The 288,358-nt window shown below is 38.1% G+C and overlaps 1 protein-coding gene across 20 annotated transcripts; it reads right to left on the reverse strand.

Annotated features, from left to right (window-relative positions):
- Positions 1–64,752: 64,752 nt before the first annotated feature.
- On the reverse strand, positions 64,753–219,334 carry MEF2C (myocyte enhancer factor 2C). Of its 20 annotated transcripts, none has more exons than XM_042943095.1 (11): positions 219,272–219,334; positions 216,815–216,901; positions 156,284–156,479; positions 136,903–137,106; positions 102,329–102,472; positions 92,916–93,102; positions 90,805–90,852; positions 74,213–74,385; positions 71,616–71,745; positions 70,882–71,017; positions 64,753–65,324 (listed from the first exon to the last, which is right to left on the reverse strand). In XM_042943095.1, the coding sequence occupies exons 3-11, from the start codon at positions 156,335–156,337 to the stop codon at positions 65,003–65,005; spliced, it is 1,398 nt and encodes a 465-aa protein (XP_042799029.1). In that variant the 5' UTR covers positions 156,338–156,479; positions 216,815–216,901; positions 219,272–219,334; the 3' UTR covers positions 64,753–65,002. The 20 variants fall into 20 exon arrangements, with proteins under 20 accessions (XP_042799029.1, XP_042799026.1, XP_042799023.1 ...); XM_042943092.1 differs by lacking the exon at positions 219,272–219,334 and adding an exon at positions 218,778–218,849 and having other exon boundaries at positions 156,284–156,476; XM_042943089.1 differs by lacking the exon at positions 219,272–219,334 and adding an exon at positions 218,778–218,849.
- Between the last annotated feature and the right edge of the window lie 69,024 nt (positions 219,335–288,358).

Raw genomic sequence — 288,358 nt, forward strand, 5'->3', positions numbered from 1 at the left:
GTGAAATACTGAGCTTGACTACTTTTGCAAGAGAACTGAAAGTAAACGGCCTTTGTAATGCAAATCGATCAGTAGCAAAACGCCACCGCCTTTGGAATCCCACATTCTCACCTGAGCTTGCTACAGACCTTGGTGCAACCCTTTGGTGAATGGAATCAAACCTGCTTAACATGTAGGTAAGTGTCCTTTAGTGTCACTAAAGCACACCCCGTGGGCTGTGGCACGTACTTGTACACCAGGAAGCCTGTGCTCTCGTCCGGGTGCTCGTGCCCACCTAGCAGCAGGACCGCCCGCCACCTCCCAGTACGAGTGACCATCACCTGAAGCGAGGACCGGAGTGGCTCCTCCCGTTTCGCTCTCCTTGTTTTCTTCTAAGACCCTCCTCTTTCCCTTCCTCACCCGAGGCCACAGAGCTGGACCTGCGCCTGGCGAGGTGGATTTAGCCCGGTTAGAGTTAAGATGGTATCATTAGCTGCGCACAGCGTGACTTCCCACTAATCCTCTCTGCAACTTACAACAAGTTTAAATGTCCATGCATGATGTTATTAACTGGCTTTAGTAAGTGCTTAAGACCCAGATCTCTTTTTAAAGTAATCTCTGAACAAGTTCTACTGTATCCACCCAACAGGGAGATTAATATTTCCTGCAAATCTGATAGGGGGAAGATGCGCGCTGAGTCCCGAAAAGGCAATGGGACAGAAGTGGAAGTTGATCCAGGGAAGGGCCCAGAGCGGAGGAAGCTCACCAACCCTGGTTCCCAATTCAGAAAACTTCCTTCTCCAAGAGCTCCCCGGTATGTGTGGGGGAAGGTGGGTGCTCTTTCCGTTAGCTTTTCACCGAGATAAAAAATGAGGGGAGGAGTACATAATATCTTTATCAGTGATATTGATCATATCCAGGAAAGATGCCTGGGCATAACTAGAGAAACCGCCAGCAGTATAGAAAGCCCCTTAATCACAAGTTGCCTGCTAGCTTGAGGAAGGGACCCCGGGGATGGGGTAGCCGCAGCCAGATGCCTGCTTTCAAACGACGTCTTGGAGTGACTAAACCCCGACGCCACCCCCATCCACAAGCCCTAAGAGATTCCTAAGAAACCGCATTCCGGAGCTGGGGCAGAAGCAGGTCTGAGGTCGCTGGTGAGGGGCCGGAGGGCGGGCAAATAAAAAAAAACATAACAGCCCTAGCGGATGCAACTCAACATGCCAGGCAGAGGAATGCTGCCGGCCCCCCTCTAAGGTTCTCAGACCTTGGAGGGAGGGCGCTGAAACTTGAGCTCGCGTGAACTTGGGAGGCCTCCCAGCCCGCTACCTGGGCCGCAGCGCGCCTCCCGCCGCCCTGCCGCGCGCCAGCCAGGAGCGCGCGCCAGCGCCGGGAGCGCGCGCGCCGGCGCACCAGCTCCAGTAGCTCTGGCCGCTCTGGCAGCCCGTCTCCCGGGAAACACCAATCAGACGCCCGCTTCTGGAAAGGGCCGTAAGCAGCCGCAGCTGCAGGAGGACTCTGGCTGTTGGCGGTCACCGGGAGGCGTCGTGCTGCCCGGCGGCAAGCCGGCCGCCTTCGCTGCTGCCACTGCCTAGCCCAGCCAGTTCCGCAGCCAGTCACAGAGTCGGCTCTCTCCTCTGTGCACCGCCCACGCCAAGCACCTTGCAATGCGGCTGCTAAGCCTGGCTATTTTTAGATCTCAAGAATGCGTTAAGCCCGAGCTCAGCTAAACCCCAGTCAAAAACCACCAAACACAGTGATGTGCTTCTCTTTGAGCAAATATGGCTCTGAACTCCATATTTCCCTGAATAAAGTCGATTATCTTCACTTTTTAAAGTCCTACCCCCTGTGGTCTGGCAGTTGGCTGCAAAGCGGAAAGCCACATGCTCCCATCTCAAAGATGGTCATCACCTTTCAAAGGAAGTGTACTAACTCTCGCGGCCCTGATTGAGGGCAAACATTCTTTAGCAGCAAATATAACTATATACTTTTCATTTCCATTTACCATCTTTAGAGTTAATTCCACACTAAAGTCAAACGATTCCCAAAAGGGGTGAAATGGGTTCTCCAAGTAGATGAGTAGATGAGAATGGAGGTTCCTGGTGATTTCTGTACTAGGTTTAACTTGTGCTAAGAAACCGATGAACACATAAACAGGGAAACAAAGCCATCCGTTAAAATCTGGAGACACTGAAGAACTAGCTTACATGCCCCATCACTGTAGGACCTGTATAACTGTCTCGAAGTACTAACGTTAAAACAATCGGCCCAGTATTATAGATGTCTTTTTACTCATTAACTCCCAAAGGACACCTTGTCTCTGTTCCCCATCTCACTACCTCTCCACCAGAGCATCCATCCAAATGCAGCAATATATAGTATATGTTTTACTTACCCTAAATTATTAAGGGAAAGCTAAATCATAGCAAGACAGAGTGTAAAAAGGGTATCAATATTCTTAAGCCACAAGGGTATTTCCAGAGGTACAGATCCATAGAGAAAACTGGGTATACAGGTATACACTGTTTTCATACATATTCTAGCCACATAAGAAAATAAAACCTTTGGCTCTATCTCCTCATTTCTAAACATTGAAAATTCTTAAAATGCCAAACTGCCTTGAACTATGTATATGTAATCTATAAATAGGAAGAACTTCTATGAACGTGAAATGTACTTATCCTTATCTCTTATTCTAGTGGTTTCTTAATTTTCATCAAAGACTACACAATATCAAATTAGAATTCATATTTTTCCAAATAAGAAAATCATTTTAATTTAAAAATTAAACAGAACACTAGTAGAAATGTATTGTTTAAGAAGACTTAAAGGCCACTTTGAAAACATAATTCATTTTGAATGTAAATGTTTTTATCTCATTACTATGCACATTAATAGCAACTTCACTAGGGGGCTGATACTGGTGGATATATCCACTCACAGCTTGCAAGGATATTGCAGTTTTCCTGTATATCTTTTTTACCTCCCCCCAATTTCCACTTTTGTTGTTGTTTGGATTTTTCTGAATGACTGTGTTTTTATGTTATATCCTTTATAATTCTATTATTAAGTGACCTTTTATTGTTAATTTTCTAGTATAAAGTAGGGCAAGGAAAATCAGTTGGCTATATCCTTATATTTCCTTTTACAGGTGTCATTCTATTGGCCAATTTTTTTAAGTATTTCATGAAAAGATTCTAGATGTCAAAACCTGCAGTTAACGCTCCTGTTTAGAAATACACAAAATAATACCTTTGACGTTGGCAACTCAGATGTATTATTCAGCAAAACAGCAATTACTCATTGTTTTGCACTTACATGTTAAGAACTATGCGACACTTGGTGACACAATAACAAAATTGCAAAGTCAATTATATTTAAAAGAGACAACCTAATAAAACATACGCAACCAACTCCTTTTACTCTTTTTGAACTGTTTTGCTTCTTTTTCTGACTGTTTACAGTTAAATAGATTATGTGAATGTTAAATCTAAGTATAATAACTGATTCACACACATCATGAGAAAAGAAAAGTTAGAAAATGGGGAGGAGGTGTAACACAAAGGGAGGTGTATTCCTGAGGGTACCAGAATCCACCTAGGGAGGTGCCAGAGTGTTGTGTATTTTTGGAAATTTACATCTATGATGTTCTTTTGCAATGTCAATCATAGTGGCAAACTCTGAAAGAGCAGTGTCTGCCAAAACTTAAAGCAAAATTTAGGTTAGATTCACAGTAATAATTCTAAGCAGAGCTAAAGCCAATAAAACCTGAGTAAAGGCTTCTTATATCTAGGAAGGGAGGGTTTCAGGTGGGAGTAGTTGTTTGTTTCATTCTATTTTAATTGCACAAGAAGCATTTTTGTAACTTGAACTTCCCAGTAAGGAATTTCGCTTCTCAACCCAGCCTGCAGCCTGAATTGAAGTTCCCATCAGAAAATTAAAATGTTTGTCTGGATAAAATAACTTCTAAATGAACTCTCTATTTCTTTTCGTTTCTTTTTGTATTTTCTGCAATGTAGCCCCTCGCAATGATATTAGTTCTAGTGTGGGAAAATATTATAATTGAGATCTGGTAAGTTATTTGCAGACTTCAAGTTTTTCTTTACACTGTGCTGACATTTAGTACAGCCCTGGTGAGGAAAACAATACTACCATTCATAGCTCTAGACGTAGATTTCAATCGACTTAAGCGGGCACAATGAAACTTGGTCATTCACTGGTTACCCATATTGTGTTCTCAAATTTTCTCTCAGCAAAAGTATAATGACTCAGTATTGTATGGTTGCATAGACAAGGGCTCGGAACAAGAGACACTAGTTTTGTCTGACGGTGTGAGAAAGTCGTGAAGGGATCTTTTCTTCCAGATGGTGTTAAATTCAGCTGCCTTTTTAACATTGGCCTTGCACAGCAATCTGCTGCTCCCCTTTCACAAAGACTGAGCTTGGTTCCCACTAGTTAACATGCATACTCACGCAACCTGCAACTTCACTCCAACTGTTTTACAATGCAGTGGTATGCTAAATAAACTTGATCCGGTTTCTGCCAATGTTAAAACTAGCTTTCAAAGAACTACTTAACTGATATTTACACTTCCTTTGACTTATATGTACATGCCTTTGGAATATTTCAGATTTCAAAGAAATATCACCTTATTATAAGGTCATTGTAGAGATTACCTTGGACATCCTTCAGACCCATGCTCAGATACAGTACCTCTCTTCAACACACACAAATAAAACAAAATGTCAGAAATTTGATGTGCAATAGAAAAAAGAAAAATTGGGACATGTTTCATCAAGAATAGTGGAACAGCAAAAAATAAAATGAAAATAATAACATTGAAATGTATTTTTATTGATTGATAAGTCATGTAACATTAGTATGGTACAAAGCAAGTTTGATATGACAATGGCAAACACATAATTATAATATTGTTTATTTTCCTTAGATGTTATATTTAACACATTTACATAAAAGACCAAGATGTAAGCAAAAGCTTCAGTAATTTGACTCCATTGAGTGCTTTCAGTAAACAATAGGTTTCCCTAGCAAACATCTTATTGCCTTAATTGAACCTCCTTGAGAAAGAAAACCACACACTTTGTAATGTAAATGTTAATTGTAGTAGACAATGGTTCTAGGTAAATAGCACCCCTGGACATGAAGTAAATGAAAGGAATACAGGCACTTAACAATGAAAGGTTGTTTGCACAAACAGTGCTTCAAATGTAAATAAACAAGGGTCTTCTCAACGGTCACTACTGTAGTAAAACTTTGGCACGTGTTCAGCAGCCATAATGAGAATTTACGTTAATAAAGTCTCTCAGAGTTTCTAACTGAAACTAACAGTAGTTTTACACGCTTTTCCAGTCTGAAGTCTTATAAGGTGCTGAAGCTACAAAGAAAAATGTAATGCTTTTCAAGAAAAACTGTATATATTTGGGATTTGGGATTGTCAGTAATCTAGGCCACATGGAAGATAACAGGCCATGTTAGGCATTTTCTTATTGCAACGTTTGTATTTACGTTTAATGCCTATACAAACGTTTGCTTGTTGACACGTGGAACAATGTAAGAACTTTTATGAAAAGATTACAGTGGGGACCTCCAAAGTCCCAAGGTTTCTGCTAAGTATAGTCATTTTTAGAGTAAATAAAAATGGCTGTTTAGAATGCATCTCACTGGAACTATATCAAAACAACATTTTATCACATTATTATTGTAATTAACTTTCTATAGGCTGATGATTTTATAGTTTTACTTCCACTGTGTCTACTGGCATAATTAGGCCAAGTTCCTACATAGATCATGTCAAGGGGTAAACAGCCTGATGAAGCAATAATAATGTCTGTTATATAAAGTTGCATTTTTCAATATAATCCACCCCAAACAAGTCAAAAGGCAGTCACAAGGCCAAAAGTACAGACTGAGAATTTGACATGAAGGGCAGGCGGAAACTTTTTGGAACTGCTTTCTACTAGCTTTCCTTAAATATTGAAAATCTTAACCAAAGAAGAAACTTGAACTTAATTATGGCCAAATTAAACAGTGGTTACAGAATTAACAGAAACAGACAGCATGTATGCAGCAGCTACAGACCAGTTGGTGCTACCATTTGGGAGGCTGCAGATGGCTGTGGGTGGGAAATGCCTCTACTTTCTTAAGCGATGGAGATGAGTATGGTGTGTGCGCTTGATGTTTTTTTCATACCCCCACCCCCCAACAGGGCTGTCTGTCATAGGCTGCCGGCCCGCTTTACCACTTGCCCCCGAGCGTGGGAATCGGAGCGTCCTGCCGTTCACATCTCCTGCATTCCGTTTATCGGAATCAATTAGGCAAGACAGACCCTCAGATTCCCCACCCCCTTTCCATTTTTGTCAGGTCTATATACGTCCTAATTATTTCAGTTTGGGATGCCAGAGCTGTTTCCTGGATAGACCTGATCATCCTTAAACAAAAAGAGAGGAGGCGCACACGTGGGTTGTGGCGTAAATGTCACTTTCATTTCCAATGCTAGGCGCAGAGTAAGACAGAACATTTTTTTAACACTTTGACAAGAGGGGAGGCGATCTCGTCTCCATCATGTCTTTCTGCTTCAGTAGCTTCCTCAAGGAAACCCTCTTGGAACAGAGAAGCATCTGTCCTTGTATTTTGAATAGAAGAATAAAAAATCAGCCTTCGCTGTGGTTTTTTTTTTTTTTTTTTTGCATTTTCTCTGCTAGCTGTATGTCCTCAGTAGTTACAAATTATTAACCTTCCATTATAAACTTTTCTGAAAGTCTAATTTAATATAATTTGATATACAACCCCAGTACATGTAGTTTCCAAACACAGTCTTCAAATTTTTTAGGGGAGGGAGACCTCAGAAGTAAATAGCCTAAGTCTATATATTATGAAATCATTCTTAAACTAGATACCAGACGTCTCTACAACAGCTTTCTAAGGGGGGGGGGGGACCTCGTATAAACTTTTGCCTTAAAAACTATACATGCATCTTTACTGATTAGCACTATACAATTCTCCTCCGCAGCTGTAACAACACCTCTCAAAGTAGCTGGCACCTTTCTATTTTGCCATCTGTGTGTCACTTAATTTCTTCTAATCCCACCTCTAACATAAGGAAAAAGAACAAAAACAAAAACAAAAGCAAAGTTAGATTCAATAAGTATTCCTGACCTTTCTGGTTTTTACTGTCTCTTGGTTGTAGTCTTTCATTCTCACACGCTCCCCGGCGATCTTGAAGGAGTTTTTACTTTCGGTTATCTAGCTTTATGAAGACCAATACACTCATACAGCTAGATAACCAAAGATAACAACTCGCTTCCCTCACACGCCTCTGTCTTCCTCTGGCCAGATTCCAGATCCCGCTCTCTCTGGCAGTACCGAAGAGCAGTCCTCCAGGACACTTGCCGTGCACAAGATTCCTTCTTGTATGTGAATATGACCTGGTTTCTGTTTGTGTGTGCAGCTAAAACATCCAAACGAGATCTGTTGCTTTCAAAGTTTATTCCGAACTTTTTTTTTTTTCCTTTCAGCAAGTAATCTCCGGCAGCGTTAGCCAACAATTCATCTATTAATATCAGAAAATAAAACCAGCTATTAAGATGCAGCGGGCGGTTAGGAGTGTGCAGCAGCATCCGTCCCTCCACAGGCCTCTATTTGCATTGTAAATTGCTTCATTCTCACGCAAGACTCTTTAGCCTCCCTCTATAGAGATGTATAAAGCCAACGGCAATTTCCAGCGCAGGTTAAGGAGGAAGGAAAAAAAAACATCCCATTCTATAGAAGAGGTGACAGCTGATTCAGGGATCTGCTCCTGATCCTTTTGGGTTAGGCACCATGAGCTTTTTACCAAGCGGTGGCAGCTTGATTGCACATATCTTGTGTGTGTGTGTTTTAGGGGGAAGATCCTCGATTTCACAGGGCTTCTAGGCTGGGGAAGAGAAGATGCCGTCTTGCTGGTGTGCTGCTGCCCCCGGTCTGAAAGAAGGAGAAAAGGGCCATCATTGGAGGGGCTTTCACAGCCAAAACGTGGACCAGCCCGGCAAGGTCAAAGGTTCGAGACCGCGGGAGACCAAGGTAATGATGATGTCATGAGAAATCTCAAGTACATGGTTATTGATATGCATCAGTGATCAGCCAACTGCCCCACGCCTCCTGCCCGAGCAGCGGCAGCGGCAGCAGCAGCAGCGGCAGCATCGCTACAAGCCCTATTTTCTCAATCAACATCTCTTCCGCTAGCACTACCGACTGCTCCAGGAAAAGCAACCCGCGGCCTTTTACCTCTTCGGTGCTACTGTAGATCGCTCTAATATCCAAAGACTGGAAGAAATCTCTCTCTAAGGACAGATAAAAGCATTTCAGATCTGGGGAACGTCTTTGCCTGCGTTTCTCTTCTGGCAGATTGCATGGGCAGACAGATGGAAGGCACTTTGCTATTGCTTAAAGCAGGGCCTTGCTTTCTGGGGCTGGGAATCAGATCTGTATTACGCAGTGAGTCGATGTGTGATTACATTGACAATTTGCTCTGGTGGTGTGTTTTTAATGGCTTCACAGCTCAGTCATGTTTTGTATCTATGTACCATGGCGATAGGGCAGCATATTTTGCTCTGTAAGTTCAAACGGAATGCTCTAAGCAGGCCGACTTCATCCTGTTTTGTTTGTTTGTTTGTTTGTTTGGTTTGTTTGTTTTAATGACTGTATAGGGTGTGTGCCTTAGAATCTGACACAGGTAAGCACTGCAGCATTAGTTTCTACTGTTGTACACAACTCTGCTGTAATAAAAATGCTGAGCCTTTGTTTATAGTTTCAAACATCAATGTTCATACAGAAGGACAAAATACACTAGTATTCCTTATGAAATTATGAAAAAAGTATTGTTACCTCATGAAAAAGACAAAACACCTGGGTGGTAAGAGCATAACTCCACCCCTCCTTCCCCTTCCCCACCCCACCTTTCTTGTATCTAGAGGGGACTATTGTTTTATTAATTAATTAGCCTCCTTCCTCTCTTAGGACTTTTCAAAGTGTAAATATGGTCACTTGAAAAAGCTCTTTTCTTCTCCTCCTTCGTAATGGGTAATCTATGTTTAATGCATCTATAATATGTACAGTTCTAACAGTCAGATGCCCCACAACAGAATATCTAAGGTGCAGCCCACATAAGGTGCATATCCACCCTGGGTGAACTTCACTGATTGTTTTCCAAAATTAGGAGTCCTGTTTGGTGGTGTTACTGTTCTTTAAAATATATGCTACAAGCGAATGTTATCAACCTTCATATTCATTTCACACATCACTAGTTTATCACAATACTCTCATTTCTTTAGGTTGACTATTTTCCCCAATGACTAAAACACTTTCAGCATTAATATATACTCTTCCATTAATTCAGAAATTTATTCACGTTAAGACATGAGTGTGAATATGCTTACCAAATTACATACAGAGCACACATATATAAATCCAGAGAAAAGACTGACAAGTAAAGAAAACCAAAATTGCTAAGCCCCAATCTAGAGTTCAAACAATAATATTACACCAATTAAAGATACAATTTAGAAACATGGATGCCAATTTCCCTTAGATTTTTATTTACTTTTTTTTGGTGAGCATTCATGTTCTTATTATCTAGAAAAGTCTAAGTTGGGGAAATAGTATATGTATCTTTCTTATCAAATCCAATTGGTACAAGAAGTATGATCAGAAATGGCTGCATTGGGTGACATATAAAATGTACATGCAAACTACAAAGTAATTCAGAGAAACACACTCCCATAGAGTTACTGCTCCTTCTTGAACTACGAGGTCACAACATAAACTAATGGATAGAATTGAACACATCACTGAGGCACATGCCACTTTGACATTATGTAAAACCATAATGAGCTTTGCTGCCTTGGAAGATTGAGAGTATTTTGGCTTTGCTTTCCAAGACCTCGAAGCAGAATCATTAGTGATTTGGCATGTACTACATAAAGCAAGCATATGATCAGATGAATTCAATTCTTTAAGTCAAAACCCTAAGGAATGCCAGATATTTTTAGAATATCTTTTTGCTTTACATATGTCTGGGTGGGGTGTGGTGAAAGTAGAGATGTGATACATGTATGTGTCTGTGTGTCAGTCCATATTTGTGTGAATCCACAAATTAGTGTGGCTACATTTCCACATTTAAAAATTAAGTGCATTTTTAGAACCCAAGTAACTATCATGAAAGCCAAGACACAGACCACTTGAAGTGCTTCTACACTTAGAAGCTACAGAAAATACTGTCTTAAAATAGCATATTCTAAAGCAGTGCCACATAGTCATATCAGCTGACTCCAGGACTGGCCCCCATGCATGCCACATATACTGTAGATTCATTGTGAGAGCTCCAAAAAGTGAAAATGGCTAACATAATGATTATGGGCAGTCTGCTCATTAGCCATATAGCCAATCAAATATTTTACCTCTCTATCCTCTTTCAAGGTATGGAGAAATAAAAGATATATAGCAAGGCTTAGTACTGAACACCTGATTATTTTGAATATTGCCAACGTCCATACCATGGTTTATCATATACAGTTCAAGGACTCTATTATTACTTGGGATTTGAAACAGTTGAAACAATTGTGCTGATTCCCAGAAATGCCTGCCATGCATTGTTATGAGCAACTATTAACACCTACATGTTTATATTTCAGATATTTCTGTTTTTCAGAAAGCTATTTATCTGAGCTACAGAATACCCTTTTTGAAATCTGCATATTGAAGGATGTACTGAATTCAAATGGCTTGCTTGCTCATTCCCTAATAAATTCCCATTAATGGCCAGTAGATTAGGACATGATTGTCATGCTTGTTTTCTCATCTTTTTATAGGTCTCCAGATGGCTGAAACATGAATTGAAACATCCTGGTTTTCTTGGGAATAAACAATCTCTGCTTAAGTCAGAAGTGAAAAGTTATGATTTTCCACATATTTGGATCAGACTCATGCTATTCCATAAATGCAAATAATCAGGTTTGCTACTAATATTTAGAATACCTCTCTGAATCCTATTCAGACTACTGCATGGTATATAAAAAATTGGCCTATTACTGAAATCCCTTTTTAACACTGAGTTTGTAGATTCTTACGTGTGTAAACCACAGTCCACTAATACAGTCAAGACTACCATTTTCTAAATAAAAGCCATTTAATTTACAGTGATTTGTATAGTTCAGGCAAGGTACTTGTCTGGCTTACTTTCTAAAAAAAGTGTCCTATTATGTCTTCTGTATCCCGAATTTCATTTTTTATAGGCAGTTACAGGTTATGTTTGCATTATCCTTGATATATAGTATACAAAGGCTACATACAGGGGAAAAAACTGCACATATGGAAACTTAGATTTTTCTGGAACTGTACCTATTGCATGAACTGGGACATATGCAATACACTACAGACCTACCACCCAGCAAATGATATTCTATTTGGACTTTGTACATCATTTTTATTTTACCAAATGTAAAAATTTAAATTACCTTTGGCTGGTTGTATTGTCTATTCATTTTATGCTTCTTTGTAGTCTCTTCTGAAAAACAGTCAAGAAAACAAATAATCACAGTTTTAATATATACATATATCTATATAATCATGTTTAGATTTGGCTTCATTTTAAAGTATCACAATTACCATGATCCCTTTAAATGCCAAGAAATTCCAAAAAACCTCAGTACAATGTATGCTGGGCTTCAGCACCCACAGGGTTAAATATGCTAATTTGCATTTAAATGGAGACATGCATGATAATGGGAATGCAAAATATGCAGAATCTGGAGGGGTTTAGGAAATTAATTTTTTTCTTTCTTCTTTTCTTTTATTTTTAGCTTGGAAGAAGAGGGACTCTTAAAAAACATTAGGGATTTGAACACTATAACCTGCCATACAAAAGACGAAGGAGAGTTCTTCCATGTAAGAATTTCAAGACTGGAACAAAGTCGTATTTTCTAAATGTTTAAGGAACTAGATTTCCAGGCCTTTCAAACAATGGGAATCCCTAGATAAATATCTAATCCATTAGAAAGATGCAAATAGTTTACTGTAAGGCCACTGCACGGTGAGATGTGCATTCATATCTATGGCTCCTGATTGGCTATTTCCTTCAGTAAATCAATGAATAATGTAAAACCTGATTGCTGTAAAGTGGTGGATTTTTTTATTCCCTTCCCCCATTCCTCCACGACTCAATATATTAAAGAAGTCTTACTCTCTCGAAAATAGGTTGCGTTTCTTTTATGATTTTTTTTAATGCTTATTGTTATTTTGGAGTAGTGGGGTGGGGCTACTGGTTTTGCAAAATGAAAGTACTCCACTGGTTCAATTATGCTGACTATGGGAGCTCCTTTCCCGAGACAGGGCCCTAATTACTTGTGGCAAGGTGGGGAAGAAGGGTGCTGGGAAGAGTTGGGCACCAGAAGAGGGAGGAAACTGGATCCGACCCTGCCATTCTGGGCCCAAGGCAGCCACGGCTCCAAAAGAGCCTCCGGCCATGGCCGTGACTTGACAGGGCCTCCGGTCTAACTTCTGATCAATACCACTGCTGCCCTGACCCATAAGACAGTCCCCCATTCAAGCAGCGCCGGTACATTTGCAAGAGAAAACGCCGCAGACACCTATGCAAATACAGTTCCCACCTCCCCGTGTTCCCTCAGACAATTCCAGGCCACCGAAGGAAGGTCTTGCCTCCCTCCGCGGGGTCTGGGCTCCAGGCAAACTGCAGGGACCGGGATCCGCTCAGATACCAGAAGCATCTGAAGCTGAAATGCTCCAAGTCCCAATAACTAACCATGGTAGCTGTTATCTTGATGAATCTGAACTTAGGATAACCCTGTAAAGCGGCCTTTCGGCTCCCAGAATTCAAAAGGCAAGAGAAAGAGAAAGTGGAAATCCATTAGGTCTAGTTAGCTAGTGTACATAAAGTTTACACCAGAATCCAGTCAGAGCCTCACTTCGTTGCCAGGTGATTGCAACTTTAAGGTGGTTAAAAGATTTATTCAACAAAATGCAAATCCTGAATCCAGGAACGCAAAATACGATTGTACTTAGCTCTAGGTTTATAAAAAAAAAGTCCCCCCACCAACAACACAAAATTACATACAAAATTCCCCTTTCCCATGTGAAATTTTCCTGGCATCTCTCTGCAATTGGGGGTCAGACCGCTGGATAATTAACAGTTCTGGCTCAGACAACTCAAGAGATCAACAGGTTTAGCATCCGAGACTCACAATCAATTAGCTGAAGCAAAGCCCCGGACTGGCCCGCGGAGCGACCCGCAGCGGGGCTCTGCGGTCACCGGCTGGAGGACGAGGTGAGGAGCGCGGGCGTGGGGCTGCAGCGGGCTGTTGGCCCTGTGCCGCCGACCGAGTTGCCGCCTGCGGGCCGCGACGGTACTCACTTGCTCTCCTCCCTGCGCGAGGCAGTGTTGCCCCCCAAATCCAGCTGAGCAGGAATCGAGGCGCTGGCCAGAAGACAAGATCCAGAGTCAGTCACACACAGGGCAGCCGCAGTGCAAAAGCATGCTCCTTTCGGCGTCTCAAAAAAAGAAAAAAAATTTTTTTTCAGATCATTCCTCTCCTTAGCACATTTAAAACTGCCGCTCAATTCCACACGGTGATTCTTGCTTGATTGCGTCTAAAATAGTTTAAACGGATCTTCCCTTCTTGGGAGAGAGAGAAGGACGCAAAAGACGAAGGAAGAAAAAAGCCAACTTTTCCCCCCCACTCCAGGCACTTGCTCCCTGAGCCTCGGAGTGGAGAGTGAAGTGGTGTGTGCGAGGCTCGGCAAGTTTTTGGGGGGGCTGTCCAAGGTCTAGTCCAGCCCCCTCTGCCGAGGAGGACGTGCTCTGAAACTCAACCAATTTCCCCACTGCTTTTGTTACTGATGAACTGAAGCCCTATTGTTCATCCATTGCCACGGTCTTTTTCAGTCCCCACACTACGTTCTGCGTTGCCAGAGATAATGAATTTGCACCCAAACCTCTCATAGTCCCCTCCTGACAGACGGAACAAATTAGAAATGTCTCGTCTGAAGGAGGGCAATGGCTACATTTTCCTATTGTAGGATGCAAAGCACACATTTCTTTGGAAACTTCTTTTGCCTTTTCTATCTTTTATTTTCTCCTCTCCCCCCCCCCCGTTTCTATTTTCTTCTTGATTTCTTTAGACTTTCTCTCCCTCTCTCTTTTTAAAGAATAGGCCTGTCTTGTTTTTCCAATGCACCATTTTATGTAACTTGTGGATCTTTTCTACCTTCCTTCTTTCCTCTCCTTCTTTTTTTTAAGGACTCCCTTTGCAATTTTATTTACAAACTTGGAGAATGACCTTTTGACTTGCGGACTTTAAAAAAAAAAAAAAAAAAAAGAAAGGTCTTTTGGTTCAAGTCCCCTTTCCTCACTCCTCCTTCTCTTTTTGTTGTGGTCGTCAAATGTGTTTGGCTGAAGACAAGCAATACATTATAAGGATTTTTATTCTTTAAACTCCAGAGCTATTCAAAAGGTACCAGGGACGCGCCATAGGGGTTATCTATTTGAGGGGGAAGAAAAAGCGTGTGTGTGTGTGTGTGTGTGTGTGTGTGTGTGTGTGTGTGTGTGTGTTCGTTCCAGGAAAAGAGGCAAAGAGATGTGGGAGGGTGTGGGTGGGAGTGTGCAGGGAGAGAAGGGTGGGGGCAAAGTGGGCCTCCTGGAACACGAGCCGGGAGGCTGTCAGGGGTGTAGGCACGAGAGGGAGGGTGCAAGAATCCGTCTCGCCGAGGGCGGCTTGCACCCCTGGGCCTGCTTGCGCTCCCAGCCGGCCGCAGCCTGGGCGCGGGTGTCTGCGCGCGCGGGCACTTGGTCCGAGCCTGCGCGCGTGCGACCGGGGGCGGAACGGGGGCTATAAAAATTCAGGCGAGTGGCCCGTATGTAAATGCGGCCCGGGGGCGAGGGGGGGGGGCAGAAAGGAGGTGGTAATGAGAGCCGCCGGCGCAAAGACCCGCCGGCTGCCCCCAGCTTTCCCGCCAAGTGCAGCCGGAGGACAGACAGCCATGCGTGTCCTTGGCGGGAGGGCCCCCGCCCGCCGCGCGCGCCCGCCCCCCGCGCACACGCATACACTCCCCTCGAAGGCGTGGGGCCCGGTAGCCACGAGCGTGTCAGGAAAACAAAGCTAAGGTTGCGAGGTGAAACGAAGAAACGGCAGCTGTGGCGGCCAAGGGCAGGACTGGGAAGCCGACACCGCGTCCTCCGGCGCCCCTTCCTCGCCAGCCAACAGCTCTGCCCTCAGCCCGGGGCTCCACACGGCCCCGGCCCAGAAGAGGCCGAGGATCGTTTTTTAGCTGCCTAGGAATGGGGAGCGAGCAGAAGCGGGGGCGGATGTGCACTGGGAGGTGCCAGTGGCTCCCGCCCGGTGCGCAGGCACGCACACGCCGGCGCGCGGTGCTGGGTGAGGGGCGGGGGTGGGGAGTAGTGTGAAGGCCTCCCTGCCGGGTAGCGGAGAGTCGCTACCTCCTCGCCGAGGCTGCTGAGCTCCAAGATAAAAACACACCAGGCTGAATCCGGCGAGGCAGCGCCCCAGGCTGCGACCACGGAATGGCTTACACCTCAAAAGCCCTCCTCCCACACAATGTAATAGGAAAGGCCTGGCTGTTCAGAGAGAGAGCCTTCTCTGACCAGCACACCCTGCCTCCCCAAATGGGTGAAACTCGAACTCCAGCCCAGGATCTCTGGCTGAGATGGCCCCGCAGATAAATCCCAGAGGCGGTCTCGGAGAATCACCCATCTCTCTCTCATCTCGCTCGCAGCCCCTGCCTTGATGCTCACCAGCCCAAGGACCCCTTTAAAACACACACACACACACGCACACGCACACGCACACGCACGCACACTTCATCACATTACAACGCAGGCTAACAGCATGCCTGTTAATGAAGCTGACGCGCTTAATGAGTGCACAGGTAAATAGGTACCAAAAAGAGAAGCTCCCACCAGTCGGCTGGGCGATTTACCTCTCCCTACTGGAAACACGTGTAGCTTATCATGTTTTAGGAATGATTTGCTGTTGTCTGAGGTCGCCCCCTCTTCTTGTGGTGGAGAGAAGCCAAAAAAAAAAAAAAAAAAAAAACCCGCAAAAAGAAACGAAAAAAACAAACAAAAAATTATGTTCCATTGTCAGAGTCTTCTTTCTGATAAGCTACCTGAGCATTGGTCTTATAACATTTGGGGATCTGATCTGGTTTGTTATCTGTTGATTTTGGTTTGTTGTTTTTGAGTGTGCTGTTTTTCTGAGGGAAGCAAAAGAACGTGTATTTGGTGGGGTTGGAGGCGCAAGACAAGAGCTTGTGTGTGCGGCCGGAAGGCTGGAGAGTCTGGAAGCCAGGCAGTGGCGAAAGAAGACGGAGTCTCGTCCTCCCCGGGGTCGGGACGGGGCCCGTTGGCCTCCTCCGGCCTGGGCTTGGCTACTGCCGCTGCCGCCGCCCGCACTAGCGGGCTCCGCCGGCTGCCGCTCCGTGTTTTCCCCCATCCCGGCTTCACGTTCAAGGTTTAGCTGCGAGGTCACGTCCATTGACGTCAGCTCCCTGTCTCCCTCTACGTCCGGCTACATTTACATACATCAAGGAAATTAGGGCATTAAAAAAATATGCAAATCCTGCGCGGAGAGGAGCCGGTGCATTCCTGGCGCGATCGCCTTTTATTGAAGCTTTTAATTAAAGGGGCCAGTTGGCGAGCCCCTGAAACAACCGCCAAAACCCCCAAAAGAGAAAAATAAACGCTGTAGCCTTCGGGAACGGTTGTTTCGGCTCCTGTTCTGTGGGCGGCTGAGGACCGCCGGCTGCCGGGCTCGGAGAAGAACAGGTTAGAGGAGGCAGCTCCAGCCCATGCATAATCAGGGCTCCGCGGCGCCTCCATTCTTTCCTCCTCCTCCTCCTCCTCCTCTCCTCCTCCTCCTCCACCTCTCCTCCTCCTCCTCCTGCTCCCGCTCCTGTTGGTTCCAGCGTGTATTATTTTTAATACTGATGCATATGTAAAGATATATTTGCATTTTTTAATTCGCGAAAAGTTCAGATTGTATCGTTTTATTGATTCTCCCCTCCGTTCCTTTTTTTGCTATCTTACTATGTCTATCTGTCTTTCTTGTCCCTTTCTGTCCGTATTTTTTGGCGAGTGTCTGCTGCTGTCTCTTGGTAGATAATATGCACAGTTGCCTCTCTGCTTCTGTGTATTTAAGGCTCCAAATATGCACATCTGTCATGTATGTAATGCCAGCTGTATAACCTCCTGCTTTGGTCATAAAAGAAAAGACACATTTTTTTTTTTTTTTCTTTCCTGACATACCCCCTTGGTAGGCTGTAATGTCCATCGCTGAAGGCTCTAAGTTTGATTATCTAATTAACTTCATATTAGCAAAAACACAGTTCGGGCCAGTGTGTTTGAGATAATGTATGTAAAAAGGGAAGTGACTCCAAAGATTCTAAAGAATTTTTGTGCTGATTGCCTGAGAGTTGCGGCATTCGCTACCCTATAGCCTTATAGCATTTCTTACTGTAAAAAAAATTATTTTAAAATGTGTAGACACAGCAACGGACAGCCTTCTGCAAGGAAGACATTTTCAACCATGTTGTATGTTGTACCTTATCTGCTACACTCAAAATTTACTGAGTTTCATTTTTATCTCATGTGACTGGAAACAGGCACATTATCTCGATTGAAAAGCATCCTTAATTCCTGATTTTGAAATGAAAACAAATGAACAAAACAACTGACTATATTAAGTCAGTTGATTTACCCTAAAATATACAGGCCTTGAGTTAGATTTCAAGCAATGGTAATCTCGTTCATAGGGTCAGATTTTCCTTCCTGGCAACGTATCTATTCAGCACAATGGCTTTTGGAAATATATATGTATGAAGTCCACTTTTAAGATTCCCCCAAAGCTATCATTTTTAAAGACTGAATCCATAATTGCATAGCCACCAAGAACAGCAAGTATGCACACATGCAGCTTATTCAATTAAACAAATCCAAGTACATGCACAGGTAATTAGTTTTCTTATGAATAACTTACCTGCACAGATACTCAGGGCAAGACTCGGCCCTCCCCAATGGCTTTCATGTATAAATATTCAGATGTATTTTCTCCCATTTTAAACCTACAGCTGTATGCCATCTTTCATGCTGGACTATCCAGCATCCATTTTTAGCACCCTTAATTCTTATGGCATTTCCAGCCTTACCTCTGGCTGTAGTTTTTCCAACCCTACACCAAAGTGCTCATATGATATGTCACCCAATAAAAAGTGGTCAGATGGCTACACGTAAAACATTAAAAAACGGAAACACACTCATCCTTTAGGTTTGCCCTTACCTTGCCATACATAGCAAGATTGCCTTTCCTAAAGTACGTTTTCAGCACATTTTATGAATAGTTGCAGAATTTCACAACTGGTTGCAGAATTGCCGGTTTCTGGGGGGCACCTGGCTGAGCGAAACAATTCGGCAGGTTAAATGTCTCTTCCAGTTTGGCTTCAGTTCAATCGTGCGTGGCGGTTTGTTCCTGCCTAGACTCTCTAACATACCTGCCTGCCTTTATGCAGAGAACAGGACAAATACACCGCCACGTTTCAGGGCGTAGAGTGGCGGTGCATATATTTAGATGGTACTAGCAAGGAATGTGTGCATGTACGGATGTCTGTGCATGCATGTGTGTACAGACGTGTGTGTGCGTGCGCGCGCGCGCTGTGTGACAAGGGACACAGAGAGGTACACCTCTTATCTCTGATCTCTCAGTAATCTCCTTTTCTGTTTCTAATCTCCCTTATTGGCTCATGGTAGTAACCTGAAGCATCTGAACCGTCACCGTCACTGCCGTGCGCGCGCTGTGGCTTACCCCGGGGGCCGGTGGCTCGGTGGCTCGCTGGTTCAGTGGGTGTTGTGGCGGAGGGTGGGTAGCGCCGCTGCCGCCGCCGCCGCGGGTCCGGGTGCTCTGTCCCAGCCCGGCAGCCGAGCGCGCGGTGCCGGAGCCCCCTCCCACCCCGCCCTCACCCCCATCCTCCCCTCCTCTACCCTCTGCGCCTCCCCCCACTCCGCCCCGCATTACCATATGGAGGCCGAGTCCCTGCGAATCACAGCAGCAGCGGGCGGCATTTGAATAAGCCCCGCAACCTCGGGCAGACCCCAACTCCTCCACAAGCTGCGTGCCCTGCATCTAGGGCCACCACTCCGTCCGGTAACCTGGCAGCGGCCGACACCTCCCCAAAGTGTCCAGGCCTCCCACTTGCTACTTTTATATTAACTTGACTGATAGGATCAGGCGATAAATGGGGTGTGGGGGGGGGGGGGCGGAAACCGAGAGAGATACACACAACATAGAAGAAAGGGAGCGGAATGGGGGGGTGGAGAAAAGAAGGGAAGGGAGAGGAAAGAGGAAAGGAGCTGTGGTGGTGAGGGTGGGGGTGGGATGACAAGGACAGAAAGGAAGACAGAGGCAAAGGAAAGTGGGAGAAAACAGAAAAGAGAGCCCAAAGGGTTGGGTGAATAAAAGTAAAATGGGGAGGCAGTGGGGAAAAGATGGGAGGGGGGAAGATACCCAAATATCTGATTTTGGACTTTCCAAGCTAAAAATATCACCTCACTGAACTTCAGAACCTCCAATTAGACACGTGTTTCTCCCCCCTCCCACATAACCAAATGATTAATTTGCCCTCTCAGTATCAGAAATAATTGTTTAGAATTGTATAACAGATATAGATTTAACATAAAGGAGTCAATTTTGTGAAACATAGCAAAAGGCATGACATTTAAAGATGATGTTGGCCACCTCTTGTTAAAAAATTAAGGCTTCCCTTGAATACTTAGACACCTGCCCAACCTTGTCCTCCAAGATAGTGAGACCAAGGCCCAGAGTCAGGAAGAAGACGTGTTCCAAAATATTTTGGACTTTAAGTAAGAATTTTTCTATCATCCTCTTTGATATTTGATTGATACATTTTTCCTCTTCACCAAATGATTGCGTTTATCAAAAAATATAGATCAAGTGTGGGATTTTAAAATTTTTTACTGCAAAATGTTCCCACATTTTAAAAGAAGATAGGGCTTTTAAACGTTAGTTTAAATACATAGCCAGTTCCATTTTGAATGCTAACTCAATAACTCGAAGTTCTGAATTTGGCGTTTTCAGTGCGGTTCCCCCTTACTATCTACAAATCAGAACAGTGATTTTCCTGTATAAAACATCAGAATCATAAGAAAATCTCCAGTTACCTATAGGATGTACCCAGTGTAAATATTCCTTTCAGTATTCATAAGCCAAACCTTCTCCTTTTGAGACACACACAAAAAGAACGCTTCTGATTAATAATCTCTTACGCGGCACACCGAGGCCGAGGACGAAGGCAGGGAACCGCAGGACGCCAGAGAAGGGCGCAGAATTCTCAATACCTAGAATTTCAATACAGAGCCCAAAGACGTGCTAACTACTAGGTTTCCGAAGGGGAATAATATTTGGCAAGCGATGCTTTGGGAGAAGACAACCACATACAAATACTGACTCCTTCCTGGGCCAGGGGAGGGGGGCGGTCGCGATTACCCGGAATTTCTGCGTGCAGATGTGTGTACAAGATGGTATGTAGATCGCGCATGTGGCCAGGCCCAGGTTTCTTTCTTTTTCTTCTTTTTTGAGGCAAGAAGTTGAAACCAATCCACTCTTTGTGTGGCTAGCTCCCACGAAGCTGGGATTTCAACCTCTTATTTTTAAAGCCACTGTAGAGCCCCGGTTGAATCTCCCGGCTCAGGATTCTACCAAGACGCTCCCTATGCCCGGTCGCTGCCCACAGCACGTGAAGAGAAGAGAAAGGAGGGAGAATTGGTGGCTTCAAGCCGCTTCCGTCGGGGCCCCGCGTTGCTCCCCAACAACCCCCCACTCTCCTCTTTCTCTCCCCCAAGGCGCTCCCTTAGGCTGGCCAGTGTCGCTGCGGTCGTGACCAGGTGAGCGAGAGGAGAGTCCCAGGTGGGTAGCGGCCCTCTCTCGGGAGCTCTGGTAGGTCTGTGAACCTGCCTGGCGCGGCAGGCTGAGTGGCGCGGGGGGCCAGCGCGGGGCTCCTGGCTCGGGCCAGCAGGGGAACAGCGACACCTACTGGCTACGCGGGCACCGCGTCGTGGCCGTCGGGGCGGCCCTGGGCTGGGGGTGCTCGTCTGCGTGGGCTTGGGAGGCCACAGGAATCTGCGCCCAGGGCTCGTCCTGCCCCTCTAGGCCTCGCCTGCCCCCAGGAAGACAAAGCCTCAGCTTCTAGAGACTCCTCGGGGGGTTGTAGGATGAGACTGAACAATCACGCGGGCACACACGCTTCCCAGCCCGAGGTTCTTTCTTCTGAGTACCGAAGGGACCCGCAGTGCAGTTGGCCACCGTTTCCTAGTTTTATGAGAGACTCAGACTGAGGTTGGAACCCTGACCTCTTCGGGTTCATGACCCAGGCCTCTTCTCCACCACCCCCATTTCATTGCTGACTAAAGATGATATCTTTGCAAATGAGGAACCTAGGAGAGTTCATTATCCTCCCTTAAGAGGAGAAATGTGCGAGTCAAGGACACAGGCTCACAGTCAGTGGCTGGCACGCAGACCAGCCTAGCCTTCATGCTCGCCAGCCCCGCGCACCTTAAGCGCGCTGTCACCGTTGCCGGGGATAGAGATTGGGTGGTTTTTCTTTAAGGATTATGATCTTCTTAATTACGCCGGAAGTAAAGGCAAATTTGGGGTGATGGCGATATTTCGAGACCTAAGGGCACATACAGATTCTAAAAATGTAAATGTAAATGCTTCGATTGTTGGCTTTGGTTGGGAAGGTTGGGAGAGGGTGCCACGGGATGGCGAGGCCTGAGGAAAACCTAGGAAGTAGGAGGCCAGAAAGAAACCAATTCACGTATTCCAGACTTACTTTCTCTTATCAGTCTTTTCTGTTCAAGCAGAAAAGCCATTTCCTGTGAAAAGGAGGTGGTCCCAGCAATGGGTGGAGGAAAGAGGGATCTTAGGCTCCTTTTCTCCCTCAGATACCTCCTATTTCCCGTGTTTGGTTCTGAGTCTCACCTGGGCCTAAGAAACCTGATTTCGTGCGATTCGGGTGTTAACTTGCTTGAGTATTAAAAAATATATTTCTTCTCCTGAAAGATTGGAGTATCTGAACTAATATGAATCCTTGAGATTTTTCCATTGAAAATAATACTTATTAAAATCCCAGAATTAAAAAAAAAAAAACTTTTCATAGAAAGTTCGAGTTCATCTTGGAAATTATTTTACTTAACTTTAGATACTGATTGAAACTAGGGTCTAAAGTGATTTGAGGGGTGCCTGGATGGTTCAGCAGGTAGAGCATGGGACTCTTGAATCTCAGGGTGGTGAGTTCAAGCCCCATATTGGGAACGGAGACTACTTTAATAAATAAATAAATAAATAAATAAGCAAGCAAGCAAAGTTGAATAAGGTGAAATTAAGAATAAATAAAGTGTTTTGAGGAAAAGGGGGAAAGGACTCTTGTTAGGGCTAAATTTTTGTCTGCATTATCTACAATTGCAACGTTTTGCTAATTCTGTTTTGTTTAAATAAGGTTGGAATCTCTTAGTGCCCCTAGAGTCAAGAGTCTTAGAACCAATTTCTTCCTTTTTTTTTATTAAAAAAGTCTAAAATGCTCTAGAAGCCTGCCCCTCAACTATTTGCAAGTATTTTCTTCTTCTTTTTAAAAATTATCCTGCAAGTCTCTCTGAATGTATTCTGATAATATGTGAATTCACATCTCAGAGCAGGCCCTTAGCAGTTTGTATGATGTATAATAAAACCTGTATTACTAATAATGAATAAAATAGAGCTATATCTTAATGGCATTTCTCTCAATGAGTCCTGCACCCCACTGCATATCAAAGTCAACTTTCTCATTGTAAAATGGAAACCTTCACCAAAAAAAGAAAATGATTACAGGAAAATTAAATTACACGGGCACACGACAAGCACCCATCAACCAAACCCAGTTCAGAGGTCTCTGTGTATTGAAAGCAATTTGGCAAATTCAGGGATTGAAATGTTTTCCTTTCTTGGGAAGCATTAGGTTTCTAGAATGTAGCTTCATTTGTGACTTGAAAATCTTAGCTAGAATAATTTGTCATTGTTGCTTGATATTCTTTGGTTTTATTGACATCTAAAAATTGTTAATTTATTATTAAAGAAAATAAAAGAAATAGAACTTATGTGTCAAAATGGTGGAATTTCTCTGTATACCTAATCACCCCCAAAGCATAATCATGTTAAACCCCAATTAAATTCGGAACAGAAAATTAGGCCAGCGAAATTGTTTCTTATTCCACAAGAAATGTGAATATATGCATACCATTATATTATATGTAATGTAATATACAGATATATACAGATATATATCCATGGGTTTTACAGTGATGTGTATGTGAACTAAAGGTGGAGATGAGGCTTCTTATTCTATTTAGGTCTTCCTTAATATATTTCTCTTTTAATTCCTCTTTCTTAGCAAGAAAATTAAGGAATGAAGACAGGCTAAGCTATCATTAGACTGTATCTGTGTTCCTTTGTCACACCTGCCCTCCTCAGGGCTCGCCTGGGAGGAGGTGTGTGTGTGTGTGTGTGTGTGTGTGTACTTCCTTCCCTGCTTGTTAAGGAGCATGAAGGAAGAAAGGGATGCAAGGATGAGAATATTGTTCAGAAAGGCACATCATTGCATGTGAAAAAGAGACAGTTACATTAGAAACCCCACTAAATCCCAGCTATTTGGTTATCTGGGGAGGGGAGGCTTGTGTGTGGTAGCTGGCAGGCTGATTGCAAAAAATTGTTTTGGGGAGAGGAGAGGCTCCCTGCCTTGGGAGTGGCCTCCCTTTTAGCTTTGGTGAAATCCACAGGGGCTCAATGACGTTTGGTTACAGGGAGTATAGCTCCAAGGACACCTGTGTGCATCTGGTTGGAGACGTGTGTGTGTGTGTGTGTGTGTGTGTGTGTGTGTAGGGAAGAAGCAGGTGCTTCATCACAAATACCTTTGAAAATATATTGATCCTAAAATTCTGCCATGTCATCAATTGGTGTCAGGCACCAAGGTCACTAACATGTCCCAGGTTCACTCATGGACCGCGACATTATTGCTTTTGATGGTATGAATATGGCTTCTTTCATGTCTTTGGTTCTTTATGGTACTTCCTTAGAGTGGGGCGAGGCTCTAGCTTCCCCCTCCTCCCTTCTTCTTCCCCGCAAACAAAACCATTCTACCACTTGAGCCATCTGCCGCAGGTGTAATGGATGGCAGGGTGCCGACCTAACCACACTTCAGTCTCTTCTAGGTCGTCACCGCTCTGCACCAAACAAATGAGTCCTGTTTCGCCACTAGGGTGCCGAGGTGGATGGTGGATGCCGGCCCCCGCCCCTGGCAGCGTTCAGCGCTTAGAAACCAGAGCCAGCTGACAACACACGAAACACACAGGCACAGAGAAAACGCCGAGCCAACGCGCGCTCCCTCTGTCCCCTCCCTCTGCTCTCTGTACACAGGGAGGGCACGTACACACTCTTTACACATTTAAAAGCCCTCGCGACTATGAATTCTTGGTTACTTGTGATAGCCTTCCCGACTGCACATAGCCCCTGGTGTGTATATGTATGTGTGTGTGTGTGCGCGCGCGAGCGAGCGCGAATGTGCGTGTGTGTTTAAAACGCTTATTGGTAGGTAATCAGCAGCTGATCAGACATAGTAATCCAATAATATTTTTGAATACATACAATTTTTCGTTAAGGGTAATTTTTTTAAAGGAAAAAAAGAAAACTATCAATTCCTTGCGCAAATCTCTGGTTCCCAATTTAGGTTCCAGGGAACCGCAGAGCTGCGCAGTCCCCTCCTTGCCAAACTTTCCCTTTCTGAGGTTTGAACGAGGCGCAGATTGTCACTTCATGACAGAGCAGGATCTCATTTGCACGCAAATGTGTAAAAGAAGGAGCTGTGGGACCGCGCAGCACAGAGTGGGAAATCGGGTAGCTGGAAACCTCCCGTGGTCGCCTGGAACCCTGGCAGGACGCACGGGGTGCCCCAGGGCAAGAAGCCGGCGTCCAACCTCCCAGGCGCGCACCACATCCTCTTGGCTCCCGCCCTCGGACTGGAACCCTGCCCGCCGCCCCCACCCTCGCCCGCCTGCCCTCACCCCACCTCCATTTTCATCATTATTTGGGTAGCCCCAGGTAATGGTGCCCGTCTCTCGGGCCTGGGCTACGGGGGAAGGCTGGACCCTGCCTGGAATCGAACTCCGCTGTTCCCAGGGTACTTACCTCGAGCGAGGCCCTGGCAAATGGTGGCCCAGAAGCGTCAAGTTTCCTCTCCCAGCCGTTGTGCCAGATTCCCCTCCTGCCTGCCGCTCCTCTCGGCAGGCTGGTCTCTCCCTCCCTCTCTCTCTCTCTCCCTCTCTCTCTCTCTGTCACACACGAGGATTACTTGTGACTTTTAGAGGCAAAAGCTTGCTTATTCAGAAGAGAAAGGGAGGGGGGAGACGGAAGGGAGGCGGGAGGGAGGAGAGGGGGAGAGAGAAATAGGATGGAGGATGAAGAGGAGGTGGAGAATCGGAGGTAGTGAAGGCGTAGGTAGAGGAGGAGGAGGAAGAGGAGGAGGTGGAGGGATGGGAGGGGTAGGGTGGAGTAACCGAAGATGGGCTGGGATGGGACGCGAGGGATAAATTGCTCCCCACCCAGCTGCAGTGCGACGCCCCCAGCGTCCCGGGGGAGCCGGTGCGTCAGATCGCGGCTGGCCGAGGCGGGGCAGTACAAAAGCGCCGCGGGACCCCCTTCGCAGGCTTCTACCCAAGCCGACTGAGCGCCGGAGGCCGCTCCACGCTTAAGCTCGGACCGCGGAGGGCTCTCCTTCGCCCGGACAGGGGTGGCTGTCTAGGGGCTCCAAGCTCCACGGAACTTTGATTTCATTCTCGGGCGCCTAGCCATCTTCGCCTGCGTCTCAGACAAGAAATGGAAGCCCGCGCAGTCCCCGCGCGTCCTCACCCTGATCTCCGGCGCCCACCTTAGCCATAGCCCCTGGTGCGGGCGACGCTCACACGGGCGGCTTCCCCATCGCCCAGGCTCAGCCTCAGTCCTGCGTCTCTGTTCACAACTGGGGCAACCCCCTCAGCTTACTTTTACGGAGGGGCGTGTGTGAGTGAGTGTGTGTGTGTGTGTGTGTGTGTGTGTGTGTGTGTGTGTGTGTGTGTTTAGCGCGCGCACACTCCAGGCTAGAAAGAAGGTGAAATCCTGGCACGAAAAAGTAGCTTCGGTCTCCTGCAGCTTGGAGACCACGACCAAGTCCGATCATATCCAGTATTTGAGATTCAGCAGCAAGGACCAAGGCGGGAGCTCACCGGATCATTTCAACCCGAGTTTCTATGTAGCAAGGATTGTTTGTTGTTGTTATTATTAAACACGAAAATAGGCTTTAAAAAAAAAAGTTGCATAGAAGGAAGGGGGACATTTTAGCAATTATCAGGAACCAAAAGTTGTTGAAATGGTTTTCTTGGATAAGAGCATCTATAATGGATAAAGGTGGAAGGCTCAGACTGGTACAAAACCGTTTTATTACGTGACGGGATTAAAAAATAGGAGCATGCTTTTTCGGCACAGACGACCCATTAGTTCTGTTAAATGCATTAAGCCAGCCCAATGGAATGATTACATGGCAGCGTTTAATGTACAAATATGGGGATAGTACAGAGGTGCGCACAAGCCTTCCTAGAATTCTCTGGGCACACACACACACACTTATAGAGAAAAGTTTAAACACCAGCAGCCTAAACTCATGAAAAAGTATATTTTCCCAAACTATTCCTCAGATAAGGTAATTATCCTCTGCATTTCCTTGCTGACCTGTAGCTGCGACGTTACAGTTATAGAATACGCTACCGGGATCGACATAATTCTGCTTACATTTATCGTGGGTGGCACGTCATAAAATGCCAGAGGGGGAGGGGAAACCTTGAGGGGCGGGGAGAAGAAGGCTTTTATTAACAATTATATTCTGCCATAGCAGTTTAATTTAAATAACAGCAATGATGTCACGGTAACCATCCTCCTTCTCCCACTGCAGTGGATGGTTTGGTGAGCAATGCATTTGTATATTTAGTTAAGGATTAGTATTGCCATAGACTTGTAGACCTATTCTGTGGCATAAAAAAGTCCCTGAATGTTAAACTGCTCAACATTTGGCATGTTTTAGAACCCATTTACCTGCGGGATATCATTCAAGAATAAGAATGGTACAATATTGCTAGTGTGTGCCCACCCCAGTTTTGAAGGAAAATGGAACAAACGAAGTTGTTCTTTGAAAATTGTTCGTTGTAGGCAAATGAAATTACTTCCCCTCAGCAAAAGGAGCCGGTGTGCAGTCTGTTAATTACAGACCGTATTTTACCAGTCCAAAGTGGAGTTGGAAAAATTCTTTTGGAGAGCCGTGATAGGAGAGAAAGTAGGAAGCACGCAGACCCCAGCCCAGCCTGCCCCACTGGGTCGCTACGCTACGAGCGCACACCGCGCACATCAGCACCCCGGTCCTCGCGCACCCGCGCGGTTTGGAGCTTGTTTTCTGAGGGTGAGAGTGCAGTCTCCGTGGATCAGTAGCACATTTACAAGTGGGTAATTGTATAAGGGCAACGTTCAGGCTAGAGTACAATGGTATGATGGAGAAAGAAGTCATTTTTTCATTATTTAACAATTGCTTAATAATTAAACTGCTCTGCTTATTGAATACACTTTTACAGAACGTGCTTCTTTCTTTGAAATTATTAGCTGCTGTTTGCTTCTAATCCTGAGGCCTCAGGATTAGGGTCCCCAGAGGAAGGGGAGGGGGCTCAACAAGGTGCAGCTCTGAAATACATAACAATTAAGGTAAAAGAAATTAATGGATTATCTGATAGGTAGAAGATGACAAGAGAAATTTCGGTTATATTTTAAAAGGCTTAACATTGTGCAAAACTTTTCTTTGTATTTTAAACAGTCAACTTTAAGAATTGCATTCCTTTTTTCCCCTACTCAATCGTCTATGATGACCTCGGAGATTTCATCTTCTTTACTAGCAAAATGTCCCGAAATGTCTCAGTTCGACCCCCGATAGCCACTGATGCCCCAACGATGTACAGCTTGCCCCTTTGGAAGGTTTGGGACCCTTTAGGAGGACTCGAGGAAAACCCCAAACGGAAACTGGTTCACTCGTGACTGCACTGATGAGTGTGCTCTATGTGTATCAGTCTTTTAAGCACCATGTGATTAGACCGGAAAGGTAACTTGAAAACACAACCTGCTTCTGGGCAAAATCATTTTGTCCTTTTGGCATGAAAGTATAGCTCTATCTCCAAGTTCCTCCCAGGAACAGACGGCTGCATGTCAGGGCTGGTCCCTTCCCAGATCACTACAGGATCTTCAGCTGGAAGATGAGATCCAGCAAACAGAATTCGTGAAGAAACTCCTGTGCATTTCAAAACAGGGTGGGGGGTGGGTGTGGGGGTGGGGTGCTGCTTCCTGATTCTTTTTGCTAAGAGCTCCTGTGATAACATCCATGGCTTCCACAGCACCAAGGAAGCAATAATTCACGACTAAACATTTTTGACCAGGGCATATCAATAGAGCTAGTTTAAACTTTGTTTTAATTTTTTTCTGCAGATATTACTCTTCTCCCTGCTTATTTTCACAAGATTAAAAAAAATATTTATTGGTAATCATTGGTGCTACAATTAACATAGGGGTACAGGACACTTCAGGGTCATGAAAATATCAGTGTTAAAGGTTTGCCAGCTTTACCTCTGTATATGAGAGCTACTTTAGAGGGAGAGAGGTTTTTATTTGTGTAGTTTGCGACTCAAGTCTTTGTAAGTGTGAGTTTTCAATTGAACTCACCAGTCCAAATTAAGGAGTTGGGATACATGTCCAAATCTGTAAATAACCATTTGGACACCCAGCCCCTGGCCATTGTCTTACAGTTACTGTCATAACTCTCCCAGCCTTTGTTTTTTAGCCTTCACTTCACCTTTAATGATATGACATTGGTGACTGAACACGGAGACTTAAATTTAGCCTCTCAGTTGGTCATTTAAACATTATTTCCTATGTTATCATTCCAAATTAAACCCACTACCTGAAATTGAGCATTTGGCTCTTTAAAGCACAAACCCTTCCTCGGCTCTTTAATAGTTCGAACCAGCCCTTGACATTGAAATCCATGAAGACAACTATTTGGTGCCCACAAGTAAACTGAAGGTTTGGAGAGGGAGATGCTCCCCATTCCTAAATTTTCTTTCGTGTCTGTCTTATAAAATGGGGGCTGGCAGTTTATAAAATATACTTCTACAGCACACCAAAATTGGTAAAATATTTTTAAAATTCTAATTGGGCAAGAGTCTCGTAATCTTGGCGTCTTATAAAGAGTCTCGAACTGGCTCTCTCTGGTTGACTTTTAGAGACCTGTGCCTGCCCGAGGTTGCTCTCAGGCGAAACTACCGAGATGAAGGCTGGGCTCCTTGTCACCTGCGAAGATAGTTTACCTCGAATCTCCTGATTTTGCGTCCTATCTTACACTCAACCAGGCTCGCAGGAGGTTATGTAGGCTAATAAAAGGCAAAGAGTCATACGCTTTGGCCAGAAAACAGAGCGAGCCGGGGGTGGGGGGTGCCTCCTTCACGCCCCTCCCGCCTGGACTTCAGGCCACCCTTCGCTGAGGCTGCGGCCGCCGGACAACCTCAGGTGAGCGGCTCCGGGAGGGGAGCTTGGAGGCTGGTCACAGGGCTCCCAGGCCTGTCTCTGGCCCTTCTCCGGGAGTGCTTTGACCTGAGCCGCCATTCTGCTTGGTCTTTTCCTGCAAAAAAACACCTGCTGCCGAGGATCAAGTACACCTGACACCAGATGTAGTCAAAAGGAAAAGGAAAAGAAAAGAGAAAACCCTACCCTCCTTAATTCCGTTTGGTAAGAGCCCGGGCTGCCAAATCCATTACATAATGTCAGCTCAAGCTGACACCTGTGTGGGTGCTGAGCTGGATCGGGTTCTGGCGGCGGATCGGGCCTGGAACGTTGGCTTGGCAGCGCCCGGGCCAAAGGCCAAGGAGAAGAGGAACGAATTTCGGGCTGGGGGGCGGCGCCTCGGTCTGGGGAGGGAGGTGGGAACTGTATCCTGGAGGAGAGGTGTCAAGGGTGGCTTCTCAGTACCTCGCAGACACACACACACACACACACACACACACACACACACACACAAAATCGAAGCCGCAGTTTCTAGGTTCCAGAGTTCTCTCCAGGGACATCTGTTGTCCCTCGCTGCTCCAGGCTAGAGTGAGCTACCTGAGGCGCCCCCTCAGACCTTTGTAAGGGCGGGATACTCACCTGCTGCGGGGCCTCCGAGAGCCCTCTCTACTGGCCTGCACCCGCCCCCTGGGTGCTATTGATGCTGACCTTGGAGGTAGCTACGGCGTGGCCTAATGGGAGGTCCCTTCCCACTGAAAGCGGACTACTGTCTTTATTAATCGGCCATCATTAAACCAACCCAAGAGAAGCCCTATCCACAATGAGGGCACGGCAGGTATCTTTTGCCTGTAACTGAGCAGTTTGGATAAACCGTGGCTAATGCACTGACTCTCGCTCTCCCAAAGACCTGAATGTCCAGATTTTTGGGGTCTACGCCAATGACTCCGTGCAAAAGGTCGGTCCCCAAACTGCTAGGATATCCACAGTCCTCCTTCCCAAGCCTCCTGTTTCCCCGCTAAAGCGAAAGACCTCCGACCGCGTAAACTCCTATCAAAACCAGTATTAATTTCCCCAAAATTTTTCTCCAAAAGAATTATGAGCTCCTCAGGTGACCCTTCCGCCCACCAGAACACCGTGGGAAAGGCACTTGTCGTGGCGGTTTACAAATATCATAAACTTGGACAGCGCTACTGGAATAAACCTGAGCTTCGTTTCATGCCGTTCTTAGGGATTTAGCTGAGGCCCTGAAGACATGACTCAGTCTCCTCAGTCCATAGTGGGAAATATTCTGGGGGCTTTAGTTGGGAAAGAAAGAAAGAAAGAAAGAAAGAAAGAAAGAAAGAAAGAAAGGGGAAAAAAAAGCTAGGTCTCAAGCTCTGTGTGTATCTTTAAAACAAAACAAAACAAAACAAAACAACAACAACAAAAAACCCCACGAACACTCAGCAAGAGACAGGGACCTTCCCTGGACATTTGCAGGCACCCGGTTCCTCGCAGGTTAAAATCACCAGGGTCGCTTTCCTAGTGTCCCTCTCAACCACCCCACCCCACCCCTTCCCCCAGACCGCGTCAATACGCATGAGAAACGGCGTCGTTTCCTTTTCTTTGCTCTACCAATTTCAAAGACATCTGGGCATTTTTATGTACTCTGCGCCCTAAATAAACATTCTTTTATATTCGTGTGCGCCTAGGACGGTGTGGACCTGGACCCCTTTCCCCCCGTGGCTACCGAGTTGGAAAAATCCGCCCGGAGGACCTGTATGCTAAAGGGGCCAGAACGCACGCTGCCCAGCCTCCGAAAGCTGGAGCGCAGAGCCTGCCCCGCCGAACCTGCGCTAGCAGAGAATGTTATCTTTACAGCAATTTAGCAAGCCCCACAGAACAAAAGTTAAAGCGTGATGGCACTATACCTTGCCCCGGGTTACTCAGGCGCCTGTCTCCCATTTTGGACATGCTGGAAGTGTTGGGTTTGGGGAGGTTTGCTTTGGCTGGGTTTGGGTTGCCTATATAAGCCCTGACGGAGTACTGTACCGAAGAACGCGCCTTGATGGACTCGGGTGTTAATTAACGCGCGGCTAATTTGAGCTTAAGGAGCGGGGGGCGGCCGGCGGCGCTGTGAGCTGCGAGGGGCCAGTGACCTCTAGTGGACACGAGGGGATATGCAGCTCCAGCGAGTCTGCAGTCGGGGCTCCTTAGCGGAGAAAACTTCTGCGTGCGCGGATGCCTGGCGTTTCCTCTGAACCCAGCGACAGGGAGGTACACGGGTCTCCAGTTTAAGGAGAAGAGAACACACAGCAAGGGATGTCGATCCAGGGCTTTCCCCCTTCCGATGCATCTGAACTCTAAACCTAACGTGTTTTTATTTCTAAACACAAGTCATTGTTTACAGTTCCTTTCAGCAAGGGAGGGAGATCCTGCGGAAGGGGTTTGAGAAGTGAGCTTCAAGAACTTTGGTTTCCGAACCTACAGGAAAGCAGAGCTTTCGAAGCTCAGGGGGCCTTTATCCAGTCGGGGAGAGGAATCAGAATGTGTTTCTGTAACCAAAGTTCCTCAGCACTCCCGTGACCTGTTTTTGCTATTAAAAATTTTTTTAAAAGATGCTTATTTGGCTAACAAGAGGAAAGCAAAAGAGCAAATGATGTGTTGAACAGTCCAGATGCCTCTGAGTTCACACTCCTCAGGCAAATTAGAAGACATACGCCACCAAAATACTAGTAAAGATAACACAAAAAAGCCTTTTCACATCTTAGAAATAAAGAGAAAGGCTAGGAGAATGAAATGACCTGGTTTTGTCTCACCTCCATTTATTTAATCAGTTAGCTAAACTAGTGTAGAAGTTTCGGAGAAGATCGTTCCAGGACTGTACGAGTCAAAGGCAAAGCATGGACCGCAGTAATTTAGACCGAACGCTCATTTGGGGGGAATAAATATATTTCTGCATTTTAGCTTTCCCCATGTGCACACCTCAGTAGAACGCAGGAGCTGGTGAGGCCTTGGTAAAATCCCACGACCCGCCACTTCGGAGCTCAGGGTTCCGCCCCCTGGCAGTGAGTGAGGGAACCTTGCGGACCCAGAGGACTGGCCTGGACCCTGCCTCCCAGGTCCTGCCCTCAGGGCATTTAAGGATTTCGTAGTCTTCCTTCCTCACAGGCACTATTCCCCCGAGGGCCGGCCGAAGCTCGAATGGTGAGCTGCTCGCAACAGGAACGTGGCGGGGACCCCGTCCCCGGGGTTGCTTCCAGCCGGTCGCGGGCCCTCCTCCCTTTGTGCCAGGCTGGTCTGCAGGTGCTCGAATCTGTCGTTAAGGGTTGGGGGTTGGTGCTGATATGGGGAAGCCGAGGCATTTTTCTCTCCTCACACCGTGAGCGCAACCGGCTTGGGGCTGGTTTCACACCGCCCGGGACTGGGGATCTGCGCCCGGAGAACAGTAGTCGGGTTGCGCCCGCACGTACCGTTAGAAGCGCGACTGGGGCCTTATAGCTGGGGACAACAACCTCTGGGAGGGACAGAGGGGTCGGGGGAGCAGTCTCCTCTGGTGGCAGAATAAAGTTGGGACCGCAGGGGAAGGAAGAGCAGGACTGGGAGTTGGGCGGGGGAGGAGGGCAGTGTTATTTCCCCGAATTTCCCCCTCTCCCCTTTGCGCGTTCGGAAATGTCCTGGAAGTAAGGCGCAGAGGCCGGAAGGCTGAGGAAGGAACAAGGCCTCGCCTCCCCCCCACCCCCACCCCACCTTCCGCCCCGCCCTGGGTGGTGGCCGAGTTTCCGAGTGGACCCTGGGCATGGGGGGTTCAGCACCACCGAGAGAGGGAGCTCCCATCCCCTCCTTTTCCGTACAGAGACGTTGAGGGTCCCCTGTGAACTGGCCCCTGTGAATGGGGCCGTCCAGAGTCGGAAGGAAGCCACAGGGTGTGCGGTGGCTACCCTCAGGTCAAGACTGTCAGAATGCAGTGCGGGCGTGGGGTGGGCTGGCGTGGGGTGGACGGTACCCCATCAGGGTGTGGAATACGCGATGAGAATGAACCCATGGAGACCGAAGGTTTCAAAGGGCTGTATTTCATTGCAGACCCAAGAGGCAGGATCGAGAGCTGCTTAAGTGAAGTATGAGCGTTTAAAGTCCCAAATATAAAATATCAGTTGCAACAAAAATGCAATAATAAAATAATAGATTTTAATAGGTAAAAGCGAGTTGTAATAGTTTTTCAAGTGCTCTCATCAGTAAACTGACCAGGAAACAACAATTTTCAATTTTAAAACGCCCACACGTGACCCGCATAGCAGCAGAGCATCTGGTGGTAGACATTTTCCTCGACCTCCCCTCACCTCACCGCAAGGCTTCCCTCTAACCAAGGGATAGAAAACCCCATCAACTTCGGAGTAAAAAACAGAACAGAACAAAACAAAAAAACTTGTAGCGCTCCAAGCATGGATAGACTCGCGTTCCTGCCCTCCTTGCTTAAACTGCGTGCCCCCAGGAAATGGCACAAATCATTCTTGGCACCACCTGGGGCGACTGCATACCTGGGGCCAGAGGTGGGGGTCTATGCCTAGGTTAGAGTAGTTTCCAAACTGGAGTCTTGCCTCTTTGGGGCCCATGGGAACTTGACTTACCTTTGGCCACGTAGCACCCTTCTTTGCCCTGTCATCAAAGACACAATGAGCGCTCTCCTTCCTGTAAACTGGGACTTACCAAGGGCATACCTGAGCCCATCAGGCCCCCAGGGACCCGGTCTCAGGTCTTGTTGGCGGCGCTCACAGCAGCTTTCCTCAGCCAACTGCCAAGTGGGCAGCGATGAGGACTAGCCCCACATTGATCCAGGAGAGTCAAAACAGCGAGCTTCCGGCGCTTGGCAGGCCCTGGAGCCCCAGGCCACTGTCCCAACTCTGGCACGTCTCCACCAGGGTAGCGGCGACAGACCTTGTTTCCCAAGTTAGAATAACCAGCAACCTGGTACTGCTATGAAAGAGGTCGCCCTCTTCTCATATGGTGCACGTTCAGGACCTTTCTTCCCCAGTAAGATTTAGAAAAGACTGGACTGGAAGAGTTGGCCCTTAGAACTTCTGAGAACTTGGCCAGCGAGTGGCCACCGTCTTCCTCCTCACCTCGCCCCCACACCCGACCCCGGCCCCTAGTGGGGCTGTAAAGACTCAAAGGCCGGGCAATCCCTTCCCACCCAATTCTCGGGCGTCCTCCGGCTGCCTCGCTGCGAGTCGGAGCGACGACCTTTCCCAAACAGCGCATTTGGAAAATTTGCAGAAATAAAAATAAATCTGGCATTCGAGATGATTGGTGACGTGCGGCCCTGGAGTCGGTGTCGCAAGTTCAGGGCGTCCAAGGCCTAGTGAGTTCTGGGACCAGAGCGGGTGGGCGACCGGTGGCCCCCAGCCCGCAGCCGCGCGGGAGCTCTGCTCAAGGACCGTGCTGGCTCTTTCTCCCGCATCCCGGCTATTACCTTCTTTTTTGGCTATAGGCTTTATGTGTGAAACAATTTAGAAAATAAATCTGAGCCATTGAAGCCATTCTACATATTTTTTAAGAACCTGAAGAGCGTCGCGCTCTTTTTTCTCCTGTATTTTTCCTATTTTTCCTTTTTCTCAAATTGCAAAATGTTAGCGCCTGGGCGAAGAGTAGGGAAGAGGGAGGGAGATCCGCCGGGAGAATGAGGTGTGGGACCCAAGGTCTGCAAGTGAATTTTTCACTACCTATTCTACCCTCAATGTCTCATTCCACCTTAAATGACGACCACCACGATGATGATAATAGAAGTCCATTTTGCTGGTCCTCCGCGCAGTTTGGGGAAATCGTGGGAATCCAACAGCTTGAACTTGGATTCCTGTCCTGAAACTTTTGAAGGAGGGAGGAAAGCGGTGCCTCTCGCTCTGCCTTCGGGAATGGCACCTTTGGAACCCCTGTGAGCCGCCTCAGAAAGTTCCAGAGAGCATTTCACCCCCGTCCTGGCGCAGCCACCTTCCCTGACCCTCCGACTTCGTCCCGTTCCATTTCCTCTACGTGCGTTTTCCTAAGCCCGTCCCTGGAGCTGTTCAAGCAGGCGAACACCCGGAATGGAACGGTTCAAAGGCGGTTCAAAGACGCGCCCGGGGAGGGTGAGCCTTCGGCTGAGCCTCGGGGCATCTGAGGACCGTGGAGCCTGGGCGGGGAGCCGAGGACTCCCGCAGACCCCCTCGAGCGTTGAGAGAAGGGTGGGGCGGGTCTCCAGCAGAGGCGACGTCCGAAGGATCGCTCCCCCGCCGCCTTGAACGTGGCCGAGGGGTAATCTCCTCCTGGCCTCAGTTTCCCATCTGCTTTAGAAGAACTTAAAGGAGCCTTATTGTTTTTAAAGTGATTCCCCTTACCCTCGCTATGTCTTGGACCCTTGCACCGTCCAAAACATGGGAAATCTCTCCCTTTCTCTCTCTCTCTCTCTCTCTCTCTCTCTCTCTCTCTCTCTCCAGGGTTAATTTAAAAGACTCACAAAACTATACATAAAACAGAATTTACCTGCTCATATATTTCTTTGGATGGGGGGAAAAACGTGTTTTTTAACTTTATTTTTATTTCTGTTGATTTTTTAAAAAGCGTGTCTGGAAAGTATGTGCCTGATGAGCTAAGTAATGTACTTACCACTTATTTAATAATTCTAGAGCATTAGGCATTGAGCTAAATGCTTTATAGATTTTTCTCTCAGGAAGTCTCATAACAACCACATAAGGCAGTTTTGCTTCCCTCTCTTCGTCCCTTCCTTTCCTTCCAGTTTGAAAACTGCAGTGCAGAGACAGTTACATGACTTTCACACAGATGCAGAGCTCGCAAGGGGCAGAGGGAGTTTGGACACATTATGGGACCCTAGACGGAAGGTCTTAGGTGAAGTCAGCAAGGTTTTCAGGGGAGACACATCCCCCCCTCCCCGCTACTCTCTAGTACCCTCCAACCTGTGGTCCTTGGTTGCCCATTTAAAAGGAAAAGCTGGTGAAAAAGCAGGACTAGAAGTCGTGGATGGCGAAGCTGGCTTGCCTTCTAGGAAAGAAAGCTTGTAACAGGCTTACATTCCCACTCCATTCAGTCAGTGTTCTTCACAGGGGCAGAGTCAAACCTTGTGGGGTGTTAATTCTGGCACTCTGGATCTCTTCTTGGTCATCCCCACAGACGTCTGCAAGAAACTCAAACATTTTGCCACTTTCCTTGGTGGGTTAGTTTTACAACTTGTGGTAAGAGTTGTAGAAGATGTGTTGGAATGATATAAAGAAGGAAAACAAATAACCAGGAATAAAGATTATAAAGGAGCTGGTCCCTCGATGTTTGAGGTGATAATGCCAACACATAGAGAAAATTAAATGATAGTTTAAAAAATTTCATGGCTTTTAAACAAGTTACTTTTAATTTTATTAGTTCTGATATGGAGAATCTTTGTATTCAAAAAAATTTTGGTATTTAATGTATCTGTATTTTTATGTACCTCATTTAAGAAAAATGAGATAAAACTATGAGATTATTCTCTATTCATTATGACATGTGATAAAGTAAATTTTAAAAATTTTAAATAAATGTGTCAAAATATGCACGCAAAGTATTCCTCTTGGGGAGATAATGTGCTTATTTGAATAAAGTCACTTCCTACAATATATTTGGATTTGTTTTTTTTCCTCCTCCTTCTCTTTCTTCTTCTCCTCTCTTTTTCGTCCTTTTTTTTCTCTTCCTTCTTCTCTTACCCTCTACTTCCTAACACCCATTTTGTCCTTGGAATCAACTTCTGAGACACACAAGAAAATGAGCTTCTTTATTTTTCCTTCCAATGGTATTTAAAAAAAAAAGAAAAGAAAAATTATCCCCTGATATGCCAGTTTAGGAACCATTTCTGACTGTTGCAGACACTCGGAACAACGAGTGCAATTCCAGAGAAGGTCTTCTGTGGTAGCTGTTTTTAAAGATGTTGCTTTACAGCTACAGTGGATATACTATTAGGGTAATGGTAAATTAAAATAGATACCATAATATTAGGAATTAACACTTTCAAGCTACTACTGTCATGTATTTAGAACTGCAACCATTTTAAAAATTAAAGATAAAGCACATCTCGTGAGACACAGTCAGCAGTGGCCACAACTGTAGCACACACACACACACACACACACGTACACACACACAAAGATGATGCAATTCGTCATAGGTCTAGGGAAAAAAATGTTCATTTGCTTTGTTGTCTCACATATTCTATTGCATCAAGGAAACGTTTATACTCTCACATAAAATAATACTCAAAAACCACTATCTAGGAGCATAAAATAACTTTGTCTTCATGTATTGAGCCTTTTCTGCCTTTCTCCTTCATCAACCAAATTTAGCTCTTTCTTCTAGTCTTTAAGGGTCCTACCTTTTCCCTTCCAAGACAATGATTAGATCACATGGTAAAATGAACCCATGCTCATGTACTGATGATTATAAATGTGTGAATGTCCAAATCTCAGGCCACAGTCCCTTCATGTGCCCTAGTTCACGTGTAAATTCTGATGAGTGTATTTGCAGGGGATGCACTCACTCTTCTTTTCTAACTTCAAGTCATGGCTGCATAATCACACCACATAGGCTCAAGTTTTAAATTCTGGCCAGTCTTCATGCTTAAACTCATCAGTGCAATGATGAAGAAAGCCCAGGAAAGAACATACCTCTCTGGAACATAAGACTTTTGAGTAAAAAAATGGCAAAGACAAAAATAGAATTTAGAAACTGGTTTAGAAGATCAGTTTCTAACTTTTAAGGATTAATTTTTAATGCAAATTTTATTTATTTATTTATTGTCAAGTTAGCTAACATACAGTGTAGTCTTGGCTTTGGGAGTAGATTCCCATGATTCATCACTTACATACAACACCCAGTGCTCATCCTAACAAGTGCCCTCCTCAATGCCCATCACCCACTTTCCTGTGTTTTCTCCCCTCTCCCACCAACCCTCAGTTTTTTCTCTGTATTTAAGAGTCTCTATGGTTTGCCTCCCTCCCTCTCTGTAACTATTTTTTCCCCTTCCCTTCCCTCATGGTCTTCTCTTAAGTTTCTCAAATTCCACATATGAATGAAGTCATGATATGTCTTTCTCTGACTGACTTATTTCACTTAGCATAATACCCTCCAGTTCCATCCATGTTGTTGCAAGTGGCAAGATTTCATTCTTTTTCATTGTGGAGTAATACTCCATTGTATATATATATACCACATCTTCTTTACCCATTCATCAATCGATGGACATTTGGGCTCTTTCCATAATTTGGCTATTGTTGGAAGTGCTGCTATAAATATTGGGGATGCATGTGCCCCTGTGAATCAGCACTCCTATATCTTCTTGATAAATTCCCAGTAGTGCTATTGATGATCATAGGGTAGTTCTATTTTTAATTTTTTCAGGAACCTTCACACCGTTTTCCAGAGTGGCTGTACCAGTTTGCATTCCCACCAACAGTGCAAGAGGGTTCCCCATTTTGCCACATCCTCACCAACATCTGTAGTTTCCTGAGTTGTTCATTTTAGCCCCTCTGACTGGTGTAAGGTGGTATCTCAGTGTGGTTTTGGTTTCTATTTCCCTGATGATGAGTGATGTTGAGCATCTTTTCATGTGTCTGTTGGCCATCTGGATGTCTTCTGCCCATTTCTTCACTGGATTATTTGTTTTTCGGGTGTTGAGTTTGCTAAGTTCTTTACAGATTTTGGATACTAACCCACGCATTAATTTTTAAAGAGCATTCAATCACAATTTAATTGGACTTGGGTTAAAAAGAAGACTCCTCTCTTCCTATGTTAAAACCATACTCACCCTTCTGTCCCTAGAGACTTTGCCTTTGTTATTCTCCACACTGGATACTTCCAGAAATTAACATGACTCCAGCTTTCTGAATGCATTCTCAGGCAGCATTTCCAGGCCAACTCTACTACCCTACCAGTCTTTCTCTGCCTTATTCTCTTTTAAAAAAAATCTTTTTAATGTTTATTTACTTTTGAGAGACACAGACACAGAATGCAAGTGGGATGGGGCAGAGAGAGGGAGACACGGAATCTGACCAGGTTCCAGGCTCTGAGCTGTCAGCACAGAGCCTGATGCGGGGCTCAAACTCATGAGCTGTGAGCTCATGACCTGAGCTGAAGTCGGACGCTTAACCAACTGAGCCACCCAGGCACCCCTGCCTTATTCTCTTTTTAAAATAGAACCTATAGCATTCTGAACAAAAACATGTTCTATATTTGTTGACAACTTTTTTGGTCTGGTTTCCTTTACAAGGATATAAACTCCAAGAGGTCAGAGATTTTGCCCCCCTTACTCACCACATGACACATGGTAACTCAGTAAATATTAAGTAAATTATGAAATATATCTGTTTGTAATATAGATCATCTTTTGGACATCTCTATCATTATCCATCTTTAGCTATAATATCCACGCAAAAGTACCTGATCTGCTTTGCTAATTGAAAATATAAGATATTTCCATATTGGGAACTAAAATGGTGTGGGGGAAGGCAGAACCTGGTTTAGAAATTAATGCAGAGGAGTAGGTTCTTGGAAAAAATACTTGCTATGTATGCCATGTCTCTGGAAGCAATTTTCTAGAGGCTAGCGATCATGTGTATGGACTATACAAAAATATCAGGAATATATTAACCATTAAATACTTGCATTCATTTATTCATTAATTCAGTAAACATCCATAGAATGGCTACTCTATGGCTGGTGCTCTGCATGTAAAGACAGTTGACATGGTTCCTTCTGAGGTTAGAGCAACATGCTGCTGGTCACCATCCTCTTAGGCAAAACTGCCAAGTCAGGGAAAACTAACTGTATTGCATCTAATCCTTTCTTCATTTGCGTTCACTTCCTTCCCCTTCTTAGGACACCCTTTGTATCAGGCTCTCCTTGTTCTTTAATCATTTGTAGAAAAATATCTGAAAAAGTTTCATACTAAACTGTAAAGGATCTACATTGCTGTCTCCTAGAGATATTTACATTGTATCCAATTACAAAGTAAACAAAATAGAACACCTCTCTAATTGTGGACTTTCTAAACCAGAACAGAGGGAAAATTATTTAAATTTTTTAATGTCTATTTATTTTTGAGAGAGAGAGGAGCAGGGGAGGAACACAGAGAGAGGGAGACACAGAATCCAAAGCAGGTTCCAGGCTCTGAACTGTGAGCACAGAGCCCGATGCACGGCTTAAACTCATGAACTGTAAGATCATGACCTGAGCCGAAGTCAGACACCCAACTGACTGAGCCACCCAGGTGCCCCAAGAAAATTATTTTTAAAGTCAGTGTCTTCGAAATCACTCTACCTAGGATACTGCTTACTGTGCTTATTTGTAAACTTTGAGAACTTGACATTGAACAACAAAAGGATTTTTCTGCAAGATCTAACAGGTAAGACTGCATGGGTATTTCTATAACCAAGTAAAAGTTTCCGCAATGCTTTTAACACATGGAGGGAGGATATTTTTAGTGTATTTTCTTCTTTTTCTTCCCTTTTTCTCCTTTTCTTCCTCCCTTCCTCCTTTCTTCTCACCATTCTCTTCCTGATCCTTCTCCTCTTCCTTCTCTTTCTCCTTCTTCATTCTTGATCTCTCTCTTCCCTAGAAATCCAGAAGACACAGGAAGTGTTATAAAAAAGTTGCTTCTGCAAAAACAACATCACCGCAAAAACATACATATAAAAAGTGAAATGCTTTCTAAATATTTCTATACCTTGAGCAAAGATATTTTATGGAGAATTAATAGCTAATTTTTACTAAATTAATTTGTGTTCATGTAATTAAAAATTTCATATAGACCCTTCATTGAGGACAATAAGAGGTATGGAAACACCACCCAAATATATTTAAAATTATAACTTTGAGCCTTGTTTTAGCCCCTTCAGGCTGCTATAAGAAAATACAATAGACTATGTGGTTTATAAATAACAGAAATTTACTCCTCAAAGTTCTGGTGGATGAGGAGCCCAAGATCAAGGCAGATTCAATGTCTTGTGAGAGCCCATTTTCTGGTTCATAGATTCTGGTCTTTTTGCTAGAAGGCAGAAGAGGCAAGGAATCTCTCTGGGGTCTCTCTCATATGAGCACTAACTTCATTCACGAGAGTTCTGCCTCATGAGCTCTTCACCTCCTGCAGGCCCCCTCCAAATTCCATCATGCTGAGGAATAGGTTTCAACATATGAATTCTGGGAGGATACAAACATTTAGGACTGTAGCAGGCCTATTCCCCTTTTTCTTTAAATAATAGCCCTCTTCCTTTGAGGATCATATCCTGATACCTCTCATTTGGGAAGATTGTTGATAGTAACTTCTTTGTTCCATTAATGTCTCTTCAATCTTTAAATAGTATCTGTAACAACACTCCTGATACATTTTATATTTTAGAACATGAGTTTGCAGAGAAACTGAATGAAACATCTTTCTGAGCACTGGGGTCAATATTCAGACAATGTCTTCCTCTAATTTGCCAAGCAGATTACCCCTTTGTATGTTTTCTTTCAAAGTCTTACATGCCATATACACAAAGCCTCTTAGGTGTCTGGAAACTTGTAGGTTATGAGCTCTTTGTTTTATTCAGACTTTGAAGATGAACAAGATGAACAAGCAAGCATAGGAGGGGGCTGGAGAGGGAGGGAGAGAAAGATGCTCAGGCCTCAGCCAGCCCGACCAGGCAGTCAGAGGCAATGAAGAAATTGCCTGTGAGGGATAGGTAATTCTGGGGGTCTATTCAGTTGCCGCCCTCTCCCCTTAGCCTGACTAGGAAACTGGTTAGTAACAACAGCAGGGCCTGTCCTAAGCCTAGGAACTTGAATTATTCATTAGTCAAACGTAAATTACCATTTAGAGGCAGGTGACACACATGTTTTCTCGAACAATTATTATCACTAATCATCATTTTCCACAGTAATTTGTGTGCTCTCATTATTAGCCCTTGATTTCTATGTAAATCCCTTTCATAAAACTGACACAAGATGGAAGTTTTTTTTATTGGCTCTCTTTACCTCTTGATATGTTTCTTGGCATTTTTGCACCCCTCATCTGGCACTTGATGGTTGGGTTTTCAGATTAGGCTGACTGTTGACATGCCCAAATAAAACATTCTTTCATTGAGCATATTGCATTTGTAGGGGAGGCCACCTTCTTTCACCTTCTGCCATATTGTACCCATATTTTTTTTTATATAAATTGTCCAAACATTGACTCTCACATTTTCCCCTCTTTGATTTTCATTGTGCACCATATTTGACACTTTAACTACTTTTACTAGTTGTCCATGCCTTGTCACAAAGACCGAAACTGACACAGGCTTTGCCTAAACACTTGCCTTGAATCAGTACATTTGCCATACGGACTTCCCCTTCAAATCCTGTAAAACATCTTGGATATTTTCCTGTTTCTCTCTTTTATTACAATTATGTGGGTTCTGGGACTTAATGACTTGCAAAGAATTATCATTCTTTGTAACATTTATTTCAAATCTCCTAGATTCAATTTTTAAATGAACTTCAGAAAGAGTTCTTGAATTAGCTAATTCATGACAACATTGTCCCTTGGCTGACTCATGAAGGAATGATGGAGGTTTATAATTCCACTGGCTGGTAAAGCTCCACCCTGATGTGATATAATAGCTGAAATTCTTACCTTTAGAATGAACCTCATTACACTGATAAGGGGAGGGGCAGGCACCTGGAAAGGGTTGGTGCATTAATTCTCAGCATTTACAGGTTAAGGGTGATACACTCAGACTGTGTTATTCACGTTCTGGCTTCCCGATTTACCTACTGGGTGACTCTGTGGCAATTTACCGAACTACTTACTCTGTGCCTCAATTTTTCCTACCTGTAGAAACGTTTAACGATTGTGCCTACCTCACAAGACTGTTGTGAAGATTCACTGGGTTAACACACGTAAAGCACTTAGTTTCTGGCATACAATAAACACTTGTATAGTGTCAGCTGTTATTATTTTGGTGGCATGAATTTGTTTCTTTGGACATTAGAGGGAAATGGACACGCATGTGTTGGTTTTTATCCCCAGAAGTTGGGTAAGAATGGCCTGACGCACAGCATTTCCTAAGGCCTAGGTGAGAATCTCCAAAAGAAAGTGCTGCGTGGCCTCAACCTCATGATATCCTCACTGCCAAGTACTTTGTGCCCTGCCCTTGACAAGTGTTCAGGACAAATGTTCTGACTAAACTCTCCCATGATGCACTGCCTATTAAAGACTCTGAAGAGAGGGAGGTTTAGTGAAGGGTTTAGTGACTTTTACTAAAAGACATTTTGTGGCCTTAACGGAGCTATGCTTTTCATTGGAACCAATGCTGTAATTCCACATTATATATGGACATCTCCAGTTGACGTCCTACCCTAAAAAAGTACTGTCTCCCACTTCTGGCTTTTACTTTAAGGCTGGTTACCTCTTGCCTGCCACATTGTTTTTTTTTTAATATATTAAGCCTGTATTCCAGCTTACTGTTGAGTCTCGTCCTTTTGGTCTGAAGACGTAATTGCAATGCTACTACACGGTCTTGATGGTGTCTTTACATAAAATACAATTTTATTCCTCAAGAGAGAGAGGTAGCTGCAAGATTAGTGATGCAGAGAAGGTAAAGTGAGGGTTTTAACATCAAGACCTATCCAAACAGTTATCTATGTCACCACACAATGCGTGTGTGCACACACACAGACTTCAGAAATAGCGGCAGAGACAAACACAGCATAACATTCCACATTGTTATGGAGCTTCCAGAAACACTAAGCCTAGGGACTCACTATTACATCATTGTACAATAGTGTCACAATATCCAGCCTGCCCCTCCTCCTTTTGACATTTCTTAAGAGGAAAGGGAGCTCCTGCTGCTCACCCAGGCACTGAAGGAGGGGAACATACATGAGATTTGCCCAGAGAGATTCACAAAGTGGGGTTAAAATAACTTCTCCACTTGGCACACTCATTATTTCTATGTAAAATAAACACAGCAGAAAAACATATCCTTCCAGGACTGCAGTGTTTCCCAGACCCCCTAAAATCATCACTGTCACAATTTAAAATTCAATTCTAGCATTCTGAACTGAAAAAAAAAAAAAACAAAAAACAAAACACTGGAAACAACTAGTTAGAAGAGATATATAAATACAATTCCAAACATGAGAAATAATAATATAATCATTAATTTACCGCAGGTAAGTTTTCCTTAACTGATGCCTTTATTCTTGAAAAAAATGTTACTTATTTAATTGAAGCAAAAGAAAATAGCTTGTAGTATTTTTCACTAAAAAGCCTGCTTTCTAAAAAAAAAAATATAATTTATTGTCAAATTGGCTAACATACAGTGTATAAAGTGTGCTCTTGGTTTTTGGAGTAGATTCCTGTGGTTCATTGTTTCCCTACAACACCCACTGCTCATCCCAACAAGTGCCCTTCTCAGTGCATATCACCCATTTTCCCCTCTCCCCACCCTCCCATCCACCCTCAGTTTGTTGTCTGTGTTTAAGAGCCTCTTATGGTTTGCCTCCCTCCTTCTCTGTTTGTAACGATTTTTTTCCCTTCCCTTCCCTTCCTCTATGGTCTTCTGTTAAGTTTCTCAAGATCTACATATGAGTGAAAACATATGATATCTGTCTTTCTCTGACTGACTTATTTCACTTAGCATAATACCTTCCAGTTCCATCCGTGTTGTTGCAAATGGCATGATCTCATTCTCTCTTTGCCAAGTAGTATTGCATTGTATATATAAACCACATCATCTTTATCCATTCATCAGTTGATGGACATTTGAGTTCTTTCCATCATTTGGTTATTGTTGAAAGCTCTGCTATAAACATTGGGGTACATGTGCCCCTTTGAATCAGCACTCCTGTATCCCTTGGATAAATTCCTAGCAGTGCTATTGCTGGGTCATAGAGTAGATCTATTTTTAATTTTTTGAGGAACCTCCACACTGTTTTCCAGAGCTGCTGCACCAATTTGCATTCCCACCAACAGTGCAAGAGGGTTCCTGTTTCTCCACGTCCTCCCAAGCATCTGTAGTTTCCTGAGTTGTTGATTTTAGCCACTCTGACTGGTGTAAGGTGGTATCTCAGTGTGCTTTTGGCTTGTATTTCCTTGATGATAAGTTTTTTGTAGTTATCATGTTTCCTTTCTCATTTAGTTTTGTAGTACTATATATTTTAACTTTATCTAGAGATCCACTTTGATTATACTGCTTATGTTATAATCCACGTGTTACTACTCCTGTCACCAAACCACTTGGTTCAGCTGGCAGAAGATGGGAGTACACAAGCCAAGATATTTGGTTGGATTTCTGTCCATTAGGGACTGGTTGGCTTGGCTCTTTGCCACAGCAACAGATGATTTTCAACTCTTAAGGACATTCTAGTTTCAAATTACTTTGAAAACAGGGCTTATACTTTAGAAAAATTATTTTATTATCCAAAGCACCTAAAATACCACTGGTCTGAACCCAGGATTTAATAACTACTTGCTTAGTGAAGGGAAAAACAAAGAGAATATCACAGCCATCTTTCAGTTGTGTCCTTTGGTCACAAATGACTGAAAAGACTATCCTTCCTTGCTCAGTCACCATCTTCCTCAATAAAGAAAAACACATTGTCAAAGTCTAAATGAATTTACATGCTTGGTTACTTGAGAACTTTGTACATGTTTTATCAAACTTGTCATTATATTGGTCCTATTTCCTGAATATATGTATTTTATAATGGAAGAATGAGAAATTCATCAGCTCACTATTCAAAATATGATCAACTGATCTTTGACAAAGCAGGAATGAATGTTCGATGGAAAAAAGTCTCTTCAGCAAATTGTGTTGGGAAAACTGGACAGCACCATGCAGAAGAATGAAACTAGACAGCTTTCTTACATCATACACAAATGTAAATTCAAAATGGATGAAACATCTAAATGTGAGGCAGGAAACCATCAAAATCCTAGAGGATAACACAGGCAGCAACCTATTCAACCTCGGTTGTAGCAACTTCTTACTAGATGTGTCACCAGAGGCAAGGAAAATGAAAGCAAACATGAACTATTGAGACTTAATCAAGATAAAAATCTTCTGCACAGTGAAGGAAACAATCAATAAAACTAAAAGGAAAGCTATGGAATGGGGAAGATATTTGCAAACGATATATATGATAATCCAAAATCTATAAAATACTCTGAGACTCAACACCCAAAAAAACAAGTAACCCAGTTACGAAATGGGCAGAAGACACGAACAGACACTTTTCCAAGGAAGACCTCCAGATGGCTAACAGATTCATGAAAAGATGCTCAATATCACTTATCATCAGGGAAATGCAAATTAAAACCACAATGAGATACCACCTCACACCTGTCAGAATGGCTAAAATTAACAACACAAGACACAACAAGTGTTGGCAAGAATGCAGAAAAAGGGGACTCTTGTGCACTGTTCATAGGAATGCACACTGGTGCTGCCACCCTGGAAAACGGTATGGAGGTTCTTCAAAAAACTAAAAATAGAACTACCCTGTGATCCAGAAATTGCACTATTAGGTATTTACCCAAATGGTACAAAGATACAATTTCAAAAGGGTACAAGCACCCCAATGTTTATAGCAGCACTATCAACAATAGCCAAATAATGGAAAGAATCCAAATGTCCATTGATTGATGAATGGATAAAGAAGGTGTGGTATATATACACAATGGAATTTTATTCAACCATCAAAAGGAACAAAATCTTGACACTTGCAATGATGTGGATGGAGCTAGAATGTATTTTGCTAAGTGAAATAAGTCAACCAGAGAAAGACAAATACCATATGATTTCACTCATATGTGTAATTTAAGAAACTGAACAGATGAACATATGGGAAAGGTAGGAAAAAAAAAAGCAAAGAGAGGGAAACAAACCACAAGAGACTCTTAATAATAGAGAACAAACTGAGGGCTGATGGAGAGAGGTGGGCTGGGAAATGGGCTAGATGGTTGATGGATACTAGGGAGGGCACTTGTTGTGATGAGCACTGGGTGTTGTGTATAAGTGATGAATCACTGAATTCTACTCCTGAAACGAATATTGCACTGCATGTTACCTAACTAAAATTTAAAGAAAGAGAAAAAGAAAAAAAATAAGATAAAAAAATTCCTTAAAATTCACTATTGTGGAATGTTGATCTGTGGGAAAAAATGCAAAAGAACATGATGACATATAATTGTTTCTTCCTCTTATTCTTACTTCATCTTCACATTTCTTTGGCATAATAGTGTACAAAATTATAAGCTGTCTATATAGTACCTGGTTTTTCAATTTAAGATTATTGAAGATTCAAACTTGCTTTAAGTTTCTTTTTAGCCAACTTAAAGAACTCTGACTTCTTTCTGCTTATAGATGTAACTTCTTGCTGGTATAGCAGACTTACATTATTCAATTAACCAGAATTCTTTCAGATAAGTCAAGTCTCCAGAGGGGTTTAGGTAAAACAAGATACAATATACAGGAGACTCAGGGGAGCCTGGCTGGCTCAGTTGGTAGAGTGATGCGACTCTTGATTTTGGGGTAGTGAGTTCAAGTCCCACATTGGATGTAACGATTCCTTAAAGATAAAAAATCTTAAAAAAAAAAAAAGCATACTGGATTTGTACATAAAATGCAATCCCTGGTGTCTAAATGATTTAGGTTACAAGTATAGTGGTAGTAAGGAGGAAATTGTTTCTGTGGAATTACGAGTGTGGAAGTATGAGTGGAGAAACTAGATGTCACAAAGACACAAAAATTATATAACCCTTAAATACCTCTGTATAATGAAGTTTATTTGGAAATTATGCATAAATTAACTAGGAATGGGTCACTCTTAGCCACTCAAATAATGGATATGAGAAATTATACTAACAGTGCATTTATAAGAATACAAGATTATAGTGGCGCCTGGGTGGCTCAGTCAGTTGCGCGACTGACTTCGGCTCAGGTCATGATCTCACAGTTTGTGGGTTCAAGCCCCACGTCGGGCTCTGTGCTGACAGCTAGGAGTCTGGACCCTGCTTCGGATTTTGTGTCTCTCTCTCTCTCTGCCCCTTCCCCCCTTATGCTCTGTTTCTGTCTCAGAAATAAATAAACATTAAAAAAAATTTTTTTAAAGAAAAAAAAGAATACAAGATTATAAATATAATGGGAGAATGTGATGGTATTTCTCCTTAAAAATTAAAAAAAAATTTTAGGTTTTACTTATTTGTTTATTTTTGAGAGACAGACACAGAAAACAAGGGAGGGGCAGAAATAGAGGGACACAGAGAGAATTCCAAGCAGGTTCTGCACTGTCAGTACAGACCCAGATGCGGGTCTAGAACTCACAAACCATGAGATCATGACCTGAGCCAAAACCAACAGCTGGACTATTAACCGACTGAGCCACCCTGGCTCCCTTCTCCTTAAAAATTTTAATTTAATTTTACTTCTATGCATATAAAAATAAAACTGTTTTATTAGAAATCATTCATTTTGAGCATTAATTATGTTAGTGTACTCTTTGTTTGAACTTAAGTCCTTATGTTTCAAAGAGTTTGTTAGAGGCAGAAAATATTATCATCTTTTTGTTATTTATTTATTTATTTAAATTTTTTTTAAAGGAAGCTATATGCCCAACATGGGGCTTTAACTCACAATCCCAACATCAAGAGTCTCCTGCTCTACTGACTGAGCCAGCCCAGTGCCCCTATCATCTTCTTAAAATTATTTTTTAGTTTTGAGTATAAAATATTTCAAATGTACAGAAAAATGCAAACAAAATAACAGATCCTTATAACCACCATCCATAAATGAAAGATCTTAATTTTTGGTTTAATTTCTCTTTTTTTAAGAAAAGAAAACAAAATTATAAATTAGCTGTCCCTCCATCTACTAATCCTTTTTCCTTGCCTTTCTTTCCAGAAGTAACCACTATCCAGCAGTTAGTGTGTATTTCTTCTGTGCATCGCGAAAATCTTTTACTACATATTTATATTTCCAGAAATATGCTTTTTTCTCCAAAAATTATGTTTTTAAGATTTTTCCATGCTGATCCATGCAAACTATCCATCAGTAGAGGGAATTAAAAATTGCCATTTGTTCTTACAGGAAATGGTATTAGGAGTTAAAATGAATAAACTAGATCTGCATGTACAAACATATAAAGTATTCTTAACTAGTTTAAATAACTAAAAAGTTAGGGCGCCTGGGTGGCGCAGTCGGTTAAGCGTCCGACTTCAGCCAGGTCACGATCTCGCGGTCCGTGAGTTCGAGCCCCGCGTCGGGCTCTGGGCTGATGGCTCGGAGCCTGGAGCCTGTTTCCGATTCTGTGTCTCCCTCTCTCTCTGCCCCTCCCCCGTTCATGCTCTGTCTCTCTCTGTCCCAAAAATAAATAAATAAAAAAAAAATAACTAAAAAGTTATGGAATAGTTTGTTACTCATATCACTTGTTCCCTAATTCAATAATTATTTCTCGAGAGGTGATTCTATGTCAAGTACCTGTTTAGCAGTTTAGGATGTCACAGTGAACAAAACAGATAAAGCCCCGATTTGGCTAGGTTGCTACATGGAGGATGTACCAGTTAGGTCAGCCTGGGGCCTTGGTATTAGGGGAAAGAAAGAAGTATCGTGCCCGGTAATGGTCAGGGTGGAATTCTAAATTTCCCAAATAGGTATCCTATAGCCTCTCAAATTGTTCTGGTCATTATCCAAGAGTCAGCCAGAAGAAGATGAAAACTTTCTGTGAGCAGCTCGATCACACTGGCTGACTAACGTATAATGAAGTGAATGTGATGGAGTCAGAAATCTATTTGGGTTGGGGCACCTGGGTGGTGCAGTTGGTTAAGCATCTGAGTCTTGATCTTGGCTGAGGCCAAGGTCTCACCGTTTGTGAGTTCAAGCCCCACATCGGGCTCTGCACTGATGTTGCAGTGTTTCCTTGGGATTCTGTCTCTACACCTTTCTGACCCTCCCAAACATATGCTCTCTCTCTTTCTATCTCAAAATAAACTTAAAAAATAAAGGTTGTTTTAGAAATCTTTTGGGGTTGACTTTTGAAAAGCCTTTACAAACCAAGTGTTTGTGAATGGTTAGGTGCATGGACTAGCCTTTGAATACTTGTACCTTTGGCCCCATTGCTGAGTGACCTTAATTTAAAAACTATGAATAATTAATTTAAGCTTTAATGTTTAGTTAATTACTCTTAGTGGCTGGTTCCAGATAAGGAAAACTTTCATTTACTGTGTCCACTTGCTTTCTGGAACCTTTCAGCTCAGTTGGAGGTATATTTATTTTTCATTAAGATGCTGTGAATATATATATTATATGGTTCACTAAACTAATCAAGTAAATACTGAGTGCCTGATTCATGTGTATATATATACTCAAATATACATCCATGACATATATACATACACATATACATTTATATACTCACATACATAATATATACACATATAATTGTGTATAAAAACGATATAAATGTGTATATGTATTTACACAGTTATATGTGTAAGGATTTTTCAAATAGCATAACACCAACACTGGAGACTATTTTAATCTATGTGACAGTTTATAATGAGATGAAAGTTGGTGGTTTTGTATTTCTGTGGGATCCTTGCTTGCTCACCGTTTTCCACATGTGCACTTTTACAGTGCACTTTTTCCACATCCTCTTTTTCAGTATGAAGGAATACTGGGAAGTAATACAAGAATCATTCTTTGATGTTACCCAGGAAAAACAGAGCAGGAAGCCAGTGGCCTTATAATTTAGGTCCAAATACCTACTTTGCAGAATGCAGATTTCTTATGCCTCTGCTTGCCCTCCAACAAGGACAGGCTGCCTGGGTGAGCACAGCTCTGTGCTGGAGACAGACCGAGGAGGGTGAGCAAAGGCCTGGGTGGGGAATAGTTGCTCTCATAGACTTTATATTCTTAGAAAGATATTCATGTAGATCAAATCAAGGCCTGTTTTCTGTTATTTTATTGTATCATTCTGATTCATGTGCATGAACTATTTCTACATTATTTATGTGTGTATATATGCAGGGGTGTGTCTGTGTGTGTAAATCCTGAATGTTAATCAGTTATACATATGAATTTGGTTAAATGCATAAAAACAAATAGCCCCTAATACTTTATGAAAAATATTTTATGTTTTCATGTTGTAGGATCTTTTTTTTTTTTTTTTTTCCAGATGTTACTTTAAGGAATCTCAACATCCACTGTGGGGCTTGAACTTATAACCGCAAGCTCAAGAGTATAGAATGTTCCACTGACCGAGCCAGTCACACACCCCAAAAATCTTTTTTTTTTTTTATAATTAGGAGAAGAAGGCAATGTCCTCCCCTCTATAGCTCCAGAGTACTTAAGCAAATAAGCCTTGCACTTAATTTCACTAAGTGCACCTCCAAATGCACCTGGGCCTTTTATTTTCATTTGTGTTGTCCTTTATTTAACCCTCAAGGGCTGGGTAGGTAGGTGGATGATCAATTTTATGGAAAAGTGGTTTAATATTACTAGTTGCGTTGACTATCAGTTTTGGTTTCTACACGTACTGCGGCTTCAAATAGTTTCCCTGGGGGAAAAACAAATGAAGTCTCTTTTTGGACAGTCTAGAGACAGAAGGTAAACATCCCAGCTTTCTTACTCTCTTTTCTGAGGTTTAACATTATATTGAGCAAGACTTGGTAAGAACGTGGTATAAAGACCCTGGACAGCAAAAGAGTCAAGTCCTTTAATAGTCTGGAATACATAATGCTTTCATCCTTGAAGTAGTCAATTTATTTGATGTGCACTGTTGTATTACATCATCAGTCACAGTGTAATCATATTAATTTACCCTGACTCCTTTAGCATTTGTGATCATTTGGTCTTGACTGAACTGAAGCTTATCTCCCTTTATCTAGGAACATTGTGAATCTTTGTCAACGACTGTCACCGGGGTGGGGTGGGGGGGGGGTGGGGGGGTTGGGGGGGGGTGCTGAAGGTACTTAAGAGAATAAACAATTTTGACCAGCTCATCTTGGTTTGAACTGAGGCTTGATGGAAGTGTGAGGGTTATCTGTAGTGAAGGAGGCCCCACTACACCTCAATAGGAGGCACTGTGGGGTGACTTCTCTTACTACTCTTTCCCACATCGTATTCTGAGTTAGAGATTTCTCTTCACATAGCATTTTTTTAAATGTTTATTTTATTTTTGAGAAAGAGAGCAGGCGAGGGGCGGAGAGAGAGGGACACACAGGATCCGAAGCGGGTTCTGCACTGACAAGAGAGAGGCCGATGCAGGGCTCACACTCATGAAATGTGGGATCATGATCTGAGCCGACGTCGGACGCTTAACCAACTGAGCCACCCAGGTGTCCCTCACATGAGGAGTTTTTTTTTTTTTCAACGTTTTTTTATTTATTTTTGGGACAGAGAGAGACAGAGCATGAACGGGGGAGGGGCAGAGAGAGAGGGAGACACACAGAATTGGAAACAGGCTCCAGGCTCCGAGCCATCAGCCCAGAGCCTGACGCGGGGCTCGAACTCACAGACCGCGAGATCGTGACCTGGCTGAAGTCGGACGCTTAACCGACTGCGCCACCCAGGCGCCCCGAGGAGTTTTTAAAAATTGAGGTAAAATTTACAGAATAGAATGCACAAATCTTTTTTTTTTGCACAGACCTTAAATGTGCAAGGAGATGAATTTTGACAAAGTATTCCAATCAAGATATACAGCATTCTATCACCCCAGTGATATTGCCCCTTCAGTCAATTTCTACCTCCACAGTCAACTGCTGTTCTGATTTCTCTTACTGTACATGAGTTCTTTCTGTTCTCAGGGTGCAGTATAAATAGAATTATACAACATGCTCTCTTTTGTGCTCAATATAATCTTTGCACACATTTTAATGAGTGATGTTTTAATAATTATTACAATTAGCACCAACATTGATTGCATTCTGGTTTATCTAATAACTAGTCATGTAAAAATTTCTTAATGCAGACATTCAGTGCGTTTTATCTCATATTTCTTGATTCTGTATTTCACAGTAACTTTCTCTTCTATTCCCAGATTTTACAAAACACGTTGTTAAAGGCAGAAGAAAACTGGGCTTTATCAAGGTAGGTGAACTTAAAAGGGCTGTTGTATATGTTCTCATGTGGTTGTCAGTATCTTTAAAGAGAATCCTGGAGAGGCTGCACCGTGTAGATGAAGTAAACCATTCTTCTGAATCCTTTCTTAATAACTGAACTCAGAGGACTCAAAGTTAGGACATCACTCATTGAGACCTCAGGGGGAGAGGTAGTAGAAAGTCTTACCCTTTGTTGTCAGTAGAACTCTGAAGTAGGGGATGTGTTTTTTGACCTGGCCAAATCATTTCTTTAACATGTTTTAATGGTAGAGATTTATGCATGCAAAGAACATAAACCAAGATAGTAAATGCAGAGAAAAAGAAGGTAGGGAATTGTGAAAAAGTTATATTATTTTGAGCCTTCTAAATCTTACTTGGAAATCTAGCTGATGAATTAGAAAATCACATGATATCCATGCTATTTCAGCTGGTTGTTATGGATGCAGAAGTTGGTTAGGATGACACGTTTTGTGTGTTCTAGTACTCTAGCTGAATTGTTTACATGTGGGGACAGTGTATAGTGACAATGCATGAGGCAGCTGTCAGTTCAATGGAAATCCAGCCAAAGTCTTCTGGTTTTTGTAGTCTTAAAATTAGGTGACTAGATAGGATATACATATTCTGATTAGGCAGAGTAAGTTAAATATTATGGAACAAATTAAAATAGAGGTAGGTAATGACTTGGAAAATGGCAAAGAAAATGGAAATATTCTAAGAAAAGAATATTTGCGATTTAACCACGGGAGACTGTTTGCTTTAGTAAGGCTTTTTCCTGGCCAGTGTGGTCAATTGGAGAAGCGAAGTCCTAACTCTAAGGTTTTCTTCTTGTCATCCAGCAGAAAGTGACAGCTGAAGAATCCTCAAGGCAATCTCACCAGTCCCGAGGGTTGCTCTACATGCTAGCATTTCCCAAAGGCCTTTTTAGGAGAGATTTCTAAAAGTCTGTTCTATGTGGCATTTCTAATTGTTTGGAGGCCTTTTCTTCTCTACTAAAACTTTTCCTCTTCTCAATAAGTAAGCATATCCATATAGTTCAAGAATCAAAACAATATTAATAGGTACATTCTGTCAAGTCTTGCTTCCATCTTGTTGGCCCCTCTTCCCAACCCCTTGTTATTTTGGTACCTTTGTTGGTTTCTTTGTGTATGCTTCCAGTGTTTCTTTACACAAATGTTTTTGCTTCCCATATTCTTACCAGAAAGATAGCATACTATATATACTTTTTCATTATTGCTTTTTTATCTCACAATATATTTGGAAAATTTCCATATCAGGATGTAGAGGGTGTTGTGTTGTGTTCTGTTTTGTTTCTTTTATACTGTTGCATAGTATTTCATTGTGTCGATGCATCACAAGATTTTTATTTTTTTTTTAATTTTTTAAAAAATGTTTATTTAGGGGTGCCTGGGTGGCTCAGTCGGTTGGGTGTCCGACTTCGGCTCAGGTCATGATCTTGCGGTCCTTGGGTTCGAGCGCCGCGTCGGGCTCTGTGCTGACAGCTCAGGGCCTGGAGCCTGTTTTGGATTCTGTGTCTCCCTCTCTCTCTGACCTTCTCCCATTCATGCTCTGTCTCTCTGTGTCTCAAAAATGAATAAACGTTAAAAAAAAATTTAAATGTTTATTTATTTTTGAGACAGAGAGAGACAGAGCATGAACGGGGGAGGAGCAGAGAGAGAGAGAGAGAGAGAGAGACAGAATCCAAAGCAGGCTCCAGGCCCTGAGCTGTCAGCACACAGCCTGATGCAGGGCTCGAACTCACGGACCATGAGATCATGACCTCAGCCGAAGTCGGATGCTTAACTGACTGAGCCACCCAGGCACCCCAAGATTTTTAAACATTCCTTTATGAATGGGCACCTTCTCAATGTTTTAATCATAAATACTACACATATAAACTTTTGCATACAAATAGGTTTGCCAATCCGAGCAGCACTCATTTTTATAAAGAGAAGCAAATACATACTATATCAAATATTTATGGAATAAATGCTTGAGGATATGGTCTCTTACTGTAACTACTGCTTCTAGAAAAGTTTCTCTGTGTTGATATACTTAGCACCATTAGTGGGAAGCTTTAGGATGAATACTGCAAAGCACAGCTTTCTTTGTTTTTTGTTTTTTGTTTTTTGTTTTAAATGTTTATTTATTTTTGAGAGAGACAGAGAGAGAGAGAGCATGAGCAGAGGAGGGGCAGAGAGAGAGGGAGACACAGAATCTGAAGCAGGCTCCAGGCTCTGGGCTGTCAGCACAGAGCCCGATGTGGGGCTCCAACTCAGGAGCAGTGAGATCATGACCTGAGTGAAAGTCAGATGCTTAACCAATTGAGCCACCCAGGTGCCCAAAGCACAGCATTCTTTGTAAGGAGAAAATGTGCTTTGGGCATCAGCAAAGCGGGAGCACATCACACTGTCTTTTGGGAAAGAATGTGATAATTGCTAAGAAATAAAAAAGCACATTGTAGTCATCATAGGAAAAATCAGAACTTTGTTGCCTTCTTTTACCATTATTTTAGAGAGCAGAGTCATGTTTATTTTGAGTAACTTGTGGGGGAGTAGAGATCTGATATTTTTAGTGGTTAGCAACTATACACATCTTAACTGGGCTTCGGAGCAACCCTGTGAGTTTAGTGATAGGTGACAAAATCGATACTTAGATAATTTGACACATGCTTCTTTACTTGGGAGGGATAAAGTTGGGCTGATTCGCAGCCAGGAGACTGGATGACCTCTGGAAAAACTGCATCCAGTGTCATGGAACAGGTAGATAATGTAGCCCATTGCAGAAAGGAACTCAATATATGTTAGCATCTTGCCTTCCCTCACACATCAGCTTCAGCTTCTGTTTTCTCAGGTTCCCTGGGCCATTCCAACCTTCAGGGCATTGGTGCTGTTTTCATGGAGGGGAGGAGGGGCATGGGAACTCATATGGATCCCACATTTCTAATGGTAGAGTGTTGGGTAAAGTACTTTTTAAAGTACTTTCTGCTCAGTGTGGAATTGTCCCCCTGGTAGTTCATATTTCCTTCCTTTCAGCCCAGCCCTTGCATGAGTTACCAGAGTCAAAGGGTGATTGTCATCTCCATTTGGCCTACAGTAGAAGTTGGCTGCTAGACATGAGAATTTCAGGACTAGAGATTCTTCTCTAATTCTGAGCTGGTCAAGACTGAGTGTGATGGAGCTGGCCCTCAAAAACCAGGAAATACCGCTCTAGGGCCAGAAACTGAACATTTCCCATGTGTTTTTTTAACTGTAACCTCTGCCTGGGAGAGGAGAGGTTAAGGGAATAGCTTTATTTTTGCTGATAAAGACATTTTCTCTCAGGAAATAAGAACAGTGGGAATCCAAGGGAGACAACAGTAGGGGAGCAAACTTGGCTTTCCTCTTTCATCTGAATCTTGTTTAGTAGTTGATCGGTAAGGGTAATGTACCGGAAAGATGCCGTAGGAATAGGCAAACAAAATGGAAGAAGGACTTAATTCACAAAATGAAAACTCAGACACTCTGCCTGAATAATTTTCCTTTACTAGATTCAAGAACTCTAATCAGACTCCCAAACATCACTGAAATGAAAGAACCACATAGGAATGGGGCCGAGGGGCACAAAATGTAATTGTCTGCCCTTGGGTTACGATGGTTCACGTCTGTGTTCTGCTCCCTTAGGTCTTTCTTGACCCATAAACATGCTCAGGGACTACCTGGTCATTTAACCACCTGTCCCTTTATCCTTGACTCTGCTGGTCCCTCACACCAGCACTCTTCTTTTAATCACAAACATTGTGAAAGGTTTGTTCACACTCGCTGCCTGAAATTTCACAACATCTGCTAGACAACCTCTTTCTGCTACACCCTTTTATTGAAATGATTCTCAGATAACACCCACAGACAAAGTCCCTTCCTCCAATCTCCACCTTTGTGACTTCAATAAAACATTTGACACTGTTGATTTTTTTTTTTTTTTTTTTTTTTTTTTACCTTGGAACCTCTTATCTTGACAGCACACTTTGGATTTCCTTTTGTCTAAAAGCCCCTTGACTTCTTCACAGGTCCTTTCTTCTCTAGGTCTGCCCTCTTCAACACTGTCTTCTAAATCTACTTTTTCACTCACCCATGACCTTCCCCTTGACAAGTTCATTTCACGGTCATGGTGTTCACTATTATTACTTCTCTGTCAGGAACATCCAAAACTTTATCTTCAGCATCAAATGGTATCCTGAGTTCAAGCCTACATTTACAACATGCTCCTACTCTACTTGGATAGAAGTCAAGCCCAACATGCTGAAAAGTGAATTAATTACCTTCCTCACACAGCAGTGACCTCTCCATTTCCTATCTAGACATTACTATGATCCTAATTATTTAAGCTCAAAACTGTAAATGCTAACAATTTCTATCATCACTCCTACCATTAATATAATCTTTTGCTGAATTTTGACAGCTCAAACTCCAGACTTCTTCACTTGCAATTGTATAATCAGATCCCAACCAACTCTTCCAGTCTTATCTCTTATTGTTCCTCTGCTGTTGCTTTGAAACCTTGGGACCTTCCTGGGTGCAATCTGAAACTGGTTTCCATACACACAGGCAAGATGAGACTGAAGAAAGAGGCAGATGACTCCAGACTGGTAGGTGGCAGGTTTAAGGAAGGGAATTTAAGTGTGAGTCTGGTCTTTGGTGGCTCCAAGACTAGTACATCTCCACACCAGCCTGCCAGATTCTTAAGAGTCTATATAGAGGCCTTAACTGGGTGCAGTCATATATACCATCCAGTGGGTCTCAACAACACATTGCTTTCTCCAGGCTGTAGGCTGTATCCTTGAAAATGGCTCCTACTGTGGGATTGGTTGAGGGACAGGGAGTGTACTTCTAAGGACAGGGGTGAGGGTGAGGAGGCTCCAAATGCCCGGGTCCAACCTGCAGGTCAACGGGCAGTCATGTCCTCCTGATGACCTCCTCCAACACCTATACATGGCTATACTTTATTTAAACAGGATAGACCACCATTCCTGTCCATTTTTCTCTTGTTTTCCCATCTCTGTGCCTGTATACCTATTTTCCTCCTTGTAGAATGCCCTCATCCAGAGTCATAATTTGTGGGACTCAGTGTGACAAGAAAATGTCCTTTCCTCAAAAGAGCAGCAAAAAGATGCCCCTGAAGTCACTAAAATCAAAGCTTTGCACTTTTTTCTGTGTATCTCCTCTGTACACGCACAAACTTCACTTACAAAACACAGGTTCAAAGATGAAATTATCAAGATGATGGGGGTGCCTGGTTGTGTCCAACCCTTAATTTCAGCTCAGGTCATGATCTCACGGTTCGTGGGTTTGAGCCCCAAGTTGGGCTCTGCACTGACAGCCTGGAGCCTGCTTGGAATTCCTCTCTCTTCCTCTCCCTCTGCCCCACCCCCCACCCCCAAGTACATAAACATAAAAAAGAAATTATCAAGATGGTGACAGTAGAACATGAAACTAAGTGTAGTGTCATGTGTGACTGCAGACTCACATGTCCACAGGTCAGTCCTGCCCTCATCCATCTGGGCCTTTCTCCCTCCTACCCACCCTCCAAAGACAAGTCCAAGCCTGTCTCTGCTCGGCAAATTAAGAAGTGTTCATGCTCTGCTCTGCTCCAAAGATGACTCAAGTGGTTCCTTCCTAGCACTTTGCAGAAGTCTCTGAGAGTGGTTTCTACATGCCACTAATCTTTTAATCTCCCATTAGTTTGTAAGTTTCTTAAGAGCAAGGGCTACATCTTCATTCATCCTAGAACGCACCATGTGAACTGCACATAATAAACGTTTGCCAACAACAAATAAAAAGAATAGACAGAAAAGCACTGCTATCTTCAAGCCACATGTAATGTTTCCCCAAGCTGCATTCTTTTTCCAGCAGAGTGGGAATGACTGTCAGCGCAATAGTCCAAGTTCTCCAGGTGGCTGGCCAGTGCCTTCTTGTTTCCCTTTTCAGTTCGGACATTAGTCTTTACGTTGGTGTCTCTAAAGACATTCCCTTTAGCAATTATTATTGAATTCAGGTAATAGATTTTTTAGTTTCTAAAAATGTATGAATTTACTAGTTTTTTCAAGTATTTAGATAAAAGCCTATGCTTTCCTGTTTTTGTTTTGTTTTGGGTAAAGAAACTATTTCTTTTTTTTTTTTTTTTTTTAAATTTTTTTTTCAACGTTTTTTATTTATTTTTGGGACAGAGAGAGGCAGAGCATGAACGGGGGAGGGTCAGAGAGAGAGGGAGACACAGAATCGGAAACAGGCTCCAGGCTCCGAGCCATCAGCCCAGAGCCTGACGCGGGGCTCGAACTCACAGACCGCGAGATCGTGACCTGGCTGAAGTCGGACGCTTAACCGACTGCGCCACCCAGGCGCCCCTAAAGAAACTATTTCGATGAAAAAAATAAATGAATCTGAAAATGCTTTCTACACATTTTAGTTTAAAAAATAATTTAACTTGTCGTGGCAGTGCTTCTCAGAGTGACTTTTGGAAAATTCTCTGTGTTGAGGCAAGTTATTCAAGATCGTGGTAAGAACCTTGAACTTCTCACACTGGCTGAGTACAAATATCACTCCAAGAAAGGTGATCCAGTTTACACCCTTTTCCCCCCAAAACACAGATACCCCTCTTTTTAAGTATTTTGAGCCGAAAACTCAGAATGCTCAGTTGCACTTGTGAGAGAAGCTGCTTTTTAAGAAACATGATTAAGTGGAATAAACTTAAACAGCAAAACATTAATTAAAAAAACGCACCACAGACACTGCATCACTAAGAAAGCCAGTAACTTTACTGAATTGTCTGCAAAATACAAATTATACCTTATTTCCAGCAGGAGAAACTTTTGAAAATTCCCCACTTTTATTCACTACAGACAGCTGAATTAAGTCCCTTGAGATACACAGATGTGGTTTAACTTAGTTATAACATCTTGTCATCTAGTGGCGACAAAGTCCAGCTTATGCCGCTGTGAGCCTCTATTTGAATATTTGTTGCAAATGCTTGTATGCCCTCATTTACAAGCTATTTTAATTACTGTCATGTAATGGAAACAAGTCCCCAGGAAAAGAAAAAGAAGAAAAATGATACAGCAAACCATCTGAAGCAATCCAAGTCCTATGCCTACAGTGACCCAGGTCTACTTTGCTCCGCGAGAACACTTGGTACTGCGTTCACACCACAACAGAATCTGTCACTTAGCCGACCTCTCTGAATTCAACTGAGGTATGAATCAATTTGAGGTATGAATAGGGAAGGCAAAATGCAATACCCGATTATGAAAATAACCCAAATGGACAAATTGAATGTAGAAGATCTGTGGCTTGGATTGCTCCACATCTTTGGTTAAAAACATATTAAGAAAAGCCTTTAATTACATCTGTAGTCTGAAGTGTTCTAACAGACACCAGTATTCCATCAATCTTCAAAAGATCTGTAGTGGCAGGAAATTAACGCCATGTAAGTGACATCACAGCAGATGGCACAGATGGGAACAGATGAAGTATGCCATGCTTAGGCAACAGCCTTTATTGAGGGTTCAAGTGGCTGCTTCTTTAAAAAAAAAAAAACTTTTTTTTAAAGAAAGAAAATACAAAACATTTACCCTCCAGAAAAACAAACAAAAGCTCATGATAAGGGGCAAAAAAAATGCTATCTCTAAATTCAAAGATGGGTATGTAAGAAAAACAAACACATCAAAGTGTGAGAGGGCAGACATTCTTTTAAAAAGTGTATTGGAACTTTTTTGCTTTAGTCACCCTGAAAACGATCTGAGGATGACAGGTATTTTCATATTCATCATTATAAAATGCTAAATTCCACCTTTGGGAAAAAATAAGCCATTTTACTAAAAAACACAATTTTAAAAAAGGTTGAAATGAACAGCCTTCCACTCACCAATGCATACAATATACAGGTGGTGCAGCTTGCGTATCTTGCATGTGTTACCAGTACTGAAGCTTAATATTACCAAAAATCTTTTAAAATAGGATTAGCTATAACAATATTTGTAGCTGTGTAAAACGCTGTTTATGGTTCTTTTGCTCGCAATGAAGAATGTTGCCTAAAATGTTACCCTAGGATGGGGTATGTAAAATAACACTCCCTCAGGGCTCTGCCCTAGACTCCTGAATACAAAGGATTTACTGTGATAAAAACCCAAAACCATACTAGCTTTGCAAATACAATAAATGGTAAATTACAGATAAGGTAGAAGGGTAAAGATAGTGACTGTTTACAGAAAGTGACTCATCACAATAAAAATTGTGCTTCTTCTCATTAAGTTGTCTTAAAAAAATTCTCAGATTATCCCTTTGCTATCTTGCTACCACTTTATATGAATTCAGTAGTGGGAACAAGAGATGACTGGCATCCGTTTTCAAGTGATTCTGTTCTTTTCATGTTCTTATAAAACTATTGTCAGATCTGCTATAAATAGCCAAGGCTTCTGCTGGTACTTTAGCTTACTCTCTGTTCAGCATTATAAATTCACTTTTCCTTTGTTGCGGAGGCAAATTGCAGGTAAAAAATTAATATGGCTATTTTTTCGTATTTTCACATAATGACCCTTTCCCACCCACTGGTAAATCTCTGCTGATATTGGTAAAGTGTTTTGAAATGACAACAACATTTGTGACATGTTTGCATATTTTATATACATCAAGTTACAAGGATGGTTGTAAGGATGGGGTCAAGTATATGGTGAGGAAAATGACTTTCTTAGTTTTTCCTCCCATGTGTCAATGTGTGTGTGTGTGTGTGTGTGTGTGTGTGTGTCTGTTTTATGTTCAGGGATGATTTTCTGTTTTTCCTCTGCGTAAATGTTTTTCTTTCATGTTCCATGGATACCTGGAGTAGTGGGATATAGGAAAAGGTTGACAGATTTTTTTGTTTGTTTTCAGTATATAAAACATTAGTACAAGGCAGGCTGGCATCCTATATGGATACCACCAAAGGTGCACTGTGGTCTAATTGTGGATTTCAGATCAAGTTAAGAAAATACAGCCTAGTTAGTAAGGTCTCTTGGCTTTTGCCACCCAGCGGCAGCCTTTTATAGTGAGAAACACACAGCAACTATGCAAGTGAAAGAAAAGAATGGATAAGAAATGTCCTACACGTGTTATAACAGTGTCGCTCTTCCTGTCTGGATCTTCGTGGCTGTGTATGTCAATGCACATGATTGGAGATGAATCGACAGATCTTCACATTCCAAGAGAAGGAAAATCATTCTTGGATTTAAATCTCTTTTAAACAATATATATCAACTTTTTTTTTTTATGGCACTCACTTTTTAAAGGGTCTGAAAATTAATCCCTTATAGACGAATATCAGACAAGAGTCATCATTATTTCTTGCAAAATTTAAAAAAAGGGACATAGAGAGGTTCTTTAATGGGATTTCTCGAAATGGCTATTAAATCTCTTTATTGAAGAAAAAATAGATGACATACATGCTTTATGCAGAAGTGACATTTGGGGGTCCTGACACACCGGGATTGTTCAACAGTCCTATATTGCTGACAAGATTGTTGAGGGTCAGTTAAAATAATTAAAAATGGATGACAAAGCAACTATCCCTTTACCTGCTTCCTTCTTGTCTAGCACCCAGTCTTTCACATTTTTCTTCTGTGGGAATTTATAACTTATGCGTTGAGTAAACGCCATATCACTTGTTTCTAGGGCCATATTTGCAGGACATGTGCCCCAACATAGCTCCTCTATTCTGGGCATATTTCTAAAAAGTGTATCAAATTCTAGGCTGAAAACCAACCAGATAATTTAGGACACGGGCAAGTTAGGGTACGCACTTACTGAATTCCAAGATGCATGGTGAAATGGTGAGATCAGAAAGGGGCCCTGCATTTGATAATAATGCAAAAACAAAACAAAAAATAGCATGAAAGAAACTCATTAGTATATACAATGGATGTCAGTTGACCCAAAAGATTGCTAATGTATTAAAAACAATTTAGGGTGTTGCAACGTGATATGTTCTAATCCCACAGGTTATCCTTTTGACAGCTGACCTTGAACTTATAAAATGTATGCAGAGTAAAAGAAAACAGAAAGAAAATAGTTACTCAAATGTGCAACTGCACAAATATACCCCCCTCCCGCTATTAAGATAACAAAACTTCTGCTATTACCATAATATTATATATATTAGAAAGCTATACACAAGCATGTTAATTTCACAGATTTTTTAAAAGATTCTTAATATTTTATATAATTAGAAATACACATTTCAAAAACAAAACTTCTACAAAGAGAAAACAGTTATCTTGGTTAGCAAAGCATGGAGTTCCTCATGGCTTAGGGTAGTGCTTTCTATACAAAAAGTCCTTTTTGGTTTTTTACAGGACTGTTTAAAATATTAGCGAAGCTATCAAGGGGGAAAAAACACATTTTGGCTTAAGTAAACTACAAAAAGCCACAAATGCTTTGCAAACTCTGTCTTACCTTTTATATGAAAATAAGCAAAATGTAATGTACATATTTTTATATTTTTATTTAATAAGAGATGCAGACCCAGATTTATTTATTTAATTAAATACGTTAGCCCTCAAACTCCACATTTTTTTTTTTTTTTTAATAGGTATGGTCCTCGTTTAATGGTCGTTGATCCTTTTTAATGAGTGCCATACGCCAATGATATGCGTGCAGGTTTGTGAGCGCGTTCTCGGGATGTTAGGTGACCTGGTGTGTTCCTAACATTTACCAATGGCCACCCTTTGCCGGGTCTGTCCAAAACATCTATACATTTTTCTATATGTTGCATAACAGCTGCTCTCTCTTTCAGTAAAGATCTGCCGCTTTTGGCAAATGTTTCCTTTTGTCTATTTACATGTAAATAACGTTGAACCTGCAACATGACACTATCTATTGTAACATACATTTTGCAAAGGAGCACAACAGTGAAAAGAAGTTAGCCTTAAAATCTATTTTGTACAAGTGTTCTGTTGTACAACTCAAGTGCTAAGCTTATCTCAGCATTTCTGTTTATCTTTATACTGTATCACTGAGGCAATTTAAAAGTACTTTTACAAAACAGAGTACCTGACTTTTTTTTTCCACACACAGCACATATAATGCATATCGACCCCCCTTCCCCATTAAGGTATAGCACACACACACACTGCAAGAAAAAAAAAAAAAACTATTAAGTAATAATCTGATCATGTTGCCCATCCTTCCGAGAGTCGCATGCGCTTGACTGAGGGACTTTCCCTTTCGTCCGGCGAAGGTCTGGTGAGTCCAATGGGGGAGTGGAATTCATTCCGGTGATCCTCTCGGTCGCTCCCGTCGTACGAACTGCTACAGCTGCTCAAGCTGTCAACAGGAGATCTCCCCGCCTCGTGGCGCGTGTGTTGTGGGTATCTCGAAGGGGTGGTGGTACGGTCTCTAGGAGGAGAAACAGGTTCTGACTTGATGTTGAGGCTTTGAGTAGAAGGCAGGGAGAGATTTGAACTCTGAGATAAATGAGTGCTAGTGCAAGCTCTGTAGGAGGAAAGGAAACCCAGTTACAGATGGAGGAGGCCTGGAGCCCCCAGGAACTCACAATTACATAACACATCAGCTTCAAGACTCGCATAGACACCAGAGCATGCCCAGAGGGAGGAGAGCGTGCTCGAAGCACTTAGGGGCATTGCCTTCTCAGAGCCATTTAGGATGCACGGTAGTAATTACAGCATTTCACTGGTCTGGGCCTCATGAATCATACCTCTAGTCTCTGACAGGCTCCCTAAACATACAGGTGACTGGCTCAGAAAGCTTAACATGACATGCTGGAAAAAGCATTTTCTGTGTCCATGGAATTTCTCCCTAGACTACTTCCAAAATATAAGCTAAGATTTAAGATACAGTGTTTAGCCTTTGAATTAGACGCCTTTGATTTACTAATGTGTGTGTTCTGTAAAAGCTAGTTATAGATATAAACGTTTCCCTCTGTGTAATAAGCACATGCACGTTAAGTTGTATAGTCTTCAGACAAAGTGAAGAAAGTTCAAATTTCAAATGAATAAATGCACAAAATGCTACATTTATAGCTGTAAATGATGTAAATGTAATTATAACTGTATCTGGTGAAAAGATTGGAAGAGGGGAGAGAAGGAGGGGAAGGAGGTTGAAAGTTATCTGCAGAACAGTTTATTGGCTTAAAAACACTGAGACTTCCTACCCTACTAAAACTGATCAACAGTATGACTTTCTCCATTGTTTGTCAGTTACATGGGATGAAACTGCTGTCTATTTTCCACAACTACTTCAACTTTATCATTGCGAATCTCTCCCTGCTGGGGTGCTTAGTAGGGTATCACTCATATTTATAATTGGCATGAGTTGAGGAATCTGGATTTGTCTAAGGAAAGGTTGTTGTAAAGAAGGATCTAGTGTGATTTTATCGTGTTTATATGCCTTAATCCTCATTTATTCCAGGAGATCTTCCAAAATGTGGAAGAATTTAGATACTTGAAACTCTGGAGGGAAAAGCATTAAGCCCTTAGTGTAGATTAGCAATCACAATGACTTTGATCAGGATAAACCAGAAGAACATTGCTGACATCAATTTTAAGATGCTCATACTGTTCTCACATTCTGATTGCACGGACATTCATGGCTAGAGTCGGCATTACTTGCCCATGTTGTCAAGAGAGTGCAGATACCTTTTTTAGTGAGGAGGAGGAGCTGCAGGAAAGAATAATCTATCCAGATACGCCCATTCTAAACAAAGGAAAGCCAGGCTACCTACTCCTGTATGTGATTACGTTACTTTCAAATGGAGAGAATTAGAGGACATTAAAAAGCCATTATAAGCAGGGAGAAAATGGGTATATGTTTCAGAGGAAAAAGTGGAATAACTTGGGGCCGGCTTTTTGGGAGATGCGATTCAGGCTCAAAATGTATAGAGATATAAAATTAGTCAAAATGAGTTTATCTTTGAGTGATGTTTTATACAAAAGCACCACCTACTGGCAAAGAACTACTTTCCTTCTCTTATTAATAGATGAGCTAATGTGGAGAATAACATAAAGGAGAATTATTTGTTTCCCTAGTAAGCCTTTCTTTCTCTGGCTTTTATGTGTTAGAATTAAAACAGTCTTAGCATTTACATGAAGTTACCAACATTGAGTGTATATGATTTTCAATCATCTGTTTATGCTTGTCATTATTTATTCGTAGGTTTTCTTTTACAGTCGATATTTGCATATTAATTTTCTAAGAGTTTTAATTAAATAATCTTCAAATCAAGAAGATATTAAAGTGGGGGGTGACACCTGTATTTCAAAAGGATCTGTAACGGTGGACTATTTTATCTTGATTCAAAGTTACTTAGTGATTCATTTTGATGTCAGAGGAAATCATCTTTTGATTTCTGGAAGAAAGAATTTTCCTGGCTCTGGATAAGAAAGACTATTTCACTAAAATTTAATTAAATGCTTCTACTACGAGTCACACAACTCTTTAATAATGAATGTCAATTAGGAGTCTGAAAACAAAGTGGCATATCAACAAATGCTTTTGACTGCCCTCTGACATTTAGATAGCTTCTTCACAGGCAGAGAAACATGGACAATTAGAAAAAAAAATTCGGTGAGTTGGACTAGTTAGTATAAGCAGTTAATCTGGAAAAATTAAGCAAAAAATAGTATAATCAAAATGCTGCTTCTTTAACACAGCTTTTGGAAGCTGCATTACCTACTTATTTACTGTATCTCCCATTGTGAACTGGCTCAGATGGGTTCTGCTGCAGGCCTTCCCCATAAGAGATGTAATACTGATTGTTTATGCCTTCCGTAGACAAATAGGCTAGTCCCTAAGTTTACTTTTTGGTGGCATTTCATTTGACACTGAACGCATATATGAAGCATTTTGAGTAGTTCTGGGGACACTCAACCCACAGTAACGAAATGTACGTGATAACTTCGATTCAGCTTTAGTACACTGTGGTATAGGATTCCAAATGGCATGAAATGTAATTGGCTAGTGTCTGTTACCAAAGTATTATCTTGGAAAGAAAATGCATTAAAAAAATCACTTAGTGGTACGCATGCTAGATTCACATACAAGCATGTTGGTCTGCTTGTTCTTGAGAACAAAATCTTTATAGGCCCAGATAATTGTGAAATGCTCCATGTGTGTGGGTGAGAAAGAGGTGGGTGGGAGACAGAAGCCTGATGTGCAAGTTGCCCATATCAAATCCTGCTGCAAGTTTACATCTATTACAGATGCCTTCCAACTGGGAAAACACCTACCCTTCCCCACAATTGTTCAGAAGTGAAACAGAACCGGATAGTTTTGTTCAAATTTTGTACTGCCTCCGCCCAGAAATTAAACTATCAAACTATATTTAACCTAACCTTTTAAAAGTCGTCTGTAAACACCCACATCAACAACGATGATGTAAAGAAATGTTTCCAGAAAACACGTTGCTCCTTTTTAAAGGTGATATGAGAAAAGTACTTAAAAATTTGAGGGTCATTTTCTCAAATCTCCATATTCAAATGACACTTAACCCTTGAGGGCCAAGTTCCTTCGGCCAATCATCTCTGCTTCCTACATCAAATCAATGTATGCCATTTATCTGCCTTGGTTAGATAAAATCAGATGCTAGACAGTGTTAGAAGTACAGCTTTGGAGTTAAAGGCATTTCCATCAACAAAACAGAAGAGTCCTTTTATACTCTTAATTTTGGGAAAGAATTGTGGTGACCATCTTGGGCTGCTGGGAATAGCCAAGCCACTCTGGAGGCTGTATCTACTTTGAACACTGTTATCTGTCCAAAGGAATGTGAACTCACCACACAAGAGCATGAAGCTACTTTAGCCTAAAAAGATACTTATTTCTTAAATTAATTAACACTGTAGGGAATTAAGGCACCCCATATAATTTATTAATATAAATATTACAACTTGGGAGTTTTTTTTTTAAAACAGTTTAACATTTAGTTGTGTAAACATGGGCTAGTCCATTTGAAGGGACCCATTTTTAAAAAGCTACCCTGTGTGTGTGTATGTGTTATGACAGAGAGAGACAGAGAGAGAGAGAGAGAGAGGAAAAAAGGAAGGAAGGAAGGAAGGAAAGAAGGAAGGAAAGAAGGAAGGAAAGAAGGAAGGAAAGAAGGAGGGCCAGCCAAGATTAGAAGGGCTGAAGGGGGTATTCTATCTGAGGGATAAGGGAAATGATTAAATACAATAAAAACTCATAGACTAATTATGCACCATGATAACCGTTGCTGAAAGAAACCGGAACTAAACAAAATGCTTCATCCTTGGCTGTTGCCATTCGGTTCCTCTCTAGGCCAGTCCTCTCCTTTCTCATTTACTGAAGCCTTTATTAAGGGCAGCAGAGAATCAGACTCTTCACATGCAAAAAAAGGGACTTTTAAAATTATGGTATAGTTAAAATACATAAATGTGTTTTATATATAAAATGCAAATTTTCAGGTGTTACTAATAACAAAAGAAAGCCACATTCAAAGCAAATACTATGGCTCTTGACATTGATAATTTCTAAGGAAATCCAGTCCTCTAATGGATGACTTTTGTGAAAAGTGAGAAGTAAACAACTACCCTGATTTTTGTCAAGAAGCACGTACAGTGGACTCACTGCTTAGCCATAGCAGAGCACTGCCACCTGTATGTATTTTAAGATTGCCATGATGGTACGATGTACTTAGGGATAATTACCTTAAAAAGTTATTGCAATAAATGTCTACTTGCATAGTTAACATTTCTGAGAAAACTTAAAAAGTCCTAAAAAGAGAAACCCTTTATCGATATTTAATTTAAAAGAGAAACCCTATATCAATATTTAATATATCTTCAAAGCTAATAATCTTTTAAGAAAGCACAGCAACAATGTCATGTGAATTTATTTTATGGTTTACATGAAAGTTTAGATTTTCAACAATAGTGGTTAGTGGGCAGGATACAGACAAGCAGTGAATGGGGGAAGACTCCATTACTAGAGCACTAATCTATGTGAAATAGATTCCATATGAAAGCTAGGAGGGCAGCGAGGGGTAAGAGATGCGGTTGTGATGTCAATCAGTGATTTTTATTGTAATCAGTGTTTTTAGACTCATTATCTCTTTAGAAACAGAAGTATAGAACTAACTAGATCTTCTAACCAAATGGCTCAGCAGAAAAGTAAAAGTGAGGTAGACACACAGAATGTTTCTAAAATACAAAGATTTATCTTTCAATATTTTATATCTTCCTAGTATTTTTCTTCTGAAGATGAACTACAGTTTTGGAGTTATTATGTCAACTGAAAGGCAGATCTTTGATTCATGTTTTAAACTTAAGAAAGCTATTTGTTTGACACAAAGTGTGAATTATGAAGTCAGTGCTTTTTAAAGGTTTGCACATTTCTACAGATAAATGACAGGAGTCATTTCTATGATAAAGACATTTCTCAAAGTTACCACAAGGGGGCAGAAATACACATATTCTGATTTCAGAAAACAACAGAAATTATTTTTATACCCAAATTTAGGTAATTAGTATATATATATATATATATATATATATGTACACATACATATACATTTTTATTTATACAATGTCTACAAATATACAGCCATACTATGAATGCATTATTATAACTATATGAAATCTGTATATCAATAGAATAATAGATCCTGTGAGCACTAGGTTAACGTTAGCATGACTATATGGTTTACGTTAAGTGATAAGGATTCCCAAATATCTCAAAAATGTTAAGAACTTTTAAGTGCCTTCTTATGTCCCACATGAGCTACATGAAAAGTTAACTAAATGAAATTTTGTCATTGACCCAAGTGGAAACCAGTATAGCCTAAAACAATAGGGAAATAATTTACCTCATTATCACAGGGCTCCCCTCCTCTTAAAAAATAAGCCAAGTAATATTAAACCTGCTTGAAAGATACCGATCTGATCATTACTTTCCGATTTCGATAAAGTAGGATTGTACCTCCTTTAATGGGACCTTAGAGCGCAGTGTTTAGAGATTGCCATTTGTCACTTAAAAATGCCTTCTGAAAGTGTTTTATGAGAGAAATAATATTGCTTACCCCAGCTGACTGAGGGCGGATGGCGGCATGTTATGTAGGTGTTGCTGTTGCCAGCCAGTTACTGACCCAAGATGAAGGGCGCTGGCGGTGTTGAACCCAGACAGAGATGACAGGTCTGCACTACTCAGAGAGTACTCTAGATGAACAAATAAAATAAGGGAAAAGACTTAATTTGGAAATTATAAAATGGTAAATAAACATGTCCAATTAAAAATATTCTATTAGTGCTATTTAATGATCATTATAAATTCTCTCATTTTGGGGGGGGGGAGAAGGAGATAGAGCATCAGGAGCAATTTTGATTTAAAAGAGATACATATCATATACTGAAAAATAAGTATTCCACGAGAGCTTTGAAGGACAACCGCCTGAAATTTTAATTTATTAGAAGTACAATCCGGCATTACAGCATACACATATTTGATGATCTACAAATGTTGTTTTAAACAATTCTAAGAAAGTGAGCTTTCTATTACATCAAGAAATAATGGCTCGTTTTCCTTGAAATTGGTCTTTTATATTGAATTCAGGTTGGGTTAATAAAAACTTTCACTTAAGAAAGAAAAATATGGATATTTATTTTGTCTTAGCAAGAAATAGGTAACAGTATAGTCTCTGGACGCCACAGGTACTACCTGAAGCTTCCTAACAGACTGAAAGGTAGTATCTTTTTTCATCTTGCTTTTTAATAAAAAGTATTTAATGTACTATTTGAACATGGCAAAGCTACTCACCGGTACCATATGTTGTTGAAATGGCTGATGGATATCCTCCCATCCCTTGTCCTGGTAAAGTAGGAGTTGCTACGGAAACCACTGGGGTAGCCAATGACTGAGCAGACTGGGAGTTATTTATCCTTTGATTCTTTTAAAGTAAATAAAGAGACATTATTGATAGAATTTTTTAAAAGTTAAAAATGTTAGATTTCAGTATTAGTTTTGCACATAACGAGATAACTTGGTACAAATCTCCTGAAATTAATCATTTAACATGTGTCTCTATGAACTCTGCCAACCCTATCATTTACAATCCTTCAAGAGACCAGTTGTTGCCATAGTAACCCATTACATCAGTATCTCCTAGGCAACTGAACTAGTAACAAGTACCATAGGCTTTATTATGAGTAAAAACAGACTATGTTGAAAACTGATGAAATATGTATACTGTACTTCCATTGTTTCAGTTTTTATTCAAATGCAAATTAAAAAAAATTAAAATCAACCGTGGTGGTTTTCATGTTCAGTTCTATATACAGCAGAGCAGATGGGCACATTTCATGCTATACTCTGACCAGCAGGTGGTGCTCTGACCACTTTTTTCAGATTCTTCTAAACTTCCCTCAGAACTACATGGCAAACCAGCTAACATGTGTATTTAACTACTTACAGCAAGAAGATTAAAGATTCACATACATTTAAAGATCATGAGACTTTAATTCTTAGAAAAATAAGTATCCTCATGGTTTAAATAACTAAGGAAATTATTTTCGTTTGAATTTTACTATAAATCAGGTCCTAAAATAAACTGAAAACATGGTCTTCACTTACAAAGGTTGAGACAGAAAAATAAATACCCTGATATTCTTTTCACCTGTGTGTGGTACTTGAAATTAATGGCCCCAAAACAGAATTAATGTTGACATATTATGGTAACTTCTGATATCTTCCCATTTTGCTAGAGCCCTCCACCTAAAAGTCACCTTGGGTTTCTCCTTACATGTATCATTTAAGGGAAGTTCTCTTTCTACTTACCAAAAGCAGGTCGACATCCTCAGACTGAGAGCATGGGGAAGGAGTTTTATTAATTAGTGTCTGTAAATATTTATAACTGGGCAAAACCTTTTCAACAAAAGGCAAAGCATCTTCTGATAGACACAACAGTTTAAACAATTTTAAAACCCAGACTCTAAAGATAACTCCTTACAAAGACATTCTTTGTTTCACTTAACGAGCAGCTTGTCTCAAATGTGAAGACAATCTATCTAGTTTTCTGCACAGGTCAGTGTCTCAAACTTCATTATTTCAGTACCACGTTTTGAAAAAAAAAAAAAAAAAAAAAGCTTGTATTTTGAGACTCCACTCATGGAGCGCTGGAGGCGGGGGTGGGGGAGACCTGCACCTGGCCACCAGTGAGAGGCTGTACTGACCACTCACAGGATTCCTGGGAGAACATCAGTTTTAAGGAACTTGGAATAAACCTGCTGATAGAGACAGCCTGCCCCGTATGGCCCACACTGCTTGGCTATGGCCCCATGGGAGGTTTTATTTATTAGACTCAGTCCTTTCCGAAGGGAATGTTGCGTATTATGTGATTTTTTTGGGGGGGATGATATTCAAAATTAATCTGCACTGTGCCATAATAAACTAATCAGCTTGCAGGACTGTTTTACCGTGAAGCCTGCCACAGAGCACAGAAAGGAAAAAAAGAGAAATGTGTTTGCAGAATGGTCTAAATTTGTCTACCGAATCTTGGTTTTAAATGTTCTCGCTCTTAAGCAAAGCTAATTTGGAGAACACTGATGTAAGTCTCTTTGTTGTTGAATTTGGCCCCACAATCATTATCTTCATCTTAGCCTGCAGACCCAGGAGAAAGAAAAATGATGGAGTCCGGGGATGTTGCTTATATTTCTTATTTATTTATTTCTTATTTAATTTTTTCTTACAGTGTCAACTTTTTTTGTTGTTGTAAAATATAACCTTTGTTCTCATAATGCGTAGGATTTTAAAACAATTTGCTTTTGAGAGGTAGCTATTTGCGTGAAGCACATATATGGAAATATGAATTGAGGCAGAGCACAGGCACATGATGTATTAAGCATTATCACTGCAATATACCTAAGAAAAGAATGGCCAATTCACAGGAGAATGTTCATGTAGAAATTATGGAAAAGATTTTTGGTTGTCAGTACCTTGAGGACATAACTAGATCAACATTATAAAATCTGTTATGAAACTCCCTATTCTGTGAGTTTGATTCTACCATTGGTCAAATTGTATGCAACATAAGCAGAGTAATAAGCAATGATTTTTTTTCTAATTATAAATTGGAGAGCTTAAAAGGAAATGGTTTCTTTGCCTCAGAACACCAGTTTTATAGTGAAGTTTATTGGATGTTGGTTTTTTGTTTTTGTTTTTTTTTTTTAACATGGAAAAGGGAAATGCGAACCAGTTACCAGAAATAATGGCTAAATACAAACAGGGCTCCAGCAATAGCATTGATATGTTAATTTTCTAGGAGCACTTAAGTAATTCAAAATGTTAGACAAATACAAAAACAGCAAAACATATACAAAACATTATCAACATTTATTTAAAATGTAGTTTCGCATTACCACTGATGGCATCGTATTCTTGCTGCCTGGTGGAATAAGAACTCGGAGATCTGGTTTACGGTTATTCATCCCTAAATTCATGGGGGGAGGAGATTTTGCTTGCATATTCTTGTTCAAGTTACCAGGTGAGACCAGCAGACCTGGTGAGTTTCGGGGATTGCCATATCCGTTCCCTGTTAACACAAAACAATGAAAGCACTCAGGGAGAAATCTAGACTCAAGAATGTTTCTACAGGATACACTATATGAGATGAAAAATAAAAGTTTAACAGGGTATGACTTATAAAATAGTCTGTGGGATGACCAACTTAGCCTCCACGTGAAGGTAACCCAGTTAGTTTTTTTTTTTTTTTTTAACATTCTCTAAAGGAAGATTAAAAATGTTTAACGAGAAGACAGCTAATCTATACCAACTTGCTCAGAAATCAGCATATACTTTTTTTCCATTAAAAAAATTTGGGAAGAAAGTCAGACAGTCTTCGTTCAGGGTCTAAGAAAAGCACAGAATCTGCCCTGCACTTTAATGGACTAGCTTGGCAAAGGCCTGGGCTGGCGTGACTCACTCTTTCAGTTCAGTGGTTTGGGTTTTATTTTGTGTGTCTGTGTGTCCTTAAGTGAAGAGAGGGCATACCAGTAAGACTATCATTTCGAGGACATGCAGGGACAGTAGGCTCTTCCACAGTTTGCTGTTGACTTCCCCTTTTCTTTGAGTGGTTTCTCCCTCTGGTCCTCTTATGTCGGGTTTGCTCTCCTCACAAGTTCCGTGTATGACCCTGACAGCTTGCTTTCCTATTCACACAGAATTTCAAAATGCAGGACTCCTACTTAGGAGCTGAAATGAAGGATTGATGCCTCCAAAAGTACTGATTCACCAAGGCACAGGGATAGTCGTATGATGTGAACACTGAAGGGGTTTTCTTAGATCTCTGATGCTCAATGCCCTACTAACAGAAACGGATATCTGAAGGATGCCATTTCTCATCATTCAAAATATACTGCTCCGTGACAGGAAGAGCTACGGAAGGAGTTGAGGCAACATTAACTGAGGCAGAATGTCATCTGTTGGCTTCATTCATGGCCTCTGATTGGGGAATAAGAGAAACCCACTACCCGACTCTACAATCCTTGCTGTAAAACTAGATGTTTGTTTTCTGAAGCACTTTAAAGGAGACAATCAAACCTCGCTGTTACGGTTGGTCATCATTATCATTATCCTAAAACACAAGTGTCTATTACTCCAGGATGAATGATACTGTGTGCTACCCCATGAGGAGGCAAGGACGTGGCCCCAGTCCTCAAAGGCCCTGCAATTCCTTTATGGTAATCCAATATGCACATGTGTGAGACGTACAAACCAAGACAAGGCAGCCTAGGGAGAGATGCCCACAGAGTAATCCAGATTAAGTGTTACTGAGTTCCCAGGAGGGAAGAGATTATCCAATAAAGATTCACCTAAGAGGCAGGAACTGATTTGGGCCTTGAAAAAAGAGAAGAGACAGTAAGACACACTGGGCTTGTGACTGGGCTGTGGGAAAGGGCTGAGGTGGGAATTTACAGAGCACGAGTCGGGGGGCACTGTGAGCAATCTGGCTAGAAGGGAACTCCTAAAAAGAGAGGAGTGTCGAAGACCTTGGAGGGACGTGGAGATCTTGAATTCCAGCCCGACACACCTTGGGTGTAAATGGTGGCAATGCAGATCCGTGAAGGTCACAGAGCAGAAGTAGAAGTAGAACAAAGGCCTCTAAGTGGACAGAGAGATCTACTGGCCCTGGCGTATCCTGTAATTAGAAAGGCCTGGGAGTATGGGGCACTGATGGTGTGAGCTAGAGGTGATGAGGGACTGGGAAGGCAAAGCACAGGGGTATTTCAGGAAATATTTAGGGAAACATTTTTTGAATTAGAATACATTTGAGGCATACTGTGTAGAGCACATTTGTTCTTCATATCCCATTCATTTACCTGTCTCATTTTATGCATGAATAAACAGGCTGAATATATAACAAATAACTACAAGATTAAATCTGTCAATCGGATCATCCGTAAAATTCTCCAAGTTACTGGGGGGGGGGGATTAAAAATAAATGAACCCCCTCCAAAACACGTGTCAAGTACACAGAAGTTGCTTAGGAAATGTTGGTTGAATTTGAATATAAATTACTTGTATAATAAAACTTCATTGAAAGAAGCTAAATCCTCTATAGCCAGCTAAATATGTCAACAGCCAAAATTTTCTTTTCCAGTTAATTTGGATAGTTTTTGGTGGCAAAAGTTATCATATGAAACAACTACATTTACCTTATTTCACTAGGAGAGATACAAAGAACATGTTCACTTACAAAAATTCTTGACAAAATAGTTTATATTTAATGTGTCTTAATTGAATCATTCTTGCAAATATGTTAAGGGTCTAGTTTTAATTAAGATATTCTACTGGATAAAAAGAGACTGAGAGAACGAAGACAAAATGTGCACTACACTTTCCTGTCAGCTGAAGTTCAGTCTGATACACTCAATACATATGTCACTTATCTGTTAAGCCTGCGTGAGATCTGGTTTAAATAAACAATTAAATGGAAAATTAGGTGGGTAATTTCAAAAGAAGGGGGGAAAAAGTCAGTTAAGCAGTGCAATGAAGCTTGAATAGATCAGAAGAAACTAAAACCCTGGCTTGGTAGATGCCAATACTGGTTTGCATGGAGGAGTTATTTTGCTAAAAGGAAGTAAAACCGCTTTGTGAAATGTGTTGTCCTGTGATATGACAAACACTGGGCCAGTGTGTGAAAATGGAAATGCTTCACAGAGGCTCTGAGAAAAGGTTTCTTTTTTGAAAATTAAAAAAAAATTTTTTTTCTACAGTAAACTCTGAAAAATTCCAACAAAGCCTACATCTTTCTGCCCACATTTTTAAACAATGACTTAGGGCAGCAGGAAAAAAAAAAGTAAACATATATTATAGTTTTTCATCCAATAAATGCCTCAAAAATGGATTTGAAAAGCATTCTATTTTTCTCTTGGAATATTTCCTGTTATTTGGAAATTATACCATTTTAGAAGATTAGTCACATATTTTAAGGTGTTTACATTTTGAATATAAAATATTTTGAACCATGATGACACTTCTTAAATCCATATTTTTAGAGCACAAAGTTATTTTTAAGAACAAATAAATTCTGCCTTTTACCGGTGAATTTCTGCTGTTTTTAGCATATTGTGCCAGCTAGCATTTTGGAGCCGTATAATAACCATTTCTGTTTCCAGCCACCAAGTTGTTATTCTTTTGGCATAATATAGATTCAGGAATGCAAGACTGTGGATCCTAAACCAGCGATATAGAAACCTATCATTTGAAAATCAATGATGAATACATGCGTGTGGTTTACTGCTAAGAAGAGCCTGCATTTAAACTGGCTTGGAAACCACGGGCCTCCTCGCTCAGAACGCTGTGGCCTGCGTTGAGGCTGTTGTCCTCCCTTAAGATAAATTCACCAAAGAGAACGGTCTCATTCAAAGTCGGGGGTCGGGGAGGTGGCAAATTACTCAAGTTAATTTCTCGGTAATGTTCTAATATTCAGATGCAACCTTTCCTCATGCCATGTTTTAAAATTACCTTCTGCCTGGACAACAATCAATTCAGATGTGACTGTATGCAGATGTCACATTCTCCTGACCACTTTAAAAGCACAAAAATTATAAAGCGTGAGTGAATGGATTTCCTGATTATAGATTATAAGAAAATGAAGAACAGACCGACTTTAGAGTCCGTTCGTTTTATAGTTTGATTTGATTAAAAATATTGTTTCACATAAAATGAAACAAGTTAAGCATTCACAATATAATTTGTATGAAGGATAACAGAATCTACCTCAATTGGTTACACGTTTCTAAACATGCATATTAAAACTAGTGTAAATATACAAAACTTGAAATATGGTGTTAGGAGAAAAAAATTTTTTTCTCTCCAGTTAACTTGAAAACACTTGCTGCTTTTTTTTTTTTTTTATTGACTCCTATTTTAAGAAGTTGTAAATTCAAAGAACATATTCCTGGCTTAAGATGTTGTGAGGAGGACATTTTGCCTTGTCTCACAGAGCTCAATTGAGTATGTAGCTCTCTTTGAGCCCAAAGTTCTAAAACTTTCTCTTACTTGGATGTTTAGACATGAATCTTTTCTTTTTCCTCCCAGGACTTTCAGTTATAAATACAAGCATGAAAAACTAATAAGCACAAAACAGAAACTAGTCTTTATGGACCGAGGCTAATTTTTTTCAATGGCAAAATCTTTTTTTTCAGTCTCCCAAATTGTCATGTCTGACTAGCTTCATCTCCCAGCTCCCTACCCAATCAGACACCAAATCTTGTTAAATTTTCTTGAGAAACGCCTCTCTCCATCTCCACTGCCACCATCCTCGGTAAGGCTTTCATAACCATTTGACTAAGTCTTTGATCAGGGTCCCTGGTCTCCAGTTGAAAGGTTCTTCGCCGGGACTTAAGATGAGCTTCACACTGTAAGCTCCTGTAAATCTGTATGCCAACTTTTGTGCATATGTGTGATAATGAATCTGATGTACGGTCTCAAGATTTTCTCTAAAAATGTTTTTAAAGTGCTGCTTCTATCATGTTACTTTTTCTGTCCATACTTAACACTGTTGGGCCAGGGCCCTGCTTGACTCTCAGAACTACGCATAATTTGACCCCTTCTATCTCACCTAATTTCCACTGTCCACAGACAAGCTCTCAGTCCTCTGGATATGCCTGAGTCTTTGCTCTAGCAGTGTTTGCTCTCCCATTGAATTCAAATTCATATTAAATGAATTTGAACTCTTTCATGAGAGTTCAGACAGCCTTTCAGACAACGCAGCCCACCTTGAATGCATTCCCTTCTACACTACTGCAATTAGAGGCAGTGATACACACAGAAGACTAGTTCTTTAAGTGTTTCAGATGCCTGCAAAACATATACACAGACTATGCTGGAAAAATTAGGAATTATTCAGGAATGGCACTTAAAAGTTAAGTTACTGAGGGAATGTGACATGAGAACTGAAAATGTAATATGTAACTTGCTAATTTCAAATATCGAGGGTGTCTCCTCTATGCACTACTTGAGAACATTTCTTATTTGAGGTAATGATTGCACACTGATGACTAAGGACACCATTGAGACAAACTGTTCATCAACCATGTAATATTGAAGTCAAGAAGTCATGCAAGTGCCCAACTACTAAATTTGTTTATAGAGAGTTAATTGAAAGCTGTGTCTTCACTTGTTGCACCTGTTAATCTTTCACAGGACATTACCTTAGCTAAACGCAAGTGGTACACTCAAATAAAGTAGAAATTTTCCCTGATGAAAAAGGGAACTCTGAGGCCCTGCATCTTTTCTTCTGTACTGATGAGTGCTTATGTTTACTGCCATAGGTTGTCTCTATAACTCTCAACAATAATTTACTCATACAGAGTTTTCCTCCAAAAGATGGACTGCATGATATCCTAGGAAAAAACGGTGGAAGGGTCGTAAGTAAGAGTGAATAAAATTTTATTAGACGGTCCAGAGAGAGACTTTCTGGAGAGAGAGAATGCATAACAGATCTCCCAGTCACAACTGTATTGGAGAGAGATGAGCATTCCCATGAGGACACAATATTGGTGGTTTTAGAGTATGTAGCCTTCAGAAGCTGGAAAAGTAGGCTTGACTAACACAAACCTCTCAGATCATGTTAACTTTATACTCTAGACTTTACACTAAACTTTTACTAAACTTTATACTATGGAGAAGGAACAAAGTTAGTTTGCGAGTGGTAAGTGACATCCTTAACTGTGTGACAGGGAAATAGTGTCCACGGAAGGGGTAGATTAGAGATTAGACTGCTATAGGGATGCTAGTTAGGATTCATCTGCCACAGAACACATGAGGAGTAAGGCAGCCAAGTTGGAAAGATCTGCAAGGCAGACAGGAGTCAAGGACAAAAAGAGGATAAAGTAGATAAACCCAGGTTCTGGATTTAGAATTCCTTCAACCATACTGAGCCTTAGTTTTCTTAGCCCTAGGTAATGATTCCATTAGTGTGAGAGAAGCATAAAAGTAATCTGAATCAGAGACTCTCACACACTTGCCTGAGGCAGCCAGTGCCAATATGACCATGCAATAATATTAACAATATTAAATACTTTATAGAGTATTATTTACCAATAGTATCAACAACATCAAGCATACACATTGAGGACCCAGAATAGTACCAGGCACCTAGTAACTGCTATATAATTGTTTGTTATTCTACATGGATATAAAACACCTTTAATCCTTGCAGTGACAACCCTCTCAGGTACTAATAGTATCCCTGTGTTACATAATGAGAACACATGACAACAGAGAGGTCCAGCAAGTTGCCCAATGTCAAACAGCTATTAACTGGTGGAGCCATGACTGAACCAGAAGTATGTCCAGAGTCCATGCTCTGAAGCACAGCAGAGCCCTGTTCCCTGAGAATTGGTCACATTCTGGGATTTTGAAAACCCTTCTGTGTCAAATCTCACCCTATAATTACAGGAATACAAAGGAAGAGAGGAAACAAGTCAAGTCTGAGACCTGGGAGGTGAGACCTACAGGGTCTTCCTAAGCCAGAGGTGATGTGAGAACTTCAGGAACATGGTCAACTTGGCCGTCATAAATGGCATTGCTGGTTCAGAAAATGCTGAACTTATACAAAGAGGCACAGAATGGTGATGTTCCGAACCGCATTTCTGGTCTCCTGGATAAATAAATATTTACAAATAGGAAATATTGGGTTTAGCAACACTAAATGCCAGAACAACTGTTTAACTTTCAGTGTGCTATTTCAAGTGGATGATTAAATATGCTCTTAAAGGCAGATTTTGTAATATTTTAGTCAATAATCTCCCTGAAATGGGGGGTAGAGACATTTATGTACCTACTGTCAATTTAAGAGACCAGCTTCCATCAGAACCACTTAACACGATAGTGAAATGCTCAGTATTTTATAGTATCTGTTATTAGTTGTTACCTAGAAAATAATTTCTAATACATAGGTGTATCAAATTGACTTTGTTTAGTAATTTGTTAATGGTATCTTTGATTTTGTTTTTGTTTTCTTGGAATTTTGGGCAAACCGCCATAGAAAAGCATTAAGTTGAACCTCTGATATTTATTTTCTGCTTTTACTTCAGCAAAAGTTTTTGTTTATCAACCTGGGTTTTTGTTTTTTGTTTGTTTGTTTGCATTAGAACAATTTAAAAACATTTACAGCATACAGTCTCGTTAAACTAAAGGTGCCACATAGATAATAATGCTCACTACAATCAATTAATTTTATATCTGAGTTTTTAAAGGTTTTAAGATAAGTTAGTTTCCAATATCAGGACATTATTTTATATCTCAAACATACATCTTTCTACTGTATACAATTACCTTAAATTGTATACAGTAAACTTGCTCATACAACCCACTGCTCTACTGGAAGCTATACACTTAAAATAGTTTAGTAGAAAAATATTATGACCTTCTAGACTTCAGTCTTACACTCACTGTGCCCTGAATGCCTGAAACCCTGTTAAAAGTGCTAGAAACTATGTTATTCAGCTATTGTGAATCACAAACTTTTTTTTTTTTTTTTTGAGGGAAAAGGAGATCTTTTTCATGGGATGGCTCTAAGGCAAAAGGCAACCACAAAACATTTGGAGGTCAGAAATCTGGGAATGATGAAAATTTCAATATGCCTCCTGTGGAATAGGGGCAAAGCAAATTTTCTGATTCTTATCCTGGTAAAGACTCCTGATTACAGATTTTTAAATATAAAATAAAGTCTCCACTCTATCTGAGGGTTTCTTAGGGAAATAATATAATAATGCATAATGTTAGACTATGAAGAGACTCCTGTAAAACCTCAGTGTCTTTTGTGGTGTATTCTTAGAAAAATACTCCAAGAATACACAAAAGCCAAGACTATTCTTGGCTGTACCAGTTAGAGGGCAGTAGACATTCTAAAAAGAGCTTGCCTCTTCTGCTTGACCATGTCACCCTGATGCTGAACCAGACCTTCACGGATTTCATATCTACCCCACTTGTCCTTGATGTCTCTTGGATGTGTATTGTTTAGTATCTTTTGTGAAATTAACAGTCTATCGGCCAACTAGATACTGAGCACTGAACATTTAGCACATACAATAGGCTCTGGATTGTGAGGCAGAAGTAAAGAAATTTTACTTCTCACTGAGTTGTTTTTCCAAAGATTGAGAGTCTGTTGTCACAAAACAGGTTTGTTTTGGAGAACCACTCTCTCCTTTGTCCTAACAGTCATGTGGGTCAGACAATATCTTCCCAATTTTTGACAGATAAGGAAACTGAGGTTCAGGGAGCTTCCGTGACTTGTCGGTAAGTGGGACGGTTTTTATTTGAATCCAGAACACAAGCTGATTCTACTACATTATTACAAAACCCAGATGTTTCAGATTTAGAACGCATCCTTGTATTTCTCGGGATAAAAGCTCCATTTGCAAATAAGGAAGAATCTGACAACCTGATGTTTTCAATGCACAAAGGCACTCAAAATACCATTCTACTTTGACTACTGATTTATTGAAGGGATAGTTTTTAATTGCACCATAAAAATGATACTGAACCTTGCTATCTTAAAAAAATTGCACTTAACAATGAATGATAGATTTATGACTCACTTAATTGTTCACTTCTTGAGATTTTGGGGCTGTCTCTTTGCTAAAAATGAGGGGGTGTCTTCATTATTGACACAATCGCTCATTCTTTCAGTCATTTTTATAAACAAAAATATTGAGACAGTACAAATTAGAGAGAATGTGACAGAAGAGAAAGAATAATTACTTGTGGTTTTAACATTTACACAACTGCTACAAACACATCAGAAGATGATAATGTTCAAAGGGAAGTATGTTGCACTGCACTCTGATTCTGCCTTTGGTTTATTAATATATCTTATTTATTCCCACCCTTGAGGGTAGGGGCCGTGGCAGACATCTCTGCGAAGCCTACTGGTGCCCTACTCACTTACTGAACATTTACTATTACTGCGAATACATTAACCTTTAGTTTTTGCTTAGGAAATCGAGAATATAGATAATTGTAATACTGACAGTGCTCACATTTATTAACAAGCACTTACTCTGGTGCGCAAACTGTGCTAGGTGCTGCCTTGCATCATTACCTCATTTGATTTTCACAACAATCCTATAAAATGGGAGTTCACAGACTTCCCAAGGGCAGTAACGTCATCCTAGGCATATCGTGTATTTTCATTGGTTATTTTATTTCTTGGAATATCTGCCTCTGGAATATTTCCCCCAATTACTGCTTGCGCAAGAATTTGCTCCACCATCTTGTAGATTTCTCTGAGTTGCTTAAGGTTAAACTAACCCGGGTCCTTTTTCATGATTGTTATGTAAATTAATGTTATCATCTTTGAATATGGAAATTGACCACAGATTTAGATTTGCCATTATTACTACATTATAATAACCTATAATAGTATCGCAGGTTGTTTTTCCCCTACACTACCAATACAGCATAATCAGTTCTTTGTCATAATTGGAGGTTGTCAATGGAGGGCAAGGTCAAGAAATTGTGACAGGAGGGCACAGTGTTTAGTAAACAGTTAACGAGTAAAAAATTCAGTTGAAACAATTAAAATGGAACAATAATAAATAAACCCAGTGAATAGTAAAGCATCCTGTGGACACATCCATAGGTTATCAATTGAAATTGTCTATCCAGGTTTTGGTACAATACAGTTTCCTTTAAAGTAAACGAAAGGAATGTATTTGATTTACTCTTTTAAATACAAGACTGTATCATGACTATAACACTCTTTGAATTGAGAGTCTAGTGAACACACTTGAATTTTAAACTTAAAATTTAAGTGACTGGCAAAAGTTTGTCTAAAAACAGCAAATTACACTCTTGGCCAACAGCCTTGAAGCCCCAGAAAGTCCCTGGTAGGTAAAAAACTGATTTCCAAAAGAGGGGCTTTTTTAACCACATCCCTTCTTCAGCATCTCCCCTCTATGGATGCACAATTTCATATCACTAATGATTTTGAAAAGAGCTTTCCTTTCTGTAGTATCCCCAAATAAAATCTTACGATGATGCCAAAAACAAGGAGAAGAAAAACCAACAGTGTGTGAGGAAAAAGAACTGTTAAAAGAAAAAAAGACAAATGCTGAGTAAAGTAGTATTTTAGGGGGAAATATTAAACTGCTTGTATTAATATAACAAATGACCAAAGTTTTATTATTAGTCACACTCTCAGGTTAAATCAATGGGATATTAGTGAAGAGACAAATTTTTATGTTGCTTTACTGAATATAATAGAAAGATGGAGATAAAAAAGATACAAATTGTGAGGACAGAAATCATGATACCCTAAGGGCTCTAAAATCTGCTAAACACTCATCTAGGAAGCTATAATTTGAAATTTTGTTTTTTTCTGCAGAAATCAAACTCCTTAAGAATTAAGTTAAACTAGGGGTGCCTGGGTGGCTCAGTTGGTTAAGCGTCCAACATCGGCTCAGATCACGATCTCACAATTTGTGGGTGCCAGCCTCACATCGGGCTCTGTGCTGACAGCTTAGACCCTACAGCCTGCCTTGGATTCTGTGTCTCCCTCTCTCTGCCCCCCGTTCCCTCTCTCTCTCTCTCTCTCTCCCAATAATAGATAAACTTTAAAAAAATTAAAACAAGGAAGTAAAACTAACGGGGTTGAAAGCAGATTTTATGATATCCTAACCTTGCCTGTAACATTCATTTGTTGTCTCTTTGACTTGCCTCTCCCACTTCAACATTGGCCCCTAAGGAATGGTGTCAAGGTACAGTTTATAATTTTCCAGGTCCTGTATATGGAAAGTGGCTACTGATTTTCTTGGCGATGGCTAAGTATCACCTGATGTAGATTATCCAACTAGGGGACTAAGTATTTTTTTTTTCAATAATTCTAGATAACCTTGGTTTGGATTAAAAATATCATTGTTAGTTAATTTCACAGGTAATAATAAAGCAATGCTGTTGGATCTTTATGTTTTGGGTGAACTCCAAGGTAAAACTGCAAATGAATTTAGAATTTTTAATCAGAATAATTCAAACTAACAGAATAATACTTTCAAAACAAGAATCCAACTATTAATTTGGATTTTTTTCACATGCTGCTTAACAGTATTTAAAAAAAGTAATATAAAGTTATATTTTATACTAACAAAAGTAGTTTTCTTGTTTAAAGCAATTAAATGGCATCCATCTCTCTTTCTTGAATATTACAGTCTGAATTTGTGTATTGTTAGATTACAAAAATGTAAACTTGTTAAAGCCAATTCTTTTAGACTGAATTTTTAACTACTTTACTGATATTTTAAATCACTGAGTAAGAATTGCAGAGAAGTCTTTTTGGCTGATAAGAAAGTCAGCCAAGAAATTTTTGATAAGTATTCTCAAAAAACAAATACTTGCAAAACAATGGTACTGGGACAGGATAATTAAAACATTGTATGATTTTTTTCCTTTTTTGAGTTCTATTTTATAAGACGCTAAATTTTTCTTTTTCAATACTAAATGAATTACAAAGAAAGTCATGCAAGTGAAGTTCTATGATCATATAATCATAAAACACTGGGTGTAAGAAGGCGCTAAAGATATCTGTGTCTTATCCCCAATATGTGTACTGAGTTCAAAGGTTCAAAGTCACAGCGTTAAGATCGTGCTAGATGGAGTCTTTTCAAAGCCTGGAAGCTGGGGCTCCTTATTCACTGCTCAGTGATTCATCCACAGCAGTGCACTGTCACCATCGAGTCTCCATGTATTTAGCTGATATAAATTAAGCATTCCAGAAGTGACAACGCTTGACAACCAAATGCATAAAATAGTAAACAATTAACAATCAAAATAAGGAAACAGCTGTTAGTTTCTTTTTTATAAAATTATATCTAATTTACAATAAATGCCAATTAAAATTATTAACCAATATACATAAATCTCCTTTGCCTTATTGTCAAATAGCTATGTAAATTGTAAAATTCTAAATTTTCAAAGAGATTCCTAAAGGGTTCTCCTTTCTTTCTCTCTCTATCCCTCCCCTTCTCTCTTTCTCTCTTTCTTTTGTCTCAATCATGAATCCTTGAGCATACTGGTACTTCCTACACAATAAAAAGCAACTATGTTATCAAAGTGAAAACAAAGGGTACTAATAGGATAGTGAATAATCCAACACAAGGCATTGTTGTGCGTGTACCACATCAGTCGGGTACGTGCACAAGAGGCCCTGAGGCAGAACCAACACGCGATGTAGCTCACAGGCTGAGTGGGAAAGATGCCATACTTTATCATCGAGTTGAGCTGAAAAAGAGAATGCTTACCTCTTATTTCTCCCAAATCTAATGATTATAAAACCTCAACCGAGCTCGATTTTAACAATCCTCAATAATCACTAAGACTAGCATGTTAAAGGTTTTAATACACAGAGATATGACAAAATATAATTTGAAAAGCAGTGTCTTCCGATTTTGGTTGTTGAGAGGAAAGGACTAAGTAGTGGATGAATAACTGAACTGAAACCTAGAAATGCCACTACTACTAATGTATTATATAATGACCTGCTGTATACTTCCCTTACACCAAGAGTGCAAACCTATGCTGTTACTTCTTAATTACCATTTGCCTTTATCTTTGAAATTGCTTCAATTTAAGTGATAAGAGGTTAATTTTTTTAAGAGGTGATTTGTGATGGTCTGAGGTACCAACACACATTTCATTTACTGCAGCATATCATTTCTTTAGATTTCTAGCATGATAGAAAAGTGAGTAAAACTTTATTGGTCAATGTTGCTCATCCATTTAATCAAGTAATTCACTATTCATTGTATAAGTATCAGAAGAATACATTATTTTTGTAAACTACAGATCAAGGGTCTATCTTTTCACATTTAAAATTAACATTATTTCTTTGAAGTATTCTTCCATTTTTTTGCATCAACAGGATTACAATTTATAACCAGTAGATCAATTTTTCCTTTATTCAGCTAACAACCATTAACGGAGCATCTGCCATAGACTACCTCCTATGTGTTGTGTTGGGAATCCAAACTGAGTAAGAAAGACACAGTTTGCCCTTGAGGGCTGAGTATCCGGGAGAAAGATGTGTGCCCAGGAGCACCTGGGTGGCTCAGTCTGTTAAGCGTCTGACTTTGGCTCAGGTCATGATCTTGCGGTTTGTGGGTTTGAGCCCCAGGTAAAGCTCTGTGCTGACAGCTCAGAGCTTGGAACCTGCTTCAGACTCTGTGTCTCCCTCTCTCTCTGTCCCTCCCCTACTCATGCTCTGTCTCTTTCTCTCAAAAATAAACATTAAAACAAAAAGAAGAAGATGTATGCCCAGACATTGCAACTGCAATGCAATGAGGTAAGTGATGTGGTCACAGGCTGCCGTGGAAGAAAAGAGATGCATAATTCCTTCCAGAAGAAAAAAATTCCTGAATGGCTGGACTGAATTCTGAGGGATGACAAGGAATGCTCAGGATCAAGAGGAAGTTGAGGGGAAGGAGCACTAGGAATGCATACATGAAGGCAGGTGGCCTCCACGCTATTTGGAAAGCAGCAGCACAATGAAGTGGTTAAGAGTATGGACTCTGGAGACAGACTGCCTGGGTTCCATATTGGGCAATTATTTTGACCTCTCTGTGTCTCAGTGTCCCCATCTATAGAAAGGGTATAATATGCATATCTGCATTAAAGAGCCATAATGAGAAAAAATGAGTTACTTTTTATAAAGCACATAGTAAGAGCAATTTAAATGTCTGGTATTATTAGAGTGCAGGGTTCTTGCCGGCAGTGGCAGAATGAAAAGTTTAAGAATGGAGATGAGGGCTAGGCCAGAGATAAGAGGCCCATGGTTAATTCTGAAAGAGATGGGAAGCCATTGCTGGATTTTAGGCACATGAATGATGAGAAAGGCTAATCAGTCATGGGGAGACTGGAGTGGGGTACAATGTGAAGCAGAGAGACAAATTGGGGGGCTCTGGAAACAGCCCTGGAATGTTGCTATGAATGTGAACCAAGGCATTGGGACAGGAATGGAGAGAAAAGAATAGACTTAGGAAATACCTTGGAGGCTGAGTTTGTAAGACTTGATTCACTGGATGATGGAATGAGAGAGAGGTATAGCTTGGGGATTGGATGGGAAAGATGTTATACTTTATCATCAAGCTGAGCTGAAAAAAGAGAATGCTTATCTTTTTGGTCTCTTGGTATTTATAAGCACACACTAAATGTTAAATTTACTTCTTTTTTGCATGGTATTTTCTCCTCTTTACAGGTTGAGATGATTTGATTTTGAATAAAAATTACAAAGACTGAAAAGTAATTATGTACACTTGGCTTCAGAGTTTCTAACTTTATCTGAGACCTTGAATTTCAATGACAATATTCAAAATTTGGAAGATACCTTTTGGTCATTTTGCTTTAGTTTTCTTTTCTGAAAATGCAGAGACATTCTGGCTGGCCTTGCTTCCCCTGGTGTTATGTGATTCTCTGACATCAGCACAGATATATTCAGCTTTGACACATGATACTGGCGGGTTTGAGAAAGAAGGGGAAGACGGTTGAGCCTGTAGCAGGACATGACAGCTAAGCTGAAGCCTACTAAATGGCATCTGCAACAGGTGTTTGTGGAACCAGAGCTACAAAGGGCTGCTTCCTCTATTTTTGAAAAGTGGGGAAATAACCTTTTCAGAAGTCTATAGTAACTGGGAAAGTTACATGCTCATGGCTATGAGATACACTCATCCAGATATAATGTTTATTATATCAGGATGGAGCAATCCTTCTTGTTTCCTTCTATTTTTGAAGCAGAAGATTCTTCTGTCTATGGCAGAGGTCCTGAAGTAGGAAGATAAATCTGCTAAGCTCGTAAGATTTTTTTTAGTTCAATGACGCTATGGCCATACATGTGGCTAACTTTTACACGTACAGGATTGAGTATCTTCTCTCTCCCTGGAGGGCCATTAAACTTAGTGGGCTGTCAGGGAATTGACAATGACAGCATAATTGAACAACCAAACACTTCTTATTTTCAATAGAGAATCCTAAAGCATTCTAGCTATTAAGCAGAAACAAGAGTCTATTTCCATTAAGGCGAAGTAACCCATCCCCCCCATATATTTTTTTACTACTTCTAATAACTTTAATCACCACTATTGGCTGTTCCTATAAAAGCATCGAGATACTGGATAAAATATCATAACATCTAAACCATTTTTTAAATTTATCTTTTTCTTGGTCTTTGTGACAACCCCAATTCTTAGTCCCCAACATTCTCTCTAACCATAGTTTTGGCAGAGGCTTGAATCCAAGAAACACTGGTCTGGCTTTGATCTGGTTTTGTAATTTTGAGGCTACAAACCTCAAAGTATTTTTCAGGGGAAAAATGAGTACTTCGTTTCACTGTTCAGCAAGATAGTATATGGAGTTTATTCATTAATTTGCCTCTACTTAATTTTTAAAAGATAGATAAAATAGGAGGCTAGTGCCATTGATTCTGTTTATTAATTCACTGTGTAGTTCTAGTAATTTTTCTTCATTACTCACTGAATTAATGCAGAGCCAATATCAGAAGCGAGAAACATTACCCCCAAGTGGATATATTTATAAAAATGTTTTTGTATGCTGATTTTCTTTATCTTCTTTCTTAAAATTAGCAGGCTGGTAAATTTGACCCTGGCAAAATATTTTAATTAGGTTGTCCATGGATATTTCAATAAGCTTGGATGTTTTTGACATTTCAAACATAACCTTGTGTCATTCATGCCTGTCTTGTACTATTTTAAATGTACAGCATGTTACAGCTGCAGGAATTACCATGGTTACTTGTTATGCCAATAGTGAGCTGCAGTGAGCATTAAAAACTACTGTGCTGTCTTATCTCTGCACTGAAAATGACATCAATCTCAATAATCACAATAGTATGAGTTGATATGGAACTGTGGAGAAGTGTGACTGGCCATAGTGGAAGAAGTTCTTAAGAGTATAATATATTCAAAGAGCTTTTTTTGGGGGTACACTGTATTCCTATTCTCTAGGAGCTCATTTTAATGCCAAAATTGGCTTTATTTTATTAACAATATTGTTGAATGGTTATAATCTCACTCTCTCCTTTTAAAAATGTATTCTCCTTTAGAAGTAAACGTACAGGAGTTTGGTATTTCTTTGGGTGGAGAGAGATTCACATTTAATGTGAAATGATTAACACAGAATTCAATTGGTAAGGCTTGCTGAAGGTACTTCTGCATCCAGAGATGGCATCCAGGATTAAATTGGTTTGATCAGAGCTTTCAATTCTGATTATGTTGACTAGCTGAAGTTTGATTAAGAAAAGTTCTGGTTAACAGTTTTCTTCTAAGTTACTATCCATCCCCTCCTGCTTCATAAAAATGCTTTAGAAATTCTTGGGGCCATTTTTCCATGCATCTCACAGATCTCTCTACTTTGTTCAAAAGACTTACTTCCTGCAAATCACCCAGTAAAGGAACCCTGAACAATGACACTTGCTGTAATACAGAAGTCTACTCACCTGCACTGGTGCCCGCACCGGATGTGAGGTCTCCACCCATCAGACCACCTATGGATTAAAGGGGAAGATCAAAAGGAGAAAAGGCTAAAGGCCCACAAAACAACACACTTTACTTTTAGCAACCACAGTATTTTGGCTCTCCCAAGAGTCCTAAATTTGTAAAATAAGGTGGAAGGCTGACATTTGTTTTATTATGACATGCTGTGCTCAAACATTAAACCTACATTCAATCACTGACATTTTGCAGAATCTTTCTTTCTAACAAAGGTTACATTTTAAAAATCCAGTGTTTAAATGGTCTCTGAAATTTTATTTTTGGATGTTTTACTGAAAGCAAAAAAAAAAAGTAAGGTTTACTATATATTTAAATAACCATATATTTGATGTTTAATTCTTTGTAAATATATTTTCTATAATTAGTTTTGTAAAATGCTAATTGTCCAGAACTTTGGTCATTTCATGAACCTACCCACAGTGAATGACCTCATTTACTGCCTGAATTTTCCTTACTGACACCATAAAATAGGTTTCATTGGCTAAAAAGTTAGAAAGGTATGCTTATTCACTGCTAACTTAAAAAAGTACATTAACATTTGGCAGTGTTAAAATATAAGAGCTGGGAAGTTTCAGTAAGATACTGAAAATAATAATTACTGTTAGTTTTTAAGCAACAAGATTTAGCCAAAAGAACAGAGTATCAACTAGGTTATTTTCTAATGGATTCTAAGAGATACTCCATAATTATTTGTTGGTTCTTTTTTTGGAATTTGAAGAAAATGTTCATTATATTTTAAGAAATGTTTATTATTTCCAAACAAATAATATTTTGGAAATAAAGTATGAAATTTCAAAAAAAAATGAGCATGAGTTTATCAAATAGGAAATTCAACTGCATTTGAGTATGATGTGAAGGGAATAACATACAGTTATTGAAAATTCTTATGAAAAACTTCAATCATAGTCAAAAGTAGAGAGAATGGCATAATGAAGTCCTTTATACATATCTCTCAGACTCAAGATTTAGCAAGATTTTATTATTTGGCTATTTTGGTTATATTTTCTATATAAGGTTTCCGTACTAAGTAGTAATACATGTTTAGTTTTAATTATAAGGCAGATATGGAAGTTTTCTCAAGGAAAAAGTCTTCTGTGAATAAACTGCTTTTAATACAGTTATGTGTGCCTGAGACATATTAAACTTCTCCTATAGAGTGCTTTTTAAAAAATAAAATGTAATGTATAATGGTTTGCTATGTATGATTTAGAAATATAATTATTTTTGGTGCTTCTTTTGGAAGTGTGAAGGAATTGTTTGGTTGTATTTAATATGCATCTACTTAGTTCCAACTGTGAAGCTGGCAAATCAGGAAGACTTTCTTCCCTTCAAGAAGGTTCTTTAAATCCAGTGGGGAAACAGACACATATTCAATATAGCACATCATAGTGTGTTTTGCTTGATCTGAGTATGAAGAATGGTTGAACTTTTTCTGAGCACTGATTTCTTTTCTCTGGAACACTGTGAATTGTACAACAGTAGGGATTTCTTAGAAGCATTGAGACGAATTTGTGGCAGGTGTATATGTTCTTACGATGGGCTCTTAATTTCTTTTTATTTTTATTTCACACTTCTTAGAAGTTATGCTATTTTATCACATTTCGTTTCCATTTTAAATCCTTTGTGGTATAAGTTTCTGTATAAGTAATAAAAATTGATCAAAATAATAAATAACTAAATGGCACAAATGTTATCAGAGGACAGAGGGGAAGATTTCACAGAATGGGGTGATATCTGGCTAAGAGGAAAAGGGAAAATGGCATTTTAGGTGGGAGAAGAGCAGAAGCAAAAGAAGGGAGACAGGATATTCTACTTTCTGTTTGAGAAAGCATGTGGTTAAAATATAGCCACATGAGAGGTTGGTGATAGATAGTCTGAACAGATAAACAGCAGATTATGAAAGATCTCACAAGACAGGCTAACGAGGTTAAAGACCTAAAATAGGGCTATTAAGCAACGAAGGAACATAACAAATGGAAAACTGAAAAAGTCAACATCTTGCCAAGAGTGGCTCCTTCTACTGATTTGCTAACATTGTGTCCTCATGAGGACCTACCTGTGTTACCTGCACTTGGAGGTCGATGTGTTACACCAGGAGACATACTATTTCTCTGCAGAGAAGGGTGGGCCAGTGGCAAAAGGTTGGGGTTTCCCAGTGAGCTGACGGGGTTGCTGTATACCAAACTGTTGTGGCTGGACACTGGGATGGAGACTGGCATCTCAAAGTTGGGAGGTGGAACAGCCTGTAGGAGCAGAAAAAAAAATATGTGTAAAAGGAAAGAAGAGAAACAGAAGCCCTCAAGGACAGACAGGCTTTACTTTTCCTAGAAAATTTTTAAATTCCAAGCTGCTTGGTGTCTAGAAGACCATTAAGAAGAGCTCTCAACATGTTCAGATCATAAATTGATTTCTTTAATGGGCTTAGAACTCTTTCTTTGCAACTATTAGAAAACGTTTCACTTTTGTTTAAAACAAAGCCCCATTTCATTAGACTCCATTGTCTTTGAATTCCATTCTATTAAGTAATAATTGTTCATTTGTGATGTCTGAATCTGGTGCCAGAAATGACTGCAAGATCAAAGGTACATGATTGTGATGACTTCACAGAGAAAAAGGAGGATTAAAATGCAAACCAGAGTCTTCAGTTTAATTGCTTATTGAAGCATATTTATGCAGAAGTTTAATGATATAAAATCATCTCCAGGCATGTGAATAGCACATATACTTTAATTATTATTTTTTAAAAGTCTGTCTTTTGATAGTAACTCTAAAGATAATAGACATTTTAAGATCCAGAATTCAACAGAGCATGTATCATTCAATGATCCATATTTTAAAATGATAGTTCATAATGTATGTTACAGTTCACATTTTGGGATATACTGACACTGACAAATGGAAAGACCTCTATCTTAAGTGAGAAAGTGAGCAAATATTTAGGGACCTGAAGTTGTGTGGATACCTAATTAGAGTAATCAGGTCCTAATTATTGATATTTTGGTATTATTTTAGCAATTTAAGCAAAATCTTGCTTATTTTTCTGCTTGTACTAGATAATCATACTTACAACTCCCTACCTCCTTTTTTCTAAAAGAAAAATTAACATTATAAATGAAAACACTGTTTGAATATATTGCCAGAGGACTCACGGTGTCAGAGCATACAGCATTCTTACTAAAAAATGGATTTATGTGTGTGTTTATATCTGTATCTAATATATATATTAGAGACAGGGTTTATATAGAACATTCCCTCAGTATTCTCAAATAAGCCACTGTGTCAGTTTAAAAGCACATGTGCATGTGACTGAAAGGTTTTTATTTTTATTTATTTTTTTGCCTTTTTTTTCAGTAATCTTAAAATCAACTTTCTTTTACTGGTTCATTGGCTGGCCTGCATCATATGGCATACTCTGCAGAAGCTGTTTATCCTGATGGTAAATTCACTACTATTTTTTATTTATGCTTATGTTCTATTATACTTTATTTGTCCTATTTTCTTTTTTTCCATGATCTGGACATGTCGATATTGACAGAAGCAAATGTTTCATAACTCTTTTACATGTCTTTGATTCCTCACTATTTTAGAGGAAAATAAAAATGTTCACATGCTTTATTAAAACAGTCATTCTTTATTAAGACACTATCTTAAAGAGAGTAACAAAAATACTTTTGGATAAACATTGTCATATAATGAAATATAAACATTTGATAACACATCAAAGAATGAATATATCCCCAAATTTCTAGAGCCTTTTAAACAACAAAAAGTATTGGTGTATGCTGTAAAATATATGTCTGACAATGAATGAAATACTGTATTCCTATAGTCAAAGGCCAAATAGGAATTACTTAGAATACCTAAGGAAACAAAGGTAAGTAGTGTGCTAGGTCTTCTCCATTTGCCCCTCCAGAATCACTCTCCACCCTCTTCACTGCTGTGGGCCCAGGAGGCTGACTCTCCAGCCTGCATCTGCCTGGCTCTTCTCGCCCTCTGGCTTCAGCTGGACCACTGGAGGGACGAGCAGAAGTGCAGAGAATAGGAGAGCAATCACGGTGTTTTTCTACTGTAGCTCCCTCCCTGCTGAGCCATGGGAGGACTAGTGAAGGTCATGCCTCTTTTTGGGTCCCATCTTCATAGACTTAGGTGTTGCTCTGTGTGCTCTGGTTTCTTTTCTCTCCTCTTGCTCCTTCAGGCCTAGATGTGCTAACAGCTTCCAGGTTGTAAGCCCTAATATACTTCACTATTCCTTTGGGTTTCACGGAATGCTACCTATCGACAAACAATCCTTTTACTAAACTCCCTTCAATTACCACCTTTCCCACCAGAGCCATAATAGTGACTCTCTAGATCTAGAAAAGTGGTACTCTTCAGGGGTGGACTATCTCCTTAGGGAGCACTTTGGAAATCTTTGAGACAATTTCCGGGTGTCACAATGATTGGGGGGTGTGGCTGGTATTTTCTGGGTAGGTAGGCAGATATGCTGTATACCCTATTATATGTGGGACAGTTCAACACAACAAAGAATCATCTCTTACCCCATTCAACTTTCCAAAGCCCCTCTGCACATTCATGTGTGAAAAAAACCCATTTCCAATGATGTGAGTCAGAAGTAACTTTGTTCTACGAACACAAGGTATTTCTATACATTGAAACACAGATTTTATTATACTCTGAAATTTCCAGAAATGCAATTACTGTGTGCATTGAGGGAATATTTAACTTTGTTTTGTAAAGAACTTCATTAAGAATTGTTTACCATCTTGAAAACTCATGTCACCAATGGCAGTTCTGCTTTTATAATTTGGGTTGTAAATACAGCAGTGTGTTCTCTCAGCTCATTCCATTAAAATGTTTTCCTCTGCCCCTTCACTGAAAATGCTCTTGTCATAGTCATTATTGACTTTCCAATGGTAAGTCCTCAGGCCTCAACTTGGGACACAGCTGGTCACTCCTTCTTGACAAATTTCCTTTCCTTTCAAGACCCTGAACTTTCCCTCCTACTGACCTCGATGGCTCTCCTTCTCCGTTTTTGTTGCTGGTTCTTTCTCTTCTCCCTGCTCTCTGAATTTAAGAGTAGCATGGTCCTTTATCTATCTGCAGTTCAGCTCTCTCTCCTGATTCAGCCTTGCATATCCAACAACAACCTCAATATTTCTACTTGTCTCATGTCTAGTCTAATAGACATCTCAAAACCAACTCCAACCTACCTCCACTCACACCTCTCTTCATCTCCAGCTGATGACAGCTCAATGCTTCCAAAGGCACAGAATAAAATCCTTGGAGTTACCCGTGAATCTTCACTTTCTCCCCATACCCAACACCCAGTTCATCTGGAAATCCTATTGGCTTAACTTCCAACATACCCACTTTCCAACCACTTCTCATTCTAAAGTCTCCAGCATCATCCCCTGTTTCCTTGATCACTGCAGTTGCTTCCTTAAGAGTTGCCTGCTTCTATCCTTGCTCTCCTTCTTTTTATTTTTGATCTAGCAATTGAATAGATCCATTAAAGCACAAATAAGATCATAACACCCCTCTGTTTCAAACCCTGAGAAGCTCCCACCTTACTCGTAGTAAAGCCCAGCTTCTTCCAATGTTCTATAAGGTCCTATAAATTCCAGCTTTCACTAGGCTTCATTATCTGGTTTCCTATTGTCCTCTTCCTCCCTCCTTCATTTTTGCCTCATGTACATGGCTAACTCCATCACCTCCTTCAGTTTTCTGCTCAAAATCTGGCCTTCTCAAGGAAGCCCACCCTGACCACCTTATTTAATCATACAGCTTGTCCTACCAACCAACCATCCATCTCTTGATCTCTTTCTCTTGCTTTTCTTTCCCTTGTAACATTACTTATGATGTTGGCCAAATAATGTCCCCTTTCATCAAGCTCTTAAAGCTCTTTTGCTGCAAGGTAATGCAGAGCCTAGTCTACTATTTGTTATATGAATTGACTATTTTTCATTAAAGGAGGGTTTTTAGGAAGACACTATACTAATATGAAAATACAAGCTTACAATTTACTGTGTATTATTACCAAGCAGGCACTGGACTATATAAGTCACACACATTATATGATCCAACACTTTCAACATCCCTTCACTGTAAGATATAATCCTTTCCTTTTTAAATCGATGAGATTAAGTGGCCCAAGATCATCTAACTAGTAAGTGACTGAGTCTATTGCTTTTTCAATTAAATCATTGTGTAACACAGTACAAGTTTTTGGAGAGAAATAAAATATTGCAGTCAGAAATGATACTGTGAAGTGAGTATGGGCTTCATGGTAACAGCTTATTTGTGTACCATGAAAATAATGAGCTAAAATGGGGTTCTTATGAAATGTGGGTGAGCATCCCTGTTGGAGTGAGCTCTGTGCTTAGGAAAAAATAAACCTTAAAGACTCCTCTCTTCCATATTTACTCAGGTTTGGTATTTTATTTTAGTTTTATTTTTTAATTTTTATTTTAGAGAAAGAGAGAGAGAGAGCGAGCACGTGAGGAGGGGAGAGGGGCAGAGGGACAGAGAAAGAATCTTAAGCAGGCTCCGCGCCCAGTGCAGAGCCTAATGTGGGGCTTGATCCTGAGACCCTGGTATCACGACCTGAGCTGAAATCAAGAGTTAGATGTTCAACTGACTGAGCTACTCAGGTGCCCCACAGGTTTGGTATTTTAAAGCTATTTTTTAGTTACGAATGTTTTAATTTGTATTCACTATTAGTGTTTGTAAGTGTTTATCTATTACTGGGTACTTAAGGATCTGCTATCAAACTACTCCCCTGAACATTCTACAGAGTGTTGACTGCATCTCTGTAGAGAGCAAAGCCCATTTCCCCTCACTACATGCACATCCAAAATAAAAAGGATTCTTAATAATTATTTAATAAATTCTGAACCACTCTAATAACCAGTTCAGTGAAAATCTCTTTACTCCTCTCTTCCTCTGACCATCATCCCAAAGAACTACTCAGTTTCCAGCATTCTGAACTGTAAACAATTTCGATGATAAGTATAAAATTCTCTTGTGATTGGCTACACAGTGGTCAGTAGAGCTCTGATATCAAAGCATACTTCAAAAAATCACACTTCATAATAACATGCTAACACCTTTTGCATTAAACCTTTTGCTTTGTTTCTTTTGCTTCTTTATCTGTATTATGAACTGGTTACACAGTTTTAAAGTAGAATTATAAGCTTAAAAATGACCACACTAAGGAGACAATGCAGAGACTCAGAAAGAACAACTTACTTTCTATCAGAAATCTCAGTTGTAGTCTAGTTGTGTAATAAATTGTCATTGAACCAGGCAAGTCATTTAATCTCCCTTGACCTGATCTGAGACATGAAGTGTTTACAAACATAAAGAGATGAACCAGCTCTAAATGTTTTAGGGAATGCAAAGGCAACAATAATGTATAAATGTTTACAGGAATTTGTCATTACTTGTTTTCTTCTTGACTTTTCAAAATTAGGGAAATTAGAAGCATCTATTTAAAATATTTTTGTCTAAAAATTGAAAGCCAGAATATAGTTAAGAACTCCAAACTTACAAATATCTCAGGGCCAGGCTACAAATTTTACAATACTTGAGACAGGAAGGAAGAGGAAATTTGGGGTGATTAAATAAAATGCTGTAGGCAGGACTGCTATGTACTTTGCAGGGCTCAGGGCAAAATGAAAATGACGGGCTCCTGTTAAAAAATTATGAAGAATTTCAAGATGGTGATGGCAAAGCCTCTGAGGGCAGGGCCCTGTGTAACTACACAGGTCACATGCCCACAATGCCAGCCCTGCATAAGAGACACAGGCATGACAGCAAAAAAAGCTTTTAGTGTCTATCCCTGAGCAAACTGATCATGGTTGCTGAAGTGAGTCATCGTGGTCAGAAAGGTATCTGAACTCTTACCCAAAACCCACTATTTTCCCAAACTTACCACAAGGAAAAGTCCAATAAAAAGTCAAATAAAATATTTTTAATAAAATATTTTTAGTTAACAGGCCCTTTTTTATTTAATGTGAATGGCTAAACTGAATCCCTTTACTGGGCCATGAATGACACTCCCTTACCTTTCGATCAACCATTCCCACGCTGCTGAGAACTGGGGGGAGAAAAACAAATCACACAACTCTGCTGACTAGTGACTACTAATTGCTGATATCCAAATCTCCGCAAGGTTGCCTGACGACTCTGGCCTGTACTTGCTCATTCCCTTCTCATTCTCGCTTTCTCGCAATGTCTACACCTTCATCATTCTTGGTCCTCTTCTCAGCGCTTAGTGCCCCACCTCACTATCTATAGACGCTAAATTCAATACAAAACAGAGAAGTCACCAGGTGGTGGTACAGTCAGCTTCACTCTGCCCATCTACCCCCTTAACTAGGTCACGGGTCTACCTGTAACTCCTTGCTCTTCCTGTTCCGATCCCATCCTCCCCTTCCTGGAGTAGCTTTGCCATTTTACCTCCATCGCTGATACCTCTGATCTTTTCCTTCCCTGGAGCATTCCTCCTTTGCAGATAATCTCCAGGCCTTTAACTCTTTCCTTGCTCCTACTTAGAGCAGTGTTTCCTGGTCTTCACAGTCTGCTATTTGAAGAAAACACATACTCCTTCCACTTCCTCCCTTCCTGTTCTCTCTCAACCAATCTTGCAACCACCCTTCCTTCCTTCAGCCCATTTCCTAATTCCTGGTTCCTCAAATGGAACTGTTCTTTCTTGCTGTGATGCCCAGCATGAACCGTGGCAAGCCCCGCGTGAGGAAATGCTGGTCAACAAGATTCCAAATCATCCATGGATTATTTCATGTAATTGAGGAATATGGGCATAAATTATATCGTAACAGGCGCTTGCAATATTAAATTTTCTATTTTAAAAGGGAAACTCTTCAAACCGGGTCTTTGAAATAGAAAAACAGTCTTGTAATGTTTTTAAAGAGGTGGAGACACTCCCTACATACAAAGGGCAGAGTGTCCTTGCCCTGCTGTAAATGTTTTAGCAGCTGTGGAAACTTTCAACAAAATTTACTTCCAGCAACTGAAAGCGATGTGCGAAAACTGCGCTTTTCATCGTGGAGGCTGAAGCACTTACTACAGAGAGGAAGACTCAGCGGCACAGCTAGGAGCTGTGTAGTCCTTCTCACAGCCCGACCTCTAAACTCTCATGTGGTTTTCATCCCCCACCACACACCACTGCACCTCTTAAGAAATCATGTATCCTGATTTTGAACTCTTTACAGGACGGGATGAAATACTGCAAGGGAGCTGAGGTATGCATCACACCTCTTACTCCTAAAGCATGGGAAAAAGGATCCAGTGTGCAAATATGGGCATTCTCCCAGAGCTTCGGGGGTTAAAGCCTCATACTCATTTAAGAACATGGCCAGGGAGAGTGATCCAGGGAGAGTGATCCGCTGTAATACACATACTACTGCTCTTTCCTAGCTGTGCAGGGGATTCCTCCTGTCGCAGACACCGACAATCTTATATTCACAAACCTTTGTGCCTGGCAGCTCTAAACAGTGTATTGTATAGCTGGAGAAACTCAGCCTGTAAGAACTAAAAATTGGCCCAAAGGAGGGGCACCTGGGTGGCTCAGTCAGTTGAGTGTCCGACTTTGGCTCAGGTCATGATCTCACGGTTCATGGGTTCGAGCCCCAAGTCAGGCACGGAGCTGGCCGCTGGGAACCTGAAGCCTGCTTCAGATTCTAGGTCTCTCTCTCTCTCTCTCTCTGTCCCTCCCTCACTTGTGCTCTCTCTCAAAAATAAATAAGTAAACATTAAAAAAATTGGCTCAAGGGAACTGCTTCCTTCCTTCTTCTGGGCAAAATAAAATCTCAATGGGTATTTTATCACATAAGAATTCTGGGTATAACAGGTATGCATGACTGCATCTGATGGGAAATGTTATTTTTGATAAAGTGCCCACTGTGGGTGTGTTGTATATAGTACTCGGTTTTATGAAACCTTTAAGAATTTAAGGCATTTAAGCTTTCTTTCATGATACAATATATTAATAATGATTCAACAAAATCTCTTCCGCTGACATTATTTCACTTAACAAAAGAAGCAGACATACTGATGAAGATAGAAAGTTTAATGTTCATACATTTTATAAATAACTTTTAAAGTGTTCCTTTTAATTCAACACAGGTTGTTTGTACACCTACTATGTGTAAGGCATTAATTTATCCTGTGAGTGTAGTTGTGGACTTAGCCTAGAGCTCTTGTCCCCAAATATCTGCACTTATAATTGCTGAGGCGTATTTTCACTGCCGAATCTTTCCCAACCCTCAAGTTTAGGGTATCTTGCTAACTTACAAAAAATGTTCTTTTTTTGAGAAAGGAATTAATTACCCACTGAAGAGTTTGTATAAAATGAGGGTTTCAGACACTAACATTGGTTATTCAGAAAGCATGTGAGCCTCTGAGTTTCATCACTTTTATGCCATAAAATTAACATCATTTGATTGATGACAGAATATAATAAAGGTATGTACGTTTCCCCTCATTCTGTGGGCAAACAAAATAATACATGCAGAGTTATTTCTCTTAAATATCTGGCAAGGCATATGATTGATTGTTAGAAATTTTTTGACTTGGTTAAGACAAAATTTAGCCAAATGTTAAAGCATGGAAAATGTTGGTGTAGGCAAAGCGAATATTCTGATAAAGCTTTAAAATCACCCCAGCACACAAACATGTTGAAATCTTACCATTAGGTTTTCATGCAGTCTGTTTCCCTGCAGCGAGCATTAGCTTTAACCCTTCAGTGCTGTTGCTGAATCTCATGTTTAGGGAGACGGGCTGAAGAAGCTTTATTTGGAGCCAAGCTTTTCTTTGGGGGGCTGATGGCCAGTTTACATGAGAGAACTGTGGCTCCCATAGTGTATTCGGTCTCAGTACAAATATACGTATGTTCTATAGTAAATCCTCAAGCTTGTTCAGAAGGACATTCCAGCGTTTTACTAATGCACTGTGATTTGTGTGAGCTGTGTGTTTAAAAGATTGTGTAAATTCAGGGCATGTTGCATAGATCTTTCTCTTCTTCCTGTAAATATTCTACCTCTGAATGAACTTCTGGATGGCAACTCTTTTAGATTACATAATTTCAGCATCCCTCGGGGTTTGCTTTCTAAATGCACTGCCCGGTGGGGTGAGATGGCTATTTTATTGGTTTGACTTTCCAATGCTTCTTACAGAAAGTCATCACTGAAAGGGTTAAGGTATGTTACTGCAGCGGTTATCAGCAGACCAGCCATCTACCTTTGGTACTTACAGGAATTTTATGACTCTTGATCATATTATCAAATTCTTCATTAATTTTTTTGTATTTTTCTTCAGTGCGTGGGGTGAGTGCATAAGAGGAGTCGGGATCGGGGCTTTCACAGCCTTTGTTCTCTTTCTTGTTCAAGGCCTGCCAGGTTCAGAGAAATATCAAGAGTAAAAAAAATGAAGGGTGTTCCGAGTACTTACACACAATCTTTGCCTGCTGATCATTAGATCAATATCTTCGTTAATTTTCCTGTACTTGTCCTCAGACTCAGGGCTGTGACCTACTGAATCGTCTGCATCGGGATCTGGGCTGTCACAGCCATTAAGGCCCTTCTTTCTCAACGTCTGAAATACATAATTTGGAAAGTTCAAACCTAGACAGAGGCTGTAAGAGACATTCAGGGGTGTTATAGTAGTTCAAGCTGTCCAATATTTCGGGTTTTTATTACATATGCTTTTTTACATTAAAGAAACCATAGAGAGAACCCATGAGTGATTTCAAAAGTGCACTCATTTCTAGTTACAGAAAAATAAAAGGGCAATATTCCGCTTACAACCAAATTCAGTCAATAAACAAAGATGGCATGAGGGCTGAAATTTCATGGTACAGAATTCATACATGCTTCAAACATCCAGTGAGAGACAATTACAGAAAAATACGAGCAAGGTGGCAAATTGCAACACTATCTTCCCACAGGAAAACTAGAAATTAGGACATTACACAATGATTTCAGAATCTGTGATCACGACAAAAGCAGAAATGTCAGAAACAGAGCTCTAGTTCGGGTTTAGCATAATTATTGGTACTCATGGTGTCCTGCCACCCCCTTAGGCTATGCACTTGACAGCAAAATGCCGTAAGAGAACCCAGCTCATATTCTCACAAAGTACCCAGTGAGAATGTTCAGACACTGTGATCGTAAGGAGAATTACCTCTGTGTAGTTTGTTTAGAGTTCTATACTTGTGAAAATATGTACTGAGAGTGGTAATGCTGAGAAGTTACCTTCCTAAACATAGGCTGAAAGAAAAGTCACAACACCTGAGCTTAGCTTACCATCAGCTGGATAAGGAAGCCAGAGAATGCTGGAAGTAGGTAACTAAGTCAACAACTATCAAACTAGCAAAAGTTCTTCCTGGTTCCAGCTGAGTAAGGTCACCCTGAGACTGTCTCCTGACACATGAAAGTGAAAAGTCGGTGCCTTATCCTGAACCTCCTGTCGCCTGAATGTAGGTCTGGTCTAGTCTCAGCTGTCACAGAAGGATAAATACGTATGTAACATGGAAAAAGTATGAGTCAGGAGTCCTGAGTTTTACTTTCCCTCTCTCTGTCCCTCTCCCTCCCTCTCTCTTTCTTTCCTTTTAACTGATGGTTGTCAAGTTAATTGTACACCATCTGATTTACAAAGAAAATGTTATGTTTTTAGAGATCATAAAACTTCTGATTAATCACACAGCATGCCGTGTCAATTATTAATAGACTGGCAACATTTCTGAATTTTCCTGGTACTACCAAAATCGTTTTTAAAGAGTTGGGTACCTAAGTGTCTCTCATTAATGGAAAGTTCAGCGGAGCTCATCTTTATTAAAGACAGAATTCACATACAAATAAAGCAAAAGCTGTGACATCAAGCTAAGGAATTCAAAGCTGAGATAACACTCCATCTTTAATTCATGCAATTGGGGAAAATAAATAAAACAACATGAGTTATAAAGGGAGTGTCAGTCTTAACAATTTAAACTCCTTGGCTCTTATCAATGTGTAACAAATGTAACACTTAAAATTAGTTTTTTTCTGAGGCACTAAAGAGTTTCACTTAAAATCATACTAAGAGAGGTACCATTTCTAATACATCTATGAGACACTGCAGCTCTGTAAATATTTATTAATGTTATTGTGGTATAATATAACAAATAAACATATGGCTACAGCTTATTATGTGGTATAATGTTTGAATATTAAAATGAGTATTTTGACACAAGATGATAATATATATATATACATTTATAATCTTTGGGAATTTATAATTGGTGGGGCCACCTGTCCCCCTACCACAGATCTATAGCCATCATTTTTATCCAGAAGAAATACCTCTGGAGAGTTCTTAAAATAATATTACAAAGAATGTCACAATACATTACAATAATAGTTATTTTTTTAAAATTTTTTAAATGTTTATTTATTTTTGAGACAGAGAGAGACAGAGCATGAATGGGGGAGGGGCAGAGAGAGAGGGAGACACAGAATCGGAAGCAGGCTCCAGGCTCTGAGCCATCAGCCAAGAGCCCGACGCGGGGCTCGAACTCATGAACCGTGAGATCGTGACCTGAGCTGAAGTCGGATGCTCAACCGACTGAGCCACCCAGGCACCCCTACAATAATAGTTTTATTCACTAACTTAATTTCCTGTTTTAGGCTGTTTTGTTAGCATTATCTCAACCACAAGCATATTCTGGGTGATAACTCTTTGTTATATAATGATGTTTCTGCTTTGATCTCCATATATCCTTGAGCTTTTAAGAATAATTTTGCAGTGCCTTGCATCATACTCCACATATTTTTCATAAAAATTCACCTTTGTAGGGAAAGATGTCAGGTCAAGAAAATATTATCTGAGAATTTTCAAAATCTGCCTATATTTCTATAAGGCATAATAGGAATATTCTTATATAAACCTTCAGTTTAAAATCTTATCTTATAGAACATTAATTTATAGTCTTATCTAGACAGTAGATTCTTCAATGTGCACCCTAAAAAATTACCCAATAAATCTTATTGTAAAAATTATAGTTGTTTTGATGTGCAGATTTTTGACAACAGAACGCAAGGGCTAGGAGAGGCCTATCAACTGTCATTACTATCCATCTGGCACATACATGTGTGCTAAATATTCTTATGAAGCTTTTGAGGGGAGATACTGCATTCGGTTTATAAAAATTCAAACATCAATTACACTTCATTGAAAGATCTCCACAAATGTTAACTCATTATCTCTCACAAGTGCTTCATGAAGAGTTTAGGGAAACCTCATGCCGGGTCTCAAACCAGCATGGCCAAGCATGATTGGCCTTTCAGCCTCCTGCCGTGAGCGACGTGGGGCCACCTTCCCCTGCCCAGCCTTTCCCACACTCGTAAAGTGAGGGATGTGGAATAGATGTCTCCCACTCATATGTGACTATAGCAGTAGAGTGAACGCTGAAATAAATTAGGCAGAAAAATTTAAAAATTAGGCTGTGGGAAAACTTTAAGAATGAGAATATTGCTAAAATATTGGTATTTCTTAGATGTCAAATTTTAGAGTGGGAATGCTTATTACTCAATAAAGCACTTATCAGTTTTTTGGATTAAAAAATCAATTAGATCAAGAGCTCATTTTGTACCTAAAGAATTACATCAACTGTTAAGCAAAGAAAGCTAGTGCCATGAAGTCACAAAGGAAACAACGGTGAGGGGGAAGGGTAACAGCGGCTCCTTTTCTCTTAATAAATTCTTTTTGTATCTAATTACATTATCTTTCATTGAACATCACCAGTATTTAAGTAATGAAATATCTCTAAGAGCAAAAGGTGTATTGCAGTCTTATTTCAGGTTAAATTGCATTATTTAAAAAGGGGGGCATTCTGAGATATAGAAATACAAAATCCAAGAGCAAATTAATACTGAGTTCCAAGTTCCCATAATCACATAACTAGAACACTGAAAAAATTGTTCAAAAATATTATCCTCAACTGAGAGCTTGTAGACCACATTTCTGCCAAGAACAGATGATTATGGTAGAATTACAAAGCTCTGAAAATGGATGCGATGGCACAAACTTAAATACTATCATGTGAATGTGGAACTATATGGGCAGTCTTATCTTTATTATATTAAAAATCTATAGCTGTTTGAGGATGGCAAAAGAATTACTGTTAGATTCAGCCAAGTCTGTCTTTATCACAGTAATAAACAGTCAGTATAAACTAAAGGGACTGCTAACTGGGTAAATAATGGGTAAATAAGCATTATTCTTCAGGGCTTTTTTTTTTTTTTTTTGGAAAAATGAAAATCTCTGCCTCTGGTCTTTGAAAGCTTCTCTGATCTTTTACAAATGTTATTGGTCAGGTAATGTAGGCACTTACATCATCATCACCATCATCATCATTATTATTACTACAGGGGCTAGAAGTCTTGGCTGTATATATTGTGTCTCTCAGCTGACTACGTTTTGAAAAGATTTATTCTGTATGTCAAGAGAAGGCAAGAGATCTACTGAAACCAGCTTCTCTGGCTACGTATCTAAAGAAACTCTTCCCTCAGAGAACTCTGTAAATCTTGAGTGAGTCTGTATACTGAATTCAACTTTCCATGTGACAGTGACACTTTTGGGGTAGATCAATTGACTGCAGAGGCTTCTGGGATGTTTTCACAAGGCAGAGATTGTCATGCAGTGAGCTGAGAACAGCCGTTTCTTAGAGAAGTAATTAGATTGACAGAAGGTGACATACTCCAAACAATAAACGGGAAAAGGAGTCCAGACAGGTAATCCAAAAACCACGTGGAATCTCCCCTCCCAGACATGTGGACATATGGACCCTGCATTAGTACATTTGTTCGTCAAGACAACTTGAAATACATATAAACTGATGATGATAGGTGACAGGTGCTTCAAAAATTCTAATGAAATAGATGTAGGGAACAGATTCCATTTCGCTACTGAAAGGAATATAAATGAAAAAGAATGCCACATGGAGCTCTCATTTCTCATCTTAGGCATTATGTTATCAAATCCCTTCTGTATACAATGGTTAAAACTGATTTCCCTTTTTATAATTGTTTCTTGTTAGTAATAAAGAAATAACTAAGTTATTGGTCTTTTTCAATTAAATGAAGCTATATATTTTATATTTTTGCTATCTACATAAAATTAAGTTTCTTTTAGAGCTACCATCACAGATTAAAGCTTCCAATCGTTCAACTTCTTTCCATGCCTGCAATATTAGTCCTCAAGAATATATATCTTCATCATCTTCCTTTCTTTGTACCTACCCACTCTACAGCAGCAATTTCAAATCCTTTTGCTAAAAGCCCCAAAATACTCATTAATTTTCTTAAAAGCCAAATAATCAACCTTTCTTGTACAGCTAGCATTACCCTTACTTCAGAGGGTTGATGTGTCAGGAATTATCTCTGCTAGTTGCATGAATGTCATGTTCACACAAAAGCCAAGAAAAAAAAAGGCATCAACTTAGAAAAGGTAGTTTCCTTTTCTTTCATTCTAAATCATTTTCGCGCTTGTCTTTCATAGCTTTATGAAAATAAGCATCCGCTCTTAACAAGCAGAATAATCTGTAGAAAGTAGTAAATCCATATAGGAAAAGGAGGTGCAGCTGAAGTGGACACTGCCTGTAAGTGAAGTTTCTGAGGGTATTTTGTAAACACCCTCCCACAGCTGTGTGCTGCTCCCAAGTGCCTTGTTAGTCCCAGCAGCCCTGAGCCCCGTGGGGAGTGGCCATCAGGGCGATCTGTGCGCAAGGACTTCCTTCACTTAAAATACCGTCAGCAATTAGTGAAAACCTATTACACACAGATACTGTTTGGTGCACTTATGTTTTAGAGAAGCAGGCAGCACAAATTTAAATTAAAAATCTTTGAACTGTCCTATAATATGTGCTGTGTGTGTGTGTGTGATTTCTAGCACAGATTACTTAGACAGGGGAAAGATCAGGTAGAAAGAAATTTCTCCATAGGTTTTAATTACCAAAACTGTAAGCATTGTCTGCACTATCTTTCCTGTTCCATAGTTCTTCTTTGTTCTTAATATAGAAATGAAAAGACACATTAAAATACTGCAAAGTTACTACAATCACTAGGTAGACTTTAATTAGACAAGCAAATCATATCTAGTACAGACTATAAAAAACTAAAATTTATCCCAACTTATTCATTAGTGGTGAAAATATTAATAAAAAATTGAAAATATAAACCTTAACAGTATATTTCCTCTAGGTAATTAATGCTCATTCTAACTAGATATTAACAGCCTAGGAAAGGCTGGGAAGCGCTGGAGATTTTCATTGCTTCGTTTTATTCCTTTCCTGAAAAGATAATCGTAATATTGGACTTGAAATTTTTTTCACTGAGCAGTTCTTCATCTTTAAATAATAGAAATAAAAGGGACTAATTAAAGATTTGAAGACTTTTAATGTATACAACATAAACACCCACCCATGCCTTTTAATAACCACAAATTGTGTCATATAAACAATCAGATGGTGATAGTTCCTAGAACTACTGGTACTCTAATACTGGACTAGATCACCGAGGATCCTCCTCATGTCTTACAGGGGGAGAATTAATGGTGCCTAATCAATTGGTCTTTCACATCACGTGTCCTTGCTCAAGCTGGGCTTCTGGAATGAGCCCACCACTATTGTTCCTTGGATTTGGACAGTCCTCCTTCAAGGTAGAGCTAACACATTAGCTCCTCTTTGTAGACTTCTCTGATCACCAGAGCTGAATTGATTTCTCCCTCATTCATGTACTCACTCATTGTATACATTTTCCTATTAGAGCCTTTATCGCATATTATTACTTATGTTTTGTCTCCCTTGCTAGCTCATGAAGCAATTAACAAAGTGCCTTCCTTTCTTCACTTTTGGAGTTTCAATATAGAACAGAGACTGACACACTTGTAGATGCTTAAGAAATGCTTGTTGAATGAACAGAACACACATTTCCACTTTAATGTTAGTGTATGCAGATATTTCAAGACTGGACCAAAGCTGTCTGTCTGGCCGGAGGCAGAAATGGCAGTGGGATCCAGACCTCTTGATATATATTTACTAAGTGCTACTATGTGTCCGGTGTTACGTGAGGTCTTCTGGATACAAAGATGCATTCCTGAAGATATGATTAAGAATTTCTGTTTACATGGTTTTCTTTCCATAAGTGAACTCCTGGAGCTTAGGGATTGTTTACGAGTCATTTTGTATCACCAGGACTTAGCACAGGCCTGGCACATGGGAGAAGCTTAATAAATGTTTGCAGCATTAATGAGAGACTGAATGGATGGACAAACACAACAGGAAAGAATGCTCAGATACTAGAGGCAGAGGAGTCTCAGTGTGTATTTTTTCAATTATCATTTCTTTTTCACCATTTTATATTACTATTTCACATTATGTTAAAACTCCATTATTATTTTGCTCTTTTTAAGTAACTATTATAAATCGACTACTTTTTGAAATGTATCACTTTTGTAAATTTGTTTTTTAATGTTTATTTACTTTTGAGAGAGACAGACAGAGTGTGAGCAGGGGAGGAGCAGAGAGAGGGAGACACAGAATCTGAAGCAGCCTCCAGGCTCTGAGCTGTCAGCACAGAGCCGGACCTGGGGCTCAAACCCACAAACCATGAGATCATGACCTGAGTTGCAGTCGGATGCTTAATCACCCACACGCCACCTGAAAAGTATCATTTTTAAGTGAGAAAACAATGCAGTATGAAGCTGATTATAACTCAGGAGATTTATATCATTAAACACTTAAAAATTAGAGTACTGGTCTGAATACAGAGTGTCAGAAAGAACTATGCATTCACGAAAGCTTTAAGGTAAAAAAGCCATAATCATATAATCTCAGCCCTTGAAACGAGTAGCAGAAGAGAGGGCACAGAATTCAGCATGGAAGAAAAAAAGGGAGTGGTATTCTAGGCAGAATGTGTAAGGGTAGAAAAACAAAAACAGAAACCTTATAGTGAAGAGCATGGGGAAACTTTTGTGAATGTGAATCAGATCCTATAAATTTGAAATAAGCATGTTTTAAAATTCTTGGGCAAAGTTCATCTTTTCCCCCCATTTTTGGATGTTGGTCTACTGCTCCACTATTCTCCCGGGCTTTGACATTGGTCTTATTCTGGGCCAACCTTAGCCTGGAGGATTCATGGAAAATCAGGGTGATTTTAGGGCCAATCAGATGATTCAGGCTGCCTCAGGATAGGTCAGTGGGTTGATGTTGTTGTTAGGAATTCTTCCACCACACCTCTTCTGGAACCTGGACAAGGCATGCATCATGAGGCTGGACGGGAAAAGGACTGAGATGGAGAAGTTTGGCACACTTAGCTATGAAATGCTCCCTGATATTCTGAATCCAAGAGAGATCTGAAGTAAAGTACTAAGCAGGGAACATTTAATATATAATGATTGAAATGCATGCTAAAATATGCAGTTAATCTTAATAGTCTTTCTAAAAGCAAGCTAAAAAAATAAAAGATGGGATAAAAAAATAAAAGGCTGGCATATGAAGGATCAAATTGGAAGTGGGTTTGAAGAATGAATGATGTTACTGACTTCTTAAATAAGGAAGGAAAAGATAGGACAGAACTAACAAATTAAACAAAGGTTGGGAAAGAGAGGAGAGGAGTAAATTAACAAAGATTGGGAAGGAGGATTTTTGAAAGTCTAAAATATAAACGTAACTTCACCTACTAACCTTTTTCAACTATGGCATTTTACTTGCAAATAGGTTACGGGGACAAAAAAGGAAGAATATTGGGAGCACTGATTCTTTAAAAATAACACGTTGAAGCATCTTTTAAAAACCATTAATGACTTATTTTAACAAAAGAAGATGTATATGTATATACATAAGTTAAATCATTATTTTTGTTTCCAAGTTGGCTCTTATCTAGCTGTAAATGCCTTTTTATTCAAGTTGGGTCAGTGCATGATTAGTCATGATGTGGGAGTAGCCCCCACTGCCTATATTTATCATCAGCTCAGGACTGCCATTTTCAGTCACCATACTTCCTCATTTCTACAGGATTCCCACGATCTCTTCTTCTCATTTATTTCCCCAATTATGTTGTTGAGTATAACCTATCCCTTCATCCATTCCCCTCCCATCTTTCTTTTCCTGGAAAACCTCACAACCTAGTTATCCAAGCTGGAAATCCAGAAGTCACCCTTGACTCCACCATCTCTTGACTCAACAATTACTATTTTTTCTGTTTGGTCTCCCATCCTCAGTCTGTCCTCTGATCCCACTTTCCAGTCAATCCTTCATCCTACTTTTGGCAGGGTCTCCTGACAATGCAAATCTAATCGTAGCAGTGCTTTCCTTATAAACCATGGCGGCTCCCAATGGCCACAACCACTGGTTTTCACAGCAAGTCCTCCCCTTCTTCTCCAGCCTCATTCCTTCTCTTCTCCCTCAGCACTCTGGGTTTCATCAATGGGGAACTTCCTACCATTTCCCAAGTCAGTGTAATAACACTGTTTTGATATGTCATTCATTCCTGTCTAGAATATGTTTACTTCTGCTCTCTGATATATGAACCTTAGTCATCCTAGGCCACCTGTTACCTAATGCCATCACTTGCCCCGTGAAGCTCTGTCTAGGCACTTGGGGACCCCCTTCTCATGTTATCTACTGACATGTCTGCTTCACCACTAGGTAGTGAGTTCTGTAAGAGTTGGGTATCTCTGGTTCCTGCTAGAGGGCTGCAGTAATACATGTGGGCTCAGTAAAGGTTCTCGTAACTGTTTACCGCATAAATGAACAAGCAAACAAGCTTGACAGTCATACTTTCTAACACTGTCAGACTTGCTGAAATGAGTTGGGTAGTCTCCTAAGATGGCAGGGTTATTTATTTGTTTTAATAACATGAAGTGAAAAATGCACAGAACACAAGTTCTGGTAAGTTAAAGCAAGTTCTAAAACCACTTCATGATTGTGGCAATAGCGTATCCTTTTGGCAGTGGAAACAGTGGAGGTGACACAGAGACTATTTTGGAGGGGGTGCAAATGGTCATGTTTGTGTGTGTGTGTGTTTACGATTGCTCAGAGTTCTGTGGAGGACGGGCTGTTCCTTTCCAGCTCCCGGTACTCTCAGTCACCACCAGGAAGACATAACATATTGAGAAAGTACTGCAAGAGGTGCTTTTGGGGATTGTCTTCTCTATTTCTAGGTTCTCCTTTAGGAGAAAGGGCATCACCTTTGATGTGATTTGAAGAATCTGTTAGTTGGGATCTGCAGTTTATCACTAGATTATGTGAAAAGCAGAGTGTACACAGACCATTCAATAAGGGAACACAGAAGAAGATGTGAGGTTCACAACTGACTGACTTGTGTCACGACAGTTCTGATCACACCTGAGAATTGTACTTGAGATATCCAAATCCTCATTTCTGAGATAGCGAGGGACTCCCAGATGAAGGTTAAATTGCTTCTTTTCCTAACACCAATCTCCTACCCTAGGCCTCTGCCAGGCTGAAGAGAGTAAAGAGTTCCAGCGGGCTTGACCCTGGTCCACTTCTCTCTTGGGTTGGCCCTTGGACTGATGGGGGAAACCCCTGTTTGCCATTCACTCCTGCTGTTGTAGTTTCCATGTCTTATATGCACCAATAATAGATTTCAGCCTGGGATATGACCGAAAATACTTCCCCAAGTTCTGTTCTATCCCTCTGTTTATTAAATGGCAGAGAGATTTTTAGGGACCAATTCTAGATTGTGAACACAGATTTTATTTATGGAATCTTCAACTCCTTCCCCATAGTACCAGACATTCAAACAATTTTTTTTCTAATTGATTTCTCTCTCTCCTGATAAACCAGCCGGCTCACCAATGAGTGGCTATACGCCATTCTATATAGATACTTGCAGATGGAAAAGTTTTGATTTTGGTTATTCTAGAATGATTGGATAGTAATGATGGGAAAGGGCCTCTTAGCCTTTGCCTTCCCAGTTAGCACACCCTGTGAGTATGCCCTGAGAAAACTAGCCTACAAGTTAATTCTGAAGGATGAGCCATCCAAGAGAGTGATATCCACAACTGTGTTAGCACACACTGCTCGATGCCCATACTGCTCTGACGTGTGACCATGAGGGATCAGGGCCCCAGAGCATTGAAGGGACTGTGTGAGAACAATATGTACATCACAGCTACTGTGGCTGCCAGATGAAGGGAGAGCCTCGGTGCTTTAGAATAAATCTCCACAAGAGCAGAAACATTGTCTTTTTCCTTTTTACCTACAGCAACTTGAAAGCTGTGTCCCACCCATGGATGACACCCAACCAAAACTGCTGTTGCTACTAAAAGAGTAAAAGAGGGGCACCTGGGTGGCTCAGTTGGTTAAGTGTATAACTTTGGCTCGGGTCATGATCTCACAGCTTGTGAGTTCAAGCCTTGAGTTGGGCTCTGTGCTGACAGCTCAGAGCCTGGAGCCTGCTTTGGATTCTGTGTCTTCCTCTCCCTCTGCTCCCCGCACTCATGCTGTCTCTCTCTGTCTTGTCTTTCAAATATAAAGTAAAGCATAAAAAAAAAACAAGGCTGCAGTGACAGAGATTCTTATTTAAGATGGAATCACAATGGAGGCTGAAAAGCCACAGACAGCAGCTGCTGGACTTATGCTCAGAGTATAGGTAGTTTTTGCCTCCACCACCCACTCTCTTTAATGCCACTTCTCCCAGCCTCACACATAAAGTTAAATTATAAAAGGAAAGAATCCTGTGGACTACAGAGTTAAGAGAATTAATGTGTCGCTCTTTTGTGTTTCTCCAGAGCTTTGTAATTCACATTTCATAATGTTGTTCTCTGCATTCTTGTTTTTTGTCTCATTTGCTAGATTATAAGATCCCTGTAGACAAGAAGTATCTCTTGAGGGCTTTCTATCCTTAGCAACTAGGGCAGTATCTGATGGTAGAATGCTGCAACAATTTGGTTGACTCTTCTGGACAGCCAAGGAGAGCCTGATGACATATAATAAGGAGGCTTAGAAATATTAAGCCAAAGTTAGTGGGGATCCAAGCTTTCCCTTTCCTTTAACAATGCACCTTTTCTCTCTTCTTTCAACATCAGTAATGTTTGCTAGGTCTGCCAAAGGCTAGCAGCCTTGGTTTCTAGCCTTATTACTTGTGTCTTTTGATGTAAAATCCCCTGGGATTTTCATTTTATTGGTTGCACACTGGAAAACTTTTTTGTTAAAGATTTTAAAATTTTTTAAAATGTTTATTTTTGAGAGAGAGAGAGGGTGGGGGAGGGGCAGAGAGAGGGGGGACAGAGGATCCGAAGCAGGCTCTGCACTGACAGCAGACAGCCCAACGCAAGGCTCAAACTCACTAACCATGAGATCTTGACCTGAGCCAAAGTCAGACGCTTAACCAATTGAACCATCCAGGTGCCCCCCACTGGAAAACTCCCTGTTTAATAAACAGTGCCCAAGATACAATGAATGAGATGGTCACTGGTCAGAGGCCAGTCTGATAGAAAATTGCTCAGCCATAAAAAAGAATGAGACTTTGCCATTTGCCACAACATGAATGGATAAAGAGGGTATAATGTTAAGTGAAATAAGCCAATCAAAGAAAGACAAACACCATATGATTTCACTCATTTGTGGAATTGAGAAACAAAACAAAGAAAAAAAGAGACAAACCAAAAAAACAGACTCTTAACTATACAGAACTGATGGTTTCCAGAGATAAGGTGGGTGGAGGGGTGGGTGGATAGATGAAGGGGATCGAGAATACACTTATGATGAGTACTGAGTAATGTAAAGAATTGTTGAGTCAGCTTACTATACACTTGAAACTAATATAAGACTGTATGTTAACTATGCTGGAGTTAAAAGGAATAAAAGGTCCTTTCTCATTAGCACAGGGAATACTGAATTGAATATAATCATTGAAAATAAATAGGACACAAACTATCTACAAAGGAGATTCTGAAAACACTTACTATGCAGTCCGTTTTGGCAAACTGAGATCCTGTCTCTTAGATGAAATACTTTCAAATAAAATGTAATTCATTAGAAATGTTTTGGAAAGGCTAGTATTATCAATGTCAAATGCTGATCAAAGCCTACATAGGCTAAGCTACCTTATTATTTTATGTGTAGGTTTAAATTTTTCTAAATTTATGTTTCCAAATCAAATTAACTAATCATTAAAATCAAACTCATTTTAATTTATTTTCCTTATGCTGTGAATGTTATGCATATATGAATCCATGGTCCCTGAATCTTGGAGCAACTCCTTCACAAAATCACATTTCCCATGACTTCATACATTACACAGATAAGTAACATTCTTTGGTTTTTACATTCAGTCACTTTGGATTTCATATGATGCTACAAAACCTAGAGAGCACTGAGAAGTGAAAAACAGAGAGGTATGGAGAGTATATGTTAAAGAAAAGGAAGGACAAGAAGGAGAGAGAGAAAGAGAGGATAAGATGGTGGTAGATAGATGGATGGGGAGGAAGGGAATGAGAATGAGAGAGAAGTTGAGGGTCTTTTGAAGGGGAGAGGGAAAAATAATTCAGTGAGCACATTAACTGATCCCCCAGCAGGTAAGCTGGCCTCTCTTTGTGTCTGGATTCAGCACTTTATGATCTTAGATAGAGCTTTCTCACGGGCCATCAGCAATCTTGCTCATCCTGATATCCAACTCTGGCAGCAGCTGAGCACCCATTGTCTAACTCAATGAGGCCAAGTGGTGGCTGCCAGTCCCACAGACTGCTCTGTCCTCCAGCCCCACACAGCCTTCTCTGGGGAGGCTCTGTGGCCTTGGCTTCCTGGTCCCCGTGGCGTTAGCTATCGGCTTTGGTAGTCATGAGGGCTTTAATAATTTCAGGCATTATCACTGAAAATGTACTACAACCTGACTTTTAAGTTTGGTATTTCAATTTCCATACCTTATGAATTCCCAGTGATTTTGTTAGCTCAGTGGCAAACTTAGATTTTTCATTTGCACAATAATTTCTTCCATATTATTCATTAGGTAATTATAAAAACAACATTTCCTCTTCTATGGCATGAAAAGGAAATTAAACCAGTCTTCCCGCACTATCAAAATATTAATTTTCCCCTTAACTGAATCTGTTCCTCAGCAGTAACACCTCCCATTAATCGAGCAGTTCCTATGTGCCAGGAACTGAGTCTGCAGCTTTGCATGGATTTTTTTTAAAGCCCTCATAACTACTCTTCCCCATGATTGCCATTCTACAGATGAAGAAAAGGGGGTGCAAGGTGGTCGGTCCAAGCACTTGCGGAGGTTTACAAAGTTATAGTAAGTGGTAGAACCAAGTTAATAAACTACATAGGAACTCCAGGGTTTACCCTGTCACAGCTGTTTCACTATTCTCCCTCTGCAAGTCATCCAATTATAAAGATTGCCTAAATCCAGCCAATGTTTTCTTTGAGTACTTACTCCCAGCTGAAATTGGTGAAATGTTTGACAAATCTTATTTTTTTCATGAAGGGATATATTTGCAATACAATTCACCTTCTGATGAATAATTTTATTTTTAATGTTTACCTGTTTTTGAGAGACAGAGAGCACAAGCAGGGGAGGGGCAGAGAGAGGCAGAGAGAGAGAGAGAGAGAGAGGGAGAGAGAGAGAGAAAGAGAGAGAGAGAGGGAGAGAGAGAGAGAAAGAGAGAGAGAGAGAGAGAGAGAGAGAGAGAGAGAATCTGAAGCAGACTCCAGGCTCCGAGCTGTCAGCACGGAGCCCGACACAGGGCTCTAACTCACGAACTGCGAGGTCATGACCTGAGTTGAAGTTGGACGCTTAACCAACTGAGCCACCCAGGTGCCCCTCTGATGAATAATTTTATCTAAAATGTTTTTCCTATTGTGTTATTGTAATATCCACTGAAGAGAGGGGAAGGTCTCTTCAATATTTAGTTGGTAGCTATGGAGTTAAAATGAGGTGTAGGTTGTTGAAAAGAAACGCTGCTTAAGTTTTTCCACTCCTACGTTTTTAGGACTAGGAAGGAAGTCCTCTGCAATAACATTTTGTATATCTGGGTAAAATGAAGTGTATGTTTGTCACAATTATTAAAATAATACTAGCAAGAATTTTAACTCTCTATTAATAGAAAACGTTTGCTTTCTATTGTTCAGTGCCTATATTCTTCAGATTCACAAGCTAACTGCTCAGCTCTTCAATTTGTTTTGGCAGATAAGGGATACCAATGCTGGTAACATTTTTCTGGGGTTGTGGGGGGTAGGTGGGGGAAAAAGAGAAGAAACATACACTTTGATGGAGAAACTATTGTTTCTTTTTGGCTGATACTGTGGGATCATGGAGAAATCATGTATGAACTATAAAATTTCCACTTTTAAAACATGGGTACAGAAGCTCTTCCCTTTCTTTTGTTTTCAAAATGAGATTGATAATACTCTATTACTTTACAGGCCAGAAGGGAGGAGAGGTGAAGGAAATGACTGCAAAAGTTCCCAAGGTTTTCAACAGCTACAAGGAAGACACAGAAGGATGGGAATCTTCTAAAGGGAAAATTTCCCGAGTCCCAAGGAACAGGGGAGAACTGTAGAAGAGCTTCAAGAACCACAAGACTTGGGTTTTTGCATCTTGTCAGAAAATCCGCACTGTTGGTAAAAACCAAGGGAAGGCCTGGCACAAACGTGACTCAGCAGAGAAATGCCACCCACAGTCACCGACGCGGCTTCCGCAGTGGCTGAGTTGCCCTGTTTTCTCTGGAGGCTTCCCCAGCCTGGCCAATACATGAATCTCTCAGATGGGAAACTGAAGTTTTTGAAAATGGAAATTAAACAAAGTTGTATAACATTTAAAAGAAGTTTACAGTTATGATACTTGGCTTTTTACATGGGTTTAAAGTCAATTTTCTGTTGAATAAATAATATGAACCACACATTAACCACCTAATAGTTTTAAAATGCCCCAAACAGCCATCACCATCATTCTGAATAGAATCCCACTTCTTTTTAAAGACCATGGTTAAAAGATGAGGGGAAACAGTACCATTAAAAGAGGAAGCAAAATATAGTTCAAAGTCTGTTTCCATGAGGTAATGCATACTGTTGACTAATGGCCAGAGGAATCCAATCTATATCGAGATGAAATATGAAGTTAAAGCAGGTGGCTGGGAGAAGTTAGAATCCCTCCACCAGCAACCCCCGCCTCCACCTTCTTGAATTATTTTATTGCTGAAGCCAAAGGGACAGAAAGCAATGAAAGTTTTGTTGATTGGACACAGGAACTTGTTCAGAGTGAGACGGAAGTTATATATCTGAGTTCATCTCTGGAAACTGCCAATCTCACATTAACTACATCTGTATGTGTACATATCTGTGTGTGTGTGTGTGTGTGTGTGTGTGTGTGTGTGTGTGTGTCTGTGCGCGCGCAGGCACGTGCACAGCATGAAGCTAATTTTGAAAGGATCTTCAGAATTATTTCTGGGTAGATATGTTTCTGCATAGCTATTTTTATCTTTTTTCTCCATAAGGAAATATTTCAGTTTTGTAATTTAGACCCCAGAAAAGTCAGGTTGTTTTATTGTGGTATGTCTGCAAACTGAATCCTGGCTTCTACAGGAAAATAAATTTCTTCCCCTCATCATAATATAACACACAATTTCTATCATATAGTTTATTATGTTTTCTCTAATATGAATAAAATCTCTCATGTTTGCAGGAACTCAGTTGTGGAGAGCACTAAAATGTTTCCCTCCTAATGTTGATCAGCAAGTGCTTTGATCTCCATAGCCAGACATCGGGTGCAGAGTTCAGAACTATAAATTTGTTGCACTTACTATCAGTAAAAGTAGGGCTCTGATGGTCATCTTTTCTCAAACCACAGTTCATCTTTGCTACATCTTCAGAGTGTAAAATAGGTGTGGTTCAGAACAGAGTCAAACAAGTATCAGTGGTTCAGAAATGATATCCTTTCCCCAGTAGCAATATACATCGTGGGTATGTGACTGGAATATTTAAAACACCTGTTCACTTGGAACCAAGCCAAATGTATAATGCGTTAGTATGTGCTTGGCTCATTTCCAAGAGCATGTATCCTTACTGCCATCAAAATACTGAAGGGAGCTAGGGCAAAGATACAAGTTAGAAGCAATGTAAGATAGATATATTTTATTGTTAACAATATCATCATACTAGACACTGTTGGCTGGCTAGTATTTTAATAAAATCAATTATTTGTTTTTGATCAGAGAAGAACTGGCAGTGTAGGGACACTCTTATCTTAGCTTTGCTAATTACTTTCACTGCTTTAAAATCTTAATCAACTTCCCCCTCCCCCCTCCCTCTTTCTCCCAAGCCCTCCCTTTCATTGTCTAACTGGGCTCTTCCCTGGATACATAGTAGTTCAAAGGGAACACCAGGGAATAAATTATATCCTAACTATATACCAGAGTTCACCAGCAGAACTTGGGCAAGCTCCTCTGACAGGGTTCCACCTATTTTTATCAATTCTGTTTTTACTTTACTTAATAGAGTACAAATTTTTACCTCTCTCTACCTTTTCTGTAGCTTTAAAATCTGTATAGTCAAAATTTTACCTCTAAAGAATTTCATAACCTCATTACTCAAGATACAGTTACACATATATGTAACAATTTATAAAATGTGACATTTTGTTTGAATGTGATCACAAAACATGCCAAAGATTTCAATGTCCAAGGTGTGTATGTATGTATGTGTGTGAGAAGGAGTAAAAAATGAAAATTTTGCCTAAATTTACACCTGTAGGAAGGAGAAGCAGAGAAATAACATGTTTATGAGCACATGGGCCCAACATGTGCTAGTGGATATATACATACGTGGTGTAAGTTAATTCTTACAAAAAGACCAAAAGTGAGATTTATTATCACTATTTTACTGCTTAGAAAGCTGAGATTTTGTGGAGGTTTAGAAACTTGCCCCAAAGCACGGAGTTTATGAAGATTGTAAAAAGCAGGCTTGGCAGAGTCTAACACTTCTCTGCCCCTTTTCTTATACCAGACTGTCTTACAGTGAAAAGCCCGGACTTTTAGATTATAAACCTGAAAGTGTGAGAGTGGAGATTTTATAATTTGAAGTACTGTATCCAGAATCCTGACCATTTATGTGGTCATTGAAAACACACAGACTTCATTAGGAACTTCTAAATTTATAGATTTTGATTTCCTCTTCAATTTAATCTAGAGAATGTTATATAGTTTATTATATATACCTCCAGAGGTCTCCATAATTTCTTCCTTTAACACACTATATATGACAAATAGTCCTTAGCCAGAAAAATGCATGTGCATATTACCAGAGCAAAGTGAAATTGTATGCATATTTCTTTTTTTTTTTTTAACATTTTTAAGTTTATTTAGTGTGTGTGTGTGAGAGAGAGAGAGAGAGAGAGCGAGAGAGAGCAGGGGGAGGGGCAGAGAGACAGAAGGAGAGACAGAGAAACCCAAGCAGGCTCTGCCTGTCACTGCAGAGCCCCATGTGGGGCTCCATCTCATGAACTGTGAAATCATGACCTGAGCCGAAGTCAAAAGTGGAGTGCTTAACTGACTGAGCCATCCAGATGCCCCTGTATGCAATATTCCAAAAACAACTTGTTTTTAATATAATCCTAGATGTTTACAGAATGATATAAATAGTTTAAAAATATAATGAAAGGTTTTAGGCTTTTTAGCATGCACACATATACATGTTACTTATAAAAATTAAATATCCTGGCATTTCCACTTTTTACAGCTAAATTGCTTCTATCTAGAGAGTTATATTTTCCACTAGAATTTTTCTCAAGAATTGACTGTCATTCGCTATTCTACTGCTTGAGGCCATGAAGTATCTTTCTCATACCTATTGTATTGCATCTAATTCTACACCAAACATTTAAGCACTTGATTTGTCTGTCTCCCTTCTCTCCATTTACCTTGCCACCTTTGTTAAAGCTCCTTCTGTATGTGAATATTCTATTCATATCATGCCCTTGCTCATTTCTTCTTGTCGATCTTTGCATAATTGGTCTTTTGAAAGATTTGCCCACATCCTGTTCATCAATTTATATCCATATTTCTGAACTTCATTTGTATGAAACTAAAAATGACTACTCAACATTCACCTCTCCTGAAAAAAAAATATATGTATTATTTTTTATATAAAATTTATTTATTTTTGAGAGAGAGGCAGAAAGAAAAGGAAAGAGAGAGTCCTAAGCAGGCTCTGCACTGTTAGCATGGAGCCCAATGTGGCACTTGAACTCACTAACTGTGAGATCATGGCCTGAGCCTGAATCAAGAGTTGGACTATGAACTAACTGAGTCACCCAGGCACTGCCCCTTGACTTTGTTTTTGTTTTTTTTTTTTTTTACTATTTTTTAAAGTTTATTTTGAGAAAGAGAGAGACAGAGACAGAGATAGAGAGACAGAGAGACAGCGTGCACATGATCCTGGAAGGGACAGAGAGTGAGAGAGGGAGAGAGAGAATCCCAAGCAGGCTCCATCCTGTCAGCATAGAGCCCACCATTGGGCTCAACCTCACAAACAAACTATAAGATGATGACCTGAGCTGAAACCAAGAGTCAGGCACTTAACCGACTGAGCCACCCAGATGCCCCACTCCTGACTTTTTAAATTCTACCTTCTAGAGGTTATTATTTGATTACAAGTATCGGGGTATCATCATCATCATCATCATCATCATCATCACCAACAACCTTACTATGCACCAGACCCTGTTCCAAGCATTTTATAAATGTTCAATAATTTAATTCTCATGATAACTAGATACTAGGTGCTATTATTAACCCCATTTACAAATGACGATGTAAGAAACAGACAGCCTAAGTAACTTGTCTGGAAACATACAACCAATAAGCAGGGGAGATGGGATAAAAACTCATGCAGTCTTGCTCCAGAATGATGTTCTAACTATGCTATGCTATTCCTCAAATATCGTACAGTACCTCTTATGTTGTTTTGTCCTTTTGATGCACGTGTATATTTTCTATCTTACCTAGACTGTTAAGTTTTGTGATGTCACTGATGGTATTTTTCAAAATTCTATTTCCTCTAGCATCATTATAAAGTTCTGTACATCCTAGAAATCTAATAATTATTGCTAGAATAAAACTATCCATAGACAAAAGTGGAAGTAAATTTGTAAAATATACATATTGGCAGGTCATTTTTGAATTTGAAGGTAAAAATGGAATTAAAATCTTACATGCTTTAATTAAAAATTCACAAAATAAATCTAATGTCATTTGTTATTGTTAATGAAATGGCCATATTCATTTCTCTGTTATTGCATTTAATAGTTTTTAGCTGTCATTATAAGCATTTGATTTTATTTGAAAAAAAATATACCTTCTCTTGTTTAAACCAACCTGCTTGCCTTATTTTAGCTTCTATTATAGATAAATAATACTGTAAACATTTCAAATCCCCAATGATTAGGAGGTAGTCAAATCAATATTAGCTACATAATACATAAAGGATGGATGCAAATTTTATAGAAAAGAAATTAATTATTAATTTATATCTGTTTACTGTAACAAAAATTCGTTGTCAGCTTTTTCTGAAGTTTAACAATGCTTGAGCCAAAATCAATGAATTGTATGAAAATATCCATTTGATGTTAAAAATGCTGTTAAAACAATTATGTAATGTTTATGAATGCTATATAATCTGTTATATGTAGTGATCCATGCACTATTCTTTGTACAAGGTGGTCTAGCATAATAATTATTACATCTCATATCACTATTTTATCTAGCAGTATTAAAATGATTTTTAGCAATGAAAAATAGCAAATATTTTCCATATTACAAAGGTTTTGCTGAAGAATCATAAATGACTATATCAGAGGTAATTATTTCCAAAACTGAATTTATCCTGCATAGCACAAATGACTCAACAATGAAAATTTTGTTCAAAAAGTGTGAATGTAAAAGGCTTTGTCCCTGGAATGTAGCTCTAAGTGGTTCACTATCTAGGTTGAAAATGTCTATGCAGGATTGTATGTCCTATTTTTCCATGCCTGCAGTAAAGATACAATATGGGAATTCAGCTTGGTAATTACTAATACACCACACAGACACAATTACACCCTGTATGCTGCATGAAGGAATCACTTGTGGTCTGCATCTATTACAAAGAGCAGTAGGGGGCCACCATGCAAGACGACAAAATGCTTTACAAGACGGAAGGAGACCAGAAGAGTCGATGTACACAGATACAAGGACCTTGATTCTTCTAGCAATGATTTAAGGCTCTTTCCATCAATTATAGTCCTTTGTCTCAAGAGTCTTATCACCAGCATCATTACAGGAACTGAACATAACAATGCTCAGTCCCGTATAACCCCGTGAACTGCGCTGACATTTCCACACCCTGTTGCTATGTTTGACCTGATTATTCAGATTACTTAAGCAAAACAAAATTGAAAAAAAAAAAAAAGGAGTTACTATTGTGAAACTGGTCTTTTTTTTCGTGACTTACTCAAAATTCCATTTCTCTAAACTTCAAGCCATCCTACTCTTGAAATGTTATTTTTCAAAGTAGTTTCTACTCCAATTAAAAAATTAAAACAGAAAATCTGCCTGAGTGAAAATTATAATTGTGGGAAAGAGACTAAATACTGGCACACCAAGGGGATATACACTTAAGAGAATTTTGTATCTAATGGAGTTAAACTAAGTCAGCTGTTCTCTTTAGCTACAGTGAGTCACAGGAATAACTTTCTGCAAAACTTTAAAGTTCTGAGTTTAACTGCAAGCAGTACGCAGTTTTTATTGTAACAGTTTTCTCCTAATTATTACATGATGTACATTATTTTACAATACTTTCATTTAAGATGCTCTTTTAAAATATCTCTTACAATTATGAATTTTTAAGACTTTAGGAAAAGTTAGTTAGCTATGGCAGTTTGTCAGGTCCTGTGAAACAAAGCCTTGTCTTTCAGAAAATGTTTACAACCTATGAGAAAAAAATGTATCCTGGGGCTAGAATGTTTATTGGCACCTAGAAGTCTGAAGAGAGAGTCAAGCCTGTGGTTTTTTGAGGGCACTTTATCATCGCCCGCATTCTCAAAGGTTTCTCTGAATGAATAGAACTGGATTACTCAGCCTTCTATTCCACGCCTATTCCTCTCCATTTTCCTTGGCACGACTGAGAGCCAGGCTATTTTTAGTTAGGCAGTGTTCTATTTTTAGACAACTACCAGTTAGAAGACATTTGTTAGGAAAAAATTTAAACACACACACACACACACACACACACACACACACACACACAAAGGGAGGAGGGAAAGAAGCTTCCCTTCACATATTGTAAAGCAGCCTTCAACCTGTAACTCCAGGCATTTCAGCTGCTTTCAATCTTGGAAAAATAAAGAAAAATTCAGAGTTCAGGGTTTTAAAAATAAACCTACCCTCTGGCAAACAGACCAAAATACAACAAGCTGTTACTATGTGAAACAGTGACTACAAAAACAAAGAACATTCTCCAATGATTAAACTGCAGAAAAGTTGTAGAACAATTAGGTTATAAGAATGTAACACAGGCATGTAACAATTTTCCAGCCTCTCAGCCAGCTGTATCATGTTTTAGAATTCAGAGAGATGAGGGGAAACCTCATTGTAAAGTTATACCAGGGAGGTGGGATGTAAACCTGAGGTTTCCATTCTTAGCACCAGAGAACCTTTTATCAAACTTAAAGGCAATTATATTCAGTGCATTTTTCTAACATTTGTATTTTCTAGACTTTCTCTAAAAATTATAACCACATGTTTACAGAGAAACCATATATTAAAAAATCCAATGCTAACCAGAAACCAGAATTAAGGCTGCTACATAATATACATATACACATAAATGTGTGTGTATATGTGTGTGTGTATAATCTATGTATCTATGTGTTTATATGTCTATACACCACTACCTTTATTAGTCTTGCTTTTATTTTAAATGGGAATAAATGACTTGCAGATTGGCTTAGCCTATCAACTTTTTTACTTATCATTCAAAGTCATGCTTTCATCTATAACCACTATGAGATGTTTTCAGGTGCTCTCAGTTGCAATTATTTTCTTTTGCCTCAGATATCCCACTGTACTCTAAGTCTTATGGTTTGGACCATTGGGTAGGACTGTCACAGATGTGTCACCAATAACTAGCACAATGTTTGGCACATGGTCTTCATGTTCATCAATATCTGCGGAATGAAACAACAAGTCCTGTGTATGTTTCATTTACACTGGACTATCAGCCCTGGAGAGTGGTGGACACATCATCATTGTCCTACTCATCTTGCACAAAGAGAATATTTCACAAATGCTTGGGGAAAAGAAAACTCAGTGGCTTTTTCAGATCTTAATTTATATAAAATACTATCATTATTTATATAAGAAAAGTATACTTGATATACTTATTAATATAAAATGTTATAGATTTATTTCCAAATTAAGAATTTGCTTCTTCTCTCTCTTTTGTTAAACAACTTTTATTACTTAAACTTTCCCCTTGATGTTGAAAATGAAAACATCTTATATGACTTAACAGTTTACAATAGACTCTGACATCTTTTATAGCCTGTAATCATTACAACAGCCTGTGAGGAAGGCTGGGACAATATCTGACTCAGAGCAGGAACCTGAAGACAAGATGGTTAAATAACTTGCCCCAGGTTAGAGAGCTAGTGTGTGATGTTGCTATAACTAGAACTTAATTTCTCTCCAAATCTGTGGGGCTTGTGAAGTTCTATTTCCTAAATGTAAAAATTTAAAGGTAAACTCTCATGATAATGCTTCAACAACATTCTTTGGGAAAATCACTCTGCAGCTTTGCTCCCCGCCCCCTCCCCCCCAAAATTAATTCAGAACCACTAAATTTAAGGAGATCCCAGTCATGAACCCTGGATGAAGACAGAATTCTCACATTTCCAATGAGGAAAAATCAGAAATTGTGTGCACGTGTGCTCTTTCCTTCCTCGTGGGAACGTCCAGAATTGACCTACCTTGTTTCTGCTTCCCTATGACTCTTCTTTCCTATCCCTTCCTCCATTTTCTCTTCTTCCTTGGGGCAATTCAAGCCTTAGTGTTCCCTCTATCCTCTCCCTTCACTCCACCAAGTCACATTTATTTTAACAAATAGTCTACTCCTGGGAGGAAACACTGACTGAGTGGCTCAGCTTTCCCGCTTTGGTTTCTGTGCCCTGACCCAGACCCTGACACTCCATGAGCATGGAGTAGATGCTCAGGAGCAAAAGATGAAATGGCCGCCTGCATCCCCTCCAGTTGACAAGCCCTTTATTAGGTGTATCCATCAACCGTCCTGCTAGTTACTTCATGAACAAGAGCACTGGATTCACCAGTTTCACTTCCGACATCAGTGCTGCCCAAGAGAACTTTTCTAGGGTGATGGGTATTTCTCTAGTGGTCCCACCAATACGGAATTCACGAGTCACATGTGGCTATCAAGTACTTGCTTGTGGCTAGTGAGACTAAGAGCTCATTTCAATTTTATTTTATTTAACTTAAATTTAAATAGTCACGTAGAGCTAGTGGCTACCTTACTGATTAATGCACATCAATATCATTTCATTCTGAAATCTGCTTCTACTATCCAAAGAGAATTTACATGACAGAAGTGATTGAGTTTGTAATTGTTAGGCTATAGGCACTAAATATATCACTTATTTATAAATGTGTACAGTAACTTTGAAAGGAGTTTGGTGTTTGGAACCACTGAGAGTGCAGTTGATTTTTTACTAGTAGCTCATTTTCAGGGTAACTCTGACCTTAGTTTTTCGTCTCTGAAACAGTTTTCTCAAGGTCATAGAGATGGTATTTGTTTATGATTAAGGAGTCATTTGCATGTAATTTTGAAAAATAAATTATTTAATTCAGAAATTCTAGAATAAGAGATACTACCATTAATTCATGTATTAGTTTATTTTGTAACCATGCTTTCTTAGATGTGAGGAAAAAACCCCAAATACCAGCTGTACAGTTTACTGTTTACAGTGTTTCTTATCTTAAAACAGTAGCTCTAAATAGTTATCGAGTTTATTTACTAAAACATAAAGATAAGAGATTTAATTGATATGAAGAGGCTTTGAGAATCTAATTAACCTCCCAGCTAGTCATTAACTTTATGACCTTTAGAAATAATTGACAGGAAATTTTTTTCCCCTTATTCAGAAACTTCCATTGGGTGGCTGAATTTCAGGGTAACAGAGAATACGCTAAATGCCATTGAGACATGACTGGATAATATGCAAAGTAGCTATTAGTAAAATGAGATATATTTCCAGTAATATAATCTACCCACCCAATCTGTTGTACACATACGCAGCACTTGCCTAATTCCAGTCCTTTTAGTGATCAAGTCTGGAGTCTTCTCCCAGAATGTCCTATGGATTATTTGACCAGGAAGATAAAGGAGGAAAGCACAGAGCTTCCACTTCTCTGTGCACCCTGGCACACGTGCCTACTCAATCACATCACACGTGCCTGCAGAGTCCGCTTTCAGGCTCAGAATCTTCCTCAACACGTGCTACAGGCAGCCACTGCCAACTGACAGGCACTCACAAGGGCAGAGACCAGGTCAGGAGATGCAGTGTTCACCACAGACAGGGTCACTCACCTTACTGAGTAGTCACAGGCCTTTTACATCATGCTTCTGGAAACCTAACACACTTGCTTTCAAGAGTTAGTTTTACCAAATATTACTTTTAAAAAATCTATTTTATGGTATGATTCTAGACCTCAGTTAAGCTATAAAGAATAAGTGTTTAAAAATATACTTCTGGGGTGCCTGGATGGCTCAGTTGGCTAAGCATCTGACACTTGACTTCAGCTCAGGTCATGATTTCATGGTCATGAGACCAAGCCCCGCATCAGGCTCTGCACTGAGCTTGGAGCCTGCTTGGGATTCTCTCTCTCTCTCTCTCTCTCTCTCTCTCTCTCAATAAACAAATAAATAAATAAACATTTTTAAAAAATGTACTTTCATACTCCATGCTGGGGAAAACAGATGTTTGGAAAGGGAAGTCTGAGTCTTTGCTACTCAAAGTTCAGTCCACAAACTAGCAGCATCAGCAGCACCTGGGAACTGGTCGGAAACGTAGTCTTGGGCTCTGCCCCATACCAGTGAGTCCCAATCAGCCTCTCAGCAAGAGCCCCAGTGACTCAGACTGGACTAGAATCTGAAACCTGGTTCAATTGCCCAAAGAGAATTCACAGGACAGAAATGATGAAGTTTGAGACCCACTGATCCCTCTTGTCACATCCTGGCCAAAGTACCAACAGGTTGCTTCTCTCTTCCCTAGGAAATCAACATATATTGGTTTTTTACTTTCCACCATTACTACAGGTAATATTTCTATGTGGTCTGCTGTGCCTATTTGTTTCTTACACAGCAACAACTTTATTCATCTCAGTTCACTTGAAAGATTCTCACCTTTATTATTATTAGAACATATCTGACTTCAACAAAGAAAACTTGACAAGGTTTAATTTTATTTATACTATAATGATAAGTTCTTTTAATTTATGCATGTATATACACATAAGCATACATGCATAAATATATGTGTGTGTGTGTGTGTATATATATATATATATATATATATATATATATATGTAATATTTATTGAATGTCTACAATGTCCCATTCATTGAGATGGCAGTTGGAGTTAGAGCTGTAGATAAAACATCATTATGTCTTTCAGGGAAGGGAAACAGATTTATAATAACTTTTTAAAAATTCAGTGAGGTAAGTGAAATAATAAATATCACTTGATTAAAAGATTTATCATCTTTTATTCTACTCTAGGCAGGACTCTGGAATTGTTCCTAAAACTTCACTTTTGAATATTCCACAGTGCTATTCAGTAACCATTCCTGAGGATGTAAAGATGTTCTACTCTTTGGTATCTAATTTGATACTTTAAAGCCAGATACTTTAAAGCCAAACAGGGGCGCCTGGGTGGCTCAGTCGGTTGAGTGTCCAACTTTGGCTCAGGTCACGATCTCACAGTTCGTGAGTTCGAGCCCCGCGTTGGGCTCTGGGCTGATGGCTCAGAGCCTGGAGCCTGCTTCCGATTCTGTGTCTCCCTCTCTCTCTGCCCCTCCCCCGTTCATGCTCTGTCTCTCTCTGTCCCAAAAATAAATAAACGTTAAAAAAAAAATTTGTTTAAAGCCAAACAATACTACTTTTACTGAGGTGTTATCAACGGCTATCAAATGGTTCAAATATGCTGTCCAACACCAAGTTCCATATGCCATGAAATCTGTAAATATCATTAAAAAGTGACTATAATGATCCAGGCTAAATATTTTCCCCCTTTCCCTTTCATATACTGGGGAGAAAAAACAAAAAATGAAGACTGGTTTCTACTAGGTCAAGAACGATCATGCAAAATGATGATGATAAAGTGGTGGTAATTAATAATGACAAAATGGTTACATCAGTGAGAAAAAGGCTGTATTTTGAAACCTCTTGTCTTTTCTACTATTATTAAATAATTTTCTGTCGACTCTGTGTTAGTACTACTGCCTATAAGCCATTAGAGCTGTGTAGTAACAGGTGAGAGGAAATTCCATTTTATTGCCTTGTGCATATAACTTTAGTGCTCTAACATGCACTTTATTTGCTCAACAATGATCTGTTCAATAAATGAGATGTGAAGCATCTTTTCATGTTTACAAAATACATGTAAATTAAGCAAGAGCATTATTTTTAAAAAAGAAACGAATCTTCAAATTTGATATGTAAAAATCCACTGTGGTAGTTATGACAAATATGAATACATTTTTAGGCCCATTTCTTCTTTTAGACTTTGGGGAATAAATATAAGTGTGATTTATAGGGACTAGTAGAAGTCTTTTAAAGATACGTAAGCAAAAATGAACATTAAAATTAAGCAGAAATTTACTAAACCTTTTTTTCGCAAAATCATTTTTCCCCCTTTTCCTTGGAAGCCTCAACACTGAAAGTTTAAATCTGTCTGGAATATACTAATTCTTTCTTCATTTTTCAGTATTATCTATTGAAAAGCAATTATATACTTGGTTTAACAGAGGACTGGGCAGAGTTACTGAGCTAATCACAGTAAGAACTATTTTAATTATATTTTATAGTAACCTAAGAAGAATTTTTAATGTACTTCAAGAATATTATTTTTCTGAGCTCCTTCATAAAGAAAAACCCTGCTTTTCTGAAGAAATGAAATTACTAATTATAAAGTTAAATACTGGCTCGTGTTGCTTCAAGTAATTTTAAAATAGTAACAAGAAATATCTACCCCCTTTCCGTTCACAAGCTTTGCACTTAAAAAAAAAAAAAAAAAAACAACAAAAAAACCCCAGCACACATTGCCTAGCTCTCTGTCAGTCTGGACAACTTGCAAGTGCTTTCTGACTAGGTAGTAAGTTTACTGATCGACTCTGTGGTTATTGGTTTAGGGGTAAAATATGTTTTTAGTTTTAGGCTGAATGTTTAGTTCTCAATTGGTGTCTCTCATAGTGAACATTTATGCTCTGGATTCTAAAATCCACGGTTCCATGGTTCTTTACTTTTGAAATGCACTCCTCAGATTTTATATTGAAAAACTAATCTTGGTGTGAATTTGAGAACACAGTTAGATTAAATGCCTCCTTTTCACATTTCAACCTAGACCAGCGCTGTTGCATGGAATTTTCCGTGATGATCACTGCATTTTACATCTTCCGTGTCCCATTCAGCAGTCACTAGTTGCATGTGGCTACTGAGCCCTTGAAATGTGGCTAGTGCCAATGGGGAAGCGAACTGGACATCTCACCTAATTTTAATTCATTTAAATGTGAATAGTCATGGGGGGCCGAGGGGACTCAGTTGGTTAAGTGTCTGACTCCTAATTTCAGCTCAGGTCATGATCTCACAGTTCATGAGATTGAGCCCCATGTCAGGCTCTGTGCTGACAGCATGGAGCCTGCTTGGGATTCTCTCTCTCTTTATTCCTCTGCCCTTTCCCTGCTCATGTGTTCTCTCTCAAAAAAAAAAAAAAAAATTAAAAAATGTGAATAGTCATATGTGGCCAGTGGTTACTGTATTAACACAGATTTGGATTATTTTAGTTTCTTGATTGTGCTTTGAGAAAATTAACCAAATTTTAACGAACTGTTTCATTAGAGCTATAAAAACATTTTTTATACTTTAAGTGAGTAACATTATGCTGCATGATAATCACTGGTATATATCCTGTTATAATTGTTTCCCCCTGTTTATTTATTCTACAAATATATTCTGAGGGCCAAATATTCTGTAGGTAAACAACAGAGATAGGATAGTTCTGGTAAACAACATATGCATAGTCCCTTCCTTCCAGGAGTTTAAAACCCAGTGTGCAACAGGTAATTGGATAACATGGTGCTTTGATGGAGAAAATACAATTCTAACTCTAATACAGAAAAAACACAAGGATGGCTTTCCAAAAGTATAAATTGGGACCTGACCTGAATGAAGGATAAATAAAGGCCAAGAAAAGGCCTAGTAAGGAGTGTTAAAGACAAAACAAATCAGGTTTGGAAAAGCTGAGGAATATAAACATGTTTTGGTGGCTCGAATACTAGATGGCAGCGGTGGGGGAGGGAAACAGCAAAGGGGATTGGCTGGAGAGGAACATATAAACAGGGCCAGATCATGTATAGCCTTGTGAGCAATCTTAAAAACCAATAGTCCTTGAGGGCCTGGTTTATGTTTGTATCTCTGGGCATTCCAAAGCACATACAAAAATTCAACCAATCTTTATTCAGTGAATGCATGAAAAAATAAAAATACAACAAATGACCAAACAAATAAGAGAATGTGCTTTTATTCTTATGAAAAGTACCTATGATGTATATTAAGGAATATACTTGTTATGATGAGCACTGGGTGTTATATGTGAGTCACTAAATTCTATTCCTGAAACTAATACTACACTATACGTTAACTAACTGGAATGTTAATTAACTAATTAAATTCATTTATGTATTTATTTTTTTACTAACTGGAATTTAAATAAAGACTTGAAACAAACAAAAAGAAGCCTATGGAAAGAGCCACATGCTACCTCATTGCAAAAAATTAAAAAAAATAATAAAAAGGAAAAAGTACACCTGTATAATAGATACCTACAGGTATGCATAAAAATAACTTCATATATCTATATTTTATAATAAAAATTGGAACCTATTTAATTAGACATCATGAAAGCTCAGGTAAAATAAACATATTTTCATATTTTATGTCTATTCCCGAATTTGATCATACAGTTTGTAAAAAGTCCATTTCTACCATTTGCTGCATTTGTTTTTCAACAAAAATTACACTCATGAAGTTCTACCATACTATGTAAAGGTGGTTAGTTTATTGATAACCTCCAGGAGCACTGCGAAACAATAAAGTTTATAACCTATTAACATCTTTCCAGTCCTAATTCAGCCCTTAATTACTACTGCTAAAGGAAACATTTTTGTGAAACAACTGTTCTTAGAAGTCTTTAAATCCAAACAAGATTCAGATAACAGAAAATAAAATTTTATGTAAATATTATCTCTAACTTTACTCTCTCTTTCTCTCTCTTACGCACGCGCACACACACACACACGCGTGCACACACACACACACACACACACACACACACTATCTTGCCCATTTGTACATCTAAAAAACAAACCAGTAATGCTCCACTGAGTCAGTTGTGAATCAAATGTTTCTTCTGCGGGAGTTAGGTCCACCTTTTTGATTTCCTAGGGAGCAGCAGAGGACGCCATGTTCCATTCCCCTTCCACACTTAGTCACTTGATTATTGTCCCAGACTGGATGAGCAGCTCAAGAGAATCACTGAATCACTGAAGGGTGACACATTCCCTTCTGGCCAGGTGCTAAGTGACACTCTCATATGGGTTTTGTGGTTAGAAAACATGTGTTGGATACGGAGGTAACCTGTCTGGGACTTCTGTCACTCCAAAGGCCACCTGAAATGGTCTGGTGATCACTGACCTGTTTGAATGAGTTTTGTTAAACTGTTTAGCTTATGTTTTCCTTTCAGTAGCTTGTATTACGTTAATGAGGTTATTATTCCCCTGCCCTCCAACTGTTCCCACACTGATTTTTCTATATGTTCTACATCCTTAACAAGAATGCCTGTCTTCTGCTGTTTCAGAATCCCTTGTACAGTGCTGACTGTAAGCTGACATGTGCTAAATTATTGCTAACAGAAAGACAGCCTGTAAGCATGTCCTGTGGGACTTGAATTCTTCAGGTCATCTTGAAGTGCTCAACACCACATCTTCTTCCAGGAATAGAGCCCAACATCAACTGGGAGGGGAGGAAAGCAGCTAAGAGAACCAGAAGTGGAGGAGCTAAGACAGTTGGAAGAGATGAAACGGACAGTTCTTTAATATCATCAGAATCCCTGCTGAATTTCAATGACCTCATAAACTACTATTTTGAGTAAATGTCCAGTATACTTGTCACATAGTTAAATAAAACGCACTTTCTTCAAAGGAAGCACTTTTAATACAGTAACTGGTTTTGTTGTTTTAAACCAATGGATTAAAAATTTAACACATTTACTAAATCTGGCATATTTATATATTGTATCTAAACAGATATTCAAGCTGCATTATAATATAACAATTAAAAAAACCTATCTCAGTCTGTCTATTAAGTCTTTGTAAGTCTTTGTGCCATTGTAACTGTAGGGCTAATTATCAAGCAAAGACATGATAATTACACAGAGCTTTTTTGCTAAAAGAAGGAATCTTTTACAGCACCCACGCACTGCACAATTTCCTATGACCCGGTAACACTACTCTGGTATGGCCTCAAATTTATATTTTGGTCTAAATGCTGGGAATCATATTATTTCTCTCTCAGTGCCAATCTTTTTTTCTTGTGAGTAAACCGTTTTTGGAGGGTTAAGGGAGAGAGGTAATAGTCCAAATGGGAAATATAAAACTAATGACCCTTCATGAAACATATTATGCTCCTCATTAAACTTACTCAGTTAAATGTATTCCATTAAATTAAAATAAATAGGATTTAAAATTTTACCCAGAAGTAGTAAACTACCTTAACTCCCAACTTTGTGTTAGATTCATTCTTAGAATGGATTCCTCAAGTCCCTGATGTATCCCAGGTTCTTAACTTCCAACACAATTTATGTCTTAGTGCTGCAGAGGTTTTCAAACTTAGTGTGTATTAAGAATTACTTGTGAAACCAGTTATAAATGCAGCTCTCCATCCAGATTCCTTCTTCTCCACCAAGTATTTCAAGCATAGTGATTTCAATGAGCTACACTTTCAAAAATATTCTATCTGGGGGTAATGTAAATTTTATCAAGCTTAGGGATCCCACTTTACTTCTTCTTCCATTATCTGTTATTACTAAACTGGAAAAGCCAAATAGGTGAAGAATGTGTGATTCAGGTAGTTGAGCAGGACTGACTTATATTCTCTTCATTCAAAGAATCAAGCCTTCCCTAGTTTTGGTCTAGGAGCCCCAGAATGCCTTTTCGAGAGATTCAGAGCTTTAATTTACTGATATTAAATGCAAGATAATGGAGCTGCTGCTTCACTCTCTTTTAAAAGTATTGCTTTCTTTTTTAAGTTTATTTATTTTTGAGGTGGGGGGGGGAGGAGTAGAGGGGGAGGGAGAGTGAGAATCCCAAGCAGGCTCTGTGCCATCAGCATGGAGCCCAATATGGGGCTACAGCTCCTGAACTGTGAGATCATGACCTGAGCCAAAATCAAGAGTCGAATGCTTAATGGACTGAGCCACCCATGTGCCCCTAAAAGTATTGCTTTTAAAAGAACTGTGCTACAAAGGACTTTGAAATTCAATGCCTTCATTTTTAAGATGAGAAAACTTTAGAGAAATAGCTAACTTGTCACATAGCAAGATTGTGCATGACAAGCATTCAAATGCAAGCCCTCTGACTTCCAACCCAGTGCACTTCTCATGGCCTTTAACGATCTCTGGCTCATGCGGCGCCTGGGTGGCTCAGTCAGTTAGGCATCTGACTTCTGCTCAGATCATGATTTTGCAGTTCACGAGTTCAAGTTCCGTGACAGGTTCTGTGCTGATAGCTCAGTCTGGAGCCTGCTTCAGAGTCCGTGTCTCCCTCTCTCTCTATTGTCCTAGACTCTCTCCCCTTCTCGTGCTGTGTCTCTCTATCTTTCTCAAAAATAAGTAAACATTAAAAAAAAGTCTGGCTCAGATACCCATCTGTCCAAGAATATGAAAGTCTCGAGAATGTGAAGTTCTCAGTCACCATCAAATCGTCCTGACTAATGCTCTCAGAAGATGAATTTTTTAGATTTTTAAACTCCCTTAAGAAAGCAAATTTTAAAAGTCAACAAAATTTTCAACTACTTTACTATATTTCTACTGCATTTCACAGCATGTTAAGGACTGGAGCAGTTTAGATCTCGACAAATTCCAACTCAACTCTGTGTTACCCTGAAATATCTGTTGTGATGGTTTTGGTAATGAGATGAGTCTTGAGTATAGAGTTGTTTTGTGTTTGGGACTTATGTTAAGTGTGTGTGAACACACATGCACACACACATACAAAGCACCTATGAGATTTGACAGTCAACTAGTTCTGTTCATATTAATGTTTGTTTATGTATTTTCACAGTTACATGTACACATGGATAAAATACTATCTGAAATAACAGTAGGTAAGTTTTATAAATAACCTTAAATTTCAGAATCAAGGCAAGCACACAATTAAAATCATGTCAATGAGAAACCAAAGTGATGTTCAGTAAAGCAAATGTGCAAGTATTTTAAACATATACCACATGAAGTCTACTTATTCACTTTTGCTTCTCTGAAATTATTTGCTTAACCTATTAGGCAAAACATTAAAAAAATTGATGAGCTCAATACTTTTAAAAAACTCCCAATAAAGGCAAAGAAACAAGAATCAGTTTCAGGAACTATAACAGGTAAAGAGAAGATGGAAGTGAGAGGTTGATTAATTTGGTCAAGATTAGTGCTAGATTTTTTTTTTATAATATAAAACGGTCCAAGTAATGGCAAGAATAACTTGTCCTCTGGCAAACTGACTCTGAATACATACTTTTGTAACACTTATTAATTTTCTCTTAATTCTGGAAAAGCAATCACAGTCTAAGAAACCATGGGGAGACAGGTGAGGAAAACAGACAGATGGGGACAGTCTTCATTATACGTCCTTTTTGGTTTAGTATTCAGTGCTTTTGAAGGGTACTCTAAGGCGATTTAAATAGGATTCAAGCAAGAAGTGTTTAAAACTGTATGGCAATGCTACTTATGCTAATGAATCAAAAACATAAACAACATTTTTGAGTTTTAATGTGATGCTTATTTACTTTTGGCACAATAAAACGTTTTAAATCTGACTTTGATAAAACACCATGCTAACATTTAGAAATTCATTTCATCAGATTTCTGATTCCCTGTACATGAACAATGCTACACTAAATCATATAATTGGGGGAAAACATTTCTAGCATAATAACTGTCTTTACTTTTGCAGTAAGAATGCATTAGGAAGAATGAATTAGAAAGAAGAGACAAAGTTAAAAACTGAAGTGTAAGGCTGGGGTGAGATCACTTTTTTCTTTTGACTGTGTTGTAAAACTAGTCTATATCTGAAAGAAATTATCAAAAGTATTCTAAAGCCCTCTGTTGGCCACAGTTCCCAAGTCTGGGACAGGACAATTTCTTTGTCCCCACACGGCCGTGGGCAATGATGACTTATGGAGGATGAGGTCAATACACTGACACTGGTGCCTGATTTCTAGAAGGGAGCAGGTTTACATTGTCCCTATCACCTGTCATTCTAACTTCCGTTTTGTGGGGATAGAAAGGGTGGGGTAATGTTGGGATGATAACCACGGGGACATCTGTGGAGATACAAACAACTTAGGAAAAGGAAGGGGTGTGCGAGCGAGGTTCAAGGACCACGCGGCTCCGCCATTATTATTGGTTCGTCAACCACGCATGCGCTCTCACCTCCACGATGTCAGAGTTTGTCCGGCTCTCGTGCGGCTCGTTGTACTCCGTGTACTTGAGCAGCACCTTGTCCATGTCGGTGCTGGCATACTGGAACAGCTTGTTGGTGCTGTTGAAGATGATCAGCGCGATCTCACAGTCACAGAGCACGCTCAGCTCGTACGCCTTCTTCATCAACCCAAATTTCCTCTTTGTAAATGTCACCTGGAAAATAGAAAGCAGGCAGGAAATTTTTTTTTTTTTTTTGGGAAAAGAAAACACATAGGTTTTTTTTTTTTGTTTCTTTTCTTTCTTTTTCTTTTTTTTTTTAACAGTCTTCTTTTCCTTTGTGAAACAAAGTGTGTCATTGTCAGAGCCCTTGGGCACTAACACATTTGGAAAGAAAGCAAATAAATCTAAAACTAATTTCTGCTTAGAATTTGAAAAGTGTGATTTCTAGCTTGTTGCTGAATGTGAAACTGTAAATGCCAGATTTAATGTAGGGGATTTTAATGAAAGTGACCAGAGAACTATTCATGTTTTTTGGAGCAATTTAAGATTTAAGAAAATTAATTTCAGCATGGTTAACATCATTCCCAATTATAAGTCTGGAGGTTATTTTTGACCACTTAAAGACTGAACATAGCATTTTAGATGTGTGTTGAGAAAGTCTTTGTGTGTGTGTGTGTTCAAAAATTCTTAAAATTGTTTAGTTTCTTGCCATTTAATTGAAAACATTCAAAGGGATAGGACTATACTTTCAGACAGTATTGTATTCTGTTTTCTAGAACTACAGCAGAAAGTTGGGAAGTATGTTAGCCATAATACTGTTAGGGGTCTGTTTTCAATCTTTTGTGTATCTTTCTTCCTCTCTCAGGCCAGAAACTGTATTGTTATCTTTGCCTTTTTCTTCTTTTAATCTAATCTATTACCAAGTCCCACAATTCCTTCCCTTGAAATGTTTCTCAGGTTCACACTTTCTTGTCTATTTCCCAGGCGGCTCTATCATTCCTGTCCTTATCGGTTTCCTGTCCTAGATGATCTCCCTGTCTGAAATCATTCCCTCCTCAATTCATCCCCAGTCTTCAAAACCCCACTCTTTACACTGCCTTTCTCTCCTGATGTGCCCTCTGCAACAGCTCCCTTTCTCTGACTTCGAATTATTTCCTACCTGGCAGGGCTACCAAACGTAAATAAAAATTTCAGTATTCCCAATTTCATTCCTCTCTTGATTACACTCCAGTCCGCCCACCAAAAACCATGGACATTCTTCACTGTAAGACTTTATATGGTCCAGCATTTCCCAGCAAGTCTTCTGTGGAGTATCATTTCTACAAAATACCCCATAAGATACCCCATAAGACAAAACGTTTAGCAGCCCAATGCATTTGGGAAATGAAGCACACTGAAAAATTAAAGGCTGAAAATGTCTTTTAAACTATTTAATCTGCTGCCCAAACCTATTGCTGACAGAATGTTTGTTTCTCTGCTTATTTATTTATTTATTTATTTACAGGGGCACTTATTATCATTTTTTAAAGCTAGGTTTTTGAGGCATATGCTCCAGGAAATGCTGACTAAATCAACTTAGCTTATTTTTATTTATTTTTCTTGTATGCATTGATGTATGTATGCATTTATGTATGCTCCATGCTTAGCGTGGAGCCCAACATAGTGCTGGAACTCATGGCCCTGAGATCAAGGCCTGAGCTAAGATGGAGATTCAAACAATGAATTGACTCACCCAGGTGTACCTAATTCAGCTGATTTTTAAAGGGACTATTTAAGTTTTTTTCTTGCTTTCTAATCCAACCCATCTTGCAGAGGCCAGCTCAGTTCTATCTAATACCTATTTGTGCGTACTTCCCAAATTTAGATTCCCAATCCTCTTTTTTTTTTTCCATCTGCAAACACCCAGTGGATCTCCTCCAGTCCTATGTCTATCTGAACGTCACAGTAATCTCTCAAACCTCCAAAGCTTAAGCCCATTATCTTCATCCTCGAATCTGCTCCCCGTTTTGGACTGGCCATCTCACAATAAACTCAATCACCCAAACTAGAGACCTCAGAGTGAACTTTGAATCCTGCTCCATCCCACACACCTAAATAAATGTGTTGACAGGAACTGTGGGTGAGCAGACAGAAGACCTGACCTCCTGGTCTCCTCAGTCCTCCACACTTTGTTAATACTGTTTTACCTATTACCCTTTATATTTTCCTTAATAGCATTTATCACATTTTATAATTTGTTTATTTTTGTGTGTGATCATTTATTTAATGTCTGTCTCCTTCTCTACAGTGCATGTTCCACAAGGCCATATGCCATTTGTATTTGTTCACTGTTGAATGCCCAGTGCTTGGAACAGCAGACACGTATGGGCTCATGGTAAAAATCTACAGTATAAAACTCAAACAAGGAAAACTTTATGTGAAGTTTTTAGAAATATCAAATTGATGGATGCTATCTAAAATTATGTGATAGCTTTTCCCATGAAATATTTTTGGCAACTCATAAGCAGAATTTAAAAAAAAATCTATACTTAATGATTATATTGTTTTTATCACATTTGCATTAAAGGCAGCATGGTAGAAAGGGAAGAACATGGGGCTTGGATTCAGAGGACCCCGGATTTGAATGTGGAACTTGCTATTTACTAGTCATGAGAAATTCTCTTAATTTCTTTCAGTTGAATTTTTCTCTGAGTTTGATTTTTCATCTGCAAAATGGAGAGAATGCCTACTCTTAAGAGTTGCTGTGAGGACTGTATAAAATAAACACATGTATAGTATTAAGCACAGTACTTAACACTGAAGCTCAAAAAAACTACTTCTCATTCCTCACTTGGTTGATTTACACAAGAAGAAGAGCTTACAAAGTATGTCTATGTTGGTGACTAGAAGAGTCTACTGATTAAGCCTATTTGAAGATCTTATTATTCCTAATACAAAGATAAAGCTGAACTATGGAATCCGTACTGATCTTTCTTTGGAAAATATGGTATTTATCAGCCCACATCAGTTAGTCAATTATCTACTCAGGTATGTTATTTACATTTCAACTTGGGACAATTTTTCTTTGTAAAAATTGCCAATGCCTTACCTTTTGTTTTATGTTTATTGACTGTCTTTCTAAAGCACTTCTAATAAAATATAGCTAGTGTTTTATTTCATATCTAGTTATACTACTTTAGATACTTTTATTCTAGTACATTCAGATGAGTCATGATTCATATTAATAATGAGGTAAATAAAGACTATTTCTTTGAGGGGTACCTGGGTAGCTCAGTTCATTAAATGTTGGACTTTTGGTTTTGGCTCAGGTCATGATCTCACAGTTTGTGAGTTCGAGCCCTGCGTTGGGCTCTGCACTGACAGTGTGGAGTCTGCTTGGAATTCTCTCTCTCCCTCTGTCTCTGTCCCTCCTTTGCTCTCTGTCGGTCTCTCTCTCTCAAAAAAAAAAAAGGCTATCTTTTTGGAATGGATAAAGAATCATAATAATTAATTACATAGACATACAAAATGTCTTTTAACATTTATTTTAGATGAAATTCGGTTGTGCAAATGTACTTGCACATGGGTATTTTATTTAGTGAAACAGTGTACAGAGTAGGTTCAAAGCAGACGGCACTGGCCCAAAATACTTTCATATATCTAAAACCACTTTTAATCAGACTTTCATAACCACAAACTGTAGGTGGAATGTCTCAATACAGTATGGTTTCTGTTGTACTCAAACCTCAGAATTTAGCACGTTACAACACTCGCCATCAAAGTACGTTTCAGCACAGAAATATCACTAAAGCTACTATTTGTGTTTACTTTGAATTACTCCTCAACTTTTGTGTAAGCAAATAGGCTAGTGGATAATGCATACTTATTTAATAATACCTGTCAAAAAAGTCAGTGCATATAGCTTCTTTTCATTAAAACTGCAAACTGAAATGGTGCTGACTGTATTAAAGCATTTAAGAAAATATCTTCAAAATCTACTCTTAATTGCTCTAAATTTAATTCTGTATTATGTTCATGCTCTTCATAGCATACTCAAAATGTATTTTATAATGCTTTTTCTCATTGTGCATAGTTAGATAAAACTGTTTTTTAAGCATTAAGCTTTCTAAAGAGACCCGGGATATTACTCTTCATTTAAAATATGCCACTCAATGACAAAGATTGCAATTCAGAGCTTTTATACTTAAATATAATAATGTATTGTAATGATTACATTTTCATAACTTGACAATAATTTGTGACGGGGACAAGTCCGTTTCTATTTAAATAACATATTTGTAACCTTAGGTGAGATGGAAAACTGTTTTTATAAGTGGTTAGGCAAAGAGATGCTCTTTTCCAGTGTTCTACATCAATCAAGGTGCACTGACAAGAGAATAAAGCCGGTAGTGTTTAGTGGACATTGTAACTCGGCATTTAGTTTTCAGAATTAAAGAGATTTAATATGTAATATATGCATGGAAAACAAAATTAGTCTGTAATCAATGACCATTTTATGTTTTTTTCTTTACTTCTGGAAACAGCCCTAAATATAATGATGATGTTATAGTAAGAGGTTTCAGTAACCTCGAGTTTTAAATCCTAGCATATGGGCAAGCATCACACATCTTACATTTACAATTACTTTAGAACTTACTAGGTATGAATCAGGAATTGAAATTAGAATTTGAAATTGAGAAAAGTCACATTCATTAAACATACAGATCCATACAACTCAGTTATAAAGAAATTTGGTAAATCTATTCACAGAAACAAAAATAATTCAAGCAATTTTGAATGAACGTTTTCTATATGCCAGATGTGAAGTAATATTTATTGACTATTCTCCATGTCAGACATTTGTGCTAGATGCTGGGGCTTCTATTACATATATATCTTCCTGAAGAGTTCACGTCTCTTCCTCATGGCTGGAAAAAAATAGTCATTTACTTCATTAATGGTTAAAAGCGACTTTCTTTATTTGAAAAAAAATGCACTACTTATTTAATAGCATTATCTTTTCAGTCATGTATAATGATTTCACATTTTTATCTGGAGTTGGGTGAATTCAGTTTGTGTTTTCTGACCAACCTTTTCTCTAGACTGAACAGGAAAAATAACAGTAGATGTTAACCCAATCAGGTGAATATGAAACGAAGCCTACCATATTGGTTATTTCTTATCTTGTTCTTAGTGAAACATGATTGTGGCATTATGCCCCTCCCCATTTCCATCTGGTTGCTGGCAGGCTCCCATCAAGCTGCAAGGCTTCAATTAGTGTAAATGCCAATTTCTTCTACGAAGTTTTCATTGTTATATTCAGATAGAACTCATTTTTCCCTCATGGTGGTCCTCTAGAACTTTTTACAAACCTTTACCATGAGACTTATTCTAATATTATAGAGTTCGTTGTTTAGGAGTCTGCCTCTCCTATTGGCTTTGAGTTCTCCAAAGACCCTGTCTTGGGCTTCATACAAACTAGGCAGTGGACACTCAAAGAACATTTGCTGAGCTGGTGGATTAAAGAATGGAAATAGTCTATTTTAAAGTCTGAATGTTTGGTGTGTGGCCAAATTTGATGAAAAAGATGAGGTTCTAAAGAAATTGTGGCATGAAGTCAAAGACCCTCTCCCTTTTTTGTAGAAATAAGATAACTTTGTTTTATAGCTTTTGAGCTAAAATAGCTTTTGCAAAGATTAAGCTCATTTAGATTTTTAAAAAAGTATTTCAACAGGATCTGCTACAGGGGCTTTATTGTTTTGTTTGCTACCTTTCAAATTAACCACTTGAAGGTTTGAACACTTAAGGTTTTAGAGGAAGAAACCAACTTTCAATTATGTTGGTTTCTTATAAAGCTTGTTTTTATAAGATTTCAATAAAAATTTGCTCCCGAGAGAAAAATAATAAAGTCTAAACGTGTCAATATAATTTTCTGCTAAAAGTAGATACCTTTTTTTACTTGACTTTTTGACAATTTAATCTCTCAAAAATAAAAGATTTTGGATATGTGTATTTGTTTTACTAAAAAAGTTCACCTGTTAGTGACAGGAATCTTGAGACAAAGACTTACACCACTTTGGAATCTTAGAGAAGCTAGAGAGTGTCTAGAGAGAAATACACGTGTACATATGCTCTAGATTTCAAGAAAAAATATATATCAAAAAGTTCAGAGAAAAATGGTCTTTATTACTTTCCTAGATGATTCATCATGAAGGATGGAAAAGTGTGAAGATAAAAATTTAATTTTATAGTCACAAGATACAGAGATAAAGGGAGAGGATCTGCAAAATGCATTCTTTGAGCAAAAATTCACTGAACTTTCCAATGAGTTAAGATTTTCAAAAAACATGTATCTGGCAAAGAAAGTATTCAACGAAGTCCTCATCACGGTATTATAGAATTGATACTAGCTGGTAGTAATTTTTATCATTGGATTAGATGAAGATGTAGAAGGCATGCTTATAAGATCTGCATATAAAAATAAATCTGGTAGAGTGTCTATCCATAGCCGCCTCTACAGACTAGAAAGCTGGTCACAAACAATACGATGAAAAAGGTAATTTTAAAGTCTTTGTTCATATTTTTTAAAAAAACAATTCTGGAAGCTCAGGTTGGAGGAAAATTAATGTGGTGGCTGATATGGGGGAAAGGATCTAAAGTTGTAGTGTTCCAGAGTGGGAATTAATTATTCTAATGATCTTTTTGTTAGTACTAATTAATCTTTGGCACTGTATTCAGTTCTGAGAATTACATTTTACCATGACACTGACAAAATCAGTGTCTATAGGATGGCAAATAGGTTGATGTAGGATGTAAGAATAATTTTGCATTAGAAATCATTAAGGGAATCCGGAATGTTCAATCCAGAGAAATAGAGTTAAAAGTGATTTGCTAAACACTTTCCAAGATCTGAAGATTTCTGGCCATGTAAAGAGGCAGATGAGTTATTCTGTTTTACTCTACATATTAGAAAGCATTGCTGAAAATCTTTTAAAGAGGCTCAAAATAGAACATCTAGGGAGGAGAACTATCAAAGAGTGGATCTAGTCTGACAAAGCAGGAAGCAGTTCATTCCTGAGAATGTTTAAGTAGAGCTGCATATCAAGGAAGGTACAGAAGGTATTCCTGAATTAAGCAGAAGCTGGACCAGAGACCTTTAAAATATTTATTTCAGATTTTAGATGTTCAGATTCTATGCCTAGATAGCACACGCTTCTAGGTCAAGGGGAAAATTTGACTGAATGGTAATATAGTTGAAAACAAGAATCTATTTCTGTAATTTCATTCTATAAAATGCCTGTGTTTTGGTTACCCAATCTCATCAATATATTATCATAATCACCTCTAATTTCCATATTCCAAGAAGTAAAACAGGGTCACTTTCTTTTTATAGTTAGATGAGATACAAAGACTGTAAAGAATTTGAGTTACAATATTAAATTATGGACAGTGCTGAAAATGCACAGAAAAATAATTGTCCAGATTGATAAAAGAGAAAATTCACACTATTAAGATATTTTTAAAGAAGTAGTATATATGCATCATTACTGGGGCAGTGTGGTATAGAAGCAAAAATATAGGAATTGAAAATCAAGTCGGAGCTCTGCCATTTATGAGCTGTGTGCTCTTGGGTAAATTGTTTAACTTATCTGAATCCTGGTTTCTTCAACCACAAAGTGGAGGTTATAATGGACATCTTGCAGAGTCATGAGAGTTCACCGAGGGCCATAATAGAAGTATAAGTGACTTGTTGACTGTGAAACACTATACAAGGCAGGTAGTATTTTTTCTCTGATGCATCAGGCTCAGTTAGTTCTTGTTACATACGGTAAAAGACTGCTGTCCTAGAACCTGCCAACTTGGGTTAACACTATTATGTCTAGGTTAGAGTTTCTCTCTCAACTAGACCTTGAACTTTCCGTGGAAGCTCAGAACTTCTCTTTTCCAATCTTATGTCCTGAAGTCCCAGAACAAAACTTGGCTAAATATTTGTTGAATGAATGAAAGGATAGATGCATGGAGCAATTACACCTTTTTTGCCACCCAAAATGAATGGCTAAAAATGAATTTCAGTGCATGCTCAAACTATGTTAATAGGACATAGGAAATTTGCCACCGAGAGGAAAATTTCACATAGTTCTTTTTCTTTTTTGCCATATTAACTTATGGGGAAAATATGCTTTTGGTAAAACTGAAATCCAGGACAGAAATTGGAGTGGGCCAAATTTTGTGTATGGGTTTGTTGGTGAAATTATCATATTTCTTATGATTGTTTTTTTGGTAAGTGTTGACTTCATTTGGTGACTTTTTTTCTAAGAAGTTAAAGACTTTATAATAAGTTATCTCACCACATTTGACTGTATCTCTTTTAAGTTACCATACGGCACAGCTTACCATCCCCATTTCTCAGATGATACTTTTGTAAATGAAGACATAAAGTGTCACAAAACTAGTCCTTGGATGAGCTAGAAATACAACCCTTTTCACACAAAATTCATCCTTCTTTCCTCTAGTTGTTTTTCCCTCTTCTAGCTCGCCATGCATTTCAGGGGCTGACGGGCGGCACAGTATGAATCCCATCAACTGTTCACTGAGCAGTGTACAGACACATTAAGAATTGTCAGCAATTCTGATGAGTACAAGCAGAATAGTGCATGAACTATTAATTCATGTAAGGATAGCTTTCTAGGTTAAAGTAAAAAAAATAATAATACAGAAATTGAGAAGAAGTTGGCTTCTATGTTCTCACAATAAACCAAAGCTCCTTTTGTGTGGGTGCTTCAGCCACTTCTGCCCTCAGGACCTCCAGCCATTCCCACTAAAGCCAGTGAGAACCACATGCATGCACCAGTGGGCACACACTAGTTCTATATTTATGGATGTTTATTTAAATTTCACAAAATGAGAAATATTTTGGTTGGTAGCAAATACAGCTCTGTTTACAGCCAGAATAAAAAAGGTAGGACTCTGATTTACACACAGGCAATGTAAATATCAAGTTCTAAAAACAGAGGACAAGACCTGTATCATTTCCTACAGGGTAGGGATATTAGTGTGATTACTGTGTAATGGAAGGGGCATTTAATAATGAGTCTCCCGGCCACATGTGTGCCTGCTCCGTTCACCCTCCCAATCTGGGCTGTGTTCACGTAAAGTTACCTCAGGAGAACTTTCCTGCCATATAAACTGTGAGAGCCCTCGTATCTTACAGGAGTTCTGAAAAATTGAAAGAAAAGACCTTTGGAAACAGCAGCTACTCACATCTCTGAGAATAAGTGAGTCCTGAACTCTAGAACCTTTGATGCATTGCTAAGGAAAGCAACAATAACTTTATCTATGGGTCCCTGATACTTCTTTCCACCACCCAGAACACTGTCAGCTGAATCTTAATTGAACTGCTCAATGAGTGGAAAACTTTTTGTTCAGTTCTTTAATTCATAAAGTGACATTAGTTTCTTTGTTTTACAACATATTTGGGACTAATATACCCAACTAATTCTACTTTCAAAGTTTTGAGGCTTTATCTTTTTGTTGTTGTTGTTGTCCAACAAGAGTCACGAGAAATATAACCCGCATCCTATGAAAATATTTTAGATTTAGATCCATTCCGCCTTACTCCCAACATAGATAGTTTCTCAGTTTCCTCCTGGTTAAGGAAATGGAACGACTAATGAAGGATAAGATGGACAGTTCATAGATACAATGCGCTCTCTAATCCAGAGGCACGAAGTCTTCCTATGTGTTTAATGGGTTAGGGATGGAGTCAAGAGTCTGCAACGACAATCTCTAATTGAAAAAAAGGGAAATGCCCTCTTAAATGCTCTTTTTCTTCCCCTGGCTTGCTCTGACAGTAAGTAATGGTACAACTGTTCTACACTATTCCTCTTCAATTTTATTTTGTTTAATTCAGTCTGTCATTAGAAAGGCTTGCGAGCTTTAGGCTTGATGATTACTCTCGGTGGGAGGAAGTAATGCCACTGCAGACTCGTGTTAGACAAGCGCTCCTTTATACAATGACGGGGCCTGCCATCGTAAATGAAAGGCTCTTTAAAGAGCAGTGAGGGACTCTTTTAAGCAGACTGCTACCATGTGCTTGTAACCCTCCAGCACAACTTGCGAGGATGAGACAGCAATGTGTTCTGCTGCAAAGAGGACTATTGTCCTCGTTGGCCTCAAGCGCATTGAGCCGCGTTTCACTGCAGTGTAGCAGGATTTCCAAAGGGTTTGCAAGGAGTAGTTCCTAAAATTCCGAACAGAATAAAAGAATGAAAACCGGGGTTTGAGAGTGTGGAATTTAGAATTCTACCATCTCCTCACCCGAAGCCAACCCCCAAGCCCCAAAATAAAATTTAAAATTTTGTTCACTGCACTCTGTTTTGAGGAAAAATAATAAACAATGGGTTAGATCACAGTTAAATAGTTGAATGTATATGAATAAACTTGAATGTTTATTCACAGACTCACAGGGTCTGGGTTTTAAAACTTGTCATAGCTAATTTCTGATACATCTGTCTCCAGGAGGAAAAGGAAGAAAGATGATCTACAATTATTAAAATTACCAGGATTTAAAAGATTTTGTTGTAGTCCATTTTTAAGCCTAAAAATGTTCTGGATTTTAAAGAGATGACTATAACACACAGTATGTTTTTAATTTTTTATATGTGCTATTCAGGTCTCCTTGGTTCATTAAAAGGCTGATTTATGTTCTAAATTCAATCTGTAAATGCAGCCATAAAATAAATACCTCTATCTATTTCTCTATACCCCATATACGCAAAAAGTATTTGAATATGAGACAAATTAAATAAACCAGATTAATATTTTGGGGGCAAAAACATGTTTACTAGTTTAACAAAGCCAAAATGTACCTAAGGTAAAGGTCAAAGACTACTTCATTCCCTGCTGAGCAAATGCTCAGGAAGCACATTTGTCTACGTTTCCTGTCATAACAGGAAGAGTGTAACTTCTTCCTTTCCACGATGGCTTCAGTTTTACCTCCTAACTCCAATATTTTCTCCCTCAGGGCCTTCCAAATCAATCCTCACAAGACAGAAGGCAGGAGGCTGTCTCCGTTGTAGTTTCCAAACAGTTGCGTTTGTTGAAATGTTATTTAAATGTTAGTGATTTCTTAAGCTAAACTGTTCCAACTTAAAATTAAAAGTCAAATTTCCAAACATTTAGAGTGGATCTCTTATTCCTATTAGTGGTTCAACATATTTCAAAGGAAATGCAAATATATATTCCATATTATGCAATTTCATTTACTTCAAGTTAATTACGTTATTTTTCTTTTTAGACCAAAGTTATTATTCTGGGGGTGGGGAGGGAGAGTTGCCATATTGTCTTCAATAAGAGTATGTGGGGGATGTAAACTTTAAAAATACTTGCATCAAATTTTTGAAAGAGCTTATTTTAAACGAATAAATTATAATGTTAGAGGAAGTCTAGACTGCAAAGGACAGAGCTTTTGAGAAAATTAGCAACACGTTCTTTAATCTACAGTTTGGAAGAAACCTCTGGGCTTATGTGGTCTATTTATAATGTTAATATTTTTAGGCTTGGTTTCTTAGTAATACAATGTCACACACTTTGGTTTGTGCATTTGCAAAACAAAAGGTGACTTATTGCAAACAGAATGGGGTGTGCATGCATTCACAGAGGTGGAAGGTGCCATTCAATGCCAACTCTCTACACAAATTGATGGAGATACAATGAACACAAACGTGGGAATTTCTCTAAATTATAGTTTTAAATGAAAATTGAATGAGATATACAAACTAGAACTGAAACAACAAGACGTCTTGAAGCCCTCCAGTTTGTGCAGATTGTTACTGTATTCCTTGTGAAAACTTTGGCACCTCTTGGATTCCCTATCAAAGGAAACCTAATGAATGAATTTGATGGCAGTTGAGACAATACTTCTCTGGTAGTCAAGGAATAGAGTTAGTGGATATAAATATAAAATAGCTCACATGTATGGGATGTATAGTAAATGTGTGGTGCACTATTTCTATGTTTCACCCATATACTGGGGAGACCATTTGTGAACTGTTTTTAAATTGCTAGGAACAGAACAGAAATGAGTGGCCTGATGTCATAGCTGCTCAATGTACATCGGAACACTCTAGCTACCTCTTTGATTTGGAAACTCACAAAATACATTTTTTTTTCTTCTGGTTTCCTTTTTCAGTATCTTCAAACACCAGTAATTCCAGCTCTCTGAACAAAAACTTTTCCCCCTGGTGATTTTAAGATTAATGAAAGAACGATTTAACTTAAATGCTGGGGAACCTTTAAGTAGGAGCCCACAGGATGCATCAATATACCTATAATTCAATTCTGAAATGTTCTATGCCCTAATTCATTACTATGATACACTCTAATTATTTATTGATACCAAGTTTAGGGAGGCAGTTTAGCTGTTAAGAAATGATACTGAGAGTAAAAAAGGCTTAATAATCACCAATATCAGTTATCTGTGAATTTATTTTAGATTTAAATCAGTATTTCTGTGATTTTTTAAAACTTAAAAAAAATGCTTTTATTTATTTTTGAGAGAGAGAGAGACTGTGCATGTGCTCATGCAAGGCGGGGGAGCGGCAGAGAGAGGGGGACAGATGATCTGAAGCAGGCTCTGCACTGATAACAGCAAGCCCCATGTGGGGCTCGAACTCACCAACTGGGAGATCATGACCTGAACTGAAGTTAGATGCTCAACCGACTGAGCCACCCAGGCATCCCTACTTAAACTTCTGATTCACTTGATTTAAAACAAGCTTCCAGATATTCATGGACTAACATGTATAACTCTTTGATAGCAATTTAAGTATAATTTCCTCTCAGATAATATATACTTGCTTGGTATGCATACAGGCAATGGACAAAAATGTAAGTTCTGTTCGTGCAGATGACAAAAGAAAAAGTATGACTGGAATAATCTGTTCAACTCATGGTTTAGAATTAATTACAAAGTTATCTTCCTGAAGCCATTTATTTGTCTTTCTAAATTATCAAGTTCCTCACATTTAAAGAGTAGGTTAGTAGGTTTTTACCCTCAGGTTTAGAACTGTAATTAGCCTTTTATTTACTGGCATTCTGGATATCACCTTGAAGGAACACTACAGTACAATTTTCACTGAAATTTTAGCTAAAATTCTAAGAACAGCCTAAAATAGTGGAAAGTAGCAGAAAGTAAGGAATAATACTTGTTTCTTTTGAGAGTCATTTGATGAAATCAATAAATCTCTTTTATTCACTTTATTATTTTTTTTTTAATTTTTTAATCTTTATTTATTTTTGAGAGAGAGAGACAGTGTGTGAGCAGGGGAGGAGCAGAGAGAGAGGGAGACGCAGAATCTGAAGCAGGCTCCAGGCTCTGAGCTGTCAGCACCGAGCCCGATGTGGGGCTCGAACTCATGAACCGTGAGATCACGACCTAAGCCGAAGCCGGATGCTCAACCGACTGAGCCACCCAGGCACCCCTCTTTTATTCACTTTAAAAAAGATTAGATTTCGTTTAAAAACATCCTTATGTAGAAACTGTTCACAGGTTGCATCTACACTGAACATATTTCTCCGAGTTCTTTTTTTCTAAGCCTATTTAAAATAATTTATAAGTTATATAAAGAAACTGGGTGGCTCAGATGGTTAAGCATCGGACTCTTGATTTCAGCTCAGGTCATGATCTCACAGTTTGTGGGACAGAGACCCTTGTCCAGCTGTGTGCTGACAGCTTGGTGCCTGCTTGGGATTCTCTCTAGCTCTCTCTCTGACCCTCCCCTGCTCACACTCTCTCTTTCTCTCTCTCTCAAAATAGGCAAATAAACATTAAAAACATAAAAAAAAAGAAACTGACATAGGGACCTAAGAAAAGAGAAAAAGTTAGAAAATTTAACAACTATGATCTCTGAATTCCTTTTAGTCATAAGGGGATTCTCTTGTTCTATTAAGAGGAGAATGTTGCTAATTGTCTTTAATTTGTGCTCCAGTTATTGCACTGATAATTACGTGAAATTTTGTTTGCTGGCAAAAACTATTAGTGTGCCAGACCTGATGGAAGAGAACTTAAGACTTTTAAAAATCTTCTTCCCTTAGCTTACTATATTAGGTCCTGTCTGTGTTATTTGGCAAATATTTTTCCCTTACAGTTATTCAAATATTTAAATGTCTTTTTATAACAAGTCACACAAATACATTTGGATTTACCTCTCCTATCATTTCAAAGTGGGGAAACTGAAAATTTAAAATACAAACATACAAGTATAAACAGGTTTAGGTTAAACAAGCTTATTTTTTGTATCTCTTTCTTCTTGATACAACAGATATAACAGATTTCTAAGTATATTCTGCTTTTGTAAAAAGAGTGACACAAGGGTAAAACTCACTTTAAAAATCTGTTGTTGGTTTTTTTCAGGAGCATATTTACTGGTACCATATGAAGTAGGGTAAGATTATTGCCTGATTACTGAAGGTACTTAGGGGGTAAAAATAAGAAATGCAGAAGGAGACACTGAAATTGTAGTGTTAGAATAAAGTGGATGCTGGAAGTGATAAAAATGGTGACAAGTAGTTCAAAATAACTTGGTCAGTAACATATATTTGAAAATAAGTGCTGCAAGCATAGAACTTAGAAAACTACTCCTTCTCCTCCTTGTCACAAGCTCTGCCCTGCAAATGTCTGTGATTTTCCTTCCAGCCCACAAGCCATCCTCTGCTATCAGCCACTCCTGCTCTGAAAAGGATTCTCTCACCCCTTGTGAGATTCCAAAGGCTCCTTTTGTGCTCCTGCTCCGCTCTATTCCACTTTTCCTTCCAGCTCCCTTATAGCCTTTAAAAGGTAGAACCTTCTTGAAATGAGGTTCAGGCACCACTCTTTAGTGTTCTACACAGCTCAGGAGTTTTAATGGAGGTCACATTAACTTATAAAAGCTAATGGTTTAAAAAGCATGAGTCTTAATAGGAACAGCTAATACGTACATTCATTGGGCGCTTATTATATGTTAGATGCTTTAAATTTATGCCCTAATTTAATTATCTCAATGACTTGAGGTGGGTACTATTTTTTAAACCTCAGTCTATTGATGAGGAAACTGATAAGGCTCAGAGGGGCTAGTATGTGGCAGAATTGAGATCACAGCTAGGTTCGTGTGTCTAAAACCCATGCTTTTCACCACTATGTTACACTGGATGCAGTATGATGTAATTGGGAAAAGCAAAGACATAAAACCATGCTCTTAGCCATTATATTATACAGGATGTAGCCTGACATGGTTGAGAAAAGCATGCATTGTTTTGTTTTTTTAATCTGAAAGGTGTGGGCTCCAAATTTTGGCCACCACTTAGTATTAACTCTCTGACTTGAAAGCTTTGCATGATCTGGGCCCTGTCTAGCATCTAATCTTTTCTCTCATCTCTCCAAAGTCATACACACCAGACTCAAGTTCCACAAGCTTTCCCTTGGCTCCTTAGCAAGCTCTTTCCGTTCTTAAGGAGCTTTGCAAATATTGTTCCATCTGGAATGTTGTCACCTGCCTAACTCTGACTCATGTTTTAGTTCTCATCTTTTAGCATTTCCTCAGAGAGGCCTTTCATCCAATCCCCAATCTAAATAAAGCACCTCTTGTTATACTTTGATAGCGCTTTGATAATTTCATTCACACCACATATCTATAACATTTTTATTATATATTTGCAAATCTCACGTCTGCTTCATCCTACTAAGCCAGGGATCCACAAACTCTGGCCCACAGGCCATATACAGCCCATCTCATTTTTGTCAGTAGAGTTTTATTCATAGACACATTCATTCATTTACACATTTGTCCAAGGTTGCTTTCACAACTAGGGCAGAGCTGAGTAGTTGAGATGAAGACTGTATGGCTCACAAGGCCAAAAATATTTGCTATCTGGCCCTTTACAGAAAAACTTTGCTGACCTCTGTGGCAGATGATAAGCTGTATGAGATTCGTCTGGTTTACCACTGAATTCTTAATGTTAAGCATATTGCAATCTAATAATATTTGTTGATTTAGTAAATAAGTGAATTATTCCCCTGTAAGTGGGGTTAATAAGAATTAAATGAAATAACACATACGTAATTCTTGGTACATGTTGCTACTTTTATTAAGTTATCTGGAAATTTCTATAAGACAAATTAACAATTCATGATTTTATTTATTTTTACATAGTCGCCTAAGTAATGTATGTAGTTTAAGTAAGAAATTGAGAAATAAGTAGTTTTCGTAAAGTCAGAAACTCTGGACAAATTTTTAAAAATAAAATGAGCTGTTCATTTTTTTCCTCCTCTAAACTATTTTATGTATACAACTGGAGTTTCTGAGTGTTAGCTGTTCTCCTTACTTCCGTTATGAAAGGTAGAGTAAGGGCAAAATTAAATTTAAACAGTTAGCTGCTGTTTTACAGCAGTGTTAGTTCTTAATGATATTCAACTTATACATCAGCTTTGTAATATTTCATTTCACACTTTTAAGTCTCTACTTCTTATTCTGTAAAAACACACCCTGTTCTCTGTATAGCCAAATAAACACCTGCAATGGCAGAGTGGGCTTTTACTACTTTTAAGAAAAGATGACAGTGAGCCATTGTGTGAGGTTCTATTATGGAGTCTGCAGTGGGGTAAGCTTCAAAAAGGGCAAAGCAGTTAACATTTTTCTTTTCCACATGTGAACACAAAGTTTAAAGGAAGCCCAGGCTGGGGGAGCCTCCGCACTTGGGATGATTGGCTCCCGCAGATTTGCTAGTGGTGGTGATTATTAGAAGTGACCTATATCTTGTAAGCTTTCATGTCCACTCTCGTAGTAGGTGAGTGGTGCACATAACAAACATTTATAAGTAAGATGGATGTCTGAGATTGTCAATAGCCACTAAAATAATCACTGAAATATACATTAAAACATGGCAGTTTTCACTTCTGCCGATTCAAGAGTATGAGTGAAGGACCTGCCATACCTAAAGGTTGGAGAAGACTACACAGATCTGAAATTCTGTAGAATAAAACCAAGGAATTCATCTTCAGGATTAAAAAAGTCATCTAAATTGAAGTGAATTTAAACAATTTTTCTTCTCCTACAATTATCATGACTTCTAACATGGATGAGAGTAACAGTAACTATAGACGCAGCATATATAAATTAAGATGTTCGATTATTAGCTCAAAAGTATGTGTTAAAATTCTTCCATCCTGTGTGAGTTTTATGTTCCTTTATAAAGCATAATGAAAGCTCATGAATTCAACCTGCAGAAATTTTCTCCTTTCTTTGTAGGCAAAAGGAAGATACTATGAATTTCATGAACCTAAACATTACCTGGTATTATCAATGAACTTAGGTGCTAATTCCTATAATTTTTGACAGCACTCAAAATAGATTCTAGTACAAATAACTGGATCTAAACAGTCAATGGTACATGGTGTTCAATATTTCAGTCTCAATTTCAATTTCAAGCTGTAAGCCAACAAAAAAATACTGTGGTTTATATTGACAGAATTATTACTTTTTGGTTTGACCGATAGCAATAAACAATGTGTAGGAAAACAATGAAGAAATCCATCAAAAATCTTTATTTATCCTTTAACTCAATTTTCAGCCAAAAATAGTTCAAGTCATGCGTATGTACCTTAAATATAATAATTTAAGGGAGTATAAACTTGAAAATCTAAAGTTTATCTCTTAATGACATACTGGCTTTGATGGCATAAATAACAACTTCTATTCATTATCATTTACACATATAACAACTTAAGTGTCCATCAATGGATGAATGAATAAATAAGTTGTTACACACACATATACACACAATGGAACGTTATTCAGCCATAAAAAAGAGGAAATCCTACTATTTGCAACACCATGAAGGGATCTTGAGGGCATTATGCTAAGTGAAATAAGTCAGAAAGAGAAAGACAAAGACTGTGTGATCTCATTTATATGTAGAATCTAAAAAACAAACAAACTCACCCAAAGAGATCAGACTTGTGATTACCAGAGGTGGAGGGTTGGGGGAAGAAGAAATGGAGGAAGGTGGTCAAAAGGTACAAACTTCCAGTTACAAGATAAATAAGTACTAGGGTTGTAACATACAACACGATGACTACAGCTACCACTGCTGTGTGATACACAGAAAGGTTGCTAAGAGTAAGTCCTTTTTTTCCTTATTCTTTTCCTTTTATTATATCTATACGAGATGATGGATGTTAGCTGAACTGATTGTGGTAATCATTTCACAATACATGTAAATCAACCCAACACACTGGATGCCTTAAAATTATAGAGTGATGTATGTCAATTATGTCTCAATAAAACTGGAGAAAAAAACATAGAAAAAAACTTAAACCAGAAATCAGTTCTAGTCTCACTTGCAGTTCCAAGAAGACAGAAGGGGAGACAGACCAGAGTGTCTTTATTTGGAGGAAATTAGTCTGGTGAGGGCATCTCCAAAGGCCATCCTCTTAACTTTCCCCAGAATAAATGAGCAACAGGCAAAACATTCCTCTCTCCCATGGTCAAGGAATGAATGCCAGTTTTGCAAGTTCCATTATCCATTTGTAATGGTTGGGATCTGGCAGTACTACAATTTGTTAATTAACATTAGAATGCATACAAACCACCCAACTATCCTTGTATCACCTAACCAAATGCACTCTCCCCAAGTGTGAAGGAAAATAGTCAAATCACAAATATTCATGATATACAAGTCTTTGTCGAATAGAACATTTAGAGATATAAAATCTTTAGAACAAATTGATGGTACCATACAGTATTATCATTGGACTCGCAGAAAAAAATGGTAACATCATCTGCCTCTTTGTTTACAAAATTCGTGGTTTAAAGAAAATGGTATGAATTAATGAATAGTTTTTGCCTAAGTGTTTTAAGTTACTAATATTTCATGAGGGTGTTTGTTGTTGTTGTCAGCACAATGCTAAATATTTTGGAGACATTTCAAAGTCTCTTTTAGTGTGAATACAAATAAAGCCATTTTTATAAGCCTATATCCTAAAACTTTAAGTGCATGACCACAAAAGTCCTCGTTTCCATGAATATAGGAATCTTTGTTTGATGATGCATGCAGTGCAGCAATGTTATGCTTATTAACTCTTAATTATTAAGCTATTCATGTTATACAGGGATAGCTCCCGTTCAAAATTTATTGTGAAATAAAAAGTGAATAATCATGAACATGTAAGCTATTTGTCTAACAGATAAGGTGATTCTTCCCCCTTGACATATGATAGAATATTAGCATTTAAACTGGCCACATTTAATTCACTAAGACTTCTCTTAATGTACGCTCACAAGTTTGGAATGTTTTCAGGGTACCTTTAATATACCTGGGGGAAATGTAATAAATAGTCCATGTAAATAATGATACAAGAAAAAGTCTACCCACTCACCTGTCTGTTACGTTCATCCATAATCCTCGTAATCTGAATCTTTTTTCTCCCCATAGTCCCCGTTTTTCTTCTCTCTCTCGTCCCTGAAATTATGTATTTTTTCCTTCCTTTTCTTTCTCTTTCCTGCTTCCTCCAAACAAATCTCCTTCTTCAGCACTTGCACTGCTCAGTTCCCAAATTCCTGCATTCGTTCCTGCTGGACAAAAAAGAAAAATTAAATGCCACTTTAACTGAAAGCCAGTTTCATAAGAACTATCGTATTCTAATTTTTTAAAAAAGAAAACTATATGGAAGTAAGCCAATCAAATGAATGAAAATATGTACTCAAAGCACATGGTATATCCCATGCAGGAGCATATCAAATAGGAACAGTTTGTTTTTACAGTTAAAATAATCTCATAATATAACAAGTCATTTAAATGACAAAAACTGTACTTTAAAGCCCAACACTTGAAATGTATCTTTTGCAACGAGTTTCTTAATATTTTTTAATGAAATTAGGTGACTATTTTCACCCTTCTATTATGAAAAATTACCTGAATCAGAGAGTTAATGAACCTCTATGTACCTGTGTATGCTAAGTAGGGCAGCTAATTCATTTCTGAAGGGAAAACAATCTTGTGTTTTGACAGCAGAGGTGATAACGTCCCTCGTTATGCAAATAGGATGGACTATTATGAAAGTGCTATTTGATATATGTAAATGTCAACTAATTTAAATCTAAATCCTTTAATCTTATTTTTAAAAAGTCACTGCTATGAGAACACTGTAAAAATAATATGGGATATTTAATCTTACATAATAAGCAGCTATCAGCACTGAGATCTCCTTTTCCTCTTGAAAGCCCTTAAGCTATATATTGAACACAAGAATCAAAAAAGATAATCATTCACAGAAAAGAAATGGTGGGAAAAAATTAGAGTATTACTCCATTTATAAGGATACTTTTTTTAATAACTACACTTTTTATAATAAGCCATCAGTTCTCAAAATTTAAATATTTTAAAAAGACATATCATATGTCTTTGGGGAGTAAGATACAAAATTACAGAAGCCTGATACTCTATATATACTAGATATCTTTAGGTCATGAATTAAAATTAAAGAAAGGATCATCCATAATATAAAATAAACCCAGAGAACCCGAGTATTAAAAGTATGTATTTTACTTTGTTTTAAATTATATCTGAAAATATTTGAAAGTAATGAAAATAAATTGCCGTGAAATGTGGAAGTTAACCAGAAAGCATTCCACAATGGATTCTTCATTTGCAAGCAACAGCTCCAATTATCCTATCCAGTCTCATGTCAGAGAATGCAACTACTTTACACATGGCTCAGAATTTCCCTGTTTTAGTTGGTGTCTGACAAGGGACCTGAAAAATTCCCACATGTATTATGTAATGCTAAGCCAATGTCCTGGCTATTTAATAGATTATTTGGCTCCAATTCAAAGTTATCGGAACAGGAAAGCTGTTATACACTTGGTCTGATCATCAGCTGTCTTTTGATTTCTTTAATTTAATTTCTAAATTCTTTATCACCTTGAGTAAATTTCTTTAAATTAAAATTTTCTGTGGTTATCTAATTGCAGAAGCTATTATGATATAATTAGTTCTGGTGGATTAAGCGCTGCTTAAATACTAAGACCATCCATTCTCCTTTGCCCAATGCCTTTCTACGAAACTGCGGCTCAGTTGTGCCTCTGAGAATACTATATATGTTGAGTAACATCATGACCACACAGTGCTTATCAAAAACTCCAGTGGTAATTTGAAATGTTGGAAGTAGTTCAAAAGTTTTAAAGAGTTATATAAACAACACACATTTGACAAATACACATGAAAAAATTAGCTATAAGACATTAAAATCACATTACAATAGAAAACATTCATGAAGCACAATTGCATTATATATTTGCTGTTGCCAAACAGTGTCCATCTATCTATTTTTAGAAACAGTCTTAAATATCACTCAACTGGGCAACTTTCCTGTGTTTCCTATAGTCTTACCTTAGAAGCCAGCAGCACATTAGATTGATATTTCCCTTGCATGTGCAAGACCCCAAAGAGACAAACAGGCTTCCTCTATCACAGAAAAGCCAACCCATGAATCCACAGCAAATGCATATGGGACAATTTCCTTTCTTTTCGTTTAGCTGAGGCCGGTGGCACTATCGGCTTACAGGACTATGCCTGCCTAAGCGCTTATTCACTTTAAGGTGGAAGGTCAGGGTGAACAGATTAGAGTGTGGTGACAAGGCGGGGAAGACGAGAACTTCTACAGATCCTGGTTTCAAAATACAAATAACCAAACAAGCAGAGAAACATCCCAGGAGAAAAGTCTCTTCAGAAAGGCAGAGGGAGCGCTCCTCCAGAGCCAAACTTAGAAGAGTTCCTACATATCACCACCCCATGCTTCCCAACTTTGAAACGAGAGACACTTTTGAAAAAGAGCAGGGCAGGGATTTTAATTAGTGAAAAAGGATGGGAAATATTTTGCCTGAGAAAATTTATATGCATATATCAAACATGTATATAAAATGGTCAGAACACCACTGGATATGTTTTCCCTTTTGAAATACGCAAGGTAAAGACAAACAAGCTTAAATTTCAGTAAAAATTAAGGTATTTTCCTGCTTTCCATAAAAATGAATATTTCTTGAAGTCTTGCCTGCTGAACATTTTTAAAATACGAAATCTGATATTATTATGTACACATGCAGACTACTACGCAGTGATGATGCGACGTTTTCATGAAGTAAAATATGTCACGAGATGTGGCTTAGAACATTTGATTATGGATCACCACGTTTCAGGGCTGCCAGTAAAAATTCAGAGTTAGGAAGGCCAACAATAGCTCAGGAGTTGTTTTCTTAGCATAACTATTTTTCTAAGCTGATTTTTATGCAAAAATTATTTTGCAAAGTCGGTTTTGAGTATTAATTTGTAGGAGGCCTAGAGTGGCTGAGAAAGATATTATGTAACTTTAGTAGCTTTTAAAACTGTTTTGTATGTATACGAAGAAGAGGAGAATCGCTAAACTCTGTGTAGCAGAATTTCAAGTTATGCTGAGAACTTTCATTACATACAATCAACCATAAGCTTAAAATAATTCCAGCAGCCCTGCTGCTAACTTCTCTCCACATGAAAGAAGCATTCTTGGAAAATGACAGAGCCACAGAGAAACAATCAGTAATTAAAAAAAGAAGAAGAAAAAGAAACGCTCTACCACAGTTACACTCTATGGAGTTACAGTCTTCTGCATTTTTTTTTCTTTTCGTCAACCTAAATATAAGAAAAATAAAATCAAGCTGCTTACTAAAAAGGGGAACTTCATTATGGCAGGCTTCTGTTCACTTTGAGTTTGGCATAAGCAGACAGATGAAGGCAGAGTGGTTTTGAGACCCAAGTAGAGAAGAATATCTTGTGGACAGATGCTAAAGATCCTTCTCCCACCCCAGCTCTCTCATTTACAAACAAGTTCCCTTGAGTGACACACACCGCCTCCCCCCTTCCCAGCCTCACTCTTTTTTGCGCTCTTCCTCCCTCTCTCCCTCCCTCCCACAAAATCCCTCCCCTTCACACAGAAGAATCTTGACAGAATGGCAGGAAACACGCACAGACTGGTCGGGGAAGGATATGATGTCAGCAACCACGAACAATAAAAGGTGTAAAGGTGCTTCCTTCCCTAAACTGTTCCAGAAGTGTAAAATGGGAACCAAAACTCTTCACTTCCTTCTCTGAGCAGAACTGTCTGAGTGTGCCTTGCTGCATGCCACACACAGAGAGGCCTTTGAGAGGTTCAGATAAGGGACAATGACAGAAACGCAGACATGGAGACACAATTTTGTATTTCTATTTTTAAAGCACCTAAGAAAAATCCATTTCAGGTCTAGTTTCGTCTTTTGTATGATTGCTTTAAGGAATAAGAACAAGAAAACGAATTCACTTTGGTCAAGGAGGAGATACATCACAATTACCATTTACTATGTCTCGCAGAAGTCATCTGACACAGCTAACGCAGCCGTATAATCTTAATTTACCCTTCGAGGCAAATGAAGAATTCTATACAGACAAAGAGCCAATTGGATAAATTATATTTTTGGTAAAAAATAGAATCACAAAAGCTGTCCAAAAAACAAAACAAAAAAAAATCAATGTTTGTTAGTAAAACACATTACTTCTTTGCAACCATAGTTTAAAAAAAGATATAGTGAGTGGGGGGAATAGATGACTGTGTTATTGCAGTTCTCAAAGTTGTCCAAAAAATTCAGAGTAAGAACCAAAGAAACTAACATAAACTTTCAGTATATAACGAAACTATTTATTTTAATCTCATCGCTATTAGGTTCCTTCTAACATGGAAATGGCAGTCTACCATAAGGTTTCTGTAGGAAGAAAACCACATATCAAGTGGATCTGAGTCATCTTCAGATTTCAATCATCTTCCCACAACACTTTGATTTAGAAATTAAACACAACCTTCAGTTATGTGTTTTGATCATAGAGTGAGACTGCCATGCCACATTAAAAGATGTGGGAAGAAATTAATTCTCTTCTGCTAAACTTATCTTTGCAAAGCATGTATTTTGCTACAATAAGCACAATGCAGTCACTTAAATAAAAACAACCTATGAAAAATGATCAAACATTAAAATATGTGATGTCAATCTGCAAAGAAAGAATTCTGGTTTTCTTTTACTCATATTAGCAAATAACTTCTTCGCTGTCTTATATTTTCACTAACACTATCATCTTCATACAGAGTTTTATAAAAACTAAAGGCTGAAAACCAAGCACACTATGTCCAACAAAAAATGATACTGTCATACAAACACAAACCGGATGCTTAGTAGGAGACGAAAATGATCTTAAGCCCAGTTGCTGCAAGCCTGGCATTAGTAATTCAAATAAGTAAATGATTCATTATTATTTGAAGTGGAAAACTTTGCTTATTATGGTACAGAGATACATTTAACTTTCTCCTTTATGACATATTTGAAAGACATATGAGGCATGTAACTATATTTTGGTTAAAATGAACAAGTAGAACTTTTACTTTTTTTTTCTGCTTAAGAGGTATTTTGAACTTCGAAAGACATAACAATTATTATTATTCTTATTGTTACTCAACTATGTTATATCCTAAGAGTTGGGGAATACTTCCTTGGTCCTGAAACTCATTCCACGTCTCTTGAAGTAAATTTATGATGTTGTATTACCCTAGCTATGAATGCTAGCTGATTTCATTTTAAAGACACATAGTCAAAACTTACCTTCCTAAGGGTACTTAAAAAACCACTATTATTTACCTCTGGATAGATACCATCATGCCAAATACAAAGTTATCTTCTCAATTTATTTCAATTTAGTGGCAATATAATGGAATTTGGAATTGTCACCAAGTCTCAGTAACATAGTGTCACATACAAATAATAATGTCATCTGTCAGTTCCTCATACATGCCACACTCCTTCCTACCACAGGGCCTTTGAATATGCAATCCCCCCTGCCTGGAATGCTCCACCTTCCCCTCTGTGCCCCCTTAACTTCTTCCTCTCCTTTCTGTCTTAGGTCTAATTTCACCTCCTCAGGAAGCACTCCATCCTTTTATGATCACAACAAATCCCCCGTTAGGATTTTTTTCTCTAGCACCGTGCCTTTCTCTGCAGCACTTGTCACAACTGAAATTGCCTGTCTTCTTCAACATCTGTGGGCCAACTCTGTTTTGTATCACTTTCGTAATCACATTATCTACCCCACTGCCAGGCACATCAGAGGAGCCGGTAACTCAGTTGATTAACAAATTTAAGATTTTCACCTCTCAGGTATGTATTTTCTTCAGTTGCTAGTTTTAATGACTATTCCTGAGAATATTTTCATATTTCTGCTTATACAGAAGCAAGTTGACAACCTCATTTAATCCTCTGTCATATTTATATAGCATCTCATATATGGAATAAGAGTAACTCACAACCCGAAGTCGAAGTGGAAAGAATTTTGGAGTCAGGAGGCTCAGGTCTGAACTTGAGCTTGTTGTTTGCTCTTGCCTACAACAAGCTGGGAACAAACTTCTTGACGTGCAGGATGGCTACGAGCACTAGGTGTGGTACTGTATGCAAAGTGGGTACACAGCAGCACTGCAGACATGACCTACTACTTGGAAGACTGCTTCAGTTTTGAGGCATAAAACAAAAGTCGTGTTATACAACGAGGCTACCAAGCGAATCATAGTCCTTACGTACACCGTGAAGACTTCACTTTCCAGAGCTAATGATGAGCAAGTTCTAACAGGTAATGCTTCATTTATTCCTTAACAATAATCATTATATGAAGAAAAAAATTTACAGTGTTATAAAAATTAAGAAGTTTCTCTTAAGTATCAGTCATGGAAGAGCTTCAGGCTGCAAAAGCAGAAATAACTAGGGAAATATATCAATTTTCCCAATGACCATGGCTGCTGAAAACTCTACATTAATGCTTCTAGTCCTACTTTAATATCTTTCCCCAAGGACAAAAGGAGACGAAATGTATGTCAGAAATATAATAAGGCTAAAAAGGAACTCGTTTTGAAAACCTCTGCAATTAATTTAATAAGTGGGCCTAACCTGCCATTATCACTGACATAAATCATTTTATTTACACAGTTCTAGAATTTAGGAGACACGCATACCTTCAAACAACCGTGTTGCATTATAAACAATTTAATAAACACGAGGGAAGCATACCTTCCCCGTCATGGTTTTCCATGGTATATTCTGTCTTGAACATTTTTTTCACACTGCAGCTTAAACAGCCTTCTTCATTCCCCGTTCCAAAATAAACTCCAAATGGTCTAAATATGTCAAGAGCCTCATGCTGTTGAACCACATCACAGTTTTTTTTTTGCCTTTCCACATCATATTAAGTAATTAATTCAGGGTTCTATCATGTCTTTGTTTTCCTAATTTTTCCCAACAGTACAGCCACCACCTTTTCTTTCAAAAGCCACTTAGTGATGTGCCAGGGCTTACCACAAAGGTAACCCCCGCATTGCGTCATCACAAAGCAACAGCTACTATTTGGCATCACAGATTGCGTTCTGTTCCCCAGCTGTAACCTCTCAGTAAGAACACGCAGCTGGATTTTGTGTCGCTCTTACTGAACAAAGCAAGTAAAGCACCACACAACACCAGTATCGGTGAAACAAAATTGCCAGCCTTCAAAGCAAGCTAGGATTGAAGAGGGAGATGTTGTTATACGTTTTCGTGTTACTATAACAAAATCTGAGTTCCTGGGCATCTCATAATCCTTTCAGAAAAACATTTTATGTTCATTATTTTCTTAATCTTTTATATATCATATTTCATCACTAAAGTGGAAAAACTCTATAAATTTCTTTCTCAAAAGCCTATATGTACCAGACACCATGTTCAGCCTTACTGATACATTGGTGTGTGTGTCTGGGTGTGTGTGGGGAGAACATTTTTGTGCAAACCTGCAGCAAATGGAAAAGCTCCATTTCAGTCTTTGATAATGTGAAGATAAAACAGTAAGAGTACATTTTAAGACACCTGAGTAGTCTTAAATAATCACAATATTACTAAGAAATCACAATATTACGAAGTAATCACACCAAATAATCAAATAATCACAATATCACCAAATAATCACAATAAATAATCACAATATTACTAAGAAAGTGATATAACTGGTTAAAAGGCAGTCTAAGTAATTATTCTGTATTCAAATATTACGTTAAACAATTGAAAATTATGTCCTAAAAATAATTTGCTTCTGTTTTTATTTTCCTAATTTAGTTAATATTTGAAGATGACCTTGAAATAGAAAGAAATAACTACTGTCCTCCTGCCAATGTTTTTGTTATACATTAAGGAGAATAAGCTTGATAAATCACCCACTATTTACACTGAATGTCATTTACTTTTTGTCTTTGGTCGAACTTCAGGAATTTATAAAGTTTACATAAAAGCCTTTCATCTAATATACATAATAGCCAAAATGCCATAATAATGTCTCTCAAAATATAGATATTTGATATTGCTGTTCTATGTGGCTCAACATGGAAACCAGTGATTCATCAATTTTTCTATTCTCTTCATCTCTTTTACAGCATCCTAATCAACCTAATTAAGGCTTTGTTCATCTGAAACCTCTGATGACAATTTGTTTAACTCTATCCCACTGTGGTCTTCTTATAAGGAGAATTAAATCTGATCTTCTGACAGCAATCATTAAATGATCCCAACTGGCCCCAATTAAGCCACATGGCTCACGGGCTTCCATACAGTCAAGTGCCAAGTTCTCTGCTCCATTCGCACATCATTCTTTACCTTGGTTTATTTTCTTAAAGCCAATTAAGTATGTGTCTTATCGAGTGGAACTAAATTTCCTTGTGTACATTAGCTTAAGATACAGTGCATCAATTGACTTTGCAGTCACACTGAAGTATCACACAGGGCTCCTAAAGCCATTCTCTCTAGCTGTAGTGCTATTAATGAAAATAAAACAAAACAAAAAAAACACAACACTTTAAATTTACTTACCCATGCTGAAATTGATACATGTACCTTCTCAAATAATACACATAATTCAAACACTTGTGGCTAACATAAATCAACAACAACTTTCTATCTGGCTTATTTACAATGATCTTTTAATAGAGTAGTATCTGCATTTGGTAGAGCTTAACATCCTTTTTTTTTTTTTTAAAAAAAAAGCATTTAAATTGTCTCTTTAAGAGCTGCTAAAAGAGTAGTTCCAAAGTAAGACTTCTGAAGTTAACCTTTCTTACCCTTAATTTCTGCTCTAATTTTTTTCACATATGCTCAATTGTAAGTTCTGTAATGATGTTCGCAGGCCTTCCTATGAATGCAGGTAGCCTCAGGATTTAGAGCTCATTGATTGTGTGCTACTCCAGGGACATGGCTGATTAAAAACAGCCTCGTGAGGAGGAGTAGCTCCTATTCACATCTGGCTCATCTTGTTCTAAACTCTCATACCTGTATGGAAATTTGACCCCTAGCTCTGGCTTTGGAGCACCGCACTTTTCAGAGTCCTTTACCTTCGACGTCAGGGCAGAAACAGTTAGATTAATCTCAGTATGACTGGTGTTTGACACAGTTTCTGAAGGCCTTAATCAATTATCCTGACTACTTTTCTGAGAATAAAAACAAATGTGCTGTATTTTTACATCTATTCTAATTATAGCTATCACTGATCATCTGTTGGTATCTGATGCAGGCTATCTGTCACAGTTCTCAGAGCAGATGGATTAGAACATATCTGTTCATCCTAATCATACATTAAAAACTGACATTAGGATAGAAAACTGAAATGGATGCTATGCATCTTATTGGACATTAACCTTGATGGAGCACTGCAATTCTTTTTATTCCTTGACCAACAGATGTAACTACAAAGAAAAAGGAAAATATAATAGAATCTTTAACATATTGACATTTGGAAACACCTAGAAAAATAGTTATGCGTGTTTTCTTTATGATAGCTAAATAGATAATCGTCTACTCAATAAAAGTTCTCCTCAGAAGAGGAAAATTCAAAATATTTACTACAAAATGCTGATGATTTAGAAAATACTAACAGCCTAACAGCTGATTGACCTTAAAAAAATGTATAATAAATATACCAAAATTTTGGCAAAGCAAAACAAGATGCTCGGGTGTTGTATTATGAAATATTTCTCACTGTATTATAGTAATCTCCAATAAGGTTTGATGTTAATTTTAGAGCACGCTTCTGCTAAAAAGGGCAAACCCTGCAACAGATTTAGTACAAAGAAGCCGAAAATATCCTGTGGAAAAAAAAAAATCTGTAGTGAAATCAGCCAGCCCAAATCCTGCCATTACTCAGCACTGCAGTGACGTGCGGATGTTTGTAGTGGTTTGAGGAGCCAGCAGGGGTGGAAACTCTACGTACTCGACTTCAACATGATTGCAATTGAACCTCATCAAAGTAAGAGCTCATAATTTGTCACAGAAAACAGCCAATTAACATATGTTAGAAAAAGGCTTCATAAAGATAATATATGATTAAAGACCCAGTGCAGCTGTTGAAAATCAAAACTATGCATTTAAAAAAGAAATCTCAGCCTGAGCTTCCGTACGGTTAAACTGATAATGGCTACTATGATTTTTTTTAAAGGAGAAAAATATAATTACAGTGCTTCTCATAAGTTTGGGGTTATGGCAAGGGAGAACTGGGTACTGTGGTTATTATTTACTATGCCTTACTTAGTTCTATAAATAGTTGAAGCCCTTGCCAAAACTCTGTAGTTACTTTGTTATAGTGCTATTTTAAAACACAGACCTTCATTGTGAGCTAAATAGCCTTCAGGATGCACTTTGTAGTTATAGCATTCCTCTCAAAACTATATCCTCCCTTTATCTGTGCAGAACTCCAGGACAAGAGGACTCGACATGACAGTCCTGCTCGCTGTAGAACACACTGGGGCTGTGTGACTCAAGGTTTCGACACTTGAGAACTTTTGTCAGGGTTGATGGTCAGGAAAGACAACGCGTCAATGTGAGAAATGAGACTATGGCGCATGTGTGTAGTACAGATACTCTAACATGACGTAGTGCAGGCCACCTGCCACAGCTTCGGAGCAGATGAGCTACACGTAACTCAATGTATGGGGGGTACTCTCCTCGGAGATTTAAACGAAACTTTAGCGTGGACCAAGCGAGCAAATCAAATCTTGGCTAAATTGATACCATCGGAGACCGTGAACCAAAATCATGATGCTTGATATTACAGATATCAATGAAAAAGTTTGATCTTTAGTTACAGAGACATAAATATGTCAAGCAGGATGCTAGGTCCTAGGGACACCACTGTGAACAGAACAAACAAGGTCCTGGTGTTGATGAAACTTACACTTTAAAGTTTGAAAGAGAGAGGCAATCAACAAGTACACCAGTATGATGATTTTAGATAGAGAAGTGCTGGAAAGAAAATACCACACTAGGACAGGCGAGGGGGTGACTAAACAGGAAAGAGCAGAGCTGGACAGTGCTCTCAGGGAAGATGATATTTGAGCAGATGACATCTGAGGACAGATCTAAAATACAGATGGAGGCAGGCAGTATTTGGAGGATGCCTACTCCAGCCTGAACACTCCATGAATACTCTGCCTGTCACTATTGCTACAAACTCGGCTAATCCATAGTTTCCCAAACCTCAGTGTCCTCATCTACAGAATAGGAATAATTATATATATATTCTATGATAAGGCTGTGAGGCTCAAATAAAAAACAGCACCACATTCATTTGTAAAAATTCAGTTAGATGCAACTCAATTTCATAAATTCATTGTGTCAACTTGTTTCCTTCACTTCAACATTGTATAATTTCATAAAAATTATAAATACTTTGAAGCACTGACAATATAGTATAATGCAAACGGTTTCTAAACTGATATGAAATGAATCCAAAGGGGCTTCTTCCCTTGAAATGTGGGTGTTTCATTAAATCAGTGTCCACTGACTGAACTAGTTCTTGGGCAAAGAAGTTCTTTTCACGTTGTTAAATATGCACAGCACCATGAGCTATCTGACAAATACAATGAAAAACTTCTGCAAGTGTGAAATACAGAATTATATTTTTAAAATCATGCCTCTTTTCTTCTAGAAATAAACAATCTTACAACATTACTGATGTACCTGAGTCACTAGGGTAGGTTGATTTATTTCCTCTCTCACAGGACCCAACTCCCAAGCAATCAGAACAGTTTTGATTAAGATCTCAGTGATATTTGAAAATCCCAGTGTCTCACCGAATGGGAAATGTTCACATATCTTTGGACATACCCATCTAATGAGAGTAAGCTATGTAGCCTCCAGCCAAACAGATTAATTTCCAACTTGGAATGAATAGACAAATTGAATCATCGAGTATTTTTTAAATTAAAGCATTTTAAGAAGAAAAAATAAAAAATTCAAGGATTACAAGTTTTAATAAATAAAATTTGGAGTAAAAAGCAACAGACACATTTTAATCTTAAAATTTGTTAAACAGAAATGTCTAATGAAACTGGTATTTTAAGTAAGGAGAGGGTCAAAATTTTCTGTGCAACAAAACTTTAAGAAAGGACAGGTATACACTTTCAATTCTCCCTACCCGGCCACTTTCTCGGGGAGTAGTATAAATTTGATCCTTTATTGTACTAATTTCTTTTTATTTCATATTTGGTGAACATACTTTACCAATTTTAAAATAGGGTAAGTTGTATAATTTACCATGAAGCCTAAATTTACACTAATCTATTTTGATTTGTAATGGATTTAGTGCCCTGAAAAAGAATCGCAAGTTGGAAAAGGTTTTTTTTTTTCTTCTTGGAATCAAGAGTCTTCTTTCCTCTCCTTTGTGAATCATGATATAGATATTTATTCTAATAAAAATCAGCATAGTGTTTGACTCTTCTCAACGCTAACCAGTATTTCACACTGCAAACTCCTCTCCCTCCCTGCCTATATTGTAAAGTGACCTTCGAAGGACGCTTGCCTCCCCCTCCAAAACCCCGTCATAATTGCATGCAAAGCAGGCATGTAAATCTGAGTCTCTTCTCTCTTTGTAGCGCTGCCTGCTCCATTTTTTCATTTCATCACCTTTCTTTATCTCTTCTTCCACATGTTGAGAACTGAGGGGATATGGAAAGTGAAACTGTCAAAGAGCTAGGAATAGAGGTGTTCTCAGATGAAGAGAATGTTTCCTCCATATACCCGGACAGAGCAAGTTTGTTTCAGAGCATACCCGCCATGGGCCTAGGGTAAACTAAGTCGGTTCCTACGCTGAAGGCCTGGCAGCAGGCTCCTTATCTCAGCTTGTCTACACATTCTGTCCCAGGCTATTTTCAAGGATAGCCCAAGTCATCCTTGGCAGATACTAATACATGGAAAGTATTACAGTACTTCCCCTGTAAAAAAGACCATGCTATTGCAGATCAGAAATTTACTGAAATGAAGTTTTTTTTTAATCCCCATTCTCTAAAAGATTTAAAAGAAAGCACCCACTGGTGGAAGCAAGCTCATGACTCTCATCAGAAACCCCAGAGTGGATTCCAAAGATTAGTGGTTCCTAAGGATTATGACAAGCTATTCCTCAAAAAAAAAAAAAAAAAAAAAAGTCAGGAAATTTAAAAAAAAATTAGGAAAACAAATTCTTTGCTGCAGGACTTTTCATATTCTTCAGTATGCTAGATGCCAAAATCTGGAGTATTTCCAAATGTATCCAGAATATGTTTTGGGAAATGCTAGCTTTAAAGAAAGGAATAAGCTTTTTCTGACTACTGAATACATTGCACTGCTGAAATGCCCTAAACCAACACTTTGCTTAGTGCCTGGCTCAAGGAAAACATAATAGTATTGTTGAATAATTGATAAAACAAAGAAAACTACACTTCACCTTTACAAAGAAGTATAAATATGATATCAAGTGCAGAAAATTGCTGTTCTTTTAAAGTAAAAATATTAATAAAATATTTAGCAATTAGTGCAACATAGTTCTAAAGCACCAAGAAGTGCTGGAGTGGAGTGAAAAGAAGGCTGTATTTGTAACCAGACTCTTGGTTGGGCTCTGCTACCCATGAGCTGCCAGTCAACTGTTTTGAGTCTCATTGTCCTTAGATATATACATTATTTTTTCCCCACACTTCTTGCTTTGAAAAGTTGGTGCACCTCAGCCTCAAGCAGTTAAGACTAAGGTTACATTATGCACTTTGGACCACGAATCGTATTTAGAAAGTTAATAAATAACAGCTATGAATTATAAAATACTATGACACTAAAAGCTTTACATATATTAACTCCAATCTTCACAACAGCCTATGAGAAAGACTATTTCATCACTTCCAATTTACAGAAAAAAAGCTGCAGGACAGAGAGGTTAAGTTACTTGCCCAAGGTCACAAAGCTAGTGTTAGAATATATATAGTTATAAAGTATATAAATCTAGTCCCAGACTCTAGTGGAACTGCATACTCTGCTAATTCTCCATGCAGCAAGGTACTATGCACGAGAGGGCTTTCAAGTTAAAATTCTATGCAGAAAATTACGTTCAGAAGGTTTTAGTGAAATCTAAGAAGTATTTTTTTTAAGTTTATTTTGAGAAAGAGCATGTGCGAGCATGAGTGGGGCAGGGGCAGAGGGAGGGCGAGGGAGGGAGACAGAGAGAGAGAGAGAGAGAGAGAGAGAGAGAGAGAGAGAGAGAGAGATTGAGGATGAATCCCAAGCAGGGTCCATGCTGTCAGCAGAGCCTGATGTGGGGCTCGATCCCATGAACCATGAGATCATGACCAGAGCCAAAATCAACGGTTGGATGCTTAACCAACTGAGCCACCCAGGCACCCTGTAATCTAAGAAGCACTTTTTAAAAGAGCGTTCTTTAACTGATCTAACATTCTCTTATTCTTGATGGCAAAAAGAACTCACTTCACTGTGCCACGTAGGGGAAAAGAATGAAACCTGAGTTAGATATTTGTTATTAGAGTACCAGGATTTACTGGCTCATCAGCATCCTTGAGTTTCCCCCTTCTTTTCTACAAACGAATTGGTTGCTCACAAGGGAAATCAGGTGAATGTCTATGAATCAGCATACATTCACCATGAACTCCTGGGAAAAATGTGAAAACAGGAGCCTTCCTGAGGATGGGTCAGGGGCATCAACTTCATTGATTATTAAGATGAGAATTACAAAGAGTATTACAGTTTGTTTTGTTTTTGTTTTGTCTCTAGGTTTGAGACAGTCATCTTGCTCTTCTTCAAAGGACCTTGGGTAAGTTTGTAACCCAGATCTAATTAACTCTGGTTTTACCTTGATCATTACTCCCAACCCCCTTTCTGTTCCTCCTCTTGTTCTTCCTTCCCGTTGTGCTTCTCCTTCATCTCCTCAAATTATAGCCTCTCACAATATTCTTCTTTATGCAGTGGAGCTCCCACTTCGGAATTTTATACATTTACCTACTTCTTTAGAATTCTTTGTGTTTGAGACTTCTGGCTATAACTATGCAATTCACACTCTTTAAATACATTATTTTAGAAGTAGTTTTATGTAGATCAGCTTTATAAGTCACACACCTAATAAAATTTACTATTAATTGTATAAAAACAGTTGACATAATTGGCAATATATTTATAATTGTTGAAGAAAAATAATACACTTTGGTGTATTACAGAAGTTCACATCAGTTTTTCCACAATGTATCATACAGCCTGGCTTTGTCACAGCCTACAGAGTATGAGGAAGTAATAGTTTGTATATTTTCAGTGTATCAGACTTTTCTCCTACTTTTATAGGGAGAGCACTGTGGTACAGAGGTACATATATATTCATTTATGTATTCACATATATTATTTTACCGGTTGATGAGCAAACTGGGCCAGAGCCATTCAAAAACTTCACAATCGACAATGACCCATTATTTCAAGCCTGAATTCAATTTAAGATGCTGAGCTGCTGATTAGGCAAAGTGAAAGCTCAACATGGCTGCTTCTATAGCCCATGCACTTAAAGACGGTAAACAGGAAATCTCTGAAATTTCTAATCCGTTAAGAAAGTGCCTGTTGGCAAATATTGCCTTTCACAGTGAAGAGATGTTTGGAATAAATTTTATATCAGGGTCACTCATGCTTGTAGGTGGGTCTGGTAATAAAAGAGTTCTGATAAGTGTAGAGGTGACATCACTTTTAGATGCTAGAAAAATGAACATTACCATCAAGTAACTAGTTAACATACCAAATCATTATTTGCCTACTCTTCTGAGAATTCTGAAATTAAAAATTATACAACAATGCTTCTCTTATATATTTTATGAATTGGAAAACAATGAATATAGCAATTTCTATTCATTTCCTTTTAAAAAGGTAGGATAAATACTTAATAAATGTTTCTCTAAACTTATGGAGAATTTCAGGATGGGAGTAGAAATTTTAATTTCCTTAAACTGGATCTTTAGGAGATCCACTTTAAAATTTATCTAAATTTTGCCATGTTAGAGAAGTTCAAAATAATCAATTTTTTTGGTTGAAATATGTATCTATATTTCCATTCAACCAAGGCAAGAGTAGACATGCCAGATATTAATGCTGGCAGAGGCAATGCAAGGTCATACCATTTTCTCCTCCTTCAGATAATACCATCCCCAAATTATTTCACAAAGATTCCACCTCTCCTATTTTTAAGGCCTTCCGGAAAAGGAGCAACATAACCTTCCTCAGTAACCTATTTTGATATTTCACAACTCTCACTCAGGAAATTCTGACTTATAGCTAATCCCTCACAGAATACTTTATGCCCACTCCTCTTGTTCTACCCTCTGGACAGAGAACAACATTTGATGATCATGGCCTCATCTTATACACTTCAAGACTGTATACTGAATTATAGCTGTTTTTGTTATCCTTACCCCCCCCCCCACCATATTTGCAGATCTTCATTTCAAGTCATATCTGTCTTTAACTCTGTAGTCTAAAAATATACATAGTACTCAAAACAGGCTCTTGTATATTCCTATCAAATACATATTTTTAATTATCCACACACTGCATAAAATGTAAAGCCAACGTTTATCTTTGCATTTATTTCAATTGTGCATTGTTTTCCCTTGCCAGATTTGTTTCTAGCCAACTCTTCCACATTTTGTATGTGAAGAGGTTATTTGTTTCTCCTTAGCTTCATGATTTCTGACCACTTCTTCAGTTTATCAAGGACATGCTGACTTCCGATCCTATCTTCCAAGGGTCAGACTTTACACTGTTTACATAGGACTCGTTAATGTGTAATTTTTTCTTTAATGTTTATTTGAGAGAGAGAGAGAGAGACAACACACACTTGTGGGGGAGGGGCAGAGACAGAGGGGGAGAGAGAGTCCCAAGCAGGCTCTGCAAAGTCAGAGCAGAGCCTGACAAGGGGCTCCATCTCAAGAACCTTGAGGTCATGACCTGAGCCAAAATCAAGAGTCGGATGCTTAATCGACTGAGGCACCCATGGGCCCTTAGTGTTTTTAAATTTAGTGAATAAATTATTTCACTATTCCTTCAGCAACCATTCAAATATGTGTGGTTTAGGATATTTTTCCAATTTATGAATGAGAATGTCACACAGAACAAAATCAAAAGCCTTGGAAAGTTGAGATTATACCTAATTCGTCTCCTTCACACTCTATACTGCAGGTTAAAAGTCCTCATAGGACCCGTTTTTAATGATGCTGTGTTGGCTCATACTGACACCAGGGTGTTAGAGAATGTATACAAAATGTACAACAAATCTCTGTGATTTTTCCTAATCTATTTTAAGTTTGCAAATAAGAGAGTTACTAACAGTGGTTTCCTTTGCTTTCTTTTAAAAATATCATCCCTGATAGTTACCTTATAGTCTTTATTTAAAACTTCTAAATAAATAAATAAATAAAAAATTGGAAATTCTTAGGGGGTACCTGGCTGGCTGGGTCAGTTGAGAGTCTGACTCTTGATTTTGGCTCAGGTCATGATCTCATGATTCGTGAGATGGAGCCCCATATCCGGCTTTGCACTGAGCGCATGGAGCCTGCTTGGGATTCTCTCTCTCCCCCTCTTTCCCTGTGTCTCTCCCCTACTTGTGCTTTCTTTCTCTCAGAATAAGAAAAATAATGAAAAATTCTTAGGACTAGTATCTTGTAGCCCTGCAATTGCATTATAAGAATTCCTGCTACTAAAATTATCTTAGCTTTAGGTAGACCTGTCCAGGCATTCCATGATATTTTCTTTGTTCCTTAGTATCACTTGATTCCAGAGGTCATAGGTACGTATGTTACATTTCACGTGTATGTGACCACAAACATGAGCTCATTTTGCTGCAAAGAAACATTCATTCCTTCATTCAATAGGGTTTTTTTGTTGTTGTTTTGTGTGTGTGTGTGTGTGTGTGTGTGTGTGTGTGTGTGATTTAGTACTTACTGTGTTTTAGGAACAATTTTAAGGGATATACCAAAGAATAAAACAGATAAAAATTCATGCCTTTGTGGAACTTACAATATTCCTGGTATTATCTATATTTACTTTCACCTCCACGTGGAAAAATGGGCTACCCTTGATTTTATCCTTTGCTATCGTTGTTCTTATTGGTTAAACTGAATGAATTTGTAAATATCATACTCTGTGATTCTCCTTATCAAATTTTAAGCCTTTACTATTTCTTAGAACTTTCACTTCCATACTGTTTTTAATTTCTTCTTTACTCATAATATTTTTATAATTTCCATTCCTCATATGGGCCTTTCTTCAGCCAACCAGATACTTTCTTTCCTCTTTAATGCTTGTGATACAAGATGAAGTGGTATTTGATCACTTGTGCAATCCCTCATTTAAAATTTTCTAAGAATACTTTAAAAGTATTTCCAAGTCCTTTGAAATATGCTCCATTAATAATCACCTTTTTATACTGAAGAATTCTTCGGATCTTTAATTCTTGCTTGTGACTAGATCCTAACAGATTATGAATTTTTGGCCAATCACTAGGTTTGATACAGCATTAATTAATGAATAACATTGTCTTAGTGTTATTGAAAGACAAAAAATCCTAGTAAATCAAGAAAGCCAAGTCACTTTCCTGTTTCTTAACTATATGTCTGGGTAATCTGTGAGTGTAATATTTAGATATTTCTATTCTACTAGGATGAAAGCAAGTGATCCATGATTCCCTATTGTATAATAAAAGATAACAGATTAGAAATAGAGTGCAATTACAAAAATAAACCACACGGAAAATATGAAGATACATGGTGAGGAAAATCCTTTCCTAAGAATTTATGGATATAGCATCAGGCATCAGAATTATAGTAAATAAAGAAGTGGGAGATATGGTGATGATTTATTTGTCACTATTTTAGTTTTCATTAAATATGTTGAAAAAAGTTCTCAGGAGGAGAAAATAGATAAAGAAAACAGCTCTGATATGCAGCTGGATATATGCCAACATGTCAGCTCCTAGGGAAATTTTACATGTCTTTATGAGAACCTGAATAATAATAATATTTTCAAAGGTAATATATTGGATTAGGATGTCACTAGCTTCTGAAGAAAGGCAACTTTTCCTTTTCTAGGAGGCTTGAAATTAGGAATGGGTGTCATCCTACAGTGTAATGTTTGAACTGAGAAGGCACAAGACAATGCTCAGCCATCTACCCATAGAGACTTTCACCCCTCTCCTAACCCCGCCCTAGAAACTGGAAAAAGGTATGGTGCAGAGAGAGGCACACCACTGCAAGTGACTAAGAGATACAACAGACAGGGTTATTTTAGAAGATTCTAATATATTGGGCAGTGGTGCCTGGTTTACCTTAGTGTTTCCTCTATCTCATTTCTTTTTTGAATTCAGGACTTTGTAAAATGTCTCTTTATTGCTTTTTGTGTGTTTTTGTTAAGGTTTTTTTAAATCATGCCATGAAAAGCATTTCGTATTTGGGTCTGTTTGTTCCATTAGCCATTTGCCTTTCCTCAAAACTGTATTTGAAGCTTAAACACTGAAACATAGACATATTCCATCACTTAAAATATTGTGTGTGTGTGTGTGTGTTATTTAAATTCTATTTGTGGTTCAATGGTGAACCACAAATTTTTGGAATTAGAATTAAGTTTAAAAAAAATCAAAGTTTAGAATTCTACTGAGACATTGTACAAAAACAATGCCAACTGCTAGGTAGGCAATGTATGCTACATGATCACATTTAAATAATTTTAGTATTTGTGAAATTCAATTTTTGTATTTAATTCAGTTTTTTCTAAGACTCCGTTTCTACCAACTAAGCTGTATTAACTAGGTAATATACATATTTCTTCTATGTCTAATAACAGATTTTATGATCTATGATCTATTGAAACTAATATCTGTGATTTTCTTTAATCCAGAAAACTATCACATTGGGAGATTCTATTTCAGGTTGGAAACTTGGAGAAAAAAAGATTTGTATAATAAAATTTGGTATAATAATTTGTATAATAATTTGTATAATAAAATTTGGTAAAATAATTGTATAATAAAATTGGTAAAGGAGTCTTAATTTATGTTTGATATTTTGTTTCTTTTTTTAAAATGTTTATTTATTTTGAAGAGAGAGAGAGAGAGAGAGAGAAAACAAGTGGGGGAGGGGCATCAAGAGAAAAAGAGAGAGAGAGAGAGAGAGAGAGAAAGAGAGAGAGAGACAGACAGACATAGAATCCAAAGCAGGCTCCAGGCTCTGAGCTGTCAGCACAGAGCCCGACGTGGGACTCAAACCCACAAACTGCGAGATAATGACCTGAGCCTAAGTCGGACACTTACCAACTGAGCCACCTAGGTGCCCCTGCTATTTTATTTCTGTGAAACAATTTTTAATCATCCTAGCGAGGATGTTAACATTGAAGGAACATGTCCCAGGAATATTATTTCTATTATTTCAATTGGATGTTATTCTTGGATAAGTTTGTAATCATGTGTCATATTACATTTCAGTTCAGGTAAAAAACCAAGGTAGAGAAAATATATGAAACTTGCCCAACTTTTTACTGCACATAAGTAGTAAAACTAGGTTTTGAGACAAGGAAGCCTGACTCCAGATTCCAGGTTCTCATTCCTCTGTTATACTGACACACGTGTTAGGAAGCCTTATGAAATTTAAGGAACTATTTTCACCATCTAATTTTTAAATTATATGTTAAAGTCATAAATCACCTGAGAATAAATATATATAATTCAATGCATTAATGATCTGAGCTTTTACTAAAAACAAACCTCAAAATTTGATTCTTACTAGATTAGAGAAGAGTGTTTCATTTTGTTTCTTTTGGCTTTTCCACTTTGTTCTTAAAAATTGGGCTTAAGGGGGCGCCTGGGTGGCGATTAAGCGTCCGACTTCGGCTCAGATCACGATCTCACTGTCCATGAGTTCGAGCCCCGCGTTGGGCTCTGTGCTGACTGCTCAGAGCCTGGAGCCTGTTTCAGATTCTGTGTCTCCCTCTCTCTCTGACCCTCCCCCGTTCATGCTCTGTCTCTCTGTCTCAAAAATAAATAAACGTTAAAAAAAATTAAAAAAAAATCGGGCTTAAGATATATGGTTATTTGTAGTTTGAATACAATACACCCCAAATACTAAGTTTTCCTCTGATTTAAATTATATTCCTTAATATGCTTCTATTTAAAGTTATTTCAAGGATAACTCAAATAGTGTTATAGGCTACTAGCAATAATTTATACTTATAATTTATAGCCAGAGATAAGATACCTCTAATTTTCTGTTTGGTGTAATGCATTTACTAGTGTAATCTATTTAATAACATAAACACAATAAGTGATTTTGATTATATAGATCAACTTGACAATAAATTGGACATAGGCACTGGTAAAGATTAAATTTATAGGTGAACTGATGAGAAATGCAGTATGCTGTAATTTACTGAACATGCCTTACCTCATAAATTTCTGTGTCCTTCTTATCAAATGATTCTTGAGGTTCTATGTATGAAAATAATTCACCTTCTACACCTAAAATGACCTATTAATTGGAAGCAGTTTTCTAATACTCTATATACTTGTGATACTCAAAATGTTAATAACCAGTGAATTTGCTTCAATTCCAGAAATTAACTAATTTGGACTGCTTGTAAAAGTTTAAACTAGAATGAACATCATAAATAATGAACACTGAATCGAAACTGCCATGTCCTCCAGTGTCAATGGCTCCTATAAATGCTGCCATCAACAACTGGTTTAAAGTGCAAAAACCACCCCAGAAACAATTCAGGAAGGAACAGTTTTTAAAAATGGGTCCCCATTATGGAAAAAAATGCTCTTCCTTTATAGTCATTGTCCATTTCCTGTATTGAAATATGACATAGAAGCAAGTGTAAGAAATTAAGACCTTCTTAGAGGCTTTTTAGTAAGCCCAACCTCCATTATGTGAAACTTCTTTATTATAGGCATTTCAGTACAAATTACGACTAAATATGAGATTACAATAGGCAGTAGAATGTTTTAATAAGATAACAACTTAACTATTTGTCATGATCTTCTCCATTCATTTACCTGAATCTTCTATGCACCACAGTTCCCTTCTTATGTGAAAAACTCATCTGAAGTAGGGAATAAGCAATTATGCACTTGAATCTTCTACTACAAAATCTAATAAGTTATGGTAAAAACATATGTTTTATTTATATAATCTAAATAAATGCTAAATGGTAATAATAATAATTGTGGTGCTGAGAGTTTTTACGAAATATATAATAAAGAATTTTCTTCAACATTGAGTTTTCAACCTATTATCTTCTCTACATATACTTTCTGCTTTTTAGAACTTGGGTTATGAGCGGTATAATAAAATTTGACTACAGATTTATACCTATAATAAAAAATAAAACAGACTTCAACTCTTTATGAAAGTGCTACCAAATATATAGCAGTCCCCATGATGACAGAAAAATGACAGCAACAATGCCTTGGAGTAAACTGTCATTTGAGAGTGCAAAGGTAAAAAGAAAATCATTAAGGGACCAATTAAAAAATACTTTTGTTAGGATATAAGAAAATTAAGTGGTAAAGTTCCAAAGAGAACTCTCTTTGTGCTTAACATAGTAGAAATATCATTCAAATAGTTTATCCCTGCTAAGAGATTACCTGTAAATGCTGCCAAGGTCACTGCCAAGTTGTATTAATGGCCATGTTCAGTATATGTCAGTCACATGAGTTAGAGCTGCCTTCTTCTTCTTTTTCTACTGCATAATGACCTACCTCTTAATGCACACTGACAAATTGAGGTGAGTGAATATGTTTTTCCAAAATATAGATGGAAGAGTTCCATTCCACCACTCTCCCATTTTAATTGTACCAAACATGTGGAATGTAAAGTCTGGCAGGAAAGAGGTTTTAAATATTCTATTCTGAAAATTGAACCATTTTTGAAAATGGCACTTTGAGTCTCTCAGGGAATTATTTGTGGCTGCATTGTGAATTTTCTTTCAAATGCACATTTGCTTACTTTGCTGTAAAAGCACAAAATATTTTTTAAATGTAGGAATGACATTTTTTTAATCTAGAAAATGTCATTGGAACACAGAGTTAGTAACAGAATGATTTAGTATTCAATAGTTAAGCTCTATTGCAGATTTGTAATTTTCATTTATCAATATTATTCATCATTTACAGAAGAAATGTGAGAGTGTAGGCATATTGGCTTCTGAATACATCTACTGACTACAGTGTAGCAGACATATTTATGTACTTAGAGTAAAAATAGATTAACACATCTCCTTTACAGGGCTTATATTTAAATAGAATAAATCACATCCTCCAAAGAATAAATGATATTCTAGTATGTTATAATAAGACTTGCTCGTAAGAGACATCTCTATTAAAAATTTACCACTTTAGTCCTGGAATACCAATTTAGTCCTGGTCTTGAGATTAGCAATATATTAAAAATATCTGGGGAATTAGCAATTTCAATTCCCAATTTGATATTAGAACTTGGTGCTGATTTCCTTGTTTCACTTATATATTTTAATTCATCAAAACATTATTGAAATAATTGGGAAAGAAAGAAGACATGAAGAAGCACTTCACTGCTTACATCAGCTGACTTGAACAATATTTTATAACTATATTTAGAAAAAGATAAAAAGAGCTGAATACAGCTACAATTCTCCATGCCAACTTCCTCTATTACCACTTTTCTTTTTTTCATTTAGTAACTCATCTATAAAACAATGACATTAAAAAAAAGAGAGAGAGAATAATTCCAGGACCTCTAGATAGAATTTTAATAGGCTGGTTAGATGCATAATTAGTTAGGAGACCAGATCGGACACCAATCTAGCTTTCACTAAAGATCATTATTTCTATTTTGTTTGTGTCATTTTTATTTCTGGTAGTGACTTGGATCATAAACGCATTACAAGGGAGTTTCTCAAATCAGAAGCTGAATACAAATATTACCTAAATTAGAAAAATTAGATTCAAATATATTGCATTTATAAGGTACATGAGTAAAAACGGCAATACACAAAATGCAAATAAATTCCATTCTGCAAACTTAACAATTATAACCAGTAATCTGGCACAGGGTGATGTAACTAAAATTCATATATAATACTTGAGCTGAGATTTATAATTGTATTATTAAAACTTTTATAAAGATGATGTAGAATAATTCGCTATTTAAAAAAAATTCCCCAAAGGCAAATAGCAGAAGGAGGTAGTGAAGAGAATCTGCATGATTTAAAAACCTAATAATGACTTGTATTTGCAAATCCAAAGCTATTGTGGCCAAAAACAGTTGAGTAGAAAATAACAAACCTACTTCCAGAAGTGTGACTGAATGGATACAACTTTCCAATGATGTAATATCTTTTACTTTGCAGAATACTGGGTAGCCTTATGTGGACGAAAACCATCTCCTTAAGATAAAAATTTACACACGTTTACCTCTTTCTACATAGTAATAATAATAGGCAATACTAAGTGCTTTACATTTATTATTTAATTCTTGTAATTATTTTAGTCACAATAGGGTAGATAAACTGAGACATATTTTAAAAACAAGCAGTGTAACTTACTCCATGCTGTTTAGTTATTTGCCACTTGGGTAAACCCATTAAAAAAAAAGCTATGAGTTCATCCCCCACGCTGATGGTTGGGGCAGATGAGAAAAAACAAAGTTCACATTTTGGTCAAAAACTGACATACTTGGGGATAAAAATCCTGTTTACTAATGTCACTGTTCTCTGTGCAAGAGCTGGGTAAGACCAGTCCTATGTCAATGGACTGGTTATTTAGAATTCTAGGTGGACCACATGAGTGTATTTTGTTTCCTCAGATAGATAAAAAAATTCTTCAGTGTAGTAAAGTACAGTATTTCTTTAAAAAGAATGATGGTTCCAAGCACTTTAAATATATTTAGTTTACTTGTTTCATTTATTCTGAAAATAAAAGGCATTCATAAATTCACATGATCCACCTGCCCAAACCTTAAGATTCACATATCTAACAGCCAGCCCCACACGATTTTTGGCTATTCTACTGAATTCTATGGAAAACCTCTCATTTATTCTACAAGGATTGTGAGACTTGTTTGTTAAAAAAAAAGGTTATACACATATGATAAAATACACTAAAAACAAGTGTGATATTTGGCTAGTACAAAGCTGCCTAGGGCTTAATTTAAAAATGTACAATAGGAATTTGATCACATTTATCCATTTGATTTGTGTCTAAATGTTTAGCTTTATATTAATAGGATTAGTGGTTGACCACTATTAAGATTCCGTTTTCTCTGATGTTTGAGGGAGATGAATCTGCAAATTCCTTCAGGAAATTATCTATTGTTAATCAATATTTCAAAAGTCAGAGAATTCCAGAATTTGGTAAATCTGGTATTCCCTAGTTCTATTTTTAATTTACTATGAACCGGAAGTATTAAAATTCCACCATAAGAATTTTTTTTAATGCCAAGATACAATCACATAGTGAAGTCACCTTTAATGACTTTAGTTTGAGGGGAACATAGGTGATTACAAAATTTATTTCCTAGACTTTCTCCACAAAAGGCTGAAACCAAATTATTTTTATTTTTAAATTATTTTATTCTTTTTAAAATTATTTTATTTTTAATTTTAATGTTATTTATTTGTTTATTTTTGATACAGCACCAGCAGGGGAGGGGCAGAGAGAGAGAGGGGGACAAAGGATCTGAAGCGGGCTCTGCGCTGACAGCCTGATGTGGGGCTTGCACTCTCGAACCTCAAGATCTGACCTGAGTCGAAAATGGACGCTCAAGCCACTGAGCCACCAACGTACCCCAACCAAAAACCTTTCAATGCAAAATTTCTTGATTGTGAAAGTTGAAAAGGCTAATGATTGTTAATCCTCATTCTGGGTCAGCACTGTTCTATTTACTTGATATATATTAACTCATTTGATTCTCATAATAACCTTATTGCAGCATTATTACATACATTTTACATTTGGGAAATGTAGGCAAAGTGGACTTCTCTTACCATGGTAAATGATGGCTTTACAATTGAAACCTACACAATCTGACTCCAATGTCTACTCTTCATGTCATAGTAAAGAATAACAGCATTTTAATAAAAAATGATTTATTATTTTAAGAACACAACTACTGAATGGTAACTGCCAAGGTAGGTGAGAAAATGGAGGAATACAGAGTTGACACAGACCTTAGAAGGCCACTGAACTTTAGGAGAACCATGATGTCCAGGATGCCCTTCATCTTAACATGGAGCAGCAAATAAAACTTCTAGACCTCAAGTACTCACCCTGACTTTGTTGATCTCTTTAACATACACTGATACACACACACACACATATATGTGTATATATGTGTATGTATGTAACCAAATATCATTAAGAACTTACACATAATGAATTTTAAAATAATACATATATTTTTAAATGAAAAACTTCGCTTTATTTCATTATTAGCATAATGCCAAGACTTTGTGCTCTGTCTTCCAGTAACATTCACACATTTTGATATTATTACCTGTCTTAACAAGTATTGGATATAGATTTAGTGAATACCGATCTGCTAAGATTTGGCTAACTTTTACTTCTATATGCTAACATTCTATAAACTAGCTATGCTAATTATTTCACATTCTGACTGGCCAGCTAGTTAACTTAAGTTGTAAAAATTCAATATTTAGTGGGATGCCTGGGTGGCTCAGTCGAGTAAGCATCTGACTTTGGCTCAGGTCATAATCTCACGGTTTGTAGGTCTGAGCCCCATTTCAGGCTCTGTGCCTGGAGCCTGCATGAGACTCTGTGTCTTCCTCTCTCTCTGCCCCTCCCCTGCTCACACTCTGTCTCTGTCTCTCAAAATAAATAAATGGTAAAAAAAACTTAAAAAATTCAATATTTAGTAATGTATACTTCTCACTATATATTAAAATAATTTATATATTTATAGTTATATAAATAGGCTATAATATTTATCCTAAGTTCTTGAAATTATAAAATCAATTTTCAGCATCTCAAAAAGATTGAAGCATTCTAATTATACTAAAAATGTACTGGGAATGATAATTACTTGAAGCTTTATAATGTAACTGATACAATCAGACTCAATCCATAAGTATTTCAGATTCATAAAATACAAGCAAACTATCAAACTGTATATTTTAGGTTGAAACATCTCCATAATGACGAATAGAAATTTAAATGACTACAAGTGTATATGGAAGTGATTTATGCAGAATTGTCTACATTCTTTAGCACTACAGTGGCAAACAAAAGGTTTACTGGTACCTTCTTAGGTATGATAACACAATTAAAACAATTTTAGAACTATATACTAAAGTGTGTGTTCAATATTTTCTAGCAAAAGTCAAAATTTGTTTTTAAAAAAAGTGCACCTCAGTGAAGGAAATAATCAGCAATACTAAAAGGCAACCGAAGGAATGGGAGAAGATATTTGCAAACAACGTATCTGATAAAGGGTTAGTATCCACAAACTATAAAGAACTTATCAAACTCAATACCCCAAAAAACAAATAATCCAGTGAAGAAATGGGCAAAAAACACGAATAGACACTTCTCCAAAGAAGACATCCAGATGGCCAACCAACACATCAAAAAATGTTCAACATCATTCATCGTCAGGGAAATACAAATCAAAACCACAATGAGATATGACTTCACACCTGTCTGAAAGGCTCACATTAACAACTCAGGCAACAACAGATGTTGGTGAGGATGCGAAGAAAGAGGATCTCTTTGGCGCTGCTGGTGGGAATGCAAACTGGTGCAGCCACTCTGGAAAACAGTATGGAGGGTCCTCAAAAAATTAAAAATAGAACTACCCTATGACTCCACAATTGCACTACTAGGTATTTACCCAAGGGATACAGGTATGCTGTTTCAAATACCCCAATGTTTATAGCGGCACTATCAACAATAGCCAAAGTATGGAAAGAGCCTAGATGTCCATCGATGGATTAATGGATAAAGAAGATGTGGTATATATACACAATGGAGTATTACTTGGCAATCAAAAAGAATGAAATCTTGCCATTCGCAACTATGTGGATGGAACTAGAGGGTATTATGCTAGGTGAAATTAGAGAAAGACAAATATCATGACTTCACTCATATGAGGACTTTAAAACACAGAAGAGATGAACATAAGGGAAGGGAAGCAAAAATAATACAACAACAGGGAGGGACACAAAAACATAAGAGACTCTTAAGTATGGAGAACAAACAGAAGGTTGCTGGAGGGATTGTGGGAGGGGGGATGGTTTAAATGGGTTAAGGGGCATTAAGGAATCTACTCCAAAAATCATTGTTGCACTATATGATAACTTGGATGTAAATTAAAAAAATAAATAAAAATTAAAAATAAAATAAATAATAAATAAAATAAATAAAAATGTGCACCTTTTTACTATGTATTCTACTTTATTTATTTATGTTTTTATAATTTATTGTCAAGTTAGCTAACATATAGTGTATACAGTGTGTTCTTGGCTTTGGGGGTAGATTCCCATGATTCATCGTTTACCTACATTACTATGTATTCTAAATATGTATAATTGAAAAGTTAATTTTAAGGCTATTTTTATTTATATTAATAAATATAGAAGTCTATATATCTAAAAATACCAATGGTAGAGATGAAATTTGAGTTGAAGAAGCACATGAAATATAATGAGAGAAGGTAGTCAGGATATATTCTAAAGTGAATTCATATAGAAGAATATTCAAGGCAACTTTTAATTTATTTAAGCACTGGCTTCTGGTTGTATTAACCATCTTTTGAAATAAGTGTGTTGTACAACAAGAAAACAATTTTAACAAGGATTTTTGTCATTAATTATTATATTTTCCAAGTGATAATTAAAATGTTACAGATGTGGCTCCTAAGAATGTAGTATTAAAAATGTAGCTCTAGCTGAGGTGGGTACCTAAGGGATAAGGAGGGTGAGGCTAGATTGGTGTACCCTTGAAAAAGAGTCAATTATCAAACAGCTGGGTACACTTGGTAGCCAGTATCTTCCACTAGGACCACTAACAAGAAATGTTCTGTTAGCTACATAATGCCTAGACATTCAATAAATTAAAAAGAGTAATAAATCACTATACTTAAAAGAATTTGGGTAATCAGAAACTGATGAAATGAAATTTGTGCAAAATAAAAAGGACTATCATTTTAGATAATACTGAAACAAATATACTATTGAGATTGGCTAGTGAGTAGTAAAACATGATGATTAGACTATCATACTGTTTTTCTTATTTATTAAAATTCTTATTTTCTTATTCATATACTGATACTAACTAGTGGAATAGATAAAAGACTTGAGTTAGCTTTTGTTAGATGTCTGCACAATGGATTTATAAAAGATATAAACCCTTTTAAATGTACTCTATTCTTCATATATTTAAAGGAATAAGAGATCAACCTAGTCAGATGCTTAACACAAAACAAAAAAATTCAAGTTTCATGAATGGATTAAATAAAACTTAAACTCTAAACAGGGCCAATAAGATACACTATGTCTTTTAACAAATCCTAAATGTGTCTTTCAACATTGTTTTATCAGTTACAACAGTATTATCTCATGACTGTCACTCATGACATAAAAAAGAACCACAAAATTCATAATTTTACAGGGGGGGACTGAGAAAGAATAATAATATTATAAATTAAGAATGATACAAAATCATTCTTCACCTATTACTGGCAAATGAAATGAAATTAAATAAAGGCCACTGATAGCAGCTTTTTGTGGCTATTAGAACGATATTTTCTAATCAGGGACAAAAGTTTTAATCTATGTGACTTCTAAACTTGAGTTTTCCCACCTATAAAATGTGTGTAGTATACATAAATAGATATTATTACTATGGGATCACAGAATAGTGGGCAATAGCATCTTACAACAGGAACTGAATGTCTCCCCAAAGGAAAGATCTCAAATAAAGATCAACTTGCTTAGTCAGTCAGGTGGTATAGCAAATCTGGTGCAAAAATTTGTTAATTGAGAGATTATAAAATCCATTAGGCAGTATTATCCTGAATACAAAAGTCAATAAAACCTAAACTCTGCCTTCCAAAGAACTTAAATTTTACCAAACTGGGAAAGATACTTTAAATATTAGCTTTAGCACAAGACAGAAATTAATAAATACCATAACATAGGTATACATAAAGTCCTCCACAAGTCAGATTTGGCAAGGTAACTCCCAACATGAAAAGCCTCATGGTGGAAGCACTTAAGGAAGGGTTTTTACTTCTCAAAGTTAAGTCTTTTTCATTTGACAATTATTACACTTCATTCACTTGTTCCAGGTTAATTTGACAAATATTTATAGGATATATATTATGTGTAACAGATTCATTTACACAAAATAGAAGACAGTGATATTTGAAAGTGGTGCAATCCCCAAGCTCAAAGAGTTTATAATCCATTGTGGGTTAAGGTTAAGTTACAGTTGTATAGTATTTCCATTTTATGATGCTACTTCATAAACCTGTGAGAACCACGGTTACTGAAGACAAAAAGGTTAACATTCTTTCTATTTTGATAAGAAAAAAGGACCACAATGAACCATAATTGTCTTCAGCAGAGTCTTTAGGGTTTCACTTTTCTGTTTCTGGGAACACATTCTAATTTTAGTATTTATGTAAATGGAATGACCCATTCTAGAACAGTTTATGTGTGGTTTACTTTCTAAAATGGCTCTATGAATAGAAAGGGAGAGGGGAAGCAGGGGGAGCACCCTAGAAGGTGAAGAAACCTGAAGAATAGACAAAAATTTATAAAGGAGTTTATATTTATAAAGGACTTATATATTATTTTTTTAAATATTCATTTATTTTTGAGACAGAGAGAGACACAGCATGAGCGGGGGGCAGGGGGTGGTGGGGAGAGAGAGGGAGACACAGAATCCAAAGGAGCCTTCAAGCTCTGAACTATCAGCACAAAGCCCGAGGCAGGGCTCAAACTCACAAACCGTGAGATCATGACCTGAGCCAAAGTCGGATGCTTAACTGACTGAGCCACCCAGGCGCCCCTATTTTTAATTGCCATTATTAATATTTTGGGATTTGAAAGAGTCTTACTAAATGCTATATAGAATACTTGGAGAAACATTTAAAATTTCAAGTTTATTTCGTTAAATAATCTGACCATATTTTTGTCCTGAAAACAAATTACTTCATTTTTTAGAAGAGCATTATCAAAATTTTAAGGACAGTACTACATATAGAAATGAGAGGACACGTCTCTTTTTAATAATGTTGGATTTTTTTCCTTAGCTCTTCACAGACTCTTTTTCTTTTTCTTTTTTTTATGTTTATTTATGAGAGAGAGAGAGCGCACATGTGTGCGTGCATGTGCGCAAGTTGGGGAGCGTCAGACAGAGAGGGAGACACAGAATCTGCAGGAGGCTCTGGGCTCTGAGCTGTCAGCACAGAGCCCGATGTGGGGCTTGAACTCATGAACCATTAAGTGATAACCTGAGCTGAAGTCGGACGCTTACCTAACTGAGCCACCCAGGCACCCCTCAGACTCTTTTTCTAATATAAAATATAACACTTAGTTGAGTTGACAAATAACATAAAAAGGCAGTGAATAAAATAATGCACTTCATGTCGTATGAATTTTCATTTCATTCCCTTCCTTCATATTTCCTGTAAAGTAGTTGAATGTGTATACAAATTATGGTCCAAGTCTAGATAGTGCACAGAAAAATCCAAAGGAAGATTTTAACAACGAAGTTAATTATTACCAACAAAAACTCTTTCCATTAAATACTTGGAGTATTGTTTTTAGACTCATAAAACTATCTAGCAAAGTACTCTCTATAAACTCAATTTCCACAAACTTATGAATTTCCTAATCATGAACCATCTTGTGAATGTCTAATTCAAATAAACTTAATGCATACATTTCCACTTGCCTAGATACGCAAATCGCCTCATGACCAAGGCTTAAAAGAGATTCTAAATTCAAGTTCCACCATTTTTTCCCCTCAATTCAAGTCAATTCATGTGTAGTGTCCACCTACAATATGTTGGAGGCACTCTCCTAGTCATACTAGGGGACCCTAAAACGAACAAGACTCCACAGAGATTATAATTCAGAAGGAAATGAGTAGCAGAATCCATTTGCTCATTCATTTAACAAATGTCTATTAACCATATGCCCGGCAGAGTCTAGATTTTGGACATACGGGCAATAAAACTCAGCGTCAGCCTGAGGCATTCCTGGAAGAGGCAGTCCAGTAAGAGTTTATCAGAGAACATTGCAGGCAGCATAGCACAGCAGATAAGGTATGGAGTCTGGAGCCCACTGAGTGCCTGCGTCCCAAGGCTTGTTTAGTCAAATCCTCCTCAGTCACTCTCATGTACGTGCACATCCTTGTTAATCCCCTTGTGTCCTCTTCTTTAGTTTCTTCAAAATTACCCTTGCGGATTTCTCTTTCTTATATGTTCCACATGTTAACTAACCATAACTAATAAATATTTAGAATGATGTTTACTATACACCTGCACTAAGGAACATAAAAAGTTATTTTAAAAAGAAATTATAAACTAAGAATACTTGCAGTTTTCATGCAGTAATCTTGAAACGGCAATGAATATTCTAACCATTTAAGTACCATGTTGAAAGGTCTCTCCAGGAAGGTGATGGTGGTAAATCTGCATTTTGAAGGAACACTGCATAGGATTCTGAGGTCTGTACATAGCCAACGACATTTTCTAGCCAACCTAGAAATTGTTTTCATTATTTCCACATAAATTCCTGTTTGGCTAAGCATTACTGGTTAAGGACAACGTGAACAATATAATTTAGTTATCTGTACTACCTGTATGGATTTTTACTATTTTTAAAAATTTTATTGTAACTGTACAGGGGTTTTTGTGGGCTCATGTGAGAAGCTAATAACCATTAAAAAACATTTCCAAGAAAAATAAATTCTGGGTTTCCCAATATTAAAGCAGAGTTTTGGGAAGCAAATTCTTCATAAGTTGGGGATGTGACTGTATTATTGGGTGCATAGTATGCTACAGTCTATACTCAAAAGGCACGGCATTAGCGACAAGACATGACATATTCAAGGTCTTACTTAAAGATCCAGCTCAAGTGTTTTCTCCTCTGTGAATTATTTACAGAATCCTTATGCAGTAACAATTGAGTCTTTTATTTCCTGTGTTACCAGAAAATGTAAAACCAGCATACAAAAAAAACCAAGGACAACGTTGTTTAATGCATGAAAGTCCCTATATGAATGCGATATTCTATAGAAGAAAATGTTTGTTTTTTCACTCTCCTGAATAATATCCCAGTTAAGTTCAGAGAAGATAGAATATTAATATCCACTGCTTCTTCATCCTAAAAGATACCAGTAATTTGGAAACTAGGCTGATACAATTGCAAAGCTAGGCTGGAAGAGGAAAACTTTTTGCAGATAGATAATGACATAGATGTAAAGCTCATGGCTACAAAGGCCTCGGCTGGAAATGGTATTTAGGAACAAGTCCAAAAATTTGAGGATTATTTTGGGTGGGAATAAATTTAGTCATGTTCAACAAAAGATTATACTTCAGTTTTTTTGCGAACAGAACAAATGTGTGAGACACTATAACAGACATTAATACTCCCCTTACACAACTTGATCGAGTTTTCGAGTACATTCCACAATAAAGTTTTTTTAAAAAATTTTTTTTTTTCAACGTTTTTTATTTATTTTTGGGACAGAGAGAGACAGAGCATGAACGGGGGAGGGGCAGAGAGAGAGGGAGACACAGAATCGGAAACAGGCTCCAGGCTCCGAGCCGTCAGCCCAGAGCCCGACGCGGGGCTCGAACTCACGGACCGTGAGATAGTGACCTGGCTGAAGTCGGACGCTCAACCGACTGCGCCACCCAGGCGCCCCTCCACAATAAAGTTTTTTTAAACCTTACAGGTCTTATCATTTCATTAAATACTTTCTCCAAGAAGGAAAAAGTATAAATTTCCTTTATGTAATGGAAATAAGTTACATTTTACGGCCAATTCAACACTCAAATAATGAATAGAAACACCAATGTAATACTATGCTGTGAAAGTAGGAAAAAAGCAGCAGTTTCTTCTACATAATGGAAATATATTGCATTTTACAGTATATTCAACATTCTAATAATGATAAGTACCAATGAAATGAATGAAGTGCCTTCTGATTTTCTTCCACATCCCTCAAGGCTGGAAAAAGAACAATCCTGACACTTCTAATGTGAACAGGTGAATAAATGAATGAAACTATTACTTTGTAGGGTTTTTTTTTCCTCTTTCTTCTTTTAATGGTAAGGTAGTTCTTTGGCAACCTTCTCCTAATTACTGGGAAGGCATACCTGCTGGCCACTAGGCTGGACTGGTCCATTCCTTGTTTCCTTGAACATTCCCTCCAACCCCAGAATCATAAAGCAAAATAAATTGTGATTGGTTGTTTTTTAGGAAGTGCAAACTTTTTAATCTTAAAAAAAATGCCGTATTCCAGAGCACACCTTTCAGACACAACTTTAGGTCACGTGTGTATGCCAATGGCAGCCTGAATGGGGTGGTCAGACTCAGTCAGCAGTTGGCTTGCTTAGCAGAGCCCTGCAGCCATGATCTGGAAGCATCAGCCCCACCACGTGCATGACATTAAGATGATCCACAGCAATCCTGAAAGACTACATGTTAAGTAGAGCTTCCAATTTGCTGCGGTTGGCATGACCTAATTTTGGCTTGAAAGGTACATTTTTTCCCCCTCTGGGTTTTACTGACTACACACTGGAGGAAAAAAAAATATGTTCTTAAAGGTATTCTTGCTCTTTCCTTTCTTAAGGAAATTTAGGGAATTCAACAACTGCTGGCCTCTGGCTGATACACACACTAAAGTCTTTTTCCAGCTTCGCCTACATCTTGACCCCTCCTGCCAAATAGTTTAGACAGTCTATTTATAAAGTTGATCACTTCCCCTGTTACTTCATCTTCAGAAATGCCAATAATTTAAAAACTGGAATGATACAGCTGGTCTCAGACACTGGGAAAGGGAAGATTCTATGGAAGAGATCATTTTCCTGCCGTAACTTAAGAAATCAATTTATTCTCTTCTCAATTTTATAGTTGAGGGAAATAATGCTAATGTTCCATATTTACTTTACCTTAGCATTTAATGATGATTTAAAGCTCTAAAGATTTTGAATGTTAGCAGTAGTCCTTAATCCTGACTGCACATTTGAATCATTTTAAGTATTTTTTAAATACTGGTACCTGGGATCCCCATCCCAGACCAATGAAATCGTAGTCATTGTAGCAGGTTACCCAGTATTTGTTTAAAAGTTGCTCTAAGAAGTCAAATGTGAAGCCAGATCTGAAATCCACAGTGTAAAATTCTTTTAGAATTTACAGATATGTTGTGCATTACAGATATGTTGTGGTATTCTCTAATTGGAATGTACTATGTTCTTGAAGTTTACTAGTTTATCCATTTATGAGCGTCTCAGCTATATCACGGTATGAGAGAAAAACTCATCTGGATAACGTCACTGATTCTCAGCAGGTTTGTAACCTGCAGTCATAGAACACTCTGCCCTTCTGAGATAAGAGTTCTCCTGCAAAACCAATGTTGGTGAATTTCAAAGGCTTAAAATCACTCCTTTTCACCTAGACGCTGCTGAGTCTTTGGAGGGTTTCCAATTGCATTTAAAAAAATTAATCTCGGGGCGCCTGGGTGGCGCAGTCGGTTAAGCGTCCGACTTCAGCCAGGTCACGATCTCGCGGTCCCTGAGTTCGAGCCCCGCGTCAGGCTCTGGGCTGATGGCTCGGAGCCTGGAGCCTGTTTCCGATTCTGTGTCTCCCTCTCTCTCTGCCCCTCCCCCGTTCATGCTCTGTCTCTCTCTGTCCCAAAAATAAATAAAAAACGTTGAAAAAAAAATTAAAAAAAAAAAATTAATCTCACCTTATGATATTTACTGACTTGTAAATCTCTAATAATACGCAAATTGAACTCAATGTTGTATGCTTAATTTACGTAAGGTGATAATTTTCTAACTGTATGTGTGATGTTAATGTATTATCTATTTGAGATCAAATTCAGTACATTTTATGACTTTCAAAAAGTCAAGTCCTTAGATCAAAGTTCTCATTTTGCATAACTAATTTAATTCTCTACTCCAGTCAATGGGAAATAATATAATCAAGCAATGCAGCCCTGTCCCCGCCTCGTTCCTCCCAATATGAAATTGGGCTTGTTTCATGAAGAATCTGGTTTGCGGAGGTAATGTGGTCTTAATAGCTGGAATGAGAAGTTTGTTTATAGATTTGGAATTTTATTCCATTATATAACCAAGACCACCATCCAACCTTCCTTACATAAAACTGCATGTGTCTCACTTTACAGTAAAGCTTCTTATGAAAATAACGCAACATTTTTCTATGTAACTTATGAAACCAGTGTATTTATTTTCTCGCCCTGTCTTCCCTTAGTTCTGTCTTCTGACATAGAGAAACTGGTGTGTATGTGTGCATGCATGTGTGTATGTGTGTGCGTGCGTGTGTTATGTCTGTTTGGCAATATAGAAAAACCAAGTCCAATTTCTTGGATTCTGTATTTCCTCCAAGGCCATGGTTTGCTATGATTTACATACTTATTTCCCTTCTATTAGGATATTTTTAATAGAAGTACTTTTAAAGTACAGAAGATTTTTTTCTAAGGGTATGATATCCCAGAAGTACTTTTATTTACCTACTTTTGCTTTTTCAGAATAAGGGGAAATAAATATAAATACCACCTGAAGTTTCTTTTTTTAAATTACTTTTTGTAAAGTAGTTGATAAAAGTTGAGTCTCCACTGTATGAAGTATCCTTGTGGTGGTACCTCACTGTTGGTGCTCTTCTCCCTCATTTGTAACTTGTTTTAACATCCCTTGTCAAAACAGTGAATTGCAGGGGAGGACATGGATCAGGCCATCCTTCCTTTCAGCTGTGTCTAGGAAATAGGGCATGAGTGGGAGTGGAGGAGGAGCAGGTCCTCCAAGTTACCTCGAGGTCCGTGACAGTGAGGTTTCTCTGTCATGCCAGAGAATGGAAAGGGGATTAGCGAGGTTCTTCCTACGTCTGGTACCATCCTCGTGGCTTCACCAGCTGCTCCCAATACCAACAGAACCTAAATTCCTGGACATCACCTGGGCAGCTTCTCCAAATGGAGAGGAAAAATTGAGAATCTTTCAGGCCATATAAAAGACCCATAAAGGTCTGTTACACTTTGAGAGGGGAGATGAATCAAGAAAATTCCCTTTTCCAGGATATTGCCGGGATTTGACTCATCATTTAAGTCTCACCTTAGGTGTCCTCTCTTCTACTAAAGACTGGCCTGACCAGAGATCTCCCAATATTCCATTGAATATTCCATTACTTTAGCATCCACTTTACTTTCAACATACCAGCAGTGTAGTGTTTATCACATTACATTCATAATTGCAGCTTGGCATGTTCATCTCCCTCATCAGACTGAATTTCTCAGGGTTAGGGACTCCATCTTTCGCTTTTGTATTCCTAATACCTAGCAAGCCACCTCCCATTAAACACTTGCTGAATGCACCGGTGGAATAATAAATTTGTAGTTGATGTCCAACAGGAAATGTTGAGAAATAGCAGTAGACATTTTATAGACAGAGTTATATGCTTATTTGTTTCTTAAACTTTCAGAATGCATGGAGTTTTATGACTAAGCTCAAGATTCACATTTATCTTCTTCTAAATAGTGGTTCTTACCCAGGCCTCACTTAAAATCACCCAGGGGCTTCTGGGTGGCACAGACAGTTAAGTGTCCGACTCTCGGTTTCAGCTCAGGTCATGATCTTATGGTTCGTTGGTTCAAGCCCGGAGTTGGGCTCTGAGTTGGCAGTGCAGTCAGATTCTCTCTCTCTCTCTTCTTCTCTGCCTGCCTCTCCCTCCCTCACTCATTCTCTTTCTCTCTCAAAGTAAATAAACTTAAAAAATAAAAAAATAACAAAAAATAAAATCACTGGCAGTTCTGAAAAACAGCAATGACCAAACAGCATCCCAACGTAATCCAAACCTGGAGGTGGGACCCAGGCATCAGTATTTACAAAAACATCTTCTCGGGGCGCCTGGGTGGCTCAGTCGGTTAGGTGCCCAACTTCGGCTTGGGTCATGATCTCACGGTTTGTGGGTTCGAGCCCCATGTTGGGCTCTGTGCTGACAGCCTGGACCATGGAGCCTGCTTCAGTTTCTGTGTCTTCCTCTCTCTCTGACCCTCCCCCACTCATGCGCGCTCTCTCTCTCTCTCTCTGTCTCTCTCTCTCTCTCAAAAATAAACATTAAAAACATTAAAAAAAATCTCAAAAGCTCAGAGGATTGAGAACTACTGTTCTAAACTAACTGTACAAGGGACAACCAATATTTTACACCATGACTCTGTCACTTAACTATACCCAAACTATCTCAGTTTTTGAATGGATTCTGTTTGTAAGAAATTATTAGTTGATATTAGTCCTTGGTTGATCAAAAAAAAAATTAAAGGCTTTTGAAATGCAATATTAGTTATATCACAATCTTCTTGCGGAAATATTGCTAACAACCTTATGTAATTATCTTTTATAGAATTAGCCAACAGCTATGACTTCCTCCTCAGTGTTTGGGTAATGCAGGCCTTTATAGCGAATACTTGTTTCCTGTATATTTAGAACTCAAATGGATACTAAATATAAATCTGGTGTTTCATGAAGTCTTAAGAGTGTGCTTTACAGTTAGAAGGTTCCAAAGAGGGAATTCAAACAACTGTAGTCAAAATAACATTAGGAAGTAGGCATAACTAGCCTCGGTGGTTTCATTAGTAAGGCAGGAATGAACACTGAGCGTTACCAGTGGCACTTAATATTGCATAAAGCACGCAAACCTCCCCTTATCAGCGGGCACCATAAAATGACATGAAGGCTATGTATCACTGTAACCAATTAATTCCAAATTACACACCTAATTCCCAAATCTTCAAGTCACATTGCTAATGAAAGCATTTTAAATACAGAAAACACAGGTTATTTTGGTGTTTGTACTGGTTTATACTGTACTCCAAATAAGCATTTGATTCTCTTTAACAGTGAAATAAAGCAGTACCAAATGTAGTTACTAAAATGCACTGGAAATTTGGCAAGGAATCTATGCCTGTAAAACTATGGTAGCTATTCATTTTGAAGTCTAAAGCATATACGTTTGGTAATTCAGAAATGTGAATCTAGTTTGACCTCTGAACAGCCTCTGTGTCCTCACATCTAGTCAAGAGCATGGTAATGCTTTTATGAAAAAAAAAAATAAGAAAACTGTTTAAAAAAAGTTAGTACCATTCTTCATAGTAAAAATTGTAAAAGTGATCCCTTTACCTTTTTCAAAATGCCTTTTACTGAACACAAAAATATTGTCAAAACTCAAAGCCGTGCATTACATAAATAAGCTTGGTATAACATTTCTTAGTTTTTGAATATAATGCAAGTTGTTCTAGCTTGTCAGTATTTATTTTACATCTATCTCTGATTTTGTTTTTTGTTCTCTTTTTTAACTACAAAGAAGAAATTAAAAGATGTGCTTTAATTCACATTCTCCAAAATACCTATCTGTACTAATTAGCTGGATAACTCCTAAAATCCATTTAAAATCCATTTATAGATTCTGTCATACACCTCACATTCTTAAATTAAAACTATACAAATTACTATGGTTCCTGAAAGTAAAGATTAAAAATTAAAACAGCTTAAAAAGTGAGAAGCAAACTGGAGGTTGATAACGTGAAATTAGATATCCACATTACAATTGAAAACTATTATTGTAACTGGAAAAATAGATTTTCACAAACAGGAATAAGACAATGTTTGTCAAAAGAAGATCTATCAAATGGTTGATAAAGTACATTTTTTTTTCTCCTCCAGGTTAACAATACAAAACTATACCACAGACCGATAATTAATTCACTTCTTTTTAAAAACAGTACTAACATGTCATATAAACATTGTTTATGAACATTTCATTCTAGGATTACTGAAACCTTTCCCCCAAGATGCCATGCAAAATTAGCTTTCCATAGTTGAGTCATTTTCTTTTTCTTATCTAACTGCTGAGATCATGTATGTGACATTTTGGCTTAGTAGGTAAAAGAGTGGACTCTGGAGGCTGACTATATGGGGGAGGTTCTAGCTCTGCCATTAACAAAGTGGTAACTTGAGGCAAGCTGCGTAGTTTTTCGGTTTTTTGTTTGTTTGTTTGTTTTTGCCTTAGTTTCTTCATCTATAAAACGAGGATAGTAACAGCGCCTATCTCATAAATGAGTTAATGTATCTAAAGCCTCAAACCCTTAGCACAGTGCCCAAATATACAATAAACTCTGAAAACATGTTAGCCGTGATCGTTACTCCCTACAAATAGTTGTCATTAATATTACTTTAAAATTAATAATACAGCTTTTTACACGTATCATAAAAGTTATTAGAATTATTAGTGATACCTTTAGTAGTGATGTGGCTAAAAGTGGAATTCCTAAGTCATAGTTGAAAGTATCAATTATATTTATAGAAGATCAGTCTTACTTCCAACCACCAAGCCAGCAGGAATTGAAAACCAACTGGTCAACATATGTTGATGCAGATGGAAAAAAGATACAACTGTCTTTAAATTCCCTAAAGAAAGCAGAGTGGAGAGCCTTCTGGTCACTGCAGTCCAACCTATCATTACCCGTGCAGTGAAACTCTTTGATGGGTTTCTTAGTCTATGAATAATACATATTTTGGGGACAACTTCACAAAAATAATCTGTCTTTGCTCCAAAAAGACCTATGACTAAGCAAATGCAAAGAAAGCATTACCTCCCAACCACAAAGGAGGGTCGCACCCATGTCAGAAATTGAGGCAACTGGTAAAATTAAGAAAAAAAAATTTTGTTGAGATAAATTGGCCCCATAGATCATGTCCTAGAGAACTAGGGAAATTTTAAGTTTCAAAACCATTTTTTCTCTTAATTTTTAAAAATAAAATTAGGGAAAAAATCAGGTTCTTTTGTTTTTGTTTTTTTTTCGTTTTTCTTTTTTAAGATTTTATTTTTAAGTAATCTCTACACCCAAGGTGGGGCTAGAACCCACAACCCTGAGAACAAGAGTCACATGCTCTATTGACTGAGCAGCCAGGCACCCCAGATTTCTTTATAAGTCATCATTAAGTAAAAGAGCCTACCTTTTTAGAAGATCTGGTATTTTAAAGTATTTCACAAGGCAAACAGTATTTCCAAATAGTCTTTAAGTTCTGTGACTCTCACTAAGAGGAGCAAGTTTTTTTCATTCCTAATGAAATTCAGGATTATATTTACACTTTGAGCGATAAACAGAGGATTTTAAAGATTAGTCATTCAGGATGAGTAGAATTAAGTTTGCCCATGGAGTTTTGTTTCAAAAAAATCTTACATACAATCAAATTGTAGCAAAAGAAAAGATTCTGGTCGTTTTCTAATCACTGTTGACTTTTTTCCTAATACCAGTAGATAGTTATCAGCAAGGCCAAGTCTACCATTTTTTAATACACAACAGCAGTTCTTCCCTAGCCCCACTGCTGATGGCTCTGGGAAGAGAAGAGGCTCTGACATCCCATGGGAATTGACCAAACATTCTTTTAGTTCACCACCTGTGATTCTTGGGGTCAAGTAGCATTTTTATCCCAAGGGCAAATATTCAGAATTACCAAAACAAAACCATTCAAGTACCTAGACTAGGTAAAAAGTAAAGTTATCTGACACATAAAGTCATGGATAAATTAAAACGTTGGCAGGAACTGCAGAACTGTCCTTTATCGCTCATCTCAAATATGGGTGCCCTGTTCACATTTCAAAAACATTACAAAATCAACTTATGATACATATGTATACATCGCTATATTTGAAATATAATGAACAAAGATTCTTCTTTCTTTAGGTTTATGAAAATTTTCTATAACAATCATTTAATACAACTCTAGAAAGACAATTTATTTAGCAATTAATCAAGAGGATGTGACGAGAGCCAATGAGTTCCAAGTAAATTATTTTCTTGCTAAATGTGTAAAGTGTTTGCAAAAAAGTCTCTTAATTTATATTGCTTGAGTTGTCCATGTGACAATGTATCAGTTTCATACTCAGAAGATTTTCTGACAGAAATTATGCCTTAAAATGTATTTCATAAATTTTCTTTATGCAGAAATCTAAGAACTAGTTTTCCTATATAAATACGTATGATTAATGCTTAATTTGTATAAGTGATCATTCATTAATATAGCTTCTGTATTTTGATCTGTAGCTCAAGTGAATTATAACTTTGATTAAAAAATGTTTAATTCTCCTGAACTTTGATTTGCTTTTCATATCAAAAATTATTTAAAAAATCTAAAACTATCATTTAAGTTCATTTTTAAAATATTATTCTGGGAGATATTTAAATACCATGATCTGTATACAAAAAGTAAATGTATCCATTATGTACCTGCATGTACATATATATGCAATATGTACTTACTACACATATATACCTAAAATTTCAAATTCTGCTAACTTACTAAGCTCTTTATATCAGGAATGAATGCAGGTTTCCATTGCTCAGAATTTTTTTTATTTGCATAAAAGCAGAGAGATGGCTTTCAATGAAGACAATAAAAAACTGAATTTTTATTTAGAATCATTAATAGGAATAGAGACACCTTAATAAATAAAAATTAAGTTTGGAAATATTTACCTACCATGCTTTTAGAATGATGTGAACATCTACGAAACAAAAATGTCACATTATATTGAGATACTACAGTTTAATGTGTCTCTGTACAGAATAAGAATTATTTGATAGTTTAACTCCTTTGGTATAATTTAATGATTTCAAAGACTTATGAAAACCAGGATTATCTATCGAGTCAAATAATTGGTATTTATGACCATACCCTAAATAATGTATCACAATATTGTTAAAATAAAGCTTGATTAGAGTAGGGAAGTAGGTTTGCTTTTAGTATAAGGTACGTATGTAATAATTTATGAAATAAATTTGGTAATTGGAAATTTGATTTTTTGTAAAAATATTTGTTTTATTTTACACATTCCAAAAAAATCTACTCTTTATTTAAATACCATACATTCAGTTCATCATTAAAGATGTTTCTGAACTTTAGAAATTTTATTTTTAAGAAAAAGTAAATACGTGATCAAAATATGTTTGGAAGAAAGCTTTTAAGGTCTATGAGTATCATAAAAGTTTCTTAGAAATCTCTTAAAGGCTGAGTACAATAAAACTAGGGCAATGCATATATTCTCAGTTACTCTTAAAAAAAACCTGTAAAAGTGACTATAGTGGCATGTTCTGACACATTCTTTTCATAAACCGAACCCTGTTAGTGACAGCAGAACAGATTGTGTGCATCTGCTGGGAATGAGCCAGATGACAGTGGAAAAACGCACATGGATACCTTGGCACAGCAAATAAAAAACGGAGAAAAAAAGACCTGGAAGAGAAAGTGCTCAACTTTAATTGAAACATTCTTTCCAACATGATGAACTTCATCCAACCACCTCTTGTAGCTTGTCAATTTTACATAGAAGAATGTGTTTTGAAAGGGTCTTTTGTATGTTAGAGCTGTTTTGTCCTTTTTTAGCACTAAATATTGACTCAGGTTTTAGATTATTTCTTCAAATTATGGCAAATGTAATAAGCATTAGGGTAGAAAAAGAGGCCAAACCACTCTACCACAGTCTGGTACAAGAATGTTAAACTTCTAAAAACACTTTCAGGTTGAAGTCAAATTTTAAATATCTAGGTTAAGTTTTGAATTATGTGGGAATTACACTGCCAAGTGCTAGAGATGCCACAATTCAAATTTCTGCAAATGTGACTACTGTAAATGCTGCTGATACTCACTAGTGCTATAATATTTTATTTTATGCTGACCAACCACGGTATTGTTTAAACAGTCGGTTCAATGGCACTAGAGGTCCATCCATAAAAACAAATGTGCTTCTATAAATCATATCAGGAAGTTCTCCTGGATGGTCTGATTACAATGAAAATTTATTCTATACAGTATACAATGCACATTTTAAACTGGAGACGAAGTTAATAGATTAGTAGTCTGACTGAAGCAGCTGCAGTCAAAAAAAAAAAAATCTGGTGATTAACAGCCATTTTCCAGTAATCATAACCCTGGAAAGGGCTACTAAGCAGGGGGAGGGGGTTGCAGATGGGAATAATTCTCTAAGCCCATGTGCCTTAGAGGGCTCCATCATCTTCATGCAGACTTATTATTATTATTATTATTTTTAAATTAAAGCTTTTAGAGGCATCCTTGATTGCAGTGTTGGGAGCTGTCCATGCTGTTTTACCATAGGGAAGTCCACTCTGTAAGTATTCCTTGCACTGAGCCTTCTTTAGCCCTACATTATAACAGGGCTAGAAAAGAAAGCTGAAATGCAAGGTGCACACTAGAGGGGAATTATTCAAGAGCGTGAAAATAATTCCAAGTGGTTGCAACTCCACAGGCTCCCTAAGTGGGCAGGCCTCATCGACATTACCTGTCATCCAAAATATGAATTTCTTTGAGAAATTAAGTGAATACAAAAGCTAAACAAAAAGGTGGTAGACAGACTCTGAGACCAGAAACATTTCCATTTTCATCCACATCCAACCAAAATCTGTTTACTTGTGTTATCAAAAGGTGTAATCCTCAGGTAAAATTCTGCATTTCTGTACTACTTTATATTTCTTCTCACATGTAGAAAATTACCCAAATTACGAAGAGTTCATTTGTTCATCATCTCAAAGTTGACAAACTGTAATTAAAATAAATGATCCCTTAAATCTGGAACAAAAAAGCATGATAGGAATATCATTTACTTAAAATTTTTTAACTATTCAGATAAAGAACGCATTTTGTTTTTACAAATAAAGACAATTCATTAATTTACTCAACAAATGTCTACAGAACACCTATCATAGGCAAGAGTCACTGTGAAGGAATAGAAAGATGAGTAAAATGACCTTCATAAATTAATTCTATCTCCACATGCAATCAAAAATGGTTAATAAAAAAAATAAAGAATACTAATGTATCCTCCAAAAGTGGATAATACTAATAATGCTAAGAAAAAAAAAGTTTAGAATTCTTGGTAAGAGCATCTTTTCAGTTAAAACCACCTAACAAACACTTCCTCCAAACTGAACTTCTATCAAAACTAAGCCATGATCTATCTGGAATTCAGAACTTTCAATAAGTGACTTAAAACTCACAGATGAATTATTTTGTTTCTTTGATCCCATTTCTGGTTCTAAAAATAATATGGTATTTATTGAACATAAATATCTGTGATGTGTGAAGGGTTCTGAATTTCTTGGAGAAAAAGTATATTGTTCTTAGCAGTCATTATTAGCATTGACCTAACAAAGCACTGGAATGTGCTTTGCCCTGAAAGTGACCCAATTATAGTGGTATGAAAGTATTCTTGAAAAAAAAAAAGTTCAAAATAATGATCCCATTAAGCATTTCTAAGTGCTCATCATTGGGAGGAAAATAAGATGATTAAAATATAGTGTAGTGCTATGATAATTCACTAATTACTGATCGCTAACATTGTGCTTTTATATGTAACATCCTGTTTAATTCTTACAACTCTAAGAAGTGGGTGGTATTATTATCCCCATTTTACAGACGCTGCAAATGAGGATTTTTAGTGGTTAAATAACCTGCCTAAAGCCACTAACAAGTAAATGGGAGGCTGGATTTTTAACTCAGTTTGGTTGTTTCTCTTAACCATTACTCTCTATTGCTTAAGGACCCGTTTACCTAAGAGCTCATATGTGTAAAATTAAACAAATGATATGAATATGGTACTGGGTCTTCAAACTTTTTAGGCTTGAAAATCAAGAGAATCGATATTCTCTTTCTCCTGCGTTCATCCTCACTCTCCCATGCTTTTTGTCTCTCACTCTCTCTGCTCTCCTCCATCTACCCCTCCCTTTACACACACACTCACATCTTAGGGTTTTGGCCCAACACATCACAAATATGAGGAAGGCCATAATTTGGTTCAACTAGTTCGATAACCGTACCACATCCTGAGACTTCAATGCTGTGCGTTTTTGCTGTGGATACACCATCCTTTGGCTCTAAGTCTGTCGGTGGTTCCTTACAAAGATACCATTCTGTGGCCTTCACTGTTTCAAGATCAGTGTCTAGAGCTCTTTCATGACACGGCATTGGGCTTGATGAACCACATCAATCTCTCAAGTGTAAGAAGACATTCTACGATCTCACATGTATAGTCAAATTCAGTTGAAAGTATACTTTATTACAATACCAAATGTTTTGAAGTAAGAAGGGAACTCAGGAGAGGATTCAAAAAAAAAAAAACTGAAGGAAAAAAGGGTGAAGTCAAGAATTCTTTAAGTTTTTCAGCTATGAAATGAGAGAAGGAAAAAAAAAATCACATAGAGCTCACACTAACTCAAGAAAGATTGAACAGTCCTAAAGGGGACACTGACCATTCATTTCAACCAAAGGGCTGTAGGAAAATAAACAATGGGACTGAGTACCTTGCCCAGCCCTTTGCAAATATATTAATGTCATAGATTTCTTTTTGGTTTATGTAAGGGGAGAAAAACTCAAATGTGAAAGAAAAGAAAAAGATAGTCAAATTTTTTTTCCTTCACCCATAACCTATACAAGACCCTGAGTAGTCTTTTGATAAATACTAGAAATGATTAAATGGACACACTTAAAAAAAATAGCCAGGTTGTTAGTCTTCACTTAGACTATCTTGATGGAATTAGGACTGGATTTATAACTTTTTAACATTTTAGCTGTTACAGAAGAAGGGTGAAAAGACCTACTTTCTGAACCATCGAACCTTTACTTAAAGGCCACCCAAAACTTAATGAGGCTCTTCAAATGTGAATAGAAATCAGATATCTTAACAAAGTACTTGGTAATTTATTGGTTGGCAGTTTAAAATTTTAAAAATTTTTGATCAGAAAATTACCTTCAAGAGATTCATGTTTTAATCAGGCATAGTTTTATTATTTAAAGAGCAAAATAATTCATTTTCTATTTAAAAAATTTTATTCAGTACACATATTAAACAACTGAAACTTTACCGTGTGTCTAACAATATTTATCAAGTGGTGATGATTCAAATTAACCTATGGTCCGGGATAATTCTAAGGAGATAAAGAAGTCTCATACCATGTCCTAAATTGGACTGAAAGTGGATTTTTAAATAGAATGCCTAATTCTGTAAGAAATAAATGTCAGAAAATTACTGACTCCTATGTATATTACTATAAGCAAAAAAAAGTTTAACATCTTTTCCCCTTGCCAAGGGGCCTTGAAAGTGTGCCAGGTACAGGACCTTTGCTCATAACACCTTTGGCAAGAATAGGTCATTGTCATCATGCTCTTATGAACTACTTTTTACATTTTAAGATAATTTTTTGCTACTTTTTAAGGAAACACTTGCAGCTACAGAAAAATAGTTTCTAGGTATTTAAAGATAATTAAAATGATCTCTTATCTATTTTACTTTAAAGAGAAATAAAATTAAACTACATTTAACTGTTGGTCTGACTTGGTAAATGTTATATAGTCAATTAATAATTCGTTAAGTGGCTTAATGACCAAACTAACATTTATGCACTATTTGTATACTGTTAAATTAATAATTTAGTTTAAAAATAAAGTTGGAAAAATTTTTTCTTACATGGTTACATTTTCTGCTGAAGACTCCCACTTAATACATTTCTACAAGAGGAGGCTAGTTTTAGGGATGTGTTCTGGCAATAATTTGTCTACTTTACACAAATGAGAATTAGGCTACTAACTGAAAGGAGCCATGGCTGTTAGAAATGATTTTTTAATAAGATTTTTTTAAATCACATTGGTATTGGTTGAAAACGTAGCCAGGATTAAAGACTGGTTTTAACGACTGTTTATTTTTACAAGGAGAAGTATGAGTTTTCAGACTGAAGTTTCAAATGCAGAGAATATTCATGCAGATATTTGGGGGTTGATTTATGTTGTATGGTAATAAGCACATTACTTACACTGTACTTTTCAAATGAAGGACATAAACCAAATCTGAAAACTAAAGCCCGTATTTTCTCTCTTTGTACTTTGTATTTTGACCTAGTAATCATTAAAAGCGTGAGTGTTTATCAATAAAAATTACTGTAGTGCCATGTATTGTGGCAGAACATTGCTATTTCCCGAGATAAGTACAAAAAAACCACTCAACATTAATTTGCATCACAAAATGACCTAACATATCTGGAATATAATGCACAGGCCTTACTGAAAAGAAACCATTATATTTTTCTCTGCAAAACAAAAAAATACAGATATCTGACTGGGCCTGCATGTGCTGCAAGAGGGGATTGGGGAAGAGGTCTCATTTTCTATCTTACACCTATTGTTTTGTGCATTCTAAACTGTTATATGGGAAGAAAAAGGAAACATACTGAATCCACTTTGCAGTTAATGTCTTAGTGATTTAAGAGGCAGAATTTTCAAGTTAAAGAGGGGAAACATTATGCTTTTCCTTTCCCAAAGCGATTGCCCAGGAAGAAGGCCCTCTGCTCCTTAGCCTACGCAAGGGGAAAAAAGGACATTACTTCGGGCTGAAATCACTCCGAGACAGAAGAGGGGAAGTTTATGATGTGGCACTGTTCACTGTATCTGGTCTGTAGCCAGGAAGTTTTCATTTTGTATCTCTGCTGCCAGTACCTGCCTGCATATTCAGAAATAAAAATACACCAGGGCTCTGCCTCAGAAACTGGGGATGTTACAAAGAATTAAAAGAGTTTATTTTTCTTTCCTTATCCTGAGTGTAATTACTGTTTTTAAAAAGAAAGAGCTGAAACTATAGTAACTGGAGGTTTTTTTTTTTCCTTTTTAAACTCCTCAAACTACCTTCCCACAAAGCCATTTAAGTTAAATGGTACATTTACAGACTCACCTACATGAAGGATATAACCTAAAACATCTGCTTAGACATACATTCTGTTCAGATATAAAGAATGTGGCAAAATAATTGAAAAATATAGGGCCATTATTTTCTTAAAATTTGTGTTCTTCTCCCTGTGTGTGTGTGTGTATGTGTGTGTGTGTGAGTGTGTGTTCATTCATTAAAGAGATTTTTTACTGCAATTAGGTAGTCGGTCCTATAAAGGCTTCCTTGTGTGACCATGATTTCTAAAAATAAAATGCTCTGGTGAATATTTCTGCTAAATAATCACATCTTCAAAATTACTTTAAAGAAATCCCAATGCTTCATGTTACATTAAGCAATAATACCAGCCTTCCATAATAAACCTTGGTTGCACACCTTATGCATGGTCAACAATTAATTAGGAGGCTAAAAAGTCATGTTTACTCCATTAAAGAGTAGACTAATTTTCCTGTTTGTCCCTACTTATTTACATTAGTAAGTCGACTTTCTAATTTTGCAGATAAATAAGCATATCTAAGCCCAAGCTGCCTATCTTTGGGGTTCGGAGAAAGATGCATTCTCTTGCTATCATTGTAACTTGCTAAAAGAATCACAGATGTGTGGGAAAAAAAAGAGAGGTAGTTGTTAGCTGTTTTAAAAAAACACTTCTTAGTGATAGAATGAGACCATATCCATCGCTTTTTAAATCCGGTATGCTAGAGATCCATAGTATCTGAGAACAATTTTTATGAATTCTTCATGTACATCTTATCTATGACAACAAGATACAAGAGGAAAACCAGACTACGCTCAGGATGTTTTTTGGAAAAAGCAGGTTCTCACCAGGGACTGCCTCCGAGATCAGTTTCTACAGCTTCTCTAAAAACAAGTTTAAGGTACTTCATTTAAATCATTACGAGAAGATTTGCACTGTCATTCTACATGAATCGCGACCACTTGCAGGATGAACAACATTGCTCCATTCATTTAAAATTTACCGCATTAAGAATTAATAAAGTTTCTATAACGTCTGCATTATTAAAGAGTAATGATTCCTGCAAAAATCTGCCTGTAATAGGTTTACTGTTTTTATTGCTTGTAATATCACCAATTTTCTTTATAATGTCCTCAAAAGATTCTCTTCATGTGTACTTTGAATTTTGTTTACATTGGCTATATTGTAAAAATAAGTACAGAGATTTAACTTCAGTAATATGATGTCAATGTGACATCGTACAAAAAATGCATTATGGTGATGACAAATGAATGTTATTGATATTATCATCTGAAACGAAAACACGAATTTATATAAAGGGTATATAATTTCCATGCTTAATAGTAACATGACTTCTCTTTTTGCAGTTAATGTTAAAATAATATCAAAGAAATAAGAGATATTATCTCTTATTTTTACAATAGTATTCTTTGTTGTAGAATTTTAATTATTTTTCTTACGCAGACAAAAACAACTAACATAAGAACTCTGATGTTAACTACTTGTTCTTGAGAGGGGTAGGTACTTCTAGCTCCCGTTATTTCTTTATGCCTCAATATATCTGTGCAATAGGTACTACTGAATTCTTGTTTTGAGCAAAATTGATTCTAGTGCACTTTACAGAAGTTATTTAATGTTAAAATTACAAAACTTTCATAGCCTTTTTTCAGCATTCAGTGTGAGAAAGGTTTATCAATAAGAACTGCTTTAAAAAAATCTGACAGTTTCTTTGCTCAGTAACTATAGCAAACCATTAGAAATTATTTTCTTTCTCATGCTGTTATTCACTTACACACTGCATATTTGCTTCAATTCTCCAAGGGAAGAAGTCTGGCTCTTGTGGGAAAAGTCCACCCCTTTCTACATGTTTGCTTCCTTAAACGAAAGGAACACACCCCCTTACATTCTTTGAAATGTGTCCAACATGCACAGAATTGTAATAGCACTGTATTATTGACCAAATTAGAAAATCTTAAATGAGAGTCAAATATTGTTAAAATGCTATGTGTTTTGAATCACAAGAACTAATGACACATACATAGGTAACAGAAATGAACTATGTTCACTCTAGTATCTACATCTGGATGCTCAAAACACTTGTAAGTGTCAGGGGAAGAAATCTGCCAATGTTTTTGTGCACATGTATGTTGTATGACAACTCAGGAAGAGGCCCATAAATGTTACAGGTTTTTGAGTGTATCCTTTGAATTTTAGACCCATTTGGGGAATGCCCCCTCCCTTTCATAAATATTTTAAAGAAAAAATATTCAGAAACTAATGTATTCATCTTAGTGAGTACAATCAGAAAGCTGTTGGAAATCTCAGGAGTGTAAGAGTATCAAAAGTCTGTACTCATCATAATGACAGAAAACTCACACCAAAGTTGGTATCCACTAACTTCGACCTCATTAAGACAATCTGCTGATCATGAGAAGTTATGTTCTAACAAGTCTTCCTTCTATTATGTAGAATACTACACTCCCCAGGCACGTTTTTTGGTTATTTTCTAATAAAGTGATATACTCCGTATTTGTGGAAAATCTGTGCATTTATCTTTACTTTTATTTTTTCTAAACGCTCTTTTTCTTTATTCCATTGCACATAGAAATTTGCAAGTATAAAGACACAAGTAGGCAAAATTTTATATCTTTTCAAGTATTTCATGTTTAAATAAAATGGTCAGTCCCTTTGCAATCTGTTCACCAGGCATTCCCCGATAAACTCAGCTACCCAGTTTCCAGGCCTAGAAAATGGAAGCTTTGCTATTCTGCCTATGTTTTTCACTTGGAATAAGAGTGAATATAAACAGTGAATATATAAACTGGAACTGAAGATAATAAACTTATTAAAACTTAGTAAGATATTGTTATGGTAAAAGAAAAGCTGCAAGTGTGTGCCACAAATCCACTCAGATGAAACATCTCATTCAATAGAACTTCCTATCTTATAATAATGCACAGAAAATTAAACACATAAATATTAATTTTATGTATCACAGAAAATGTAGGCAATGAAAATGCAATGTTTACATTTATGGGTGACTCATTAGTGTTTTATTGTGTGAAACACTAGGAGGCATCAGTTGGGTAAAAAAGGACTTCAATTTTTAAAGAAGCAAGAAATTACTGTAGAGTGGATGGTAAGAAGTTGGGGTTTTCAAAATGTTATTATGTAAACCAAAACTTTATTCTCTGAAATAAACTCTCAAAACATCATATTTTGTTGTAAAGAATAATCTGTATATAACATTCATGAAATACATGTAATTTGACCAATAAACACCTATCAAGATATATTTCAAATGTATTGATTCATAACTATGTAATTACACATTTTTATGAGGAATATATTTGGTAACAGAATAACATAGTGGCTATTGACTACTATGCATTTTCTGCTCAGTTATTCAATACCATGAGTGTATGTTTTATTTCTGGCAAATTCTGTTTTGTGCTCTCTACAACGCCTCTGAAAATGTCTACTGCAATTAAGTCTTATGATAACTGCTTCACATAAGCAGCCACAACTTGATGTCTGTTCATAAAGAAGTGAGGGAACTTAAAATTTAAGCAATGAAGGTATATAAGTGAAGGATGTTTTCTCTTATTTCACCACTGGAAGCCTGTCATTTGAAAACTGAGTTTTCTATTGTTTGAATCGTTGTTCATAATGGTGAAGCAACAGGGTTGTGGTATACTTATCTAGCAATCATTGGAAATTGGAGTGTCTTGCTATTCCTCAACAATCAGCTTTTATCTTTGACCTATCAAAATAACATGTGAACTGCGTAATCCGCCTTTTGTAAGGTGCACAGATTCTGTTGTTGCTCCTGGTTTTGTGAATCGCCTCTGTAATCTGGTTTGATTTCCTAAAGATGACAGATCTCGGTGAACAGTCAGGCTTTACTGAGTGCAGGGCAGTCCACGCGCCCATGAGATTAAGGTACAGTGCTGAGGTCGGGGATCTTAATCACCTATCCTTCCACAGGCAGCACACAGAGTGAACATCAGTGATTAAATATTTTCATTGTGTCCAGGCAATCACTATAGTCATAAAATGAATATGTGCATTTTTATAAATTTTAGATATTAATCTGCCTGGTGTGTTCTCTGAGGATGTGCTTTAGAAACAAGTAGAACTTTAGCAATAATCTCTTTAAAGTCCACTCTGTAACCCCTAATTACACATGAAATTCTCCCATGTTGTCCCTGAAGCCAGGGTTCTCTGTTTAATAACTATTTTTTTTGTTATTATGTAGCACAAGTGTTTCTGCACAGATATTTCCCTATTTTTGTCACTTTCTGAGATTTCATAGACTCAAAATATACCGCACGTAGTGTTGGGAAATAAAACCACGAAACATACTACAATAAACAGAAGAAAGTTTTGAAATATAATGTTAACATATGCCAAGGAGTTATTTAGCTCAGCTTTTTATAATATAAATTGAATACAATAGGTCATTTATTACAAAGATATGGTTGTAGTGTTATTCAATTTATTGATTCGGTGTAAGAGTGAGGGCCAGGGAAGAAATACACAGAAATCTGAAAAATATAAAACATGATGCTTTTTCAGGATTCAACTTTGAATCATTAGACAGTCTTTTTCACTATTGGAATAAACCATTTCCACCAAATTTAAAAAATTGAGTTATATATATATATATATATATATATATATATATATATATATAAAAAGAGGCAAGGTACAGTAGAGTCCTTGTTATTTAAATTTCATGTATTTAATGTTATGTGTTCCTGGTCTGAAAAGTTAACATTATATGTGATTGCATACTTTTAAAGTATGAACAGTTCACAAAAGGTGGAAAATTGACTTTTTATTATAAGGTATTTATTTCTTATTTAAACAAAAGAAACAAATGAATATTTATTAAAAGTTAGGTCTTTAATATTGTCTTTGATGTGATACACAGCAATCAGAATGTAAATAGCATAATTAATGAGTGAAGGAAAATACTGTCTTTAGTAAGAAGTCTGGAAAATATGTCACATATATGCCAAAGCTTTGTGAACTACAGTAGCAAATAACAATAGATTTTTATAAAGTTTAGTAAAACTTAAAGATAACTGACAACTATTGTCTCCTTAACGTGACTGGGGAACCCATATTTTAAATATTGAGTTTAAAGTGTGCTTTGATGAAAACTTTCAGAATTGAGTTTGTAGTCTGCTATACAGCCAAATGTACTTTCCTACAAATAGATTGAGATTTTTGATTTAAAGATATTTTTCCTCTTGAGATAGTATATTAGATAGGCATATCTCATTTTACCTGTCAATTTCTGAATCCCCTTGCTTTATAACTACTTCTTTTAACTTAATAATTTTATGCATACACTGGGAGACAACAATATGGTTTATTAATTGCATTATATTTAATTGAAACTGATGGAAAAACAAAAATACTGCTTGTGTCTTATTGGTATATGCTGAACATTTTCAAAGACTAGCCCAAACTGGTATTATTTTAAAAATTAAATACGATGTTTTACTTTCAAATTGGAGAAATGGAGATTTTTAATCTATTTAAAGCTAAACTTAGTATACAATACAGAGGTTAAGCGGGGTTCACAGGTGGTCACATTTCCATGTCCTTCCAAGTCTCTAGGGATTGGAGTTATTATACCCTACATAAACATCTTTACTCTGCAACCACAATTCCACTGCAAGGTGCCAGTGAAAAAGAGGCTGGTCACTTTTTTTTGACTGGTATAATGAGGTGGCTGGAGTTCCCTTTACAGCACTTAGAAAATATATGCAGTCACTAACCATTTCACAAGACAGTGACTATTAGAGTTAGTATCAGATTCACAATAGTAAAATGCACTTTATGTCAAAGCAATTCTCTACTGAGGACCAGTTAAAGAACTGGCAGAGAGCCTGATTCTACCTATTATACTGTCAGCATTTACATATAAAGGTATTTTATACAAAAGACACACATTCCTACAATGTGAAGAAAAGAGCTTTTTCCAAAACGTGGTACCCACTGGACCTAGAATAGTCAGAAATGTTTCAGATGTAAAATTTCCTTTAAGAATTAATAGCCGTATTCTGGTAAGAAGATAACATTAGTATTAAATTTAAATCCTTGCATAGTATTTAATAAGACAATAAACAATGTGTTATGCCTACATATATACTGCCTTTGTGCCAAACTTTATCACTGAGTTTGGTAACTTTCATCCAAAGTCCAGACAGAAGGCAATTAAAGTGACTTAACCTTGTTTCTTTTTTAAATAGCAATGCATTTGGCTTGACCTAAACAGCAATGCATATACTTGAAACCCCAATACAAATTATGAAATGTATAGACTACCATGGCCAGGGTATTACTTTTTGTCCACACCAACTGAGAAGCCCTCTATTAAGCCAGCACTTTGGTAAGAGAAGGAGATGCACAAAGGTATACTCTGACAGACAGCCATGCTTTAGCTGAAACTAATCCCAAGAATTAGTGGCTCAGAAGCATAACCCAAAGCAAATCAGAGTCTTTGGGGGGACTCACAGGAGCATCTTTCCACAGTAAACTAGCGGCTAAATCTTAAGGTATGTACTTCAAGGTCACAGAACATTCTGTGAAATATTAAAATCCACCAGGCTCCACACGCTCCACCATATCAAACATGCTAATGACGTGAACTAACTTCATGAAACTTTAAACACACTGGTGTGACAAGAACGAGTCAGGAGTGATTTCAATAACTGATGGCAAACGGATAAGACTATCTAAAAAGTTACTTTTAGCAACAGACAAGGAAATCACATAATCTAAAAAAGAGAATGCACAACAAGCCTCAACTTCAGCCTTCAAAGAGGAACAGACTCAGTGCCGTGGAATATACTGATGCAGATTTGAGAGACAATACCCAGGCTATTTCTATTTCCTCGAGAAATGTCAGGGGTACTTACATGAAGGAAGCCCCGATCAGATTAGTCCTTGGGATATTTTCCTTTCTTAAGAGAGAGAGAGAGAGAAAAAAAAAAAAAAAAAACAATAATCTTTACTTCGTCCAGCCTTGAAGTGTTTCTCCACCTGATTCAAACATGCAGCCACGGCGACCCACACAGAACCTTCAAAGTCAATCCAATAGCAGCCTGAAGATGTCTGGGTGTACGCGTGTGCTCAAGTGTCTGTGACTGCGAGCAGAGCGAGCAGAGAGCTGGAGACGAAGTGTGTGCGCGCGCGGGGGGAGCGCGCGCGGGGGAGGCGCGCGCGGGGTCGCGCATTCGCGCGTTCCGAGGCCGCTCGGAAGAGGAGGAGGAGGAGAAGGAGGTGGAGGAAGAGGAGGAGGAAAAGAAGGAGGAAGAGGAGGAGGAGGAGGAAGAGGAGGAGGAGGAGAAAGTAGCTCTCAGCAGCCGGCCGGATTAAAAGTAACCAGACTCGTCCAGAAAACTGCGTCCAGGAAGGAAGTGACAGAAGACGAATGGGAAAAGGAGAGCCGCTCGCAGCCTTTGAAACATCGCGTAAAAAAGGCGGGGGGGGGGGGGGGCGCAGAGGGGAGTGGTGGAAGGATATTGGGAGGGGAGACGGGGGTGGCAGGGAAAACGGAGCAGACGGGCTTGGGGTTCTAAGCAGCACGTCCTAAGAAGTGCTTCTTGCTTCTTTTTTCCCCTTTATTTTGTCCTTGCCCTTGCCTTTGCCTCGCGCTGCCTTTTCCTCTCCGTCTCTCTCTCCCTCACAATCCCAAACCGTTGACTCTCTCCTCGCGAGCTAGAGAAATCATCAGTTTCACTCTCTCAAAAGGGGGGCGGGACTAGACCTCGGAGCATTTTAATAAAACAAACATACAGCAGTTCCCTCCTCACCCCTCCAGTCTCAACTAGATTGATAAATTACTCCACTACACTACTTTAATTATGTATATGGTATGCAGAATAAATCACTGAACATCAGTACCTCAATCAAGCACTTTTAAATGATAATTGCATCTTGGTGAATCAATCTTTCCATTCCTGACATTTTGCTAATTTTAGTTTTACGGTGGGGTAATGGCACATGCCATACGCAAACCTAATGACAATTCTTTATTGCACGAAATGAAGACAACATCGCGAGCGGCGGCTCCCCGCTCTCCCCACGCTGCCGCTGAGAACGCTCGGAGAACCATCTCCGGCTGCCGCGCGCTCGCTCCCCGGGGACTCTGCGAGCCAGCCAGCAGGAAAGTCCTTCTAAAGTCGGAATCTTTCCTCTGACCAATAGGAGCGCGACCCTAATAGTTGCTCTCGTGACTTTTCCCCGGTTTGGAGACGTGTTAACCACTTCTTTCTTCCACCGGTCCGAGCGCTCCTCTGTTACTCACGCGTAGAAGCCACCGTCCAGGATGTCTGCAGCACTCGATTCCAGCGCGCTTTTCCTGCACGCCCAGAATAGGCGGTTTTCGGCCCTGAAAGGCTGGAGGGCTAAAAAGCGTGCCGAAATACTTCTCATGTGTTAGTAATGTACCAAATAATAAAATAATTACCAGTATTTGAAATCTCGACTTCATCGCGGGGCCATGAACTTTCTAATCAGTTTGGAAATATTTACCGAGGCGGCGGCTTCCTCGGAGATTTCCCCCCTCCCAACGCCTACTTCTATCTCTTCCACACCTTACTGGATTTTATCCAGAGCATTAGCATGTAAACCAAACCAACTTCCCAAATGCATTAGGCTTCCCTATCCCGATAGCTGATGACTTCACTTATCCTGAAGAGTTTCAGCTGCACAGGAAGCAGAAATAGAGACTGATAAGGAAGATACTTATGTTAAGGTTGAAGCACAGTAAACACTTGACCTTACCAAAAAAAAAAAAAAAAAAGACAAAAAGGAAAAAAAAAGGTTAATATTCAAGATTTAGGAAAGGCTACTAGGGGTTGGGCACTTCCCTTCTAGCCAATTACACCACACCCCAAAAAATCAAAATACACCAACTAGTACACAAACCATGAAAATACAAGATTGTATGCCAGTAGAACTATATAGATCATATAAAATGTTTAAACCAAATTAAAATTTTTTAATGTGAAAGGAAGAAAAGAAATTGGGGAAATAACACAACATACAGAGGTAGACAATAGGAGTATACTGTAACTAATTAAAGATAATTCCTCACTTTAAAAAATTCCTTTCAGCACTATGTGTTTAACCCAATGACTAGTTGCATTTCCTGTTAAGTTCTGCACTATGCCTCTAGACTATTTTAATGCATGAGGACAGTGTGATTCAAAAAGCCTCCTGCTTCATTGTAGGGGCTATTTGATGTGAGTAGCTTTTCTCAGAAGAGCAGGCTCAACACTCAGGTGTCTGCCCCAAGGCTTCACTTGAAAGGAGAAGGCTGATTTTACAGGCAAGTACAACCAGATCTGAACAATCTTCAGGCTTCTGGCTCATCAGCATTGTGACTATCAGCACAGCTAAGATGAGTCTCTTGCTTTTATTATAGGAAAGCATGGCATACTGTTACAAAGCAAAAGCCATCTGAAATAGTATTATTTCTTGCAGATTAGTATCTACAGTATATTTATTTGCCTGTTTGTTTTTCATACTACTATCATGAATTCATTTTAATAATATGGCAGAGATAATCTATATCAGGTTTTCATTTAAGGTACAATTTCTAAAAAAAGAATCCCAAAATTTAAAGGGCATAGTCATTTTGAATAATGAGATATGTCTCTATATGGTGGTAAAAATGAAATTAATTTAATTTTTTCCAGATTCACAAATGCGTTGACAAAGCAAAACATTTGTAGGAACATCTAAGTGTATTTTCATAAGGCCTGAAATTAATGCAATGAATTGCACCAGCCTATTTTACATGAGCAAATGGACATAGGTGATACATGACTTTCAACCATACTATTTTTGATGGATTATAGATTATTTGTATTTACCACAGTGCCCTTCAGATTTTGATGGTTTTCCTTCAAAAAGAAACTATTTTACCTTTTAACATCCTAAGAAATTATTTAATAATAAACATTATAATAAACCCATCATTATCAATGATAGTACAAGCATTGAAAAATACGTATAACCCCTCACTGTGGATAATTTGGAAATAATTTGGATCTGGAATGTATCACAGTTGGCCTTTTAAAATATAAGATATTCCCCTCAGCAGATTTAGCTTCTTAATTATGTGTGACCTAAGTTAATATTAGCATTAGTTTCCTTCCCATGAGCCTTTATAGTTGAAGCAGAACAAAAGAGGTTGTGCAGAAATATACAATAGAAAGTCACAGAGATTTAAAATTATTCATTGGTAATCCATAAAGTGGTTAATCCAAAATGTGCTTTGTATTCTTCTTTAATACTCTGCGGGTTTTTTGTTTGTTTTTTGTTTGTTTTTTACTAAAATCACCCTGATCTTTGCCACCTAATGGTACCTGGCTAGTATCATAGTGGTTTTTTTTTGGTGTAGGGAGGAGCTTGTGCTAGGTGTTAGGAGGCCTATACTCTCTGGTTCAAGATTTGTGCCTAACTAATGAGTGTGTCCTTTCTGGGCTTCAATTTGCTTATTCATTAAGTGAGTTAAGTGAATTCTTCGATCTATTCCAGTTCTATGATTGATAAGTAAAAAATTCTTATACCTTGTAAGTCAATTGGATGCTAGTGGCCTATCATGTTAAATAAAAGGTGACAAATAATTTAAGATAAAATGATGTCTGAGATTGATGTACTACTTAAATAAGGTTTTTTCCCTAATCATCGGATATTTCCTTCATGAAATCACTATTGTGTTTTATTATATATGTAAATATATAGTAACTCGTTCCCCCCAAAAAAAGAATTGTTTAGCAATCGATTTCATTAAATGCCACAGAAGTTCCAGAGAGCATAATCCTGAGGTCTTGAATCTGAGGAAAGCTAATTTCTAATTTCTGTTCAAGGTTGTGTACCATCTTACTCCACCCTCCTCTCTTTACTACTTCCCTACATTAAATCAGCAGTCTACCAAAACCCTGTTCACTGGGTATGCCTGCTTTTAAGCTTGGCCCACGCTGGGTGTAGCTCTTGAAGTGAGCTTTAAAAAATTATTTTAAAGTAAGCTGGGGCGGTTGCCACAGCAACCCACCCTAAGATGAAGAGAGGCTATAGATTAATCTACCCCTCAAGATTATTCAACTGTGTAGTATTTGTTCTTCAGCCAGAATGCTTTCAACACAAACATAATTGAACATAGAAGTTCAGAAAAATATAAAAAGTAGTAAGATACAAATTCCAATAGCATTAAAAATGTTATATCTTTTTATAGCTACAGTACAGATGACACACATAACTTCCCCTGAAATGGATTAATTGTAAAAAAGACTTGCAAAGGTAGGCCCTGAAAGGTGACATGTGAGCTTTAAACAAAATGACATGCTATTGCTTATAATGTAAAGCATACAATGGTCACATGACTCTTTATCACTTTATAGGTGCCTACATTACAAATACCTAATGGCCAAGAGTCTGGCAATTTTACCTTTACGAATTAACTTGGTGGTAAATGATATAACAAATGTTAAGCACTCACCACATACACATACAGTCATTTGCCTTCCATTCTTTACTTCATCTCTTCATAGAAGTTACTTCACAGTTTGCAACTCTTCTTTGGCACCTTAAAATGTGTAAGTACAACAAGGTACATAATTAAAAAAAATCTTTTTTAAGAGTGTTGATATTAAAGTACATCCAAATAACTGTATTTCTAAAACTTCTAATCTGAAGTAACATTAGTGTTAATTCTGATTTTAAACCACATGAATGTATATTAAACACAAAATTATTAAAACTACCATTAATTGTGAAAATACTTATAGCCTTTAACATAAATAGTGCCAAATATCTAAATTTCAGAAATTCTTTAGGTACAGCTTTAGCCTATGCACAGTATACACCATATGGACTGCTTGTGATTGAGAATCTGCAATATGCAAAGGATTTGTTATTCCAAGCCAAGGTTTAATCATATCCTTTATCTCATATCTAAAGAGCCTATATTTATCTTTATTTTTGTACCTTTAATTTTGTATCTGATTAAGAATTACAAAGGAGAAAGTCAAATCCATCATATCCCAAGCTAACCAAATTTGTCAAGTTGGGATAATGAAGTTGCAGCTGAAGTTGCTGAAAGGGCTTATTGTATATGTCGCCTAAAGGCCAATTTTAAATACTTTGGGAATAGTGGTGTGGATTCAGTCGCCTTTATGAATTCTATTACCAATAATACCTTTTCCTTCCCAGCAGTTTGACTATACTGAGCGCAGACAAATACTCCTGTGTTCTAGTCTCTGCTTGAAACTAGCTTTCTATGACTTAGAGCGCACAAATGAACTTCTCCTTGGCTTCAGAGTGGGTCTACTCCTCCCAACCTTGAGACATATCAGACCACGATGGTCGATATTCATTTACCCATTTGTATTAGTAAGAAGACTTTTCATAGTGAAAACTCATTAAGATTTATAAAGCCTCTATATTTGGGTTGACATCCTTAAGATTTATTTTTATTTTTAAATTCCTTCAGTGAAGGAAAAATGAATTTTGGCTACTTTTATTTTAGGGGTGTTAGCCGAGTTTAGTCTTTTAAGACTCAGGCCCACAGTGAGTTAATTTAAATTTAGTGACTGGTAGTGAGTATCTGGTGACCTGCCGAATACCCTTTCTCCCAGCTCTGCTTGGTTTTACAGTCTGCTAAGTGGGAATCATAATACACATCTCCCAGGGCCTTTTCGTCTTACAGAAATGCAATCTTCATGGAATAATGTCCGAAAGTTATGCTAAGGCTTTTAACAATGCCACTACAAATTATGATACATTTCTTCCTTTTCCTAGAACAGTATGCCCAAATAAGGCTAGATCAGTCATTTCCTTGCAAATGTGTGGCAGATTAAAAAGTATCCATATGCATGGTTAAATTTAATGGACTTTACCTTCACTTACAAAATCGTTAAATGTTCATCGGAACATTGATTCTATTCCATCTCTCGAAATATCACAGAAACCTTCAAAGAATGGATTGTCACACTCCCCCCTTTAACTATTTTTTCTAGATACTTCGGTATGTGTGTGTGTGTGTGTGTGTGTGTGTGTGTGTGTGTGTGTGCGCCCTTTAATTTTTAAAGATTTTTATCCAGGATCGGGGTGGGGGTGGGGGTTAAAAATCTCGTCTTGCGTTTTGGTGCCCCCTTCTTTGTCTGGGAAGCAGAGGGCTGGAATTCAGTTCGGACGGCCCCTTAAAGACCCAGACAGAGGACGCCTCTGGTTTCAGCAGCTCACTCCGCTGAGTTATTGATTGCAGGCAGCAACAATCCCTCCGGGTGATTTGTGTGGAAAGTGAATCCGCGCTGGCTGGGCGTTCACAGGGGCGCAACAGCCGCAACGCCATCCAATTATTGCCGGTCGTCCCCTCCAACACCGCTCTCCACCTATATACTCCTTTCTCTGCCCATCGCCGCTTCCCCCCACCCACTTTTCTCTGGAGCGGACCGACCTACCTACTCCAGCTCAGCCCGTCTCCGCTTCCCCCCACCCACTTTCCTCCGAGCGGACGGAGCCGAGGGGGCGGGGGCTCCCTCCCGGGAGTGTTTCTAGAGCTCCGAGGCAGCTAGTAGGGGGTGAGTGCGCCACGTGCGTGCGCCACGGGCGAGGAGGAGGCGGGCTCCGGGCCCTCCGGGGGCCTGTGGGCCTGGGTGCGCGGAGCGGGGGCGGGCTGTCTCGGCGGGGAGCGTGCCGGCTTGTGTCTTGAGGGGGATGTCACGGCTCGGGGGAAGGCGGCTGCTGGTTTGGCGGAGAGGCCGCGTGGTGGGCTGTGGAGAATGGGAGGAGGGCGCCACGGTGGTGGGTGGGCCCTAGAAACGCTCGGTGGCGGTGTTGGGGAGTTGCCGCGCTCATCTGGTTTGGGGATCGTGGGGCTATTTCCCCCAGGTTGGAGAAAGACGACCCCGGAGAGCTGGGGCTGAGTCCCGAGCCTGGCGCCCAGGAAACCCACCTACGCACGGTGCACAAAGCGGTGGCACGCGGTCGGCGTCCAGCGGCCCTGGCCGCCCCGAGTGCTCTGAGTGATGTGCGCGCCTGGGGGAGAGGGAGCGCGGCAGGCGCGGGTCCGGCCGCCGCCCTTGGCCCGCCAGTCAGCCCGGATTTTCACCTGACGGACCAATAGGAAAGTACGCGGTCTCAGAGCTGGATTTTATAGCCCAATCTCTCAGGGTCTACACGATTATTTAAAAAAAACTAACAGCCAACTGCTGGCTCTGGTAGTTCAGCTGCCTCGTCGGTCTGTGCGCGTCTTGGCTAGGGAAAGGCCGCAAGCTACACGACAAATGGGAGTCTAGGGAGAAAACACACGAAACCCCCCAAACTTCCTTTCCGTTGCCGTCCCCTTTATTTGTTAGCACGTGAGAGCAGTGCCGGGGACTCTTGCAGAAATGCCATCACGAAATGCACATGTCTCGGCTGTCCTTTGATCTGCCTGTGGAGCTGTATCAAGGGCAGCAAGAGTGGTGGAAAGATCAATGCTCCAAAGGCATTGTCAAGTACTCGGCTGAATAAATCAAAGGTGTGAAGTGTTTATATTGTCATGCTCTTGAAGCTGTAAGCTGCTACCAATATGGTAGCCGCTAGCCGCCTATGGCTCTTTAAGCTTATTAGAATTACATAAAATTTAAAATTCAGTCCCTCAGTTATACTGGCCACATTTTAAGTGCTCGGTAGCCACAGGCAGCTAGCGGCTACCTTATTTGACTGCGAGATGTTGAACATTGCCATCATTGCATAAAGTTCTATTGGAATGTGCTGCTCTAGAGTTTTAAATGAATGCTGGTTAAAAAAAAAGAAAGAAAGAATCTGCTTTATGATACCAGCCAAATTTTAGGACACTCTTGGCATTTGCATTTCCTGGCACCAGTGTGGAAAGTTTTAAAGTCAGAATTTCCGTATCTTCTTGCTGAAAGAGGTCTAGGGAACATTTAACACAAGCACCTAGTTTTTCACAGGGAAAACAAGTGGGGCCCGGAGAAGTTAAGAGATGCACCCCCAAACGATGCCATAAATTTAGAAAAAAGATAAGGTCACCAGAGCGGGTCTATCTAGTACACTTTGCGCCAGACGAGGGCACCTTGCCTGGGGTTGGCTAAGGCAAATGAACCCTACAGAAAAGGGGCCTGATGGAAGATTTTCCACAGCAGTACCCTTTTAGAAGAGAAAATACTTCTAAGCACGCCTCTAGGAAGAAATTCTAGTAAGAATAAAGTGTGTGAGGGAATAGCACTGTCACCCAAACTAAAAATATATTATTGGTAGCGTCATAGTTTCGTATGACGTCTTCTCAAAGAGACTAGTTGGATTAACGTTCTTATTTATACTTAAAGAATTCTGAGGAAATGGAATTATCCTTTTAAAGTACGAGCTAAAAAGCACGCTTAAGGTCGGGTGGGGGGGGGGGGGGGGAGTGTCAGGTGGGGGTTGTTACCAAAGCGTAGCTTCCTCAAATTCGATGAAGATGCTATCAGGTACAAGTTATGGAACCTCCCTTTGCTTCAGTTTCCCCATCTATAAAATGTGGAACATACTCTTAAACTTCGTTATGAGGATTAAATGAGCCACCCAACATACAGCACAAGACTGGAAATTGGCAAACTGTACTAAAAGCCATTCTTACTCTCCTGTGAAGAATTTCAACTTCTACACCATCAAGTTCAGGATGAGAACGTCGTCAGTTTTATTTTTAAGAGGTAGAGATCTCTTCAGTCCTAAAATTCCCTGACCAAAGGGATATAGGTTCTTATTTCCCTTTCATAGGCATGGCGTCTCTAGTATACTTCCAGACTTTCATTGTCTTATTTTATTATTATTATTATTTTTTGTCTTAAGGGATGCTTCTTTATACTTGTTAGCTGCTTGGTTGTTGAAAAGGCACTACAAACTCCAAGTCCATCCTCTTTCACCCTGGTTGACCTTTGGAATGCTGTTGTCAGCCAAGAAGACATTGATATCTTCAGTCTCCTGCTAGCTTGAATTCTTTAGGGCAGAGCCTGCTCAGATTATCTCCTGATGTCATTCCAAATGTCTGATGGCCATCTATGGCAACGGGGCTGGGCCGAGGCCTTCGGGGAAGGGGGGGCCCATGGAATGCCTAATGGAGCATTCTGTTCAAGAGAGACCTAGAGGTTGTTCTCTCTTGGATGCATGGTCAACATTACAGCTATGTCTAGAGGCCTGTTTGCTGCTTCTGGCAAAACGGACGCCATAGACATTTTGCATTTTTGGTTTTAAATAAAATCCCACTTGGGATGTGTATGATTTCTATTGATTTCAATTGGTGTAAATATGTATTAAAGAAGAAAAAAGGACTCAGAAAGTGTTAACAGTTAACAATTTATATCTGGTATTTCCTATTCCTGCTAACTCTCCTTATTAAGAATACCAAAATAAGACAAAGAAATCTCGAAAGGAGAGAATAAAGCCACCTCACTGCAAAATGTACCTTGTTTTATTTATCTCTCTAGGTAATTTTCTGAAAGATGGTATTTTACTTAGTTGAGAGCTTTTAAAGTTACTTCTTAAATATTTTTTTACCTAAAATTTTAATCTAAGGAAAACAATACAATTTTTTTCAAGAAGACAAGATCATGCATAGATTAAATGCTTCCCAATCATACTAGATTTGAAAATAAGGAGATACGTAATTATATCCATATTCTAATTTACTAGGAAAAAAGAGAATTAATTATCGTTAGAGATGAAGTCTCTCTAAATTATTTGGACTATGATGAAAATTAAAAGTAAAATGCAATAGAACTTTTAAATTTAAGTCAGGGCTTAACACTAGTTTGTTTTACCAGTATATTCTACTTCACTGTGACAAAGACCCAAACCAAAGAGGTCTGATTTCTTATAGATACTTTTTTTTTTTACTAAATCTATAGTTAAGTATTTCAATGTGAATAATATTCATATTTGTAATACAATGCTATTTGTAGTATATGTGCAAAAATAATACTATCTTATTAGAATGACAGTTGAAAGAAATCAATTTAAAGTGCCTAAGATTTAATGGCCATTCGCTATTTGTTCGTCTTGTATTAACTGCTTTAATTGATTTAATTGTATTAATGGTTTTATAAACTTTTTTCTTTTTATCCAAACAATAACCTCTCAGATAGACACTACAGTTTTCTCCATTTTACATATTTTAACAACTTAAGTTTAAGGAGGTGAAATTACTTGCCCAGGGTCTAATAGGTCATAAGTGCCAGACAAAGGACATGAACCTAGGTTGGTTTGTTTCCACTAGATGCCCTTAGCTATGATGCTGTACTGCTTCCTTAGACTTATAACCTTTGCTCATTTAGGAGGATGATGATATCAGGGGTGATATAATCGATTTTTTTTCCCACCAGAAAATACTTCAGAAATACATGTCATAACGTGTGTCATTCTCTTTAAGGTAGACAGCTTAGGAGGTTGTTTGCTTATTTCAGTAATGATGTCTTTAGCATCGGTCGCTATAGAAATCTCTTTAGGGGTTTGCTATGCAGCCTTAACAGTTTGCTTGTTGGCAAATCATTATCATTAATGATGAATTTGTTGGTGAAACTAAATCCAAACCAAAAGTGGTGAACAAGGTGGCTTGATGGAAACTATGATGTGATTATAAAGCAGATTATTTGTTATCTGGCACAGAAATTGACACTAATTGTAGATACAAAAGGGGATTTACAATGGTATTTCTGATGTGAACGTGTAGCCTGTAAGGAGACATTTTGGCAAGTAACACTATTAAATCAGGTACATTTTAAAAAAGTTACACTAATTCGAAGTTACACGTTATGTATGAACATCGTGGGAAACACCTTTTCAAGGAATGTTCAACAGGCAGAGAAGGGCAAATTGAGACCCTGGATTAGAATCCAGGCTCAGGCACTTAATAACCATTTGACTTGATTTTCTAAGTGCCCTTGTTATTAAATAGGGAAAGCGGCAGGATCTACACAGGATGATAATTTTGCCGAGAGGAGGTGTAGTCCTACCTAGTGCCTGGCATGTAGAAATTGCTCAATAAATGTTAGCTAATGTTATATTATTTCACTTTCAAGGACTGCTCCATGTTCCTGAAAAACATTTCAATGTCTCATTTATCTAATGATATTTTAGAAGATGTTTCCTTTTCTGTCAGCTTTCATGCTTAAAGCATTTTTTATTTCAGTATACGTCTTTTTATATTTGAAATAAATATACAACATTTAGGATAGTATGTTGATTAAACCAATATATTTTATACCAAGAAGGCTTACATTCTGGGGTTGCCAATTTATATTAGCCTTGTTTGGTATTCTTTTCAGAGAAACATATGTGTGTGTAAATGTTTGATTTTATCAGACTTTGCTCAGAATAAGGCTCCAAGGTTTTATTTTTTAGTTATGTCAGACATCTTCTAGACTGCTTATTGATGACATATTCTTCTAGACTGCTTATTGATGGCATACACTTACGCTTACTTTAAAGAGGCTTCCCATAAATACACAGAAGTAGTAGCTTCTTATTAAATCTGAGTTTTTAAGTGTTTTTAGTGTTTTAAGTGTGTGGTATAGGCAAAATTGTAAGGTTGCTGAAGTTTGTCTTTGTGTCACCAGCCTCCCTATACTCACCTTCAACTTGTCCTCTTTCACTCTGGCATACACCATTCACCCAGCAGCAATTTTTAAAATCAATAATATCTCTTTATTGAGTGTCTCTGTCTCCTCACAGCCTTTAGCTGATGTGACCCACAAGATCCTTTGACTCCTCAGCAGCCTCTTTATGCTCCAGTCTTCTCCTGGACTATGTTCTATCCAAGAAGCCAGCCACTCCAACAGTTTACCTCATGACACGCTCTCAGTGTGTTACTCCTTTCCGTGAACTTCTCTTCAGAAGTTTTCTGGAAGGAGTTCATTATCCAAAGGAGTATCCATCATTACACAAATTCCATACATTCCCTGCCCAGCTGGTCAGGAGATGCTCTAGAGAGGAGACTTTCCGAGTGTCTCAGGTCCCTCCCACTTTGCTGACATGTAAGTGAGCCCTGGGTGTAAGTGGGAAGCCTGGCTCTTACTTGAAGAAAAATTTTATTTTTTTGAAGAGATTGTGATCGGAGGATGAATTCTCTATGAGCAAAGTCTCGTGATGCTCCTTGAAAATTTGTCTACTTATTTTTTTTAAGAGATATAATAACACTTTAGTACCTGTTGTTCCAGGCTCTTTTCCTGTTCTCTCTTTGCACAGGAGGCACACAGTGGCTGCATGTCCCTTGTGCCATAGCTACTCCCTTCTGCCCCCAAAAGTCATCAGAGGTGTAATTAGTGACTATTTCTCCAAAAATGTCTTGAAGGGGATATACGAACCCTGTGATGAGAATGTGTTTTTCTCCCTGGATGAAGGTTAGAATCTGGAAGGGGTAGAGAGAGGTTCAGGGTTGGAGGACAAAATACATTCTGCCCTTTATCACTTCTATGAAATCACAGATAAAGCATCTTCCTATAGGCAGAGATGAATCATGTAAATTAAATATTTCCCAACTTTGTATGGCATGAAACCTGTAAATATGGAACATCCATATCAAATGTACTTTATATTATATTCTGAAGAAATTAATAAATGAAGAAATTTGATTCTAAGTGAAAGATTTTGAGCACTATTTAAAGAAGGGTAAGTAGGAAACATTCTACAATCTTCTTTTTTTATTCCCTTTGACCCCTTTAGCAATAGCAAAATAGCTAATCAATAGATTTAATTCTGTCTTTTCCATGTCGATCCCTTTTGTCCTTCATCTTTTCTGCTCCATCTTTTCATTTTCAGTTGTAAATTTTTTATTTTCAGCTGTAAGGTCAGTATAGCCATAAACACACACACACACACACACACTCACATAAACACACACCACTGGTTATTAACAATCAAAATTTTTTTTCATGCTTTGGAAAGTTACATTTTCTATTTCAGAATCATGGAATATTATTAATAATACTTTCCTATTTATTTGAATAACTTCAAAATAAAAAAAAACTGCTAACAAAGGAACTTATTTCTAAATAATTGATGATGTGTGCTACAGATAATATGGTCATAGAAGAGTTTTTATGATTTTTTTGTTATTAATCACTATAATTACTCTGATTACAATAATGATTAACTCACAGCAAATAAGGTATGTGCTTGTGCTCTTTATCTATTTTTGAAGGATTTATGTTCATCCATCTACACATTCCACACATTGTCACCTCATCCTTGCGTACCTGTGAGATTCTAGTTTGGGTAGTGTATGGCCACAGAACAGTTTGCACACTGGAGAATAAAGCCTGTGGGTTCCCTTACATTATTGCTGGGCCTTAGCCTTCTAAACTCCCTGAGTCAGGGATGATCATCTGAGTTTTCTAAAACTTGAATGTATTTGCTTATATACTTCTCATAAAAAGCACTGTCTGTGCTATTTTTAAATGACTTTTCTGAAGAGTCAATTCAAGCCATTTTTCATATTTCAAGTCGTTTTATTTAGTGCCTGAAACTCAAGTAGAGCTTGAGAATGATTTTTGGCTTATCTCTAGTGTTGGGTGAAATTTATCGTTTGCCAATCTACATAAAAATAATTAAACTATTTAAGTGCAAATGTAACTGACAGTAAATAAAAATGGACATAGAACTTCTGTGGCTGTATCCATATGCTTCCTTTGATCTCTCGGGACCTGAGATCACTAGGTGCTGGTTTTCTTGCTCCCGAAGAGCAAGAGAACCAACCCTCTTGAAGAAGGCTCTAATGAGGACTGAACAATCTACCACAATTTTCTTGTTCTAGAGAACAACTTTTCAGAGGGCCTCAGATTTGCTCAGATTCCTAGGCTTCACCTCAGATCCCCTGAGCAAGAACCTCAGGAATCTGCATAGTAACTAGCTCCTCAGGTGTTTCTTACGTTTATTTTGTTTGCAGCCACTGCCTAAGGGTGAGGGTGATGATAAGATCTGCAAAGTCTTCTAATTCCATAACCTTCTCCATTATTTGTTCCCACACTCTCAACTAATGTTAAATTTTATGGAACCTTTAAATTAGTGAACACCTTTCAAAATAGTAACAATGAGAGGTCAAAATTATAGGAATCTTTCTTTCTTTTACCTCCCTTTGCTCATGTTGTAAACAATCAAAAAAGACATGCCCTGTATATTCTGCCCATTGTGATTAGAAAACCCATTAAGCAATATGGGACCTAATACTTTCAAATTTCTGTGCCTTTCTTCATCTTTACATATCTGAGGGGTAGTGCTTATCTTTTCTGGATGAACTGTGCTCTTAGATCCTGGTATCTTAGCAAAACCTGTAAAATGGGTTTCAGATCCAGTGACCTCTACCGTTAGTGACACCTGAGCTGCGAGCACATTCCTATTTCAATAAGCCTAGATTCCCTGCAACCACAATCACAATCCCTGTTCACAATCACGTGAGAAATGTGGCTTTTCACTAAAAAGATTTTCAACTAAAACAAATATTCCTTATGACCTTGATAAGTACCTTTGCCTGCCATGCAATCTTATAGGGCCTTCACACCATTGCCATCCCAGGCAACATGGGGATCCCTGTTCCCAGCCTTTTAACTTCTCTGCATAGCCAGCTGCTGCCATTAACCTCTCTTGGATCCAGATATTTTTAACACTCCAGGTTAGGGGTTCTCTGATGAGCCTGTTTCTTGTTCCAGCATTTTTCTGAGATGAACAAACATGTTCTCAAGCTGGCTTACAGCACCAAGTGTGGTGAATACATATATATATATATATATATATATATATATATATATATATATATATAATTTTTCATTTTTTAAAATGTCCCATTTTATAAAACTAAAAACATTAAATGGCGATTAAGTTTGTTTGTGTCAACTCAGCCTTATAGATTGTACTGAAAACTTCAAAGCTATGTGTGATAATATAGTTTTGAGGGTGAGGCCTTTCATATTTTGCTACTGGGGTACCTAAGTGGGAAAAAATATGGCTAGCTGATCAGTCATGTATTATGAAATGATTTTGTCTTCGCTACTCATCTCAGAAGCTAAAAACTGGTGCTAGTTTTAATTATTTGGAATGTGGCTGTGTGGTGGGCTTCTTCAGCAGTAGGGAGGGGGCAGGGCATGCCAGTGGAGACAGGAACCCACGAATATTGTGCAGAATCCTTTTGGGACTTCACATGAAGCAGCGGTAATACCTTTTTACTGGATAACTAGAACTGTTTTTGCGATGATTTACACATAGCCCAGCAAAGAGTCACATCCATTTGGTATCCTCCCCGAGATTACATGACTTGTTTCCAGTCACAAAATTACTGAGCAGTGAAATAGAGATTACAGCTCACAGCTGCCTACTTCTGCTCTGGTGTTCTTTGGACAGTACTCTTCAGCTCTAACAAGAAAACACTTAAGATCTTTCAAAGGCAAACGAGAAACAAGTCGTTCACGTTCACTAACACCCCTTTGAGATGTAGGGAGATGACTGGATTTATTTAAAAGTCTTATGATTTTGCATATTTTGCTTTGACACCCCTGCCTTTCACAATTGTTAGAAATGGACATCATTTACTGATTATTTTGCTTTGCATACTGTTGTTGCATATTGTTAAATGATGTGCTGATTAATAACTAATGTTGATTTGGACTAAATGTAATGGAATAAGCAAATACATTTGTAAAATTAGATATATTGTATAATTTAGTTGCTAATTGGTATCATAGAGCTGTTGGAGGTTATTTTAGACCAATCCCTTGCAGGGAAATCCTGTCCACGATTTCCTCCCATATCCTGTAGCAATGTTTTAAGACCCCCTCCCCCGTTTAAAAAAATTCATTTGCTTGTCCGGGCTTTAAAGCAAACACTTCTCACAGGCAGATACATCTCCAAAGCTCTGGGTTAAAATAAATCCTTTTAAATTCAGAACATGGTAGTTATCTCCTAAATGATTTCTTTTCTAGAGGGTCAGAAAAGAATAAAGTATTTAGTGTGAATATATTTTCATGACCTTGATCGAATCCGTATGATGTGCAGCATTGTCAACACAATATATTATAGCAATATAAGATATTAATATAATAATTATTTGAATAAATATCAGATACTTATATTAATACAGGATTATTGAGTCATAGAATTTCTGAGCTGTTTGGAAACACTTGCTGATGAGCCCTCTGGGGTCTAGAAGGTTTTGTAATTAACACACATACACCACACACACACACACACACACACACACACACACATACGTGTGCTAGTTCATTGTTGAGTCACTTATATGAACTGTTTAATATGTTCTGTACTTAGGTAATGTGCGTATGCTTATGCTTTGGTACATTTGGTATTTTTAATTATTTTCTAATATTTCAAAAAATTTTCAACCTGAACTTCTGATTTCTGAGTTCATTTTCTAAACATATACATTGTCATTGATTATTTTTTATTTCTGCTGTTGCATATACACCATAAATATTTTCAGTTTGGAAATCAGTTTAAATAGCAAAGAGAATCTAAAAAAGAATTTGTACTATAGATATTTTAATGTGTTTATGTTCTTTTTTTAAAAGCAACATTTTAATATGCTCCGATAAAACTGTATTTCTCTAATAAGGTATTAAGTCTGGTGGCTGAAAATAGTTCCCCAAAGGAATGTCACTCACATTAATTTTCCATGTGCTCTCTTTTACTTATAGTTTCATTGTCCACATGTTTAAAGTCTAAGAGAAAAAAAAAATCTCTGGATATGAAGTTGGGAGATAGATCCAAGTCTACATCTACGTCCTCATGTTGGTGACCTTGGGTAAATTTTATTTTTGTGCTTCCATTTCATTTTTTTAAAAACGAGTAGTTGAAAGCATCAAAGACTCTTTCCCACAATTCAAACACTCCATGAGCTCAAAAGATTTGATTGAAAGAAATGTGTGGGCATCATTACCTGACTGCCCAGTATTTTCATGGTCACACACTTGTTCCGTATATCTGAAGTCCCTTTAAGGAAGTTAACTCTTTGTAGGTGTGAGATAGGGTCATCAAGAGAAGTGGGGTAAATAGAAAAGGAAGGGGAAATAAATTAATGACAAAGACAGAATGATAGGTGGTGGAAATGATTCCCTTTTTACTTCTTTATATCTATGGTCTAGTTATTCCTGTTTGAAAACCTTACTGGCACCAGGTATTATCAACAGGGATGAGTAATATGTAATTTTTATCTTTACTGGGTTACATTTGGCCCACAGACAGTTGACAGCTGTCAGTCAGGTGGCTGGTCAATGAGGAGATACATGTAAAGCTGCCAAAGTATTTTTGTTTCTTTAAATACTTATAAGTAAACCATTTTAGTTGGAAGCTTCATTGTCCTGAAATTAAATAGGTTGATATTCACAATATAATTTGTTGAAGTTAGCTGCTGGGAAAACCAAAATTTTCCCTGCAAATATATGGGTAAACAAAATGTTTTTCAAATGTCTTTCTGAAACAGGAGAATAATTAATTTTTCTCTACTATAAATGGAAAAGGCCATCCTTAAGATTTGAAGATACATTACACATAAGGCTTAAAATTTAAAAAAAGTTTTTAAATTAAACTTTTAGTACACATATGAGTCAATGCAACATTCAGTCATAATTTCTGACTAAGACTTATTAAAAGAAACCATTTCCTTACATTGAGGGGGTTGGTATAGGTATTTTTGTGACACAAGAGTTGAGGGTTTACCAGAAAGGACGAACGTGTACCTGCATGTTGATCTAGGAATTAAAGCTTCTTTTCATAATTACAGGAAAAAAAACCATGGAAGTTTAGATTACGCTCACAGTTCAGGGCATGGTTAAAATGACAAGTTTTGGTTATTTAGAAATATTTGGGTTATACCTAATATTGTTTCTAATAGGTTCAGTCACACTTAAATAATTCACAAGAGTCATAAAAAAGAGATTGGAAGAAGATTTTGTATGGCTTATATTTAGTGTTCATGACAAACAGTATATTAATTATAGTCCATATAGTAATGCACATGAACACTTAACGAATGTAATTCTAAAGTTGACTTAAGAGTGGATATTCAGTGTTGCAGTAGTTGTCTCTAAAAGCAAATGCTCTGATTCTTTAGGAATATAGAGTTTAGAATATAGAATATAGAGTTTAGAATATAGAATCTAGAATCTAGAATATAGAATATAGAGTTTAACAGACTAGATAAATATCAAGTGCATGCAGTACATACTCATTTTTTAAGAGACTAATGAAGTTATCTAAAAAGTGCAGTGACTGGAGTTACTTAGGTGCCAGAATCAATATAATGAAGATGATAGAATATCACACAAAAATAGCAGTTTGACACCACACTATATTCCTTTTTAAAAAATAAAATATACTTTACTTTTATGAACCATATTCTGCATGTAATAATTTACAATGAAAATCAGACTTGGGTTTTACTTTTTAAATTATGTTTTAAAAATATTAGATTTTTTGGGTGGGAGGATCATTTCCGGTAATTTTTTAAACCGCAAATAGTTAATAATTTTAAAACGGCAATGAAGTCAGTCTAAAAGAGTATGATACTTATAAATTTGTGGCTAATCCATATCATCATTGATTTGAAAATTGTTTTAGATGAAGTGGTCATTAAAAAAAGTCAGATCTTATTATTTTCCTACTATAGAACTATGTATTAAGCATGTAGATTGAAAATTATTATGAGATCATCAGAATAAAACAATTGCCTCATAATATTAGTAATTTATACTGGCAGGAGCCTTTCTCTTCTTAAGCACCAGTTCTACCCCCCACAGCCCAGAAAATTGATTTTATGGCTGATAATTTATAGCATTCTTGATCAGTGTATGCTGTGTGTCGTTTACATTCATTAGCCCATGTTGCTTGTGAATATGGAATTTGGTTGTTAAAATGGTTTCATATGTTTACTATGTATAGTCTTTAGCTTTGAGCTCCTTACTTGCTTAAATAAATGTTTTCAATTTGTATAATACAACAATTTGTAGAGAAATGCTGTGAATCATAGTTAAAAGAATGAGTCCTTGAAATAGAATCATTTTTTAAAAATATATCCTGACATGTGGTCTTATTTTTCCATGTTTTGTATTAATTAAAATCCTATTCTGAAAAAAAATATTTTTGCCTAAACTTTTGAATTCACAAAATAAAAATACCAAATATATAAATGTACTAATTTTGGAAATCAGTGACGTAAAAACATGCTTTAGTAATGTCTTCGATGTTTATTCCAAAGATTTTTCTCCAAAGAAACTCTTTGTAAAGTAATGAGAAAATGTTGCCACTTTTAATTATTAAATATTCTATGCAATACATGTTTTTAAATTGTATTATAAATAAAATTCATTTCATATTCTCTTTAATCATATTCCTGTCACATGCACCCATAAAAAATAGTAGCGCATGAAACGTTTGAAAAGAGCATGTACCATTTCACATTTTTATTTGATTTATTGAAAAATAACATTTTATTCAGAATAGATTATGACAGAATTAGATAAAAAAGAGATGAAATGTTATTTATGTGTTTGTTTTAATAGTCCAATAGCATATGTGTAATTACTTCTGCATCTTTCAAATATTGGAGATAGTAATGAAAGAGACCGACATTCAAAATATAAAGTATTTCCTATAAAACTTTTTTTGAATGTAAAAAATTGTCAAATGGTAGCAGCTCTACTTTCTACACCAGGCAAACCCACTGTTGAGTTAGTTGGCTCTGATTCCAGTGGGTCTCATCAGCTTTCTGAATGTAGGTTCCTCAGCAGTGCCTCTTCCAAGATAACAAAATCAACTTTTAAAGATTAAAAAATATATTTTGGCAATTGAAACTCACCAGTGCCTTTCTGCTTCTCCAGGAAGTTGTACCCTTCAGCACCTGCTGAGGGCTTTGTTGTCCAAACTCTGACAGGTAAAAAAATTCCTGTAGAATAAAGCCAGACCAGCTGGCTTTGAAGAGAAACCCCCCAGTTTGGGCTGCGCTTGTCTCTTCTCCTTTTCTATGAAGACCCAGGCTTTCCCCCCTTGATCGTCAAGCCGTAAGATGCGTGATCCCTGTGCACAAGTGTCTGGCAGGCCGAGGTGCACCTGTTCCTGTCACTCTGGGGTAAATTTAGCTGTAAAGGTATCACTGACAACCAGACCTTTGTCAGTGTTGGCAAAAGAACACAGAATTGCTTCGCTCCCCTCCCCCTTCCAAGCCCCAATGCTGCTAGTTCAAATGGAAAATATCAAATTGGAAGTCTATCCAAAAATCATTCCCAAAAAATGAGATTGCTTTCATATGGTAAAAAAGTAAGTTTCCTCATTTCACGCAGACTTTAAAATTACATTTCCAAGAATAATCTTGGAACAAGACAAGTTTTTGTTCAATTAATTGTGGCTGGAAACTTTTTAATGGAAACATAGCACACACTTACTTCATTTCAGATTATTAAATTGTGTTAAGCCTTAAAGTTAGTTGCCATTCTTTGCTGTAGCTCATTTGTTCTTTTCAATCCAGAGAAATATTAGAACGTTAAAACTTATCACATAGGAGGGTTTAATCATCCTACCAAAATTAGACAGCATGTAGCTCTGAAAGACTGAATGTCAAATTGTGTGCTCGTAGCCCTTAAACTACTGAGAATCTAGGACCCCACTACTACATTTAAAATGACTGTTCATGTTTGTGGAAAACCGTGGACGTTTAGGAACTGGTAAAGCTAGAGGTCTCTTACTCTTTGATTAAGGTAAGGACATTTATCATTTATGTAAATTTTTTAGATTAATTGCTGTACTGACAGTTTGAGAACAATTCCTTTTGAAGGAAAATGGAGAGGCAGGCAGTGTTCATTGCTATGTCCGGCATAAATATAGTAGTTAACATATATAAAGTAGCCCAAAGAGTATTGTGTTTAGCCAAAGCATTCTGAGCTTCTCTTTAATAATTATGATTTCTTAAGTGGTGTTAAAAAGAATTGTGCAAAGTACCTGTTCTACCATATTATTGCTGTTTACAAGGGCTGGGTGTGATGAGAAAAAGAAATCTGGGTCAAAATAAAAAATGCTTTGTAAAATAAACAAAGTTCCTATTTACTTACTATGTATAAACAGCCACTCACCAAGCCTCATTTCTCCGCAGGGCACCACTTTCAGATAAAAACATAGACCTGAATGGCATCATCCAGTATCCAAGGAAACCATGTAAGTACCTCTCTCACTGTGTACTTCTCTTATTCAGGGTTTAAAAGCTAGCTGAGTACTGAATAAGTGAGTGTTTTTATTTAATAATTATACGGGAGGTACTTTTTAGGAGCTTGCTAAAAAGAAACAGGTTCTTGATTGTTATGTGCGTCATAACAAAACCCTTATGTTTTTCATCATGTTTCATAAAATTGTGTGTTTAGTTGCAATCTCTCCATCAATTCTCATTCTTAGGTACAAAACAGCTACTCAAAGTCATAATGAATTGAGAGTTTCAAGCTTTTCCAAGACCCATTAGTGTCTGAGAAACAATGTTTCAGAGGCCTTGTGCCAGGAGTAGTGACCTAATTGTAATAAACACTTTTTAAATTTTACAAATTAAGAAAAAACTGATTGGAAAATAGTAGTTTATTGGTAAACATTTATAACAGTTGATTCGGTTTTAGACTTCCTTAGGGAGCGAGCAACTGAGCAAAAAGGTGAAGTTACAGATTTAAACAATGTAAAGAATCCTGACAACAAGTGTAATTTTTAAGATGTGAAAAATCTGTTTGCAGAAAGGGTTGGAAAGTTGGCATATTGTGTTCTTTATTTTTGTTTCCCCTAACTCATTAGTTTGTAGCTAATTTCTGTAGCTAATTTTAGCATTCTAATTAATTTTCAGAACCATGGAATCTACTGAATCTACTGTAGAAATTGTTTCCAAACAACACACTATTCTGGACAAAGATCCACTTTATAAATATTTGGAATATTCTACTAAGTATTTCTTTACTTGGACTTTATTATTTTTTTTCTTATTTGCACTCTGTACTTTTAAAGTCAAATTATTTTCAATACTAAATAATTATTCATTTTCATTTACTTTTGTGAAAATACTTAAAACTCTATACTTATGTAATTATTGACTGCTTTTTTTTTATCATCTGGATTAGCTATGTGGTTTATCTAGTCTTTTTTTTTCTTTTCCATCTAGTCTTTTAAGTATAGACATACTACTTTTCATCAAGGTTTTCAGGAGTTGCATTTAAATGTTTCAAGTTTAGCTCTGTTGTTTGGAAGTTTTTCATACTATTTTCATGTATTTTTGTTACTCTTGTATTTCTGTCTTTCCTTTGCAGCATGGTTCTTTACTAAGCGTAAATGGTAGAGATGATCTCACTCAGTTTCTCTGCTGAATTAGACAGACCCTTCCTATTCAATGTCTACCTGCAGGAGCATTTCACTTTCCCACATGACAGTGTGGTATTAGTTATGCCTTTCTATGTTCCTGTCTGCTTACATATGTTACAAAATGCATCTTTCTGAACTGACAGATGAGAAGTTGTGTTAGACTAAGGAATTTGCTGGTACTTTGGAAGGGTGTAAGAGCCTCCTCTCCTGGTAGGAGGACCTGGCTAGGAAATGAGTTTTCTTACGCTAGATAACAAACTCTACAAGTGTGTAGTTTGAGGCATTAGGTATTGCCCTCTAAACAGGAATTCCTTGCCACAAAATAAAGGCTCGGCTATCGCTGGGTAAACTTGGAAGCAGAGCAGGGTTAGAATAGATCTTTATAAAGAAAGAAAAGGTGAATCAGAAGGGAAGAACACTGGCTAATGCCATAATTCCCTATCTTGAGCAAGTGGAATCTTTTGAAATTCCATTCTCCTTATATAGCAAGAGTAGACAAAAAAAGTCTATATTGCAATGCTTGTGGCACAATTTTAAGTATTTGCATGAGAGTATAGATTTTTGGAAAAACTGTTTAAATGTTATAGGTTTAATTCAGCCTCCTATACCAAAGGAGAAATGACTTGGTAGAAATAAGTTGATACATGCACATCCTTTCCTCAGTAATGTTTTCTCCAACAAACGCTAACAATGAGTGAGTTCTCATTACTCATTAAGAACTTTTTGAGATGATGGACATTGCTCTATATCTGCACTGTCCAGGATGGTTACCAGTAGCAGTGTTTGAAATGTGGCTAGTACAATGGAAAACCTGAATTTTAAACATAATTTAAATTTAATTGATTTAAATTTACTTAGTGACTAGTGGTGACATAATGACTAGTGACTGGTTACTATACTGGTATTTTGCTTTTATCAGAAATTAAAATACAGTCCTGTGAAGAATTTCTAATCTTTTGGTATCCTATCATACAATATATCATTTTTTATATTTACTTTAATATTTGAATTATCATTGCAGTGGAATTTCTTTATAACACTTTCTGAGAGATGAATGTTTTTAATACTGTTGATGGGAAGACATTATAACTTTGTTTTATAAGCCTGGGTAGCAACTTTCAAAATGGACATTATAAGCAAGACTGTGTCTAAAAAGAAGAACACTCTACTGAACATTCTAACAATGGTGGTAAGTATTTCCAAAAGTTCAGTTACAATTTCTGTAATACATCTTGCAGTACAAAATGTAACCAGTCTACAAAAATGCTCACTAGCCTTGTGTCCCCAAAGCTGACTGTGCTTTCAAAGCACACATCAGATTTTAAATCATATCTTAAAGCCATGCTCCCATGGCTTTTTCAGCATTTAGTAAAAGTGAACATTAGGATGCATCATGATATTTTAATAATATTACTAGTACAGTAACATTATAGACAGAATTATTAGCTAAAAGTATACCAAGAATTTAAAGTTTACAGCGATTTAAAATAAAACATTTATTTTGTGTGTGTGAGAGAGAGAGTGTGTGCGCAAGTGAGGAAGGGGCAAAGAGAGAGGGGGGACAGAGGGTCTGAAGAGGGCTCTGCACTGATGGCAGAGAGCCCGATGTGGGGCTCAAACTCACGAACCACAAGATCATGGCTTGAGCCAGAGTCAGACCTTCAACCAACTGAGCCACCAAGGTGCCCCAATGTTTATTTTTTAAAAGAGTCCGCACATCAATTCATTTCAAGAAATGTAGGATATAGGTTATTTGTGGGATATTGAACTAGAGACCATGAGGAATTTTTTTTAAATGGAAGATGTAGCATTCATCTTTTTAGGAACTCCATTTATTGGATTTGGGTATCTCCTTTTGGATGGTTAGGATTCAGATAAGAGGAGAGAGGAGACTTTTTTTGTCACAACCTTGCACAAGCTGCTTACCGTGTCCCTCCCACTGCCAAACAACCAGATTCTAGAAAAATACACTTTCTAATGAATTATTTGAATGAGAAAAAATTTTTGGACAGTTCCCTGATCTCAAAACCAAAAACCTAAACTGTGTGAATGAAAGGTGGAATTGCGACAGTGAGCAAATGGGAAATGTGGGCATGGCAAGGCTGGACTGGATGAGCTGTGTTGTTAGGGGTGCTTCTGGGAGGATAGCAGTCATATGCTCTGTTAGACTTCTCATAAGCCAGCCTTCTTAAAACAACAGGAAGATGTGGCAACCACATCTATAGACCCAGTTTTTTGGTCTCCTTTGATGTCCTTGAGTGTCCTCAGTTAGGTAGTCAGCCACTTGCATACTGTCAGGTCTATTTTCAGAAAGAAGGTCTATCCTTGCTTAAAAGCCAGTGTTCTATGTGGAGAAAATATGGTCTTCAATTACGGGAATGCTGCAAATCACAGTCTTCAGTGTCCTCGTAAAATATCTTCTCTGATAACTTCATGCCTGAGAAATTGTTTTTATCATGACCTGTGACCTCTGATCCTGAATCACTGCTTTAGCTTTTTATGTATTTATTGATGTATTTCTAATTTACTTATCTAAAATTTTATTATCAAAATTCCAAACATATGAAAAAGTAGAGAGAATATATAATAAACTTTCACACAACTACACCTGCCTTCAACAACTATTATCTCACGGACAGCTTTGTTTCAACATATTCCCATTTCCATCTCCTACCCCCACCCCAAATTATTTTGAAACCAATTCTAGACATGACATCATTTCATTCTTTAATATTTCAGCAGATAGCTTTATAAGATTAAGACTTGTTTTTTAACTGAAAAAAAAATGAATCACATCTATAAAACAAGCCACACCCAGAAGTCAATATTTCCTCAATCTTATCAAATACACACAATCAATATTCAGATTTTCCCAACTGTCTCATAAATTTTTATAATGACTTTTTACTGTGAAACGGAATACAGATAAGATCCACACATTGTAAATGGTTATTTATCTTCTGTTTTAATCTAGAGGTTTCCCCCCCTGTCTATTTTTCCTCATTTGTTGAAGAAACTGGAGTATTTGTGTGGTAGACCTTTCCATAGTTTGTATTTGCTGATGCATTCCTGTGGAGTTGTTTAATAAGCTCCTCTGTTCCTTATCTTTTCTGCTATTTGGTACTTAAGACTAAGAACTTGACCAAATACATTTGGAGGAGGCTGGGCAAGAGCACTGGTTCTCTCTCTTTTTGTGATGTGTGATCTCTTTTTGCCTTGAGTTAAGGAATACCTAGCCTTGGGAAGTTTCCGCTCACATTTGCCCAAGTCAGTACTCTGCTAAACTCTCAAGTGGGACTCTTCAGCTCTCAGGAAATCTTTCTTTACACAGCAGCTCTCTGCCAGGTGCTCCGTCCTGTGAACTGTGGCTGCCTATCCTCCCATATTTTCAGACCTGTGTTCTCAATTCAGGGAATTTTACCCTCCCTGTGCCTCTGCTAAGAAACCCTCAAGACTGTAAGCAGTGCACTGAGAAGATGGACATCGTTGGCTTCTCATTTCTTAGCGATCTCTTTGTTGCCTGCTGTCCATGTCTTAAAAACCATTTTTCATATTTTTTGCCATTGTTGTTATTGTTGTTGTTTTAGGAAGGAGGGTAGACATAGCCCCTCTTAGTCCATTTTGGCTAGAATAGAAAGTCTCCTTAGTTGGTTCCAAAAAAAGTTCAGCTGTGGTTTATTAATCCAAACAACATCTTATTAAAATGAAACTCAATATTTAAAACAAACTGAAAAAGGTGTGTGTGTGTGTGTGTGTGTGTCCTTTGAAACACGGCTATAGATTTAAAACCATGAGTGCAACTTTCAAGGCCTGTTTTTATAATTTTTTAAATTATTGATTGATTGGTTGATGTATAGTTAACATACAGGGTTATATTAGTTTCAAGAGTATAATATAATAATTTAATAGTTCTATACATTATTCAGTGCTTATCACAGTAAGTGCACTCTTGATAACTTTTAGGTATTTCACCCAACCCTCCGCCCACCTCCCCTCTGGCAACCACTAGTTGGTTCTCTGTATTTGAGTCTGTTTTTTTGTTTGTTTCTTTTTTCCTTTATTTGTTTTGTTTCTTAAATTTCACCTAAGAGTGAAATTATATGGTATTTGTCTTTGTCTAACTTGTTTCACTTAGCATTATGCCCTCTATGTCCATCCAGGTGGTTGCAAATGTAAGATCTCATTCTTTTTTTTTTAATGTTTATTTATTTTTGAGAGAGAGAGAGAGAGAGAGAGCTAGTGGGGGAGGGGAAGAAAGAGAGGGAGACACAGAATCTGAAGCAAGCTTCAGACTCTTAGCTGTCAGCATAAAGTCCGACGTGGGGCTCAAACCCATAAACCGTGAGATCATGACCTGAGCCAAAGTTGGATGCTTAACTGACTGAGTCACTCAGGTGCCCCAAGATCTCATTCTTTTTTCATGGCTGAATAATATTCTATTGTATGTCTATACCCCATCTTCTTTATCCATTCATCTATCAATGGTCATGATTTTGGCTACTTTCATAATTTGTCTATTGTAAATAATACATTTTATTTTATTTTATTTTTTTATTTTTTATTTATTTTTATTTTTTTTTTAACATGTATTTATTTTTGAGACAGAGAGAGACAGAGCATGAATGGGGAGGGTCAGAGAGAGGGAGACACAGAATCTGAAACAGGCCTCAGGCTCTGAGCTGTCAGCACAGAGCCCGACACGGGCCTCGAACTCATGGACCGCGAGATCATGACCTCAGCTGAAGTCAGCCGCTTAACCGACTGAGCCACCCAGGCGCCCCGAAATAATACATTTTAGATTGAACAGGTCATTTATTATTAATCAGATCCTGAGACTTTTCCGCATTGTTTTTGTTTTTGTTGTTTGTTGTTGTTATTGTTAATTGTGTGTTTTAACATTTTGTTAATTTTGATTTTCTGAAATATAAACTTTTTTTGTGTGTGTTTTAAGTCATTTAACAGTTGTTTTTTTTTTAAACGTTTATTTATTTTTGAGACAGAGAGACAGAGCATGAACGGGGGAGGGGCAGAGAGAGAGGGAGACACAGAATCCGAAACAGGCTCCAGGCTCTGAGCTGTCAGCACAGAGCCCGACGCGGGGCTCGAACCCACGGACCGTGAGATCACGACCTGAGCCGAAGTCGGGCGCTCAACTGACTGAGCCACCCAGGCGCCCCAAGTCGTTTAACAGTTTTAAGAAAACATACAAGTCTATGTCAGTAGTATAGTTGATTTTGAATATTTCTTTCTTGTCTTCTAATAATTTGTGACTGTGTGGTCCTGACTGTTGTATGACCATGATCTTTTCTATATCCTGTCTTATCTTTGTATATCTGGGAAAGTTATTACTTATTTCTTATTTTTATTCATTTATTTAAAATGAATTTATTATAAGGACTCTTAAGGTTATATAACATTCCACATATTCTGTACTTTTCCTACAGGCTTAAGATTATACCGTGTTAGTCTAAATCTATAACACTATTAAATAGTATTACAAGCATTTCTTGGAAAGGAATAGGGATTAACAGGAAGCAGTGGATTTTTCATAAATTTGGCAGGCTATTTGGGAAGCGTTTTTTTTTCTAGGTAGCTTAAATATCCTTGAAACATTAATTTTGGAATAAGAGTTGCATAGGAACCAGTATTATTCCTCCACTTTATAAGAGAGGCACCTCTGCCATCTCCCTTTCTTGCCCTGCATTTGCATGAACAAAGTTTCGCTGAATGTACTGGTGCTCCCACCTGCAGCCAAACCCATCAGTCCCTGGACCAAATCCAACAACAATAGGAAGCATATGTAGAGCCTTTGACTTTTTCTTCCTCAGTGGGCACATCTGGTAGCCCAGCTACAACTGCTGGTCTCCATATTGCTGCTCATTCTCACCTTGAATCTGTGTGGTCCCCTAGATCTGAGAGGCCATGACTCTGGGCCTCGTCCAGGGATCTGGGTGGCCCATAGTCACAGAAATGTTACCCTTTTGTCTCTTCATGGGACTAGATCTCTGCTGTCTCCTTGAATCCTTGAGTGCTGTCTCTATGTCCTCACTCTGTGCTGTGGTGTCTCACAGTATATGATCAGCTCTGGTAATGACCACCACTGCCTGACTTCTAGGTATCCAGATAGTCGCTTCTTTCTGTCTAAGATGATACTGTATTACCTATAGCTGTGTATATGACTTCAGGACTCACTGTGCCCTTTGAATATTGTGCCTGTCTATCTCACTGAGCCTTGGGTGATAGCCATTGATGGGGTCAGCTCTGTTTTTATGATCTTAAATGTGAATACTGGCCCAGTATTGCTAACTGTGCATTGTGCTTCATGCCTGTCACAGGGAGAAGGGTCACCAATGTAATGAGTCTCCCCACACTGGACAGTGGTGTCTCACTGGTCACACCATAGTAAGGAGTTCATTCACTTTCTTATTTGCTATTTAGCTCTTAGTTCCAAATAGCTTTTTTGGTAACTTACAATAAGACTGTTAAAGTAAGGGGCAGAACCAAGGTGAGTAATAAATAGGGAGTGGGGTAAAACCGAGCCAGAAAACCAAGGCCCTCGCTAAGAAGCCTACAGTTGAGGTAATTGAATTTTAGGCCAAGTGTTCTGCCAATCAGAGAAAAATGGAGGCGGAAAGAAACTGATGCTACTTACTATTAGATCAGAGTGGCACAGAAGATTCAGTTCATCCAGAGAGATGCTCTTGTTTTCCTAACTGTGTATTTTGGGGAGGGATATATTAAGTGGCTTGTTATATCGCATTTTTCTATCAGAAAATTGTATTAACATACCAGTGCATGTTGCTGAATGTTCTTTTCTTTCTAGCATGCAATACTTCAAACAATTATTTTTCAAAATGACTTGAGTTCTGCCCAATTATTTTCTAGTATCCAGAGTAAAAAGTAAACAGTGAAAAATAAGTAAAGTGAAAAAGTAAAAAGTAAAAAGTGAAAATAACACGTATTTCCACTCAGTTTATGCAAAAATATTATCTCGGTAGGTAATTGTTGTGAACATTTTTTTTCTATATTGATGACATTCTTTTTTCTTTTTAAACTAAGTCTTTGCAGTCCAGTGTGCATTTACACTTACAGCACAGCTCCATCTGGATTAGTCCGATTTCGAAGGCTCACTAGCATCATGTGGGAGGATGAGGTAGCAGTGGACAGGACGGCTCTGGTTTGTTGTGATATCCTTGTGATCCTTTCATTCTTGAGATATCACAGCTACAGTTATCACCAGGAACCTTGAAAGGCAGACTTTTCATTGTTCTTTGTCCGGAGTGTTCATTAATCCAGAAGTTATCATTTTGTGTCCCCGACACTAATTTGATGAGAAGAACAAAATAGATTTAGTCACTATCGAGAAAGTGAGCAACTTCTTCTGAAAACTTTTGGAAGCTTCCTTTCAATTCTTTCGTCACTAGTACATACACTTATTTATGTTATCTTGGAAATTTTCTTGATCTCTTTTTATGCCAATTGCTTCTTTACACCTTCCATGATTTCACCAGCTCTCTGTCCCACTGTTCCAATAGGAATTAGTTTGTAGTTTTTCAGAGGTAATCATGACTTTCTGCTTGACATACAGTTACTGGTTAATTTCTTTATTATCTCCTTGTTGAAAACTGAGATCTGTTGGCTATTCTTCTCCCCTTTAGTGCCTTACATGGAGTAAAGTGTAGTCAGTAATGCTCACTGAAGGAACATATATATGTCTTCTCCTCTTACTATGGTCTAGAAAGCAAGGGGCATGCTATTGACTCCTTTGGTATCTTTGTAGTTACTAACATAGTGCAGGGTATGCAGTTGGTGCTTAATAAATTCTTGCTGACTGGAGTCATGACTTATAATTGGCCTTCCTAGTCTTGATTCAAATCTAGTTCTATCACACTATTACATTGCATTCTTGGAAAGAACACCACTGTTTTCATTTGAGGAAGAATTACAAACACACACATCCACTAGTCTTCTTTCTTTGCTCCTAAATGACTCTGAAAAAAGGAAAGAATCAATGGAGAGAGTGCCACTACCTTTGGTTAAATACCAGCAAAGTATAATACAGTATATTTTTTGCCAGAAGAAAGAATGTGACTGCTGTTGTAGGTCTTAAACATTATGATGAAGGAAGCTAGTTTGTGGATATTGGAATCATTCATTCTTTCATTCAATAAACACTTACTAAACACATATTATGATTAAAACATTGTGTTGCACACAGGGGATAAAAATGGTAAGTTTTGACCCTCAAACCGCTCACATTTTAGATAGAAATTCAGATCATGCCAGAGACCTCTTTAAAATATTTGTCAGTTTAGAGAAAGCTAGCTACTAATGGGAAAAAGATTCAACATGCCTAATTTTCACTCTCTTTTTCCTTCCATGGTGTTGGTTGGTAAGTATTTTTAGAATAAATGTGTAGATAGTGGTTTGTTTTTAAAGAACTCACATTATTTGGCATTTATTACATTTTATTTGTTTCCTTGATTGATTAATTGCAGTTAAATTACCTTAGCATTCTAGAAGAGATTTTATAGATTTTGACATGTGATTAAACAGCATAAAGCATAACTAATGTTGTTTTAGTGGCATGCTATGTATTAAAGCATAAAATTTAAACACATACTTCGTCAGGAATTTTTGCAGTTACAGTGAATTTGAAAGATTCAAATATTGGAACTCCACTCCCACTGTTAGGGAGGGGTAGGAATTTTATAATTGAGATTATTATAGAAGAGTGTCCTGACATAACTGATTGACTTTCGTGATGTGCCTTGAAAGTTCAAATTCAAGGTGTGCACTTATTTCAGTCAGCTTATTCTGAATGTTTAAATAAGAAATACTATTTCTGGGTATTCTGAATAACTCGTTGTACATTTATTCCTAATAGTGAGCATTTGGACTAATGATGGATTACTAATGAGCATGTAAATGTACCACCTGATTACATTAATATATGATCTTCCATGACGAGGTCTGAAATGAACATTTCTAATATGTATTTCTTTTCCCCAAATGGCACTGTGGCGTATACTGAGCAGGACTGAGACAAGGGTGTTTTTCTTAAGAGCCACTGATTTAGTCAATTATCAAAAATCACATTATAATAAATGCTGTTCTAAGAATTTTGATTAACCTTTAAATAAATGTTACTTTGGAAAAAAAATCTGCCAAATGTGTTAATGATAAATTGTGAAGTGGTAGTAATTGCAAGTATGGCTTTATGGATAATATAGTTAATTGATACCACCCTCTCAAACATATATAGCACATCAGCTGCTATGGGGCTGGGTGATAGTAATGGCATCTACAGCATTTTTGATGCATTGAGGATGACATGAGTAAAATGGAAACTTAGAGTGCTCACCAGGGTCATTCTCTCATGAACATCTGATGCCCATGGTCAAGTAAATTTTTAATGACACATAGTCACTACACACCTTTCAGCCTTCTGGAGAGGTAAGTGTACATTGATCTGTCCTAATTAGCCTTGCAGAGTACTTCAGACATCCCTGCATGAACACTATTATTTAATAAAATGGGAGCTGTTTTTTTCACAAGCTCAGCACTTGCTCCTTAGATGGCTATATTGTTGTTTTTTTTTTTAAACTCAAGTCTCATGTTCATTCTTGTCTTTGTCTGGCAATGTAGTATTAATGCAGCTGCATATAAAAGTAAGCAAAATTAAAGAATGGGTCTGATTATGAGGTTCATTGCTATTATAAGAAACCCATAGAGCATACATCTATTCCTTCTCTAATGTATAGGGTGCTGACTGCATAAAATCGCTTGGAAAGACATTAAGGATACACAGGCAATTCTGTTGAGGTGTGCAATGGGATGCTTTTATGTTTGGAAATAAAGGTGGCTCTGGAATATCTGATTTGCAAGATAAAAGGTAGCCAAAACAGTTTTTAATTGCTCTAGATTGGAACACTTATGTACAGACATCTACTTTTTTTTTTTTTAAGAGTTTAGTTTTATCTGAGTTTGGGGTCTATGACACCTTGAGTTTGTTCATTGTTGGAGTAAATCAAGTATTGTTTATTTAGCTATAGGATTTAGAGGTAGGGGGATTTTACTATGGATGCTTCTGCTTGTGAAGGTACTCAGTTCCAAATGGGATACAGACCAGATGGTGTTAAATCTTATCCCAGGGAAGAAGTCTACAGCCAGAACTTCTTAGAAGCATGTGTGTCACTTGGCCACATGATTTACTGGTTCTTGGATTTATTTGTCTTAAGAAAATGAACAAGAAAAAAAAAAGAAAAGGAACAAGAGTGGGTTCCTTTTGATCTGTAGGGCTGACCATCGATGACAATGTCTGGAGTTGTCTTTGTGTTCATAGAAATCAGGCACCTCTTCCTGCTGTTTCATGGGCACAGAGCTGGCTCTCAGGCACCACAGATGCCTCCTTTACCTGCTTGCTCATAGCTGAAGTTGCATAATGAGAGATTAAAATATTTGGATTTTGCAAATATCTCTAGAAATGGGAACGCTTTGTTTAAATCAGATCCATACAACTCAATGTGAGTGAGTTTACCAGTCCTTTGTGGATAGCAAGATTTGAAAGTGGGGTGAGTAGAGAAATATGAGGACACTGGGTAATTAGGGAGTAAAAGGAACTGCCTTGCGGGCATGAAGGGGACAGTAGGGGTGAGATGAAAGGCTCTGAGTGGAGAGGCTTGGAATAGCAGAGGACAAGATGTACTTTCCTTACAATATAGGAAAACCTCTAAAAATGGTAAGTTTTCTAAATATAGTTTTAAAACCAAATTTGTTCTCAATTTTATTTAGGTATGAAATTAATTATTTCATTATTAGATATTCTCCTTGAATTACCTAGTTCATTTATTCAAGAAGCATTTACTGAACAACTCCTATGGACTAAATAGTGGATTGGATGCTAAGGGAAAAAGACATGATTCCCATCCTAATGTTTTATTAGTACCTCTGCTTTTGGCTGTAGGTAATGGAAAACTCAAATCCAATTGGCTTTAGTACTAAGGAAATTTGTTGGCTCTCACCACTGAAAGTCTAGGGGCAGAGTGGAATTCAGGACATTTTAGTCAAGTAGTTTTGACTTAGTTTTCCTTGCATTCTTTTTCCTTACTCTGTGGGTCAGCTTCATCAGTGGCTAGTAGCAAGATGGCTATCAAGTGAAAGGGGCTATTTCAGAAGCTTTCTAGAAGAGCTAGAATAGCTTTCTCAGAAGCTTCAAAGAAACCTCTTCTTGGATTTTATTAGCCTAAGAGACCAAGATTATATAGGCAGTTAGAGGACTGGTAGGTGCAGATATGTTTGGGTTTAGTGAGAGCACTGAGGTGGGGTGTCCCGTCTAGACTGGTAGAGACGGAGGGTTGAGAGAAGGATTTCTTTCTTTTTTAAAAACATTTATTTATTTATTTATCTATCTATCTATTTATTTATTTATTTATTTATTTATTTATTTAGAGGGTGGGGGAGGGGACGAGAGAGAGGGAGAGAGAGAATCCCAAGCAGGCTCACATCAGCATAGAGTCTGATGCAGAGCTTGATCCCATAAATCATGAGATCATGATCTAAGCTGAAACCAAGAGTCAGCTGCTTAACCAACTAAGTCACTCAGGTGCCCCTCAGAGAAGGATTTCTTGAAGAGATGCTACCCAAACTAAATCCAAGAAGATGAGAAGAAATGAGGAGGTGGGAAAGACACGTAGGCAATGGAGGAAATGAATACAAAGACAGAAGCAAGAAGGTACATTGCACAAAATCAGCTACCTTTACTCATTCTTCAGGTCTCAACTTTACCTTATCTTCCCACTAGGTTTCACAGAGCCTTGCATGGCCTCACACTTCCCTGTGTTTATCCTATCTTAACATCGCCCACTTCATTGCTATTCATTCAACTGCCTGCTCTTCTTCACTAGACTCTGTGGGCAGGGTCCATGGTCTCTATAACTGCCCCTCTGTTCCTGGTACCTAGCATGGTGCCTGGCACATCATAGACAGTTGGTAAATATTCATTACCATGAATGAGTGCATGAATGAGTGCATGATTCATGCATGAATGAGTGAATGATTTATTATTATTTTGTTAAATGACAGCATTTAGACATGTTCCTTCCTATATTGATCAAAATGATAATGATTTTCATGGACTTGACTAAACTTCTTATAAATAGTTATAATATTCAGGCAGTAGAACTGAGTCTTGAGGATTTCAAAGAGTTTTTTGACTTTCATATGATTAACTAGTTTGAATAGAATTTTCCTGAGCGTGGTTATGTGTTTTCATACACTATATAATCCCAAAGCAGGAAGAGACTTTATTTGTTGGATGGGTGAGTCTTTGTTTTTTGGAAGAGTGAGTCTTTGCTCACTACATCCTTCAAAAGATTAACATTATAAGTATAAAACTCCAACATAGGTGACTTTCTGGTGTTTCTTCTATTTTTATGATTTTTGAAATTTCTAATTAAATAATTTTTACATGATTTTTATTGACATTAGTCAGAAATTACATTTCATTCGCTCTGTTATGTGTAATATACTAATCATAGTCCCTGAAAGTTGGGAAAAGATTTTGCTAGATTCAATTACAATGCGTTTTCCGCTGAAGTTTTAAATTAAGCCTCATATTGAAATGAATTGATGAAAAGATGTTTCTGGATAGTTGTGTTCAGTACTTGTTGCTGATTATCATCAGTATTCAAATTTGCAAATATAAAACATACCAAATTTTAAAATATGGAATGTTTAACTTGAAGAAAATGAATATAAGAACAGAAGAAAATATAACAATGTCTCATGATAAAATCTAGTCCAAAATTCTATCCATTATATAAGGATGTTTGTGGGACAACATGGTTGTGCAGTGGGCCTCTAAAGATCTCTAAGGCAAATCTAAATGTTTTCCCAGAGTGTGTCATAAGTCCACCTTACATAGTCTTTGTGAACACCTTTTAAATTTATATACTCTTCCAAGTTTAAAATCTCTTTAATTTAATGTATTCCTTTTGATTTCATCTAGACAGAATGGTTTTATTAAGTCCTAATTTTTAGGCTTATTTAGCTTTCTCCAAGTTATAAAATCTATTTTAAACATGCAAATCATTGTTTCATTAATTATGAATAATACTTATACATTTTAAACTCTACCTATTGTACATTCTGGACACTTCCCAATGAAAGAATTTTTTGAGCAGTTTGTGGAACATCACACAGATGGTACCCTAAGATATCTGCTTCCTGAAAGAAATTTTGGGGCAATGTAGACATGATAGTAATAATTAAAAATTGCAAAAATGCTACTGCTTTATTTAAAATTTAGTATCTAGTGTCATTATCAAAGATTGCACTTTCCTTTAGATAAAAAAATGTCATATTTCTGTAATAAGTTTTTATTGCCATTAAGGATCAACTTTAAAAAAAAGTTTTTTAAACGTTTATTCATTTTTTGAGAGAGAGAGAGAGAGAGAGAGAGCGAGCATGATTGGGGGAGGGGCACAGAGAGAGGGAGACATAGAATCCAAAACAAGCTCCAGGTTCTGAGCTGTCAGCACAGAGCCCAATGCAGGGCTTGAACTCACAAACCGCGAGATCATGACCTAAGCCAAAGTTGGATGCTTAACTGACTGAGCCACCCAGGCACCCAAGGATCAACTTTTAAAGATAAATTGTGATCTTGCAGTCTTATGTAAGAAATAGATCTTTGTGACTTTTGTTTCCCATGTAATCATCTTGCATGATTGGTAGAAGGCATATTTCTCTAACTTAAGGGAACAAAGGGGATGTGTGACCTGAGCCATTACAAAGTATGGTTGTTTGAGACATCCCTGCTTTAGGAGCCTGGCAAGGAGAAGGAAATAACCTTTACTGAGAAGCTTTTTGGAGGTTCTGCTGTTCGAGTAGAAACACAGGACTGGAAGAAATCTTCAGGGGCGCCTGGGTGGCTCAGTCGGTTGAATGTCCGACTTTGGCTCGTGAGTTCAAGCCCCGTGTGGGGCTCTGTGCTGACAGCTCAGAGCCTGGAGCCTGCTTCAGATTCTGTGTCGCCCTTTCTCTTTGCCCCTCCCCTGCTCACACTCTGTCTCTCTCTCTCAAAAATAAACATTAAAAACATAATAATAATAAAAGAAAAATCTTCAGAAGGTATCTGGTCCATGCTTGTCCTTCTCAGGGAAGGAGGCTTGGGCTTGGTGAGGTTAAGGGACTTGCTCCGAGTTGTGCATGATTAATGAGCCTGCGGAAGTGGTGGGGCTCTTACTTGCATCTCCTCCCTCCCACACTTAGGGGTGTGTTTCACACAGTGTGTCCTTCTCTTGGATTCTTTGGTCCTGAAGAAACTGAACCAGATGTGAGAAGCCAAATGCTTTTGCATGATTTCATTAGAAAGACACTCTACTGGTTTTGCAGTTTTACCGAGTGGAGATTTACTGAGTTGAGAAAACTGAGGAGTTAAGTCTCTCAAACACCAAATTAAATCGACTGCTCATTAAAAAAAAAAAACAAAAAAACCCAAAACTTCCTTAGAAAACTTTCCCTAAGTTCACCAGAAGCCCAGGCTCCCCTGGGAAAGAAAGCAGGTCGAGGCTTTTCGGTGGGCTGTGCATTGTGCTGTTCTTCTCCGAGAGCTCAGGAGATTGGCATTGCTCTGCAGTCGTGTCACAGCCCGGAGTCATTTAATGCCTCCTCTTGTGAGGCCAGGATTCCACGCCCAAGTGCATTTAGTAGGTCAGTACAGTAATTTTAAATGTCTTTCTTTCAATCTTTTGCCATCTTCAATTATACCTTTCCACCCTACTATTTGTGTAATTTTCTTCTGTCTGAAGTCTCTTTACTGTTGTTCTCTATTGCACAGCATGACAAATTACCCATCAAACCATATCTTTTCAGCCCAGAAATGCGCAATAACACAGAGTCATGGCATTATCGCATGTTGTGCACTTTATTTCCTCACAGTTCATTCAAGTGTGTCACTTTATTTTCCTGGCTTCCTTTTGTCATCATGGAGATTAACCATTTTATCCTTCCTAAACTTTAGAAACAATTAGAATTTCATTATAGTGGAAGGAAGCTGAGAGTGAATGCTTGCCCAGTACTATATGGAGTATACTTTTCATATTATCGGTGGTAAAATTAAAGTCATGAATCCTGAGTCCTTTTCGGAGGAGAGACTTTAGGGGTTATTATACAGCTGAGTAACCCTGGCTCTGGACAAGAGAATTATTTGAGCCTGTGGACACCAAACACATTAACGGTAAGAAACCATTTAGTGTGACATTGAATACCTGATTCTTCTGTTCTCCTGAGAATTACAAAATTCCCTGGGGCCCATGCATTCGGTACACAAAATCTTTCTTTTCCCTCTTAACTTTGGCTAAATACCAATAGTGTACAGTGTGCAATGAGATACAATAGACATTGCAAGTATGTGTTAGAAAATCAATTGGAATTGATGCTCTAATCAGCAGGGCTGCAGCTGGTATGTAGACACATCACTGGAAATGGTGATTAAGAGCGTATTCAAAAGCATTTAAAAAACCCCACAACATTTAGATCACTGTTCAGATAGATTTCTGTTTCACTGGGAGAGTAGATGAGTTGGGTAGCCAGTCATGCTTCTAGATTCTGCTAGATTAATTTATATGATGTTTTAACAATCAATATATTTTATATACTAAATGTATAATTTGTTTTCAATTACATATTTATAGGTTATAGGATGCTGGTTGTTGGTAAACAAAAAAATTCCAAGTTCTTTTGCTACCATCAGTTTACAGCCTGCCAGATACTAAATACAAGCTGCCCCAGAGAAAGGAAAGGGGTGTGGTTATAGTTTAGCTTTAGTCCGAAAATATATTTAGTAAGGAGATTCAGAGGGCAAGGGAAAGGGGGAGAGAGAGAGAGAGAGAGAGAGAAGGAGGGAAGGAGGGAGAGTGAGAGAAAGACACATAGAGACTGAGAGACAGAAAGAGAAAGAGGGAGGGAGGGAGAGAATGGTAAAAATGTGAAATAATCTGAGGAGAAAAACCAGTAAGATTCATGGTATGGCAAAGGAGGTTCTCAGAATTTAAAGAAATGGAACAATAGCTGTCTTACCCAGGCATTTCCTCCCCATGAGCAAGTAATTAGCTAAACATGTTAGCTAAAAAAATTCTTCGGGGGAAACTTAAGGATGAAAAGAGGCTTGAACTAGAAAGGGTTGGTTGCTTTTATGAAATTATTCATTTTCTAATCTGGATCCACATTTTCCTGTGAACACCTTTAGGTTGTACTAAAAATATAGTGATTGAAAGTTCAACCATATACATAATTTTCAATTTTAAGTGTTTTTATAAATAGAGAATATGCTGGGTGTTTAAAATAAATCCAGGAACAGAGGTCCTGCCTTTTTATCTCTACATTGTCTTTGACATTCAGCAAAACGCTAGTCTAGAAGTATCAAAGCCCAACTAGATGATGGAAGAAGGCACCAAAACTATGGAATGCGAGTGTCTTTCAGAAATAGGGTCTATCACAGAAAAGGCAAGCTATTGATATTATCTGGAGCTTGGGATTTCATGAAGGCAAACTGCTATTGAGAGAAAAAGGCTGGTACTTTAAGCATTTGACAGTAGTTTTTTAAACCATAGAACACATCAAGCCTTCCCATATATGATTTTAACTAGCAGCCAGTTAAAAAAAAGGGCAAGTGAGAGAATTCTGGGGAATGAAAGAGGAAATAGCAATAAAAATTAAAACTGTAGAGAACTTACTAGTTTTCAAACTACCTTTGAATGTATTTTTCCCTATGTTCGTCACAAACTGCCTGCAGATAAAATAGGACAGGAGATGTTAAAGTGTTTTCAATAGATGGAGGAAACAAGACTCAATAGAAAAGGGACTTAACTGAAGTCATATAAGCAAGTGGACAAAGCATTGCTGGAACTGAGGTCTCTAGAACTGTGCTGTCCATTGTGGCAACCAGTAGCCAAGTGGGGCTGTTGAGCCCTTGAAATGTGCTTAGTCCTATTTGAGATGTGCTATAAGTATAAAATACATATCAGATTCCAAAAACTTACTACAAAGACAAAGGAATATTTTATATTACCTTAGGGATATGTTGGGTTAAATAAAATATATTATCAAAATTAATGTTTCTACTTTTAATATGACTGCTAGAAATTTTTTTTTTTTTTTTTTTTAAATTTTTTTTTTCAACGTTTTTAATTTATTTTTGGGACAGAGAGAGACAGAGCATGAACGGGGGAGGGGCAGAGAGAGAGGGAGACACAGAATCGGAAACAGGCTCCAGGCTCCGAGCCATCAGCCCAGAGCCTGACGCGGGGCTCGAACTCAGGACCGCGAGATCGTGACCTGGCTGAAGTCGGACGCTTAACCGACTGCGCCACCCAGGTGCCCCGATGACTGCTAGAAATTTTAAGATCACTTATATGGCTTGTGTTTATGGCTTGCATTGTATTTGTATTGTTACTTTAGGTGCCTTTTCTGGTATTCTTACAGAAAATAAAGGGAGGGAAAACAGGAGAGAGAATTGGATATCCCACAGTTTGAAGGACTCATTCTTCAATGATAAAAGTGTCTTAATTTTATTTATCATTTTGGTTGAAATCAACTCAATAAAAAAAACATTGAATACCTACTATTTATAACAGTGCTTGTACACATTAAGTTCAGCATATTTTAAGGAGAAGGTCAAAGCCTCATAACAGAGGGAGAGAATATCTTTTCTAGAATTATCTAACCATATCCACATGAGAGCAATCATATAAAAGATTCTCTCGTTAGACTTTGTCAGGTCTGTTCTAAAGGAACCATAACTAGTGTAGATGTGAAAGAACTGAGATTTTTTTGGCTAGGTAAGTACACTGGTATCATACACCCAAGGGCATTTTGGCAGGTGCATGGGGGCGGGGCAGGGTGGGGGGGGGGCGGACAGAGGGAGGGATACATGGTCTCCATAGAGCATGTCCAAGCAGATTCCATTCACGCAGAGGAGGACCTTGGCTGAGGAGAAATGAGTGAAGCACAGTAAGGAATAGCTGTATGAAAACGCAGCTCAGAGTAGGAATAAAGGAAATGTTGAAAAACTAATGAACCATAAGATCTCTATAATAGTCTCTTAATAGGTACATTGTTGAGTAACACTGGTGTGTGCTAGATTAGTTATAACTTGTTATATCCGATTTCATGAGGCATATGGCAGTGCACACCTAGTTCTTGAGGAAAGGACTGAACCTACTGTTGTCACTTAGAACACACCCTAGTAATTACTGCTACAGATTCAAGTCTCAGAAAATATTAATATTTTTCCCGTAACAGTTTTCGAAACCTGGAGTGCAACAAAGGAAAATAGAATGATGATTGCAATTTTCAAGGTTTGTGTGGAAGGGGGAAAATACACTTGTGTGATATCTTAAATGAAATTCCACTTTTAAAATTCTAGATATATTTGAAATCTGTCATTTTAAAATTAATAACTGTTTTCCTTTAACGCAGTCTGTGTAAAGAAACCCAATCCACTTCTGAACAGTTCCCTGCCTTCCCAGATACATGGAAATTCACTACTGTTGCTGACAAACAAAATGCCACAAGATTTGTCATACAAATCACATTATAAGAGGTTCCAAAAACTTGACAACGTTGACAGTTGTTTTCAGCAAATGGCTGCTTTACTCTGTACTGTCAATGTTGATGTCCTTGTGCACATGTAAAAGAGCAATGTGATTAAGGCAAGCTTGTCCACGCTATATCTGAGCCAAGTTTTCCGTCTCCGCGTGGCACTGAAAGATTGCTCAGCTGTTGCAGATAAGGCAGGAATAGCTAGCAGATTTCTGCCATTTAAAAAAAAAAACATTCTCTGGGCATGCATTTCTGTAGGAATTTACCAACATCTGCTGCTGACCTAAAGTTTTCTATAGAAGTGGCATATTTAATTTATACAAGTAATTCACAATGGTATTGGTCAAGCCTGATTTCCTTAGGAAATAATGAGTTGCGTTCACCAAGAAGAGATGAGTTGAAGTCTAATATTTATATTCTCTAAATTGTCATTGGAGCTTCAGCCCTCATACTTTTTTGGCCCGTCTTACATTTATTTTCTGCATGTTCTCTAAATTATATTTCAGCAGAGAAACTTTTTAGAAGGAAGAATAAAGAGCTAAGAGGTTTTGGTGATTCCACAGAAGGCCTACACTTCACACTTATCTTTTTTTTATAGGCTCTCTGAAAATGTTTGATTTTTGGAAGCTAATTTATTCTGGGAGAATTTTGTAGTTGATTTTAGATGAAATTTTAGTGTGATTTAAATTTGTCCTATGTGCTATCCTCAAAAGAACATACAGGATTTAGGTATTTCCCATTGTCAAGGTAACTTGATAACCTCTCATTACTTTGATTTGGACATCATTTACTTAACCATTTTATTTGCTACTGCTCAATTCCGTAATTTGTTCTGTGCATGTTTATACTATTTTAATTTAGTTTCTTTTAAAATATGAATGCTTCTCAGGTAAAAATACAAGACTTCAATTAGTCCTGGCAATTCAAACCTGTCTCGTAATGCATTTGTTATTTGATTCATCTATTCTTATTCTTGGTCACCTTCTTGTACAGCTGCATGCTTTAACTGTCTGACTTGTCTTTGAAAATCTTAACCCACATTCTTTGGAACAGTTGCTTCATGTTGGTTGAAATTCTCTGTGGCACTTTTTTCCATTCACAGGAGCCAACAGCCACCATAGCAGACACATAGTTTCCAAGAACTTAGGCATGGTTCATGATTCCTGAATCTCAACAATTTCTTGCAGGAATCAGAATACCGTGTATAGTGTCTGAAACCTTTGTGCTATAAATCATAATAAACAAGTATACACTTATACTGTAAGGTTCAATTAGCATACAAAATTTTTAAATGTTTTCCTTCTTGAAACTAGCAAAGGCACACAATTTGAAATCCCACTAATGAAATAAATTAATCCAATGGCCCAAGCAAGTTATTACCTAAATATATTAGCAAGAAATTCTTTTAGGAAAAATTAAGGATAAAAAGAGATTTGAACCAAAAAGGGTAGTGGCTTCTGAAACAACTCTTTATTTTCTAATATAGATCCACATTTTCCTGTGAATACTGTTATATTGTACTAAAAATATAGCAATTGAAAGTTCAAATTTTAAGTTCCAAATTACCGCCTTTCAGATCCAGTGAGGCATCTAAAAAATGGGTCAGGGTAACAATGCATAATTTGAAAAGTTAACAAAAAGTTGCTAATGGAAATAATGTGAAAACCAATATAATTGCATAACCTGTCTTATTTCCATTGTCAATTAAGCTTATTAGGTAGCAGAAATCCTTGTGAAATATTTGCCAGAGCTAGCATCTTTATTTTCATATAGCCGAGGGAAGAGAAAGGAGACATTTCCCATAGAGTGTTTAGATCCTCTGATTAAGCAACTGATTAAAAAAACATGAGTGTTTTATAAAAAAAGAGTTGGAGTAAATACAGAGAAGCAAAATATGTATCAATAGAGAAGAGCATGCAGGCAGGAAAAACATGGACTTGCTCTTTTTTTCCTGCTGAGTTCCATTTTCACATATTTTAATTTTATATACTTCCATTAGAATTATATTGATAATGACGTTTTATACATGAATAACAGCATTTGGAATGGAAATAAGTTAACAGTATCTTATTTATGAGGTTTTTTTTGAAGTTTTGGTCTCAGCCTCTTTCATTTTGAATTTATTTTTAATTCGAGAAGTGCATAATTTTTCAGGAACTCAGATCTTCTTGCTGCCAATATCTTCCCAAAGGCTTTGGTTCAATCCATTTATACTTATGTCACTTATAGACAAAAGCGAAGTGTGACAAAAAATACCATTATTAGTATGTACAGAGTGAAAAGAAATTCTTTTTTTCTCAGTAAATACTTGTAATCACATTCTTTAGTACACACTTTGAGCCACCTCCTGACACAGTAGCTGTCAGGAGAGAAGTGAAGATAAGTTATTCTTCACCGACTTCTGTGAGATATCAGAAATATATCATGTAAGTAACTCAAACAATTGTACTTCCCATTATCCTATCACTCCTCAAGGCCATAAAACTCCAATTTGCAAAGTGACTGGATTTTACTGGGGGATGAAGGAGGATGTGACTGTTTCTCATTTGCTTTTGAACTTTCTCATGATACTGAGAATTTCATGAGACAAAAGTGATGTTATCAATCATGTTATAAATACTTACATGAAAGTTTTATTATGTTTTTCTGGGTTTGCAAGACGAAATCCCTTTTACTGAATATTTCCAGTGATATTTTCCTGGTAGGTTGGATTCTGTATCATTTGGGTATGCTGCAAAAGGTTAGCCAGGGTTTGAGAGTGAAATTCGGTTTAAAATAAATGGCTGCCCTAGGACTGGAGAGGCTTTCTGTCCAGGGCCTGAGTCTTCCACAAGAGGCCCAGGGCCACTCTGCCCTCACTGTATTTCTGGAGAGCGGGGATGTGCAAACACCTGTAAAGAGAGTGAGGGTAGAGTATAACAAAGTACATTGCAAAAATTTTAAATTGCATGTTTTGTTCTTTTGATGGATTATCAAATATGATTAAGAAGCTACCATGGCCTGCTGTCACCTACATGATAAAGTCTAAATTCCTCAGCATGGCACAGAACGATTCCATGCTTCACCTACTCTTGGTATCATCTACACTACTTCATAGCTACACTAAGCTATGAATTATTGAATATTAACCATGTTTTGACCATAGCCGGAATGTCTTCTGACACAAAAGCATTTCAGTTTTATCCACCTTTGGGACGTGTATCCACTCTTTCAAGATAGGGTTCAAATGACATCTCTTTGGTCAGGAGGTCCTTCTGCTTTATCCCTGTTTTTGGCATTTATTCTATTCATGCTGTATCAGACTGTACAGTACTTGAACATATGTTTATCTCCCAAGCTAGACTATGAGCCTTTTGATGTAGGGGTAGCATATTTATTTTCATGGTCCTTGGGTCTTGCATAGTACCTGGCTGATGATAGGTGCCATATAAATATTTGTTAATGGAGATGTAGCTTTGTACAACATCTGCACCCCAGCCTCTCATCATTAGTGAGAGCTCACCTATCATCAGAATCTCATAACAGACGTGTTGGGAAAGCTATCTACAAACGAAAACACTCTCCATGCAAATCATTGACATTCAAGAGCCCTCACGAGGTTCATTTACCTTAAATAATGTGCTTATTTTCATGTGCAGTTCATTTTGTGGAGCCAGCATCATTGCTTTTAGCATAACACTTCATATAGGAGAACTAATTCTGATACATGACAACTCATAAAAAAATAGCAGAACCACCTGCCCACCATTTTTACTTAAAAGTATTCATTGCAGCTCGGAACTTGAGTTCATAGAGAAAATTAACTGTAAAGCCTAAAATACTAATAATTTATGTAACAACTGACCAGTATTTCAAACATTCAGACCATAGCAAGGAATTAAGAGATAATCAAAAGGGGATTGCAATTCAAAGCAAACAAGTCCACAATATCAATAATGGTAGAAAAGTGCTTAATGCTTCTCCCCACACAGCGCCTACTCATTTTACTGTTCTAACAAGCTTTTGTTTGTTCCACACCTTTAGGAGATTAGAAGGAACAAATTCCTCCAATTTGGGATTATAGGATGTTTAGATTCAGGAAAATGAAAGAAATGAGAAATGCCAGCTGGTAATCTGATTCTAGAATGTTAGAGAAAGTAATATTAAAAAAATAGAAGATTTAAGAAAAAGTTTAATTGTTTGTGGAACATTTCATTATAGTTCCATCTCATGTAGCTTCACCTTTAATTAAGGCTAATCTTGTTAGGGGTTCCTTGTTTCCTTCTCTACTCTCTCACACACCTATCCATTTCTCTCCTTCTCACAAAATCCTTTCCCTGTCTTCGTTCTGTTAAATACACACCATCCAATTTCCCAAAACCTTAGTGTGCGCCTTTAGAGGTGAGCACATATGAAGATTAAAACATGGGGTCAATATATAAATAAGACATTTGGGTACTTCACTACCAAGCCACACACAGACACACAGACAGACACCCGATCTAAAAACCACTGCTTCTGGATCTCTGTAGCTCCCACTGGTTCCCCATGGAGGTCCCAGATGTGTCCAATCTTTACTTGACTTCTCAGTGGACGTGCTGCTTAGGTGCCTTCAACACCTGTCCTGCGACCAGTGGGTCTGCTGGTCTCAGGGCATGCCATTCCACTGCTGGCTCATTCTGGAAAACTTGACCATGGAAGATAACCATTAGCAACTCTGGATTCTGTAGCTGACTCACTGGAAATGTCCAGTGAAATATAGAGTGACAATGACTTTCGAAACACAGCGGAGCAGTAAAGATCGTCACAGAAACCATGGAATTTTCACAGCAGCATTGTCTTTTAGGCCACAGTTACGATGGAGACAATCTCTCCTTGCCAAAGAATGACTCTCCGCTAAAATATGCCATATTGTGAGTTTCTTTGCTTGTCTTGGTGGCTGTCACAAACCTCCATAGACAGAATTCTTAAGCATGGATGTGTGGTTCTGTTCCGCTCTGCCGCCCAAATGAAGAGTATGCCTGGGGCTTTAATTTGTGTAGTGTTGCCGTGCTGACTATGAATTTTGAACTACTGTTGTTACCACCTTCCACTTAGTGATAATTTACCATTCTTGTTCTATTCCATGCTTGTGTTTTAGATCAAGTTCTTATGGTACAATTTAAGCGCTTTTATGTGCATTCCTGCTTGCTTAGATAAAATTACAACACATGGCTTAATTAGTAAGATGTGTACGTTCACGAAGGAAGGCACACTTCCCACCGATTTCTTTCCCCATTCCCAGCAAATTGCATCATGAAAATGTTTTGGAAAAGGAACGGTGTCATTCTCTGAGTGGTATTGATTATTATTTAGCAGTTCTGTGAAGTGAACAATTTAATAATTGAGTGATTCTAACAAAACCTTACCATTCATCTTGGTGGCAAACATCATCTTTGTAATCCAGTAACTTCCACCGTAAGGATTATCACCAGTATGTGACTAGATAGCCACCTGAGGATAAATTTGAAACCCTTTATGAACTGAACATTATTCACATTATTTGTCAACTGTTTGATATTCTCCTATCCACTTCTTGGGGTCCTGAGAGCTTGTGGTCTAAAATGCAAATAACCATTTTAGGATTAGCCTGTTAAACTGATACAGTTAAGGCTGTAATTAGAGTTGTTGGTCAGGTTGTTGGTCACTTTGGTGAAGATAAGTATGAGGAAATAGGATACAGAAGTGTCAGCTGGAAGAGACAACAAAGGTTGTCTTGAGAGAGGTTCTGAGAGTAATACCTGGAGGCTCTAAATCTGTCTATTATTTATTTTATCTAAGTTATAAAAAAAATCAATACACACTAGTTACGTACTTAATTTATTGAATCAGGCTGGAGCTATCTCTATTTTTTTTTTAAATACCCTGTATTTATGTATTTATGTATTTATGTATTTATTTATGTTTTAATACCCTGTATTCTCAGGGTATTTTATTTGAACTTACACATTCATTATTTTTTTTTTAATTATGAAAATGTTATGGTTTCTCTAACTATTTAATTCCATGTAAATAGGTGATTTCATCACAGGTGACCTCTAACGTTCCTTTCAGCCCTAACTTCTTTGATTCTTTCTTTATACTTTTTCCTTAGGACATTTCTCAGGATGTTTGGATCTGTTCTCCTTTGGGTAGTGGTGCCGAGTTGGTGGCTTATCTATTTGAGGTTGTCAGTTTATGGACAGTCTTAATGGGCAGTCTTACCTGATCCTATCAAGATAACCGTTTAGTAAAGTTTTTTTTTTTTTTTGAGGGGGGCATAAGTTGAAGTTCTCTTCATTATACTTGGCTCAGCATATGGCATTGTACACAGATTTTCTTGCCTTTCACTTTATTGTGTTTCTAAATTTTTATAGATAACAGGAAGCACTGACACCTTTAAGAGGGATTTATTATAGACTTGCTTATTTTTCTTGTTGTATTTCTTAAAACCTGTGTCAGAAAAATACACTGCCTAGAACCAGGCAGACTGGAGATTTATAATTTTAAAGTACCCTGTGCATATTCCTAGATATATGTAATTTTTATGTAAGGGTAACTCAGAATTTCTCTAATGCCTATGCAACTTCTAATAAACATTTTAAAAACTGGAAATTCAGTATTTAAGGTGAAAAATTTTTGAAAAAAGTTTGAAAAATTTCCAGAAAGAAATGGATTGATTTCATAAAAGTTACTAATTTCATTGACATGAAGTAAAGTGTGTCATAAATAGTAAGAAGTTTGTTATGCCCTCTTGTTGATTTAAATAAAAAGAATACAGGGGTGCCTGGGTGGCTCAGTCAGTTGAGCATCCGACTTCGGCTCAGGTCATAATCTCGTGGTTCATGAGTTTGAGCCCCGTGTTGGGCTCTGTGCTGACAGCTCAGAGCCTGGAGTCTGCTTCAGATTCTTGTCTCCCTCTCTCTCTGCCCCTCTCCCATTCGCTCGCTCTCTCTCTCTCTCTCTCTCCCTCTCTCTCAAAATTAAATAAAAACATTAAAAAAGGATACAGTTTAAGAAACCAACCCATTAGATTTGAGTGTTTCTCATGTGTTTCTGCCTTCCTGTCAATTATAGAAATCATGAAGCTTGCATCTCTTAAAAATTTGATAATTGGAGTAGAATAGAAGAGAGAAAGAAGGTGTTATTAAATGGATATATTGTGTGTAAAATTACTGGTAGGGCTGGTGAATTCTGATGAATAAAATCCTCATAATGATTTCTCAACGAGCATTCACTAAACTATAAAATTGGCACAGTCAGCATGACTTCTTAAATATCAAATACTGTCAATAACTTAAGAAATTATGGATGTTTCATTTTTTAATCAGAAGTGTGCTCTGAATAAGTGCACAGAATCAGCAGTGATATTTTGCAGAATTAATAGTTATGTATGAAATAAAGTCATAAGAAATATCTACTGAGGCAAACATTGAACTCTTCACTGAAATTAAAATGTTTTAGTAAAAACCTTTTCCTTTGGGCCTACTGCTTTAACTCTGTGGTGAAAGCCAATAAGAAAATACAGTTTTATACAAAAACATGAACTTGCAACAAAATTCCTTCAGACCGTGTCAGGTGCATAAAGTGAAGTAAAGCTTCATGCTTTCCAGTCATATGCCAATAGTGTACGTTCCCTAGAAGGAAGACAGGGAACAAGTTTTCAAAGAAGGGAGCTTTTGCCTGCAGTGGCTTAGATGACTCACTCTGTCACAGGGGATAATTTCACTGCGACCATTGAGATTTTTGTTATTTTCTCTCTGGGAGAAGGAATAGCTGGGTTTATTTTAAGTACCGGGCAAAGGGATTGTTAGTGGGAATTCTGCACGAAACGACCCAAGATGTAAGCTGCACAGGATCATTCATATTCTTAAGATAAGTTACTTCAAAATATGAGTATAATTACCCTTGAAATGTTACTTTTGAGTGTTTTTTTTTTTAACTCTTTTTTTTTTCTTAGCGGGTGAAGGAAGCACTTAAAATAATGACTGGGGTTGGTGGTATTTATAGGCCAGAATTGTCTGGAAGTCCTTTTTTTCATCTTCACATAAACAGATGACTGTATGTAAAATAATGATTATATACTCTCGGTATTTTAAAACTGACTTTCATGTTTGGAATGCTCCTGACATCACCTACAGAGATCAGTGCTGCGGTCCATGGAAGGCATAGAAAACTAAGCTTCGTCATGTGTTTCTGTCTTCCTGTCAATAAGCTCACCTCTGGCTAATGAATGCAGAGAGACAGGTCTGCACTGTGCCAGAGTTGTATGTAAACTGCTCAGGAGCATTTGGGGCCCCACTGGCACCTCTCAGAACATTCCTGTGTTTACAGCCCCCAGAATATCTTGGGCATAGCTTGCTTCTCTAGCTCTGACTTGTTGCTAAGAGTCAAGCCACTGTGTAAAAAAACGGTACCTCATTTTCACAGGGGCTCCTCAGCAGAGCAAATGGCCATGGGTTCTCTTTTCCTATGACCACAGTGCTGTTTGGGTTTGCTCTCTAGAAAAACGCATTGATATATTTGCGGCTGGTGGGGGCACTGCTTTATTGCCCATTGTGGAATGCATACTAAATAAAAACCACTATGATTTGTAATAAGCAACCTTACATGCTCTTCAGGTTCCTCCGATGTTTGAACATGCATAACCAACCATCAATATAAGAAATTCACCTCTAAGCTGTTAGTGTATTATAGTCTGTGACTTTTCAACTCAGGGAATGATACTCATTTATCTATCTGTCCCATTCAGAACAACTTCTCCTTTATTGCATTTAGAACAATATAACTGAAAGGCAATAAGGAAAGGCAATATCATAGAGTGGTTCACATTACGCTGAATTTTATTGTAGTCTGACATTGTGAGTGAACCTTTGGAATCCTTGAAAGGAGCATAAAGGCAAAACCTGCTTCTAATGGACTGAAGAAAAATACTCTGACATAGTGATAAGTAAGGTGACTTCTAGAAATCAAGACTTGAAAACGTTTTTTGAATGAGTGCTTATTTTTGTTGTCCCAATTCAGAGAATGATATTAAAACAGTTTGCCATTGGCCAGAAATACCAATTTTTCCCCCTTAAAGGCAGGGCTTCGTTTATAAAGATGTAAGGTGATCCACAACTCCTCCAAACTCCAAGTTAAAACAAAACAAAACAAAACAAAAAAACCTTGTCTTGCATTTTCCTCCAATTCTTCTGATTGATTATATCAACAGTATTAGAATTTAGATGCTGTGAGAGTTTTCTCTTTAATCTGTTTATTTTCTTATTATAAAATGGACACTTCAGTGGCATTTATAATTATGAAGTTTATATTTTTTCATAGAAAGCAAAAAATTATTATCTCCATTATTCTCTGCTCTTAAAATACATGGAGTTGTATATTCTTTTGGCTTGAATTATTTTAGAGGGCTAGTGTAGATGTATTTTTCAACTGCTATGGGAATTTTGATGACAACAGTAAAGAGTTCCCCGGAATCTTATAGTTCAAGTTAGAAATGAACACTCAATATGACAGATAAGTTAGACTGAGAAGTGCAAAATTTTACAGGATGTCAGGAAAAGAATCTCCCCTTTTGTTAATGCAAACACAAACTATTTTTTCCCCTCTTTCTTGCCTCTCTACCATGGCCTTGTCCCTGTCCTTCACTTTTCCCCAATTAACCTCTTCTGTTGTTGTGCCTGGCACATAGTAGGTGCAGAGTAAATATTTGTGTGTGTGAATGAATGAATGAAGGACGTTCAGGACACAAGAGCTTCTTGGTTCACTTGAGTCATTTGGCTCTTAACAGTGCTCAGTGTATAAACTGGATGTGTTGTTGACAACTTTCTTTGCTCTTTGTGTGCATAAGCTAAGAATAAACAGCAGTGAAGGGAAGGAGTGCTTCATTCATCAGAGGATTACACCATCATAAACTCACCAAAGTGTACCACACAGAGCCAGTGATCACAGAAGACAGGCAACCCAGGCCCCATCATTAAATATAGAAGTCTGTCTTCAGTGTTTTTATCCAAACAGACTCTCTGTATTTTGGAAATTTCCATCATACTTCCTTTTAGGTTGCTTCTCTTCTCAAGATACGAAGATTGAAGCTTGAAACTTGGTCAGGAAAGCTGGAAAAACGATATATATCCATTCTCTTGTCACCCTGCAGAGACCATGGTGTTATTGCTTTCTGGCTGACTTTTATGCCCCTGACTAATTTCTGTATTCTGGCAGAGATTTTTTTTTTGGAGTCTACCTTCTATGAAAAGTGGTCTGTCTTAAGTGAAAGCACTTCATATAAGAGAATGCTCAGTTTGCAGTCAGGACAATAAGCCGACAGAAAACTCTGACATTCAAAGAGTTGAGTTCCAACAATGAAATGATTCCTCTTTCTCAAGACCAAATAAAAGCAGTAACATCTCAAGTCTGTATCTTTAATTGGATACCAACTATCTGAGGGAACTCAGATAGAATTGATAAAGTTATTCGTGTTTTGCCAGAAATGTTTCACATCAGAAGGCTCAGTATGTTTTTTTTTTTTTTACTAGTGAATCATGTGTCTGTGTGTATGTTGTGTATACGTAGAGTAAGAGTGAGTGTTAGTACTATCTTTGTGTTTGGTTATTTAAAGTATGCAACATTTAATCATACTGTACTGAAAATGATTTTAATATTTTATAGTTTTTAAACAGTTAATATTTAATACAATATTTTTATTAAATTAAAATACTTTAAAAATGTTTTTTAAATTTATTTTTATTTTGAGAGAGAGAGAGACAGAGTACGATCAGGGGAGGGGCAGAGAGAGATCCTAAGCAGGCTACACGGTGTCAGCACAGAGCCCAATGCAGGGCTCAAACTCATTAACCACGAGATATGACCTGAGCCGAAACCAGGAGTTGGGCACTCAACCTATTGAACCAACCAGGGGCCCCTAATTTAAAATTTTTTAAACATTAAAAAAATATTCTTTTAGAAAGAGAGAGTGTGCACAAGCTGGGGAGGGGCAGAGGGAGAGACAGAGAGAGACAGAGAGAGACAGAGAGAGAGAGAGAGAGAGAATCTTCGGCAGGCTCCTTGCCCAGCATGGAGCCTGAGGTGAGGCTCAATCCCACAACTCTGGGATCATGACCTGAGCTGAAATCAAGAGTTAGATGCTCAATCGACTAAGCCACCCAAGTGCCCCAACACTGAAAATATATTTTTTAAATGTTTTATTAAGTTGTTTTAAATATTACCAAAAATTTACTAAAGTAAGAAAATACATGAGAATAATGGTGTAGCTGGGGCAAAGGCAGAAATGTGCTTCTGCTGCTGAAGTGCCAATATGAGAACCAGATTGTGTGGGTTCACCATACTCTGAACAATGTTCTCGTCCCTGAGTAATAGCCACTGTCCATTTGGCTTGTTTTAAAGGTGCTTATATTCCTTACTTCCCTGAAGGTGAGATGTCATAAGTACATTATGTGGAAGTTTTTTGTAAACTGTAATCTAGTGTTCAAATATGAAATGGGATTGGAGAAATTTAGGATATAAATTAGTCTCAAATGTAAAGTCTTATTAAGCAAAAAATTCATTTGGTGGTCAGCTCACATCTCTGTTGTATATGTATTCATTGACTTTTTGAGGTAGTCTAGAGGTAGTCAGAGCTTGTATATTATAACAACTCCTTATTTGCCTGACTACTGATATTTTGGTTGTGTTAGCTCTTTTTTTTTGTTTTAACGTTTATTTATTTATTGAGAGAGAGAGACAGATAGCGAAAGTCAGGGAGGGGCAGAGAGAGAGAGGGAGAGAATCTCAAGCAGGTTCTGCACTGTCAGCGCTGAACCCATGTGGGGCTCGAACTCACAAACTATGAGATTATGACCTGAGCCGAAATCAAGAGTCGGATGCTTAATCAACTGGGCCACTCAGGCACCACTGGCAACATTAGCTCTTGATAAAAAATGCGATTGCAAAACTTCTGGGGAATTTATGTAGTAGGTTTTTATCCAGAGTCATATTGATTATTATTTAACGTAAATTATTAACAAATTTAGATCTCTTTTTCTATCTTAGAACAGATTGGAAGGAATAAAGTGAAATAATGGTAGACACAGGCACACTAGTAGAGAAGTCTTAACTGAGGACCTGGAACTAAAGGAGAAAGCAGCCAACTTCACAGGCAAACAGGACACATAGATAGGTAATACAATAGTGGAGATTCGCAATGATGGCATGAGACAAAAAATTTAAATTTGCAATCTAAAACATTTTTTACAGAAGCAAAGGCCTTTAGAAAACACTTTAGAAACTAATAAAAGTGATAAAAAAGAAAAAAAAGGTCAAAGTGAAAGCATTTCATTAGTTTATATACTCAACAAATATATATTTGGAAAATGCATGTCTGGGGCCATCTCATTAATGAGTTGGTACTGTGTTTTGAATGGAAGGCAGTCTCCATCCATTCTCTCAAAAGGTGATCTTGTTTCTCTTATAGTCTCTCTGGACTTAATTCTCAGAAATTTGACACAAATCAAAAACATTCTTCGGTAGATTGTAGTATCTTAAGGTACTTCTCAAAAGCACAAGAGTTGATGCTTGAGATATCTGGAAAAATGTACAATAAAATGTACGTTTCTTCAGCTCTTCCTTTTATGCTGGTATAGTCACTCATACACTGATGATGTAAAGTCTTCAGGTAAATCTATGCAGGTAAAATTCTACTAAGTTGATGCTACTACCTCTAAAGAGAGAGTTTGGGGACCCTCTGGACATGACCAAAAAAATCTCAGTTTTTTTGATATTCTATTAAAAAATTCAATCTGTAAATAATGTTTTATGGTAAATGCTTCATTTTATTCCATCCATGTAACAACTGCCCTCTGTAATGAAAGTACCTATTTGTTTAGTGCTTAAAGTCTAAGAAGGGAAATGGAATTGGTCTAAGGAGGCCCCCAGCTTTCATCGTGCTGTTGTTCGACCATGAAGGCATACTTAACTCTCTGCTGTCCTCACTCTGACACACTGATCATTTGCACTTGGGAAGTGTACCTTCAATACCAAGTTACTCTTAAAAACAAAATAACACCACCAACGTGCAGAGCCTGGAGACAACTAGGACACAGGCTCCCTCCTTTCCCTTTTTTTTCAGGTGTGGGGATGGATTGTCACTTGCAAGTTAGTTGTAAAGAGTCTCTTTTTTAAACCACTTCATTTTCTGCTCTTAGATTGGGAATTTGTTTTCTACGAAGGTCATTAGGATAACAAAACTCAACTGAATTATCAAACAAAAATGTGGCTGATCCGCATAGAATATTGTAAGGAGAATCAACCCATGATCCTGAAAAATAATAGGCCACTGCATGTTCAGTTCTGCAGTTTTGTAATTTTAACGGGCTCTTCAGAGTCCCAGGTCTCCAATCTGACTGACTGCATGGAAATTTGCCATCTAGATGCCTGCCTCCAACAAACTGATGTTACCCTGTGTTATGCAGCTTGGTGTTGGAGACTGAAGGCCAAAAAGCATGTTGACTTTTTATGGTAAAAAAGTGCATCAAGAGGGCAACTACATACTAGTTACCCTCCCAAGTTTGACCCCTGTCCTAGGTTTTTATTGCCTAAACTGGCACCAAAGGAACTCCTTGAAAATAACACATTCCTTGTCCATTCAGTGGTTAATGATGCTTAAAAAAATCAGTTTGTGACTGTGACCTAAATTATGCCAGAAGCTGTAAAACCATGGTTTCTTTAAATTCAGATATGACCCCATGCTTTAAAACCACTACACTGACCCTATAGTACTGTTTTTGAGTGTGCGTGTCCTCACACAAACACACACACACACACACACACACACACACACACACACACACACACTCACACTCACACACACAAAACACTTGGCATTAAATGACTCGATAAAAGAAATGGTATTTTTCAGACTTCCATGTTAAAGAAAAGGCTCATGAAAGAGATGTAAGTGAGCTTTAAGCCAAACATTTGTTTGGCTTTGCTGCAGCAGGCTGCAGGAATGTAAACTTTTTTTTTTTTTTTTCAATGACTTCAGCTCTTAATTTGAAAGCTAGGATTTTTAGGAGTGAGCAAGAGACTATATTTGGCCAAAAAATTCTGCTGGCTTTACTTAGCCACTCTGCACATTCAAAACAATACTTCTTTATCAAAAAAACAATAGTCTGTTTTATTCACAGCACATGTAGAAGTTGGAACATCGACTGAATTCCACTTTCTTCTCTCGCAGTGTGTCTGTAACCAGCTAATGAGCTGCAACAGAGCCTGGCCTTCATTTTCAGCAAATTAAGTTCATCCCTCATAGGAATTGTGGTCTGGCTGTGGCACCGCTCCTAGGTATGGGTGGGATTTGTTTCTTCTACCAGTTGTAGGTTAGCCACATGGGTACGTGCTGTCGCACCACACAACAGAATTTTCTCTATAATAACCAGTCTAAGTAGCCTTTTACCCCACAAAAGTAGATCCCATTTAATTTACTTTGTGTTTATAGCACTCCCTCTCAAACCGCATCGTTGGCACAGACTGATATTTATACAACTTTTTATTTTAAACTATTTATTTAGAGTTGAGACTTCAGTAGCACTCCCTGTCCGATTCATTGAGATGCTTAAATTCAGGATGCTGAAAATGTAAATTGAGAAGAGTGATGTGTGTTCGTGGGACTCTTTTCTCCAGTGCATGGACACCCACACAACTCTCACTGAAGTCAAGGGAGGTTACATGTGTTGGTAAAATCTGTGATACAGATTGCTGGTAGGAAACCTAATGTTGGTGGGCGATTAAAAATAATTGCTCTTGCCTATTGTGTCTACATATTTCTTTGATGATATAGTTGATCACATCAGTTATGTAACATGCATCTAAAAATTTCTAGTTCAGAAGTACCAGTTTCGTGGGGGATCTCTTTTCCTACGCAATGCTGTACTCCGTTACTCATTTATTCTAATGGAAGTCTCTAGTCAAATAGGTACTTGTCACAGAGGAAGAGGTAAATACAGCTCTTGATTTTTTAATCTGACCTCTGTTTGGGGGCCTTACCTAAGTTGTACATTTCTTAAAGTTGTACAAACTTTTAGTTTTTGAACTTTAAAGTGAGGGAGGGGATGTCAAATTTGAATTCACATTTAACCACATAAAATAAAACAGCATATGGCCAATTTTTCTGTCCACGGTGGATGTTTAATACTGTTAATGGTATTGGGCCTTCATTTTCTGTGAGGTTCTGCATGTTGTTCTTAAGTCCTGTATTATTTTGTCATCTAAAAATACAAGTGAAGTCTTGCTCATATCTTTGATTCTCTTTTATTTTCTTCTTTTGGAATACCTATCTATTTTCAAGACCCAGCTTATATATGATTTCTTCCTTGAGACATGTCTCATCTTTTCAAAGAACAACATAGCTCCATTGCTGTGGGATAATCTTTGGAGATGTTACCCAGTGCTTTTGTCCTCCTAGTATTTCCTCTAACCCCTACCCTTCCTCTACATCCAGGAAGCTAGGGAAACGGACAAAAAGTAAAACAAGTGACAGTAAAGGAGTCTACTGTTTTGTTTTTGTAACTCAAAATTAAGGATTTGCTTTAGAAAAGAGTTGAAAGAAGAAGGGGTCAGTTTCTGTTGTACTGTCCTCAGCCCAGGGTTAGATAAGATTTCGCAGGTCCAGGAAAGGGAAGCAAGTTGAAAAGGGAGGAAGAGAGTTAAGGTGCTGGTGTGTCCCCAAGAAGAGGCACAGACAGTGCCTGAAGTGGTGAAGAAGCAGAGAAGCACCGGTGAGGAATGGACAGTAGCTGTGAGAGAGGGGACTGCTGAGGTCTTGCTCCAGGAATGGGGAAGATGGCCCAGGTCAGCACAGAAGAGATGGGGACTTCCCCGAAGAGTCCAGTAGCAGAGATAATGCTGCGAGGACTGGATTCCTCACCTTCGTCCTCTCTCCAGACTTCCTGGCACTTTTTAAATCCCCTGGAAGTTGGAGGCAACCCCGGGGGGAGACGGAGCTAGAGGAGGCCTTATTTTTGCTGCTATGTGAATGGGGGCTTCAACTCAAATATAAATTGTTATGGGAAAAATAATGAAATGATACACTTTTTGCATCTCTGTGCTTGGTGGCTCCAGGTTTGTGTGTGTCAATGGAATTATGCCTTCCTTGTTGTCATACTCCTCTGGCAGAGAGTGTGACACATAGTAGGCACACAAGAAACAGTTGGTAGCAGAATGAATCAGTATTGTAGACCCAGACTTGCATGCCAACTGCTCCATATCTTTGATCTGGTTTCTCTGTTATGTCAGGGAAAAAAAAAAAGTCCTGTCTTATTTTTGCCTGCTGCATGCCAGCTTGTCCTGTTTACTCCTGTGGTTTCCCAAATTCCCAAACAATGCGGCATTGCCTGAAATTACACTTCAGTGTTTTCTGGAGCATTTCTGCTGCCCACCCTACTTGCCGTGACTCCACTTCAGCTCCTGGTATGCCAGCTGCTGTGATAGCTCAGTGTCACAAAACCTCTACATGCGTCCACCCCAGTGGAGTTAAGTGGGACCACATCAATGCTGGGGAACTGGCTGACTTCCAGAGCCACACTGTGGGTCATTCTGTCTCATGCTTTGGTGAGGTCTATTTTCTCCATGGCCTTTCAGTGGGGAGAGGGGCCTGGGATAGGGCAGAGCCCAGAAAATAGAAACAGAATGCCCAGCGTGGGTGGAAAACATCCTCTTTCCCTCTTGAGTAGAGAAGATCCATTCAGAGGATGTTCCACTTATACATTGCCTGCTAGTCTAATTTTTCCAAAATTTTGTTTGCTTGTTTCTGGCACCTGTAAACCAGATGGGATACCCACTGACATACTGAGTTGTGTGGGATGAGGGGGGCTGTTCTGTTTCCTCCTTCAGCCCTTGTAAAGTCATCCGCCATTGCCCTCACGCACTGTTTAGACCTCAGCATCCATGGCTTAATAAGTCCTATCTGTGTGATCTAAAACGTTCTCAAACACTTGTTTAAAAGTTTTTTTTTTTAATGTTTATTTATTTCTGAGAAAGTGAGACAGAGACAGAGTGTGAGTCGGGGAGGAGCAGGAAGAGAGGGAGACACAGAATCTGAAGCAGGCTCTGGGCTCTGTGCTGTCAGCGCAGAGCCCAAGGCAGGGCTCAAACCCATGAACTGTGGGATCATGACCTGAGCCAGAGTTGAATGCTGAACCGACTGAGCCACCCAGCCTCCCCTTAGCACTTTTAAACTTTAATACATTCAGTGGCAATGTCACAGCGATGCCTTTTACATGTGTGTCTGAAATAATGTAAGTATAAACTGCCCTCCGCTTCTACTTCCTTCTTGTATCAATTCGTATAGTTTGGGTACATGTACCCAAAAAACCAATTGAAACTCGCTGAACAAGAACGTAATGGCCTCTTAACTGGAAGGTGGTGTAGTAGGTGGCTCCATTTTTTGAAGAAGTTGATTTTTTTCTGTCTCCCCACCGCACCTTCCACAGCCTTCTTCATGGTCAGAAGGTGACTACCAGCAGCTGACAGAACCAGGGCCACCCATTTTCCTGTTCATGTCTTGCAGAGACATGGGAGCTACTAAGGAACCTCCTTTTCCAGAAGCCCTTAGCAAATATATCCTTAAATCGTATCTCCCCAGTTTTCAAACACATATGATACGCATGCAACACGTCCCTCTCCTTCTCCTTCATTTATCATCTCTCACATTTATTTGGTTAACATAGATAAAGACAGTGAGGACAATATAACATATCAACATGGCCCTGGATGAAACTGCAATGAAGAATATACTCTCCGTGACACAGGCTCCAGCTGCCTGCAATTAATCACTCTCACTTAATTAATCAATCAATTGAAGCTGATTGGGGTTGTGAAAAGAATGGAGTGATGCTGTGTTCAAGCTTCGGCTTTGCTGTTTACTAGATGTGAGATCCTAGGCAATTTTTCTCACCTTCTAGAAACCCAGTTTTCAAATGAAATTGCTTGTAAAAGCATGCTGATAATGTCTACGTTCTCCAAATAATAATAACTGTTATTATCATTCATTTTTAAGTAAAATATGGAGACTGGTCTTCATCTTAAGAGATCTATATCAAAAGGTTATGTAGTGTATCAGAGTCTTCATTCATTCAAAAATGAAAGTTTATGCACAAGTTGAAGTAGGTGAGACACTGTGTTGGATGGTAGGAATATGGTATTTATAAATGAATATGAACGTTAATTTTACCTGCAGAGGAAAATAATATAAAATGATACAGACGTTTTAGTTGCCTCTTCCAGAGCATCTCTAGAAAAGAAGAGAGGGCCTTGGAGAAAGGAATGACCAGCTCAGAGCTGAGTCCAGTTTGCAAACGAGGGAATTAAACAAGAGACAAGTATTAGAAGGTACAGGTGCCAAAGAGAAGAAGTGAGATCTGTATTGAAGGCCATGGCAGTGAAAATGAAGACAGTGGGTAAGTGTAAGAACTATTTTAGGGGTGCCTGGGTGGGTCACCTGGTGAAGTGTCTGACTCTTGATTTTGGCATAGGTCATGATCTCATGGCTCGTGAGATCAAACCCCATGTTGGGTTCTGCACTATCAGTGCAGAGCCTGCTTGGGATTCTCTCTCTCTCCCTCTGTTGTTCTGCCCCACCCCAGCTAGTGCGTGCATGCACGCTCTGTCTCTCTTTCAAAATAAATAAAAATTTTTAAAAATTAAAAAAACCCACAAAATAAAACAGCCTGGCCACCCCGCTCCCAAAGGATCAGATGTCTTGCCAAAAACTTTTTTTTTTTTTATTTTTTTTTTATTTTTTATTTTTTATTTTTTAATATATGAAATTTACTGTCAAATTGGTTTCCATACAACACCCAGTGCTCATCCCAAAAGGTGCCCTCCTCAATACCCATCACCCACCCTGCCCTCCCTCCCACCCTACCCTCCATCCCACCCCCCATCAACCCTCAGTTTGTTCTCAGTTTTTAACAGTCTCTTATGCTTTGGCTCTCTCCCACTCTAACCTCTTTTTTTTTTTTTTTTTTTTTCCTTCCCCTCCCCCATGGGTTTCTGTTATGTTTCTCAGGATCCACATAAGAGTGAAACCATATGGTATCTGTCTTTCTCTGTATGGCTTATTTCACTTAGCATCACACTCTCCAGTTCCATCCATGTTGCTACAAAAGGCCATATTTCATTTTTTCTCATTGCCACGTAGTATTCCATTGTGTATATAAACCACAGTTTCTTTATCCATTCATCAGTTGATGGACATTTAGGCTCTTTCCATAATTTGGCTATTGTTGAGAGTGCCGCTATAAACATTGGGGTACAGGTGCCCCTATGCATCAGTACTCCTGTATCCCTTGGATAAATTCCTAGCAGTGCTATTGCTGGGTCATAGGGTAGGTCTATTTTTAATTTTCTGAGGAACCTCCACACTGCTTTCCAGAGCGGCTGCACCAATTTGCATTCCCACCAACAGTGCAAGAGGGTTCCTGTTTCTCCACATCCTCTCCAGCATCTATAGTCTCCTGATTTCTTCCAAAAACTTTTTTAAAAAAGTAACTATTTCATGTGAAGAACAAAGACTTGCCAATTTAGTGATTAGGGTTTTTGAAATGGTGGCAGTGGAAAATGGGATGTCAGTGATGCTGAAGGTTTGCACCTGGCTGATCTCAGAAAATGTATGAAGATGGAGTGGGGGAGGGAATGGAGGGAACGGTAGCAGACACTATGGTAACCAATTTAGAGAAAGCCCTTAACTTCACATAAATCATCTTACTTAATTCCCACAAAGAATCATGCCAGTTATTACTATGCCTTTTTTTTTTCCAGATGACTAAACTAAAAATGAGCAAGGTTTTTTTGTTTGTTTTTGTTTTTGTTTTTCCTTCACACTGGTAATTCTGACTAATACATACACAGAAGAACCAAAAAGGAAACCCAAGTGGTTATTTGGTCACTTTGATTAACATAGTTATTCTGTGCAGACAATTCAGGCCAAAAAGGACCACGCTACTTTGCTCACCAAATACCATGCAGTGACTGTGTTTGTGTGTAATAATGTGTGTTTGGAGAAGGAATTATTTGTACTACCGAAGCTTTTGTCTTTGTGTTGGGTTTATAACATTGACTTAACTCACACTTGGATGTGCCTGGAAAATGTAGTTCCAATATGTTGTCTATAACTACTTTGGTTCTCTTACAAATTTAAAGTCCTGTGTCATTTAAAATTAGGTCTGCTCCAGGGCACCTGGGTGGCTCAGTCGGTTGGGCGGTCGACTTTGGCTCAGGTCATGATCTTGCGGTCCGTGAGTTCTAGCCCCGCGTCGGGCTCTGTGCTGACAGCTCAGAGCCTGGAGCCTGCTTCATATTCTGTGTCTCCCTCTCTCTGACCCTCCCCTGTTCATGCTCTGTCTCTCCCTGTCTCAAAAATAAATAAACGTTAAAAAAAATTAAAAAATAAAATAAAATAAAATAAAATAAAATAAAATAAATTAAAAAAAAATAAAATTAGGTCTGCTCCAATCATTAAAATAATCCCTTTAGATAATGCTGCCCTTTAGGAAACCATGCTTTGTCTCCCAAATTTCTCAACCTTCTGTCCACTTCCAGGTACCCTTTCTAGTTGGTGATTGGGTGATTGTGGTGGATGGGTAAGACTTTCATAGTCTAGGAGTGGTGGGGAAGAGCTAGCTAGCATCTTTGGGTGCGGAGTTCTTTTGATCCTCTGGTTTCCAGGCTGATGTCCTTTGTCCGCTATCTTGCTGGCACTCAGCTGATGTGGCACCTTTTATCTTGGCTTGGTCAACTTGCTCTTACCTTGGCTTTCTCTGCTTCATTCCCCATATTGCTCCCTGGCAGAAAGCCTCAGTTGACCTTCTACCATGGAGGCATTCTTGCTTGCTAGCTCTTAACTCAGCTGTCTTGTTAGTTCCCTATGGGGTTAGGGTGGGGTGCTGTGGGAATGCCTGGTTTCTATCCAGGCCACAGTGAAACAAAGTGGAGTCTAGGAAAGCCATTCCTCAAAGCTAATAGATGAACTCCGAGGAAGTGGATGTGGGGCAACCCCAGGGCATGGGGGAGGTTGCATTCTAGTTGATATGGAATTTGAGGTTGCTCTTCCATTGGGCTTCCTGCACCTGACCACTAAGAAGAGTGAAAGCCAGAAAGGAAAATTGGGAGGCAGTCTCAGATGGCTTTTCAAAGTCTACCATCCTCAGCCTCCAGAAACAGAAGGGGCTTTGCTTTGCTTCCCTCCCTCTTTGTCCTAAGCACACCTCCCTGAAAGCAGCTAGTTGCGCGGCGTAGAGAGTTCATAGGTGGAAGGTCTCTTCTCTTCATAATGAAAATTATAGATTGCATCCTCGAGGCTGGGTCCATGAAGTGTTAAGTAGGAACTAAAACATTTTAGCAAATCAATGTACTCCCTACAAAGGCTTGCTCACAAATGAAGTTCTTATCCTTTCCTGATCTAGGGCAATAAAGTTTCTGGCTGTACGTTGAAGGTGAGAAACTACAAAGACACATGATTTAGGGAATGTCATGAAGTGCATTAGTTTCATATTTACAAAATACCATCCCTAATACAGTTTCATAGACACAATCAAAAGTCCAGAAATCTGTGTAGCCGAATGTGCAGTTTACTCTGTCTAGCTTCTGGTAAAATTAACACCAGAATCACTTTCTAATCCAATTTGTCTAGCAGGTAGGAAAGGTGGAGAGCTGATTTTATTGTGAGCTAAAAGTGGATAAATACTAGTAGATTATATTTAGAATACAGCCTGTAAAAAAGAAAAAAGAAAAAAGAAATACAACCATTGTGACAAACAAAACAAAACAAAACAAAACAAAAAACAGGCAAACACTTCTTTTATCAATAAATAACGAATTCACAAAAAGGTGATTTTTACAGTGTAATGTTCTTAAGCTGTTTTTAAACTGGCATTTTTAGAGATTGTTTTCTAAGTGTTTTGTCAGAAAAAAAAAGCTTTAGTAAATTTTATCTTATAATGCTACAGTTTAGAGTCTGTTTTATGTGATAGCAAAATAAACTCATTTATTTTATACTTTTTTTTTTCCCCTTTAGATTTCACTATTTGTAGCAGGCCCTGTCAAATAGAGGTGAAAATTAAATTATGGTAACATGAAAAGTGTACCTAGAAAATCATGCGAATTCTTTAATAAAAGCTCTACATTTGCTTTACTCAAAGGAATATTTCCTTCATGGTGCAAACTGATAATTAGAAGTATTGAATTAGATATTTGTACAAGAATAGTGGAAATTACCCATTATAGCACTGCATTATATCTCTTAGTTTTGGTATTCTATGCTAACTATGAGCCAAATTTCCCCCCCAATTCCAAACTCATCATAAAAGAAACACATATAATGGACCACATTTCCTAAAATAATCTCTGAAATTGTGGACACATTTATTCGTGTTAATGTGAGGTTTGCATTTTAATTTGGATGATGGTGTGTGGACTGCTTTTCTGAATAACTTCATTTAAGGACAATGTGTAAGAACAGATAAAAGGCATTATAAAATGAACCTTTCTCTTCTTTCCTGTGTGCACCGAACAGCGTAAGCTCAAAACCCTTTTCTTTATTGCACTTGTCAAACCTTAATGTTTAAAAGTTTTTCATCCAAATATACATATATAAAATTACATGTAACGGGTGGGAGAATTATGACAGTACTTGTTATATCCTCCTCCTCCATAATTAGATGTATATCTATTACTCAGACAAAAGTGTGGATCGGTAACTGCCTTAGTCTTATTTCTTGAGAGATGCCAGCTCCTCTTTCTTTCTTATGAACTTAGCAGTATAGATGTAATATTCTCACTCATGTAATATTATAGGCTATTTTTCTGTTGTTTTTGGTGCCTTAATCTGAAAAATAAAAATTTAAAGGTGATTTAAAAAAATTTCTTCCTCTGCATGTTGTAACTTAGGCAACACCTCTGGAATGCAATTTGCCTTGAGGAATTCGACACATTATTCTAATAGTGGGCAGAGGAAGAAGAAGGGTATTTACATATGATGCTTACAATTACTTTAATTTCAGTACTAGAATTTGTCATCATTTCTGGAAAATTTTATTTTTTATTTTTGGGAAAAGGGGATCTTGTTGCCTGTGCACACACGGTAATTACTGCTTCTAATGGAAGATGTGTCTTAAACCTGAGCTTTCTAGCAACCAGGCCAGGGCACTGGTGACATTCTTTGACTCTCTCCCTCACCCTATCCTGTGAGTTGGTATACAGCTTATTATCTGAAACTACAGGTATGTATCATTGTCAAAACCTTTTTCTTAAATACAGGAAAAATAATACATTCCTATACAGTTATGCCTTCACTTTGTAAAGTTTTATAATAAAAGCAGCACTAATGAAAATGTGAAAATGAAGATCTCTTTTTTTCTTCAGTTTTACTGAGAGATAATTGACAGACATTGCTGTCTAAGTTTAAGGCATACCGAATGATGGTTTGATTTACATATATTGTGAAATGATTGCCACAATAGGTTCTGCTAACATCTGTTATTTCCTATAGTTACAATAAAAAGAAAAGAAAGAAAAAAAGGAAAAAATTTTCTTCATATGATAAGAACTCACAGGATTTACTCTTAAAAACTTTCAACTGTATATCATAAAGCGGTGTTAAGTATAGTCATCATGTTGTACATCACATCCTTAGTATTATTTATCTTATAACTGGAAGTTTATGCCTTTTGACCACCCTCCTCCAATTCCCCCTCTCCCCACCTTGCAATTCTGGTAACCACAAATCTGATGTCTTCTGCTATGAGTTTGGTGTTTTTTACTTTTGTATTTTAGATTCCACGTATAAGTGAAATGATACGGTATTTCTTTCTCTTATTTCACTTAGCATAGTGCCTTCAAGTTTCATCCATGTTGTCAAAAATGGTAGGATTTCCTCACTTTTATGGCTGAATAATATTCTATTCTATATATATACATATATATATATTATCCTGTTGTATATTGTGAGATATATATTATATATATCAAAATTTCTCTCTCCACTCATTTGTTGATAGAAATGGAGGTTGTTTTTATGTCTTTGCTATTGTAAGTAATGCTTCTGTGAACATAGAGGTGCAGGTATCTTTTCAAGTTAGTGTTTTCATTTCCTTTGGGTATATTTCCAGAAGTAGAATCGCTGGATCATATGATAGTTCTATTATTCAGTTTTTGAAGATCTTCTGTGCAGTTTTTCATGGTGGCTGTACCATTTTACAAGCTCACCAGCATGCACAAGAGTTCTCTTTCCTCACATCAGTGCCAGTATTTCTTATCTCCTGTCTTTTTGATGATGGCCATTCTAATAGGCGTGAAGTGAGATCTCGTTCTGGTTTTAATTTGCATTTCCCTAATTACTAGTTATGCTGAGCATCTTCTCATGTGTCCGTTGGCCTTTAGTGTATCTTCTTTGGAGAAATGTCTATTCAGGTCCATTGCCCTTTTTTTTTTTTAATTGGATTCTTTGGTTCTGTTGTTATTGAGTTGCATGAGTTCTTTATATATTTTGCATATTAACTCCTCATTACATACAGAGTTTGCAAATACTTTTCCTCATTCCACAAGTTGTCTAAAATCTCCTTTTTTTTTTTTAACGCATCATCCTTTATGTGGCCTAAGAGGGAATTAGTTAACATGATTTTTAATTTATTTCAAGACCTATGGAAAGAAACTAGCTTTCTAGAATGTACATGGTTGAGGATTGTACAGAAATAAATATCTCCCCCTTGGAATTTAAATTGTATCTAGTAGTACTATTTTTATACCTCTTAGTAGGAAATGAAATACCTCTAAATTTAGTGCTTTGGAATTTTATTTCCACTAAAAATTTCTTCAGATATGTGAGCACCATAGTAACAGCTTTGCAAGCTGATTCTTCATTACAGTTCCCCGATAAGAGCTTCACTCAAGACAGTTCCTTTGGGATGGCTGAGACTAAAAATCAATTCTGATAACATTAGAACAAATTTAAAGATGGGGAAAAAAAACCAATCAGAAAGCATGCATGCTGTGGATAAACAGTGCTTCCCTTAAAAAAAATTTTTTTTGGTCAAAAGCTAAAAACGCATTTTTTTCAAAACTTCATTTCTTGTATTATTTTGTATCTAGGTAGGACTTTTTACCTCTTAGGAAAAAATAGCTCTTTTACCAGAGATGGGAAAAAGTCAGCTGAATTTATTTATGGCATAGGTGTAGGTCTTTTGCATGCTTTACAATGACAAGGTTTTTACAAAACCTACCAGTAAGGAATAGGGGGTGTGAAAAAGTGAATGCAATGAGTCTATTTTAATAAAAAAGTAAATAATTCATTACTTTTGAGAAAATAATTGCATTTTAAAAACCATGTAGTACACTAGACTGAGCTCTGATCATCTTAGAAAGAAGTCTGTCAAAATAAATCAGGTTGATAACTGATTAGCAGAACGTGTAGTCTGTCATTTTTAAATATGTGACCAATTTCTTCACATAAATCTTACCTTTAAAATCTTCAAGGGGAAAATTTATTTTGGACACATTGGTCATGAATATCAGTTGACATTTATACCGTGCACAGAATTTATACTGTGGGTTAGGATGTCGGCCATAATTTTAGGCTGATAGTTTGTAAAGGGAAGATTCCATTTTGTACTGTTTATAAAACGTTACTCTGCATTTCCACGCTCCAAGACTAACAAAGTCTATCCAAGTAGAGTCAAGCGCTGCAGTTTAACTTATTGCATTCATTAAGCTAGGCTTAGATTGTCCTAATTACATGTTATCAACAATTAAGAAATGGATCACATGCCACAGACTGGCTCAAACATTCTGTGTTCTTGGCTGGACGCCAGTGGAGGTGCCAAGTTCCATTCTACCTTGTCATCAGCTGCATCTCTGCTTTTGCAGTACAAGCAGCAGCTGTGCTAGACAAAATAATCTAAATTCTCACATGTACTTTTCCTTTAGGAAATAGCTCACACTGAATTGCATTTCTGGTGACTGGTGCTACACCTGAGTGAGTTTGTGCTGAAAACATATTTTATGCAAATGTAATTTTTAACTGATACAATATTTCGTGACTTGTGAATACATTTGTCCTATCAAAATAATGGTCTTACGTTTCATGCTGAAATTATTACCAAATGGATTCTGTGGGCAGCAAAGTACTCTTTGCTCATTCGGCAATGATTTTCCTATACCTCAAATTACATAATTTTATAGGTGCTCTGTTTCAAAGGAAAACAATCTTTATTGATCCAGGCAGTCAGAGTTAATCATGGATCTCTGATCTCAAAACTCCTGGCAAAATCCTTTTATTCAGAACACCCGTGTGCCAGACGCTCAACACTTCACAAATCCTTGTGGGATGATGGGTTTTTCAAACAGTCTGATTGTTCAATCTAGTGTGGCTTCTGAAAGTGGAGATTCAGCAAGGCTTTCCCCTGAGCAGAGGCAGGCCCAGCCAATTTTATGAAGAGCTAAATTTGACCCAGCTTTTGCTTCAAATTGTCATTCTTGTTCTTGGTAATGTAAAAATGGATTTCCTAAGTTGCTCTTTCCATGTGTTTGATAGAAGACCTTGGAGTAGCAGGTGTGTATCGATCGCAGCAGGGGCAGAGGGCAGTGGTGCCAGGATGCCATGCTAGGTAAATAAACCCTAACAGCCCAAGGTCATTTGCTCCTGGAGAAGATTCTATAAAAGACACAATCTTGGAAAGCTGGTTTCCATAAGAAGAAACAACTTTAAAGTTCACCACAGAGCTTTCCTATGAGTTGACATGTGTTTTCAGGTTACCAAGAAAACTCGCTCTTAAAAGCTTTACTTCATCCTACATGAATCAAGGTAGAGGGATCATGCTAAGTCCTTAATTAGAAAGAGAAGATACCAAAGAAATTCAAAAGACCCAGGCAAGGTCTTTAATTCACATACAACTTGTGCTGTGCCATTTTGTGATAGCATCTGCGGAGACCAGTTCTTACTGGGCAATTTAACTTTTCAAATTTTACTTTACACTAGGAAATCCTTTACAAGTCACAGAAATATGCCACGAAACTCTTTTGCCAAAACCACTTCCCAGAATAATAATTTCCTTTGATTTCAGAAAAGATTTTCCTCTCTTTTCCTTTAGTAGATAATCTATTTAGAGATTCAGGTGAGAGCTCTCAGGGGAGAATCTAATCTGTTTGATCTGGATAGTATATTAGTCCTCTCTGCTCAGAAGCCAACCAAATAGTCTTATTATCTATTTGCATCCTCTCTCTCCCTCATCTCTCTGCTCTTGGTGTAATACGTGTACCAGGCCATAACATACGAAAGGTAAGTCTAAGTACTCAGTTTTTCCTGGCCATTGGCTAACACAGTCTTGACGAGTTAACACATCGGTAGTGGGTTTGCCTGTTTGAGTCACCATGGCCTCCTGGGCACCCAGAGCAGTGTCTGCTCCCATAGGTTCTTAGTGACTGTTTGCTGACTGAGACTCTCTTCTGGCTGCTTTCTTTATATATAACCTGCCATCTAGATACATCTTTTGCTCTGCTTGTGATTTTTCACTCTTTGGGGGAGTTCCTCTAAAGATACTCAGACTTTTTTTGAGTGGTTAAATTTCCCTTTCCTCTTCAGATTTACTTTCCTTCTGGTCTTTTGTTAGAAACAACTTTTTTCCCCCCTCATGTACTTCTTTATTGTCTATTACTTTTCTTACATCTTTTCTCTTTTGAAGCAGACTCTCTGGCTTTCATTGTCAGATTTTTTTTCTCCTTTTATTCTCTTTCATGTTACCATTTAGGCGGAGGCCAAGTTACTGGGACAGCTGCTCTCTGTGACCTCCTCTAGACTTTGCTGACCACATCACCAACTGGCAGGGTGTGGCCCCTTAAGGTCTTCCAGGAGACTTGCTTCCAAATGGAAATAATGGAGTAACATTTTTGAGTTATAATTTATGATCTCCCTGAGAGAATTCCAGTCATCTTAAGCATTTTCAAGCACATGTATTATGTATATTACTTCAGTAAAATTCTGAATCTTAAAATTAAGTCTATTTCATATGGAAACTGAATGTAAATACATGATTCAGATAATGGTCATTGGTTAATAATAGCATGAGAAAGAAGCCCTTTCACCTGGAAGTATGCCCTTCTTCCAGGAAGCTATTCTTGGTAGAAGACTGTCTTGTCTTTCCTTTGAAAACTCACAAGAATTTTTATTATATTCTTGTCTATTGTCTTATGACTTATACAGCTACTGAATTGAGTCAAATCCTGTTCTTTCACCAGCTTGCTCCTTCTCAGCCACATATACACACAAATATATACATATGCTTATATGTTGTAGTGGGAAAAAATTTTTTTTGGCTTATTTTTATAATTTGGAAGAGATCTATTTTTTCCTATCATAGGAGTAAGGGTTAGTTTGGTTTTGCTTCAAAATATGTAGGACTAGAACCAGACTATAGTTGATCACTGCCAAGAAACATTTCTCTCTCTTTTTCAAAATGTTTATTTATTTATTTTGAGAGAGAGAGAGAGTGAGAAGGGAGGAACAGAAAGAGAGGAAGAGAGAGAATCCCAAGCAGGCTCCGTACTGTCAGCACAGAGCCCAAAGCAGGGGCTCCATCTGGAGACAGAGAAATCATGAGGTAAGCTGAAATCACGAGTCTGAAACTTAACCGACTGAGCCACCCAGGTGCTCCCTCCTCCCCCCCCCCCCTTTTTTTATTTGAGAGCCCAATGGTCATTTTTGCCACTCCCATTCTTCTCCATTTCATCACAACCTTCTCTTCAGCTGCTGTGCAATAAAAAACATGTGTGAATACTTTCTGGTACTTCCGTGGGGGGAAGCCTGACTGCTTAGGGGAGTGCACAGGACAAAGGGAGGCCCTTTACACTCTGTAGCCTGCAGGACAAATCACTGAAATCCTCTTAGATATTAGAGGGGAATATCCTGAGCTATTCTGAAATCTCAAAAGGACTAACAAAGTTCATTCCATTTGTCATTGAAATGTGACAGTGATATAGAACAAAACCTTTCCGCAGTGGGGGCTGGCTGCACCGAATTCCTTTTGCAACAAGGAAATTAGGTCAGAAGAAATTTAGGTCAACACCTTACAGAAATGCCCCCATGCCTGAAAGGAGCCAGGAGAACTTAAAATGTTACAAACAGAAAGGTTATTGTTTTTTTATTTAATTTGAAAAATGGTACCTTCCAAAGCTTAGTGTGATATAAACTCAGTTATGATTCAGCAAAGAAAATTACCTCTTGCATTACCAGCACTGCTCCTGATAAATCAAGGGGCAATCCTGAGGCACTTCTAACCAAGCCCAGCCCGGTCAACCCACTTTAATCATGCAGTTCAAGAAATATTTATCAAGCGTTCATTATGGTCAATGAACCTATTAGATAATTTAAAGGTTATAAAGATTAATAAGCACTCCTCCCACCAACTCCATTTTTGCCATTAATAAGCTTATAAGCTAAAGAGGAGAAAGTTAGGGGTACATGAAAGTGCAATAAAAACTGTAATTCATTGATTCACTCAACATACGGCAAAGGAGCTCCTGTGTGCCAAGAACTCTGAAAAGTGACATCCAAGAGTTAAAGCAAACTGATTCTGGATGGATAGGGAAAGAGACTGGGTCAGTGTGGGGTGGGCAGGAAGGAATAACTTCTTGAGAAAAGGGCAGTTTAAGTGAACTTTCAGTGGTGTCATTTCAGCAGATGGTGATCTGCAAGTTTCCCAAATGGAAGCTGCACACTGGGTGCGCTTGTACCTGGAGGAGGGAAATCACGTAGAAGCAGTGGCTGAGAACTTTAGGAAGGGAGAACATTCATGCAAAGACAAATTGGTGGAAATGAATATGTTGTATATAGCGGACAACACTGAGCATAGAAACCAGAAATTGAAGTAGTTAGAAAAGGTGAATTGGAATCCTATTTAGACATACCTTGAATGCCAGACTGGGGAGTGGCATGCATAGGGCGAACCATTGCCTGCCCCTGGATTCTGGTGACTTTGATGGCTCTTCTGACCAATTAGATGGCTGAATAAAGTCTAGCAATGTTAAACCATAAAGCCTGACCCATTGTCCTACAGTGTGTCTAAGATATAAGGTTACTTGAGCAGCATCTTATACTATAAATGTAGAATATATTTTTTCAAAAAGAAACAAGTGGAACTTTACTAAATCTACTTTTAAAAAGTATCTTAACTGAAGCCTAATTTGGTGTTTGGCCAGTTTAAACAAACAAAAAAAAATGAAAGAGAAATATACAAAATGAACATATTTTTATTTTCATTGGTTATGTGACCACCTTCTCACTACATACATCAGTTAGCAAAGTCTGCTTTCAGCAGTGGAAATTTCATTATCACATCTAATTCTGGTTTGGTAGCACATTAAACTTTCAAACAGTTAATGACTCTGGTTTTCTTTCTGTGCAGCTTTACCTTTCATAAAAGTACCGGCAAGAGGAAAGAAATGACAGTAAGACTGAATTATGAACTTTAAAAAGTTGAGAACAAGTAACTACTTGTACTGTGAAAGCTGCTCTCTCTGCTCTTGATTAACTGTCTGCAATAGGTCAGTGGTGAGCGCTGTGTGCTGGGGCGATGATTGTTGTAGCAGACAGGCAGGTGGGGGGCCCAAAGGGAGGAGTTTCTTTTAGGCTTCTTTTTAATACAGGGATTATCCAAATTCTGCTTTAATAAAATGGCTTATACCCTAGACTTACTTCCAATATCATCTGTAGATCATAATTAGCTCCGTGTGTGTGTTTGTGTTGGGAGGGAGAGGGAGAGATTGTATGTATGTGTGTATGTGAATATGTGTGTGTATATAAATATACATATATATTTCACAATATGTAAGCTGTAGCTATATGCATAGTTTCACCTGTAATACATGCACGCACACGTGGACACATACACACACACACACAGTGATTTAGACATTGATCTCCTATTGTATTTTCTCCATTGAAGTAAGTACGAATATCCCTCTGTTTTAGAGGAGTTTGAGGCTCGGAGCAGTTAACTAAGGTACCTTGCCTCAAGTAAAAACACTGGAAAGCAGTGGAATTCCATTTGGGGCCTGACTGAATCCCCTAGTCCAGAACTTACTCCTCTCTTCTTTTCTCCCCTTGCTCCTTGCCTTCCTCTTATTCTTCCCTTTCTGGTATTTTACTTTATTTTATTTTATTTTATTTTATTTATTTTTGAGAGAGAGTGCTCACATGTACGTGCTAGTAGGAGGGAAGTGGGGAGAAGCAGAGGGAGAGAGAGAGAATCTTAAGTGGGCTCCACGCTCACTCCACTCCAGTGGAGCCCGACGCAGGGCCTAATCCCACCACCCTGGGATCATGATTTCAGCTGAAATCAAGATTTGGACGCTCGACTGACTGAACCACTCAGGCGCCCCTCTGGTCTTTTACTGAAGGATCAAATAGTTCACAAAGGAAATACAGTAAAGTAAGTAAAAATGACTTAAACCTGCTAAAAAAAGATACCACACAGCCAAAGTGAAAGACCGGGATAAAAAAGAAAACACGATGAGACTAGATGTGAATTTAATAACAATGATGAGTGATTTCCTAGCAGCCAAGCTAATGAAAGAAACTAGAACAACATTTACTCAAAAGTGACGAAAACAATGTCACCATTTATACAGCTTGTTTTTTATGGTGGTTTTGATTATGGTATTCGGAATAAGTCTCTGATGATCAGGCTTCATTTCTCACTTTACCGTTATAACCTCATGTATGCGTTCATGCCTGTTGCCCACACAGACACTTTGGGGCAAAGAAACAAAATATTGAGGAATGGGTCCATACCTCTGACTGAGTGTTCATCCTTACTGAGGAGATAGGAAGGCACCTCTGAGAAATAACTGTCAAGTAAGGGGGTTGATCTAAGGCCTTGTGTTGAGAATCTTTCTGTCACAGGCATGCACAGGCATGTGGGTGTGAGTGTGCCTCTGTGTGTGCCTTTCAACATTCTGTTCTTTGTCTTTCTCTCTTTGCCTGCCATTAATTATTATTATTCTCACTGTAGTTCACAAAAAAGCCTTTCTACATACCTGCGGCTATTTCACAATTCTGTACCATTATCACCTAGACTTTTCCACATTCTGGGAATGGAGTGTTTGCATCAGGAACATTTGTAATCACAGATGAATGCCATTTTGTGCCTTGGTTGGCTTACTCACAGAGATGAGTGTTTTCAAGAAGAACTTGCAGGCTGAAGATCTGCTATAGGGAGTAGAAAACGAAGGTATGACCTTAGGCCTAACCCTGGCTCCAAGTGTTGTTAGACTTGCTTTCAGTTCGTAAAGGAAAAAGTGGACTTCAGGTTAATGTTGTTTGAGTGCTTGCAATACTTTTTCAAGGGACTATGATAAAATAATTTTCTCTCTTGTCTGCCTTCATATATATACTCTATAGGGAATAATAATTACAGAAAAATTGCTCTTCCTCTTTATTAAATCCAATTTGATAAAAAAAAAAACTTGCTGTCTAGAAAAAATACTAAAAATGAATTTTACTGGCCTGATTTGTTTTTATAGAAATAGTGTCAATCCAATAGAACTGAAAGAGAGATCAAAATATTAACATTCATTCTGAATCTAACATTCTCCAGTAAATCAGAGAATCAGGCTCCATAAAAACCACTAAGCAAACTAGGTCACAGATAACAAGGTAGCAATTAAAATGACTATATCAATTATTTGGTTATGTTATTTCTTAATATTTCACTCTGTAGGATATTTTATATAGGACCCCCATTTAATACTCTGTTTTAAAGAGAAAACTATTTTTTAACATAAAAAACTATTTATAGAATCATTTAAAACATGATAAATGAAAAAAGAGCATCATTAAAAAAGAGGTAGGGAAAATTACCAGCAAACTCTCATTTAGTAATCTCTTCAACTAAATTATAGTCAATGTGGTAAATAACAAATTTAAAATGTTATCTTGAGGAATATCATTTGGAACATTCTAGTTTCCCTTATCTCTGTTCTAGGAAATATGCTTCCTCCAAGAGATGGTTTCATGCTGCATTTTGCATCAGTGCTTTTTCCATTGTATCTTCCTTTCTTAAGCCTAGATTAACCTATTAATTTAAAAAGCCATATCTTTTATAATGTGTTTGGAAACCAAGCCTGAGGAACCAGAGACTTGCACAAGTGATTTTATTGAGCGTATTCTGTTTATCTGACTGTCACTATTTGCTCCTTATAATTAAATTCTTATGTCCCCACAAAAGACAAAATCATGCACTGCATATTGCAGTACCATACAATAAAATGGGTCGTTTATAACTTTTCCACTACTACCAAAGCTCTTGGTGGCCTTCTGGAGCCACTTCCCCTGAATTTATGGACATTTGTTTGGCTGTAGGATGGAAGTCAACAGGAGAGAGAGTTTCAAAAACATTAAAGAGCTGAATAAGGTTCCACTGATTTAGCATTTGTCCTCCTTGCACTAGCATTCACTGGCATTTTTTTTTCTAAAAGGAAAATATTAGGGAAAGTATATTCTGCCAGATTCCTGGCTGCATGCTGGAGCATACAGATTTGGCCCTTGCCCTTGGGGAGTTCTCTTTCTTTTGGGAAAGAAGACACATGCCCAGATTACTATGATCTCAGGTAAGTGAGGTGATGGTGGTATGGACAGTGTGCAGCCAGCAGAGAGGAGAAGCCCCTCAGCTGGCCAGGAGCTGGGCATGTTGGGGGGTGAGAAAGTCAGGGACAGCTTTCTGGTGGTGAATCCGTGCCTGGGTCTCCATTGCAGTTGGACAGATTAAAGGAGGGGAGGAGTTATGTGGGGGAAAGAAGGACATCCTCACTGGCAAAGGGAGGTCAAGATAAAAGGCAAAGTAGGAGAATTCTAAGCAAATAGTAGAAGGACTTTCTTCTTCTACTACTTAATAGATTCTTTTATTTGCAGAAGAACCCAGTGGATAGTGAAGAGTTAAGAAATACCCCTTTAACCCCTCTAGTCTTTTCCATTGAAAAAGAAAGGATGGCATATCATCAACATTTCTTCAGATTGTCATGTGAGCTATATGTATAAAAAGGAATATTAGTAAGCCATAAAAGAGGAAATCCTACCGTTTGTAATCTCTAACATGGATAGACCTTGAAGACATTATGCTCGGGGCGCCTGGGTGGCTCAGTTGGTTAAGCGGCCGACTTCGGCTCAGGTCATGATCTCGCGGTCTGTGAGTTCGAGCCCCGCATCGGGCTCTGTGCTGACAGCTCAGAGCCTGGAGCCTGTTTCGGATTCTGTGTCTCTCTCTCTCTCTGACCCTCCCCCGTTCATGCTCTGTCTCTCTCTGTCTCAAAAATAAATAAACATTAAAAAAATTAAAAAAAAAAAAAAGAAGACATTATGCTAAGAGAAATAAGTCAGACAGAGAAAGACAAAAACTGTGTGATCTCGCTTATGTGTGGAATCTAAAAAACAAAATAAAAAAACCCACCAAACTCATAGAAAAAGAAATCAGCTTTGTAGTTGTTACAGGTGGAGGGCGGGGGGTAGGAATTGAAGGAAGGTGGTCAAAAAGTACAAACTTCCAGTTATGAGATATAAATAAGTACTAGGCGTGTAACGTACAACGTGGAGACTTTAGCCAACACTGCTGTATGATACACAGCAAAGTGGTTGAGGGAGTAAATCCTAAAAGTTCTCATCACAAAGAAAATTTTTTTCTTTTCTTTTTATTGTATCTATATGAGATGATGGATGTTAGCTGAACCTGTTGTGGCAATCATTTCATGATATATGTGAATCAAGGCTTCGACTTATATGGTGATATATATCAATTATTTCTCAAAACTGGAAAAAAGATTAAACATAGAAAAAACTTCAAGGTTCTGATACTATGTGATTTATATATTTAATTAAGATAAGGAAACAAACTCTTACAGTGTTTACTATTAATGGATATTATCTTCAGGAAAACAATAAAACTGCATTTCTTTTTAGACACAATTTATAAATCAGAATATTGGACTATAGTATATGTTTTTCTCTTTGTGGAATCTGATTAAAATCAGTTTTACTGCATAGAGATTTATT

This window comes from Panthera leo, chromosome A1, assembly GCF_018350215.1.
Source record: "Panthera leo isolate Ple1 chromosome A1, P.leo_Ple1_pat1.1, whole genome shotgun sequence".
NCBI lineage: Eukaryota > Metazoa > Chordata > Mammalia > Carnivora > Felidae > Panthera > Panthera leo.

Coding starts and splice junctions, on each gene's coding strand:
- MEF2C (XM_042943130.1), bottom strand. CDS start 156,337: ATGGGGAGAAAAAAGATTCAGATTACGAGGATTATGGATGAACGTAAC. Junction 137,107..156,283: donor TGGATGAACGTAACAGACAG/GTGAGTGGGTAG, acceptor TCTATTTTCCAG/GTGACATTTACAAAGAGGAA. Junction 90,853..92,915: donor TCCAAGTGCAGGTAACACAG/GTAGGTCCTCAT, acceptor TTTAATCCATAG/GTGGTCTGATGGGTGGAGAC.